Source organism: Ostrinia nubilalis, chromosome 5, assembly GCF_963855985.1.
Source record: "Ostrinia nubilalis chromosome 5, ilOstNubi1.1, whole genome shotgun sequence".
Lineage (NCBI taxonomy): Eukaryota > Metazoa > Arthropoda > Insecta > Lepidoptera > Crambidae > Ostrinia > Ostrinia nubilalis.
Window position 1 is genome coordinate 10,549,318 of NC_087092.1, and position 235,140 is coordinate 10,784,457.

Sequence of the window (235,140 nt, forward strand, 5' to 3'; positions counted from 1 at the left end):
AAAAAAAGAGGAATAAATTCCATGCGCGATACAAGCTTTTGAAATTCTTTGAACCAAGCATACAATTATTTTTTTCGTTTTAGTACAACTGCATTTCAGGATAAAGCTTGTTTTAAAGCAAGTTTTTTTTATTTATTTATGGAACTGAAATATACTTAGCTCAGACAGTTGGGTGGCTTAGAAATTGGATACGTTGCTTGAAATCCTTCATCTACTTAAAAAAATATTTTAATCACTGTTAATGGTATTTTTTATTCTCCAATTGTATAAATGTACTAAACTTCTTCGTGCTCTAATTTTCACTAGAGATCGAGTTTTTTATCTTTTACAGGTAAGTCTACAAAAATATTTCGTTCCTAACTTTGTCTAGCGCAAAAACTAATCAGAGTCTGCTACATTAGATAGATATCTCATTTCAATTCTAATTTGGAAAGTTAGACCGTAAAAAAATGTAATTTCAGCTTACTAAGTTCCAGTCTGATTGCTGAATTTCGATACTGATATTTTTTTGATAAATTCATGATGTCTCTTAATGTTAACAGAAGATTCATATAACATCTAGAATAGTTAACATATACAATACAACACTATAGCAACGTCCCGGAATGTTAATTACTAGTGTTACTGCAATCTTACCTACCATCTGTTGCGAATGTCCTGCCGTCTACCGTTGAATACATACATACATATAGTACATACACGGTCTTAATGTATACGATCGTCGTGCTGATAACCACTCAGACTGAGAGAGCTATTTGCTTGATCCGTACTTCTGTCTGCCTAGAATAATAATGTTGAATATGCATGAGGGATGTAATCATTATCTTAATAGCGATTTAAGCTTTTACGTAGAACTTGCTTTAGTATGTCATGTGGTTACCACAAGGTCACATACTGTCGGAATCTCAGATACCCTGAACTCGAAGGTCACCGTTACACGAGTATAAGATCTTGACAAAGGAGAATTAAAACTTTAGGTAATAATTAAACTAAAAGTAAGAAAAGTATTCAAAAGAAAAGGATAATTTAATCTAGAGAGGTATTTTTTTTTACTTCCTAACATTATCATTATGAATCCTAACATTATCATTATACTAATATTATAAATGCGAAATCTATACTAATATAATATACTTAATATTATAAATGCGAAAGTAACTCTGTCTGTCTGTCTGTCTTGCTTTCACGCCTAAACCACTGAAGCGATTTTGATGAAAAGCATAGAGATAGCTTGAGTCTAGTAAGATAATACAAGATAGTTTTTATCCCGGTTTTTTAAACAGGGACGCGCGTGATAAAGTTTTTCTGCGACAGACAAAATTCCATGCGGGTGAAGCCGCGGGCGGAAAGCTAGTGTTTAATAAAGTACTTCAACTGAAATACCAATGCTCTGTTAGTTACTGTGGTCACGTCCTGCCCGACTAGGATAGGGAACCTATAGGTATTGGCTGGTGCTAAGAAGACGCTCACCATTCTTAGCCTTTTGTGTACACTCAACTTAATAGTATCTGGTTTTCTTACAAAAATAATGTCAATGGTTAAGGATAAATGCCTTGAAGGCTTAGTGTGGATTGGTGAAAGGCATAGACATAAGTTCTGACCAAGCTTCTTTAGATGGTATCAAGCCGCCCAAATCCCCGTGCGGGTGGCGCTCAGTCCATACAAATGTGTCCCTTTGTTTTCGAGCCCATTTTCGGTGGTCACAAATAGGGCGAATCATTCAAGTGCGAGAGGTTGGCCTAATCTTAAATTACAACTTATAAGATCGTGAAAATACTGAGAGGAAATAACAAAAGTGCAACGTGAGGAAAAATACATATCTTTGGTAGGAGTCAAATTCAGAGATTTCGAAAAAATGTCTTAAAACATCAGTCAATTTTCTATAATGCATCAAATTCTTTGAAATATTAAAAATTAAGGATTTGTCTATCTGAGAAACAAGGAGCTTGGTTTTATTTTGCATAAATAAATATTTACACTTAAACCATTTAACGCAAAGATTCCAGTCTCCGTTTGGTAAAATAATTTACTTAATTTTAATACAAAGCAGTGTTCACTGAGCTTGTTAAGCCCGCTAGTTAACTTTATTTAGTTAGCTATGAAATAAGAGTTTATGCAATACTCTGAGCAGTTTACTAACTAGCTTTTCTTCATTCCCAACTTATACTTTTAATTGACATTCCTTATTTTTAAATTTCCTTTGGAGTTTATTTATAAAGTATCAAATGGAAAGAACATCGAAAGGAACTTAGAAGAGGTACTTGATGAGCACTATTTTAAGGTCAATGGTTAAGTTTTTGTGTAAACTAAATCTCCGTCTTCTTATAGTAAATGAGAAAGGATTGTGCGTCAAGACTAAAGACATCAATTCAAAATATTTACTAATGTAGGACCTACAATACACGTCCCAAATATAGGCGATAGGGTAAGTATCGCCACTTCGGGACAACATATGGGCTGGTGCTGAGAAAGATGAATGAAGAAATGATGTGATGACGATAATGATGTTATTGTTTTGGTCCACTATGTATTTTTTAACCTTGTCGTCTTTATGAAACTGGCCAACTACATCGGCATACATTGAGTACAATATAAACCGCCTTAGTCCAAGTCTGCTTATTTAGCCAGTACACGAGGGCCACTCCATCTATATGCTATCACTGCACCAACATAGCGTATGCTACTTCAATCAAGGGTAATGGCTATCGCTATCTTAGCAATTCCCTTTGACCACACTGATGATATCAACGTAACATTCCACGTTGGTAGGCTACTTACAGGAACAGAATAATTTACAAGCTTTAGGGTTCCGTAACTAAAGGGTGCCTTAGGGGGTATACTAAACCTCTGTTTGTCTATGAAAGACTGACATATTACATGATATGAGAAAATAAGCACACTAAATAAACCCACATGTGTCCATACACAAAATTATGTGTATAGTTTGTACTTAGATAAGACGATGATCAATCTCTCTTTAGGCTTTAATCGAGATTCGATTATATTGATTGAATTCGATATTAAATTGGTTTATTATGGTAGTGATCAATCAATTTTCGATTTGAGCACCCTTTACGTTCTTATTCTAATTTAATTATTTTCACTTGTCTTAAAATTGAAGTTTACTTGAAGGCTTTGAATATTAAATCTTCAATATTATTTCTAAACTATTGACGTCGACTATTAATTGGAATTATGAAATTATCGTCTATAAGATCACAAGAAAAAACCTAAGCTTTTATTCTAGGAATTCAATAATAAGTTATTAATCAAAATCTATGTCACAATTTTAAACAATAAGCTAAAAAATAATTACACACGTGTCTATTTAGTGTGACATTCCTTAAACAATAATAATTATTACTTACTAGCTTTCCGCCCGCGGCTTCGCCCGCGTGGAATTTTGTCTGTCACAGAAAAACTTTATCGCGCGCGTCCCTGTTTCAAAAACCGGGATAAAAACTATCCTATGTTCTTTCCCGGGACTCAAACTATCTCTATGCCAAATTTCATCAAAATCGGTTGCGAGGTTTAAGCGGGAAAGCGTAACAGACAGACAGACAGACAGAGTTACTTTCGCATTTATAATATTAGTTGGGATGTAAATCTAGCATTAAATAATAACTTACCAATTGTGAGATAAATCATCTAGTCGCCCGTATATGATTGGATGGATGAAAATTTTAGATTTTCTTACCTGTGAACAAAAGAAAATAAATATTAGTATTGTTTTGTGTTCATATTGGGTCATCATCATCATCTCAGCCATAGGACGTCCACTGCTGAACATAGGCCGCCCCCAATGTTTTCCATGTTGATCGATTGATATCGGCCTGCGTCCAGCGCCTTCCTGCACTTACCAGAAATCGCAGCGTGAGACGTCAACCCACAAGGTGGACCGACGACATCATCATAAAGATATCTTGGATAAAATAAATAAGAATTTTAAATAAAAAACGGATAATAATTATGAATTTCCTTTTGGCTAAGCAGGAACTAATCTTACAAGCTTTTGATAAGAATTCTTATCATTCAATAAATGTCTACTGGAACAAGGATTTATTAATTAACGATACTTCACTCTCGTGTCAATATCCTAGATTCGAATTTCTTAGCGCTCTGAAGATGACCCAAAAACCTCAAATGAACGTCCATCAATCCTGAGGCACTTCGAAAAGGGCTCACGTTATCTTCAGGACATAGGTAAACTACTATATCTACCTACTACACCACGTCTTAGAAAGGTTGTACGCAAAAAGTTTAAGCAAAAGACTTATTTATTTAAGCGATAGTTCTTATGTATCTTTGACACACGAGAACATATCAAAGAAGTATTCATAAGTAATACGTATAAACACGAAAGTTTAATAGGATAAATGCATGTTTGTTACTCCTTCGGGCAAAAAATACCTACTGGATGGATTTGCTGAAAGTTTGCAATGTTCCAATCAAAATCTATTTCGACGAAGTCGCAGGCAAAAGCTAGAGTAGGTAAACAAATATGTATTGAAATAGTTTTCCTCTGGTTGTTCGTACATTTATTGCTTTTCTCGATACAGCCTGCAGGCTCGTGGACTTCATATAGTTATGGATCTCATATTTCGTCAAATCGTGTCACCCGCTCCGTCGTCATAGCGACACCCACGCTTGCAATCAGAAGGGATTTCGATCAGTGTGGACTTTTGTATATCAATATCACTGAACAGAGTCCCCATTGTGAAGACTTCTGTGACGATCTCATTCAATTTTGCATTTGTAGGTTTCGCGTAGGTATTTCAAACGAGCACCAGCTCTGATTAAGGATAATTATATTTGAAACTGATTACAAGTGATTTTTGAAAGATATTGAACTTATATTGGCATTAAGAATAATCTTTTGTATAATTTGCTGACTGGTATTCTTCCAAAGTATTAAAGTCAAATCATAAATTGAAGTTGGTACTAAATTTTTCATTCATTCTGAAAGGCATTCCTTAGACAATCAAGCTGAAAGTCGCTATCGCAATCTTTAATTCACGATAAAAAGCGACTTAACAATAAGAGGGTCTGTCTGCTCCGGTCGATTGAATCGACTCTGTGTATGTTCCGACTACAGCATTTCAAGCTGAGCATCTTTGTAGACGTAATAGCTGCTATTTTGTAACAAAAAAAACATATACTTATAACACCTGTAATGTAATACTAGCTTGTACTACGGATGGATGATTACAGAAGACATGTTATTATCACGTTATGAGTTAACGTGCGTATTTATGAATGTACTTATTTATTTTTGTTTATGTTTAAACTTATTTTTGTTTACAGCCGCCCAAGGAGAGCGGGGGACTGGCCGATAGCTCGCTCGCGTAATAATACAATTTTTCTGATTTCATGGATTTTTCCATGAAAAGATCCTTTTTAAATTTTTTTGGCATTAGTGTCGTCTATAGTTGGTACTTGACCCTTGTGATGGGCGTTGTTTTACAAAACCACACCCTGTATTCTACATTGCTATTTGCACAATAAAATAAAAAAGTTTATATTACTGTTTCCGAGGGATATTATGGGATACCTAGATATCTTTCTCAGTGATCAATTAATCGTGATCTTTCCGCACGATTTAACCAAAAAAGATAGTGTAACTTTATCCTAGCTTTGGATTTTCTACAAGTGAGACATTGCGATAGATATACGGTTTGTGCCGTGACCTTTCCACTGTGCCAACATATTACTCTCTATTTCCAACTACGTTAGTAAAAAAGGCGTACTCGTAATACCTATAAGTGAGGGTAGGTTTTAAGTTAAAAAACAGGCCTATTTTTGTAGCATATTATGGTAGAGCTTATACATAAAGCAATTGTTTATGTAATAATATTATTCCTTTCTCTGTGACATGACGAAAAGTGTCCCTTGATTGCTAATTAGGTAAATTAATATTACTCGTATGTTAAGGATACTGCCGCAGCTATTACATAAGTTTGTTTGTTACACATTCAGGCCAAAAAAGTTCCAATAAATTCTGACACAGAAATAAATTGGACCTTATAAAGGGACAAAGGCTATCTTTTGTCACAAAAAATAAAAAAGGGTCAGGGATATGAAAATGCAAATACTATATCGTGAAATGAATGGACCAATAAAATTTGTTCACATCAACTCCTGAATCTGAAAGTTTCAATGACGGCTCTATTTACCCGACTGCGCCAGAAGGAGGGTTATGTTTTGCTTGTACGCTCTCGCAATACCCGAACTGAAGTCGGTTAATGTTTAACCAATAAACTAGCCCAAAACTCTTTATGGACCGGAAGTAGAGAACTTTCGGCTAATTTGCATGAGCATTGAACAACTCATCCTGTCAAATATTAAAGACCGGCTATTTGTTTTGCCCTAAATTGCAAATTTTGGGTCATCCGAGTTCTATCACTAACCTACTTTTATAAAATGGATATCACCCATCCCCCAAATTATGATCTGTGATGTTTTAGTCAGTCCAATCTTATTTTTACAATTTCATATTTGTTCGTGCTCTTAGTATCGTGTAATTTTACTTTAAAATGTTTCAAACAGATTTCTATTACTGTTGTGGTAACTAACAAAATCATCCCTAATTACGTCCACAGCCCAAAATTCCCTGTAGAAATGTCCTCATTTTATTTTATAACATTTCTTCCTCCAGTTTTTAACAAATTCATGGACTAGTGAATTCAGAGGAAGGAAAAAGAATCGCTGAACGCAGGTCATGCATACCTTACCGACCTACACGAAAATCCACTCTCCAAATCGATTTTTGAATTTCATACGCAGTTCGTGAACGAGAGCACATTAAGTTTAACACTGTAGGGTCTTATAGGGGTTGTAATAAAAGCGACTTTGCAATAAAAATGTTAATGTCATTATGATAGTACTACGCGAAGAACTTAAAAGCGTTACGAATTTCAACATTCCGCGCTACGAAGTGATGCTACGAGCTACGAAGATTACTACGACTACGAGTATAATAACTATCGCACTTACATACCGAGCATTGTTGTGAAAACTTATATGGCACGTAGGTCGTTTCAGTATAAAAGATAATGTTGTTATTCCGGCCTTAGTGTTACGTACTTACGTACAGGGCCTCCTGCCTCTCCTAAGTATACCTTTATAATTTTATTGGAAAAAATATATTTTTGCTTGAGACAAACTTAACTACCCATGAACAAGATAAGTCTTGTAAACATTGCTATGCCAAACAAACCTCTAAAATAAACTCGTTGCGAATTAAATGAACTGTGCTTGCTACAAAGAAACTTTGAAGAAAGAGAAAACAATCAGGTTTTAGAGACTTGTATTGTTGGTGAGTTATAAGAAAACAAAAACATTAGATTTTGTGTAAAATTGTTGCAACATTAATTTACTGCTTTAGGTACTAACTAAAATATTTTTGTACAAAAATGCTATCATGATTCCCGGACTCCCTGTAATTTATTGTCATTTATTTAATTATAAAAAAACTAACTATGCACTAACCTGCCCTCGATCCAGCAGCATAACGCCCCATCCACAACGAAATCACTTCACTTCACACTTACACTACAACTTAACACTTTAGACGTCCGTCCACGGCGGAGGTTCGAGAGAGACTGACTGTCCGGTACTTGGATCGGTATAATGTAAACAAGCGAATGAATGATTTAATGGAATGAACCGAATCGAAATATCGTTAAAAAACTTAATTAAATATATTTTTTTTTAATATTTAATAATAAAATTTGATCAAGAGGTGACTCTTAACGCCAGAATTTTTTAAATAACTGTTTAAAAAAATGCAATAAATTATAATATAAATATTTAAGTGCGAAAGTAACTCATTCTGCCAATCTGTTCCGCTTTCACGCCTAAACCGCTGAACCGATTTTGACGAAATTTGATACAGAGATAATAAGTCCCGGAAAAAGACATAAGTTTTCGGTCCCGATTTTGTAACAGGAACATGTATGATAATTTTCTTCTATGACAGACAAAATTTCACGCCGTGAAACCGCGGGCAAAAGCTAGTATGTACAAAATAAATAGGGTATCTTAACACTTAAAACTTGATCTAGATCACGCGTTACCAAGAGTTTTAGATACAATTTACGACTAAGCGGTCTGCGTAAGAAACAGTCTATTCACTCGAGCATTGCCTTGACGAGGGTAGATCGAGATAATTTTTCGGTTTTCAAATCACATTAAATTATGGGATCTTTTGTTTTGGTAACTTGCAGAATTTAGGTATTACTTACCATGTAGAGCGATCGCCCCTCTCGCTCTACCCTAGAGGCCGATATTGTGGTTTGATTATGATAGGGTTAATGAGTTTGGGAAGATTAAAGCAGGGTCACAGTTTAACTCAATGGTTTTGGTTAAGCAGTCCCAGTGTTCAATTTGGGTTTACATCCGCTCAAAGTCGTATATCGTACTAAGTACTACCCGTTCGCGCTAAGTTTGCCGGTCCGTGGAATGCGCGTCCCCTCCCCCAACCGCGATTAAACGCAATTAGTTAGGTACCGATTAACGCAATTAATGTATCTTATTTTACGCAAATACACATTTTTTATCAATAATAATAAATAAAAAATATTTTAAATATAGTTTTTTAAAGTTATAGACGTTTCCCTTCGAGTGACATCATATCGCCAGCGGCAAACTTAAGCGAACGGATAGTAGATATTAAGTTGGCAACTTGTTGAGAAGTGCTCGTACCGATACTGATAAGTGAAAGTGAATGTAAAAGTGCTTTTTTTAAGCCTATTTACAGAAATAAATGAGTTTTAATGAGTTTTTTTAATGATTTATTCCTCATTGTCCAGTTGTATAGACAACAAAAATCAAGGCTAACACCGCATCATAAGTAGTTATAACAGATGCTTACTTTGCAACAAATATGTTACAGTCTGATTAGTTTTTGACGTGCGATCTATTTAGGTAGGTTCTATCAAAAATACTTACCTACATTTATAGTTCTTCCCGCTAGCTCGCCTGCTCGTCCCTTTCAACATGGAATGAACCTACCGTCGCTATTAAAGAAGCTCTTTGTATTATTTTATTGTTAAAAAAAGCTACTATACTTTCTTTATTCTTTCTTGTCTGGTTTCACGTCGCAAGCGCGCGAGTGCTTTCCATAGATAAGAATGAATACTAAATCAAACTGAATATTTCTACCCCGAGGCGTAGGTACATTTTCGCATAGTTAAAATGAGGAGAACGAAAGGTCTGACGTCGCCAACTCTACTAGTTTTGCAATTAGAACAGAAGTGGGTTTATTTGACCACAATACAGGTAGACACAGTAAGCTGACTCTGAATAGACCATCAAAACAACACATTAACACTTTCCTCGACAGTGAACTGCTATAGCAGCAAGATGAGTATCCAGTGTTTTATTTATGAGAATAGATCGACCTACTTCGCGAAGGTATTTAAAAAAAACCGGCCAAGTGCGAGTCGGGCTCGCACACCGAGGGTTCCGCCGTACAAACGTAGCGGTTTACAATTTATGACGTATTAAATCAAATTACTTACTTGATTCCGTTGCGAGTAGTGGCGAATTTCAAAATATGCGGTATGATTATTTTTTATTTATTTATTTTTCCTATATTTGCATTATAGGTAGGTACCTACCTCAGCGTTTTGAATTTTTGCGTTGATTTAGAATTTCTCACAGTTTAGAGACAATTAGATTTAAGAAGTGTTTGATATGAATTTCAACTTTAATATCTCTACGCGTTCATGTGAAAAAGGGTAGGTAGTAAGTTTATAATTATTAAAAAAATATTTTATGTCATGTAAGCAAAAATAATATTTTAAATTTTATATAACTTCAAATTTATCATTTTCGCAATTTTTCCTTTATCTGTACTATATAACGTTGCTTCGTGCCGAATTTCAAGATTCTGAGTTCACAGGAAGTACCTTGTAGGTTTTGATTCCCTAGCGTGTGACGGAAATTCGTCTAAGGTGTCGGTATAAACTGCTGTATCTTTTGATCGCGTTAACTTAGAAGTTTGATTTTTTTACTTCTTAAAGGTATTAATAGATCTAGGTATTTGGTATAAATTTCAATTTGATACCTTTATTCGTTCGTGAGAAATAAGGTAGTAAGTTTCATTTTATTAAAATATTTTTATTATATTATATAACTAAAAAAATGAAATTTTCGCAATTTTTCCTATATTTGCATTATATGACAATGCTTTATGCCAAATTTCAAGATTCTGAGTTTACGGGAAGTATCCTGTAGGTTTTGATTCCTTTGCGAGTGTTGAAAATTTGTTGAAAATATCGACATAATCGGCTGTATCTTTTGATTGGCTTGGCTTTGAAGTTTGATATTTTCACAGCTTAAAGGGACAATAGACCTGAGTATTTCATGTGAATTTCAGCTTGATACGTTCACGCGTTCTTGAGATAAAGGGTCTTGACAGACGGACGGACAGACGGACAACAAAGTGATCCTATAAGGGTTCCTTTTTTTCCTTTTGAGGTACGGAACCCTAAAAATGTATGCTCAATGTCATTAACAATATGGTGTAATTTAGCCTGTCTCAAGAGTCAAGCACCATTTTGTTGACAAACGTCAGTGATCGGCACTGCGCCGAAGCTATAGGGCTGACTTCGGTAAAATGATGTGACGTGACGTGAGGTGCCAAACTGCGGAAAATGGCGGAGGAAATACATGATTTAGCATGAATGATCATGAATAATATTAACTACTTATTTACCTCTCAGTGTCTTGAGGCAACTTAAAAAGTACATTCTGTGTTTTTATTATTAATTAGGCAGTTAAATACTGCACAGTATTTAGTACACCATTTTCTTTATTTTCTTCCATCATACACAAGAATACGCGTGCGTGAGTCAATGTTCGCTCGTATGTGAGGCCTTGTCGAATAGTATCCTGTAGGTGGGCCATCGTGCGTGTTTTGTTTTCGATGTAAACTCGCGGAAATGAACAGGCCTGGTCATAACAATTAAACTTCGATTGTGTCTGGGTTACTGTTCGGGAAAGTGTACGATTTGTGATGACCGGTTTTCTAAATCTGGAATTTTACACCTTCTACTACGAGTATGTACTAAATTACTTATTAAGAATAATTATGTAAAGTCATATGTATTTTGAAAATGCATGTACTAATTAGGTACTCATAACTCATAAAACCCTGTCCCAGGTGATCTCTGGATTTCTGGATGAAAATATACCTAAAGTAGAAATTATGAATATTTTTCAATCCTTCAAACATCTAAAATGGACGATTCATGAATTTGTAACAAAAACTCAGACTCGAAGCCAATCAGTAAGTTCTCAGAAATGTTAAAATAATAAACATAATACAATAGGAAGCCGCAGTAATACAAGCTTATTTTATATGAATGGTATCTTATAACCAAAAACGAGTTGGCTCCGTTCCATGTTTGGAACAAATATTGTTAGACAACGTACCAATAGTCACGTATGCAAAGATAATGAAAATCATTTGTCTCCAATGGTTAATTAAACGAGTTACTGCCTTCAATTCGATTGTAAGTGATTCAACTCTGGGAATATTGGAGGGCTTTTACGTGCCAACCCGTCGCACTTGGCAAAAGAATAATAATTAATTTTATAAAAGAATTCATTAGGCATTTTCTCAGCTACGGTCACGTTTCAAGGTACCAAAGTAGACAAGTAACGTAGTATTGCTAGGGAAAATATTTTTGTTTTGATGGGCTTTATCGTATCGTATCGTTGGAAACTTCTTTGATGAGGGACTTAGATATCGTTTGCTTGATTAGATTCTAATAAACATTAATTAATTAGGTTCTAAGAAAAATTCGACAAGGTTTCTTTCGGAATTTATATTGACGACCATTGACCTAAGTGCTTTGAATTAGAATCCCATAAGGGTCAAATGTTAGTGTGTTATATCAAACAAAACATGTCAGTTTCATTTATCTCCATCATGAATGATTCAGGGCCATCTGCATCCAACGACCAGTCGCCCGTTCGACAAAATTGGGAAGACTGTTTTGAATGCCACCGGCATACTAAAACGGTGAAGGTATGTTCATATTGCTACGGCTATTGTATAATAAAGAGCTGAAAGAAAGTGTCATTGTTACATAAACAATTGCTGCACTAGTTCTCAAAAATCGTGGCTGTTGACTGCTGGATTACTTACCTATGCCTCTCCCAAGAAACGCCACAAAGCGCTATCATATACTTTCAGCCACTGCCAGCTCTCTTCTTAAGTCGTCGATCTATCAAGCAGGCGGGCGTCGTTACTCTACATTTAATTTTGCTGTCATGGTTTCTATTCGAAAACCCGTTTATACCTTTCGTCAGTTCTCCGACAGCTGACTATACTAGAGGACTGATCTTTTACGAGTATAACTAAGCAAAAATAGTGTTGTTATACCTTCTTGTAATATAATAAAATAATCATCATTATTTTCAAAGCTTTATTCGGCTTCGAAGGAAATAAAACGGAGTACCCCCTAGCAAATCACGACCGCTCTGCTTTGAGAATAACACCCTAAAATTTACTTTGCAAATGTTCATCGGCTCGCATACAAAAGTGCGGCGCAATAATTCAACAAGCTTCTTATACTTTTCCAGGGAAAGCGAGGATTGTTAAGCCGTCAAGATGACGCCGAGCGCCCTCGACGCGGTCCGTCGTAACTGCCTGATCACAGCCCTGGAAGACCACAGACTACTTCGCTCAGTAGACTCCCCTCAGCAGATAAAGAGATGCAATTTACCTACTACATCGTTAGTTCGTTCGTTTCAGCCAAATGACATCCACCGCTGGATTTGGACTCCGTCAAGGATTTACAAAATGAAGTTTAAAATAAGTAATAAGGGAACCTTCACCTACGGCCTAATCATCATCATCAAGTGAGATGCAGGCCAAGAGCTTCCTCGTTGTAAATAAAAAAATATCACCAACAAGGTTACATCAGCAAAATAATACTTTAAAATCCATATTATGTACTATCTTGATTCAATCTCAGTAATAGTGTGATAGTTTCCAAGCCTCAATCTATGCTTTAATTTGAAACGTTATTTAATAAAACTGCGTTTTAAGACTATGAGCTCGTAAATTTATTCTGACAAAGAATTGGGTTATTGGTAAAACTGATCATGGAACTCAATTATCGTAACTTATTAAATTGACTTACCTATCTATTAATTTCATAAAAAAGTTAATGAGTCTTATTACTCGCTCAACGCTTCTTTGCTCGAAATCAAATCAGAAAATCGAGCAGCTTACTAACAGCGGATTATAGAAAACTTAATTGGAAAACTGAGATCGTGTAATTAAATTCTCTAGGGCGTAATTAAAAGGACTTCAACCATTTATGTTGGCAAGTAGCGTCCGATGGAGCCCTCCGTACTTCCTCCCATATGGATGGTACTGACGACGAAGCTAAACACAGTGGCCTTAGCTCATTGTAATACAGGCTATTTTTAAACAAAAATGTGAAGTCTGGCGTGCTCTTTACTGTATAGTAATAATTTTCACATATTTAATTAAATTCATGTAAAACTTAGTCTAATATGTCAAGTGGTCTGAAGTGTAAGCTCTTCAAACTCCAGACCTTTTCAAGGAGTCTCACTTGTTCGCAATGTAGGTATACCTACCTTCTGTGTTGCTTTTACGCCCTGAATTTGTTTACATGACGCGTAGAAATCATAATTAAAGTAAATATTAGTATGCATAATAATATCCTTCACGCAGGAGGATTTAATGAATGCTGCTGGCAACACCACTCTTGTATCTACTTAGCGTAGTTTTGAGCTGACATTGGTAGGTTTGTTGTCGACACGATAAGAAGAAGATTAGTATCCATGATCATAGCTGCGGATATATTTACTTATTAAATCGATATCTTATTCAATAAAATACATGGTGAAAGTCCCGTGATCTACTTAATAACAATGTAAGTTTTAATAGTAATCATGAAACTCTTTAACAACTTGTTTACTTCAAAACCAAATAATGTTACTTTTACCTGAAAGTACAGCGATGACAAAAAACTTAAGCACTGTATCTTAAGCATTTGTAATAGTTCCTATATTGCCACATAAAAGTAAAAGTACCTATACTCGTACATGAGTGCCATCGATATTACCTCTAAACGAGCGTTCAGCGAAGCGTCTATGTCATAATACAATTATTATGCAAAACACCTCTCAAAGCCCACGCAGAGGTTCCAAAAACAATTTCGTTTTTACGTCATGAAATATTTTGTCAATATTCTCTTATGAAAATTTACTTACGTAAGAATATTAATATCTTCAAAATTCTTTTAAGGAGATTGACCTATTAAATGAAAGCACTTCAATCAAGTACTTACACAGACGTCTATCAATTAAAACACTGAAATGAAATATAGACCCTTCTTATTATTACAAATTACATAACTGTTTATTTTACTGTGTTTATATTTACTGTTTTCTGTTTCATCATTAATTAATAAATATTAAAAACTAATCAGGCAACACAAAAGCTTTATCCTTTGTAAAATAAGTCTGTTATTTTAAATACAGGTTGAAACACTGTCAGAACAACGACCCAACTTTTTAAAAACCTCGCTAATTCAGTTAACGTTTACCTCACACAAACTTTTTTAACTTAAATTAGTGACAAAGAATGGGAGACGAGGTTCAAATGTCCCGGCGATTGGAAAACTTTCATCTTGTAAGCACACGACTGAAAACACGCTTTTTACAAATTAAATGGGCCATCGTCGAACACCGTGTTTTAAAGAACAGTATTTCTCAGAACTGTTGACCTAATTTCAAAGAATCTGTAGACCCGGAACCCAATCTTAATTGGCTTTTATGCCGAGGTTCAGTATCACAATTGAAACAAATTATAAACTCAAAGGAACACTATGCAATAAAATTAGAGAGAGAGGGAAATCTCAACTCAAGTAAATCAAAAGCTAAGTACTCGTAGATGGCATCAAGACAAATTCTGAAACGACTTCGAAATTATTGAACTGATATCCTAAAAAAACTCAAATTGAGTAAGTTGACACAATTATTAATTAATTCCAAGAAATAGCTTATTTAAAACAATTTTCTTTAGCCCTGAAAATCTAATATTTTCCAACTGTTACACAAAATCATAAAAAATAAGTAGAAGTATAACTTAGTTGTTATTAATCTCGTTAATTCCGAGAATACGAGCTTATTATCTGTATTAGATTCCGTAATTTTGATCATCCGTTGTCAGTAGAATAGAATAGAGTAGCACCATTATGAATGAAATGTGAAAAATCCCCAACCCCATCCCCCATCATAAGTTTTATCACATAAACATGTATGACAAGGTTAAACCAATTATTAATTTAGCAATTTTATCTATTAAATAGCAAAAATAGTAATAAGTATTCTAGAATAGTATTTAAAGTGCCGTAGTCAAGCTTTGAAGTGAAAGCTGAAATAATAATAACTTTAGTTAGTAAAGAAAGCTGAAATAACTTTGTTAACTAATAACTTTCGCGACTGGCCGGGCGAATGGCCTAAGGGCCAGATGCCCGAAGCACAGATTACTTACTTAGTTACTTCGTTCCTAAGTCTGAATTGATTCTTAACAAAGCCTTCCTTCGTTGTTCCTTATTATATTAGATGCCACAAAATATCGTCTTAATTTAATTTAAGCGCATTATTATAGTGTTAATTTCGATCTGCTATGTCTTAATCTTAAGTTACTCAAGGATAATGTAGCAATCTAATGAGGAAAGAATGTTTGAAATCAGTCCAGCAGCTGTTGAGTTCATTCTTTACAAACATACAAATCGTTCGCCTTCAAAATATTATGATAGAACCAACATCTATCAAATCGATTGAGACGATCTATATTAATAACCAGACATTATTTACTCACATTGCAAATGTTTGACTTTGGGAACAAACCACAATAGCGTAGTCAAAGCAAATATATTGAATTCTCCAGTTCATAACAATACATATGTCGTAGGAAATGTCGAAACGCCTCGGTCGTATTGTATAGCTGAAATCTTTCGACTGAGAGGGTTCAATTTTCATATTGTACTACATACTTACGGTGACGTAAAGGGGCATCATCGTTGAGGTTTAGATACCTACTCCATAACATGGGGAAATTTTATAGCGCTATCAACACCCCATAACTTACGTTTACTGCTCTATCCTTTAACATTGAGATCATTATTTAATGTGCGGCTGAGACCAGTATTCTCTTGGAGTCGGTGCCGGTTAATTTAGAACATTTCTTGAGCTTGGCACTGAGCAGGCTGGCACCGACTCCGAGAGTATCATACAATTGTCCTAATAAATAAATAATGTAATTATTTTCTACTCGGTTTTAATTTTTTTGTTAATTAATTTTTCTAATTTGTTTAACGTTATCATTTATTTGACCACTTTCTTCACCAAAATAATGATGACGATTTGCTTCCATAAGTATTTATCGTAATGGAGACCACATAAGAACTTTTGACTATTCTCATCTCTTGGTCATACCCCTGCGCACAGATTAGGTACCTATGCCCTGCGTGACTTGCTAATCGAGATTACCTTACCTTTTTTGAACCTCTCCCTAGAGGGAACTGTGCGATCCCTAAGTAGGCTTAACTCTGTCATCGATCCAGCTGCTAAAATAGTTCTCTCATATCATTCGAGCCGAGTCCCTGTCGACAGGCCTCGAAAGAGAACCATCTAGGGACCAATAAGCAACTGATATTACTACCAGTGCCCTTCAATAAAACCAACTACTTAGAAATCATGAGCAAACGAGCACTAGAATAGTAAATAAGTATAAAGTCCTCGAGCAAAACCGCAAAACTCTGTCGTCGCACTCAGATGTTAATGTCAAGGGATCTAAGTAACTGATAAGGTAATATGTTAGAATAAAATAAGACCATGTAACCATTGATAATATTTTCGCTCTTGAAATTCGGCCCCAACTCAAAGGCCTATTCCTAGTCTTTACATGCTTTGTGAATCAGAAAAGTTAACTGGATACCTTACCCAAACATTAAACAACACAACACCTCTGGATAATCAACTTCGTAAATTTTACATGGATAATGCCTTTTGTTTGATATTCTCAGAATTACAAGCAAGTTACGTTATCCTTCAAAGGGTAATTACAAAACTGTACTCAGAGTTAGGGGAACCGCCGACTTCCCATTTTCAAACAAACAACAAATAAGCCAGCCAAACCTCTGCGAGGCTGCTGATGCCTTATAGAAAAAGTTTGGGGATAATTTTATCGTATGAATCCAATATTGAGCCTTTCAAGAGTCCCATCATATTTTACGAGTTAAATTTCGTCTGCGACGGCCTACGTAATTGTCAGGGTTGGTACATTTTTTTACTTATAAGTACAATTTGTATTAATTACCTACTTGTTACAGTTTTGTATTTTTGGTCCTGGGTAACCTTTGTTCCATTACTGAACATAATAATAAAATCGATAAGCTACACAATTTGTTCATTATTAAGTTGCAAACATAAAATGTAAAAGCTAAGCAAAATGAAGAACAAGCTTATGAAAGAGCAACATTGTTTAAAGTTATTTTGTTTGTTCCTTCAACATCTCGAAATTTAGGATAAGGCAGCGCGATACAAATTAAATAATATTCAATGGGTAGTAACTACAATTATTTCAACTTTGTTCCAGAAATATTTGGTAATGAGTAAACTTTTCTGAGTCAATAAACAATTTCACTTTTAATTATTGTTAAGAATTAAAACAATAACAAATTAATTAAGATTTCCAAGCGCTACAATAATTTGGTATCATACGGGGCTATACTTAAGTCAGATCTAACTAGTTACTTAAAATGGAAACCGGTGTCCCCAAATTTTAATTAAAATATTTGGGCTGCAAAGGCTGTCTTATGCCCATAAATAGCAAAACCAGTTGAAGCTCAAATATCTCTGAAAATCTCAGTAAAATATAGTACGATGAATGAAACCGGACCGCTAAGACTAAACGCCTCGCCCATTTCTCAAAGCTTGGAGTCGGTGCAATGATTTGTGGAAAGCTTTGGCGAAGGGCCAACACATTACCTACTGGATAGAAGAGGCAATAGGCTTGCTATTGTTTTGACTCAATTAAGTGAGTCTTCCAGCGACTTGGCTCACTTGGCCCACTTTTAGCTTGGTCCACGGGCTAAGTCACTCACTGGTTTGAATTTTTAAATAGATTTTCTTCCAGTGACTTGGCCCACCTTCAATGTTTTATTAATAAATTAAACACCAAATCAACAAAAATCTAATCTAGAATCTTAGAGGTGGACCAGTCACTGGAAGAAAAGCTATTTAAAAATTCAAACCAGCGACTTTGCCAATCTAAAAGTGGGCCAAGTCACTGGAAGACTGAATTAAATAGGTACCTACATAAGGTAGGTAGAGTCTTTGTAGGGGGTGAATAAGTAAAATAGTCTGTTGTAATAAAACAATTATAAAGTTGTAGTCATATTACAATGTAAAGGCATTGTTCTACCTCCGTTAATTTTCTACGTCTGTCTACAAAGAACACTTGCTACTTAACTATTTCAAAAACTAATTTATTTCCGCAGTTTCGCTCGTAATTCAAGCGCTAGAATATAAATGTCGTACTTAAAAGTGACACATTTTAGAACTCAGAAGCAACATTAAGTAACCAAGTAGGTACCTACTTATAAAGTCACTGGGGCTCTAACATGTATGGTTGAGCACGTGCCTAACTGAGCCCAGTTTTCTAACGTTTCGAAAATATTCAAGAGTTGAATAAAGTATTAGTGTCATTATGACGAACTTTTAGCTCTATGTTGCGGACTATCTTCTGCCATCACGAGGGCTTATTTTCTAGAAATTTACCCTACAAGTGAGCACACTGTATTTAGAATCCCTTATTTCGGACACCGCTGTCTCCCGACGTAAATTAGGCCCATTTAAAACAGAGAATTCGCACAACTCTTTATCACTCTTCAAGGATTTTCAGATACCTACTTTTATTTTATTTTACATACCTACCTAATTACCCGCTAATGACAACTGCTGGCTGCTCTATCTATCTAAATACTTGTTTTAATTCTGATGAATTTTAAATAGTAATTAAAATTTTATAATTCTTAATACTAGATTGAAAAGCTCATTATTTAAATTCAAGCTTATTACCTACTCGTAGGTACTCGTGATCATGGTGGGTACAATTTAATTACTGTAATTAACCTGTGCTTAGGTATAAATACACTCATTTAAATATAATTATTATCATCTACTATTATAAACATCGGCCTTCGTCGTCTCCGAGGAAATCTCCGGTCTAGGGTTTCAGATTTCTCGACCTATTTTTTTTCTCGAGTTTCGGGAATTCTCGAGGCCAAAGTCTCGAGTTTTCTCGGGTCTCGAGTCTTTTAATTAAAACTGTTGAAATCGGTTGAAATTTAATAAAAACACAGGTTTTTTAATCTAATATATCTACTTTTATTGCACAACAATCAATATTAGAATTTAGTACCACTTATTTTGGTAAGGAAAGAAACAAAAAATAAAATCTTTCATAATTAATATTAACTAATAATCATAACTTAATTATTAACTAAAGGAAGAAAAGTCATAAAGTCGCGTGTACTTTAAGGATAAATATCAATAAAAATCTGGAGCTACAATAGAATCACTTGTTTTCCAAAGAACACAAGTCCATATAGCAAAATTACGATAAATAGTTTTTTTATAAACAAAAAAAAACTTTTAAATATATTTGTAAATTTCTTAAACATACAGACTTGAATAAACTTTACGAGGAGGCACGAGTACCTAGCCTAACAGACAGGTAACAAAATTTTCAGTCTTTAAATCAATCAGAGTTAAACATATGATGTACCTACAGAATAAATATATTATAGCATACTCGTTGGTGAACATTATTACTTAGTTTCGATTGAGATCATTACTTGCAAATCAAATCAGTTAAAAAAGGAAAGACTAAGCCAGTCTAAAAGCAACGTTAACCTATTAAATATTTAAAAACTTCATTTTTGTCTAAGAAAATAGGCTTTCAAGAATATTAAAGGTTCAAAATTGAAACTCGAGAATTCTCGAGCTCCGGTAATTTTTTTCTCGTCTCGAATGAAGCCAAATTTCTCGAGTTTTCTCGAGTTCGAGAAAGCTCGAGCAGAAACCCTACTCCGGTCGAACCTAATGTCGTGAGGAGAGTGCGCCGGAGGGACCGTCTGCAGGACCTTATATTTTATGTCATAAAGCCGGGGAACGGAATAGCATAGAAAATGTCTCAGAAGTGTTGGTACAATGGTCATTGTCATCAGGTTTTTAGGCACTGCACAAGCACAATAGAAGCAAATGAAAGACTCCTTACGCTCTCCAAATGGGTTGGGGAGGTCCGTGCTAATAAAATTAATAAATTATGCTTAATAATGACGATAATTTAAAATATCACTTTCGTAAAACTATAATTAAGCTCTACACACAACTCAGATTTGCAACCTAGTTGAACTTCTATGGTTTTTCCATTTTCCAGAAACAGTCCGACTATTTTAAAAATGCCTCGACTGGCCGGCCCAAATAATTTTATCCTAGATTGGATAGACGTTGATTTTAGGCACCAAAATTAATTACTAATCTACCTTCATACATTATTACTCACGATATGACAAGAACATTAAGACTGGAATTATTGCTTATTAGGCATCCTAATAAATACCTAACTAGGAAGGACCTAGGGGATGTAATCAAAACTTGAGTGAACGTAAGGTTACCTAACTTACTACCTACTAACTACCTTAATCATCATGTTTTTATGTAACTTTACTTTCTTTTGTGAGGTTTTTGAAAATTTCAATATTTAGTTGTCCAACCAACACTATCTGCAATAGGTAGGTATCTGATGGAATTCCTAAAGCCAATGCTAGCTAGGTATGGAACTGAATGCCAGACGAATAAATGCGTTTTTCACCATGCGCAATGCGCATATCTCCTTTTTGTAGGTATTCGGCTTATTTTATTTCATTGATATAACGCATTTTACGCTCTACAAGCGGGTTTATGTTTTCAGATCGACCAGAACCTAAGTCCCAATTAGGTTTTAAGGGAGATAAATGGAGCCACGTAGCAGATGAAGGAAATTAATGGGTTGGGTACTTTGCATCTGTCTAACATTGGTGCTCACAGCTTACAAAATAAAGTTAGTAAAGTAAGAACGTCTTCTTTGTCACTTTTTGCTAGTGTTTTGACTGTAAATACACTTTATCCGTAATAATATCACACACATCCCGCTGGCACTTTAAAGGTGGTAACGAAGTTAGAGTCCTGTACAAGCGAGTTAAAACAATTTAGCACTAATAGTCCAGTCAATAAAGCATTATAGATGGAAAACTGTAGAACACAATTTCTGACTTCAGGACTTTATTTAGACTAGTTAGGAGGTGAACATAGCAAAAGTCCCCGCCCTTAGCCCTTGAGCCGGCGGGGAGAGGAGGGTTTAAAGGTGCCACTTTTCGGTTTTTCGCTTAATCCTCGGAAACTATGCGACCTAGTGACATGACTACTATGAACCAAAAAAAGCATATTCAATTTGCTACAGATGAGATAGACAAGTTTTTCTATGAATTGTATAGTTTTCGCGGCATCTGCTCTAGAAGGTCTGTAATATTGGAAATTTTATTTTTGTCTTACATGTTCCCATCAGGAGAAAATCGACTAAATCAACATTGAGCAATCATTCTAGACATGCGGGAGCATGTTAAGCCTAGTTCCAGCGAGGGGACTACACCGTGCGTATATTTAGACGAATCACTTTGAGCCACTTTTGACTCCTCATCACTCAAAAACTACTGTGCATTAACACTTCAAATTTGGCTCATGTGTTGATACTTGCAAGATATGCATCAGTTTCAAATTTCATAAATATGCCTCAAACGGTTTTTTAGATATTGACGTCCAAAAATCTACATGTCTGACCTATAGACCAAATTCTAACCACTTCCAGATGACCTCGAAGGTTCAAATTTGGCATCCAGAAAGGTAGTTATGTAAATACAAAGGAACAAATAAAAAACCAGTAAATTTTAACATTTCACATGTGATAGATAGATAGTAGTGCTCTAAATATCGATTTTTGAACGTCAATACCTAAATAACCGTTTGAGGTATATTTATGAAATTTGAAGCTGATGTATATCTTGCAAGTCTCAATACATGAGCCAAATTTGAAGTGTTAATGCACACTAGTTTTTGAATGATGAGGAGTCAAAAGTGGCTCTAATTGGTTCGTCTAAATATACGCACGGTGCAGTCCCCTCCATGGAACTAGGCTTAACATGCTCCCGCATGTCTATAGTGTTTGCTCAATGTTGATTTAGTCGATTTTGTCCTGATGGGAACATGTAAGACAAAAATAAAATTTCCAATTTTACAGACCTTCTAGAGCAGATGCCGCAAAAACTATACAAGATATAGAAAAACTTGACGGTCTCACCTGTAGCAAATTGAATAAGCTTTTTTTGGTTCATAGTAGTCATGTCACTAGGACGCATAGTTTCCGAGGATTAAGCGAAAATCCGAAAAGTGGTACCTTTAAACCCCCCTCTCCCCGCCGGCTCAAGGGCTAAGGGCGGGGACTTTTGCTATGTTCACCACCTAACTAGGCTAAATAAAGTCCCGAGGTCAGAAATTGTGTTCCACGGATTTCTCTCTACACCGTCGTTAAGGCATTCATTGACTGGACTATAAGTAGGTCTTATCATAACAGAATTTGGTTCAGTAAGCTTTTGAAGATAAAAGCCCACAGAGGCACACACGGTAGATCAAGAACGGCCAACGACGGAAAGTACTAGCTACGTACTTACTCAGTGCTACTTTTTGGAGACTTGGAGAAATCAGCAGTGTTTAGTGTTAAAATTTCGCCCAAAAAAATAGCAAAAAGGATTGTACCTTATAAAATTGTATTGCACCTTTGTTACACGACTAAAAATTACAACTTCCACTGATAAATTACTATACCCGCTATACTACCCGCTAATAAAAAGTTTAACGTAAAATTAAGTAATTGAATACAGTCTATCCCAAAAAAAAAAGTTAATTGATTAAAAATATATTTTATTTTCATTTACCTGCCTCACTTTCATCAGTGTTCCTTATTTCAACTTTCATCAAACGAAAGATTATTACCAAAGAAAAAATAACATTAAAAAAGCTGCTGTATATTCTAAAATCAATTACTTAGTATTTCACATAAAACAGCAACCGCACAGTACTTAGTGTGAAAAGTAGTGAAAAACCGGCCAAGTGCGTGTCGGACTCACGCACAAAGGGTTCCGTACCATTGATTTATGAAATTATTTTTTTTATTTAAGTTGTTTGTATGAAAGATTACGCGGTAATAAGCCCCCAATATTTATTATTATTTTTGCATCAAAATCTTAATGCGGTTCACAGAATACATCTACCTACCAAGTTTCAACAGTATAGCTCTTAAGCCTTGATCACACGTACCGAGCAAACGGGCGAGACAGTGCTCTCGGCCGAGTACTCGGTGCGTATGTTCATACATCTACTACTACGAGAGCACTGTCTCGCCCGTTTACTCGGTACGTGTGATCAAGGCTTTATAGTTTCGGAAAAAAATGGCTGTGACATACGGTCGGACAGACGGACAGACAGACATGACCGTTTTTTGCCATTTGGCTACGGAACCCTAAAAACTGACATGATAGCTAGAAAAAGCTCTGCATTATGAACCTACAACCCATGTAATAAGAATCACATTACGAGCAAGTGTGTTGATGATGTTGTTTAATCCATTTTTAAATCGAGCTGAACCGGGATAGTCACTGCCGGGGTTTAATGGACGTATCTGCGTAATTTTCTGCAATTTGCCGGGAACTCTATCTCAGTAAGTAGATTTAAAACTCGTTTCGTATTGGCAAATCGAGTTTGAAGTGGAGTTAAGTCATTCGGCCGCAATACAACGTTTAACGCGGATGATTTGGCAGCTATGATCAGGCAGGTAAGTAAACACACTGCACTGTACTAAGTATTAAGTAGTTTGAAGTGACAACATAAAAAATCTTACAAGTTTTTTTTTCTGAAACAACCATATATTTTATAGGCAAGTAATTTAGTAAGTAAATTATATTAAACATTTTGGAAATGTTTTTATTTGGGTTCGACACCCGCACATTATTAAATACTTTTGTGTGTAAAGCAAAACCCGTCTTCCATGTTATCAAAGTTTATGACTTGTAAAATGTCCTAAATAAATATTAACTTCATCTACTTTAATGTGAAATTGCCCTGATAGGATCTTGTTTACCGGCATTAAACTTGAATTCAATATCTAGAGATAAAAAAAAAATTAGGTACTTATTACTAGGAATACTCAATGAGTGGTAAGGGGGTCACTAAGGGAATCACTATAAATAACAACACAGAATAGATTAATGCGCGAGTATAATATTATAAAATACTTTCATCCTATAGAAACATAATCCTATGGTTCTAAACCAATATTTACATGACAAAAAGGCGGGAGGCACGGATCTCTGAATGAGAAGACCAGCCCAGACACTACCAACCGGCAGCGACGCGACGCCGCCGCGGCACCTACCGACAACACTTTAAAAAAATATCTTACATATAGTCTGGTCTCTGAGCACGTAGAATTTTGTCCAATGACCCCAAGCTACCCATCCTTATCGCTCGTTCGTAATTATATTGCTGTCGCGACTGTGTGACGGGCGCCCGCAGTGAGTGTGCGAGCGCAACAGCAACATAATTACGCGCGAGCGATAAGGATGGGTAGATTGGGGTCATTAGACAAAATTCTACGTGCTCAGAGACCGGACTTTACATAGATACGACATTACATTAGATCACAGCGTCAGCAAAGTCTCGACCGAAACTATAATTTATTGTGTAGACGAACACTTTGAGCTGTCGTATCTACGTGCTCACTGGGGCGCTTCCAAAATGGACTTTATCGTCACTGACATTACATGCAAATTCAAACCCCAACGCAACGCGCTTTATCGCTATCACCTGGATTAAATACGGAGTTTACTGAACATCAAGCGGTCTAAAAGATAAAATCCGAGAGGAAACTTAAATACAAATGTAGGTACAAGAAGAATAAATATGAACAGAAACGATTACACAATTAATAAGTCTATACAAAGATCTATTAATCCTGGGAAATCTATTATTTAAATAACTGTTGCCATCCTACTCTCAACTAAAGGACCTACGTGTCTAACATCTATTCGTCCGGTAAGTTATATAAGAGAATGGAATGAATTTAACATTAATCGGTATTTCTATATAAAAATGCTGGCTACTACTAAAATTGGTCGCCCAGTTTGAAAGCGCCCTAAACCCATCCAATCGAACGACCCAGTAAAACGATTAAGTAGGCGACTGTCCTAACGTTCCAATAATATGAATTTTAGTAGGACAGTCGTCGACTTAAATCGTTGCCTTTCGGATCTAGGCGCGGGGTCAACGCTCGCGCCGCAGTTAGTCGCGCACTATCAATTCACTAGCGCTACTTAAGCGCTGCAGTTATAGCGACTATCGCAGCACTTTTTCATTCTTCAGGGCCGGACCAGCCCAGTGCCTGTAGAAAATCACCTCGACTCCGAGATTCCTTACTATATCTAACACTAAACGTCATTAAATCTCTTTTGCTCTTTAGTAAACTCACTACAGTGTTTTCCAATACAGCAAAGTATCAGAGACAATTCAGGAAATATTAGGTTAACGAGTTTGTGCTGGAAAACAAAAAAACACACATTCATATTACATTCAATACAGACCATTAGTTTCGCCTACAACACAGATATAAAAATTGCGAAAACATATGGAATTTCACTTAAATACACATTCATTTACCGAAGAAGGAAAGAAATAGACTGACTCGCAGGTTGTAGAAATAGTACAGATCTCAAAATCGAGTTCAATGAGACAAGTTCACTTGTTCGACAGTAGGCTAGATGACAAAATTTCAATTATTTGTCCGTCAGACAGATAATTAGAAAATATTAGACTCATATTTTTTTATTTTGTTTCATAATTAAATAATAACAGTGTTACGTCTCGCTTGAGATTTTTTACTCAAAAGTGACGTCACGCGACATTTCAACTCAATATAATACTGTAATTATTCGATTATGAAAAAAAATCAAAAATACGTATCAATTTTTTTTTATTATCTGTCTGACGGACTAAATAGAATTTCGATTTCACTGCCCAATCATAATCCCAATTCAATCCTCACGCGGTTCGGGGAATCCGCGAGCTGAGAAGGGGTCGGGGGCTGGTGAGGCGTGGGGGGCGGGGGATTGGGCAGGGGAGGGGGCGGGGGAGGCTTGGGCGCGGGGGGGAGGGGAGGGTGGCGTAGACAGTGGGACGGGGGGGTTGGTAGGAGGGGGCGTAGGAGTCGGAACGAGGGTTGTAGAAGGGGGAGTCGTCGGCGCAGCAGTCGAGGTTAGGGGAGTAGGGTGTTGCGGCGCCGCAGGAGGGCTCGTCGGAGGGCCGGTAGGCGGGCGCCACGGGAGCGTAGACGGTGCGCCGCGGCGGCTCCGCCTCGGGCCGGTGGTGCGACGACGGCGCGTACGCGTCCGACCAACGCGCCTTGCTGGGCGTGAAGTCACCCTGGAGCAAATAAGAGATATTTATAAAATACTAGCTGACCCGGCGAACTTTGTTCCGCCTTAATGGCAATAAATAAGCAGACTTTTTTTTTATTTCGAACGGGATAAAAAGTATCCTATGTCCTTCTCCTGGCTCTAAACTACCTCCCTGACAATTTTCAGCTAAATCGGTTCAGCCGTTCTTGAGTTATAAGTGGTGTAACTAACACGACTTTCTTTTATATATATAGATTATGTCTTTAACACAATAACAAAATAGGATAAGTACATGGTCAAAGTATGCAGAACGGGATATAAAACTTCTAAATGATATATCTTTAAAATAATCTTTGTTACCTGTAAGTACTGTCCAAGTAGTGTCGCTTCATAAACGCGTGTTCATCATTTTACTCTTGGTGTACCACTTACTTGCAGCTTACATGCAAAACGATGAAACAATGTCGACGGTAGAGATACAGCCACGCGAGCGGCACGATGGTGCCCCTTTCATCTAAGCTCAATAATATAGGTACTTGTATCTTGAGTGGATTCACCACAAAATTCCAGTAAACGACGGGATCATGAGATAGAATTACCGACATTCGGCAGTCTGACACTGACATCGTTGCGCTATTGTTGCCTTTACGTACCTTGATATACAGCTGGATGGGTCACGTACTAAGGGACGCCGAGGATGCAGCACTTGCTGAACCCGACTTCAGGCGACAGCAGTTAGTCGCGGAACTAGCTGGTATAACCAGGGGCACTCTATGACGTCATGGTGACGTAGCTTACCTTGATATACAGCTGGATGGGTCGCCGGAAGCCTTTGCTGGCGTGCTGCGGGACGCCGAGGATGCAGCACTTGCTGAACCCGACTTCAGGCGACAGCAGGTAGTCGCGGAACTTGCTAGTATAGCCAGGGGCACTCTATGACGTCATGGTGACGTAGCTTACCTTGATATACAGCTGGATGGGTCGCCGGAAGCCTTTGCTGGCGTGCTGCGGGACGCCGATGATGCAGCACTTGCTGAACCCGACTTCAGGCGACAGCAGGTAGTCGCGGAACTTGCTGGTATAGCCAGGGGCACTCTATGACGTCATGGTGACGTAGCTTACCTTGATATACAGCTGGATGGGTCGCCGGAAGCCTTTGCTGGCGTGCTGCGGGACGCCGAGGATGCAGCACTTGCTGAACCCGACTTCAGGCGACAGCAGGTAGTCGCGGAACTTGCTAGTATAGCCAGGGGCACTCTATGACGTCATGGTGACGTAACTTACCTTGATATACAGCTGAATGGGTCGCCGGAAGCCTTTGCTGGCGTGCTGCGGGACGCCGAGGATGCAGCACTTGCTGAACCCGACTTCAGGCGACAGCAGGTAGTCGCGAAATTTGCTCGGCAGCATCTCGATCGAGTTGAAGTTCTCGTAGATTGTTTGCTGAAACAATTAAATTACAACATAACATTAAAACCTTGAAAAAGTGATTCCTCGGTTTATTTGTTTCAGTCAAATCACGGCCAATACTGGACAAAGGCCTCCTCCCTTCCATAACTACTGGTCTTGTGCCGCCCTCATCCAGGCGCTTCCCGCGACCTTCACTAGATCGGGTTTGACTAAGACCGTCCCATTCGTCAACCGTCACACTCAGATAAAAGATAAAGCCTACCATTTCTGAAACAATAGTTCAACTTGAAAATGTTAAACAACTTTCATCTGAGTGTGACTAGATCGTCGGTACACTGAATGATTATAAAAAAATTAATGAACTGTCTTGGTGATCTTTCTAATTTGTAATCAAAACAAGCGTCTATTTTATTCGGGATCCAAGCAAGGCTTAATTTATTTACAATTGCTATTGGTGATGATTTAAAATTACTACATTTTAATAAGGAAAGATATTCTCGTCAAATTTTTTAAACTAGCAAACTTTACTCCCTGTCAAATTAGTGGTACGTTCTTACCGTCAAGCGCTTCTTCTTCTTATAGCTGGCCCAGTTCTGAGCCTCCAACACTAGTTTCCCACCAGGGCGCAGGTCCGCAAACATCCTGCGGAAGGCTCGCTTGAGGCCCGCGTCGCCCCAGTTGAGGTGCAGCCATTTGGTGGTCGACAGGCAGAGGATCAGGTCGAACTGGGGACTGTCGCCGGAGCCCACTGTCAAGTCTTCACGGGGCACGTAGTTGCCCTGGAATAAGGATAAAGTTTGACAAGTTTTATTTGATATTAGGAACACAAATTAGATTATTTAACTAGGCTGGAGGGCTAGATTATTCTACACATCCTTTCAACCTAATGCTGTCCAATATATCGAAGAAAGGCCACCCTCACTGATTTTCATTCGCGACCTTCACCAGATCGACGGTCCACCGAGTGGGAAAGTGGTAATAGTTGTATGCACGGGCACGTTATAAAACTGCAGTCGAAAATAGATCAAGTCTGTGATAAGATCAAATACAAAAATTAAAAATATAACAGCCTTAAATTCACATCGAGTTCATGAGAATCTTGAGAATAATTTAACTGCAATGCTCTGGAAAAACTTAATATCAATATACAAAGTGTTTTCGTCTATGTGTGTCTCTTATGGGTTCCACTTAACCACAAAATGGTAGCGTAATTTTAGTAAACAGTGTCGTTACTACTATCCTGTGAACATGCGAGCACTATTGAATATTTTTATGGGAATATAATACAGTGTGAGTCACGTTAAAGTGTACATATGAAAATAGATGAAACTAGACCTATTTTTATCGACAAAAAACAGGTCAAAATTTTTTTGAGATTTTTTTTAAATTTTTTATAGAATTTTTTTTCTTCCAATTACTTATTGTAAAGAAAGCGTAATAACTTTTAAACTAAGCGGTATATCCTGATAAAATAAAAACAGTAATAATGCTCAATAACAGGCGATACTAAAAAAATACATAAAATACACAAAAAAGGCCAACAAATAATAAAATATGAAACTTTTTGAAAAAAATCTGCTTTTTAATTCGTGTTTTTTTGGTTATTTGATAAATTTCTCCAAAAAATGCCCCTATAACCGGTGGTTTTTATTACTTTGTATTATTCACTATCGTATAACCTTCGTAAAACCAAAAATTGCACGTCTCTATCCCTATCACAACATTTGCTATGATCGTTTGAACAAAGGCCTGCCACAACATTATTCTTCGCTACAGGTAGAGACAATTTTAATTTTAACTAAAATGCTTATTTTACTTCGAAATCTTTTGTTTTTATTTGAAATCTAACTTGTCTTTATCAAAATTACAAATCTAGAGCCATTTTCAGTTTCGTTGTTACCGAAGCTTTGAATGGCGCGCCCGGAGAGGCTTAGTTCAAACGATCATTGCAAACGTTGTGATAGGGATAGAGACATGCAATTTCAGGTAATACGATAGAAAATAATACAAAGTAATAAAAACCACCGGTTATAGGGGCATTTTTTGGAGAAATTTATCAAATAACCAAAAAAAACACGAATATTTAAGCAGATTTTTTTCAAAAAGTATCATTTTTTATTATTTGTTGGCATTTTCTGAGTATTTTATGTATTTTTTTAGTATCGTCTGTTATTTAGCATTATAACTGTTTTTATTTTATCAGGATATACCTCTTAGTTTAAAAGTTATTACGTTTTCTTTACAATAAGTACTTGAAAGAAAAAAAAATCTATAAAAAATTAAAAAAAAATCTCAAAAAAATTTTGACCACTTTTTTGTCGATAAAATTAGGTCTAGTTTCATCTATTTTCATATGTACACTTTAACGTGACTCACACTGTATAACTATAAACCATTATATGAGGCAGTAAAATAAGTACTCAGTTGTTATGTGTGTTTTATGTCTAATGAAATAATTTATATTCAGATCTGTTGCTGTAGAATTTAATCTACATACATTTACAAATCAACATCGCTAAAAGTATCAAAACAACTAAAATAACCAAATATCACATAAAAATATAACATTTAACACTAACTTGCAATAAATCAAGGTTACTCTGGATCAAAACATTCGTTTTTCTCTACGAACATGAAACAATATGACAAAAATAGAAAATCGATCAACTTCTGGGAAGGTGAGTTGCTCCTATATTCTAGTCAATCCTTAATTACGTACGCAATATTGAGCGCAACCTAATTTGTGCCTTGATAAAATTGTAATAAAGAACAATTTCATGTCACGCAAAGTTACTTATTATATCTTTCAACGTATTGTATACCCTATACAAGGAATTTTCGTTAGGAAACGATAGGAAAGCAAAACACAGCTTATCCTACTATGATTATGATAAATATTACTACATTTCCCATGATAGCCGAACGGTGAAGGGGTCGGACTAGCCGACTCGAAAATAGAGGAGCACGAGTTCAAATCCCGCTGCCGCTTGACTATCGTGGTGAGCCCACTTGTAACACAAGCATATTTAGCTTAGTACGAGGAGCTAACGGGAATATCAGTAATTTGTAAAATACAAATTACTAATAATCTTTAAAAAAATATTTTAAAGTTTAAACCACCATAAGTCCACATCTCAGATCATAGAAAGAGAATAGATATGAAGTCGCGCGTAACTACAACGAGAACCAGTGTCCCCACATTTCCCCCACCACAGCTCCCACACACACATTCAACTGTGTAAAAACAAAGCGACTGAGAGTCTACGACAACATGTGCAACCGGCTCAAAAGTGCTGTGATTGGCCAGAAGGCGTGCCTTATGGCCAATCAATGGCCGCGTGACGTGACGAACACTTTGAAAAAAGCAATTAGAGTGAAGAAAGATAAAATGGAGTCGATAAGATATCGATACTTTAAATCCTGGGGGCAAGGCTCGAAATTGGTTTAAAAAATGCTTGTATGAAAACCTTTTTATTATTATACGTTATTATAATGTTCTTTAACGATTTTTGCATAAAGGAGTCAGTTCCATTTTGTATGGACGAAAAACTCAGAATCAATTATTGGGACTAAATGAAGTTACCTTATATTAATTTACCCCAACCAAAGCTCAATGTCGTTATCGATGGAGTATAGAAGTTATAGACTGACAAAGTTTGTATGAAAAGTCATGGGTTAAAAGTAGGTACTTGCGATTTTTACAAGTATTTACAATATTGGTAATATATTATTATTTACTTTAATAATAATAACAGGATCACTGTAATTATTATTAACTACTATCGCGCATTAACTTTTTAATTATGGCGAAATTCGTACCGCCTATGTTTATCAAAAATAATGCCTATATTAGGCTTTCAACTAGCTCTTATAGTAATTACATAGTTGACAGTTACTAATCCCTTCTACTATTGTTATTGTTTTTGTAAAAACTTAAAAATCGCAAGCAACTCATGATTTTTTCATTCAAAATTAGAAAATAATAATTTACTTCTATTTATCGATAATAGGAAACCGTATTAGAACACGAGCCCTGCACTATGTTACGACCGGCACATGCGGCCGTACTGTGTATTTTCACGCGTCAGTGGATATCAGAAGAAATAAAATACATTGCGCAGTAGTTACGCATGACATAAAGTGGTTGCTAACTAAATCGTCAATGTACAACGTGTTTGAATTTTTATCACCACTAATTTCGATATCGCAGTAAATGTCACGGCACTGAATTCGTTCGTAAAAATGTTTAGTTTTTTTTATTTATAAGCAAAATACCAATGGATTTGCAATACTTATATGTGGTAAATGACTTCATTGTTCCTGTAGTTCTTCGTTTCACTTATGTTATTGCACGTTACGACGCATTATCCAACAATATCGGAGAACATTTCCTCAGTACGACTGAATCGCGACTAACCTGGCGTCGCGGGCGATGTTCGTTTCTGGGCATATCGCGGAGACACGCGCCACGCCCCCGTTTCACATCTATTCCCTTCTATGATCTGAGGTCCACATACAAAGGTGTTTCCCCATCGTACCGCGATTCCCGAGCGCAAAGAGCGATAAGCGACCGTTACCCTATCAGCGTGATAAGCGCGACCGCAGAATGTTATCGTGATGGCTACAAAGTTTATGAATATAGGTCCCCTTGTACATTTCATGCCACTTAATAGGAAGAATACGAGTGTAAGTATAAACTATTGATTTATCAACATCTTAACTGAATTCTGTAATCTTTTTATCTTTTCAATATACTGATGACCACCTAGCCTTTGGGTTAGTGTATCGGTGTACAACACCAAGGTTCGAATCCTGCTGTGGGCAAATATTAATGAGATTTATTATGATCAGCATTAAATTGTCTATGGCGGTTTATAAGATTCACATCAGTTCCAACTTCAGTTTTAAAGTCCACACGATATAAGTGTCATTTGTCCCAGCATTTGCTGGAAATATGGCACCTTGCCTAAAGCTATTCCTGCCTGCCTATGCATCGACTTTCTGTACTTCCTTGGCCACCTGAATTATCTTTCAAGAACAGTAATTTAGCAGTGGGTGTCGGGGAAATAACGCCCTAATTGGCAGTCTAGCACAAACATCTTTCAGCCATTATCGCCTGAACTTAAAATACTTATGTGTTATCACATACCTGTTTAAAAGTAACGTTGTACGGGAATGTAGGGGGCGGCAGTAGTGTTGCCGGGTCGCAGAGAGGCCCGTACAACATCGACATCGACATGGGGAAGAAGCACTGCCCCTGCTCCTGCCTATGCATCGACTTTCTGTTCTTCCTTGGCCGCCTGAGTTTCCTCCCAGGGATCTTCTTGACGTCATCCGCCTTCTTCGGAGGACACTCCTCGCAATTGCCCTCCTTGCATTTATCACAATCAGCCTTCTTCTCTTGATCTTCCGGCTTTTTCTCTTCTATCTTTGGTACTTCGGGCACGGGCACGAAGGTCTGCAAATGTCTTCTGGCCCTCCCTGAAAGAATTAAAGGACAATTTTTAATCATTAACGTTATCCAGTTTGTAATGTACCTATTTTGGGAGACCATTTTTCACTTGAAGAAATCTGCTGAGTTACGATGTCTGGAAGACTTTTGGTTGCCTAGCGACTCTTTGGACCACATTATTAATTGGTAATAATTAATGGTGTTATTTCATAATTTCCACAAATATTGCTTTTAATTTTGCAATGCTTGTGACTGCGAAATAGCCCAGACTTTATGAGACATAAATGCACATGAGTTGCATATTTTTAAAATCCATACTTCTTAAAAAATACAATAACAATAACATAACTTCAAAAGTAAATATTGATTAACGATTATAACTCTTAGATACAGTGACGTAAGGATTTTTTTGCATAACATGACTTAATCGTAAGTGACCTTGAAACTTAAGTCGGTATTATTGTTATTGTGCGATGCCATCACGCACCTCCTTTTATGATCAAACCGATCTTAATAATGCGCAACGAGGGCATTCGTGTTTTATGCAGATCTATCGGTATTCTGTCAAGAAAAGTACAGCAACAGCACGAACAATCTTATTGCAATCACATTAGACACCATGATACCTATAGCTTACGGCATAGCTATGCATTACCTATGTATGTATTACCTATTGTAATCGTGGTACATTGTTGCAAAAATACGGTACAAAATAATTTAAAAAACATTCAGTATTAAGAAATCTCGTGCAAATAAATACGGTCCGATATCTTTTTATTATTGGGACAAGTTATCTCTCGTCCATCAAGGGTTAACCTTGTGACCCCTCATAAAAAACAGCCAGTATTAAAAAGAAATTTAAAAATACATAATGTAAACAAATGGTCCGATAATAATATCGCTTAGTCGAAGGGTTGACTTGGATCTTGTTGATGCACACTCGGACCTTGATCCAGGTGCGACGTGAAACTAGTTTTCGCGCGCAATTTTTCAATCAACATTTCTCCTACTTAGATCGATGTCAAAAATGCACATTACAGCAAAATGGTGACCTTGAGATCCCTAATTTTCTAGAGAAGAAAGAGCGGCTTTTGAAGATCAAATGAATAACACATTGTGCCATTGAATAAGCCAAATAACATAAACACGAATGTCAAACTTTATTAAATGTCCCGCCTAAATTGAGGTCTCCTTCGTAGTTCATCTAAAAGAAACATGTCGTCTCTCCGTGATTATCGGTAGATATTATCCCTAGTAATAGATAAACTCTTAAAAGAGAACCAATAGTCAGCGACTTTGTGTGGCAGACCAAAATCCACGCCATCAAAGCCGCGGACAGAAGCTAGGTAGTTCATTAGTTTCACAACCAAAGCACATCCTCTAGTAGACAAAGGCCTCACCCAAGGTGTACAACAAAAACAAGAAACTAGTATCACTTAGGTACATGCTAGTATACAGAGGGTGGCCCGTGATCACCCGGGTGCCCACCCCAGGATGTTGGGCTACCGATTCGAAGATGATAGTTGATAGTACTAGAATAATCGTCGGCCGTTTGGTGTAGTGGTTCAGAACGGACTACTATGCCGAGATGTCCCGGGTTCGATTCCCGGCCGGGCAGAAATTGAAATGATGAATTTTAATTTCTGTGACGGGTCTGGGTGTTAATATGTATAATATGTATGTATGTATTTAATAAAAAAAAAGTATATAAGTAGTATATCCGTTAAGCTAGCACCCATAACACAAGCATTGAGTTGCTTACTTTGGGGCTAGCTGGCGCTGTGTGAAATTGTCCAAAGATTTATTAATATTCTCACTCAATGAGCTGGCTATGATACCAATCGTATTATGCGTCAAGGGGCCAAGTGATAGGTCCCCCTTGAAAATAAGCCTAAGTGAGCTGCCACACTGGAGGATTGTAAGCGTTTGACGCGTGATAAGACGTGGCGTGTTCGCTGCGTCGCCGCACCGCTTTGAAAACACTTACCATCCCAAGGTTCTAAGGTAGATACGCCAAAGGCCCTAAGGTAGATGTAAAGTAAGTATTATTATTATTATTGGTTTTTGGGCCTTCATTTGCGCCAGCTCGACCAGGTTTGATCTATTGTGGCAGCCGTTGTCTTTAGAGTTCACTGCTTAGTCCCGTTGAGTCTATAAATTTCCAGATTCTTTGGAGCGTGATATCTGCTATCTCATCCGGGTGCATGATGTGTCGCCCGAGATGGATACTTATTTTGCTCATAAGCGGGCCGCATGAGCAAAGAACATGCACGGCCGTTTCTTCTTCTGTATGGCAGAATCTGCACAGAGTAAAGTAGAAGGCCAATAATCACTTACCAATAAGTGCCGGGTCAATATCTATGCCGACGACGGAGCGGGCGCCCAGATTGCGGGCCACGGCGATCGTGACGTGGCCCACGTTGCAGCCGATATCCAGCACATCCTTATTCTGGAACAGGTGGCGGTGCATCTCGAATACTTGCAGGCGTACGTCCATCATCGCGTTGAGATTGCGGTAACCGTAATACCTGGAAGTAAGGAGAAAGTGATTTAGTTAAGGCTTGGTATTTCTGCTAAAGTAGGTATTTCGCGCTGTCGAAATCTGCGCGCGCAATACTTCGCCGAAGACAGCGCGCCAAAGAGCTCTCGCGGCTACACAGTATAGAAATACGCAGTTGGTTAGGTTAGGTTGACTTCCTTCCGTTCAAGCGTCACACTTACAGCACTTTCTAATACAAATCATATCCAAGTGATACAAATTAAAACAACTTTCAAAATTTTTGGGAATATATTTTAGAATCGAATAAAATATAGAATATAACTGCCAAAGTAAACACGGTTCAAAGAGGCGTGGCGTCACCCGACCTTCCGGAAGTTCCGCGCCGGCTAAAAGAATTTCAAGATTACGTCACCCGACCTATCGGTAGATCCTCGGGAGCTTGAGCGATTGGAAAAACATTTTATGATCAGTTACTCGTGGTAGCGATTATTTAGAGCTTGGATAATAAATTATAGTTGTTGCAATTCACAAAGCTTTGCATGTGGTTAATTACATTAATCAGTACACGCATCAATTTTGTTCAGTCTTTTTGTTTATTAATAAATAAAAATATCATACTAAAATTGCATACATATTTGTTTGTATTGGTCTGGGTGTTTTCTTTCCATAATTTATGTATAACGTATGTACGGGGCTCTGTATCGAAAATCACTATGAGCAATAAGCATCACACACGGTTACCTGGAGTGCATTACCGCAGCAAAAAGCTTGCCATCTTAAATGAACGGTATAATATCGAGGTTTCGTCAGTACAGTTGCGAACAAAGGTGTTTGTGTAGTGTAGTTGAGTTGAGAGATCAGATTATTGAAATAATAAAACGAACATTTTATTTTTTAAATACATTTTAAAAATAATTTACATTACAGATAACAATGAGAGGATGACATTGCAAGGTGGTGCCAGTCCAGTCTTAAATCCGTTGATATAAATGGTGCATCTGCCATGTTTTTGGCTAAAAGATTCTTCTATCTTGCAGCTTAGACTTTTATTACAGACCTTAGACAGTATTTTTGGAAAACTTTTACGCATGGTGGAGGAAGGGACGCTCTAGAGACTCAAGTCTAGAAGGAGTCACATGAACTCCAAGTTTTAAATCCCTTGACATCTGCTGCATCTGCCATCTTTTTGGCTAGACGATTCTTCTATCTTACAGCTTAGACCTTTAGCTACAGACCTTAGACAGTATTTTTGTGAAAATTCTTACGCATGGTGGAGGAAGGGACGCTCTAGGGACTCAAGTCTACAAGGAGTCATATGAACTCCAGTTTTAAATCCGTTGACATCTGCTGCATCTGCCATCTTTTTGGCTAGACGATTCTTCTATCTTACAGCTTAGACCTTTAGCTACAGACCTTAGACAGTATTTTTTATTATTTATTTGTGTCAGTGTGCTCTTCTAAAGAGTGTAAGACCACAGAATATTAATAAGTACTACGCACAGAAGTTTTACTTCGCGAAGGTATTTTAAAAAATGTATGCTCAATGTCATTAACAATATGGTGTAATTTAGTCTGTCTCAAGAGTCAAGCATCATTTTGTTGACAAACGTCAGTGATCGGCACTGCGCCGAAGCTATAGGGCTGACTTCGGTAAAATGATGTGACGTGAGGTGCCAAACTGTGGAAAATGGCGGAGGAAATACATGATTTAGCATGAATTATTATGAATACTATTAACTACTTATTTACCTCTCAGTGTCTTGAGGCAACTTAAAAAAGTACATTTTGTGTTTTTATTATTATTTAGGCAGTTAAATACTGCACAGTATTTAGTACACCATTTTCTTTATTTTCTTCCATCATACACAAGAATACGCGTGCGTGAGTCAATGTTCGCTCGTATGTGAGGCCTTGTCAAAGAGTATCCTGTAGGTGGGCCATCGTACGTGTTTTGTTTTCGATGCAAACTCGCGGAGATGAACAGGCCTGGTAAGACGATTGTATGTAGGTAGGTACTATTAAAATGTAATTTTAACTCATTGGTTTTGTCTCATATTTGAGGAATGTACTATGTATCATGAGTAGAGTCTTCGTTTAAAAGGATGCGAACGATTTAAATTTCAATAGGTAGACAAAATTGATAATTTTTAATAATCAAAAATTTAAGCTTTCTCCAGTAACACTGATATTATTATACTGTGACTCATCAAAGTCATCATTGTCAAAAATATTGACAAATCGCGAACTGTCACGGCCAAAAAACTGACACGCGTCCGTCCTCCGTAAGCGCCACCGCGCGACTGATTGAGATTGTCCAAGCCGTCATGGACGATTTTTTCCACATTTTTTAACATAGTAACTAAATAAGACGCAATATAAAAATTTCATCCGTTAAAAGCCCTCAAGTTATTTCTGAACTTTAGTTTAGTAAAAGATTTAGAATCTCAAATCGCTTATTTTAAAAATAAAACCATAAATAGAAAACGAATAGAGGTAACTTTGGGAATTTATTCTATCGAGTCAACTTCATCAAATCGTGTTTCCATCCGTTAATAGCCCTAGAAAATATCCTCAACTATGCCCAAAAAAAATCTTAGCCTTTAATTTTACTGTTTAGTGCCTCAAAAATGAAAAATGAAAACCTCATTTTCGCCATTTTCTCTGCTACCCGGCCTTAACACAGCAGTTAATTAGTTTATTTGTTTCAGCCAAATGACAACCACTGCTGGACAATGGAATCCCACAAGGATTTCCACAACGACTGGTCCTGCGCTGCCCGCATACGGGTACTTCCCGCTACTGTCACCAGATCATCAGTGCACCTAGTCGGAAACCTGCCCACACTACATCTTACGGCCCGTGGTCGCCACTCAAGAACTCGTACAGCAGTTATGTATTCATGAACAATAAGCCTAAGCGCAGACCATCGATTTTTCGTCGGCCGATAGTTTAGTCGGGCAGTTGATCAGTATGGGCATGTATGGAAGTGCGCACATTACGCCGATTTGATTTGGCCGATTCTTCATACAATTTAAAATCGGGCACAACTATCGGCCAACTAAAAATCGATGGTCTGCGCCTAGTCTAAGGTAAAAAGAAGAAGCAAAAGCTACTTAAAGATAACACAGCCTGTACTTTGATTCCTAGGGACAGACACAGTCATCAAAAACAGTTGAATATACTCCTTACTTCATCAAACAATTAGCTTTTAATTGCATTTGAGGTCTGCCTGAGGTCAGAATGATTTTACAAAAGTGGGAGAAATGGCTTTATGTAATGCTAGTTCTGAAATATTATTCTAGTATTTCAACTTAGCCATGTGTAATGTAAAATATTATAATTATAAAAAGAAATATTTCTGAAGTGAATATTGTGAATGAATGTAATGTGTCAACTTTCCTTCCATCATGTTCACAGCACACATACTGATACTGGTAATTGGTATCTCTTAGCTTTATTTAGTTTAGTACCGTAAGTAAACCTCTTAAGAATAAAGTACCAGCCAAAATATGTAGGCCAATTTTCAAGCTTCACTAAGTAAATAAATGGAATAATTCAGACATTTTTAAGGCAACATACTTCTAATAGATAAATCTTATAAGAATCAAATTCATGTTAACACAGATCAATAATTGTTTTAATAGAACAGATAACAATAAACAGATAATTGCTCCCAATCACATAAATCACACTGATTTCATGCAAGTAAAAACAAGAGCATTATTTGATTGAATTATTACTACAGCAAAGACTTTATAATTTTAAATCATTAATGAACCTTATTTACAAAAAAAAACAGGATTCCAGTTAATCCTGTTGTTAATAAATCATCATTTAATAAACTGAAGTGCCTCTATGGAAGTAACTTAATTAAACAAATTACACCAAATTCGCATTTGACTGCTAAGCAACACGGAATAATTAATTTATATCAGACCGCAGCCAGTGGACTGTGACCACGACCAGACATACTTCACTTGAATATCATGTCACAAAAGATAATTGCATAATTACTCACCTATCATAATTTCCATACTGATATTTGGAATTTTTTGGATTAAACGTAGGTAACTTTTGTTCGCCCTCTGTTTGAGTCTTGAGCTTGGTCCGTGGGGAAGTGGGGCGCTCCGCCGCCACCACGCGGGGCTGCGGACGCGCTCTCTTCCAAGATCCTGGCTGAGGCACCACAGGACTAACAATTTTATCCAGTGAATCCATCCGACGCAACTTTTTACCCTCTTTTCCTTTTTGTGATGAGTTGTCACTGTCACTACAAGATCGTTTTCGTGACTTAGACGAAGAAGGCTCCGGCGGTGGAGGCTCCTTGATGCCCTCATCTTTCACCGCAACAACCTCTTTGGTCGGCAATTCTGTGTTATCTGTGGTGCGGCGTCGCAGTTTCGGCTTCTTGCGAGGCTTACGCTGCTGCATCTCCAAACGCTTTTCATATTCATCATTGTCTACAGGCTCCATCAAATTCAGGGGATCCCTGATATTGGGGGGTATTATCACTTCAATTTTTGCCTTGTGACGAGGAGGAGTGGGCAATGGAGACGATTCTGGAGTAACGGCATTCATTGCTCTGTTGATGTCTTCATCCTGAAGACTATTCAAGTTCAAAGGATCTGAGATATTACCTCCAAGGAGAAACTTTGTTGGTGGAATAAACACGTCTTTGCGCGGTCTTTTGTGAGGAAGAAAGAATTTAGAAATAGTAGGGAAGCTTTGTGCACGCTTTCTGCCTTGTTTGAACTTCGTGGCTGTGTAGTGCACCCTTCGTATGGTACTTCTATCTGTATTGTCTTTCTTACCGTGCCCATGTCGAAACTTCTTTTTTGATTTTTTACTACCTCCTACGTTAACTGTTTCGTCCTTGGAAGTGCTCGTTTCCGAAACAGATTGACCAGACACGTTCACCAGCGATGCGTTGGTATCCGTCGATATGGTTGCATCGTTCTCCGAAATTTCACCGCAAACTTCATTTACTACAGTGTTTACTTCACTATTGGGTTCACTAACACGCACATTTTCTTCTGAACTACCCATTGCGAAATGTATAGTTGTCGATAACTAAGCACATCATAAAACTATAGCATTTTCAAATATTAAATTTACCGCCACTCTGGTTCTTGCAAAATTTACAAGGACATCCGTCAATGGTGATAAACAGGTTAGCAAATCTGTTTATTATGGTAAGAAATGCATTAAAACGCGTTCTATTACTTAAATACGATCGTTCTCTACAAGATGAAGAAAATTTTCAAGTTAAAACTTAGATCTAATTAGAAAATATTGCACTTTTCCAAATTATTCACTGCACCACACGAGTACCCGAGAAAATGGCAATTTGATTAAACATTGAAGTACGTTCTCTAACGCTCTGAGAAGTGAAAGCTGGTACGTTTTCTAATTTACTATTGGCGGATTTTATCCACATAGTCGACCAATAACCAATGAAAAAAGCTTTCCGATCTGACACATTTAGGTGGGTGTGGTTAAAAATGACAAAGAGAACACATTGTTTTAATGTTACCAGGAGTAAAAAATTATAAATATATTTATTGTAATAATAGAACGCTTATATCCGCGACAATACTTATAATTACTAAAATAATTATTTTATCTATAAAAAAAAACGTATTAATATTTCTAATTAAATAAACCGAGCTATTCTATAAATTTTTTACCATCTGCAATACTAATTTATGACTTTTTCTTTCACTAGATAAAGTACAAAAGTGCAATATGTTCTAATTCTGTCAAACGAGTTATTATAAAATATTATTCCTGATTTTGACTACACTAAACACTTACTTCTAAACGTTATAAAAAGACTGCTTTATTTTATTACAAATCATACTTATAGCCATAGCATTATTTTTTTTATTTTTTAGTGACATCACCAATCTCAGGCGTCATTTTTGAATTTTGAATGGAAAGCCGTTTTTCAGTTTGACAAACAAAATAGATGTTTGTTTGAAAAGGCGGACAATTTTTTAATTTTATAAGTTAGTATCTAGTTATTTACGTAATTAAAATAATTTACTTTATAGATAATATTAAAAGTCGTTACATTACATTCAATTCCAGACTCCGAAAGTGCATTGTTTTGTGAATTATGTGTGATGATGGAAGTTGTGGCAGTTTGCTCGATTTTAATATCACGCAGTTTGATTTCGAAGTTGTCTTCTAATAATAAATCACTGAGATCCTTAAATTTATTAAATAAAATGTTCATAAGAAAGTTATTAAAATTTCTGTGATTGTTTTTCAGAAGCACTACAGGTGCGTTCAAAAGTGAGGAATAACACAGCAAAGGTAATTTTTTTAAATATTTTACACTATGTAGTCATTTTAATATGCCTTAGAACCCTTAAGCTCGTAGACCATATATTTATAATCTAATGTTTTTTACAGAATATGTCAAGAATTCCTAAATTGCCAACCACTGGTACTAAAGAGAACAGACCTGGAGGGCTGTTGAACAGGCCTGGGGGGCTGTTGAACAGCCGGCCAATTTCTAGGACTATTGCCAACGGTCTGAGTGATGCTGATAAAAAGAATTTATTAATAAACCATACCAGACCTCTTCGTAATGGGCCCACCACTACAGCACCTGCACCGCGCCTAAAAAGAGCAGCAACAGCTCCATCGTCAACTACATTGCCTGGAAAAATCACAAAAGTAGAGAAGAAGCCACCAACTGTTGCTCCCAAGATCCCACCATATGACTACAAAGCTAGATTTGCCGACTTGTTGGAAAAACATAAAGCTATCAAGACAGAATTTAATGACCTCAAAGATAAACATATTGAAGTATCAGATGACTATGAGAAAGTCAAGGAGACTGCTCAGTCATCGGCTAGTGAAAGAGATATCCTTAAAGAGAAGCTACTCAGTTCTCTTAACGACTTAAGAGAGAAGACATCAGAATTTGAAAGAATGAAAGTTGACTTTGAAATTCAAAAGCATGAGAATGAAGATTTGCATCGCAAAACCAAACTCTTGGAAGAAATCACACTGAATTTAAAGAAAAAGTCAGCAGAGTTGGACCAAGTGCAATCTGACTTCAATGACCTTACAAGACGCCACACAAGCCTCAAAGAGGAAACAGAGGCATTAAGGGTTCTCACGGAACACCTTAAAAAAGTATCCATAGAATTTGACAAACTAAAACTTGACTATAAAGATGCACAAGAAATGATTGTGAAATACAAAACTGAGGCTGAAGCATTGCAGAACATTTTAGCATCTATGTATAAGGAACAACGTGACTTGAGAAATACAATTCAAGATTTGAAAGGCAATATCAGAGTATACTGCAGAGTCAGGCCACCACTGGAATCTGAAGCTACAAAACCACTGTTTAATCTCAATGTCCTTGATGCCTGTTCTATTGAAGTTGAGAAAGTTGAATTGAACTTCAGCTCTGCAAGAAAAGGGAAGTCACAGCATGGGTTTACATTTGATGGAATTTTCACACCACATGCATCTCAGGAAGATGTGTTTGCTGAAGTTTCACCTATGGTCCAGTCTGCACTGGATGGTTACAATGTGTGTATTTTTGCATATGGTCAGACAGGCTCTGGGAAGACCTACACCATGGAAGGTGGCTGTGGAGTTGAACAGTATGGCATCATACCTAGAGCATTTAACATGATCTTCACAAGCATGGAAGATTTAAAACGAATGGGATGGGAGCTGACCATTAGAGCCTCCTTCTTGGAGATATACAATGAAATTATTTATGACTTGCTTAATTCTAGCAAGGATCAAGAGGCTCATGATATTAAGATGGTCAATTCCAAAGGTACTGACATTTATGTATCAAATTTAAAAGAAGAAGAAGTGAAGAGCTCACATGATTTTATCAAATTGATGATATTTGCCCAACGTAATAGACAAACAGCAGCCACACTGAACAACGAGAGGAGTTCTAGGTCACATTCTGTTGCCCAAATCAAGATATCGGCAATAAATGAAAAACGCAAAGAAAAGTTTACAAGTAATTTAAATCTGGTTGACTTGGCTGGTTCAGAGAGTGGTAAAACAACACAGAGAATGGATGAAACTAAACATATCAACAGGTCACTGTCAGAGCTCTCGAAAGTTATTTTGTCACTGCAAACCAACCAATCACATATCCCTTACAGAAACTCTAAACTGACGCATCTCTTGATGCCAAGTTTAGGCGGCAACTCCAAAACGCTCATGTTGGTCAATATCAACCAATTCGATGAATGCTTTAGTGAGACTCTTAACTCTTTAAGGTTTGCAACTAAAGTAAACAACTGCAGAACTGTCAAGGCGAAAAAGAACTTAACTATGGTTGATGCAACGTCATAACTTAATTTAACTTTTGTTCATCTATTGATAATTTTGTTTATTGATATGAAAGTGATTTTATTTTGATCAGTGACAAAGTAATGAATGTGTCTGTGTCTGTCCCTTCAGTATACTTACTAATTAATTCAATCTGCACCATTTGGTGTATTTAGTTTGCTATGTAGTATGTAACAATCATAGGTGGAACTTAATTTTAAAAGATACTGTTAATTTTAAAGATTTTTAATTTTTTCTATGACATTGATTATGTAATTTAGTCCTTATTCTATTATTTTGAATACTTATAATGTTGTGTGTAATCAACCCTTAGTTAAACCCTTATTAATAAATTAATGTAAGAAATATGGTGTTTTTTTCTTCAAAATAGGTACATAATTTACTAATCCCATATCTAATGTAGCACATTGTTTCTATTTAAACTACATATTGCTTGCTCATTTTTGACTTACTGCTGTAATAATTATTTTCTACATAATATCAAAATCAATGAAAATAGTTATTATGGACTAATTATACATTTATTAGTCTATGTGTTATACTATACTACACATACCCACCAACACATATAGCAAGGGTCCTTTGGATCGATTGTAGGATTTCTTTTTACCCGACTGCGCCTTCTTCTTCTGAGTTCTTACTATCTTATTTGATCTAAAAACTTAGTATTCAAGAATCAAGTCTATTTTTAACTAATAAATATTCTTTGGACATACTAACACTGCGACTCTAAATAGTCCAAACTATGACTACTATGAGTAGGTACTTAACAACGGATAAAAATTATAAACATAACAGATACTTTTTGTTGTAAATAATACTTCTAGATAGAAAACATCCACACCAATTTATTCAAACAAAGAGATATTTTCATGCACACAAATGTTTGTACAGTACTTACTGTGCGGGAATCGAACCCGAAACCTCGGCGTAGTAGTCCGATATCAACCACTACTACGCAAACGGCCGACAAACCATTTTCTCTGCTAATTTCTACTGTTAGCTGTTAGAGGCCTTTATTCTATTCTATTTAACTATGATTTTAAGTACCTAGTTATGATTTTCTACATACTTATTTGAATAGAAAATCGTAAATGCCTTCGAAAGAAAAAAAACCTTCATTAAATAAAGAATAGTTTCCTGCTAAAATATTTATAGCAAATACATTTTTCTGAGAGTTTCATAAAGTGAAGCTTAATTATTTAACCAAAATTAACAAGCTTACCTATTTACTTAACGTTAATGTCCACGAACATAAGTTACAATTACTTACAATAATACATGATTCAGCTTCTGTAAGTGCATAGCCTAGGTACATCAGATCAAAATTAATTTTAGACTATATTTGCACTAACCAAGTATGATTACCTACAAACTTATTAACTTACAAGATTTTACAAATTATGTTTTCCGTTGAAAGCTACATGATTTTTGTGTACCTATGCTCCTGCGAAGTCCTGAATTGTATACCTACCTAAGTTACTAATATTGTGACGCATCAGTTAGATTCAACGGCAGTCAAACACGTTTTATTAGGCCAATATTATGTTACAAAACATTAATTATATGCACCAAAGGCTTGAAGTTTTTGGGGTTGTTTTAAGTACTTAATGTGAATTCGAGGCCACGAGGACTCTCCATGCCTTGGCTGTGCTGCACAACCTATGCTTATTTTGAAGAAAGCAAAGCGTTAAGCAGAATAAAAACGTACTTACCTGCCTTCGTAATTGACAGGAAGACAGAAATTCAAAGATAACGATAAAGTCACTTATCGTTACTTAAGCCACCAAACCAGGGTATCATAATAACTCGTCGATAGGGAGGTTAAGATACTTGCATCTATTCTTACCAACATGTACCATTTTTAATCGGTCGTTCCAAAAATCACTTAAAAGTTTTTATGTAGGTATGTAGGCCCTTTCTAATCTAAGTATATTTTAGTTAAATTGTTCAACTTAATTATTATATTACTAGCGGCCGCCCGCGACTTCGTACGCGTGGATCCCATTTTACCCCCTTCATCTATCTTACGCGGTTTAGATTTTTTCATACAAATGTTTTTTCCCGCTAACTCCCGTTCCCGTGGGAATTTTTCAATATCCTGTTGTAACTAAGCTTTAAGTTTACTAAGGTACCTGCATGGCAAATTTCAAGCGTCTAACTTAAGCGGTTTAGATTTTTCATACAAAAGGATTTTCCCGCTAATTCCCGTTCCCGTGGGAATTTCGGGAATTCCTTGGTGTAACTAAGCTTTAAGTTTACTAAGGTACCTACATACTAAATTTCAAGCGTCTAACTTAAGCGGTTTAGATTTTTCATACAAAATGATTTTCCCGCTAATTCCCGTTGCCGTGAGAATTTCGGGAATTCCTTGTTGTAAATAAGCTTCAAGTTTATTAAGGTACCTACATGCTAAATTTCAAGCGATAACTTAAGCGGTTTAGATTTTTCATACAAAAGGATTTTCCCGCTAATTCCTGTTCCCGTGGGAATTCCTAAGTATACTATAACCTGCCCAGGAGTATGAAGAATAATTGTACCAAGTTTTGTTAAAATCCGTCGAGTAGTTTTTGTTTCTATAAGGAACATACAGACAGACAGATAAAAAAATTAAGGTAAGTGCCCCCTACTTCGGTATATTAAGGCTCTTACGACTTTAACAATTTATTTAAAAATAACCAAGCATGATATCAGTATGAAAGCTTTTGTATGCTAAACTTCGGTCTTTTGACAGTAACTTAATACATAAATTATAGTTATATTGTTTGAACTTTTTTTAATATTAATTGTTCTGCGGACCTCTTGTTTGGATCCTGTTTCGTGATAAAATTTTGCTCTGTTTCCAAGTTCGTGAACTCATGTCCCCTATTTCGGGATAAGGTTTTATGCATCGAGTTAGGATATTTTAATAATGATTATGGGTTTAATAAATTTAAAAACGATAACATAAATTTAGAATAAAAGAATTATGTGAAATTGACGATTATTACTTACCTGAAAAAATATTCATGAGAAATAATGTGAGTCTGTTTAGCTAGGTAGGGCAGGTGACCCGGTTTTGGCCATTTTAAGAATTTTTTAGACTTTGAGGCTATATCATTTTACAGTTTTTGTTATCACGGACTTATTTCTTGTAAAAAGTGATTAAATATATTTAGATCTAGCCTAAGGATACATTTTTTTTCATAATGATTCAATGGAAAAATAATCCTGTAGAAAAGAAAAAGAAATGGGAATTTGTGCCATTTTTGGCCAGCTTTACCCCATTTCTGGCCACAGTCATGTGCCAGTTCTGGCCATCAAAATTCATCAAAAAAAACAAAAACTACTCGACGGATTTTAACGAAACTTGGTACAATTATTTTTCATACTCCTGGGCAGGTTATAGTATACTTAGGAATTCCCACGGGAACAGGAATTAGCGGGAAAATCCTTTTGTATGAAAAATCTAAACCGCTTAAGTTAGACGCTTGAAATTTGGCATGTAGGTACCTTAGTAAACTTAAAGCTTAGTTACAACAAGGAATTCCCGAAATTCCCACGGGAACGGGAATTAGCGGGAAAATCCTTTTGTATGAAAAATCTAAACTGCTTAAGTTAGACGCTTGAAATTTGGTATGTAGGTACCTAAGTAAACTTAGAACTTAATTACAAGGAATTCCCGAAATTCCCACGGGAACGGGAATTCGCGGGAAAATCCTTTTGTATGAAAAATCTAAACCGCTTAAGTTAGACGCTTGAAATTTTGCGTGCAGGTACCTTAAAGCTTAGTTACAACAGGATATTGCAAAATTCCCACGGGTACGGGAGTTAGCGGGAAAAAACATTTGTACGAAAAAATCTAAACCGCGTAAGATAGATGAAGAGGGTAAAACGGGATCCACGCGTACGAAGTCGTAGGCGGCCGCTAGTATGAAATATAATATCTCAGCTTGAATTGAAATCAACATTAACCTATAGTATAAGTTTATGCGGTTAGTACTGGAACAATTTTCTTTTCACAACACCGATTTTTTTAGTATTTGGTTTCGATGGAGGCATTATAATCGTAACTCTGAAAATGAATCGATTACTTATATCAAAATAGCTAAGTAATTAAATTGAAAAATCACGATAAAAACTAAATGGCCAAAAGTGGGGTTCTTCGTGCACCACTTTTGGCCATTCATGTGGCCAAAGATGGGAAAATTCATTCATTCTGGCTCCATTAGTGGCCACCTCTCATAAACCCCTTAATAAACAAATAGCGATAAAATATCATTAGTACCACTTAGACAGTGTATTCTTTATTAAGGATTAACATAAACATTTAAAAAAATAAGAAGGATTTAGAAAATAATGATTGTTTACTCACCCGCTCGCCTTAGCCTTTTTGCTAAGACTTAAAACAATTAACGCTTCTCCAAAAATAATGACTTGTTGGATTGAAGTGAAGCTTGACACATCAAAGCTGTTAACGCTATCAGTGTTGCTAATATTAGATATTTTTATTCCCGTAAACCATAGAGTAATATATTAGTCTTTGCCTTAGTTATAACGATTTGAAGTTCTAAATGGCCACAAAGGGGTCGGTGGCCACAACCGGGTCACTTGCCCTACGCACCTTCGTATAAAATTTTGATTTGTTAATTCTAACAATATGTGACAATATTTATATAACCATCAGAAATATGGGGCGGCCTTAACCCCCCCCCCCCCCCCCTCCCCTTCGTACCCATAAAATTTTGATTTTTAATTTCTAACGATATGTGAAAATATTTATACAAGTCATTAGAAATGTGGAGGGGACGGGACTAACCCCCTTCCCCCTAATCCCACCCCTGGAACTGCTTCAAGTGAGAGTACCCCCCCTCCCTGAAAATAACCCCATATACGCGAATGAGTCATAATAAAAATTAATTATTTAATTAATTACTTAGGTAGGTAAGTATTAAAAACTAAAAAATATGTCGATTTCTTTGATGTTATGTGTCATACAAGTACCTAACACTATACATTTATATATCACGAACTTGGGAAAAAGTAACAATAATACGGTTCCTTGTTTCGTGATACTGATTATTCCAAATTCCCCAAGTAAAATTCATGGATTATTGTCAAATTGTGTCAATTAACTATTATCTATCCCATATAACATACAAATAAACCAAGATAAATAAAACAAATCGAATTAAAACCAAAATTACGCTGGTAGTACTTATGCTAATTTATCTTAAAATTGGTCATTTATGTGAACTTCAAACTCGTGTCATATAAATTCTAGTGAACGAAACATATACCAAATTTAGATCATGAGAAACTTAACTAAATGTATTATTTGTTTCATAACTTACATTTCAATTATCATAAATAATTATTTAAAAACCAAGCATCAAAATATTATCCATAATATCCTTGATTCGGTAGTATCACGAAACAGGGGACACCCGAAAAATAATATGTACGCTATTTCGTGAGTCAATTAATCGCAATTTTAAAGGAATTCTACGTTTTCATATAACTTTTTTCTAAGCCAAATCAATTGTCAAGGAACACATGAAACCACTATTACAAGTTTTATGCAAATGGACGTTCCTTCGCCTTTCTATAAGCTTAAGATGTTGGAGCGCTAACCTTACGGTGAGAGCAACATTTGCACGCCGCACGGCTGTTTTTGGCTCTCTGAGAGTTTGAAGCTTCGTATTGCTCTCATTTTTGGCGCCACAATGTTGGTACTTGGTTTTTTAGATAGCTTAAATAATAGAGTTTTTGTAGTTATAAAGAATTTTTATAAATAACATTCCATTTGCTTATTATTTGAGCTAGAAAAAAAACTTACGAACTTACGTACTATCACGAACTAGTAGCCGTTTACCTTAGGTACTGATTGCATTTTTGGCATCAGTATCGACACAAGTATCGATCACTTATCACCCCCTGACAGTTATTTTGAAAATATATTCCATGTACAGAATTGACCTCTCTACAGATTTATTATAAGTTAGATTAAAGTTCTTTATCGGTAAAGGACAATGTTCGTTCTCCATACATTGTTCGCCTAAGAACCAACAATTTTGACATATTACTACCCGAAAGCGAAATAATACGATTCTGTGTGTAAGAACAATGATTCCTGATGGACACTTGCCATAAAATTAATGATTAAGAATATTACATTACAGCGATTTTATAATATGTCGTTTATGACAACATGGCGTCTAATGTATTGTGTGAATGTATGAACACCGATTCGCGAAAAATGTTTTGTATTGTCGTCACGCCGAGTCGCAGCCAAATAGTATAAAATAATAGAACAAGTTTTAGAAATACAACTCGGCATTCCACTTTCATAATATGCCCACATATTGCACGTAAATAAACAACATGAATCGTAGGTTGTTTCCACCCTTGTCATCTGACACATGAAATAAACTCCTATTGTATTATAGATATCGAAGCCGAATCGTATATAATAATAGAATGGGTTTTGGAGATCACTCGGGGTTCCACTTTTATAAAATACCTACATATTGCATAAAAATAACACGAATCATGAGTTTTCTTTTCACCATTTACATCTGACACGAGATAACAAACTCCTATCTCCATGACAACCGTCGTAGTCTATGCCAAAGACTACAATATTTTAAGCAAGAAGTTTCAAACCTTAGCGGCTACAGTAACCCCTGGGCCACATACATCGTGACATTCGGTCGACACCGGAACGAAGTCTTGCGATTATGCAAAAAAGCACCGTATTCTAGTGCGGCTATATCACGTTCAACCGGGGTTTTAATTCGTCTAAAGTCCTGACTAAAGACTGGAAGAAAATACGCCGCATTGTATGAGTTCGTGTTCGTTAAAGCGGCTTCAGATCTAGAGCCTACATTGTTTTCTTTCCAATAATATCCGAAGGTACCGCTGCATGATCTTTACAACAAAAACGTCAATAGTTATTAAGGTGCCAAAATTATATGATTACTTTGGCACGGTATTATACACGTTCGAAGATTTGTCATTTTCATTCATTTCATCATCATCATCATCATTTCAGCCACAGGACGTCCACTACTGAACATAGGCCTCCCCCAATGACTTCCACATCGCACGGTTGGTAGCGGCCTGCATCCAGCGCCTTCCCGCTACCTTTATCAGGTCGTCGGTCCACCTTGTGGGTGGACGTCCCACGCTGCGTTTTCATTCATTTATTATTTTCTTAAAGTGCCGGAAAAAAAATAGTTTCTAGCTGTCCCAGCAACTTCGTCAATAAAAAGTTGTCTTGTCTTATCTTTAAAATCGTAATATTAATTTCTGAAGGTATCCTGTTTGACACCTAATAATATTATTTGACATAGCTGGCTCGGCGAATTTCGGCAAATTAATTTTGACATTGCAAAATATGACTTTTGATAGGTTTATCATAGAATTCGGCGGGGATATCCTCACGGAGGAAGTTCGAAAAATGGCGGAACAAGATCTTATAATAATGCAAGGCTGAAGCTGTAACGCGCGTGCTCCTACGTGTAATCCGGCGAGTATACAATAAATAGTAATGTCTGGTAAATAGTGATACAGGCACCTCCCGCGACCTTCACCAGATCGTCGGTCCACCTAGTGGGAGGCCTGCCCACGCTACGTCTTTCGGCTCGTGGTCGCCACTCAAGAACTTTCCTGCCCCAGCGGCCATCAGCTCTACGAGCTATCCCGTCTATGTCTATATGCGCTACGATTACAGGGTATCATTTTGTATAGTCGCAAGACTTCACTCCGCTGCTGTCAAATCAATGTCGCATAATTTTATCGCAATGTGTGTGGCCCTTGGCCAAATCACAGAAGCCTATGCGAAGAAAGAGCACTTGAATGACAATGAAAATCAGGGTTACCATTTTATAAGATCTCCTCACTATTGAGTGTAACAAAGTAACAATAATCTAGCCATTAATTACATTTATTACCTATACGAGAAAGTAAAGCAACATGCGGTTTTATTTTAATTTGTAAAATATTTGTAACAGTTTGTTCTAAGTTTAGTTTTACAACAGTATTGCTGTTTCAGCTGTCACTGTGAAGCTTTGGGAAAATAAATAAATAGAAAAAATATTAACATAAATATTTATTTAAGTTTTTATGTTCATTATCATAATAAATGCCAATTTAAGTTACACTGTGTGACAGTCTTTGACACTAAACAAACTCTTCAGCTTAATAATACCTACCTACAGGGCGTTTTTATAGTTACTCTTGCTAATGAAACAAGAAGGGTTGATTCTACTACTGAAATACAACTACTTTTCTTACAGGACCATTATCAAATTCTCAAAAAAATTCACATCCTCGTGATGGTGATAATTTCTATGGAGGGGTTTTTTTTTATATTCGGTCTCTTGGGATAAGTTATTCCATTTGAGCAGTAGAATTAATCCTTTTTATTTGATCACATATAAAAATAACACAAGTGTTTAGGAAAACTTCTTCTTTGGTATGGTATCACCACGGAGTTATAATGGTGGCAACTGTATCACTGACTTGTAACTTTCAAACAGTATGAATAATAAGGGCTCCACATTGGTTTTCTTTCTGAAAAAAGGCTTTCACTTTTAGTACTAACCCTTTAGCACTATTTCATTGAAATAAAAATACAATAAACGCACAGAAGACTGAAATTGAGTCAACTGACGTGACATTTATAATTTGTTGACATTATGACAGTTTGACAAGACTAGGGATTGAAAAAGTTTTAGTTGAAAAAGTAAAATGACAATTTATTAAAACGATTCACAAGGATATAATCGATTAAAAATATTTATAAAATGTTCTGATACTTGCCTGTAGCCATTATCCAATCCTGGTTTCTACTGAAAAACTACCTCGTGGCAAGATTTTAATAAAATAATAAAATCTTTATCTTCTCTTTCACAATCTATAAAAGTTCATTTGGTCTATTATTATACATGTGCTATGAATGAGGGTTTTCGCGATTGAAAAATCCGCGAGATGGCAATACGTAGACGCGAGGTCCAAATGCTGCATGATTGGATTTTTCAATCGCGAAAACCCTCATTGGCATAGATTATGAGAGACTGGCAACTATACTAGGTTGATATAGGTATGTTTCTCTCACTTCAACTGGCATTGGATTCAACATCGGATTCTGACACTTTTACAGTTATGATATCATGAATATCAGTTTATGGTCCTAATTATTTTTATTTTATTTACGACCTTCGACCAGTTGGACACTTTAAATAACTTCTTGTAATAGTGTCAATATCTTTTTAGCTTTTAACGCAAATCTAGTCTTCAAAGCAATTTAATCGATTTATTTTTTTTTTCAAAATCGATATTTTATTGTCTATGATGGCCGCAGGAACATCACTATACATGGACTCCCAGCAATAAAGTACGGTAAAGCCTCGTACAGATTTTATCGGCAAAAATTATGAAACTTGATAGGTTTTAGACCATGCCAAGCACCAAAACGTCCGGAAGTTGTAATAGTATTATAGAATAAACGTTAAAAGACTTATTTATTTAATTTTTCAATGCTTAAGTGTCCATTAGAATGAAAGGGTGCTTAATGTATTAAAAAAATTAGAAAATAATTATGATGGGTTCATGTTTTTGGGCGGTTTTTTAGGCGATTTCTGACAATGTCCTTTAAGTGAAAAAATCTCGAACCCACTGAAATGAAGTCGGTCAATTTGTATTCTTAGATTTTTATAAATTGAAATGCCTAAAGCAAAATCTAAAATAAGTAGGTAGGTATACCATTGGCTCTATTTTAAAATATTGTAAGAAGAAGAAGACTTGTTTTCTGAAGAAATGTACAAGTAAGTAATCTACGTAAGCACTTCTAACATGTTTTTGTTGGCAAAAAATGTCATTGTTCTCAAGAACTATGTTTACTCGCCTACTGTTCATATTGATTCATGACAGGTAGGTATGCCTACGTGAGTCGGAAACCAGAAACCCACTACGTTTTGGAGGCTTGTCAAGTTCGTAATCTCATACTAATGTAATAACATGTAGGCAATTTTTGTAGAGTTAAAGTGAACTAGTCTGCCTTTTTTAAAATTAAAAATATGCCCGCCAGGGAATCGAACCCAGGTCTTCTGATTGTGAATGCAATTTTCTATGCATTGTGTCTGGTATCTGTAGAAATGTACTGAGAATACAATGGACAGTTTAGTATCTAAGTACCTACGCGTACGCGTACTTACAGTAATTAGAGTTACAGTCCATTTTTACGTCACCCATTTCTCACTTAGGATCTTCTACTAGTTACAGGCTGAAGATATTAAGTATTTATATCAAAAATATCTTTTTGGAAATAATAATCATAAATTGATCCCAGTAATTATTAGGCACATGACTCCCTACTTAGATCAAGAATCGAAATATTGACCTGGTATCATTGACTTGTGGCTTCTAACTCATCGATTTGTGATTTCAACAGCACGTCAAGAATAGTTTGATGTGATGTGATGTTGTCTGTACTTGTGTTATTTCTTATTTAATTTTAGGGAAATGAAACTGCCAAAGTAATACAAAATCAAGACATTTTATTAAACATTAAAGACTAGATCAATATATTAGGCGATTAATCGCATTCTCTTTCATATTCACAAAATAATCACAAATACAAATTTTGTGAACAACTCCGTGCGTCGAGACGGGCGCATGGGGCGCGCGAGTGCGCGGCGGCGGCGGCGGCGCCGGGGGCGGGTCCATTGTCATCCCGCTGGCTGTTCAACGCGACACGTCGGGCTCGGCTGCTTCACTGCCTTCAGAAGGCAGCCTAGCAGTTTCCAACGTCTGAATCAGTCTGTCTAAACCGTACAGGAAACCTTCCTCGTGATTGCCCTGCTGCCAGGTCGAGCGGTGGTTCACCTGCGTGCCTTCAGGCACGCGTCGCGTCTTAGCGAAATCAATCAACCAAGCTCCGACGCGTTCGTCGTCGTAAATGATAAAGATACTGCTCCCGACGATTTCATGGGTCTTGAAGAAATCCGAGCGCTCGAAAAGGTCTCGTATTTCGCGCAAACGGGTGGTGATGGCGCGACGGGCGCGCTCATCTTTTCCTAGAAAACGGGCCACGGTCGCCGCGAGCTGCTGCGGCTCGCGAACGTTCTGCAGGTCCGTCAGCGGCGGCTCCCCTGGCAGCTTGACGGCTTCGATGCGGAAGCCCTGCTCGGCAGACGACGAGCGCTGTTCGCGGAACTGCATGTATCTCAGTTTAGTGACAGCGCGGGCGGCGTGCTCGGCCTCGGTGGGGGCGTTGGGGTCTAGGCGCACCATTTTCTCGTAGAGGTCGGTGCGGGCGCGAGCGTTGCTGACTTCGTCCTCGAGGAAGGTGCGGGTTCCCATCTTGATGTCCATGACGTGGGGGTCACGGAAGCCGTGGAGCAAGTCTTGTAGTTCGATGAAGCGTTCTCCACCGTACTCGAGTTCACGGTAGTATTTGGGGATGGCCGAGCGCATGTGGGGGCAGGCTGCGAGGGCCTCGTAGGTGTCGCGCTCGGGGCTGTGCGCGGGGTGGTCGCCGGCGGCGCGGCGCTTCCACACCGTGCCCGGGCCGGCGGGCGCCAGAGAGCCGGGGTGGCCCGACAGTTGAAACCACTCCGAGGAGCGGGACTTCAACAGCGCATCCGAAGCGGGAGCTGATAACTCCAATGCATTCTGTAACAATAGGAAAAAATATTTAGTGAAGGTCCAGTGGTTAAGGAGACCCTTGGTGATGACGATAGAAAGGAAAATGCGCATTGTTGTTGTAACTAATTGAATTGCGGAAACAATGATCAATGTGCGTAGGTTCTCTAATTACCACAGTAATGTTTATTTATTTGGTTGTTGCAACTAATGCGATTAGAAGGTAGATTACGTAATCAGCTTTACATAATTAACTTATTGTTTTTAATTAAATTTATTATTAATGTTTGTATATTGAGAAAGTCCATTAAAAATTAGAAAACATAATTATCCAAGATACTTACAATAGCTAGGAACTTGAGGAGGTCTGAGGGCTGTGCATTGGGCGCAGTGGTGGCAGGGGCGGGCGCCGGCTCGGCCTGGGCGCCGGAGCGGCGCCAGCGCTTGAAGAGCAGCGCGCCCTCATCCTTGCGCCAGCGGTCATCCTCTTTGCCAGGCACAGCGACCTGAGGACAACGAAAATCACAAGTTGAAAACACCACGTCAATACCACAATACACTGTGTGCATAAAATATCACTTTGTTTTGTAACACCACACATTGCGATAACGTACCGCTAAAATTTTATTGGCTGCGTAAAGTAGCCCGCCAGGGCCGAGGCGGCTCAGCACCGACTGGCGGGAGACACTGTTCATTTTGCTGGTGACGGTCATGGTGCGAGTGCTTGCGACGAATGCGCGGACACAAATGAGCTAGTAACGATAACGATTGCTGGGAACAAGCGAGGCCGTGTGTTCACGACTGCTGGTAGCCTGCGAGTGGTGGCGGTGGGAGGGCCGGCCGCGTTTTATAGAGACCTCGCCGCGAGTGACGTCGGCCCCGGCCCGCGCCTCAGCTCTGTCCCCTACAATGAATTTTCCTAGCGCCAGTTTTTCACGAAGATGGGCGGATATCCATTGATCTGTTAGGTGTCGTGAAAGCAGCACGTTACTTTCGCCTTGATAGTTAGCGCCGGCCGGGTCACTTTTTTTGGGTTTATCGATAAAAGGTTTTCTATTTTCGAGTGGACAATAGAAATCATTGGTCAGACAGAAATAGTAGGTACATTTGCTTGGTACAGTAAATTTTTAAACATTTTTAATTTTCATTTTATCTAATACCGGTGTTTCTTTACGCAGTTAAATTGTCATACTCGTAGTATGTGTTTTAATGCACTTTTTGTACAAATTCCACGAGGCAAACAATGTAGAGTTTTATTAGTGATACATATTACCTACCTGCGAGGCTGCGACCGATTTTATTTTTGCTACCCAGATTTTTTAAATTATTCAGGTAGGTGCATGTTAGAGGATAATAGTTTAATTGAAATGGTGCCTATTGTAACTAATTAATTTGTAGGGGTACAATATTTAAGTTTAAACTGAGAAAACTTATCATTATAAACTACTATGTATTACAGCCTGACATGTCTGATAGTATTAAAATATTTTCTTGTATCATTTACCTGAGTGTAGAGTTATATTTTATTGAAGACTGATTAAACTTTTAATAAATATGTACTTACTGAAGCTTCCTGAAAATTTTGATATTACCTATCAATTATATTATTTCAAATATTTTTACCTGCTAGGATAAGTCTTGTACATTTTGTTTATTCAGACAACTAAATGCACTCAAACACGTGTTATCACATTTTTAAAATTAATTTAGACTGGAACCTTTAGTTTATTTGTTGAACATTGACCGTTCCCATTAAAATAGAGCAATCATTTATTTTATCCATAATAATACGCAGCTCTACCAATTGACGTCCCGGGTCGTAAAATAATGCGTCAATTAAATCACAACATGATAACATAAACATTAAAATCAATTCTTTGACCTAAAGCGCACTGCATAATGCGTGACGTGTTATTTCCAAAAGATACGAAAAAGCAAATGCGTGACGTACAGTCGTTTGTCCTTAGAGCGCGTGACGCAAAGGGAAGGCGCTCGCTGCGGTCTCTGGCCAAAACCGTGACGCGTAATGCGCGGGCGCAGCCTGGAAGCGCTCACGCTTGGCTGCCGTGACGTCACAAAACGCTAGTACGTCCATTGTAACTATAAGATAATTCGAGTAATTAACGTCACTAATTAAGGCTCAGCCAATAACACGATCGTAATTACATAATTCGAAACGCTACTCATTGGTTTTGCGTTGAAAGTTGGCAGCTTGTTGATATATTTTTAAACGAATGCCTATTATGGTAGTTTGTGATTTTAACAATTACGAGTCGATCTTGTACCATGAGGGTTTCGGACCCTTCATCCTTCTCCTTCTATTTTATGTTTCATTGGTTTTGAAGTGCGAGAAAAAAACTTTTTTAAATACAAAATATAAGACAGGCAAAAGTGTCACATTAAAGCAAATTATCAATTTTCGGATTTATATTTGTGCTGTTAGACCTTGCTTCTAGCCAAATTCGATAATTCTAGGTCAGCGGGAAGTAAGATAGTTTTTGATTTAGTATTGCGATTGTTGTCTAAATATAAACGTAAACTTGAGAAAACCTATTAACTTGATATTCCTTGCTATCTTGATAAAAATATCTTGTCAGAGGGATTACTTTTCTCTTTTAAAATTTCATAAGTACCTAGGTTACAGTAGTACACATTTAATAAGGCGCGTCGTGAATCTTCGGCCACGCAGACAAGGACAAAATTTTTCCGATTATGTTCCCCATCGCACTTGCGCAAGCCCCGCCCATTTCATAATTACACTGCAGGCCAATTGTAACGGAATTACGGGGAATAAAATATTTATCTTTTTGCCAAAAAAAGTTTAATAGAGTATTTAAATAAATAAATAGACTTCTTAAAAAACAAATTATAAATGTGTTTTTGCTACATACTTTGGGATCGATCGAAGCAATGTACGCGTCTAATATGTATTTATTTATTTACTAGCTTTTGCCCGCGGTTTCACCCGCGTGAGATTTAGTTTGTCATAGATCGTCATAAATTATAGCCTATATTATGTTATTCTGGGTTATAAACAATAATACTGTAAAGTTTCATCAAAATCCGTTCAATAGTTTTTGCGTGAAAGAGTAACAAACATCCAGACATCCAAACTTTCGTATTTATAATATTAGTAGGATTATTTTTGTGGGATGTATTTAATCCATAATTTAGAAATGTTAATATTTGCATGCTACATATAATTGTAGCGAATTACGATAATGAACTTTATTTTATTTATCATAACATCTTTAATATACTGTACTCTACTAAATGGCAAATAAATATTTGAATTTCCGAATGTGAGAAGAGTGAATGCTGAATCTATTAATGAATTGTGAGTGTGTAGATGTACGGAGATTGGAGGCTCACAAAAATAAAACACTTTTTTTGCCACTAAGTGTACTTTTGTCTGCAACGCGTCTACGCACTCTAGAGTATGGCGGCCAGTGTCACAGCGCGCGCAAACATGACGCGGCGACGGACCAATACCGGCACAGGAAGAAGACGCGCCGTGCGTGGAGTATCCCGATTGGTCAATAGCATTTCCCGCGCTACTTAAATTCGTCTTCTGCGCAGGTACATCGGTGAGCCTTATTAATTGTGTACTACATTTTCTCTTTTACTGATCCGAAAATACATTTTAGTAGAATAATTGTTTTTCGAAAGAATTAACTAATTAAATATTTTACTAGAAATAATTATTATGTCATCCATGTTCTATGTATAAGTTGCACCAAATCATGTTCATTTAAATTAAAGTTAAATAATGTAAATACATGTACAAGACAAATATTCTAAGAATTCAATTGAAATAGTGAAGAGAATAGGAATAGTTAAACATTTGATGTTATCTGTTTAATTTCACTCACGCCTAAATATTTAATGTAACATCTGTTTTCGGTTAAGTGGTGGTTTAAAATAAACAAAATGCTCTTATTTATTTTACTTCTACCAATGCTATTAATTGAAGTTACCATACGGTTGTGTTTTTCAACGCGTCCTAAGTGGGGTGTAAGATAAATAGCTGATGTATAAATCACCTCGTTTTATTTATTACTAAATAGCTTTTACAAACAAAATCGTCTACGTAGAGTTCTTTAAACGTTACCTAAATGTGCTATTCTGGTATACAAGCTACGTAAAGCTTCATGAAAATTAATCTAATAGTTTTTGCGAAAGTTTAACCGGATTAAATACGAGTTTTTATTTTTAATTAGATCGAAAGAGACCCTTAATGAATAAATAAATTGTGTTTGAATTTCATCATGCTGCAATCGAATCCAGAGGCGACTACAATTCGCGAAGTCCTAATGTAATACCTAAGTACTTCAAGAGCCTACTAGCTGCGACAAACTATTCCTAAATAAGAAAAGAATAGGTAAGATTCTTCCTAGAGATATGTCACGTTGTGTAAGAACAAAAAATAATCGTAAATACAAACGGTACATTTATGTAAAGTCCTGACTAATCCAGATAAGTGATAAAAAAACATGTTTATCACGTCTGGATCACGGTCGCCAGGTTTTTTCCCGATTTTTCTTTTGTATTAAGTATTTCCAATTGTGTAAAACCAGTCACTTGTAGGCAATGAATATTTCATCTCAAATACATTACATCACATTGCATTTTAAGTACATGATTGACATATCGAGAGGCTCTTTTTCGATGGGTTTCATAAATACGACAGTAAAATGTTTACGACTTCTCAACACTTCGCTTTCAAGACATAATGTAATGTCCTGTTATCGTTTAGGTACACACGAGGACATAAAGACTGGAATGTAGTTAAATTTCAAGTTATTTCTTCAAATAAAGTTTTATGGGAAGAGTGTTCCATAACATTTCTTTATGAGAAAGTCTTGTGTATCTCTACATTAGGGTACGGATCCTATGTTACGATGCTCAAGATAAATCCGAATCTAGGAACCTAGTGTACCTATATTTTTGTGTAAAGATACTCAACATTGTTCAGAATACAGACTGTAGTATTAAAGAGTCGATAACTAAAAATGTAGAGTCAATCCGTGCACTGGATCTTCTGTTAAAAACAATATCGCAACGAAGCCAATATCAAGGCTATTTATTTATAAAAAGACACTATTTAATTATAAGTCACGTCCGTCGAAACAGATTCAAAACGATCGTCTTTTATCAATACTTATTGTTTATTGTCACGTGAGTTTTCTATCGCGTTTTGTTTTCAATTCCTTAAAAAGGTTTTTGCAAAACATCCAACAGATATTATGTAAAATATTCGCGAAAATTCGAAACATGTTTTGAAAATGTTACAAGGGGCAAGTCAATAGTAAGCAGGTAACGATAAAATGCATTTACCTAAGTAGTTAATATTAATACCTGAGTACAAGCACGTACCTACTTTGACCGAAATCATACTTTGATGTATCAGGGTTAATTGACATATTTCTTACCCAATGCTAAATGAAGATCTAATATGGTTTTTTCTATTCTTACTTAAAAAAAGTCAGAAAAATTCTGTAAAAGCGGGCGAAATATATCATATAACATCTATAGGATAGTGTTCTACTATCTCGTTTAAGTATTTGTAAATTAATTTTAATAAGTACATAAGAAGATGGTGTGTTATTAGTTACCTGCCAAATATTTGTACTAGAATAATAAATTGTTGCTAAACAAAACGAGTATGTATCTAGGTACCTATTTGTTGATTTCAATGTTCGCAATAGGTAGCAACTAACTGAGGCAAATGCCCTCATGAACACATAGTACAACTTTTTCTATGTACGCATCTAAACTCCAAACTCTTCTTTATGTAACGTTTGTTCCTCGTCAATACTTCATTATTTCTTACTCTGACTAGTTCAATGTAGCATAGACTAATATAACTATGTTAAATAGCCTCAAATACTTACCTATATTATGTAATATTTTTAACGAAAAACTTACCTGTCTACGTGAATGGATAAGTAAACAATTCTTCAGATTTTTCCAATGAGTCTAACTTTTCTTTGGTATTACACTTGTACAACAGTACATACATCTGACGTGATATGTTGACCTTATACCTTGCGAAATAGAGCGACTTTTACAGTGCATGTTTTACTTGATGTACAATTGTGTAAATACATAACGTCAGACAATGTTGTCGTACATGTTCTAAAAAGTTAATGTAAACATGCAGATACCGTGTCTACTACAGCATTTGAATATGTTCTTAAAGATCTTACGTAGGTAGTACCTAAATTCTCAATAATATGGTCCTTAGTCACAATAATACGCTTTATTTTAAAGGACAGTGCCAATCCATGTATGGAAGTTGGACCAAGTGCTGCCCAGAATGAAACTATAGTGCATTTTGTTCCTCAAGCCAATACTAATTTGTAAACCGGAGCGCACTGAAATCTATCCCTGGAGTTAAGAGAAAAAAAGAGTTTTGTTTCGAATTATTTACATACAAAATATCATCGATGTATACCTACTACGCATAAGATTTCGCGATTTTCAACCGACTTCAAAAAAGGAGGAGGTTCTCAATTCGACCCGTATGTTTTTTTTTTTTTTTTTTTTCTATGTTTGTTACGCGATAACTCCGCCAATTATGAACCGATTTGAACAAATCTTTTTTCGGCGTATAGGTAATACCTCAAGGGTGGTCCCATTTAAATTTAATAATAGAAAAGACAACCCCCAAGGGTGGAAAATTGGGGATGAACTTTTTTATACGCAATATCTCCGCCGATTATAAATCAATTTGAACGATTATTTTTTTGTTGAATAGGTATTATCAAAAGGGTGGTTTCATGCGAATTTGAAGAAAATATTTCACCCCCAAGGGTGGAAAATTGGGGATGAACTTTTTTATACGCAATATTTTTAATTTTTAGTTTTTTTTTGTGTTCACGCATTTGAAGTCGGTTTTATTTTTTTAAAAAGTTAATTATGGCATTAAATAACACTCGTTATGTTGAAATTAACCATACTGCATCCGTACACCTTACTTTAGTACGACTTCGACATTATTTATAAGCGATCAAGCGCTGTTGCAGTAGTTTGGTTAGTTGACCGAAATTAATTATTTCCAAAATAGAGCAAGAAGTTTTAGCTTACAATAACTTCAATAATCGATTGTAATACACCAACAAATTGATTTTTCACAATGATAGAGAACTAAAACTTCTTGATTCATTTTGGAAATAATGATATCTGTCAAGTAACCAAACTATTGCAACAGCGCTAGATCGCTTATAAAGAATGTCTAAGTCGCACTAAAGTAAGGTGTACGGATGCAGTATGGTTAAGTTCAACATAGCGAGTGTTATTTAATGCCAAAATCACGAAATCTTATGCGTAGTAATATGTATACATCGATGATATTTTGTATGAAAATATTTCAAAACAAAACTCTTTTTTTCTCTTAACTCCAGGGATAGATTGCAGTGCGCTTCGGTTTACACATTAGTATTGGTCTGAGGAACAAAATGCACTATGGGTTGATTCTGGGCAGCACTTGGTCCAGACCCTGGCACTATCCTTTAAAGTTTGATTGATTCAGAATCTGGACAAAACATAATAATTAAGTTTAGTGTGTCGCAGTTGGATAGGCTTGACTCGTAATCACATATTAAGTCTAAAACCATTCCAAATAACTTATAGACCTGTTATTCTGCATTCACTGTGTAAACTTAATTTCATAACGTAATCCTCAACCAAATTAGGTTACTAATAGAGTTTTGAAAAATAGCACTTAGTTGCAATAAGCTCTACTATGTCTTAAAATTTATTTGAAGGGAATTATGTAGTTTGTCCAGTAGTGGACGTCATTTGGCTGAAACGAACGTAGTTTTGTTCAGTACCTACAATGTATTTTGGTGTCTTGACGATTACGTGAGAGCCTTAATAACGTAGCGTACTACTAAGCATAAAACAGACAGTGAAATAGCAGTATTGATTATTAAAACGGCACCTGCATTACCTAATGCTTCCATCGTACTTTCGATGTTTTGTTAGTAAAAAGAGTTACCACTGAACTTCATGAATTGTACATTGTGTTCGAAGAAATATAAAAGCGCTACTTGGGATCTGATAAACCAATAACAAAACATTTAGGTCGAGAAAACTAAATAAACTCTACTACGATATGAAAGAACAGATAACAAAAAGACAGGTGGATTATTAAAAACTAAAGTAATCAATGGAAGTTTTCAATAGGAACGTATTTCATTTGTCCCAACTAACTATCGAGTTAACACTATGAAGCTGAAATTCTAAAAACGGTTAATTTATATTGTCATCATATGTATAGTATGGGTTTTCGGAAAATTTTAAACTTTCGGGCAAATGGTTTTCTTTCAGCGACATATTTAAGGTAATATAAGAAAGCAGGAAGCTTAAAGGTGTTTTATAAGCTATAATTAATAATTAATTTGCGTTTGATCTCAGCTGTTGGTAAGTATTAAGATCTAAGTATAAACTAAACATTACAGGAGATGCATTGTCAATAAGGTATAAAATCATAAAATTACCTCTCAAAGTCGCATGTAATGTAACAAATGGATTTATTTAGTCTGCCCTCGTGCTCGTATGCAGCGGTAGGTCAGGTCAAGGTCGACTTATGAAAGTTAGAGTGCAGTACACCGCACAATGCGCAGACGGCGCGTGGTTTTAATGCAGGATCGGAGGCCGGCTGCGTGGAATCTATGCATCTATGACGTAATTCCAGCACTAAGCCCACAGTTATCATTGAAATGTTACATACTATTCTTTTTCATCGTAATTCTTGCAAAATTATGTAATAACTCGTAGGTATTTTTCACCGAAAACATTCGATTGTTTTCTTGACATTCGTGAAATGTCATTTTTTCAGCACTTAGGTAACCGATATGTTTTATTTAGCCTACCTTTTCAACTTAATCATGATGTCTACCTTTTAAGATCTCAACGGAAAAATATGACTACGTGCCCTTTTTCGTTACTTAAGAATAGGCTGCCATTCAGGACAATTTATTTGAACCAGTACTGAGAAGTGGCATAAAAACTCAGTCACTGTATTCCCCAAATTCATTACAATACCATCTAAAGCTATCAAATGAGGTATTCTGGGGAACTCGAGCCGTAAAGACTTTTGCGGTGTGGTCAGAGTTAGCTAATTATAGCCCATTGTTTTGTTCCAACTACCTACCTGTATATTGCCGAGTAACATGTGACACGAATAGTGATGAGCGTGGAATAATGAAGACAACGAGACGCAAGATTTCGCAACCCCTTTAAGGGTTCCGTACCCATATGGAACCATATGCCACCTGCGCTACTGTCTTTCAAGGGACTGAATTTCATGAACTGTGAGTTGCGAGATGATGTTTAATTCATTTATTTTTGTAAGTAGGCATCTTTATATTCTATTATTGCTGCCATAACAACAAATACACGAAGAAAGCCGTTTTGGCGTATGTTTAATCTTTTTCGATGGTACGGAACCTTTTACATCTGAAAAGTGCACATTATGCATCGCGTCAGTCAAAATATAATTTCCATGAATTGAATAAGCGATAGTAGGTCGTTGTTTTTTACGTTCTTATAAAGAGTAATGTATTTTGGATTAGAAATATGTCGGCTACTTATACGTTTTGCAAAGCAATGAGCAGTGGATATTTCCAGAATGTTTGATTTTGTTACTTTTGTTTGACTCGCTCTTGGGTAAGTACAGGCAGATAGCCGCATAATATCAAGATAATAACTATGATCTTATGAAGAAGACGTCTTCCAGTGACTTGGCCCACATTTCGATGGCTCCTACGTATACTGGCGTAAGTGAAAAAAGTAAATTTTACAGGAGAGCCATTTTAGTGGCCAGAACCATATTTTTGGGTCATATCTTCTGACCTACTAAAACGAATTTAATGAAATTTCACATTTAGCCTTAACATGTAATGCTTTTGCTACTGCTGTTATCAATTTTTATATTTTTCTTATATATTTTGAGATTTTACGCATTGCCCTTTTACGTCGGCATATTTCTATAATTTCATGTATATTGTTCAACGTAAAGAGACTTAAATGACAACGTAAATATAATATTTTAAGCGATTACTCTCTTTATTTATGCATGTAATTATTTTAATTGTTATCATGTGCTATATCAATAATAAATCAGTTAGAAAAAGTCGTTTAATGTACCGTTTTACGTTTTAACGCAAATACGCCCATATACTGTGCTCGAGATTTAGTTAGGTCTTTTAACATAATGTGTCATATTTTAAAAAAATATTAATTACTTGAAAAAATCGAATTGCCTAAGGCGGGAATTGAACCCACGATGCCTTAGGCAGTTCGATTTTTTCAAGTTATTTATAATTTACAAATTAGTTTGAGATGCGACTCTTAACGCTAAAAATTAAATAACTATATAATGTGTCATAATTTATAAATAAAACAATTTGCTAAATATTTTCATGGCTTTATTTAAGATTTGGATTATAAAAAATATATGTTTATGTAAGCAACTACTCGTATAGATTGACGAATCGTATGATTGGGCTTTATACGTGGCGTAGTTTTGCACATACGCCTATTTGCCTAAAATTTTATTTTGTATCTAATGGAAAAAACATTTTTTTTTCTTACTGATGTTATAGATTAGAGCAAAGTGAAATCATTGCTTAAATAATTGGAAAAAGGCGTAAGCGGCAGTTTCGCCCTTATACGTAGGAGCCATCGATTTAGCTTAGTCCACAGGCCAAGTAACTGGATTCTTCCAGTTTCTGGGCCCACCTTCAATGTTTTTATTAATTAATTAATTAAACACCAAATCAACAAAAATCAGGTACTCTAGAATCTTAGAGTGGGCCCTGTTGCTGGAAGAGAAAAAATATTTAAAAATTCAATCCAGCGATTTTGCCCGTGGACTAAGCTAAAAGTGGACCAAGTCTCTGGCAGACTCGAAGTTGTAATAAGGTTTTAAATTAGTTATCAAAGGTTTTGTTTCATCAGAGTTTGGTAGGCCAGTCAAGCTTCCGGTCGTTGAACCTGCTATTGATAAAATGTGCTATCACAAGTATATTAAATAATGGGTATTTAAAACAAAATAAAACTATAATATTAATACGCACTTGCAAGGTCGGGTTGAATGTTCATTTTATGACGTAACAAAACCGTCATATTGTCAGAAACTGTTTTTGTAAATACATCTTTGTGTTTTAAGCAAAACAGTAGGAACGTCTCGTAGATTCTATGATAAATATTCGGAATTATCAATGATTTATACATTAATACTAAACTAACTAACTATCATAAATGCAACGAAAAACATTTTGTTAATTTTATTTGTATTAAAATTCAAGTTTGTTAAAACATGTTATGTTAGTTACAATGTATAAATACCGTTGTTTTGCTTACGTTTATGAGACTGTACGGAGCTAGAGATGCGCTATCTAAGGGCTATATAGGGCACAAAAGAAAGGTCACTGCAGTGTTATTGTTCTCAGTTCTGTACTTTTCCGATGTTTGCCGCCGGTGGGTACTGGTTGGCCAGTTAGCGCAATATATCGTAATGCCCAAATCAAACACGCGTATTTAACAGAGACTAATAGATTACCCGAGTTTGCTCTCCGCAGACACGCGCGGTCTGTTTCAAACGTGGATCTAGAGCAAATAGTTATAAGTAAAAAAATAAACCGACGGTTCAGAATGCAGACTCGTCGCGACGTGACGTGGTTAAGTTAAACAGTTAAATGTTTATACTCGAGGGATTGTGTTTAGTCCATTCTCAGCTTATTGGATGCAATTAGAAATACATCCAAACTATACAAATATTGAAGATGCTAATGGAACATACAATAATAGACTGCCTTAGAGCGTGTAAGTCACATAAAATGTAAGACGTGGTATTCTGTACTGTCGGCCAGGCGTTAGTTGTTAGCTAGCTATTTCTGACTCTGAGCAATAAATTATCAATATATAGGTACCGAGTTTATTTGGTAATGACCGGGGCTGAGGGCAAATTTAAGAGTAAAGAGCACGAGCTTTTACACCCCCAGTCATACTTACACTTACATATTAACGTCATAAACTCATAGAGCAAGCTCTACTTTGTTACGGGCTTAAGTGATTTGAATGTTACCTATTTCATAATACTTAGTTCGATTAATTAATCTTATCTACATATATTGTTATCAGAATCGTTATAGATATGGTGTACAATTAATATTTAATTTGTATGACGAAAGCTCATGAAATAATCTGTGACGCATTTTCATGGTCTACAATGGTATTATTTTATATGGGTTTTTGCTACAAGGGCCCCGGTATGTCAAATAAACATGATGTGTTAGGTAAAAAGATAATTATATTCATTTATGGTGTAAAACTCTACACACAATACATAAACTCTTCTACAGTGCACGTATTTAAAATGAGACATTATGTAGGCCACCTCATAACATTTGTATGTCACACTATAGAAACGAATTCAAACTAATTTCATTCATCCGTGAAACATACTTGAACGTCATTTAAGACGAATATTATGTGGATGAATAAATAATGTTCCTTAATGAATATGCTGTTATTCAATGGCCGTGTAGGGCGGCCATGTCGCAAAAACAACTACGTACATATTTGGAAAACTGCGTACAATGTGTGCTTGCACAATAAACGTCATGTAGGTACGTTATTTTTTTGTTACTCAGTTGTTTTTGTCGAGAGATACTGCAGTGCGCAATTTTTTTCATGTTGGTGAAATGTAACAAACATGTCAACAAGTTTGACAGTGTTTCAAAAAGTTGGCTATTCGGATTGGTACTTAGGCATTTGCAAATGCAAATTTTAATGGACTGTTAACATTCAGTTATTGCATCCAGTGTCTAAAAATGGACAGGCAACATATCTGTACACTTCTGTTCTGTCCATCTATTACAACTTTAAAAAATGCCAGTGTTTGGCTCTAAACTCTTTCTCTATCGACGAGAAACGCAGGCGATTCATAGAATGTGCTTAGTAATGACCAAGGCATCGAAATCGAATCAGAAATGAGGAGATCAGTAAATGAACTAAAGTCGCTGACACAACCCGACGGATTAGCAAGCTGAAGTGGCAATGGGTAGGGCTCATGGCATAGTACGCAGAGCTGACGGCCGATGGAACAGCAAGGTTCTGTAGTAGGTATTATAAGCATTAATGTCACGTAAAACTTATACACTTATAATTATTATGTAATAGTTTTCACGTCATTAATAGCCCGGTGTTGGCTGTAGATTGATTGAACCATGTCGTAATTTCAAAATAAAATAGATGTTGCATGCATTTGTATTTTAATATCTGTTAATTTCTCATACAAACACGTTTTAACCATAGTGAGGTAAGAAATAATAAGATAATACGTCAATGGAATTGCTTATGTTGTAATTCTTGTGTCATCTAAGATAGGTATTAGAATTTTGGGAAAAATTAGCACTTACCTAAACCATGTGATTAAGGTAAGCTAACGGACATATCCTGCACGTTTTCGTTAGTTCAAAGACACGTTACGTATCCTAATATATTAATTTGTTTTTATCGTTAAGTTAAAAATGGTTTTATTTGTATGTAGAATGTTGTAGGTAAGATTGTTTACAATTTGGATATTTATGAAATACTAGCTTAAAACAATAGTTATTCAGCAATGTTTGCCATACCAGCGCTATTAGCTACAATTACATATTTTACACCAATAAAAGTTTTTCTTATGATAAGCCAGCAACTGTTTATAGAATTATTCAAATAGACAGGATAGAGAGTACAGTCGCGCGTGATGCATAAATTCAAGTTGATCCGTGATTCGCGAAAGACCCAGTTTAAAATTATTTCGTCTTTCTTATTGGTTTCAGTTTATTAAACTTCGGCCATACAATCTCATCCAAACGAAGTGTATGATTAAATCTGGGTCGAGGTTGAGGCCGGGGGCTTATTGTTTTACTAATACACCATATTGAGGCTAAGGCAGCCTTAGAAGCAGCCTCAGGGTAATGTAGTTAGCACCTGCTCTAATTATGCCCGTCAGCTACGGGATTATTATACGCGACCTGATTTTCTTTAAAACGTGACTTGTGCTGTTTTTCATTAATCCCTAAGATTGACGATACATATTCAATTAACTACATAAATCTGTACCTATTGAAAAGCAATCAATAGAGCTGTTCGTTTCAGGATGAATTTAAATATAGTCGAAAGCACATCAGACTCTACATTTTCAGCAAATAACACCAATTACAACAAAAAAAAATGGATGTCTGTGCATAAAAGAAAGAGTATTTTTAACAGATAATAACTTAAAATGTGCCAAAGAACTCTCACTTCGTGTAAAGCCGCGCCCCCACTAAGGACGGGCGTTTCCGTAGGCCCATTGGATACACGCCTTAACAGGATGTTGTGTTCAATGTGCCACACTTCCTAACGGATACAAGTGTGCCTATCAATGAAACGAATACCTACGTTACTTTCTCCATACATTACTATCGACCTAAACCATTCATTTGTATGTAAAGGGGTCTTTTTACCATTTCAATGTAATATACAAAAAAAAATATTTTTTCATTAAATTATACGTCAACTTTGTAACCCCTATAACCCCTATCTGATCTCACTAAAACAAATGACTAAAGATTTCTACGAAGTCATCTCTATGAGTGATTGTTGGTTCCTAAAAGGTACTTTTTATTAGACACCCTAATGTTGTGGCATGTCCAAATTGCCCAGATGACGCAGGGCGGTGTTTGCCCAGGCGCACAGGTGGCGCTGTTGACGCAGCTGCGCACACGACACTTCTCGCAACGTTCTTTTGACGCTGAAATCTAACCTCTGTGACTCATCCTGCAATTCAAGTAAACACGCGCCTTCAACGGCCTGAATAAATTGCCGGAAAAACTATTTAAATTAAGTAAATTACTATTTTTAGTCAACGACTACGAGAGGTGACGCACGTAACAGTAACTTTAACGTCTGTCTTAGAGGTTTTGCCAGTTTTTTTCATGTACTTAACTAAAGTTAGTTCATTTTACCTGAAATTAATGAATCATTCACGTTATGGAGTTGTCTCTACTAAACATTGTTGAAAGTGAATCAGCTACCCCGGAGGAAATGAAGTCAATAATTAACATACATTATGCATAACAAAAGGTCGATTATGTTAATAACACACTTAACTACAGTTTTTCGTAGTACAAATTGTTGATTTAATTCCCACGAGAACCGAATACGGAGCGGGAGGTCGGCGGAAACCACAAATAAACCAGACGTTAATTTTGTAATACATATTTTATTATAAACTTTTCGTGTTTAACACCTGGCTCAATATTATCCGTTAAGATAATATTGATACCTACTATATTGCGAAAGATCACTTTTCCATGACCTATATTTTTTTAGTTTTCTAAGATTCACTCATTCGAACTCACTCATAAAATCTTGTAAGACATTTTGATGATCAGTTTTCAGTAATATTTAGGTCATTTTAAAAGGATACTAACATTATTTATATTGTAAAAATTGTTAATTTTCAGGTTGGTCAAGTAGCAAGGTAATCAAAGGTATATTTTAATTAAAAAATTCATGAGGCATCCACACCGGTCAAAACAAATGGACAAAAAGTGTACAATAGGCCGTTAGACGGCAGGAAGCGACCGTGAAGGAATGTACGGGCTGGTGCCAAATATAACTAGCCCCACGCATTCGCAGCCATCTTGGTTTTACGATCAAACAGAAACGTATACAGCCTTATTTGCTCCATTGATATTATGGGTTAATTGTGGCCAGTTCTAAAAATGGGAGCAAAGAAGTAAGTCAAAGGATCATGAGCTCAAATGGGAGATTTCAACCAGTTTTACCAGTTCTTGACAGTTTTAGATGCTTAAGGGGCATATTTATAACACTCTCAAACATGTAGGTTTCTGATGTACATAATCGAACCTATAGAACTAAAAAAATATAAATATATTATTCTTAATAACCTTGATTTATTAACGTACTATTCATTTAAATAAATTTCAATAGAGCTGATTAATGCTTATTTTGTTCTGCAACAAAAACTAATAAAAACAAACAGGTAGTGAATAAATGATGCAGCAAATTAGACACACCCATCAGACGCAAAAATGTTGAATGTCATGAACGGTTTGATAGATAGACGCCGTCACAGCGTCTAGTTAACAAGATTGAGTTACTTGACTACACGTGGGAGCACTGACTCAGAAGACAAGTGAGTTGAATGAAATCATCTACCATAAAAGTGAAAGCTTATAGCTTTACAAGTGTCCACCAAAGTTAACAATGTCTTGTAATAGAGGTGTTTCTTGAGTAAAAAAGCAAGAATCTGAATTAGTCCGTCAGTCACTTTTAAAAAAAAAATCTCGACACTTAACTTATTTTTCCCTTTTTCAAACTAAAGTTCAAGCACGTGACGTCATGGAGTGCTTAAAAGTGTAGCACTTTGTGACGTCACGCGGAACTCCAACACTCCATAACTTCGTAATAAATTACTTGTTTGATTGACAAATAAAAATATACGTGTCCAATATTTTTTGATACTTTTTTTAAGTAGCCTATTGTGTAAGTGAGATGCAGTTTGCAAATTGACAGATGAGACACGTTTTCAACAGTCAGACGACACCAGTTTCGGGGTCAGATGTTAATAATCGGCAAGCGGAAACCAGCTCTTGCGAATACAAAGTATCGCCCAAGTGGGATCTGATACGGAACTTGAGTTTGAGGATAAGATGAGCGGTGAACGGGGTCAAGGGTGATCAGGAGGAATTCGTTCTAGGTCTAGAGATCTGACAGATGACGTAGGTAGCTAACAAAAAGAGACTAACAAATGCAATAATAACGTATCCTATTAATGGATAAAGCATGGACCTAAGAAAATTTCGAAAATTAAAACTGCAATAAAAAAAGGAAACAACTAAATAAGCTTTAAGAGAGAAAAGACAAATGAAAAATAATCACGAAAGGTCATGATGATTCAATCAGCATAATTTATAAATCAAATAGAACCGGTTTCGTTCACTTAAAGCTTAATAACAATGGCTCGAATTCAAATAAGGGCCTTATCTAAAAATATTAATTTTAATTCTTCTGTGATAATAAAATCTGATATCCAATGTAAATTAAATGTATAAATAATTATGCAAATTATCCTGAAACTTTAAGAACAAAATTATAATACTTTACTGCACTTTGGTACATATTACCTATGTGCTAAGATACAGTAAAAAATAGTATCAAGAATTTCAACTATCACTTAGAAAGTGAATTTTATTGATCAAAATGCTTTTTCAGCTAATCTAAAAAATACAAAAATTTTCAAATTCGATGTAAACAATTTAGTAATGCTTTCACTTTCTGTTACTTTTTAAATTAGGTCCATCCGCATCCGTTTTACCTCAAAATTAGATATTTACACGTGTCTCCGACAGTCTCATGGTGATGTTTTATTCAGGTGTCAACAACATTTAGTAAAATCCTGTACAAAAAATGTTAAAATTAACTCAATTATTTACATAAGATAAGAAACTAGTTAAATGAATTCATCACATAATCTTACTTCATCATTAACCTTGGATTTTGATCTACATACATCGACGAAGATCGTAAGTATACAGAAATGTAAAGAAATACAAAAAACTAAAAAAAATTAAAATGTGTAAGCAAACTTGTGACCAACCACTAAAAAGCCTTATAGATATACTTTTGTAGTCTTTCAGAGGACGCATAAAATTTTTTAGGTCTTTAACTTTAATTATTTTCTAATGAAACTGTTTAAAACCTCCTAGTTCAGAAATGTAGAGAGAGAGACTTTAGTTATCTTGGCAAAACTTTGAACTTTTTTGTTCAGTGTTAGCTATTAAAGTCGATTTAAAACGTCATAAAATTATTAGTATTTTGAATTTATAAATGCAAAAGGGCCTATAACCCATAGAACAGTAGGTAGTTAGGTCTAAAGTCCGCAGAGGATTTCACAAATATGAAACGTGCGAAGACATGATATGTATGTAGGGTGATTGCTATAGTAATTGGCCTGTACATAGTTATTGGCCACCTTGGCTAAAATAAAAATAAACAAGCATATGTACGTTATTAAGAGTGGAAAAGAGACACAAATACTTTCTCTGAGCAATACGCTGGCCAATGTAGTATATCAGAGTAAGAACAGATGGCACTCTAAACAGCAGAAGCATTCTTTCGACAACGAGTCGTCCGAGTAGCCGCATGCTTGTCAAAATTTTAAGGTAAATATTTATGAATATTGTCCGTAATTTAATTGTTTTTGCTTGTTACAGTAATTTTACTGTTTTTTTGTAAAGAGATAAATGGTAGCTTATGTAGATAGATTAAGTTACTTTGTTTTGGAATAAAATAACTTTAAAATTATACCGGCCAATAACTATACCACGTTTCAATTTATTTCAGTTATTGGCCATGGGTGGCCAATAATTAAATTTTACTTTTATTATATTTTTATTTAAGATTAAGTTAATTTAAACCTTAAATATTTGCTATTAAAATACTAACGTCCTAACCTATTAGGATCAGTAATTAGCCGGGGGGCCAATTACTGACACTTATGCACGGCCAATAACTATTTTTATTGATTTACTTTACCTAGATTGTTACAAGATGCCGTAGGTAACACAGTATACTAAGGTTGGTATAAGTAGTTGGAACAGAAACACTTAATCAGTTTAAAAAAATAAAACAAATAATACCTGAAATGCAAAACAATGATTTTTTTTATTCTCTATCGTTTGTGGGACTATTTACTATAAGCAAAATGGATTGGAAGCGGAAGTTACAGATGAACCTGAACCTGTAAGTCGGGAGAAAGAATCAACATTGAGTGAAATGCTGATCTCATCACTTTTTGCATCACGCCAACAGGCAAAAAAAAATCAAGTCTGAAGGACTTTCTACGGATTCCCCCAGAGCCAACTCGAAAAGGGAAGAGAAATATATCGCGATTACCGTTTCACATATCAGGCCAGAATATCAGAGGATTCTGGAAGAAAAAGCTAAAGAAAAAGAAATCCTCGAGAAAGAAAAAAGGGAACGGAAAATTGAAAGAGAACAAAAAAGAGAGGACAGAAAACGGAAAGCTGAAGAAAAGAAACCTGCTAAAATAAAAAGAAGTAAGAATAATGTATTTGTATCCAATCAAATCTGTAATATTTGCAAAAAGCTTATAAAAAATAGACTTTTAGTATGCTCTGAATGTCACCGTGTCTTTCATAAATCTTGTGTAACAGCATATTCCTGAAGAAGAAGGAGACAGTTATCTTTGTCACAATTGTTACAATGTTACTGAATGTACTGACGATGATGAGATAGATGAAGAAATCGATAAGAGTGATACTGATGACGAATTCTTAGCTAATCTTAAAGAAAGACAAAATGAGTTAGGATTACAAAGTGTGAAGTTTCAGTGATTTTTATGGGTTTTTTTTCGGTGGCTAATAACTGTATTTCTAGAAGCCAATTACTGTGTTTTTGGGGCCAATAGCTAAATTTAATGTAATCTCTGATATTTTTAAAATTATTATTGTAATTCTTATCGTATAACACCAAATAGGTACTAGCTTAAATAGCAGCAATATTGTTTTCTCATAATAAAATATAAAAAGTAAACAAAAGTCGAGATTTTGTTACATTTTACACAAGTTAACTTACACAACGCTCTTAAAGGGCCAATAACTGTAGCAATCACCCTACCTACTTAAGTAGCTACCTAATTTGTAAATTCTAAATCAAAATTCATGATGGATCACGGAAGAGGAAAGGTCTGTCAGTGTCCTGTCAATCGGCTATAAATACAGGAGGCATTTACCTCTTCACTCATAGTTCGGTTGACAGCATTGTGCATAGTCAATCATCAATAACCATAGAGATAAACCTTTCTGAGGTACCGTAAATTCTTTTTAAATTGTGATTAAAAATCTAGTTCTTGTCACCAAAAGTTTACAACAAATAATAATTAGAAAACATCAATGTTTTAAATTACAGTCTCTATATTCTGTATTTTTGTCTTCTTTATTCATAAAATTAAATACTTATTCACTATCTTAAGTATTGATGTGTAAATAAAATACTCCATTTGTCAGCGTTTTCATTTCCCCTATTCCCTTCCAAATATAAACAAAATACATAACTAAGATGAAGCTGTTCCAGGCTATGTACAGACGATGGATTGACGTCATCATGACTTATAGATTCATTAATACCTATTATACGCATATTTAGCTACTGAACTGGAACCATTGAGACTCTATACAACTAGTTTTTATCCCTTTGCCCTCGGCTCACGGTGCTAATCGTTGTTGTGCACGCATATAAATGCTTCAGCGATGTAGTAAGACTTTAATAGCTCGCTAATGTACCTATGCAGGTATTTGCAACGGAACGACATTAAGACATGACATGATGGCAATGATGATCGCCAAAGTCAGGCAAAGCTTAAATAATGCTTAAATTCAAACTTTTTTTTACTATGGCTTGTGTGAGCGGCTGTTATAGGTAGAGCGGGAAATCTACGTAAAAGGCTCCTGAAATGAACGAAAAACGCTCATACAAACAGTCTTGGTTTGCTAATGTTCAATGTAAGATTAAGTTTATGAAACCAAGGATATTTCTGATCTTAAGAGCAATGGACGAAGTCTAGTTTGACCTTTATGACCAGCCTATGATTTAAAATCATTCCATATACAGACGTACCAAGGCAAAGTGTATGTACCTACTAAGCTACGGTCTATAACAGTTTAGCCTATTGTAGCAAAATAGCATTTATTACAAACGCATAGGATTCCACGGTGTCTAGATACCGTTGGCACTTTACAATGTGAGTGAACTATAGGCACATTTTCCTCGACTCTGCGTTACGAAACTTAGGGACGCTACGCTACGCAAGGCGACTACGAGCGTCATAATATTATTATTCAAACTGTTACGAAAACACATTTTATGCTTGAAACGAACACGTCTTTCTATTCATATTTATGCACATTTTTGTTTGAAAGGAAACGCTAACATTTGGATTTCGCAAAAGTTAAACGAGAACTTTATGCTTATCTAAAAATACATTATATTGTTATTCTTTACTTATACTAGCTAGTGGTAATTTCGAATTTTGAACCTGAAGTCTTTTTGAATTTGGAGTCTATATCACCAATGTTGGGGATCTACTCGTAGTTAGAGTTTTTCCACGTTAGTAAATACGAATAAAAGGCTCTTATCAAAAAGGTTAATGTTATGGTTTATTTATTTATTTTCCACAAACCTAGACACAAATAGTAATACATTTACAATGTTTACTATTATATCATTTTTACAGTCAATTAAGTTATTAAAGATAAGTACAACTTAATCAAAACAGGACCTAAATCACAAGTTTGTACTTATGTGCGTCACATTTAGCATATAGGTGACAAAATAACAAATGGCACTAATAATATTACGGGTATATTTTTTGTATTTTTTCCAGTACGATAATCTGTTTGGTAAATCCTAAAAAAATAAGTGAGCACTTGTTAAGTTTAATTGTAAATAAAAGGTATTTTATTTTCGTAGTTAACTAACGGTACCTAATTAAGTTCGTCAAATATTGATACTTAGGTTGGGTTACAACATCTTACTTTAACTTTGACAAACGTCAAAAATCTGTTAAACTCCATAGAAAAATCATCGGGTATCGTTAAAGTTACGGTCAAAGTTAGGGGGTGCAACTCAGCCTTAGTTGTTAATAAACAACATTCAAAGAATATTGTTTCAGATTTTAGCGAAGTGTTAGCTTTTTGTAATAATAAGTTAGTTCTTTGAAATTAATATAGCACAAAACACTTATTAGGTAGGTGCTTATTTAAGTTTTCAAAACCATTGATATTGTAACTTGTATTATAAAGAGGACATCTCTCGTAATAGACTTTCTATAATTATTTCAAGTACACGATACACACAATAGACTACAATAAATTAATAAAAAGACAAATTTTATTTATAACCTAAAAGGAAACGCCCACAGTGACTGGCTTGGTAATACCAATTTTATTTTTAAAATATATTATTGAAAAATTATAATGAAATAATTTGTCCTTGTAAAATGGCCCTAATTATAAACAAACACAAATGCAATTTATACGTTGATGAGTAAAAATACATTTCATATAAATTTATTTTGTCATCATACATACAAATATGAGTTTGTTTGAATATTTTAGACTAAGCGCCATCAAGACAAATAAACTTTATTGGAGTTTGGCACTATTATGTAATAATCTGTGGTCACTGCTCTAACTCGGTATAATCTGTGGTCGTATACGGGCGCGCGAAAAATATCCGCGTCTTTTTTCACAAATTCCGTCTAAGCGGTTTATAAATTGCTTGTTTGAAAATTCAATATTTTAGAAGTAGAAGATATTTAGCTTTTTTCTATGAAATTATTGGATACAAACATTATTGGAGCAACAAATAGCTATGTAAGTAACGCATTAATAATTTAGTAAGTAATTTTGCATTGTTGCAAGCGGTCAATCACCTCATTGAACAAACACCTTTCGCATTTATTAAAATAAGAAGGCATCATACATAACCCAAGTGCATTATGAATGCAAAAAGTGGTTAGGTGTGCGACCGCGTGTAGTTTGAATCTCGTCACTAGGACACGGTCGGTTGGTCATTTAATATACCTACCTAAATACTATAACATTATGGTCGGTCATCCGACCCGATAAAGCTGATTAGAAAACATCTTTTGTAATCTTTCAGACTGGCACACGTTTGCAAACGCTAAGGTAATAATTCCATCCGTAGAGTTCAAGATTGAGTAATCCATGTTTTCAGTTTGAGGAAAGAAAATCACGTGAATTGCTAGCTGGTAAACAGTATTAATAAGGAACAAAGTTGTAGAATGTTTGAAAGAGAAAAACCTACGCTTCAGTAAGCTACTGTAAGTATTATACCAACTCCAGTATTTAATCCATCTCCAGTATTTACGAGTAAGTGTATAATATATTTCTTATAAAATTACCATAAATATTATGGGGAATATTAAAAAAATCCTCTAAAATATATTGTTCTTATGCGCAATATTATAAAATTAACGCTTTTATTTATAGCTGATAATTTTGTATGTTTCTAATGAAAAAAAATCGTCCCATTACTACAACTGTATGTAATTGGTAGGTATTTTGTGCCAATACTGAACAGACGTTATGTATTGTATTGTTATAAATAGGTTACACAAATTTGTTCAGTATTACGTAAAATAGTCAGTATGATATCAAACCGTCATTGTTAGATCTACCTATTATGTAAGTACATAGAGTTAAATAAATTATCTGATATGTATTTAATTTGGCAAAACCATTAATCATTTGCCTTATTATTAGGCGTTTTTATGTAGGAATAACCTATCCATTTTACAGCAAATGATTTATCGCTAAGCTAACTTACGAACTTAAAGTACCCTTATCAGCCTAAAGAAAAAACATTACTCATAACGTAGGTACCTAAGAATTTAGTTCACAAAAAACTTTATCTTAATCGTTATTTCAAAAATACTTACCTACTATGCAGGTAGATCGGCTTCGGAGTATTTAGAAACAGGTTCGTGAACTTTGAATTACCAAACAGATCATGGCAGACTTAATCGTCTTTATGTAGAATAGTAGACCATACAAAATTGCAACGATCATAAATTGATTAAAAGCCAGATTTAAGTCTTCGTACTTCCTACTTGTTTTTTTTAATCAACCAACTCGGTATTTTAATGCACAGGTAAAAAACGTGCATTTTTTGTCGATAATATTAAAAGATGTTGACTTGTCTTGTTATTTATATTTGCATATTAAATAAGAACTTAACACGTTGTGCATACGAGTACATTTTGCTCTTTGATAATGTATGTAGATTAAGTCGTTTTACCTATAAATATGACAGTTTAGTAAGAATAAGAATAAGAATAAGAATAAGAAAAACTTTATTTGACACAAAAAAGGAAAAAAAAATAAAAAACAGAACAAAGGGACTTAAAACTATACACGCATATTTTTGTGCCAAAAAGGCGCCCGCTCAGCATTAATCGAGCCACGCGTGCATGCACGCGTGCCCCGACGCTGGTTTTCAGCGGGAGCCTCTCCAACCAACATTATAAATAAAAGTAAAAAAATAACATTATACAAAACAAAAACAGAACATTGACAAAGACAAAACATTGACAAAGAGGGCGCCACTAGTACTATTTAGCACAATGGAATGACGGTCATTACTTTGATAAAAGCACAATAAATATATTATTTGCAAATCAATAAGAAAATCAATAATATAGAATGACGTTTACCGCTACAAAATTATATCGATCCACATTCCGACTGGCCATAAATTTATCAAAATATCAGTTTTATCGGAATCAATCAATTATCGAATCGAGTCACACGACATCTCTCGACTACCCTGCGATTGCAGTACGATGACACGACTACTTTCACGTTGCGGCAATCACTAAAACTCGCCAAAATGACACCAATGACGTTTAAATGCGGCACGCTCACAGATATGGATAGATGCAGCATGTGTCAAATATTGTATGAAGCTGAGCGTGCCACTTTTTAAACGTCATCAGTGTCACTCCAGCGAATTTCAGTGACTGCCGCAATGCAAAAACAATCGTATCATCGTACTGCATTCGCAAAGTCATCGAAATGTATCGTGTGACTCGATTAGACAACTAACTAATTCCGACAAAACTGAAACTTTTCTATTTATAGCTAGTCTAACTGTGTGATTAAAATAAACTCTATACAGGGTGTTAGGTAAATGGGTATATGACCCGACACTAGCGACTAGCCCATGTTAACATGGTCATATAAATGGTATGGTGAAGTCAGAAAATTGATATCTTCATTCTAGCCATTTTAATTTTCATACAAATCGGATTTTATAAAATTTATTTTGTATGAAAATCAAAACTACCAAAATAATGATATCAAACCGACTTCACCACACCATCCATATGACCATGTTAACATGGGCTAGTGTAGGAAATAATATAGAAACAATGACAAAATCACAAAATTTTAACATCAATTAAAATTTTGTGATTCCATCACTATATCTATATTATTTCCTGTATTAAAAACAATGCTACTTTATACTTCTTCTACTGCTACTTTATTCTAATTTAATTATTTGTTACTTGTGCTGTTAATTACAATTCTCAATCCGTTAATAATTTCTTCTTTCTACCGTGTTCGTACTACTGTCCTCGTAAAATCATCGAAACCGATTGTTGTAATACTTGTAATCGGATTACAATTAACAACGTGAACATCACTCGACCATGTATGTCCATTTGGACATATCGGAATGGCACGCTTTGACGATCAACTTGCTGTATCTACTCTAATCCATATCTGTGGGCACGCTCGTCTTCATACAAATCACATGCTGGCTGCATCTATCAATATCTGTGACAATAAGCTATTTTTAAAAGTAAAATAAAAAAAAAAAAAAAAAAAAAAAAAAGAAAAAAAAGAAAAAGAAAAAAAAGAAAAAAGAAAAAAAAGTCACCAGCCCCCCTAGACAAAACGCACTTTTTGATCGAATCGAAAATCGAATCCGTCAAAACTCCATACAAAAAAGGGGCTTTTCGACCACTTTTCGACTGGTTTGCGATTATAATTTGCACTTTGTCTAGACCCACTGATTCCATTATTTGTAGTGATTCAGGTTCATTAACACCTTCTTCTTTTCGTGTCGACAACAAACCTACACAGTGTCAGCCCAAAACTCCGCCACAAGAGTGGCGTATTTATTATTATGATAATTAACATACTATTGGGTAAGCATATGTTCAAATAACACGTGACAAAATGGGAAAAATCTTGCCAAATACATCACTTGAACAAAGAGGGCGCCAATATTTTTTTCTGAAAATAATCTTATAAAAACCTTATTTTTTCTGTCAAGATCTTCCTCACAAGCATGTACTTAATGGAAAATTATTTTCACCGTGTTTTTACGATTACCTACCTAAGTACTTCGAGTTTCAAGTACCTAGATAATGTTGACATAGGACTTCTTCCACAAGCATTTAGATTAAAACCTTACCTTTGTGTGACGATTCCTTGGCTTGTAACACCATAGAAGTTATAACATACGACCGACCTCGCTTCACCCACACATAGAACTAGTCCAGCAGCCGATACTGCCGTATTTAGATAACATTTCGAATGCAGGAATAACCAGTTTTACATTTATAACTTCGATGATGCACGCCGTTTTATCTAGCTTTGAAGTTTATAATCTATGAAAAAGATGGAAAATTTGTAGATTTGCTCGTTAATATAACACGTGATATTTTTTTGCTTAGGTACTTGTAACTTGATATTTAATTTAGATAGTAATTATAATTATTAATGGTTATTGACCAGACAAATCAAAGGTTACTATTCTGTAGCCTTCGAACCTTTTTTATCTAAGTAGGTAATAAATTACTTAATTATAACATAATTTCTCGTGTCGTGTAAAGATTCATATGCCAATTAAGAATTCTAGATAAACTATCTAATTAGTTTTAATAAATAACTTTAGGTTCTTTCTTTGAAACATAAATTATCTAAAAGTTTATTGGAATGGTTGATTTTTGCATCTTTAATTTAAATATAATTTAACTTCATCATCATCATCATCATCATCATCATGTCAGCCATAGAACGTCCACTGCTGAACATAGGCCTCCCCTAATGCTTTCCACATTGATCGATTGGTAGCGGCCTGCATCCAGCGCTTCCCTGCTACCTTCACGATGTCGTCGGTCCACCTTGTAGGTGGACGTCCCACGCTGCGCCTTCCGGTACGCGGCCTCCATTCCAGAACCTTGCTGCCCCATCGGCCGTCAGTTCTGCGCACTATGTGCCCTGCCCATTGCTACTAATTTAACTTACTAAACTAAAATAAGTTTATAGGCTCGCGAATGTCCTCGTTCGTAGCTAAATGGTCAGCAGTGAGAGTGACTCTTTAAGCGAATGATCCTAATTTCACTTTCAAACAGAATCAGTCAATGTTTCCAAGTAAAACATTATGTTGTAGTTTATTGCAATGTATAAGTAAAGTTTATTGGATCTTTGATTGCAATGTCAGGCTAAGAGGTGCCAACTAGGAAGTGCGCACGCGGTTTCCGGCGTCACATAATGATGTAAAAACCTCGCTTATGTTGCTCTAACGTAAGTTTCAATGCACTAGAACTACTGCTAACAGTCAATCTGCTTGGTTTGTCAAAATAAGTAAGTATTATTTATAAAATGTAGTTAATAAATAAAAATACCTAGGCGTAGTTAAGTATGATTTAATGAGGCACCGTGTCGACAAAGCTCTGATGGTTCAAATACCAAAAGAGCTTTTTAAGAGATTACTTGCAAAGTAAATGAATTTGAATTTGAACTAGTGGTTAATTTATCAGGTGCAACTCCATGTCATTTTATAAGAAGCACAAGCGAAATCTGTAAAGCAAGCTTTGTTTTTTTCATTCAGATGAAGATTATCATCATTATTATTAATCTATTTTAAATGAGCTTTGAAATCTCCATAATGTTGTATTAAAAATATACTTAAGAAGATAAATTGATAACCCTGGTAAGGTTTAAACTTATTTTATACCTAAACCATAAGATAAGTCGGTGAATTCGAAGAAAAGTAATAAATTAATCTCAGATTTGTTGTATTTTTCTTATCTTAGTATCAATACGAATCTTTGAGCTTTTCTGTAAAGCCACTTTTATGTAAGAAATCTTATATCAACACAACTTCTTAATTTTTCGTGTAAAGTGCTTAAGCAAATAAGTGTTTACTTACTTACTCGTACTTAAATACACTTAGGTACTTATATAACAGTGAAGGTTAAAATTAAACGACTTAAAACTTTTTATGTCTTTAATTATTATTATTCTTAAATTTAAATCGAAATATTTGAATACATACAGGGTGGAAACGATAAGTGATCTCACTCGATTATTTCTAAACTATACAAGATATCCAAAAACTAGTTACTGATCCTGAAAGTGCTTCACGAGCTCTATCCAACGGTACCAATAATAGGTTACAAAATAAACTGGATCTATCTGAAAATTCAATGTTTCCAGCCTCCATACATTTAGTAAAACTACATAATATTAAAAACTATACAAGATAACGAAAAACTGGTTACTGATCCTGAAAGTGCTTCACGAGCTCTATCCAACGGTACCAATAATAAGTTATAAAATAAACTGAATCTATCCGAAAATTCAATGTTTCCAACTTCCATACAATTAGTACTGCCACAGTCATGGCACTCATGTCTTGATAATATTATAGCAAGTAAAGCCTAAAGCCAATGTTTTCCATTAATAATTTTAAATCAGAATGCAATTTACGAGTTAATTTCAAGTGTTTATTATTTAAAATGAAAAAATAACACTTCTAATATTGTGTGGCTAGCATAGTGGCATACATTTAGTATGGAGGCTGAAAACATTGAATTTATGGATAGATCCAGTTAATTCTGTAACCTATTACTGATATCGTTTGAAAGAGCTCGTGAAGCACTTTCAGAATCAGTAATCAGATTGTCGATATCTTGTGTAGTTTAGAAATAATCGAATGAGATCACTTATCGTTTCCACCCTGTATAGAACTAATTTAAAGATAAAAAAGCGCTATGACGTCAATGGAAGCAATAAACAGTGCCCAATCCAGTTTGGTTCAAAGAACTCGGTAGAACGTTAAGTTTGGCACTTGCACGTGTTCACTTGGACTTTTGATTGCAGGAAAACGCCATTTAAAACAGGTACCTTATACCAAATATTATTATGGCACGCAATTAACAAAGTCTCGAAAATTTATGATTTATATCTACTTAGGATTAATAAGTTCTTAATAGCGAAACAAAAATGCATGCACAAACAAAATCTATAATTACATAGGTATTTAAATAGTTTTTGGTATATACTGACTTGCGTAGGTAAACTATAAACTATTATTTTGTAAGACTTAATAAGTATGTTTGGTTTAGTTTTTAATTAGAGAAAGTGATTAACTGCTGTAGTGAGTAGGTACTGTAAAAATGAACTAACTACTTAATATTTAGTTAGTTTTCACATTAGTGAAAGTGATTTACTGTTATATACCGAACGAACGTAGTATCGTATTTATTCAGGGTGTTTCCACCGCCTTTCAGTCGTTAGCTTAAAGCGGTGAGCGGGGCAGATCGTGCGTATAGTACCTACGTGACACGCCCCCGTCACTTGTGATTTTACTTTAACGCTCATAAAAATATGTTACACACCGACAGTTCCCGCCTTTCGGTGTATGTATTATACGTTACTTAAAAAATGTCTTACCCCGATTCACGTGGTTTATTTTGCAGGGAGCCTCTCGAACTACGTCTTAAACGAGGGAGCTTTTTGAAAAATGTTAGAGCTGAAAACATTCTATGTAGAGTTGAACCGGTTGAACCCAAAACTTTTGTAGCACCACTCGAAAGCAAAATTACGTTTTTAATCAGTAGGTATTTTATTTATCAATCATGCCGTAACATTTATTTAGTTAAGCAAGGCATGATAGTAAGTTAATAATTAGGGTAATAAAATAAATTAAAATAAATAAATACTATTATAAAACTCGTTCCATCTAGATATTCGTCGAATTGCAGTCCGTTATCGGGGCCGGGAGTTTTCGTCCACTGCCGATAGCATCTGCGTCATAGCATCCAGTAGCAGATAGCCTCATTTATAAACACAGAGTTGTCATGCGAATCACCCCATACGCGGGTCAAATAAAATCTTGCCCTTTACACAATCCAAATGATAATCATGAACGAAGCAATAATGGGGAAAAACGTTTCAAGTTAGAATTAGATATGAGACGTATTTACTAGAACAGATCCACACACTAGGTATTTTACAGTACTAAGTGGCACCTATTCCAATTTTTAAAATACTTGATCCACCTAGTATTTTTTAAATTACACGATTTCCGACCCTACCATCAAAGTAATATAGGTTATTATTGCATAATCCGTAGTCGTCCACCTAGTATTTTTTAAATTACACGATTTCCGACCCTACCATCAAAGTAATAGAGGTTATTATTGCATAATCCGTAGTCGTGTACTACGCGCACCGCGTATTTCTCGCTAAGCTTATGTGCGAACGTAGAGATTCACTCCGTCTCTGTCTGACAAACAAATTTGAGCGCAGGCAGGTGTGAGATAGGAATAGCCTGTTGAAGTATGAAGGGAGGATATCAATAAATCAACAGCCAGCAAAAACATTATTATTCAATTTCAAATTGCATTATTAATACTACGGTTGTATCTTTTCAAAGAAAATTGTATTTTAAAGTCATAATACGTGGATTAGTCCGCACTAGTCGCGTCAAGTATGGTAAATTACTACGTACTAGGTGGAATAGGTATTTGGATCAAGTATTAATAAATACTTGGAATAGGTGCACCTAGTATCAAATTTACCTAGTATAACCCATCTCTAGTTAGAATACGTGACGTAGCAATGAATACAATGACTTTATATTATAAATAACAGTATCAAGGGTTATCTAATATTATGATGAACAAGAAACGTGTCTATTTTCGTCGGATAAAGTTATCGGGCTACGTCAAATAATGGCGTGACTTTATTTTCATTAACTAACATCTGCAAATGATGAAACAACTGTGGTATATTAGCTTTTATTCTAGATGATGCACTCGAGCTTTTGAACTCCTTTGTATCTGGATTTTCTTAATACAATAAATGAATCGAAAATTAGCATTTTCTAAAAAATATTATGATTATGGGCGAAATGTTTTTCAATTAGTAACACAAAACTTAAATGTTTTTCGTAATGAACATTTAGCGTCGCTTTGAAATAACAATAATAACCATTTTCGTACTACTGAAAACATGTTTTCGTCCCTTTTCAATCGTTCTACGCAGAAAATACGGCGTTATCGCCAAGGATTAAGTATCACGCTAAGTACTACACAAATTAGCATGAATGGTCAGTCTGCAATTTTAATTAAGAAAAACAGCGAAGTGGGCCGCACGCGCCCCAAGTAGGCACTAATTGATTCGAGTAAGATCTTTTTCGATTAACATCACTTCTTAAAACTCTAACTCAGTTATTTATTATTCAAAAATTAACTGAAAGAAAAACCAATGTTTAAGTTAAATACGGTTTATCTACTTTTAAAATTCAATTCTAATGACTGCAAAATGCATCTAAATGTTAATTTAGGTCTATAAATTTTTAGGTATTACTTAAAATCGAAATTATGAAGCGATAACCCCTAACTCTATTTAACTACAGTAAAGGAATTCCCAAATGATTATTCAAAGTTTTTATTTTAATTAATCGAATTTAAAATGAATCGGCACATCACTTCTCGTTGAGAACAAAGACATATATTTATGAGCCACCAGAGAAAGTGGAACGAATGGTAATCTCCTTTGTATATGTATTTAAGCTGGTATTACAAAGGAAATCAGTATTGTAATATGCTGTATTGACATCAGCAGACGTGTTGACATAAATGCATCCTCGACGAATAAATGTATGTTAAGTATAGCTCAGTTTATTCTAATCATTTAAACGGGCATTGCACTCTATACTACTGCTATATTTTTGTCGGTACAAAAATAACTACTCACTGACCTATACGACTGAAGATAATATTTTTTCTTAAGTTACAATTACATTATGACGCTGGCTCACAGCACAAAAACACTTGGAATTACTTTATTAGAGCCATCATAAAAGCTCAGTGCTTAGGTAAATTGCCCAAGAGCGAAATATTGGGGATTTAAGTCCCATTTTTAAAGACATAATATTATTAGCCTTTACTTGGTATAATATGCACGTTCCTCCCTCAGTATTTTTCATACATTTGTATTAACATTTGATTTTTATGTCGCGTAAGACACGCCCCAGCCCGCACATGCCACATGGCATTAAGAATATACCTTAACAATTTCACTTACGTATCGCTATTCTGTACAAACAATTACTGCAGATAGCTATTGTATCTGTTAATATGAATGAAAGTCTGTGTACAGTATGTCGTGGTTCCATTTAATTTATAGATAGGTACACTTTTCATGATATAAACATGTTGGTAAATTGTATAAAATTCATTTTTGCATTCATTATACCTAACAGCTGATAATTAAAAGAGTTACAATCCGACGGAAATGTAACCATTTTATTTTCCAAATAAATAGCGTCGTCAAATCACTCGTGTAAGTAGTTCGTTGACTGTACATTTCATTGAGTACTATCCATTCATAAATAAAGCGCAAATACGGTTGAAGGCTACCAAAGTTTTAATAAGCGGAATCAAGGGTGTGGCGTATTAATGAATAAAGATAACATAGTTCAACAGAAAGAAATTAATGAAATATATAGTTACGCTAACTAAGCGATGGTCAATGTTGATATAGAAGTTTAGAATAAATGCTGTTCAACTGAATTTTTCAATAATCTTAGTAATTACAGCCCTGAACTGATACTAGATTATATACCTATCGGATTACACACTTAAGAATTAAGTATAAGTTAAAGAGCTACTATTCGGGGAAGGAGTTATTTTAATCTCTCAGGCAGATTTTCATCTCGCCTTGGCATTGTATTAAGAAAAGTCAACCTGTTTTACATCAGCCCGCTCTTCTGACCTTGCTGTTAATTGTCCAAGTGACTGAGACGGCGTGGCTCCAAATTATTATCATTGTACCTACATATTAAACAAATGAGGTTTCAAAAATCACGATTACAATATCTATGCATACTCGTACCTAGCAACCAATGATGCTGAATATCGGCTCTGCTACACTACCGCCTAATCAGATCAGGTTTTTAATATTTAAAAGACTCATATTTTGAAAATTCAGCATACCTAATAGTATAAGAAATCAATTAACGTTTAACGTTTTTTAAGTTTTTTCATTATGTTTACGTGACTGTAGATAGCAACATAGTTCTAAAGTACTCACGATGTAAATTCGTCATTTTCTCGGTTGTACATGTTCTGTATACGATTAAAATAAATAAATAAATTTTTGACAGTATTTTACCTTCGTTAAATTATGCCTAAATTGTAATCACTAAATTCAATTGGCAAGTCGCAAATCTTATAAGCCAGCGCCTAGCTGATTTAAGCTTGGAGTTAAGCAAATAGTGAATTTTACCGGCTATCTATAATTAGATCGAAACTTGAACTTATCGTTTTGGAATTACGTTCCTAAATCGCTCTAATTGTTTAAAAAAAAAATCCTAATTACCTACATTCGTGCTTCATACCTATAAAGTGGTGTATTTACGCATCGGTTGTGTGCGGAAGTATGTAATAGCTAATCAGAGGCAGCACCGCAGAGGGCGCTAAGTCAGGAAGTGCCACAGACGCGGAAAGGCAGCCATCGAGTCCACTGTCAGACATTCGTCCAGTCTTACTGGCTACTGCACCTTGAACGTCAAACTAGTTATATCACAAATGACAGGCCAGATAAAGAAGTGTAACTTGATTCCATGTATGAAATAAGAGCCAGACTTTATTGCCTGATTTAGCTCACTGACTCTAGCAGTGTAAATAATACTGCTACGAATTATGACAGTGAAACAAATAAAAAATAAAACTTAAAAGCACTCCAGCACATTTCCAGAAAACTGATGATAATAAAAACAGCGATAGTTAGCATCCGATTACCTACATCCTAAATGAGTGACGTCCGCTCGTTGAAAACAATTGAAATTAACAGTTGAAAGCATTACATTTTTGTTTCAAAATAGCATCTGTCACAACTACGTAAGGTGCTATTGTGTTAAACATGATATGCTGTCGTCCGTATATTGCCTTCGGAAACCGTGGTCGTGCGGCGAACTCGTGAGCTCCAGTGAATGAGGGCTCGGCCGTTCTGGGCGTGGACCTTGGGCTTGTTCAATTACTACTAAGCAGAATACTTTACGAAACAATACAACTTACAATGTTGTAGTAATCAGCTATATTGAAAAAACAAATTACGATTAAGTACCTAGACAGCCATTTCAAGATAATGGATTCATCATTTTAAATACGCGCGTTTTGCCTTATACCTACATTATAATCTGTAGTAACGTAAAAGTAGCTAGAGTAGATTAAAAACTAGGTCGGTAGGGCTTATTATAATCCACTACGTACCAACACATAATGGCGTTGTAATAATTAAAGCAATTATCTTCCTTTAAAGTACACATGACACGTGTCCATATAATGACCAGTGTTGAGGAAAATAATAGAACTCCTTTACATTAAACATAGACTATTTCGATTCTCAAAAACAAATAAAATTTAATGGAAACTAAATCCAATATTTGCCATGCATACTCATGATTTTCGGTTGTGCAAATTTAAATCCGAGTTGATTCTGTTCAAATTGAAACAGTGCGGGCTATTTTTGCCCGTCCTTCGACCGCACAGATAAGCGAAGATAAAAATTTATAGTCGCTTGTATCAACAACTTTAACCAAATACAACTTTAAGCTGATAGCAATAAAGATGTTTAAGGGAAAGGGCTATGATATCTTATTCTGACTATCCGTTGTATTAGGTGTACTTGAGTCAGTCCAAAGATTACTGAAACAAAAAAGCTAGCGTCTGTTAAGAACGAATGACGCAACGACAATTTTTGTGGTATTTCATAAAAGTGTAATAAACTCTGAAGAAGATTTTATAATAAGTTACTAATCTGTTAAAAATGTGTGTCACAGATTATTCAGATGCTAATTATTCATTATACGAACATATCTTTACGGTAAAAAGAGGTCAATCACCAAATTCGCTATGAACACACCTTTGGAATTAGCGACTCGAGCTCTTTTCATTTAGGAACTATCAAATTACAAAAAAACATATACGTCACAACCTCAAGGTGAATGTAGAAATATGAATTTGATTTCGTTTCCATTTGCATACCAGAAGCAGAACATATTAAATACCTATGTATCCTGCCAATACGAAAATGGTTGTATAATTCGTATTAATATACCAATTTAATCCTTGTTAGTTGGAATATTAAATATATTATAAATATTTTTGAATAAAATTCTCGTTAATAAATAAGTTCAAGATTAAGTTAATTTAATAAAATTTGGCTTAAATTATACAATTTCACACTGCAACTCTCTACAACTTACTACTCTAAGTATTACTAAGACTTACTCTAGAAAATACTCTATAGAATCTAAACCTCCGGATTAAGTGACGGATGCCTACTACATATTAATATTTCTCAGCTGTTCAGGAAAATGTGTCTGTTGACATTAATTTATGAGCCGTGAATTATTCAAAGTGCATTACTGTACATTTATTCATGAAAGTCGTAATCATTGTGAAGACGGGAGCTTAAAGCTGCATATTGCAATGTTTGGAGGTCGATGCACTAGAGTGTACGATGTAGTCTGTGGACTATGCGGCCAAGGATGCATCGCTTACTTTGTCTTTTGACGTCAGCCGTTTGAGGTCTATAAGCTTCTGGTACTGGCGCAGCGCTCGCATGTAGAGCCGGACGGGAAGCTCTGCGGGCAGGGGGACGGACTCCGCATTCCTGGACGCCACTCCCGCGCCACTCATGGTCCACAGTTTCACACACTAAAGCACAACAGAGAGCACATAACACAACTAGCGCCACAGACCGCGCGTCCGGAGCGAACGTAGGTCCCTCGCAACACTGACGCAAGTCGCAAGCCGCCCCGCGCATGCGAACATGCGCGCTTGCAAAAAGAAACTTGAACTTATCCGCGCCTCGCTGACTTTCCCTGAGTACGGCGCTGCCCGACCCGCTTTTACCAGCTAAAGACCCACGAGCGTCCTTCTTTCGGTAACTAGAGCTTACCAGAAAGCGTGACCGTAGATAATGTCGCAGAGGCGTTACTCGGTCTGTCTCTATGTGAGGCCGAAACAGAAACGCGAACGGTAGGTAAAGGTACATTTCTATGCGGAAAAGTTGGGTCAATATTTTTGTGAAAACAAGTTATGATAATATATTATTATTGTTTGGTTTTTTATAGAATAATTGCTACAGATAGAGCAAAATAAATACATACCAACGTAGCTAGTATTTTCGTCTTTGTTATTTGCATTTAAAGTTATTTTCTCAAATATGCTTTGTTGTTGTTTGTGTTTGTGAAAAGAAAGAAATTGCCGCCTTTGCTAGTAAGTTGATTTATTTTAATCATCAATCCGTTTGGGCTCTACAATTAAGTTTCAAAAATTACATGACTTAAAGCTCTATGAGCTTTCATGACAGATATACCTAGTCGTAGGTAAGATTTTGTTGAATATGGTCATGAAAATATTGATTGTCCTATAACTTAAATAGTAAACTTTACAACACTATCAATTCTACATCGCAGTTTTAATTGCTTACTTTATGTTATTGTAACTCTCTAGACTCGTGTGACATAAACCTTAGCAAACACGTCAATGACAATCATGCTTTATTGTTGGTACTTAACTCTGACTAGTGCATTTGCACTAAGTTAAGTGTATAGGCTGTGTTTTGTATTAATCAATAACAATGCAGGTCGAGATCACGAAATGAGCTCTTTTAAACAATGACTGCTTCAAGTATGACACAACCTCCTGCCTTATACCTACGCAATAAGTAGGTTCCTGCAAAATCCATTAGTCATGTGGAGTCCTGACGCACGGACCGACGCTTTAATCACAACTAAATGCATTGCATCATTAACATCCGTCGTGAAAAAAGCAAAAATCCAACAACATCCGTGAGTCAATGGTCATCATCGTAGTTTTGTGAAATTCCTAAATACCTTGCGGTAAAATAGTCCGTATATTTTGAGGAAGGAAAGATATAATTTTAATTTACTTCTATTGAATGCAAAAATGTACAAAATTATTCGGCATTTTTTTAACCTTTACCTGTACAGTCGCCAGCACAAGTGACTTAACATTTTGGATGCAAATTCGGAATTAGTGCAGCTATTAAATTAATTTAATATACCTCAGCTTTATTACCACCGCGCATTGTCCGTAGGATTCATATTCAAACGCATTGATTTTTGTTTGTTAATTTAATATTATTTCAATATAAATTCACATTTTCAAATGTGAATTTATATTGAAATCCAATTCTAAATAAAAAAGGTTTCATCCCACAAGATGTCATTCCTAGCTTAGATGGCCTTCGCAAAGCTTGGCCTATAACAAAAAAAAGACAAAGTAAACAAAAGACAGTCAGCACCGTGGTGGCAACGACAATCCTACAAAAAATAGAATGCTAGTCCCTATTCAGACGAATATAATTTTGAAGTCATTGCAATAGAGAACGTTCGTAATGTTATCTGTGCTCTGTGATAGATAGAGCTTTAGTGCCAAAGACCTTTTCAACCGATTTTTTGGCGAAGCCTTGTTTTTATCGATATCGACTATTCAGGTAGGTACGGAGCAACAATGTAGCATTCATAATTTTTTCTACCCGCCTCGTCGTTACGTCCGAAGATCGAATTAATCAGCAATGAGGATACGGCTGCGCTCCGCATAGGGATAATAATTGAATTGATTATGCATTGTAATTAGGTTTACGACGACACGTACGATCTGTGACGTACGACGATCATACATGACTGTGACTGACTGATTTATTATGTAACTTAATACTTCGATATGCGTTTAAGTGTTACAATAGAAAAGCTAAAAGAAGATATTGTTTTCTTGATTTACAGTACTTTGAACAGAATACTGGTCGATTCTTTAGCTGAAAGCGATCTAGTAATAACAGAGATTACAAAGATACTCGTACGTTTAACTAATGACTAGTTAGTTATCATCATCATCATTTCAGCCATAGGATGTCCACTGCTGAACATAGGCCTACCCCAATGACTTCCACATCCCACGGTTACCTTTATCAGGTCGTTGGTCCACCTTGTGGGTGGACGTCTCACGCTGCGTTTTCCGATACGTGATAGTTAGTTATGTTATTAACGAATAACAGTGGAAACTATTAATGAATCGCATAGATTTTATTATTGTTAGGAGCTTTTGGACAAAGCTTTCTATTCGTATTTCGTCAACCATCTGAAAATGTACCTATTTATTATGATGAAAGGCTCAATATGTCCAAAAATATAAATTAGGTACCTATAAAGATAAAGTTTTATCGGTCTCATTAAACGATACGAGAGTTACGAGTAGTTTGTCGACAACAACCATCAACCTCGTGGGCGTGGTTCTGTCATCTCGTTCGCTCGCAATAATTTCACACGTTGTTAATAATATTAATATTATCTTCAGCACATCCTGTCTAGTAGTAAACATAAGTCTTTGCCCTAACTGCTAGTAATTTTAATGGCTATATTTATACAACGTATGTTAAACTAATCTAAATCCGCTTGAAGTTGACTCTATTTGCGATCGCAATGAGGATGCGGCCACACTCCCCGTTTGATATAATTGAATCAATTATGTGTTGTACGGAATTACTTATAGCGACAAACGAGCGTGGTGGTCTGACTCTGTGAGCTCTATGACATGTTATTACTGACATGGTTCTATTTTAATCTGCTATACTTAAATCTATTGTATTGATTTAAAAAATCATGCTCGTATTTACAAATGGATTCGAAATTAAATACATAATGAGAGCACACAAACTACTCGTAACTTATTATAATCGTTGGTAATTACTTGAGTATACCTAAGCTAGTGAAGTTCAAATCCTAGACGCTTTTACTACAAGCTCTACGTAGTTTTAGACAGTTTAAAATTGAAGACATAATAGGGTAGAGTCATATTTTCACGTTTTAACCTTTGCCCTAATTTTGATTAATTTTACCTGAGAGATGTTGAAAAAACTTGAAGTGGTGAAATAGAACTTAATGTTTTATTGGAATTAATTTTGACTTTTGTAAACCCATCACTACAATAAACATGCGCAAGTTATTGTATGTATAGATCCAATTATAGATTTTACAATAAGCAAATAGTAATTGTAATGATTGCAAATCATTAAACAATCGCATTGTTTTGTTAGAGCCACCGTAATAATATAAAATCAATGATACTTGTCAATTTGTTTAGAATTCATTGACTCTGAATATATTAACTATTATCAGATATTTACTGATGGTTCAAAGGAAAACAATCAGGCTGGTGCTGCCTTTTTTGACCCACAGGAAAATACTTATATGAAATTTAAAATTGAAACCAACACATCTATTATGTATGTTGAACTATTGGCCATAAGTGAAGCTTTATCTTACATAACTTCAATCCATTATGACAAGTTTGTAGTATTGACTGACTCCAAGAGTGCTCTGCAACATATAGCTCGGTGCTCCTCGATGGTACGAGGAACTCCGATAGCTTACATAATTGTTAATCAACTTTTAGAATTAATGGAATCTCATAAAACTATAAAAATCCAATGGATTCCATCTCATGTTGGTATTTTTGGGAATGAACGGGTAGATCTTCTGGCTAAAGAAGCTTGCCATTGTGGAGTCACTTTGGATGTGAGTCCTTACTTTTCCGACTGTCTCTTCTATGTAAAAAACTATTGTAATGAGAAATGGAAGGAATTCTTTGATCTTAGATCAAGAGAAAAGGGTATCTGGTACAAGACCATACAACCTGAGCCCTTACAGATTCCTTGGATCGACACTACGTTGAATAGAAAAAATATAGTATCTGCCCTAAGACTTCGCTCCGGACATATCCCATCCAGAAAGTTTACTTTCCTTATGGGTGTGTCTCCGACACCCCTCTGTGAAGATTGTGACCGGATCGACGACGTATATCACGCTCTGGTGGAATGTGTCCGAAGTGAAGAGCTTAGAAGACAATTGTTACGGCTGCATAAGGTTGATTTAAGAGAAATTGGTACATTTAACAGTGTTCTTGCCGAACCTATGTCAGAAAAAGCTATTGCAATGTATAACTTTTATAATAATTAGTCACATGATAGTAGGTAATTAAGTTAGATTCTAAAGTTTGGTAAGAACGGAGCGACATTGTCAATTATGATAAAGCTCTTTAAAATGAGAATAAAAAAAAAAAAAAAAAATGATCGATTCAAAGGCTATGCAAATAATAGTTAACACCTAACTTAATTAATTATCTTTTTACTCGACTTTAACCGTCTCATTGACGTCACTGCACAGCTGACTAATCTATAGCCACAATGTCTTTGATCATAAATCAATTATTCAAAAAATACATACAAAACTATCTGACTAAAGGTTTCAAGTATAAATATCGGCTTACTTAATAATGTTTTAAAATAAAACACACCTGTAACATCACTTTAAAAGATAAACGTTGAATGAGATATTAACCGAAATACATAAATTATGGCAGTACTTACGCGGCTCCAAAACTCCTTTGTCAACATAACCTCTCACACACCGAATCAATCTTATGAATGAAAGTCACAATACGATTCCCACAACTCTAATCTCGGTAACTTGTTAGGTACTTAAAAGATCAACTCTTACACTGATTCTGAGCGTATTTTGGAGATTTATGAATAACTTCTAAAAGAGCTCGTGGATGAAACCCGTCCGACTCCCCGCTTCGTAGAAGCGTCCCGTATAGCGGTTATTCTTATTATAGACAGGCGCGGCGTGCTTTGATGGGTACATTCGACATTAATCACTATCTCTACTGCAATGACGCTCAAATTCGTGTAACTTTTGAATCATGGGGTTTAAAAGCGAACGGTTAAACTAAACTGCAGGCAGTGTACGTGATGTGGACGCATTTGTAGTGAAACTAGTGCGTAAAAGTCTGACACCCAATAAAAGAAGATAGAATAATAAAATCAAATAGCAGTTATTATTCTTCATGTAGATATGACTTACCTACACTATCAATAAGAGCTATAAATGGAATGAGTAATACCGGTAATTTGGTTATTTAAGTACTTAATATTGACAATGTTATCATCTTGGAACTGCCTGTTGATATAGGTCGTGGTTGGCAACCAACATTAAGAGAAAGTGGGCATTAAGATAACCCACTAATGAAAGTGGAAGTAAGTGAGGGGCCACAGAAGATAATTTTAACAACTGACAAACTAAAATATTACCGAATATTAAAACACGGTTATCTGAACTTACGTCACTGTTAGGTGGATCATTAAAAAGTCGTATTCTTTTAACGATATCTCTAAATAAGTTTTTAATAAGGACTAAAAAACCTTTGTTTTGTTTGATTGGTACATACGTAGCAATATTTATTTTTATTGTAGTTATAAAGTTATCATAATTACATTACTCTTTATCCTAATTTAAAAGTAATATTATGTTTACAAGAGGCGTGGCTGGCTGCTGGTTGAAGAGATTAAAATTGTCGGTAATAAAATTCAGATATGAAAAAACATGATAAATGTAGTATTTCAGACAAAACAAGATACAAGGGGTCCCGTAATAATAATAATGTTTAAAATTCTATACGAGTGATTCAACCCTCATTATCTACCCGAAAGTTTATAAAGAGTCAACGAGTGAAAAGTACTTGCTGAATAGAGGTTTTTGGAATTCACACAAACGAAATTGTAGCCGTTGTAATGCTTACTTAAATTACATGTATGCTAAATGTAAAAGGTTTTTTTTATTTTGCCCCATTAAAATCTTTATTGTATGACCAACATGTAAATCATGCTGTATTCCAGAATTCTGATGAATATAATTTATTGTAAGTAGGTACTTAGTGGCTGTGCTAGATTACTAACAAACCCACAGAAATGCTTAAGCCAACAGGATTCCTGGTTTGTTACGGAACCCCAAAAATATAAATAAGTAGATTAGACGTTATCGCGCAGGAAAATGTTTTTAAATATTGTAATCTGGGTTTTTGAATTATGTAATTTAAGAGGTATACATAATTGTTTCTAAGGCAACATTTTACGATTAAAGCTTACTCTGGGGGGCAAGTAAGTGACGTAACTTGAAAACTGAAATTAGACTCGTACCTATTAAGATATCGTATTCACAGTCAAATGGCAAATACAATATCAGCCTAGAAACTACCAATTTATAAGGAAACAGTTTTAAACATTTGCCTCTTACAATTTAGCCAGTTCAAACGATTTATCAGTTAAACAATAGACAAGATTAGTCGGCCAAAAATGTCAAAACACACAAAGCAAGGTGAATGGATCGCGTTGCTTTGTTAAACTGAGTCACGACTTAGTTGTTTTTTGGCATTGGCTCGAAAAAAATAGGCTCTTCAATTTACGTAGGCACTTTATTGTTATAAAAGCCTCTATGTAAGCGAATTATTTTTGAATGCAGAAAAACGTAGATACGCATGTACTCGTATCATGAACTAAGTTAAATACACAAAACATTATGCAATAATATCTCTCATTATAAAATTTCGCTCTACCACCCCTTTGCCTATCTATTTTTTTCGATACCCACGCTCGCACAAATTATGCGTAAGCGCAGCACGTTGATTCAATAAATTCTAATATCTATACTAATATTATAAAGCTGAAGAGTTTGTTTGTTTGTTTGTTTGTTTGTTTGGTTGAACGCGCTAATCTCAGGAACTACTAGACCGATTTGAAAAATTCTTTTTGTGTTGGATAGCCCGTTGGTTCCTGAAGGCTTTAGGCTATATATCATCACGCTACGACCAATAGGAGCGGAGCACCAATGAAGAATGTTTCAAATCAGTGATTTTTTTCCTTTTGAGAGCTGACGCTGCGTAAACGGTTAAAGTTTCGCAAAAATCATGTATGACAGGATTGTTCCCCTTTAAAAGTCCTAATGAAAAGTCCGCGATAGCATATGTCTATCTTTTAAGGTTGGCTCATAGTAACCTTTTTTATGCAAAAAAAATCTGTTCTTAATTAATGCATTATTTGCGGAGGTTTTTTCATAAACATGATATTAATCCTTATCCAAATAAATAAGTTATTCATCACAAGTATTTAATTTTAAACATACTTGCCCTTTACACCATTCGATTTCGATTAATATCTTAGGAGATATCGCAGTTTTAAAATATTATCATCGCAGCAAAATAATGATCAAGTACTGCGCGCGCCACTGATGGATCAATGCACAGCCTAATCCGCTGATCGTAGAGACCTGAAACTTGGACGGTGTGTTCTTTGTATGACGTAAGCATCTGATAAGAAAGCATTTTCCAAAATTCTACCCCTAAGGAGGTATAACGAGATTCCTTCGTCCAATCTACTTCAAATTTCGCATAAGCATTCTATAACAGAATTAATGGAAGATGTGTTTCGTATTTTAGTGAAATGCACCCCCTAACTATGTTAAAAAGGGGTAGAAAGTTATTTTAGTGGTGATTTGCTTCAAAGTTGATATTAATTACTCATTAGTGCATTTTTTTTACAATCATGTCATGTTAAGGACTATCACACTCTAGGGGCCTCCACTTAACCTGTGCGCTCGCCTAACAATGCATAGTAATGCATGACGGTCATGCCGCGGGCACCTGCTTGCGCTGTATACACAAACTCATTTTCGCGCGAGAGTTTTGGCGGAGGCCCTTGAGGTAGTGGGAATAGTCTTGAGGAAAAGCTCCTTCTCCCACGGCCAGTGGCATGCTAGAAGCTTGGTGATTCTAGCACCCGTAGGAAAAAAAAAGTTTATCAATAATACTGCGGTAGGTGTAGTTTTCGATTTCGTTGTAAAAAGATAATACCACCGAGTAACTTTCACCAGATCAAAAGCCGAGCTGCATATTCATAAAATATAAGAAAATTTTATTTTCATGTTTATTTAACCTTTAAGATTTTTATATTTTATAAGTATTCAAACATTTAGATAGAAAAACATTTAAAAATAGTATGAGAACGTTTTCGACTTCTTCGCGGACGAAGTCGCGGGCAAAAGCTATTTGTAAAATAATAAGACTAAATTATTAAAAGTGCCTACCCAAAGTCATTATTCCACGCGGACGAAGTCGCGGGCACAGCTATGTAATAATAATTTTCACATCAAATTCTTAAATAATAAATATGTAATACTCGTAATTAATTTAAGGCAAACATTCGTTATGGTCATTTGATTGGATATGTGTCATTTATAAATTAAAGCAAAAAATACTTATGCTATGGCAAAAAACATAACAGGAATCCGCGCCCTTGACTCATCAGGTGATTAGATTCTTTTTTGTTATTTGTCTATGACCTGTGTTGACCTCATTGTTGTCCAGTTTAGCGACTTTATAAGGACACATTAACCTTTCATTCACCGCATATTCCGAGACAATACCAAGACAATTGATTTCGACGTGGCTCTTCGTTCCGGCATTATAAAGATAGGGGATTGACTGACACTTGCGATGATGTGACATTTATTGATAAACATTTCAGCCCCCCTAGACAAAACGCACTTTTTGATCGAATCGAAAATCGAATCCGTCAAAACTCCATACAAAAAAGGGGCTTTTCGACCACTTTGCGACTGGTTTGCGATTATAATTTGCACTTTGTCTAGACCCACAGGTAAGTTACTAAGTAGGTACCTACTTATAGAGGATCCTGATTTAATGACGTAATAGGTATATGCGGATAAAAGTAAGAGACACATCTCTATCACACATATATTGGGTAGAGCTTTTTGTATGGGGAAGTAAGTATTTTCATAAACCAAGTGGACCAGTAATTCCACATATCCAAATCAGTAATATTATAAACACATCGTGACCCTGTTTAGTTCTAACACATACCACAATGAGTAAATACGTAAAAATATCGTGTAACACTCTTTCAACAGTTAAATAATGCATACAATGTAGGGGCACTTAGAATAAGGTTGCCAAATCTTAGAGAGAGAATTTCGTAGCCTAAAACTTTCGTAGCAATCTCGTAGTCACCGTACGCGTATTGAAGTTAAGTATGTTCTAATGATATTATCTGATTAAAGTTAAATGATGTTACGATATAAAAAAAACCACCATTATATGATATTAAATTTAATGCATCCTAAACTTTTAGATTTAGATAATATCAAGTGCTTCCGTACCTATTTTAAAATCGACGAAATCTACCAGTTGCATCAATTAAAGCGCCCAGATTGTTAGTTTATTTTAACTTAATAGCTTGATTTCGACATTTAAGTGTGTCCAATTTGTTTAGCGCTGCGCCTGCGCCGCTGACGTCAATGCGATCTGACAGATAACGCGCGCGCACGCCAAACGAGCTTATTCTATTTAGCTTTGTGTAGAAAGAATACATTTAAATATTTTATTTAAACAATCCTTTGAGACAATAACAAAGATATTATTTCGTGTTGTTTTCTTCGAACATTATTGGGCTGGCGAGGTAATAAATTACATAATTTATTAAACGGATGCGATATATTTTTTTTATTATTTGATAAATAAATAGAAAGATAGATGATATCATACCACTGATGTCAGAAGAGATGAAAACCAACGTTTATATTATGTTGTTTTGGATTCAAAGTATTTTTTTTAATATTTATTTATTTTACTTTTTTGAAACAAGCGAAGTTTTTCACAGATACCTACAAAATAAAAAGTAAATAAAATAAAATTTTCTATCCTTCAATAGATATATCTTTCAGTTTGTTAAGTCATAAATGTAAACTGCTGAACCAATTTTGATGCAGTCCTCACAAGCAAAGTCGCGGCCGTGGACAGTCATGCAAAAATTGCGGTGACATTCCATAACAACATCACCAAGTAACACCAAAAATAACAACAACTTCCAGGTTTATAAGTCCACTATCACATGTTATCATAATAGCACATTAAACAGTAATTATGCTTGTTTGTGTTTATCAGAGCAATGCGGTTCGAACCGGGCGAGTCCGGTACACAGACGGGTCTTTGCCAGTGGCGCCGCCATCGCGTGGCGCCCCGAACTAAGGCTGAGCCTCCACAGGTCTAAGCGGTATCTAAGCGGTAAAATTAGTTAACCTTTAGTTAAGCTAAGATATTTATGAAGTGGTAAACGAAGCGTATAAGCTGTGTGAAGGTCCTGTACCTCTAGCATGAACAACTTTCGTCTTCGAATCGTTTGCGTACTCGATAAAATTCGATACTCAATCTTCTCATTAAACGATAACGTGACAATTTTGATTCTCAAAATAAGTTTCGTGCAACCACATCTCATATTAAGTTCACTTTACGACACGTTCACAAGGGCGCTGTTGTAGTTTTCTAACTAAATCTTTTGATGGCGATTCGAGTACGCAAACGATTTGAACTCGAAAGTTTTTCGTGCTAGCCGTACTGAATCTACTCGTAACATTTCTGCTTACTTCTAGTAGTAAAACCATATCTCTATTTCTACGACGACAGAAGCTTACAGCCCAGACAACATGAAAATTGTTAATCTAACAATCATATTGGTTCTTCTATCGTGTAAATTCGTTTCTTCTGTACATTTGAAGTCACAACTTAGCATCAAACTATGATCCAATGAAAGTCGACATAGCTACGGAGGCGACGGCTTTAAGGGGGCGTCCATAAATTACGTGAGACAATTTTGGCCATTTTTCAACCCCCCCGCCCCCCTTGGTGAGATTTGGTGAGATTTTGCCTGACCCCCTCTCCCACCCCCCTAATCTCACGTGATATTTAAGCCAATAAAAATGCCTATTTTGCAATGTCTATGCTTCGAGTCTATTATATTTATATGAAAAAATCAGTAACCCAGTGTCGTGCCACGCGCAGTGCAGGGTTCCGTAGCTTCCCGTCGTTTAGTAAGACAAGCAATTGCTTCAACCTAGGATCAGTTTTTTGATTCATAGTTAAAATAACTAATTGTTAAATTTTGCTACTAATGGTTAAATATTAATAAAATGTAAACTAATAGTTACGGGTTCTAATACTAATAGTTCTGTGACGGGTCTGGGTGTGACTATGTATAATATGTATGTTGTATTTAAAAAAAAAAAAAAAAAAAATAGAATAAAAAAAGTATATAAGTAGTATATCCGTTAAGGTAGCACCCATAACACAAGCATTAAGTTGCTTACTTTGGGGCTAGCTGGCGCTGTGTAAGTTAAAAAATGTACTAAAAGTCAAGTTAAACATTGTTTTAAAAACATTTTTTTCTGTTATTTAACCACTTGTCATTTGACATCTGTCAAATTTGACTATTGGTTACTTTAACTACGAATACATAATATTTTCATACGTATGTAATGTCATTTTTAGGGTTCCGTAGTCCTGACAAGGAACCCTTATAGTTTCGATATGTCTGTCTGTCTGTCTAGTAGGGAATTTAGTGCAAGAACCCCTCCACTTTGGTATAGAAGGCTCATTTTTGCACCAGTTGTTCTTTGGGTGCTCCTGAGTAGATTTCCGTCGGTAGACATCGGGAGCCCCCCCTGTGGTACCAGGGGGAGGGGGGGCAAGTTTCCTTCTGCCGCGCTTCACTTTAAGGCCCATATCTTCAAAACTATGGGCATTAGGGCATGTGTGGTGTCATTTTCGGATAATTAAAGGATGGCGAATTCATTTCTAGAACAAACTTTTTGCCTTTTCATACAAAAAAATAGAAATATGGAGTAAAATTCACAAAAACCAAAAAGTATTTTTTTAAATAAACGTCGTTTACTTTTAAACCACTGGAGATAATCTAATAAAAAAAATATGTCCTGAAAGCTACATTTATCAGGATTATAAATATATACCATTGTATGGTAGTTTTTTTGGAAAAAGTAGGTGAAAAAAAATTTTTCTTCAGGACACAGCGGGCGAATTTTAATGCGCGTCGGAAAAAAATATTTATTTTATCCATGAATTCATACTATTTGGTTCATCAGCAAGTAAAGATTATTATTTTAGAATTTATTTAGAGTTCCTGGCACATCATGCTACCATGATTTGTATTTTTTCTTCAATTAATTTTGAACTCTATGTGTAAGACATAAGGTTGAAAATAGTTTAATTACATTGTATTTATGAAAATATCATAAAAAGAAAGCACTAAATAAAGAACTTGAATTTGTCTAAACTTCTAATGATTATTATTATTATTTTAATTAACATTTTTATTTCTACATACATACTATTGTACCAGTGATAACGGAAAGGTAAGTGTGAGGAAAGTGAGGATTGATATTATCATATTATCATAGTACGGGAGATTATTTTTAACACAAAGGCTACGGCTGTGACCATTATAGTTGTTTTTTCAGACAGCACCAGCATCTGCACTACTTCTTGCACTTACATCTCACCATTTCCAAGCAAGCTTCGGCAGCTACGGGCAAATCGGTCCATGTAGGCTCCATGTTGCTATTGACTCTGGTCCACACCCAACCAGTCGGATAAAGGGAAGACTGAGTCGGTTGCTTGCAACTGATCCTATACGCGAACCCCTTGATATACTGCCAGTAGCCAATGCTAATACAAAGCTGTCTGGGTTATTTTATGTAGGATCACACCTAAGCGTAGTCCACAGCGACCCATTAGGATCTTTATTCTCCCTTTTTTTATTCCCTATCATCCAAAAAATCCTATCCATTAGTTAAGTGAATTAAGCGTCTGAGTGAAAGCCACCTAATAGTCTTCTGATGCCGGATATGCTGACCCAAGCAGACCCATCCTTACAGTATTAAGTGTTTCATGGACTCCACATTGTATTCCACATGCTCGAGAGCTTCTGTTGTTAGGCCCATTTTGTGGGACATGTGATTCGTTCCATAATGCCCAGTTTGCGTACCTGTAATTGCTTGGGCATACCTTTGAAAAGTTTTCTTCATGACCCTGTACCTATTTCCCTTTAGGAATGATTTGGAAAGGCTTATATCGTTGGAGCTTTCCCATTCAGCCCTGTTATTCTTGGATATGGCCATATTATGGCCATGACGTACCTAAGCTTTTAGATAAAGGTACTATCAGTTCTGACTCAATAGTTATCGTCTCTGACCCTTGTCTCGCTAGACTGTCGGCTCTCTCATTGCATTCGATCCTTGTATGTCCAGGTATCCCACATTAGGGACACTTTGTCATGCCTTCAGAGTTTGTTCATCTTTAAGATTGCATCTAGAATACCTAATTCTAGACTCAACCTTCACTGAGGCGATGGCTTTGTTTGAGTGCTGCCTGGCTGTGGCTAAGGATGTAAATATTGCGTTTCTTACACCCCTGATTTTAGTGCACACATAATTATAGCGTAGAATTCAGCTTAAAATACTGTAGCAAACCTCCTTAACCATTCACTGTGTTTATTACTACATGCTTGACTATGAACGAGTGCTGTGAGTGCCCACCAACCTAGGCAGTTTTGTATCAGTATATCAAGGGCAGTAATTATGTCCTTATGATTTTTTCAAATTAAGTTGGTTCAAGGGGTTCGCGTATAGGGTCAGTTGCAAGCAACCGACTCAGTCTTCCCTTTACCCGACTGGTTGGGGGTGGACCAGAATCGATAGCAACATGGAGCCTACATGGACCAATTGCCCGTAGCTGCCGAAACTTGCCTGGAAAGAAGTAGTGCAGAAGCTGGTGCTGTCTAAAAAAACAACTATAATGGTCACAGCCGTAGGCTTTGTGCTAAAAATAATCTCCCGTACTATGATAATATAAATCCTCTCTTTCCTCACACTTACCTTTCCGTTATCACTGGTACAATAGTATGTAGAAATAAAAATGTTAATTAAAATAATAATAATCATCATTAAACGTTTAGACAAATTCAAGTTCTTTATTTAGTGCTTTCTTCTTATGATATTTTCAATAATACAATGTATTTAAACTATTTTCAACCTTATGTCTTACACATAGAGTTCAAAATTAATTGAAGAAAAAATACAAATCATGGTAGCATGATGTGCCAGGAACTCTAAATAAATTCTAAAATAATAATCTTTACTTGCTGATGAACCAAATAGTATGAATTCATGGATAAAATAAATATTTTTTTCCGACGCGCATTAAAATTCGCCCGCTGTGTCCTGAAGAAAAATTTTTTTTCACCTACTTTTTCCAAAAAAACTACCATACAATGGTATATATTTATAATCCTGATAAATGTAGCTTTCAGGACATATTTTTTTTATTAGATTATCTCCAGTGGTTTAAAAGTAAACGACGTTTATTTAAAAAAATACTTTTTGGTTTTTGTGAATTTTACTCCATATTTCTATTTTTTTGTATGAAAAGGCAAAAAGTTTGTTCTAGAAATGAATTCGCCATCCTTTAATTATCCGAAAATGACACCACACATGCCCTAATGCCCATAGTTTTGAAGATATGGGCCTTAAAGTGAAGCGCGGCAGAAGGAAACTTGCCCCCCCTCCCCTTGCTACCACAGGGGGGGCTCCCGATGTCTACCGACGGAAATCTACTCAGGAGCACCCAAAGAACAACTGGTGCAAAAATGAGCCTTCTATACCAAAGTGGAGGGGTCTCCATACAAATCATTGCACTAAATTCCCTACTAGTCCGAGGTTTCGCTTGGAAACTATTGGCACTGGGGAGCTGTAATTTTGTGAAGGTATGTATATTAATCACGCCGACAAAACGGAAAATAAAATTTTGAAAAAAAATTTTTTGTCTGGGGTAGCTCCCCTGCATGTAAAGTGGGGATGAATTTTTTCAAGGAAAACTACAACGGTTAAGATACATTACCTTAGCTTAAGAGTAATAGTCATTTGACTCATGTATTATACAATTTCTTAACCAGTAAAAATTCCTTAGAAGAAAATATGAAAAGTGACTTTAGATGAAGTAATTGCTTACTTCTGAAATATATTGACAGACAACTACGGAACCCTACACTGCGCGTGGCACGACACGCACTTGGCCAATTTTTTACGCAGTAGCGATGCCAATGACGATTTTTTTAATTTCGAATTTTCTTAATTTTGACATTTAATTTTATTCTGCATCTTTAGTGTTCACAAATGCAGATGGAGGCATTTTTCGTTTAATTTGATTAGACGGTTTGGAATAAATTGTCATTATCATCATAATTTTTTTTTTTTTTTACTTCAATAACCCAGTTTTCTGGCAATTTTACTCTATTTCTTGCGGGAAAAATTACGTGATATTTTCCGAGACCCCCCCTCTCCCCCACGTGAGATTTAGTGAGGTTTTCGTTGACCCCCTCCCCCCCCTAAAAGTCTCACGTAATTTATGGACGCCCCCTAAGTAAGTGTAGCTGAAACCTATATTTTCTAATCAAACTAGGAACAACTAACTACATAATATTTGGGAAACGAATGTATATAGGAGTGAGTCCAACTTATAACTTCTATTACCACTCTTCTAAATCCAATTTCTGGTTATCATAAACTTCCCTCGCTGTGCATATTAGCATAATATTTAGTGGAAGGGTAGCCTTATCTCGCGCACTGGATTCGATTGACGCAACTATGTTGGGGTTACATCGAAAACATTACTAGACATAATAAATCACTGTAATATTATATCGATAGCACAGTTCCTACAAATAATGCCCATTGCATCAGTTTTACTTTTGTTTAATTAAATCAAATTTTCATGGAATTTTGGTACGAGATTGCTACTTCTGTCCTGTACCTCTAGCATGAACAACTTTCGTCTTCGAATCGTTTGCGTATTCGATAAAATTCGATACTCAATTTTCGAATTAAACGATAACGTGACAATTTTAATTCTCAAAATAAGTTTCGTGCAACCACATCTCATATTAAGTTCACTTTACGACACGTTCACAAGGGCGCTATTGTAGTTTTCTTACTAAATCTTTTGATGGCGATTCGAGTACGCAAACGATTTGAATTCGAAAGATTTTCGTGCTAGCCGTACTGAAAACATGCAATCATTTTAGGGCAAGATCTATAATAATAATAATTTTCTACAGGAAATGATATTTTACTTGAACAAAGCGGCTGTCGCGAGTGGGAACTGACCCACAACCTTTTGCTAACCTTTGTATCATCTTCGATGTACCTAATTATCATAATTGTCTTAAATAAAATTGGAAATTATCTTCAAAATTAAATATAAGATGAGAATCTTCAATATTTAAAACATGTAGGTAAATTAAAAAGATATTCGGAAAGATTTTTCGTCTGTTCAGATCAAGTGTTGGTCAAGTGCATTCGATCAATGACCTTTCTGTCTAAATACGTCACTAAGTCTGCCTTGGGAACAGGCATTCATTGTTATAATCTCAGTGCAAAAATAGATTACGTTTATTTGCGAGAACTTTTAAACATAATTATGACAATGACTTGGGAGCATTTGCCTGTAATATGACGCTACAATCGGGCATCAGTGAGGCATGTGAACCGAGCTAAATTACAGTGCGCAACCTGTAATGTTACAGATTCGAACATAAATGGCATTGCATTACAAACAAATGCTCAATCAGTCAGTGAGCTATTGTAAAGTAATGCTCAACACCAAATCTGTGCCTCTACCATGAGTTTACCTACCGAGCATCTCGCTATCGAGGGCGTAAAAAATGTATGGCAAATTGTACAGCGCCTCTAGCGGTTAGTAGCTGAACCACAGCAAAACTAAAAACACTACCATGAGTTCATCTCAAATCGTTAGGTAAAAAACCTATCTAAATGAATACGATAGCGACTAAAGTTTTTATTTAGTTTCATACAAATAACTTACCATGAGTTGCAATTTTCAAAGATGTCATCGAAAAATACCTTAGCTGTCACAGTAACGTAACTCACTGGCTTATTGACGTGTGAAAAGCAAAATAAAATTGTGGTTTTAGGTCATTTTAAGTGTTTTCTTTATTAAATTATGCCGGAAAGAAGTTTATTACGATGGAACATGTTATCAGCATGTGGGCAGACCTCCCACTAGGTGGACCGACGATCTGGTGAAGGTCGCGGGAAGAACCTGGATGCGGGCACATTGTGGAGATCCTTGGGAGAGGATGCTGCGTTTCCCAGAGATATGCGAGGGAATTGTGTCGTGCGAAGATGTCTAGCTGTGCTGTGAAAATGTGTGCGGGTTTCCACCAAAGCTGTGCGAGGAAAATGTATCGTACGAGGATGTGTAGCAGAGATTTAAAAATACTCATTAGTGTTGTACAGCCTGAGCCTTTTCTACCAGATATGTGCTGACCGAGGCGAGGTAAATGAAGCGATTCTATTGGTTCTTTACAAACACATCCTTCGCTACGCATCCTCGCACATCTCTGGTGGAAACGCAGCCTTACGAGATCATGATAGAAAGCTAATCCGACAATGAATATGTATTTTCGTAAGTTGAAATTTACTTTTGTTTTTAATCAGTCTGTGTACCTACCTATTATGTTTTAGGTTTTGTGAAATAAATAGTCAATAAAAAATAATAATTTTATTTTCAACTAGCTTTTGCCCGCGGCTTCGTCCGCGTGAAATTTAGTTTGTCACAGATCGTCATAATTATAGCCTATATGTTAATCTGGGTTATAAACAATAATACTGTAAAGTTTCATCAAAATCCGTTCAGTAGTTTTTGCGTGAAAGAGTAACAAACATCCAGACATCCAAACTTTCGCATTTTTAATATTAAGTAGGATATTAGTAGGATATGTATTTACTTAATTATTATTACTGACGAGATTGCTACCATGTATGTTTAGTGACCATGAAAGATTAAAACAATATAATGTATTTAATTAATTATAATATCTTAAGTTTTACAATAATAAGGTAGGTATATCCATCCAGTTACCCTAGGTCTTTATTATGGATTTAATTTACAAGTTGTTATTTACAAGCACTCTAAATCCTTTGGCTTCAGGGAAGAACCTGGACCGCCACCAGTCCAGTGTTCCCTTGGCAGCTCTGTGTATGCGAGTTCCCTTCTTCTTGCTGTTTAAAGTCACTCCACACCTTAACAAATAAACATTACAAATAATAATGACGAAATAAGATAAAAGCAATCAAAATGAATAAAGTACCTAGTAAGTATTTATCATGGACCTATAAAAAAAGTCGGACGGATTCTCATCAACAAAATACTGTGACATTAGGATACACCAGCTTGCTTGTACGTACAGGCCGGAACGCACACGTTCACACCCTGATACACCACTTCGAGTGCAAACTTCACACAGTTGACACATTTAAGCAGCGAAAAAACAACACGAATACGACATGTCTTGTGTGATGAAATTGTGTAAAAACCGTTCTGTTCGAACAAACAAAAATTAAGGAATCACATTTCACAGGCAAAATAATAATCCAATCACATATTTCCCGACATTAAAATATTGAAATTAATTGAAATCAAACGTCATTCACTCGAAAAAATAATACGTCAAAGACCAGTGTTCTCAGTTATTTACGTGGGAAAATTACCCGAAATATGGGAAATTAATAATAATTTTAGGACGTTTTAGTTATTTATTACGCATACTATGGAAATAAAATAATTTATCATAATAATTGTGTTTTAATGGGATATATTTTCATAGGCAAATTTGATCCTTCCCAAAAATGTGGAACTGCAAAATTCAAATTTTCTTACATTGATTGCAAGTCAGTGTCAGGTTGTATGTTAAAAAAAATCTATCAGAGATATTAATAATATATTGATGATGCATAAGATTATGATTATAATGTACACAAGATTCGTAATTTGTAACTGCGTGAATCATTTTTGATCAACATTATGTACATACCCTGACACACTGACTTGCAAACAATGTAAGAAAATTTGAACATTGAAAATTTCGCGCCTACCTCATTTCCTACATTCACCTTTCATCCTTTTAAAATGGCACGGAATAATTCTGTCTACATTTCCAAGTAACATCTGCCGATCTATGTTTTTCTTAAAATAAATGGGTAAAATGTTTTGGCTAACATGGCATCTCTAAATTCACTCACACAATAGACAAACGCCAAAATTTTGCGTCACAGTTTTGTTGTAGCGCGAGTTCCGTCCGCCTTTTTTTATAGGTCCATGGTATTTATACACACTTTTCTCAATTTCTCAGTAGTTTTCGTGTCGCCGGTGGCATCAGCATTTCACGTTCGCGTGTCCGTTAGTTCCACCCACCGTTGACTTATTGTTGGCTCTTTCTTGGGGCCCTTCAGTGGGCATACTCAGATCGCCATATCTATAGAAAAACAACTTTATTGTATCTAGAAAATATAAATCTAGCACTCATATTACTGAATTTTAGCTAGGCACGTGGAAGTTATGCTGGAAAGGTTGTATTTCTCCAAAAAAAACAGCTCAAAATTATTCGTTTAATTTCGAAATTCCTCCACTACATAGTATGTTTATTTTTACTTAACTTACCTTTCCATAAATTCTACAATCGGTTTAAACGGATAGGCGCAGGTTCTCATTTTCCTATCGTGGTTAAAATCCAATTTTTTGTGGAAAATTATTCATCAATAATCCTTCAACAAAACATGTTTTGTTATCTGTTGTCATGACAACAGCTGCGTCAAAGTCGCAATGACAAGAAATAAACAATACAAATTTAAAATCATCATGTTAATTCAGCTTTAAGCACTGTTCTAGGACACTTAAATTTTGCAGTGTTATTTTTGACATTTTTGTTATTTCCTACTCTATCTTTTCTATATAGTTAGAAAGGAGCGGCATTCGTTCTTTCATTCATCCATTCATAGAGTGTGAAGTTGGATACGTTAACATGCTCACCAACATGACATCACAAAACCATCGAATTATCGCTGGCGAGTAAAGTATAGATGACCCACGCTGAACTGTCCCACCAAACTCAATGACAGGGGGGCGCTACCATCGTTCAACTGTATGGTTTCCAACATGGCAAAAATCGGAACCAGCGATCCGGTATTGACGGTGGCGCCCCACTGTCAATGTCATCGATAGGACAGTTCAGTATTTTGGAACTATATACGGTAATTGAACTCATGGTATGATTTTAATGCAAACTTCATCGATCCACGTTTAAACTCTATCGACTGTAGTATACGAATACAAGTTTTCGATGGCAACTCATGGTAGAGGCACTGAAATGTTACAGTACAAGCAAATGCACCAGGTGTGGGAGACCTTTAGGTTCGAGTACTTACGTGATTTTAGCACATTATCAACTGCGGTTTTGGGATTCGAATCTCGCAACGCAATAAATATTATGAATTAAAAATACATTTGTACGTAAATTTGGTATAGTAATGGATGATGTAGAGACGATGGCTTGATAAACCTTGCCTAGTTATTAAATAGTATGAGGGTTTTTGCAACAAAATTGTCAAAAGTTCTGTCGACTGTAGTAGACTGCACATAATTTAACAGTCTGGAGTCTATTATAGTATAAGTCTAGGTATAATATTCCGGTGGTGGGTTATCTGTATTTTTCCAATTAAGTACTTAGCTTTATGGACCGTGGCAAACTCATTCTTTCAATACGTTTTGCCTATTTTTCCACTGTAATTAAGATGCATCTATGAGATATTATCTAGCATCTCTAAGTCTACAAACACCCAAGCCACGTGAGCAGTATGAACAACAAAATATTCATTATGCCGTTTTTGTCACTCATTGACGTCATTGTGAATCAGCCATTAATTTACATTAATATATTAAATATTCTTGTTTATTAAAGTATACTTTATGCCCCAAAATGCTGTAATTTATTACTCATCGAATATTTTATATTCGGAACTACTTTAGCAGGTAGGACGGTTATTTGTGGTTTTGGGAACTGACATATTTTATGAATTGGAGAAATTATGACCTGAATATTAAACAATTTTGTTATAATTACAGTAGATAGGTACTTACGATATAATTCAGTATTTTTACGAGACGAAAACAGCTATGTCCCAAATATTTTTCTTATCTCTAATTCAAGAATAACCTTATTAACACCTTAGTAGCTATTTTTACCAGGTTGAAAATTTTCCCCACATTCACAAATACTTGTGACATCTAAAATTATACTTTTCAGTGAACATTGCAATTATCACCAGCTATTTTTATACCCGTGCCTACGTGCAAGTGTCATCAATTTAATTTGTATATTACTACTAATTGATTTTATACTTAGCAATATCAATATTAGGCCCGCACGTCAGTGATTGTGGCGAGGGCAACAATAGGAACCTGTTATTCGTATACCTAACTTAAGAAGAACCTAAGTTCTATCATGATCATTTTTAGACAGTTTTATTATAAATATTTTTTTAATCACCTCAGTTTGACTACTAAGATTGAAAAACTTTTTACATAGCTTAGCGCTTGCCGTTCGTTAACAAAATATTTTGCAGCAATCAAAACCAAAACTCAATAAACTTAACTTATTAAACCTAGTAATTTAAATATGATAGGTATTAAAAGCTCAAAAAACTTATCTACTAGCTAAGCCAAAATCCAAATCAATTGTTTTAAAATTAAACGAGTTCAAATTACACCGCGTCGCTTGAAGACCTTAGGTTCCAGATGAAACCAGATCCGAATTTAAACGAATAAGTATTATAATAATTTTTCCTCACATCGTAAATAAATATTTATCACGTACCTATAAAAATATAATGTTAATCGAGACAATGTATTATTTGTTACATACAAAAATATAGGTGCAGCTGACGGAAAATTAAGCTTATCACAGGGGTATCTTATGTAGTTGTAATATGATCTATATTGCAAGAATAAAGTATGGTCTGATGTGCTATAGACTTCACAAAGGGTGCATGTGGTGAGCTCGTGGAAGACACAAGTAACATGACGGTAGCCAGCTGATTTTTACACTATCTTTGACCCACTGGTTAATTAATAGCTCGCAATTAATACTTTTTATAACAAGTCCCACGATAGATTAGCGTGGTATTGCCTATAAGTACAAAACTATAGATGATTTCTCATAAGGAGTAAATAAATAGTATTTTAGAAATTGCATTTGTTGCCTACTTGATTTATGGATTTTATCTTTTTGTTTGGTTGGAAGACCATTTGTATTTTTAGTTTATTTGAACGGATCTCTCATTACTTACTTACATACATTTTGTTATTAGATAAGGTCAATGCGTAAGGTATTCTGATAATGAGGAAGATGAGTGTAATTATTTTATAATGTAAAAAGATGAAACATAAAATATAAAAAATATTAGTGAAAGAATTTTTTCGATATCTCAAAAACTGAATTTTCTATGGGCATTCAAAGTTGGATGTTTTAAAAATCAACTCGCACTTGACCGTTTAGCGCGTGACGTCACACCGCCCGTTACCTCCGCCGGGATGGCATTGCTCCTTCGCGCGCTCATAGACTCGTACAGTCATTTCGAGTTTTATAGAATTATGGAGTAAAAAATACCATGCAGATATTGTATAGTAACCCTTTTATACTAATACAATGGTTAGTGCCCCAGAAAATTACTTTTAAAGCTAAGAAAAGCTGATAAATACATAAATGGTGTAAGTTAACGAAAAGGGAGAAAGCGTTATCTACAAAAACCAGTCGATATTATTGCAAAGATCATTTTAATGCGAGTACCTACCTAAAGATAAAACACCTACCATTGTATATTTTTCATTACAAATTTTTTATAAAGTATTTTAGTGACATTTTATTTGAAACAGTAGACAAAAAATAGAGAAACAAAACACGAGGCACGCACGCAGATGGGTTACTTAAAAAGTAAATTGAATCCTTTGAAACTTTAAAGACAATAAGACAATACTAAAAACTCTCTACCTACTTTAGCCCTTGTTATTGACTATGTTTTATGGTGGTAAAATAATGTTGTCGCTTCTTTGAGTTATCGATAAAAATCTATACGAACAAAATGTATTAACACATATTTTTCATTCTTGTGACAATCCGCCTGTAGAAGTCAAAGAGATAATAATACTCTAGAATAGAGTTATCGTCATCATCATCGTCATCTCAGCCACAGGACGTCCACTGCTGAACATAGCCTCCTTCAATAACTTCCACATAATATCGCACAGTTGGTAGAGGCCTGCATCCAGCGCCTCCCTGCTATCTTTATCAGGTCGTCGGTCCACCTTGTGGGTGGACGTCCTACGCTGTGTTTTCCGGTACGTGGCCTCCACTCCAGAACCTTTCTGCCTGGGGCAGAGCTGCGGCAGGTTATACAGAAAACTAAGGAAGGAGTATAACTTGCCACTATGCTTGACGTTCGTGGAATATGAGAAGAAGGCCTTCGATTCGATCGAAACTTGGGCAGTGCTGCAGTCTCTCCAGCGGTGCCATATTAATTATCGCTACCGTTGCTGACGATATTGTGGTCATGGCACTCATGGCAGAGTTGCTGGAAGACCTCGGCACAATGCTTAAAGTCCTTAATCGAATATATCGGAACAGGTAGGCATTCGGATGAATACGAACAAAATAAAGCTTATGTCGAACTGCGCCCTACTCAGTTTCGTTTCGGAGCTTGATTCTCGCGATTGTTGACAAGTATTGTCTACCTTAGACAAACGATTAATAGCCCGACGGATTAGCAAGCTGAAATGGCAATGGGCAGCTAGGGCACGTAGCGTAGTACGCCGAATAGAGTTATCTGCAATAGAAATAAAGATGAGAGATACGAAGATTCAAGTAGAACAGAAAAAGAAAGACGTAACAGACTCAAACTATAAAAATCAGGAAAAACGTTGACGACCCTCGATAGAGTTAGAAACCAGTTTTAACTGTGACAAAACAGACTGTACCTTACTTCCGATTCATGATCGTACACTGATTCCATAGAAAGTTACAAAGTGTATACTAATAACTTTTTAAAGTGAACAAAAAAAATCATCAAGCCCGATGGACTGATCTTTGTGTCAGATGGTTATGGTGGTAGTACTACTGACACATATATTTTTATATTTTTGATACTGCCTTGTATAGTTCACATCTTTGACTTTAATAAATTTTAGCTGAGATCCAACTTGCACAACAGTTTTGGTTTCCTCCAATAGCACGCTACTTCGGTACAAGCGGGATCTTCACTACGTCTATACATATAACCTTAAAACCAATTAATGCCATTGTCTGTTTGCATTCTTCATTGCTTGCTGCACAAACTCCGCATTCCAGATTTTCCAATTTATTCGTTATCTTCAGCACAAACAAATGTACAATGATATGCCGTAGCTCTAACTTTGTGTTCAGGTGTAGTAACTCTTGTTTTTACTGTACACTGCGGATATAGTCTTTTCAAATGAACTTACCCTACGAGTATTACATTATGTCCATAATTCGATAGTTGGATAGTTAGTCTATAACACGACTGGACGTGATCGTCCAACTCTGTAAAAATAAAATATTAAGACATAACGTTGCTAAATTATTGATGGGTATTATTTTTTATCGATAACCCACAGCAATCTGACTGACAGCACTAGTACTTTTACTTTTAAACTAGATAGAACTTTTATAATCTACCTCAAATACTACAAAAAGCGTAAATACTAAATACTCAATTATTTATTGCATCCATAATAAATAGGTTCACTTACCTTGCAAGTTTTAGCACTTGGATTTCTGCAATAATATAGGTACTTTGCATGTTTTCTGAAAGTATCCGCAACCATAAGTAAATCTACTTTCGGAAGATTATTTGGTTGGCATCAGATACGGTTAATATAAATAAAAAATGTATCGAAATGAACGAAAATAAGTTTACAGAGCGCAGCTAGCACCCGCGCCGAGCATAGCATAATATAGCATATTCAATTTTCGTGATATCAACAAAATTTTTTCACAGTTAGTCTTATTTTAGCTTAAAGTTTTTGTTAGGGCTGAAAAAGGGGAATAAATTTTGATTTACATCTTCCTCATTGTTATGCCAAAATTACCTATACGTCATTTTACCTGTAGCTGGTACTCGTAGTACTCAAATGTATAATGTGTAATATTTTTTCTATGTTACAATGACATACAGCCAGCGTTGCCAGTTTTTTTTTTCGCCAAGTCGGGACTTCGGTACTTTTTGAGAGAAAATAGCGGGAATCTTCCGTCAGAAGCGGGACATAGTAAAAAAACGTACATACAATCAAAGGTTTTCAAATATTTATCTTTTTATTTGACTTAAAATTACGTTTACGTGACAATATGTAGCAAAAGTAGCCATAGAAAATGAATTTTAACAAAAAAATAATATTTTTAACCACGTGCCTATCGTTAAATTCGTCTTTAGAATAAAAAAAGAAAAATCGAAATTAAAAAAAAATATTCTTTAGAATAATATGGCGTTTCAAACAATAGTCTGGTGAAGTGAGTGTCTCTCTGCTAAAAGCGGGACCGAGCCTGTCCCGCGCGGGACATTTAAATTTGATTTAAAAATCGGGACGTCCCGCCAAAATCGGGACGTCTAGCAACGCTGCATACAGCTGAGTCTATCACTGCTTTAATATTTTTTCGGAACCTAGGTATCCTTTTCTTCAAAAGCTTTCTCGCATCTTTTTCACTATACTTGATCTACAGGTTTATTCATGTTCTACAGTTTGGAATCCAACATAATATTTGAATGAACTGAATAATACATCAATTAAAATCTACTAATAACGATCAATAAAAAGCGCCCTGACTTGTGTATAAATTATCCTGACACCACAAAAACCACAAAACTCATAAAAAAATTATAAAACCCAATATTAATCCTACAACGAATGGGCCAGTTTGATTATACCAATCTCAAATGATCAGGTAAACAGTGCTTAAAACTGGCTTTATTTGTTACTAACAGAACAGAGAAGAATAGACCTCTGTTTCATAATCTGTGGGGCCAGGCTCACTGCGCGTGCTCGGAAGACAGGTCTGGGGACGCCGCGGGTTATCGCCGCGGGCGTTTCCACTGCGCCAGCGCATTTTCCCTATCTTGCTGTTAGGGTCACCACATGTAAAATCTGACTTTAATTACCAGATTTATGGTTTGGTGGAAATGTTAATAGATTACCTAATGGTAGATAATTATTTGTGCAGCTGAAACGCTTTAAGTATAAAACCTACTTATAATTTTCACCATCTGCCTGTCACATTTCACTCTGTACTACACAAATATTACATGAAGATGCAGCTGCTGAGGTCGCCATACAAGCACGTGCTGTGTCTGCAACGTGCATTTTGAATACATTATAATAATTAACCCCTCACTAGATGTCTACCAAGTGCCGTCAGTCTGCAGCAGTTCAAAGTTCCCTTTATATTTGAATTGCTTGATCTCTCGTAAAGTTGAATGACATTAAATTATGCATATTGTCATGTCGGTAGGAAGGAATACAAATGTTCATTTATTCCTACTGACATCTCTCTAACGATTAAGATAACACCTGAAAAATGTCGTTAAATCTTCACCATCTTTATCATTAGGTTAGGTTTTAAGAAAAATCGAACTGCCTAAGGCGGGACCCGCCTTTTTTCAAGTTGTTTATTTAAAATGTATATTTAGTAAATCCCATTCGTCAGGCCGGGAGACATCTTTTCATAGCTTAAGTTATGCTTAATCCCCCAGGTTGTATCAAGTTGTACACAAATTCTCATATGGACTCTACATGTACTTTCTATGACTTTTGACAACATAATAAAAAGTCGGCGACACATGTTGGCGGTGGGTTTAGTGTGAGACTGCAGATTCATCAGAATTTTTCATGGAATTGCCATTCATCATATCAAATATTACGAAGTAGGTAAGCAAAAAAATATCTGTACCTTAAAAATCCACAAACATTACAGCAAAGCATATATTCGTTGCCTATGGACATTCAATAATTATGTATTTTTTTGTAGGTAGGTAGGTATGTCATATCTAATTGCAATTAACAGTTTGTAAGATGACATTGTCAAATTATTTATTAATTTTACTAAATATATTTAGCATTTTTTTCCTATTTATCAATATGCAAATGTTAACACTGATGATACACAAATTTTAATAATATTAAGTAAGTAGTCATATACATAGATTGATCTATTATATCATCAAATATTTATATGTGGACAAAAATTTTGTATTAAAGTGATAACCTTAATTAATTATCTTATAATATAAATTACTCAATTATGTAATTAATGTTAATCATTTTCATTGAACTTTGCAGCTTTATTGTCACGTGAAGAGGTCACGTATCCCGTAAATGATTAATAGGTGTTCATAATGTTTATAAACTTTTAATGCAAAACAATATACACGTCCTTTAATTACAGAAACCACTATATTTTGTACTACATTTATATGATATACCTTTAATACAGCTTTAAAATACAAGACTTTATCAGAATTATTGCCCGTGTATTTCAACATTACATACATAGGTACACCGTGTATAAGTAAACCACAGCACAAAACAATTAGTTTAAGTACATAAATAGAGAATGAAATTAAAGAAGAAAATGTAGAGTTGGTACATTTATTCAACAACTTTCATCGTAACGTAACTAACGCCCGTATTCACAACCGATATGCTTGCTTAAGTGAAGCAGCAAATGGAATGCACACAGCGTTGAATATAGCTCTGTGATTGGTTCATGTGTCACCCTGTGCGTCCACGCGCACTGTAAGACCTCATAATAATGTTTGTGAATACGAGCGTAAGTGATTTTTCTCGAAACAAGCAAAAATCAGGTTTATCAAATTTTGGAACCTAGACGAAGGCATTCTTTGAGTCTTGCGATGCTATGTATGTTATGTGCATAAGGTTTTTCTTACGTAAGGTCACATTCACATGTATGCCGGTATTGTCGACATACCTATCACGCGGCTGAAAGCGTGTTTCAATACCTCTAGCACGAAAAGCTTTCGCATGGCCATCAAAAGATTTAGTTTGAAAACTTAAACAGCGCCCCCAACGTGACTTAGGCTGGGTTGCACCATCTTACTTTGACTGTAACAAATGTCAAAAATCTGTCAAACTCCATAAAAAAATCATCGGTTGTCGTTAAAGTTACGGTCAAAGTTTGGTGGTGCAACTCAGCCTTAAAGTGAATTTAGTTTGAGAGATGGTAGGTAGCACTAATTTTGACATTCGAGATCGTTACGTTATCGTTGAATTCGAAGGCTGGGTATCGAATTTTATCGAATACGCAAACGATTCGAAGATGAAAGTTTTTCGTGCTAGAGATACTGTTACTATTTTTGTGTCTCGCAAATTACAGTGACAATCCGAATGTGATACAATATTAAATGGCAAATCATATACTCGTAGTATATTACACTTAATAATTTTAAGTATATGTTTATGGCCACAATAAGCCAGAGGCAAGAGGAGGTAAGTTAAGTAAAGTTAATAGAACAACTACTTGTTATGTATATAGGTACTATGTAACGGAACTGAAATAATAGAACTGTGCCAATTGAATATTTTTAGTACTTTGGTACTAATCCGGTAAAACGTAACTGTAAGACCGCCCATCTATTAATTAATTAAATCAATTTAATTTAATTAGAGCGTTATCATGATGGTATCGATTATTAGTTTGTCGTCACGTTCACACGGTTCAGAAAGCATGCGCACACGCAAACCTCTGCTTTCAGTCGCTGCAAGATTGCTATTGAATCTCTATACTGTTAAAAACAAAGTCGAAATTGGTTTGTAAAGGTAAGTGTGTTTATTTGCAGCGGTGACAATCGCAGTACCTATATTCATGCCGTGGGAAATGTCGGCCATTAAAGTCATTACCGGAGGTTGATATCCGTCACAAACACACGTGAAATGGTGCGTTTAAGCCACTCATTCGAGGTAATGACACACCTGTGTTTGTAAATAAGTACCAATTAGTACTACTTATAGCCGTTTTGTACTATTTTTAGAACAGGCCAAAAACAAGCATGAATGCTATAAATATTAATTTTTCTTTTGTCAGAAAGGCCTCCGTAAATTTTTGTCAGTCTATGTATAATTCTAAGACCTTTGTTAAGAAATTATTCAATATTAATATTCTGGGTATTTCCTCGTTCAATTGTTGAATCAAATACTTTTTAAATGGGACGTTTACGAAAGCATAAATTTTGCAATTACGAGTATCATTTCTAAGAAGTTCTCTGCTCCAGTGTAAGTACATATTATCATATTTTTTATCATTCCGTTTCCTATTGCGTACATTAAAGTAGTTTGTTTACAAATCTCCGAGTACAGAGTACAATTGGGCGTATTATCCCTAGACAGAGCGCGACCTCTTATCAAGCCGTCTCGCGCCCTTGACATGCATCGTCTCGGCTCCTTCAGCGATGCATGAACATGATTACATTCATAAATATGCGTAAATAAGAAATCTTCTTAGCTTAAGTGCGCGGCAAGTGACCCTAAAAATCTGGCAAACAAACGAATTGGTTCATGGCCCTCGGTGGTGTTTGATTGCTTAGTTAAATCACGTTGAGACACAGTACAGGCTAGGTTTCAGTGGATTTCTATCATATCCTAGATTCAGGTTGTCCGGGGAGTGTCTAGCGAGGGTTTATTTTGTTGTCCGGGTTCTAGCCTCCAAAATACGGGGATTTCACGCTTCTTATTCTGGTTGTAAAATTTTATTTTTAATTCGCCAAAGTTTATTGGCGCCGGCGTTACATTAGCGATTACACCTCAGGGCTAAGTTTCATCAAAAGGAAACTCGTAAATAAAATACTATTTGCGCATCTAAGTATGTGGCATTTGACACGAATTTGCGTTTGACGAAGTTCTTGAGGGGAATAACAAAAATATCGGATGTTTATTGGTACATTCGCGGAAATCCCTAAAGAACCAAGGACATTCGAAGATGAAAAAAAAATTTTTTTTAATAAACTTAATAAAGAATCGTAGACAAACTGATTATTTTTTAATTTAAAAGATCATCGGAGATGTGGTCAAATACATAAGTATACGAGTTGTAATTATATTTACTGAGCAACAACTGTAGATTATTGCAACAGCCAACTATAACACAATCGCTGAATGTTTATATACATAGATTTATTGATATCAGTAAGTATTGCATTGCATAATAAAAATCAATACAAAAGAGCACCACGATATTTAAATCCAAATTAATGAGGTTATCATTTATTTATTTTTGTACATAATGTCTCGCGCCCCATAAATAAGATTAATACCTAGGTACATATTGCCTTTTCATACTAGACTTATCAAAACATCCTACGGTTCAAAACTCATTCACAATAGTTGCTTAGGTTAGCTATATTATTTAACAGATTTAGTCGACTTTTCGTCAACCTATAGTACCTATAGGGAAAGGGTAATTAACCGTCGGGTGTATGTTTACCTATACACGATTTGCGTCATTGGTGATTATAATTATGACTACCAGTTCTATTACAAACAGTTTATTTTAAGTAGGTACCAACAGCGATATAGATTTATGTTAAAATTAATACCAACAGGAAAGGTTGTTGCTATTTTAACACCAAAACGTGTTTAATGTTATTGTTTGAGAAGTACGGTACGATAACAATTAGCTTCTAGCCAGTGTGGGCCTTGTATAAATCTGTCATATAACATGAAATCAAAATCAGCTAGGAAAATCATGTCTACTTGAAACATTAATTTATTTTAACTTAAAATTTTTATCATCTTCAAAGTTCTCTACACCAGTCTTCTAAATTAACTTATTATAAATGAAAATGTAAACAAAACTAGAAGAGTAACTAACTTTTGCAATTAAAAATAACACATTAAAATATAACACTAGTTAAAACGCTCAAAGAGGAAAAGACGATTTTATTGTATAAGTACGGCCGGCCCACGTCAAGAAGTTAAACATATGTACTTATGACAGTAACAGTTGAGCAAGTAGGTAAGTACATAATTACATATTTATTTTTGCAATACCGTTTTCCTCAACATGAAATTATTGAAAACTGAATAAATATGATAAAACAGACTGTCCAAGGAACACAATACCTTTCAATCAAACATTTAAATTAAAACGCTGTCAATACACTGTGGCGTCCGTTGACGCACTACACCATCTTTATATGCAATGATACTACATAAAACATGTCATGTCGAACGTTTCAAAATCGATTTGCCCGCAAAAAATCGAACAAAAAATCGGGATAGAAGAGACACTACGCTGTCTGCGTGGTAACTAAAGTTTTAGGCCTCAGCCTCGAACTTAGCGGGCAGCGGGGCGGCGGCGGCGGCGGCGCGGGAGCGGGGCAGGCAACGCAGACCCGTTCTCGAAACAAGCGGGCAGCTCGCGCGGCGCTTTAGCGGCGAAGTGTTGTGTTCGGGGTTGTGTTGTCGAGATATTTGTTTTTATTCGCAAACGAAATGTCTGAACAACGGCGACAATTTTATTTCGATTCAAATTTATTCCTAACGCTCGATTTATTGTGGGCAAAAGAAGGAGTGCGCTGCCCGCTCGTTGCCCGCTCCCTCGCCGCTGCCCGCTCGTTGCCCGCTGCCGCCCCGCTGCCGCGCCGCTGTTTTCGAGAACCGGTCTATTTGATTTTACGCATAAGATCCTGCCGCTCCCGCGCCGCCGCCGCCGTCGCCCCGCTGCCCGCTAAGTTCGAGGCTGAGGCCTTAGTGATGGGACGCTTTTTGGTGGGAATGAATTACAATAAACTCTACGTCGAACAAATTCAACTTAGTTTTTAAAGAAATTTAGTTGCCTAATTTATATGACTTTTTCAAATTTTTTACACACAGACTTTTTTTTGTTTTTTTTTTTTTTTATTTACTATATTTTGGCGTTCATAAGTGCTACTTGTGGTCTAAAATGAATAAATATTAAAAAAAGGACTGCGCCATATATTTTTGCATTATCAAACATTACCTAAATTAAACTTGATGAACTTCGTTCTGTAAAATAACGTACCTCCTACTGAATGTAATCCTTTGTATTATTGGGCTCAAACTTGTTATATGGCAGGCCTGTGATATCAGGATAATTAATTATTGGCGAGTGTGTTACAGAAAGTAGGTACCAAATATCTAAAAGAAATGCATTATATTTTATTTAAAGAATACACAGACTATAGAGATGGAAGCTTACCTAGAGACATTTGACAGTTCCTGAAATCACTTATTAGATATGATGCTGGTGAATCAGCCAGTTTATGATTTAGTTTCATAAGTATTTGATTTAATACACTTGTTGTCACATCTCAAAATGTAAACATTGATTGATTGATTACTCAACTCCTCACGAAAAGACTCCAGAGCAACTGAAAATTTAAATACAGTTCAATTTTACATGACTTGACGTCAACAACTTTAAGGACTTTCCTCGGTTCAACGGTCGTTTAAGGAGAAATTCTGCAGGTCATTGGACATCGACTTTTTGAACTCCTGTTTCTGTTTCGGGCACCAGGGTTGTGACAAGAAGCCATTACACAATGCTGGTGTCAGATTTGATGAGCTGTCATAATATGCGTCTGTCATGGCCTTTGGCCGACACAGCTACGTGACGTCCGTAGTACTGAATCACATTTCTTTTTCGGAAAATCCCACCTGAATATGATTAAGTCTGAAATGTCCAAAGATTAGTAGATAAATATGATACTCGTTGTTATTTTTGGGAATTTAGTTAGCATAGATTAAACTTGTTTTCGTATCTTGTAAATCGATACTTACTTGTAAGATACCACATATTTAAATTTCGCACATGCGAAGGAATCTCTCGCGCGCACCAAGTGCAAATGTACTACACATTGAGGTTAAAATACGTCAATTATTTACGCAATTTATTTTTGATGCTGAAGTTGAACTGACATAGGTAACATAAACTACGAGTATCTATAAATATTCTGCATGTGTTTTCCACTTCCATTTTCACGAGATACTTGCCAAAATACTTAAGTGTCGCTTTGAATATTGAACGATTGTTTTGTTTCTGTATTGAAATTGCTATATGTACATTTATCCCTAATCTGCGAGAAGTTCTTGCTGAAAAATTGGTCCATATAAGAGCATCTTCAGAAAGTGCAGCCTTGATAGATGTAGAACACACTTTATTGTACACCACACAAGACAAGAACAGAAAAAGAAAGAAATATACAAAAGATAAGGCACAATTCCGCAAGTGGAACTGGATTGGCCACACTCTCCGAAGGGACCCCGATCACATCCCTAAGCAGGCTCTGGATTGGAATCCCCAAGGAAAACGCAAACGTGGTCGACCCAGGCAAACTTGGCGGCGCACTGTAGCGGACGAGGCGAAGAAGATCGGCAAAACCTGGAGCGAGATCAAGCGAGAAGCTCAAGACCGAACGAGATGGAGGACTGTTGTGGACGCCCTCTGCCCCATCTAGGGGACATAGGACCATAAGTCAAGAAAGTCAAGGCACAATTCAGGCGGTCTTATCGCTATACAGCGATCATTCTTTCCCAGGCATCCTAAACCTAATACATTCATTACGTCATCTTGTGATGCCGGCATACTTAATCGTAAATTCTTTATGCATACGCATTAGCAAAGGTCCCAACTTCCTCTGACGCGGACGTCCTACATTCCTATTCGCGGTATATCAAATTAACGCGAAGACGCTAGTCAATGTTGTTACGTCAGAGCGCGTCTCACTTTGTTTATAAGACGCTCGAATTGTAAATAATAATAAATCTGCCATTTTGATTACAATAAATCAATGCAGATATCGATTTTAAGCATATTTTACGCTCTACTGTCATTTGAAAGATGAAACATACTCAATAATGTGAAACAAGACACTGAGTATATTTCAAGAGAAACCATATTTTCGTCTAAACGTTTCTTCTTAGCCATTTTTATAATGAACATAGACATTAAAATATAATGGTAAAGGTGATCTAAAATAAGCACATTTTACATTATTACTGTTAAAAATCTGAAAATTCCAATGACGCATTAATTTCAGGAAATTTTGTTGCAGTTGCCATTGACATAGAGATTTTCAATGGACCTACGTGCAGCATGCAACATTATGTGGTTTACCTTAACTATTATAGTTTGACGCTCAAAGAACGTTCTGAAGTAGGTAGTTGTGATTTGTTACCTGAAACAACAAAAATACAAATGTTTAATCAGTAAGAATCAGTAGTAAAATTTCATGAAACGACATTATTATGCAATAAAACTCTGTCATTGTTAAGATCAATATTCTATTCAATTTACCTAATGGCTGAAAATATGTATTATTAATACCTAATCGTTTACTTCTTGATGCACACAAATGGTTTAATAAAAATGTGAATAAATAGTATCCAATTGCCATCATAAATAATAGTAAGTTCCCTGAACTGATGTCTGGATCGATCACACACCAAACATGTGCATATTTACTGGAATCCACGAAATCGGTATTGTTCTTGTGTGATTATTGAAATATACCTGTCACCAGCTACGGCTATTGAATAGTTACATTATGTGTGTGTCGACGAAATTAAATATGGATGGGAAGTGAATGACGTCAATGGCCTCTTGGGTGCACGTACCTCGGTGGTGCGCGGGCACAGGAGCTAGCCAACCTGAGGCTCTACTGTAATACTAATAAATCCTTCACCTGACCAGCCATCTCTTTTCCTTCCCTACAGATGCCATCATGAGCAAGAGCGACAGATATAGATGGAAAATTTAAAATTGCGTTGCTTAGTAGACCCACTAGCCAGTACGGCCATTTACCTCTGAATCCCAACAGTTCAGAGTATTCCCGCATCGACACCCAGACTGATCATACATGAATAACTACAGCATCAGGTCTTTGATCCATTCATTTATGCTAAGGTGATCTTCAAAGGACCGTAGATATGAATTGATAATGTCCTCATAGTAATATTAACTTTTCTTCTTATTTGACTTCGAAGAAAATCATGATATCGAAGAAATATCAAGACATCGATGAGCTTATGATTGGGTAAATACCTAACCAAAAAATAAGGAACCTAATACATTATTAAAAGAGATATTTTATCTTATTTACTAGGTACATATCAATGATCATAGAGCGTTGTTATTCGTCAGCTTGGTATCGGTCAGTGATAAGGACATAAATAAATTGCGACACTTTGAATTTGAACGTGCATCTAGTATCAAGCTTGTCACATAAATTTTTCGAAGTTGGTCGTACCTGCTAGACAGGAAGATTTTTTTTTACAAATACAAATTCAATCGACGATATTGCACATATTTATACATCTCCTTAACAGATTTGATTGTCAGTAAATAAAATAAGAAGGATAATGGATAATCGTCTATAAGACCGAAGAAAAATAGTCATTATAAGTACGCGCTGAAAATAATTGTCAATAACGTAAATCTGATGTAAGGGAAAACCCTGGACGCGAACACAATTCCTCAGAATCAATTGGACGTGTATAAGGAAAACCAGGACATGTCGAGTCGGAGACAGGGAAATATTTTGCCCCTCTTAGCTCATTTAGACTCGAATGCTGCATTTTATAAATAACTTCACACTAACTTATCATAATTTTGTTTAAATGAATCGGTTACTAACGCGTAAACAATAACTTACTTGTTTATGTATTAAATTAGGAAATCTACTTTAAGACAATGTTACACGGCCGGATATCCTTGTAACTGAAAACGTGTGTAAAGTTTAAAAACGTCACTAAAGGACCATGTACACAGTGTCGACATGGCTATTTATGACTGAAACGTCAGTCTTTGTTCAGTCTTGAATATAATTAAAAGGGGGTGTGTTTTATGACTTTATACATGACAAAATTTTTAAAGTACCTATTTTAAAACACTTTCTTTGGTAGGTATTATTATTTATTTAAACATTTCTGATTTGGTTTTCAAAACACGATAACAGTATTCGTGTAGAACAAAGTTGCGTAGTTAGTTAATTATCTTTTAAGTCGCTAACGATTTGTAATTTTCCAGCAAATTCAAATGTTTTGTAGTGTAGCGTAGTGTATTATGCAAACAATAAGTAATGAGAGTCTTAACTGTAAGTGGTTTTTAAAAATAGATAAATGGTTTAAAAACAACATTTTTAAACTGAGCAATTGGAAAATTCCTTTAGCTCGCTTAACGAAACGAGTGTTGAAGTAAGTTCGACTTCTTAATGTGTGCACACTCAGCTTAACTTTCTGAGAAACGAAAATGCAATTCTCCACCGTGTGAAACGGGCCTGTATATCATTCATTTCCAATTAGACGGTTGCTTTGGGAACGAGTCCACATGAATCGCTCGCCGCGCTGCGAATCAACAATGCGAAGAGCCACACAAAGCAACAATCTCTTGTGCGTCACAAGTCAATGAAAAAAAACATAGGTTTAACATAAATGAGGTAAATGTAGTGTGCTTATACAAAAATATACTTTTTCAACACGTCTCTACTCTTTTTTTTTTCACCATTATTTGACAGTAATATTGAATGAATTAGTTTTAAAATTAACAATTAACTTAATCTTTTAGCCAATATTCAGAGCATTTTTGTCTAAATCATGTCGATAATTACATCCTGTCACCTTCATCACGGTGAAAAAATTAAATCCTGAAAAAATAAAGTATTAAAAGTAAAATTTTTTACGATTTAGTACGCTCTTTTCAGACGGTAATATCACATTTCTAGTGTCATTCTGATGTCCCTCGGTTCCGCTGATCCTACGCAGTCTAGCGTTCTATAATATGCGTGAGGTAAAGCAGATGTTACTGTAATTAAATGCATTGTGTAAGAGCTTCTATGTCAAGGCAAACACAATCTGAATGCGCTGAGCAAGCGCGACAGTTCCGCGCAAAGACGTCAGTGTTTGTAAATCGCTGGCAATGTTAAAAATTACAAAAAATCGTCGTAGACGAATTTACAGGTAAAACTAATTAATTACTTTTCAGAGGATACGAACTGAAACTTCAGCGTTTTCTTCAGTTTCACATCCCATCTCTACCATAATGAGGTGTTTGTTTACTTAATTTGTTATTTTCAATTATAACTTCATAAATAATTTTAATTAACGAAACATTGCTAAACTCTACATTACCTCTTCATAACAAACAGTGATAATTAAATAGGCGGATACTAAAGACCTCACTAGATGGACCAACGATCTGGTGAAAGTCACGGGAAGTCCCTGGATGAGGGCAGCGTAGGACCGGTCGTTAAGGAAATCCTTGGGGTAGGCCTTTGTCCAGCGGTGGACGGCATTTGGTTAAAACGATCGAACGAACGAAATACATATTGCGATTGACTTTTTTATCTTCATAGATAAATGACGAAGGTGAATGTTTGTATAATATATTCATAAATTGCAGAAGCGGGGTGTGTCACCAGATATAACAATAGATATCCGAAGGAGCTAAAACAAAGTAACTTAGTTACAACACAAGCTCTTCAAGTTACCCGACGCGACCTCAATCGAAAATGCGTCACGACCATCCTTCAGCTGTATGAAGTGACTAAACAAATTACGCCAGGTAAATAACAACTCTGTTAAGTAAGAATGTATTTTTAAAATTATTTGAACTTAAATAATATTTACTTACGTCATTCGAGAGAAAAAAATCAGATGCAGGACTTTGGACCTAGGTCTGATTTCTCTATATTGTATTCAGTAATCAATTTTGCCCTTTGAAAAGTACTACTATTCCAACAGTAGGAATAGGTACTCTGAAGTATCAGGAGGTAGGTACGACTAGCCTCATCCTGCAGGTGACTAATTTGAGCCATTATACGTAAATCAGATAGTCATAAAAAGTACAAAAGTAATAGGATGTGCATTGTGCATCATAGCGGAATGTGAACTTCTAGAAAGAAAGGCCTCTATGAGGTAACAACAAAAGACATAACCACTATTTCTTTTTCACTATTTTTTTTTTCTATTGCTTAGATACCTACCTAAAATATTGGCTTATTCACTTTGATCACCTGAATTTGATCACCCAGGCGTTCAAAGTGGACTCCAGGCGACACTTTGGTGTCCTTTGACCACCCATGGATAAGATCACCTAGGTGATCAAAGTGGACTCTTATCCATGGGCGATCAAAGGACACCAAAGTGTCGCTTGGAGTCCGCCGTGAAATAGACCGAAGTACATAATAGCATCTTTATACTCTATGTTTTAGCTTTTGTGTACAGGCGACAGAACAGCTCATAAATGCAGTTGTAATAGGTACCTAGATGATATTTATTTACGAAAATGTGTAGGCTGATGTACTGTCTGTACAAAAGTTGCAAGGGATTGTGATGAGCCACGCGCGCTACGGAGACGTCACGATGCGCGTGCGCGGCCTTACATAACACAATAGGTAGAGATGGTCACAGTAAATCCACACAAAAGGGTAAATAGCATCAAATAAACCATATTTTGAAAGTATAGTCATTGATTGCTTTTGTCTGATACTCTACAAATCATTATTTTTCTTTTCTTTTTTGTAAATGACAAAAACTAGTTTTAGAGAGTCAAAATAAAATGTCTCAATTTTTCATTAGGTTTGTTATTTCTACGATTATTTTTATGACACCTGGTATGATTAACCGCTTTCAGTGGTATTCAATACTCAATAAGTTTATTGCTTTAGTAAGCTATCAGTTAAGTTAGGATGAATGAGCCCACCACATCATAGTTCGTTGCTATTAGGAGATCATAGATGCGAGTATGCGCGCATCGCCGGCGCGCGCGACGTGACCAGCCTTTTGGGTAGGCTTTTTGCGTAGGATTTCGCTTACGCAAGCACTGCAAAAGATTTATTGACGTCGGTCCTCGCCAAGAAGGAAGGAATCTAGTAAACAACACGAGTTATTTTTTTCTAGAAAAATCATGTTCTAAAAGGTTGATATAATTCGTCTAAATTAATCTACGTGTTTTCTTCTAGCTCGTTTATGTGATGCGTCAACGTCCACGAAGTGAAAATAGAGATAGCAGCGCAATCAGTGTGTCGATCGCACGCGCAGTGACCCGTAGGTATTGTGAAATGCAGCAATGGCGGGCTGATTGACGTCACTGGCCGCCATGACACCCCGCACTTTCTCCTGAGGACCATACGTTACGTGGGAACGTGAGATTTGCGCTTACACCTACGGCTGCGTGGACGCATGATATGGGACTTATCAGATTATCTTATAAGGCGCAGATAAACTCAACTACTCACAGTCATGTTTCGATCCTTACCGTACTTAATGTAGATACCTAGTTTAAAGCTGACAAGCTCTTGTTGTTGTTGTGTCTTAGGAGACTAAAAAGTATTCAGGGATTTGTATGGTTCCCAGTTAAAAATAAACTCTGTGAGAAAAGAATCATTCAAAATAATAAATACAATTGAGAAAAATTTAATTATGTAGATAGGTATACAAATACCTAAACAGATTAAAATGACTCATACCAAAATTACGATAGCTTTTCTAATAAACTATATTTTATATGCGTTTTAAATCACACCTAATGTATTTATAGCGCACTATCTTAATTATCTAAATCATTCCCGCGTTTCCTGGGTTGACTCTCACATAAATCATAACATAAATATAGCTTTAAAGGGTAACTGTAATCCCAAAGGTTTATAGCCGTGTTAATGTGTTGCAAACACTATTTATGGAAGTAGTTTCACGCATCTACAGTACTGGACCCGTTCTTTACGTCATAGTAGAGCGAGTTTTGGAATGGCATCCATTACGGGCCAGTCTGTATATTTCAAAGCAACTTGATATCTACTGCGCCATTCATACTTATGAACGTGTTAAGTAATGTCGCTCAAGTACGAATCTATACTTGAGAGCAGATTCAAGCTTGTGATTGGTTGACACAATGAACAGATTTGATTTTAGGCATCGGTAGTTGATATCCTACCTACCTACCTAGTTTTAACTTTCGTTCCAAAGTAAAAGACATTTTCAATACATAAAGATTTTCTATAAAACTCTTCGATTATTTGGTATTACTTGTAAATCTTGTAATATTACTAAATACTTTCCACTAGTTAGAAATAGGTTTGTAGTAAGACCCGTTACTATTTTAGTAATTTAATATTTCCGTGTTTTATAACTGAGGCTAGATACCGCAAAATTAACTATGTATAAGTGCTCTATCATAAAGTAATAATTAATTGTTTAATTTGGAAGTTAAAATAACCCACAAAGCGTACGCACTCTAACAACTTATTCACCTAATTACCAATTCTTACGTCAAGGTTTATTTACATATTGTATTTATCATCAAACTATAAGTATAAACAGACAATAACTATTTAACACGCGACAAACGCAGTATTTACCGTTTAAAATTTTATACAACTTTTATAGTTAGTATTGCTACACATAATAGGTGCACGTTTGATGTATTAACATGTTTATATAGAAACATGGAGATGTTTCGATTTTGGCACATATTTTCTAATATTGACTCAATGATACTACTATTTGTTTATCTATGGTATCACTGTGCGTATACAAAAGCTTATACATTTATGCCAGCCAACGAACTGATAAGAGCCCCTATACATACATAATCTGAAATCTTCCAATTTAATACTTCCTAATACTGTACGGTTTGTATCATTTCCAAAAATAGATTTCAATTAGTGATCTTTCATTTATTTCTTTTCCTGCTTGAACATGATAGTTGATGACGTATTAACTATATTTTAATGCTAATTGAGTAAACTCAGAGGTTACAATGGATGATGTTTACGTCGTCTTCGATTTAAAATGCTCGTTAATGTTATCAAATGACACATTCAGTTAAAGCTGCCTAAGAAAAAAATGCATCAACAGCTAAATAATACAACATGAAAATGACACGAGTAATAGGTAAATGCAGGTACTCGTACAATTGCACTGCCTAAGAGCTTCTTTAAATTGCATTGCTTATACTTACTTTTTGACTCAACATTACATATTATCTTAGGGCGCTTAGTCACTTAGGGCTTATGTCTCTACATATTATGGGACTAGGTATTAGTATTAGTTGGGACCATTTAAGAAAATACTTATATCATCATGGGTGGGCGCACAAGTAGAGCCGGCGGCGACGCGGTGGTCAATGAGGCATGCGTATGCGCACGGCGTCGCCCGCCCATAACTCTACTCCAATTCGTGCTGTTGATATTGTAACGAGAATATTTTCTTCGAATCGCACATCTACGAGTAAGTATTTGCATGAAGGTAAGATAAACCCATGATGTAGATACAATTTATGTGAAATGTCTCTATGTCTCTATGAGCTTTGTGAACCACGAGTCAAAGTTACAAAACTTATTTGAAATAAATAAAATCAAAGTGAAAAAAATACTACATAAATTCACAATTATATTTTAGGCCAATGTTTAAGTACCCAGAATGACTGTAATGAAAATTTATATTCAAAGTGATGAACTATACTCAAACCTTATCAGAGCAATCGACATTACCGAATAATATTGGCAAATTGATTCGAATTGATTCATGGAATGGTTTTTTATAGATCTTTATGAATATAAATATAGAATCTGATCCACAAGGCCCACAGTGAAGTAATGTATGTAGGTACTCTACATTAATGTATTCCTCTACCGAACAATTGTTGTAGCAGTAAATGGATTCTTAATCATAAGCTATAAAATCGGCCCCCCCACATTACATGGTGTGATGTGGTTACGGGATGAAGTACCCAAGTGTGACACATGACGTCGTCACACTAACTTCGTCGTTAGCATTCCTCTGCCATTCCTGGAAACCTACGTCACATAGTATTTTTATTTGCCTGTCTCATATAAAAAAGGCTAACTGGCTCTACCTGCTCATGTGAATTATTTGTTTTCTTTTGTTTATGCTAGGCTTACTTCGCAATCTAAAATCAACAGTGTAACATTATTAAAACAATAACAACAAAAAAACTTCGGCTTCAGAGTCAATGACTTTTTATTTGGTTACATATCTATTCAGAGCCTTCCTGCGAACCATTAAATGAATATACTTAGTTTTCATATTAGTTTTTTTCCTGTTTCATTCATTTTAATTTACGTCAAATGTTAACTATTGTTATTTTATGTATTCTGCACAATAGCATACATATTAAGATCGTGGCCATAGTCCGAGTCGAAAAACACGGCGTCATTCCAAATTATTTTTTGGCGGAAACTAAATATTTTTGTATTAAATTTTGTGTGAATTTCTTTAATACTGAATCTGAAGAATGTTCTAGAACCGTATAAATAAATAAAAATTAAATTTGAATGTGAAAATTTACCTAATCCTCACTTTACATAGGACGGAGAGGTCTTCGTTAAGTGTTTTCGCTCGAAACCGAATCTAAAATTTCGCGTGTGCTACGAGTATGCAATGCATAGTTTGTATTCTACTAGATTGCTGTAAAGTTAATCCCACCAAAAACATTCTGTAAAAAACTAGCCAAGTCTCGATGGAGCTGCTTGTTTATCTCTAAAAAGTAATGAAATCTAGACAAAGTCGTGCCAAGTCTATGGTTCCTTACTGCGATTTCTTTATTATTATAGTTAATGTTGTGTGACTTGGCCGTTGAAGTGTACAAAACCAGGTGCTCTATGACACCATTGCACCAATCTGTCGCCAGAACCGCTATCCATTGATGATGGAAAATTGCCACTTGGAAAACGTTGATTCAATAACCAGTCAATTGTAGGCTTAATAAAGCTGCGTATTTCAATAATACTTATGTATGATTATCTTAATAAAGATTGTTCAACGGCCAAGTCACACAACATTAACTATAATAATAAAGAAATCGCAGTAAGGAACCATAGACTTGGCACGACTTTGTCTAGATTTCATTACTTTTTAGAGATAAACAAGCAGCTCCATCGAGACTTGGCTAGTTTTTTACAGAATGTTTTTGGTGGGATTTCACTCCTTTTTGTAGAATGTGGCATAATTATTTAACGTCGTCGTCTTTAAATATTATCGACATTTTTTTACGATATTAAACAGTTAAACACAAATAAACTCAACGACCTTTAAAATGGACAATGAATCAGAATGGTTTTAATATCATACATAACCTTAACCTTAGCGAACCTTACGATATAATAAACGAAATGTAAATAAATTACACAACATTCAACTTAATCGACGGGGGGGTCTAGAAAGGAAAAAAAATCTGGACACCGCGGTGCAGAAAATCGACGCTCAAAGTGCTAGCGCCATCTAGCGGTGAGCGGTACAGGCGAACACCACGATGCCGGTGTGGCGCTAGTAGTATTGATTATGAATTATGGTGTTACTCCAGATCTTCGATTTTCCTGGTTTTTATAGTTTTCCCTTAATGTGGCCATTAAACCCTAACTCTGTACCAAATTTCAGCTCTCTGAGTTAATGGGAAGTACTAGTTCTATTTTGATGATCATCAGTGAGTGAGTGTCATAAATGCGAAACTTTGCTTTCGCTTAACTTCGGAACTAAATGACCTACAGACTTGAAATTTTGGATTTTAAGTCTGTGATTATAGCTTACTAGATAACGAAAATTTCAGCGTTCTGGTCTTATCCAGAGGTTCTCAAATAGGGGCCTGAAAATGCGGCGAAATGGTTCCAGTAAAGGATGGTACGGCAGTGTTTGCTTCGCGCTCGACTTGGCGGGGGCACTGCCGTGCCCCCAGATAAATCAATTAGTAATGAGTCTATTTTAGTAAGAAATTGAGCCTGGTCTGTGAGCCATTTCGAATAATATACCAGCCTGGGCCCCTAAAGTTTTGATTTAAAAGGATATAGGTAGCGGACTTAGGGTTGCCAACTTTTCTTTCAAAATATAAAGTATATCAGAGGTCGGAGAAGGAAAACAGACAGTATTAAAAAAAAAACAGTATAGCTCTACATCGCGTACTTAAATGTGGTGTTGGGCATTTACTTTTAAAAATATATATGGATACTAGTGATGCTAGCTGAAAACAGTATTTTGTATACTTTATTTTTGTTCAACAGTAAAAAGTATAATTTAGTGAAAAACAGTATAATACTGTTCAAAACAGTATAGTTGGCAACCCTAAGCGGACTACGAGTAGAAACCTCCTCAAGGTTATAATAACACGTTAAGTCAAGTCAAGATTAGGTACAACTTGTTTAATAGGCTGCTAGACTGTCTAAATTATGCAAATGTGGGTAGTAAATATTGATGATATAATTTGTTCCATAAAAGACAATATTCCATTTAAAAAGTCTCCTGAAATCGGGTAGAAATCCTTCGTTAACTTTTACAGATTGAGTGGTGGAACCCCAACGCGGCGTTGTATAAAGGAATTTCAATACTAATTTGATATGTATGTTATACAGGAATAATGTGTAGTATAGAATAGTGATCGTGGGGCTGCGTTGAATGAGCAATGGGGAGGCATGTCGAGGATTCGTTGAACCCCGGGCCCCATGCTCCATGCCCGGTCAAAATAAGGTGCGTGTACACAATACGACTTTCAGTTTACACGGCAAGATTGTCGAAAATAAAAACACACAGAAGTGACTCATAAAATTGGTTATAAACAGCTCTACATTACGGCTTTGAGCATGAGGTTAATTTGGAACATCGTTACATTAATCGTGGAAATATGCCATTTCTCACTACGTTTGCCAAAAAGGGATGTTCTCGTGGCATTGTTTTTTTATAATAAACAATATGTCAACTTACGAAAAAAGATTTGGGAGGAAAATAGGTAATTAAGAGAGTTAAAACTGGAGCTCACTTCCAAACTTCCATTTCGGTTCTTGTTAGACTGAAGAATCAAACTTACAAGCTAAAAAAATTCTGGTAATGATCTACAGGTCGCGCCAAACAATTTAAACATTGAACAAACGAGTCTAAACATCGTAACCTTTCACAATCATTTGAACTGTGCGAATGCTTCCCAACAAAACTAATCAATACCCATTACTAAATGGCAGCATATCCAATCGCATATTAAGTCCCTAATGTCACCTTTGTAGCTAAAGTTGGTCGTACGCCGGTCGCCGAGTGATCGTGTCGCCGCCGCCGGGTGACCGGTCCTTGCCCGCTCTGAATATTTACCACTTGCCTTTAATATTAATACCTTCTTAAAATACTCCGGGAGACAATCAAACATAATGAAATGTAGATGGGCCCGGCGTTTGACCTGTTCGCCATGCGTCGCCGCTTAGGGTGCACAAATTATCTCCCACTATGAATTTTTAATGCTCCTATTTTAAAACGCGAGATTAGATGAGCGTGGGGAGATTTAAGGCTCTGATCAAACGGGGGATATTTAAAAAATCTGATAATCACGCCAATATTAGATCATTTAAGGAAAAAATAATGGCAGTTTTCACGGAAACAATCCTGTTTTCGAGGAATTTAAGTAGGCTGATTGTAATTGGTAATATTATCGTTTATCATACTACAGTTCATGACTATTAATTTTGCAAAACATAAAATTTAATGAAAACAAAAGGATTTTGACCTCCCCGGCTCGCTCATACACATGAATTTACTACGACATAATTGTATACTACGATACGACTGACCCGTACATTTTTTGCTTATCCAAATTTGACGGTAATGTATTCAACCCACACTTTGATAAGTTGATAAGGCATTATGAATAAGACATGTTGGAAACATATTTTCATGAATTGCAAAGTACGCATAGGAATAGATTCTTTAAATAATAATTAAGTAGGTACCCGCAATTATGCGGCTTAGCGAAATGCGTCAAACGCCGCGGTCAAAGATTTCTAATTTGCAAGCCAAGTCCTTTGCATTTAAATGTTTTACCTCTGTCTAATTTAAATGAGCATTTTAAACTCATTTTAACATTTAACATACAAAAAAACAATTTGGGCAGTATAATTTTTCTTTGGTTATTTTATTTTTAGGTCTATCATGTTTGTTTTTTCTTTCGACTCCTCAAACTTACCATAGGCGTTATCATGACTTAGTCGAATAGTTACTTATTTGGTAGCATTTAATCAATCTATTTTGTTTGGTCTAATCAAATAACTTCGTCACTTTAGTTTATTTCTACAACCAACAATAGCCATAACAATGTTAAAGCGTGCAACATTCATCAATATGGTCAACGATCTGAATTCGTCAGCGAAAATGTAGAGAACAAACTTCTAGAATAAGCTTAATTGTAATTAATGAATGCTGTAATATATCACTTGAATAACACTGCCTCATCACGATCATTGGTGTTAACGAGTGTTATTGTAGAGTGGGCTGATTGAAACGAGTCTACATACGCTGGCTCCTGCTACTGCGACGTCTAATTGGGACAAATCGATGATATCCGTCTCTTTTTTCCTTTCAGCATTGCAGCATGAATGAGAGAGATGAAGTCTGTTGAATGCAAACCGTTTTGTGTAATAACGCCGGTTGTGCGCCGCTTATTGCCCGCATCCGGCCGCCTACGCAGATTCATCCGCAGAGCACACTGAACGTGTGGGAGTTATTATCTTTTGTATTGAAGCCAATGAAACAAACGCGGTCTCAATATCACTTTGTTGTTGTTGTTTTTTTGTCATGGTTTTTGCCTGTTCAATGAGATCACAATCCTTTGAAAAACATGTTTTTGTTTTTTTCGAAGGACTACGTTTTAAAAATTTATAACAGTCACATCGGAGTATTTAAAACATCTATTTTTAAACAACAAAGTGTTTTAATTGTGAATTTCTAATTTCGTAGAACAAAAGTGTCGCCTGACTCTGACTCCTCGAAAAGTTAAAACACATTTGTAAAAAATCTTAAGTTTACGATCCATTGCTCGAGAACGTTCTGAACTGACACGAAAATGAAACTTAAACAAGAATTTCTAAACTGAGAGTACCTAGTTAAAAAGCAAACGAGAGCATTCTTAAAAATATTTAAAGGTCCTAATTTCAAATCTATCTATAAAGATACACGCTTTCAAATTATTAACCGATTTCAAAAAAGACGGTTGTTTACTATTTCTTAATCTCAATACAAGTTCATTTAATCTGTACTTCTATTCTTCATGGGAGTGAGAATTTTGAAATATAATGTAAAAACTCTATCTCTAGCTCTATCTACAGAACCTACTGCACAGTATAAAAAATTTCGTACATAGATTCTAAATTTAGTAAATATACTTACCTATTATTCCAAATGAACAAAAGCTATATTTTATGTAAATATCTAGGTCCTAGTACATATTAATAAGTTACTCAAGATTGAAAAATTGTTCAACCCAGGTAAAGTTAAGGTGAGTCTAATATTAATTGAATTACGATAAACGTATGTCGATCTCTGTTTCTGTGGATTTGATTCCGTAATGCACCGTTAATGATGCCGATAATGATGTCTCGCCTAGCGCTTATCATCGTATGATATTTCTTATCATCCATGTTTTGACTCCATGCAATGTCCAAGTGGAATAAAGAAATGTATTTTTTGCATCCGATATTTATTACTTTGGAAATGCTGCTCTACTTGATAATTAAGAGGGATCAATAGACAAACCCCTTCAATTTTTTTTAATGCAAAACAAGACCGTCGACCTGATGTTAAGTGAGATGCTATCTAGGATTGTACAAATCTGCCCTGTAAGTGCTTATTCACTATCGCCTTGAAAAAGTCCGGATTAGGTATAGTCGGGAAAGACAGCAGCAGACAACGAATTTTAACACAAAAACTCTGCCCTATCTTTTAGGTATTTTGCGATTATTAATACCAATGACTGTTTATTTGCGGCAAAAAAGTAACGAAAGACACAACCTCTTAACCTCTGCCTATTTCAGCACATTACGGAAAGTTTTCCTTTTTTTCATATAGGAAAAACACTAAAGTTACTTTAGGTAAGTATTTGACTGCCTGTCAATGATGATAAATATTAATGTAAATGAAAATTTCCAAAATAATATTTACTTAAGTATTTTTATGAAAAAATAAGTGATACATTATGCATTATACAGGGTGTTGATTTCAATACTCGCCATATTTAGGGAGTTGGTTGAGTAGCTTATTCTGAACACGAATTAGTAAAAAAATTGACTCCGAAAAAAATTTAAAACGAACTTTAACTTTAGTTAGTCAAAGAAAAATACCTATTTACACTACATACTTTACGTGGCTTCCTTCAGTAGGCTATCCGACATGATATACAAGCGATCCGCGTAGCTCGATGGTGCCGCAGTGTAAACTATTGCAGTATTGCGAGCCACAGTACAGTTGATTTTGCACGGAAAATATTCGCTAAAAATTCCACGTTTGTTTGTTATATTTTTTTGGTGGATAATGCGTTTATATAAGTCATAATAGATCACCTAAATAAATATGGCGAGGATTGAAATCAACACCCTGTATATGAATCATTATTACTAAAAGTATTAATCAGATTCCTGAAACGCAAGTATGCGCTGAACGTTATACTCCAGCACGCGCCAACACCGTGTTTCGCCCACGTCACTTATGTAGAGATGACAGCACATCCAGCTGTCAAACATCTTATGTCGTTGTAATAGGTCCCATTTTGCAACAAAAATGTATAGTCCAATTTGATGTTGACACTACAAAAGCTGGGCTGTCACACCCAATCACAACTCAACCTAAGTTTAACCCCAATTGGTTAGCAGCCATATATCTTCACATGACCGCCGCGGTCATTCCGCGTGTTAGCGTGTTCTCGAATAAATTACGATCTATTTTTGAACACGAGGCAATAAAACTAAATGAACCAATTCAGTGTAATTAATATGATAGAAATGAAATTATAAATCTAGTAACTAGTAGCACAAATAATAATATAATAGGTAATAGACGACAGCAGCATTGTGGAACTATGCTGTATTAATGTTATAGCCCTCATAAAACGATACGACTATGACCTCAACAGCGTCTGGAGGTTTTATAACTTTTTATTAATGGAATCATGATTTAAAAACTTAATTTGATTAGTCGGATGATAAATGGCATTAACAGACTGGTTATCTTTTTATCTGGTTTAAACTACTTTACGAGTATCTTTCTAACCGTGTGATTTAGGTATATTCGAAACTTAATCATACGATACGATCTCACTCTCATGTGCACTAGATTCAAGATTCAAATTAGATGTTTTTAAAGTAGGTACAACTACATAGTAACATATGAGTAGTTCTACCTAGATGACGCATTCCAGCTGCACAAACCTATCAAACCTGTACTGAAAATACGAACCTACTGAAACATGTCACTCTTCACCTGAAACAATACACATCATAGTGCACTTTCCTCAATCATCTACATTCATTGTTTCAGCTAAACAAAAGTGCAGAATTGAGGGAAGCTGCAGTTTTCCTCAATGCATTTTCCTCCTTTTACACGAGGATAGCGCGTCATGATCGGGCTCCCGAGGGCCTGCATAATGCATCGCGAGCGTTCACCTCGTCTGCATCGAGACGAAGCGTTGCCCTTTGACCCACAGGCGAACCTATCTCAACAATACCTTTGTGCGTCTACGCTTTATGAATTATAATCTGAAATACAGTTACAATAAATATAGGGTTTGTTTGCAAGTTGACGTATATCTTAGGATATTACACGTGCGTTTCACTTGTGTAAAACTTGTGTTTTAAGTCGATGTTGTAAAAAATCTGTAGGTAGATAAAGAGAGGTATTCTGTTAGTACAGGTTTTTCCAACCAGATTAAATAATGAACTGTGTTTTATTTGACATTATGATCCAGCTATTTTGCTCGGCCTTGTTATTACTCTTTACCTACAACTTGCCATGAATATCATAAAGGAATCAAGAAAGGCTTGTGCTCTTTCCTTCTTTATTCTTTGGTGCCTATTTTTACTTTCGAAACCTTCACATTCCATCATAATTTCCGACGACAGCATCATTACATCCAACAGTGTTTACCAGTTTTAACAAAGTTTTGAGGAAAATCTCGACTGGATTTCCGAGTAGGTGGGCAGGTATTATTAATAATCAATTAGAGATCCCGCCCTTTGTGCTTAATCGTTGTTGGCACACTTGGATTCAGTCACGTAGCCATCAAATCGATTAGTTACTAAAGACGAATTTAATGAGAACAGTAATAATGAGGTGATCATGTGGCCCTAATGGCATTTAGCAATATATTAATTGTGCTATTATCGAAACCACAACATAGTCGTTAAGCTCTGACGTCTGCTGCTGGAGGAGTTTATGCGTGCATAATGAAAGCGCCGAAAGAATTGGCTCCATGCGGCGACCACGCCGGAATCATTCAGCAGCGCCGTGACGCGTGGCTGACTGGCATAAGGTTGATGATAAATATTAAAACATCGAATTAAAATAATAAATTCATAAATTATACCGCCCGATGCTTTCAAATAAAAGTTAACTTTTTCCAATACCAGTGGCCATTAAGTCGTATTAAGAATTTAAGATATAAAATATGTCCTTTCAAATCATCACCTAAAAATATAAGCTTTTTACGAAGACAACTGAATAATATTACATTAACAGCTGCGTAAATTAAACTCTACCTCTACTTAAAATTTTGAATGTAATGTAGTTTTCACAAAAATGCTCACTACAAAACCTAAAACTGCAATGATTTTTGACAGAGGTAAATAATTGAATTCAACATTATTCTTTTTCTAATGATAGCATTAACAACACAAATAAACGTTGTAAAAGTGTAAACCCTGCACAATCTCCCACTTAAAAGGTCACCTAGAGTGTTTAGGTAAATTGATTGGCCTCTATTTATGAATCTGTTAGCGGCCATAAATTGTCGTATCATTATTTCTCGCGAACTTCCATTACTATTCCGTTTACAGTTTCAGCAAAGCAGGCCACTTAAAAATACGTACGCAGTTAGATTTTTAAACTGAAATGACCTGATGCTTGTTTACTAGCATTTTTAGCATGAATGGAAATGAATAATAAGTTATTTACTACCGAACACAAATAATAAAAATAGAAATGCGTAAAATAGTTATTTTTGTAACACTAACAGCTAAAGTGACAACAACCTAGCCCCTACCTAAGTAAGTACCTACTAATTTTGTACATAATTTGCGAGTCTGAATTGAAAATCGAACCGAGTCTAGCTCTCTAACCAAGTAACCTGCGTATATTCGTCAGTAAGCGAGCAGCGCGGAAATCTTTGGGGGAAGCCTTTGTTCAACAGTGGACGTCTTTCGGCTGAAACGAACTAACGAAAACGAGCTTTACATTACATTTATCATGCTCATCCCACTAGTTCTTATCAAAATTGGATTGGATGGTAGCGACTTGAACGACGATGCGGCACCTGACGGAATAAATTCGCAGAGTGGATCCTCATGAACTAATCTCTACTGGTGTCTACTAACTAACCATCTATTTTATTTAGCCGCAATCGTGACTAGCGTATAGTCCTGTATGCGAGCTACCAGGCCTGATGGTGGTCAATTTGTTTGCCACCTTTTGAATTTAGGTTCTGAATCTCTTCTGCATTAAACTGATATTAAGTCATTAGCAATAGCACGTGCTTTTTAAGTACATTCGAGCCTACGTGACCAGCGGCAGGCTACCGACCTACTCATCTGGTCAATCCATGCTTAATTTGGTGCATCATCAAATGATACTGTTAAAGCAATTAAGAAAAACCAATTAACAACAGAAAAGCGATCAATAATAGCTTTGGTATGTGTTTCAGGTATTTGAAGATATTAGTATAACACATGAAGAAGCCATTCCCATCACTTGCAACTCCTGTATTAACATATTCATCATAGGTCTAGTATCCACTGCAAATGGAAGATTTGGCCTTCACTCCCAAAGTGAGGCGAAGCCAGACGAATTATGAAGGCCTTTTTTCGTATATTTGTCCCTTAATCTCCTTTTAGTAGGTACGACACGCATAGGAAAACTGGAGAAATAGAATGCAGTCAGTAATATTTCAAAATAAAAGTATACCAGCAACGGCAAAGATGATTCGATCGGAAAAAATATTAAGGACCGGTACACTTACTCGTAATTACCAATCAGTAAAACAATTCGCAGAATCAAATCAGAACTATTAATTACTTTTTAATTTACACTTTACGATTATTGTAAAAGCGGGAAGTCTGGATTATAAAATGTAACACAACGATCGTATTTAATTTCCTTTCATACTCGTATTATGTTATACTGTAATTAACGAATTAATCATAATAACGTCTCTTTCACGTTCTTTAGGGTTTAAAAGAAAATATAATTTTTAGACAGTGTTGTCTATAGACATCCTTTTAATGGAGTCTTCCAGCGACTTGGCCCACTTTTAGCTTGGTCCACGGGCCAAGTCGCTGGATTGAATTTTTAGATATTTTTTCTTCCAGCAAGTGGGACTCCTTTAATGTGACTAATCTGCATCATTCTAGAATCTTCAATCGAAATGCTTATGTCAAACCTTTCTTCCGACGGAAATGTATTCACCGAGCGTTTTTTATGCAACCTAACTTCCGCTCGTGAAAGACCAAAATAAAATGAAATTTTAAAAATAACTTCCAACTTTAACTATCATAAATGTTTTATAATTAATTGAATAATGTCAACGTATGATATACACATTCATTTATTTATTCGTCTGTATATTTAGAATTGAAAATAATTTACATCTAAAACATGGAAGACAAAGACCTCTGATGATGCTAGCATTCCTATTTTATTCAGATTTCAGATTCAGCCAATTGATTGTGTTTCAAGCATTTCCCTCTATACCTACCGTGTTTTGAGCATTCATTGACTGGCCTAATGTGTATGTACATTTTACACGCTGTTTTTTGTTTGTGTTTAAAATAGGACGGCTAAGTAGGTACGTATTCTTTAGCCAAAAAAGCCATACAGGTCATAAGATATTAATTAAAAAAAAAATATTATCAAGTCACCTCTCCACTGCACGAGCTAATTTATCAAAAGCAAATGAGTATTTGATAATGTGTTCGTTCGTTCGTTTCAGACAAATTACGTCCACTGTGGACAAAGGCCTCCCCCAAGGATGTGTACTTTAATTTAATATTAACAAAGCAAAACAATACGATAAAATATAATAAACTTGCCTGACAACCACAGAGCACGGAATCACGCCGCTTCCATGCTCTGTGGTTGACAAACGATTCATTCTGGTTGCTCCTATTCTACGATCAATATAAAATGTGCGAAGCGCTGAATTGTTGCTATATTCTTCCCTCAGGCACAGAATTGCGCCGAAAATTCTGTCGATTTCATAAGAATTGATCGCTAAATTCTTAATTTACAAAAACAACTTTGCAATTTCAAACCAGAAACGAAAGTTTTTTGCGCAGTTTGCCTATATTAGAATGTCTAAAGAAACAAAAATTATACACACATTCTGATTTTGATTTTTGGCTGTCAACTTATACGATCATATGCAAATGTAAATTATTTAGGATCTGTAGAATACACTTTCAGACATAAAAACAACACTTTTCCAGTTTTTAATAATTGGCATAGAAAAAAATCGGTTAGCATGCCATATTCTTAACTTTTTAAGAACCAATCTAAACATATTTAAATAGGTTCTGCTGAATTAGCTAAAAGTATTTTCTTTTAGTTATTATTTGTCACAATTTTGCCTTAACTTATAAAATAAACTTATTTGTTAAAAAGTATGAGGAAATAGGTAATATTTATTTTTAATGTCTTACAGTTATTTCATTTAAGTTCCTTACTTAATTCCTAAGTGAATACCTAATCTCTTACCCTTTTGTTTGACACATGTACTTTAGTGTAAAGCGATTAAAATATTTGTTTTTCAGTAGGAAAGTGTTTTATTATGCAAAATTCAGTCTACATTTTAAAACTTTCACCAAACTACTCAAGCGTAAAATGTTGGAATGATTCATGAGTTTTCTTCAATACCTAAATCACAATATTATTGTTTGAGGAGCATTGGGAAAAAGCAACCGAGATAAGTGAAAAAAATATTTCTGTTACAGCTTGTGACGACCTGACCTAATAAAGGTAGCAGGAAGGCGTTGGATGCATGCCGCTACCAACAGTGCGATGTGGAAGTCTTTGGGGAAGACCTACTCATATGTTCAGTAGTGGACGTCCTGTGGCTGAAATGATGATGATGATGACATCGAGTTAATAGGATTGGGAAAGCCGACCGGGATAAGGCGAGGCAGAAGAAGAAGAAGACATCAGGTTAACAGCAGGTTGTTGGGGATATTTTATTAAAGCACTAAAATGAAATATTTGTTATTACGTAACATACATTATAATATTATATTTAGATTACTGCAGACCTTGCAGTAGGTAAAAATCATTTATGTAGAAAGACAACATACCTACAATGTTGAGTTTATATGATGGCACATATCAGTATTCAGTATCTGTAATATAGGGCAGAACCACAGGCAGAACGGAGTTATTTTTAACATTCGCTGCAAAAACTCAATATAGTTTATTCTTACACCTCTCCTCTTCACTTACAGTTGATTGTTATAATTTAACCGCGACTCAATTAAAATTGTAATTTAATTTAGTTTTACACGCATTATGTATGATTTATGTAAACATAAAATCTAAATCAGGACACTTCAATATAAAATGCAAGTGTCTAGCATTTAAATTAATTTCTAGCAAATTAATAATTATGAACGCAACGTGACGCTAATAACAAACTAACATTTTATTCTACGATAAACGAACAATGCTAACTAATTAAGATCTTTTATTTAAAATAATTTGTAGATTTTTCAGATTTTCATATCTTGTAACAACATAATCAATGTGACACAATATTATTAAAACTATTTTGATATTAAATAGAAAGACACGGGTCTAGCGCGACATTTATTAATGAGTTACGAGTACATTCATTTAAGTCGAAATCGAACGCGAAAGTTTAAAATCTTATATTTTGATATTATTTTATGTACCTACCTGAAAAACACTAATTTTAGGACCACTTCGATTTTCCCGGTCTCCTTTCAGCCAAGTGTTTGTAGCTATTTTATTCAAGTTTTACTGAAAAGTTGTTTGTTTTACTGAAACACCTACGTATGAACTTTAAATATGAACACGGATATGTTTGAAACAAAACAAGTTTCTAATCACTATGATCTCAGGTATAAGCATTCTTGTTGTGTTTGATGCAAGATAAACCTTCCATATTTCAAAAAAAAAACCTTATGTATTTTTTACTAACCCACAGTTGTGAACTGGGTTACATTAGGTAAGATATATGTACATTATACACCATAGATTGAGTTCCTGTTACAGCTGTACTAGGTATTTTTAATAAGCTTTCGCTCGCAAAACAAACACGCACAAACGATGTTATTATTTTTTACCTTATTTTAATTAATGTTGTTATTGTTGGGATGGATTATTTACATTAACATTTCCATAAAAGTTGTGTGCATTATGAGTAGGTACTCGTACTTGACCCTCAGAAAAGAGGAACGACCAAGAAACAAAAATAGTTTTTGTAACTATTTTGAGTTTGTTATGTTTAACATGTCCAGCACATAGTCATAGTTGTTATAAATGAGTTGTTTATTGTGGCATAGCATAAAACGCATTGTGCGCTAAGTCGGTGCGCGCGCGCCGCTCCACCGGCCCCGTAGTACTCGCGGTGGTCACGTGACACCATTGACGTCAATACTGACCTCTGCGCGGCGCTTGCCTCCTGCCGGCTTATCGGATCCAAAATAGCCTACATACACACAATTATGTTTAATGCGCCTCAACGACTATCCTTCACAACGTGACATAATGGTCTCTTATTGCATAAAGAAAAATAAAGGTACGAGTTCAGTATGGAGGATTGGCTACCGATCAAGCGAGAGTAATTAAGTCAGTCGCTTATCAGAAGTTAAATAAAACTTAGCTAAATTAGCCAGATTTGAATAAATTAAATTGAAAATGAAAGTGAATTTCATTTTAAACATTTCTTTTTAAACCAGAATCTTATCATTAGTGTTTATGTAGGTACTTGAAATACCTACAAGCCTGAAATGTGCTTACCAAACTGGGAATAAATACACAAATGTTGATGTAGGTACACTATGTGTATCTAACTTAGGAATTCACCTCAGAACCGAATTCACTACTGGACCACAGGACCACTGCTAAAAATGTAAACTTAATAATACCTATGTAGAGTCTATCTACCTGTCAATTTCTTAATTACACGATTAGTATTATTCTGTACTTCAACCCAGATTTACACATTTTTTAACCACAACAGAAAATTAAGCTCTTATATCTCATCACCGTATATAAGTTATGATTAGGCAGAAGGTGAAATCGAGCTACACCTGCAATCCTCAACCACAGAGGAGCAGAGCTAGAGTCAAGAAACATAGAAAAAGTACAGCTGTGATCTATCTCTATAATGATATTTCTTCAAGCCAATGTAGGTATACCTACCTACTTTATAACGATAAATAATATACAAAAGAAAGAACACACACTCACTAGTTGTAGGATGTGTCGACCGCTTTGTTTCCGAGTTTGGCAGTTCGAATAGGTTACCGTGTGTCTAACTGTCTAGCTAGATCACAGCAACTGCTGTATTTAAACTACTAGAAAAATACCTACATGGAAAATACATATACAGGGTGTTTGGTAAATGGGTATATGAGCCGACACTAGCCCATGTTAACATAGACATATAAATGGTATGGTGAAGTCAGAAAATTGATATCATCATTTTAATTATTTTAATTTTCATACAAATCTGATTTTATAAATTTTATTTTGTATGAACATTAAAAAAATTAAAATGATGATATCAAATTTCTGAATTCTCCATACCATTTATATGCTTATGTTAACATGGGCTAGTGTCGGCTCATATACCCATTTACCTAACACCCTGTATTATGTACTTAGTTAATACAAAGTCTGCAAAATAATCGCCGATCCTCTCGACATGAAATATCTTGTGGAATACAAGATTGCGCGGCGTTGCTTAAAACATGTTTTGATGTTTTCTAAAGCAGCATATTATGGTGTTTTACGGCTTACATAATCCTCACTTATTTGTGGTGCGTACACGAGAAAACCGAATCGATTTGAATATAAACTGTAGCTTACCGCAAGAGAAACAACGTGATGTTGGATAACGTGGCAAGTGAATGCCATAAAATATGTTAGGGTTCATTTAGAAGATTTTTATTCTTCAATTCCGAAAATTTGGAAACTATTCTTAGTTTTATAGGGACCAATCTTGATCTATATACTACGAGTATTAACCTTATTTAGAAATACATAAACGCGGTTATGACAGGGCGACCTGCATGAAAGTCTTAGGCTGAGTTACACCATCTTATTTTAACTTTAACACACGACAATAATCTGTCAAACTTCATACAAAAAACACCGGTTATTGTTATAGTTACAGTTAAAATAAGTTGAAAATATTCTGAGTGTAAGAGAGATCAACTAATCCCTTTGTTTATACATATTATTATCTACCACGCGATATAATTGGCTTAACTACTAAGGCTGGGTTGCACCATCTTACTTTGACGTTAACAAACGTCAAAAATCTGTCAAACTCCATACAAAATACACCGGTTATCGTTATAGTCACTGTTAAAGTTAGGCGGTGTAACTCAGCCTAAGGCTGGGTTGCACCATCTTACTTTAACTTTAACAAACGTCAAAAATCTGTCAAACTCCATACGAAAAACACTGGTTATCGGTAAAGTTACCGTTAAGTACCGTAGGTGTTGCAACTCAGCCTAAGAGTGTAAAAAAAAAAGCTAAAAAATTCCACTTTGGCATGTCTTCAAATTTTATGAGTACGACGTTCCTAAACTCTGCATTAAAACTGGTTTATTAGAACACTATCATAGTTTCCACTCCTTTTATTAGTTTATGTAGGTGTACGAGTAACATTACGACCACACGTGGAGCTGATGACTGGATATTTTAAATAACCAAAATAACTCAACACAGTAGTACTACGCAAACGTCAGACCTGATACAACAGAAAATATTGCCAAAAATATTGATAATTATGAAAACTACTATAGGTACACCTATTTTTATCAAGGAGTTTAATGAGAAATTCAACATTTAAAAGTCAATAATTTACATTTTTATTTGACTCTACAAATCGACATAAGTAGCTGACAATAGTCAATTATACTTGTAAGTAGGTACTCGTATTATAAGTTAAATTAATAAAAAAACAATCAACGATCCGCCATTATGATAAAAATTTCAGTTACGATATTACAGACAATTTGAAACTAACAGTGAATGGCTTATTGATTTTTATAGCCCATAGATTTTATAATTCACATTTACGTCGACTGAATTGAATTAATTTACAGTTAATTCAAAAGTAATTGGTTTATTTTTATGGGATTTCATGTCTGTACCTACAGATTGTGTTTTTTTAGAGAGGTACTTTGAAATTATTCTTTCATGGTGTCTACTTTCTATAGCAAAGGTCCTGCCTCACTGAACCCAAATAAGTGAAAGAGTATGTATCTTATTCAAATTTATAAAAGCAATGTAGCGCGAGACGAAATGAAGGCGAAATTTTGTAAACACATTAATAATGTTAATAGTAAGATGAGAGCGAAGAGTCACGTGTTTTTGAGTACTTCTCGCGAAATCTATTGGACGCTTTGAAAGACTGTCACTTGCCAGAAAAACGTGATTTTAGAAAACATTAAATTAAAACAGATCACACTTTCCATTGCGACCCTAGGATAGTTTGTTAAATATTTAATTTAAAGCCAATGTATTCCAGGCGTGTCCACGAGCAATTTGTTTTAAAAGTCAATAATTATTCATTGGATTAAAACCTAGACGCTGTAAAACATACTGTAGAATTTGAACTGGAAATAAAAAAATACAAAATCTTAAATAAAAACTTTGTACGGATTTAGAAGAGTGTAAAGTCACTTTACACGCGTCCATATTAGCTATCTAGTTTATGGGCCGCTCTGCACGTTTTTTTTAACATGTCAAGTGACGTCACGAGATTTAATGTAGTTATATTAAGGGCTGATTTTTCAATCGTCAGATATCTTTTATCTGAAGAATAAACTTGTCATTTTGACGTATTTCCCATACTGAAACTGTCAAAGTGCCAAACTTATTCTTCAGTTAAAAGTTACCTAACGATTGAAAAATCTGCCCTAAAATAGATAAGTAGTTTCCAAAATTTACTGATAATTCCAAGTTTAGGGAAATGTCAGAGAAATATTAAAATATCAATGGAATTACATGTTTATTTACAAAAATACCGTCATCATGGCTTTGTTCAGTTTGGGACTAACTAAATGACAACTGGAAATTCAATGAAAACCAGCAAAATGCTCAAGAAAATTATACTGCCTATACCTAGGTATTTAGCTTCTGAAAAACTCTGAGTTAAGTAAGTACACAAAAACTTACACGTGTATAAGCAAAATTTCTAGAAATAATGTTTTCAAGTGATATTACTTCGTAAAGTGTGTTTCATTTTCTTATAATTTGTGTTTGCAAAATGTGTAGAAAATTTACAACGGTCCAAGGATGTTTAATAAAATTTTAGAAAACGCGCCAAAACACATGCACGGCTATACCTATAATAGGTTACCTTTGTGATTAAATACTAAATGTATGGAAGCTGGAATCATCGAATTTTCGGAGAGATCCAGTTTATTCTGTGTCTTATTATTGATTTCATTTAACAGAGCTTTTGAAACACTTTCAGGATCAGTAACCAGTTTTTCGATATCTTTTATAGTTTTGAAATAATCGAGTGAGATCACTTATCGTTTCCACCCTGTATACTCTGCTGTTCCTATTCCACGACTGGGAAAGTCTGTCCTTTTCCTGAATTTTCATAAGTTATTTAGTAAATACTTCAATATAGGTAACTAATATAATATTACATCTAATACGTATAAAATATTTCTAACTTTCCCGATTCCCAGTAGATCCTATAATTTGAAGACCCTAACCTAGCGAAAGCTTACATTACCTATTTATTGAATGCGTCTAGTTCATAGTCAAAAACATCACGTTATTCAAACGAACGAGTTATTTATAAACTAGAAAAAGCGACAATAATATTTTTTTTAAAAGACGTCCTTTTCAAAAATCAGGTGACGGTAAAAAGTAAAAAACGAAATCACCATACTAGACGGCCCGTGGAAAAACGTGCTTTTTGCTTTCATTTCTTCTAATAAAAATGTATTTACAAGTCACTTGTATTGAATTTCAATTTTACACGTGATCATTGGAAAGTAAAGTAAGGAACTGAGGAGTTGAGAAAGTATTCGCTATATTTGGTTCCGTACAGTTTTTTGTGAATTTCATTGTTACCTGAAAACGTACGTGTAAGAATGATATTTCAAAAATCATATTATTTCAAGATTTTTTTGTATTATAAGTGAAGTATAAAATAATGAGGTCGTTGATATCAGGTGGGAACATTTATATTCACCAAGGAGCGACCTCTGGCTAGCCAGAAGCAAAATACCCGCGTATTTCCAAATTACAATTTCAAATTGCAGACATAACGTTTACAGTACTACAAGTCTACAAGGTTATCAAAACTTTGACTACAAAATCACTAGGAAAAGACAAAAACAGGCTCATTTTTACACATTTTGGTGGTCATTTTTTTATACGTACATAAAACGTGCCAGAATAATATGTATGAATATTTTTGATATGGATGGATTCTTGGGGCCATGAACACCACTTACCGTTCGGAATACGGCGTCCTTCGCCGACAACTGTAAATTCTCGCTATTTTTCTTTATTCCTTTCATTATTTTTTATTTAAATTATTTTCAATACAGTTTACAAACGTGTCATGAACATCCGCAAAAGTACACTTACGAATATGTAATTTGATTGAAAAAGAGCACTTCAGCCATTTAAGCACTTGGTCCGAACATCAACTGATGTCAAACAACACCCCAAGAATCATCTTGTTGTTCGCCTTTGATTTCGTAAAATGTAATAAGATTTTCATTCACCATGTTCTCACACCATTATGATAGTTCAACTCTTAGGTACGGACGGAAATCGTACACAATTTTATCTGCTGCATAGACCAACAATTGAACTTATTTATGATTTTTGCGTAAAGTTAAATTCGTGATAAACGTGTTAAATCCTTGAGTTTTCAAATATGTATACTGACACTAAATCTATAGACATAATTTACAGACGTCGGCAAACTCTATCATCATAAAAAAATGTAATAGAGATGATTTTGCATGACGACAGTACTGGTATACTTGAAAATTTTTTGACATACTTATTAAAACTTAAAAGTAGGCAAGTACTTAGATAGTTTATTATTGGCTCTACCAACTTATTACATGTAGGTACGAGTAGTTAGAAGTATTCAGATTACTTCAACGTCACATTTTTCACTCACCGGCATCTATCGTATCAAAGACATTATGCATAGGTACTATTGCGAATTTGCATGCAGTTTGTTCCTACTCAATCAAAAAACACGATTATTACCTAAAGTTTAGTTTCACATGCAACTTGCATCCCCAATATTTCATCCCCTTTTCGAAGTTTTTTTTTTGTTTTTTGGGACTTAAAAGTTAACAGTAACTCCGCAATCGAACCATGGGTGAAAATCAGGCATAGACATTATTTATTTATCTTCGCATTTCTTATATTAAGGCCGGGTAGCAGTGAAAATGGCGAAAATGAGGTTTTCATTTTTCATTTTTGAGGTACTAAACAGTAAAATTAAAGGCTAAGATTTTATTTGGGCATAGTTGAGGATATTTTCTAGGGCTATTAACGGATGGAAACACGATTTGATGAAGTTGACTCGATAGAATAAATTCCCAAAGTTACCTCTATTCGTTTTCTATTTATGGTTTTATTTTTTAAATAAGCGATTTGAGATTCTGAATCTTTTACTAAACTAAAGTTCAGAAATAACTTGAGGGCTTTTAACGGATGAAATTTTTATATTGGCTCTTATTTAGTTACTATGTTAAAAAATGTGGAAAAAATCGCCCATGACGGCTTGGACAATCTCAATCAGTCGCGCGGTGGCGCTTACGGAGGACGGACGCGCGTCAGTTTTTTGGTCGTGACAGTTCGCGATTTGTCAATATTTTTGACAATGATGACTTTGATGAGTCACAGTATAATAACATCAGTGTTACTAGAGAAAGCTAAAATTTTTGATAATTAAGAATTATGAATTTTGTCTACCTATTGAAATTTAAATCGTTGGCATCCTTTTAAACTAAGACCCTACTCATGATACATAGTACATTCCTCAAATATGAGACAAAACCAATGAGTTAAAATTACATTTTTATAGTACCTACATATAATCGTCTTACACTCTTTAGAAGAGCACAATGACACAAATAAATAATAAAAATTAGGTCAAATAGGGGCAGCTGCACGTCACTGAAAGACGATTCTGTACTCGGCATCTGGGCTGGAGAACATGAATCCTTGCTTACAGATGCAGATGTAATTAGAGTTATAACTGGACAAATTTTACATGAAATGTTTAACAGAAATCAGTTAAAAGACACATACATGGAATACCAATAAGGTTGCGGAGGGAAAGCTACCTATTATAAACTAGCGGCAGCCCGCGACTTCGTTTTACCCCCGTTAGATATGATGTTTTACTTCGTTGTTGATAGATGGCGTTTCACGGCTTCCCCCGAATGAATATTTACGAACGTCATACCGTAGTTTGTCCAGTGCTGTAGATTTTAACCAATGACGATAGATGGCGCTTTTTAGACACGTCTTATTTATTTATTGAAATTTGTTTGCCACATATCGTCATAATGTTAATCTGGGTTATAAACAATAATACTGTGAAGTTTCAACAAAATCCGTTCAGTAGTTTTTGCGTGAAAGAGTAACAAACATCCAGACATCATGACATCTAGACACCCAAACATTCGCCTTTATAATATTAGTAGGATATTTCACAATCCAAACTAATATTTACTATTTAGCATTTACTTACAGTAAATGCTAAATAGATAAAGACGCAGGCCGCTACCAATCGATCAACATGGAAAGCATTGGGGGAGGCCTATGTTCAGCAGTGGACGTCCTATGGCTGAAATGATGATGATGATGATGATTACAGTAAATATTAGTTTGGATTGTGAAATATTTAAAATAAAAAAAGAATAAAACAAAATAGGGTTTCAAATTACCTATCTATATCTAATATTATAAAGAGGTAAAGTTTGTGTGTTTGTATATTTGTTAAATTGTAAGGGGTAATCTCGGGATCTACTGAACCGATTTTAAAAAAATCTTTCACTAATAGAAAGCCACATTATATTTGAGTGTAATAGGTTATATAAAAAGCAGCGGACGGAAACCTAGTTTATTTATAATTATGTAAGAGCATAATTATTAAAGTCGAAGTCAAACATTATTTATTTGTGTGGACCTATATTAACGAGAGATTACAAGGCGTCAAATATTTCAAGAAAAAAATTAAAAACTATATTATAATGCTAAATTTTGCTCTCATGGAGCCTTTACCTACTCTGACAAATTAAGATTTAGAAAAGAAACTAATAATAAAACCATTTAACTGTCCTGCAATGAAAAGCTTGATCGGGTACAACACCTCAAGTTATTTCAGAACTTGATTTCATTAAAAGACTCCGAATATCAAATCACTTAGGTATCTAAAGTCAAACGATTCTGAAATGTCAAGTGGCATAAAGTTGGGACTAATGAATAACCCATTAAGATAGTAGCGCCCTCCTGTCAATGACATACCTGGAACGATAGAGTATTGGACAACTAATGAAAATGCTTTGTCCTAAATGACTGACGGATATCTATAGAGACCTGAAAGTTGGAAGGTGTGTTCTTTGTATGACGTAGGCATCTCATAAGAAAAGATTTTCCGAAATGGGGTCATGAAATGAAGGGGGTGAAAAAAGGGGGCAAAGTTTGTATGGGACAAAGTGATTCCTTGGTTCAATCTACTTGAAATTTAGCTTAACAATTCCTTAATATAATTCATGAAAGACGTGTGGAACGGGTAGAAAGTAATTTTTTTGGCAGTCATTTTCTTCGAAGTTGATATCAATACTACTTAGTGCCTTTGATTTAATTACTTTTTATTTTTACAAGTGTTTGAAAACTCCATGTCAGATTGTGTTCAATGTCAAGTGAAATCTCAAATTGAAATGTCTCAATCTCAATGAGGAGACTCTGTATTTATTCCTAGAATTCCCCTAACACCGTCAAATTGCCTTTTCGAATTCAAGCCAGTGCAGTTTCCCATCAGTCTGCTTCGTAATGACTATAAACAAAGCTCAAAGTCAAACTCTAGGGACCTCTGCTTAAACTCCCATGAGTGCACAGAGGTAAGCAGGTAACCGCGTGTGATGCTCATAGTAATTTTCGATACAGAACCCCGTACATACGTCATACATATTATAGAAAGAAAACACCCAGACCAATACAAACAAATATGTTTCTGCAATTTTAGTATGATATTTTTATTTATTAATAAACAAAGAGACTGAAAAAAATTAACGCGTGTACTGATTAATGTTATTAACCACATGCAAAGCTTCGTGAATTGTAACAACTATAATTTATTATCCAAGCTCTAAATAATCGCTACTAAGAGTAACTTATCATAAAATGTTTTTCCAGTCGCTCAAGCTTCCAAGGGCCTACCGATAGGTCGGGTGACGTAATCTTGAAATTCTTTAAGCCGGCGCAGAACTTCCAGAAGGTCAGGCGACGCCACGGCCACTTTGAACCGTGTTTACTTCTGCAGTTATATTTCATATTTATTCGATTCTAGAATATATTCCCAAAAAGTCTGTAAGGTGTTTTAATTTGTATCACTTGGATATGATTTGTATTAGAAAGTGTTGTGAGTGTGACGCTTGACGAAGGGAAGGAAGTCGACCTAACCTAACCAACTGCGTATTTCTATACTATGTAGCTGGAAATTGTGGCGGGAGCTCTTTGGCGCGCTGTCTTCGGCGAAGAATTGCGCGCGCAGATTTTGACAGCGCGAAATACCTACTTTAGCAGAAATACCAAGCCTTAAATATGGATTGAAGCGGATTAGATATTAGTGGAGGACATAATAACAGAAGCATATGAATGGAATGGTTATTGAATTGTATCATACTTGTTGACAAAGTAAAGTATATCAGTCAAGCAAATCTGCGAGTATGAATGCACTAATCTACATTTGAAATAGCGCTATTTGTGTTTCTCTAACGTCAATGGGATGTGGAGATATGAAATGATATAAGCATGCTTACCTCACAGACCAATATCTCACTAACCTAGATGCAATGTGCTAACATAAAGATTATTTACTGACGTAGATAGTTAAATAAATAAATATCCTTGGACATTTTACACTGCGCCTCTAGTCAGTGTTTATTAAATTAAAGAGTTAGTAAATCTGTTGCTTTCGTTTTCAGGTCAAAACATCTGAAGCAGCTCGAATTAATTTGGTAGAGATAGACTGGGACATAACAAAAAGGACTAACTACGAGCAATTATTACAAGAATAATGTAGGTACGTAAAGACTAAATTATGAGTATGAAATACATATTTATGCATGTGGGTGGAACCCACCCAACGTTAGCAATAAATAAAAAGTAAAATAAAAGAAAATCCGTAGACAAAAAATAAATGATGACGGATATTATTATTGAAAAGTAAGTGGACCAATAAAAGGTGTGGTTAGACAGACAGACACGCTTGTTACTATAATAATGTCAACATAACACAAAACAGGATGCGGGTTATAGATAAAATGTTATGTTAAACTTATCAATATGAGGTAAGTAGAATTTTAACTACATGTTGACGTATAAACGTAGTTAAAATAAACATGGACAATTTCCGTATATTTTGTTAGATAACATCACGGAATTAGGAAAAGCCTTTTTCTATTGTCTTTGTGTGATTAAGATGTTATAAGTAATATTTATTTGGTCGTACTCATGTTAATTGTAATTACTGGCTGATTTAATTAATACTATTATCTAAATAAAGAGCTCCTGACATTTTAATAATTAAGTTTTGTGCCTACTTAGTTACCTATTTTTATTCGCTCCATTCACAAATGGTACGATAACAACTACTTAACCAGTTTATGACACGAGTAAGTACATACCAAAGTACATAATAAAACCAGAGTCCATTGACGTATAAGAGATTAATGCAATGAGGCTATTTACCAATTCCAATTAAAATATACACGAGAATAATACAGAAGGCATCACAGTCACGTGTGTGTGGCACTCTGGGAGGGAGAGGGACTGGAGTGACGGTAATGAGTACGGGAGACACGTGACTGAATGGAGCACGCGGGTCGCCAGCGGTCACTCACTCTGTGAGGGATGCGCCTCGGCAGGACTCAGTCCGGGAAGTAAAGAGGCACTGGAGTGACGGAATCAAATGCGGGAGACGCGTAACTGGATGGAGCAAGCGGGTCGCCGGCGGTCACTCACTCTGTGAGGAATGCGCTCAGGCAGGACTCAGTCAGTGAAGTTCAGAGAAAGACACTGGAGTCACGGAGTTAAATTCGGAAGGCAGGTGGAAGAGTGTATGTTAGTCACTCACAGGTGGAGTGGAGAGATGAACTGGCTGACCGTAGTGATGGTAATGAGCACAGGAGATACGTGACCGAATGGAGCAAGCGGATCGCTAGTCACTTACTCCGTAAGGGATGCGCCCTGGCAGGATTCAGTCCGGAAGATGCTTGACTAGATGGAGGGGATGCTCACTTCAGCATGAAAGACGAACTTTCAGCTAGTTGATTTCAGTCCGGGACAGAGAGGGATCGGAGCCGCGTAGTGACGTTTCTTACACGACTCAAAGGAACATGTCAACGTTACCCACTCTTGACTAAGGGATGAACTCTAGTGGGACTCACTACGGGAAGAATAGAGGCTCTGGAGTGACGGACACCTAACAGGGAGATGGTGTTAGTGGATCACGCCGAGTCGATGAGATTAATCTCTCATTAGGAGGCCCTTTCTCCTAGAAGCAGTATTAATTATGAAGACCTCTCACATCATTAAAGCTAAGGGGCAAAAATTCCAACAGTGTTCAATGCAGCAGTGCGGAAAAAGCGTGGTTTGTTTTTACACCCCTAAAAGTCATATTTTATTCAATTAAGTATGTTATACTACCACCAGTTAGACTGATCGTCCAGCCACCTCTCCTGAAACGCCCTTTTAAAAATATTACGGGATTAAAGTTCGAATGAACAACACTATCGGGAGCCTGAAACGCGTGCACTCAGCATGCAAACCATGTGCTGCCATCAAATGCCGAACAAATCTCATTAGTTTTAATGCATTCACAATGAAACTTTGAATTTCAAATAATTTAGTCAAATCTTATGATAAAAGATGCAAACTTGTTAAGCCGATAATTTTAATTTGCGGCGAAAGTTAGTTTTGAATGACTGAAAACTTTTTTTTTTTTCAGTTTATAACTATAACGAGTTTTACAAGTTTTTCAGAAGTAAGTAATGCATCAATGCCGATTGTACAACAACTTAGCAAGGTATTCGACAGAGAATCATTAAGTAAATCCAAAGCGTTAACTCTTTTTGCCAACAAAGATTAAACTTTGCACAGCAAATGTAAGGAGCAGTTTGGTTGTTATTGCATTTAGGTTACAAGGTGTGGTATTTCATGAACTTCTGTTAATATCTTAAAGTAGGTGTTTATAAGCCACATTTTTTTTAATCAACGACAATTTGATTTTACGGGTGACAGATTTATATTTCTACTGAGTTCAGTACATTTTCCGTGGTCAAAGTTGACATGTAAAATAAATATTTCGAGAAAATTTTAGAAATGTAGGACATAGAATTTATAAAATTTTTGTACGAAAAATTTTGTTATTTTGCTAGCACTAAGTAAACTACACTAACTAGTGTACACTAACACTATCAATAAGCCTATTCCGAAATGGGTAACGGATTACTCATTACATGTAATATTATTGAACTTTGATAAGTTTGTATGGGAATTCCCATATTTAAATAATCAAACAAAAGCGAAAAAACATAAGAGCCAATCGAATCGTAGCTAAGCAAATACTACACAGCGAAGACATACATATTCTAAAGCTTGAACTCCACAAAATGCTATAATTTTTAATTTTATTAATATGTACAGCACAGCACAGTTAGAGTAGGCGCACACCGTTGTTTTTTAGTTGGCCGATAGTTGTGCCCGATTTTAATTTGTATGAAGAATCGGCCAAATCGAATCGGCGTAGTGTGCGCACTCTCATACATGCCCATACTGATCAACTGCCCGACTAAACTATCGGCCGACGAAAAATCAACGGTGTGCGCCTACTCTTAAAGATGTGACTAAGACCTAGTTGCACTAATAAATCATTTAATATTTAATCTACGAACACAAATGTTATCTTTATCAACTGAGTATACAAACTCAGGATGTATGCCAACTAAAATGATGTTTTTAAAACAGCATTAGGGCCAAAATTGTGTCAATAATACGCCTATCCTAATTAATAAGCCGACGGACCACTATTTGTCTATTGCTAAGCAAACGTTTCAAAAAGCATAATATTTAACGTGACTTCCAAGTGTGACTTACAAGAGGCGTTTGTGTAGCGCACTTTTATAGACAAACATTAATTAATTCGGAGGGAAATCCCAAAGCATCCGAAAAGTAAACGATCGAATAAAAAAATATGTAAAATGCTATTAATGGCGCTGCGAGCCACTCGGGCAGTCACTCGAAACTTTCGGCGAAGACAAGTAAGACGAGTAGTAACGTTAATACAGTTAGCTAGGTACACGTTTAAATAATAAAGGTAACTTTTTATTATATTATTATGTTACTACATTAAGTACAATATGAGATGAATAAATTATAGGTACTGCTAAGTATCGAGGAAACTCCTCTTTTTGTAAGACGTCGGTTAAATGAAGGCGCAATTGAATCAATGGAACTAATTATTGCATACCAACGTTTTTAACGCATTTCTTACGAAAAATAAGTCCAACTACTGCAATCAGTTCATGCCTAAGTGAACATCACAATTACGAGTAGGAAGGAAGTAGTAAAAAAATGTCGCGCGAAAAGTAACAGCCTATACCTATTCATTATAACAAATTGAATGTGTATTTACAATAGATACCTACCATTTATGTTCCTCTGTTAACAAAATTAACATAAGGCATATTATAATATCATTTAGGCTACACTATTCTAGAACTGTATGTATAAGTACTAGAAACTTATTTTATTATTCTGTGATACTATTAGACATAACTATTCTCAGTAGTTAAATACTATAACCATATTTTTTCATTCAAAACACACGCTTAATCTGCATTATGAATCTAATCCGGTGCAATAAGAAGTGTCTTGAAAAGTATTGATGTTTTTACTCTGTTTAGGTATTGTAACGTAGGTATTTGAGCTCTGGCTTTACACGTCCCAGTAAGTATTATGTTAACCCTACTACTCCTTCAGGCCAATGCTGAGATGAAACAGCTGTTAGATGTGATAGGTGCCATTTTGCAAAAAAAAAAGTAGTATAGCTATAGCACATCTGTGGGTCTAGACAAAGTGCAAATTATAATCGCAAACAAGTCGAAAAGTGGTCGAAAAGCCCCTTTTTTGTATGGAGTTTTGACGGATTCGATTTTCGATTCGATCAAAAAGTGCGTTTTGTCTAGGGGGGCTGCTATACTGCCCAAAATAAAACTATAATAAAAGCTCACCTTCTTTTTCGCAGCACGCTTATCTTTCCGGATCGCCTTGATGCCATTGCGAAACTGAAACAAAAATAAACATTTCATTACTTTATAAAAAAATCAAAGAATGTTTATACGCATAAAGCTACCCATCTAGAATTTATTGTGATGAACAAGGAAAATTTAATTAATTAAGTAATTTCCATTTTCCTCAATGTACCTAAATAACTCGCGATCGCAAGTCTGGAAATATGTAATCTATACAAGATATCGAAAAACTGTTTACTGATCCTGAAAGTGCTTCACGAGCTCTTTCAAACGATACGGTAAGCTATACTACAGGTAAGGTAAGAGATGCTACAGGGTAAGTATATTTTTTGCGAATACAAGTAAAATAACAAAGACTTACAGCACAGTGAAAGCAGCTGAACAGCGACGACCTGGGAGCGTCGGAGACAGCCGCGGGCGACGTCGGGGCTTCGCACACCTCAGGGTAGCATTCCAAAACAACCTGATCAAAATTATTAAATTTTTAGCTTTAAGAGATGCATCTCAAACTAAATTGTGAATTATAAATAACTTGAAAAAATCGAACTGCCTGCCTGGGTTCGGTTCCCGCCTTAGACAGTTCGACTTTTTCAAGTTATTTATAATTTACAACCATCAAAAATGTGTTTATTTTTAAACAATTTGGCAAGTGCTAAGATGAATGACCTGTCGCCGGCTTATTCCACTATTCCCCGTTAACGCCAAATTGGAGCTATAATGGGGAATAATGAACTAAAAAGTTCATTAATCCCCGCTATACTTATTACGATTATATTTTTAAAGTAATGGGGATTAATGAACTTTTTAGTCGCCAATGCATTGATTAGGTACTGGTTTAAAAATAAATAAAAGTTCTCTGTAGTTGGTACATTATTTCAGGATGCTGGACTAACAGATTGCAATGTATTTTCATACTTACTGAAAACAGCACATCAACATTTGGGCAAAACTTATTTTGAATACTTATTACACTTGGAACCCTGAGTCATAAAATAGGTAGTACCTATTTAGTGCTCAAGTGGTTGCATGAGACGATTGATTCTATTGCCAATGATTGCTGTTACCATCTCATTCGCAAGCTATTAATAACACTGTTTTCCCAAGTTTTAAGAACTTTATAAGCTTTTGAGCAACTCGGAGCCCTTCAAATACCATTGAAGACATTATTAACAGCTTACGAATGAGATGCTAACAGCAATCATTGGCTATCTCACAGATATAGGTTAGGAGGTAACATAACATCTAACTGAAGGAGGGCCAAGCTAAAATAGTGCAATTGCAATGTTTTCCCTTGCCTCCTTATTGGAAATGTCATACTTTTCGTGCTGCATAGGTAAGTAAGCAGTTATAGATGTGCGTTAGTAAAAACAATCCCTTTACGAAAGCAATCGAACACGAACCAGCTGTAAATTATTTCTATCTATTTCTGAAGTCTAACCGGATAATTTATTTCGCTAAAAAGATGTAACTGGGGCATAGGTTAACTTGTTCTTTTAAATGCACCCATATATGAGCAAGATCAAATATGCTCAATGATACTGAATCAAAATATGTATGTGCTTCCTACGCATAACAATGTGTAATATTAAAATTACGATGGAGAACCGACGCCGTTGGTAAAGTTAACGAGCGGTCTCATATTATTATAATGCGGCGTCGACCTTGACAGAACAAAGCAAGCAGATGTGGTCCCAAGTGCGTGCTCTAACGGAAAACAAGAAGCCGTAAAATCATTTAGATTTCATTTCATTACTGAACACAAAATTAGAATTGCAAAACGTAGGTACTTAAGTATGGCCCGAATTTCTCAGTTAAAACAAAACTGATAATAAAAGCTTGTAATAGTAAAATTACGTAGTTTCTTTAAAACTCTGTTTAGTTGTAGGTAAGCCGAGTGAACTCAGCTAGCCATATGAAGTTTGAAAGTAGACTGGCCGCGACACGATCTACCGCAAAAAAATACCTAAGAAAGCATGTTTCGCAAAACGAGTTGAATGCACCGGTGCCGGTGCGCGACGCCGCGTGTGGCCGCGTCGAGCACGCGCGCAGCCGATAACGACGCACTCGCCAGCTCGCCACTCACCGGTACTCACATTCGCATCGCCCGCCGGGTCGCCCTTGTACACCGCCGAGTAGCTCTCCGGCGGGAAGCTGAACCGCGGGGACGACATCTCGACACACTCGCGACACTGACACGGACTCGCAAAGGCCGCGGTCAGATGTTGCGCCGCCAAAAGAGGTCGGGCCGATTCATTGTTCCTTATTGATCGCGCTCGAAGCCCGAGGCGACGCGAGCGCGGCCTGCGGCGGGGCGCGCGAACGCACTGACGCGGCCGGCGTCTGTACACACGCGGATTATTATCGTTCTTTACGCCGATAATGAGTAACGCAAACTTCCCGTAAAATTATTGGCCACCGTGTGCGCGATCGTACGGCTATCGACACGGAGCCTTATCGCGGACCCGGCCCGGTGAGCACTGCCGCGGACACATGTAGTCGTTGCCAGTTTCGACATTGGGAACTGAGGGTATGCGCCCGTCACCGCGGTTTATACGATACCTACATAACTTTACAATAAATAAACAATTGACGCACCGAGGAATGAGCAACTGAACGTTACGTTACTTACAGCCTCGCTCTCGTACACTCCAATATACATAATAACAATAGGCATTGTTTTCGTTTATGCAGGCGAGAGACGACGTTGTACATAAAACAATCCGGTTTCGAAATGCACTAATAAGCTATAAGAACTGAGATGTCTTGCTTAATTTATTAATGCAAGAGGATTATTTTCGATTACACCAATTTGTTTTGTTATATTTACGTAATTTACATCCATAATGCTGCTTAATTTATGGGTCATCTTACTATAAAATATGCGACAGTAGAGGATAAAACATTACAAATGGTCTGCAATAAATCTCGTTTGCATTGTAAGTACTGAAACAATATTGAGTGTGATAAGAGTGTGAGTTTGATATGCTTCTGTTTTCCATTGTGTTATACACTAATTACTTTGTACAGCTAATTGCACATTAGTTTACCTTTGTGTTAAACGTTATTTGAGAAAATAAAACAGCAAATATTCATAAATTAAAGTTTATTTTACAAAATAAATCATTACTAATTACAAACAGAACATCTGAGTAAAAATTTACAAAAATACACCGCACAAATTTTTAATACATCGCTTTTAGAAATTGAGGTGATATTTACTATTTCACTACAGTTTATTTCTGTCACTAAATCAGTCTGGTTCCTTAATTCATAGAGCCCCAATGCCATCCAGGTACAAGTGAATAGACATCTTCAGGGCAAATCCTACCTTAAGATGAGATTGTAACTAATATGTAAATAAAATAACCTTTCTTGATTGTCTACGCGCAAATTGCTTCCATTAAAAATGGGAAAACCCAGAAGTCATTTCTAATAATACTTTCCGCTGCTAAGCAAATAGATGGAGATATTTAAGGCAGTGTCATAAAGTTGCGCAAACATAATCACCCAGGCTAACACTGCAAATCCTATGAGCATGTGACCGGGAGCATGCTTCGGACTTGACTTTGGAACACGTTAACCACCACATGGTTACTGTATAATACTGCAGCAATAAAATTCTATATAGCAATTTTATTGTTTTAGGATTATAAATTTAATATCCAAACCAAACTTATACACGTATATTTTTTAAATTGAATTTCAATCAATAAGGAATAATAGAAAACAAAAATCGGCAGTTTCGTATTTGTTATTAATGCAGATAATGATTTTTGATCATTAATCAATAGTGGCCTCTTTCTTTACAGAAACTTAATAAAAATCGAATGTGCGTCATCATCAACCTATGACCCTGCAACGGGGCGTCTTAGCTAGCTCAGTCTGACACCCCGCTGTTTAGTACTAAGTCCCAGTTCGCCTTCTGCGATGAGGGATGTGTACCTATCCAGGATGCCTACAGGGATATTTGACCAAGGAAACGCACAATCAATAACACAATGGCACTTTATAATCTGGGTTCCACAATAGTTCATTTATTCTAGTTTCACTGACTCTAAATCGCTATCGTTTAATAATGAGCAAGTTTACAAGTACTTTACAAGTTATATCACAATTTACTAATTACAACAAGAGGAATAACGACGCGCCCGGTTCGCGTCCCGAGACTAGTTTACGTATCCGCGAGAGGGGCGGCGCCCTGTGCGAGGTTTAGCGAGTGTTAGTTTGGATACTTATAACTAGGGGGGTAGGACGTGGTTCAATAGCTCGAGCCAGAGACCAAAGTCCTCTGATGAGTATGATACCACTGGGAAAGGGCGTCGGACCTACGTGGCGAGGGGGTATGAAGTTCAGGAAGGGTGGCAGCGGGATTGCTACCGCAGGTTGGGAGTGAGTATCGCATGCACTACTCGGTAAGGACGAGAACCGATAGGCTATCAACGATAGAACGTCTCGAATCGACAATTAGATCACCTGACCGAGTTAACGAGGTATCGAATCAAGCCAGAGCCGAACAGTTAGGGTTAGTGGGAACAATGTGGATAGCTATTCGCTAGGGACTCTGTGCAATGCAGCCGAGGGAACGATAGACGCGCGCGCGAACGTCTGACTGTTGCAATGGCTCCCGAGCGAATGCTAGGCGCCCGCGGTCGCCGCCGTCTCATATATTAGCTCGGTCCGTGCGGCGTGCGGCCGCGCAGCCGTAGGGTTGTCAAGATCTCTGCGCTCGGTGCTAGGGCTGTCGATGCGTCGCGGGGTGCGTCACATCCTCCCTTGTTTTGGAGATTTTTACCTGGAAAAATCACAAGTCTGGTACATAAAGGTTCTTTAAGAACAACTAAAATTCATGTCAATAATAAGTTATTTTTGGGTAATTTCGTAACGAGTATAAATTAAAATGTAAAACATGACTGAACTTGTACTTGATCATTAGCCCAATAATAACTCCTTATTTAAAACATGACAGTACATTTATTTACTTATAACCATATTAGCTAACTTGGTCTTGGAACAATGTTATTAAGATACCCTTAATTTTTTTTTTTGCTTACAATGAACTAATTAAACGCTAATTTTAGCTAACTTAGTTTTGAAACAATGTTATTAAGATACCTTTAATTTTATTTTGCTTACAATGAACTAATTAACCGCTAATTTTAGTTAACTTAGTTTTGAAACAATGTTATTAAGATACCTATATTTTTTTTTTTGTTTGCAATGAACTAATTAAACGCTAATTTTAGTTAACTTAGTTTTGAAACAATGTTATTAAGATACCTTTGACCTTTTGTTTACAATTTACCAATGAACTAATTAAACGAGTCTGTTGTTTACTTTCTTATTACGAGTATTCAATTATTACTTAAAATATTTATTTAATACAATAATAGTATGCATGGCACTTGTTATTATTATTTCTAGTTTACTAGTTTAATTATTTAAATTACCATACTCAGAATAGGCATCTGGTTAATGTTAATAATTTCTATAATTATTAAAAGTTATACAAGACAATGGCAGTTAAGGGGTTAAGTTTTAATTGCAATAATATATCTTAACGTAAATGGAATGCAGCCTGGCGCGGCGCGCAAACATTAGGCAGGTAAAATCTAGTTATGAGTCATCTAGTAAGCGAGTGCTGTTGATCGCCCGTGGCGTATAGAAAAAATGCGTTTCACTGATAATATGCAAATGAGTTCGCTCGGTGAATCGTTCTTACAATGTTTGTTTACTACGAGTATTTAAAAGTTATCGAGAAACTGGTAGTACTATTGACGCGTAGCAAACCGGTTTGTTATTTATGTGAGTTTAGGCTGCGAGTTACGAGTAAAATTAAATAACAATGCGATTTGCGTCAACAGTTATTTAACGAGATTAAATAGAACAATTGAACGATTTAAATTATACAGGGTTATTATCTAATGATAATTAATACTTATAGGTTATTGATATGTGGTATTTAACGAGATTAAATTCAAGAACTGAATGATCTAGATTATACAGGCTTATTATGCGATGTTAATTAATACTTGTAGGTTATTGATATATGATATTTAACGAGATTAAATTCAAGAACTGAATGATCCAGATCATACAGGGTTGCTTTGTAATGTTAATTAATAATTTTACATTATTGACTTGTTTTTAATATTGATGAATTTACTTTAACGAGAACTGACTAGGCAATTACTAAGTACTTTGTACCTATCTATTAGAAAGCTAACTTAGGTATAAAGTTAAGCTACGAGTAAATGTTACTGGCCTTGTTCAGCTGGATCTGGGTTTGGCGGTGCTCGCCTCTTCATGCCGCGCCTCTTCTTTCTCCCCGGCCGCCTCCTGGTCTGGTCCTCAGCTCGGGTCGGCTCCTCTCCAGGGCCGGACTCGCGCCAGTCCAGGTCTTGTGGGTGGTCGACGGTGTCGACATCGAGGATTTCGGTCCGGTCTGTGGACCGGTTCGATGATCTGGATAGTGGTCTACACGGGTCTGTAGACACTGTGCTCCAGGGTTTGCGTGCGTTGTTAACTTGGCAGGTTTTGCAGTTCTTGACGTACGTTGACACATCTCTGTACATACCGGGCCAATAATATCTCTGTGATATTTTGTTTAGTGTTTTTGCTGTTCCTAGATGGCCTGCGGTTGGTGTATCGTGGTTTTCTTTCAGAATCTGGTTTTTTCCATTGTTGTTTATGCATAATTTCCAGTCTGGTGATGTTTCTGTTCTTGGTCCGTATGCGTGATTTACTATTTTCCTGTATAATTTGCTGTTTGACATTTTATAGTCCTTGTTTCCGGTTTTTTGTATTTCTTGAATTTTCTTTTGGATCCAGTCTTCTTTTGTTTCTTGTTTTAAGCGTGTTACGTGTTTATTTATTACTTCTTGATTTTTAGGGTTCCATGAATAGTCTTTTTTCTTGATTGGTTTTTCGTGTGCGAGTTTGATCTTGTGTTTTTTCTTACTTGGTGTTTCGGCCATTTCGTATGTAGGTACGATGTTGGCTTCTGTGTTTTTTCTTGACGTTCCCATTTGTTCCGCTTGTTTGATATTATCTTTAGGCCATTCTATTTTGGCTCCTATTCTGTTCAATATGTCCATGCCGATCAGTATAGTCGTGATTTGTGGATGATATAACACTTGGTGGTTAATTGTTTTTCCTTTTATATTAATTTGCAAGTCTAGTGCTTCTTTAATTCGAGTTGTGTGTCCATCTGTCATGCTAGCTGTTATGCTTACTGTTTTCGGTTTCAGATTTCTTTTTACGAATTTCTTGTATACTTGGTCGTTGATGTATGATCTTGTGGCGCCGGTGTCTACGAGTGCTTGATATTTTTCGCCTAGTATCGATACATCTACGAAGGGACGGTTATCTTTAAGTTGCGGACTTGTGTTCATTGTCATAGCCTGTGTGTACTCACTTGTTTTCTTACAACACTGTTTACTCATTTTGCCGATCTTGCCACAACCGTTACAAAATAGTATTTTCTTACTTCTGCAATCTTTCATGGGGTGCCCGTGTTTTCCACAGCTCCAGCAGCAAGTATTTGTGTTGTAATTGTGTATGTATGATGCCGTCTCCTTGTGTTCTTGATTAAAATTTGTGCTTATTTCGTGGTAGTCATTTCGTGGTTCTCTTTGTATGAAGCTAGTTTGACGGTCTGCTGTGACATTCTCGTAGTCGTTTGCCAGTTGTATCAATTTGCTTACCGAGTCTGCTTCTGATTTTTTGATATAAAACTTGTATTTTGCGTTCATGTTTTCGTAGATTCTATTTATTTCTTCTTCTTTTGACATTTTCGAGTATCTGCGCATGAGTGTTTGTATTTCAATGAGGTAGTCTGTGAATTTTTGGCGGTGATGTTGCCTGTAATTCACTATTTTAGCTAACAGGTCACTGTCACGGCTCACAAATGTCAACGTGAAGAGTTCTATGAATTCGTTCCATGTAGTGAACGAGTTTTTATTATTTCTATACCACAGTACGGCCTTTCCTTTCAGGAATCTGGGGAGCACTTTGAGTACTTTATCTGGCTTGACCTCGCCCGATGACATGAGTTCGTCCAGTTGCTCTAGGAACTCCACTGGGTCGTTGTATGTGTCAAAACTTAGGTTCCATCTGGCCGTTATGCTTTCAGTTTGATCTACGGTGTACGACATGTTTGGTTCTTGCTGCATCTCTGTGTCTTCAAAATCGGTTTCTGACTCACTGTTAGACTGTTCTTCGGAGGATTTACTGGCGGACTGGACTGGTTGCTGGGACTGCTTGGTTCTGAGTACTTCTGTGAGGTTTTGTCTCAGTTCTTGTACGGTTCTGTTCTCCGTTTTTATGTTTCTTCTTTTGCACTCGTTCTCAAGTTCTGTCTTCTTCAGTTTATATATCCAAGATGTCGGTTCTGACATGTGTAATTTTCTATTTGATGCGAAGTTTTGCGTTCCTTGTGGTCTTTCGCTTCTCTAGCGATCTGGTGGTCCCTGTAGGTTCCGTGGGTTATTCAGTTGGGCGCCATTGCAACGGGGCGTCTTAGCTAGCTCAGTCTGACACCCCGCTGTTTAGTACTAAGTCCCAGTTCGCCTTCTGCGATGAGGGATGTGTACCTATCCAGGATGCCTACAGGGATATTTGACCAAGGAAACGCACAATCAATAACACAATGGCACTTTATAATCTGGGTTCCACAATAGTTCATTTATTCTAGTTTCACTGACTCTAAATCGCTATCGTTTAATAATGAGCAAGTTTACAAGTACTTTACAAGTTATATCACAATTTACTAATTACAACAAGAGGAATAACGACGCGCCCGGTTCGCGTCCCGAGACTAGTTTACGTATCCGCGAGAGGGGCGGCGCCCTGTGCGAGGTTTAGCGAGTGTTAGTTTGGATACTTATAACTAGGGGGGTAGGACGTGGTTCAATAGCTCGAGCCAGAGACCAAAGTCCTCTGATGAGTATGATACCACTGGGAAAGGGCGTCGGACCTACGTGGCGAGGGGGTATGAAGTTCAGGAAGGGTGGCAGCGGGATTGCTACCGCAGGTTGGGAGTGAGTATCGCATGCACTACTCGGTAAGGACGAGAACCGATAGGCTATCAACGATAGAACGTCTCGAATCGACAATTAGATCACCTGACCGAGTTAACGAGGTATCGAATCAAGCCAGAGCCGAACAGTTAGGGTTAGTGGGAACAATGTGGATAGCTATTCGCTAGGGACTCTGTGCAATGCAGCCGAGGGAACGATAGACGCGCGCGCGAACGTCTGACTGTTGCAATGGCTCCCGAGCGAATGCTAGGCGCCCGCGGTCGCCGCCGTCTCATATATTAGCTCGGTCCGTGCGGCGTGCGGCCGCGCAGCCGTAGGGTTGTCAAGATCTCTGCGCTCGGTGCTAGGGCTGTCGATGCGTCGCGGGGTGCGTCACAACCCAATTAGGATCTCTTCACCACCAGTAGAAAATTCTAAATTTCCATATTATTCCAAGTTTTCATGCGAATCGCAGGCAGCACGCTGCCGTTAAAGAACAACTGCTCGCATGCCATCTGACTCAGTAGGTGGTGCTCCAATTTTTCTTTAGCTGTACAGAACTTCTAAATCAAAAGTGCTAAAGCCCGGTCCGTGAGCACGTAGAAATTTGTCCAATGACCCCTAGCTACCCATCCTTATCGCTCGCGTGTAATTATATTGCTGTCGCGACTGTGCGACTGGCACCCGCAGTGAGTGTGCGAGCGCGATAGCAACATAATTACGCGCGAGCGATAAGGATGGGTAGCTAGGGGTCATTGGACAAAATTCTACGTGCTCACGGACCAGACTATAATCGCAGAAAAACAGTAATTAGCTATGTATAAAAGCGTAACAATGGAATGTGCGTAACATTCAATCAACTCTATCAAAACCTCGTGTGTCCCTTTTGGAATTCCCCACATTTCCCCACTAGTCCAAGTATTCACGTGACTCGCAGCACGCTAGTAGTGTAGAGAAGCAGCTCGCTCGCTCTGCGGGCGGCGGGGTCGGTCGCTCGCTGCAGCCGCTGCAGCGCTGACTGCGCGGACGCCGCCACGCCCGCGCTGCGAAGCACCAACTTGGCCTGGAGACAAACGTGCTATGTTTAACCCACAGATCACAGAAACTAAAGGGAGATGTTACAAGGGGGCGGGGCCGGTGTCGCAGCAATATGCCAAAAAACAGAACACATTGCTGCAGACGTCATAATGTAAACAGTTTACAATGCTTGCGTAGTACTAATGATAATATAATAATCTTGAACGTTGAGTACTGACACCACAGTGGATAATGAGCACACATTTTGATTACTTTGTATGTGTAAATTTCTAATGCGACACTGAGTTTCGAACTCAGCGCATTAGTTGGCATCTCTCTATATCTCCTTGGTATAACCCTTATCTTAATTAGGGCCGCGCATGAGCGCAGAGCACGTCGACCCATTGGGACCTTTTGTGCTTCCCTTTACCTTTATTTCCCCTCATCCGCAAAAATCCTATTCATATAGCGAATCAAGTGTTATTAACCCTTAACCGGGCTCAAAAAGAAGACACTGGATTTCAACCGTATCTTCACAGCATAAAGTTCAAATGATGTGGGCTCTATGGCCACCAGAGCCTGGTTAAGGGTTAAACTTAAGAGGTAAAAAATATTTATAAAGAGATCAGTCATTTTTGCTATCTCGAACTATGAAAAAAATGCGATCCAGACGTCTTGACGTCAGGAATCAGGATGTTTGGCCACTCTCTCTTTACACGTTTTTTTTGCTATTAATCGAGGTACATAATAGGTGAAGTAAGGTATCAAATAGTAGCAAAAAGGTAGTGTATTTTTGTATTTTCAAACATCCAATACCGCTATTGGTTCAGGGGTTCTAAGCCTACTGCATATACATAACATATATTTAGAACAATACAATATTCACTTCCATTTTAACCAGTACCAATATACATATTATGTATTGTTAGTTCGGAATTAGCTGTAATATGCATAAATGTGCCCGCGTGCAATACCACGTGAACGCGGTTAGAAACATACTATCTCCACAGAAAACACAAAAACATTCATGGTATATTAAATTAAATTTTAAGATAACAACATTAACAGCGTTTTTAATAGGCACAAAACACACATACATCATGTTCGCAAAAAAAATAATTACGCCCAAACATTATCTTACACTCGATTATAGTCTGAAACACACAGCAGGCAGACACACACACTGGAACACTTCCGTACAATTTCGAACTCCTCCTATGTTCTTCTGATTAATGACAATCTAATGACAGTTAACTTTCCCCGGGACAAACTTGACCTTTACTGGTTGGGTTTTTATTGGCGGTCAAGCTGTAGATCCTGGTTACACAGGAGTTGCTGCGGTGGGATCGAGAAGTGGGAATAGTCCCGTTTTCTGTACAATTTAACATTTCGCTATATTAAATCAACAAGCAGTTAAATCCAAAAGTAATGATAGATTTTGACATTAGTATGCAAACGAAAATGCACTAAAAAGGATAAATACACAAACGCCACATGCTAATAAGCACTTCACTTCAATGGCCAGAAAGCCAAATAAACATAACGAAAAACTTACACAAAACCTTTATTATGATGTTTGCAAGGTCTATCAACAAGCCCCATAGCAACGAGGAATAGAATGAAACTTACAAAATAATTATATTTATATTGTAGTTTCATAAAAACGTATGTCAAGAAAGGTCAGTAATTTCAAAGTGCAAAAATATTTTACCCACGTCAAAATTACGTAAACAAGTTAAACCTGTGTTATATTGAGAAACTGTGTAACAGATTTCCTTTACTCAAAATTTTAAAGTTTTTTGAATATGTTTTATTTTAAACATACTAAACTTCTAGGTACTGTAAACATTAAAAAAAACCTTATTTCACAACATACAAAATCTACTATAATATTGGAACAGGTGACAATAACAACTCATAAACAAATCAAGATGCGCATCTGACCTGTCGAACTTGAAGATTGACTGTTCGGGTTTGTCAACAATAACACACAAGTAAACACATACTTTTTGTAACAAACCGGACGCCGAATATGGAAGTTTTGAAAGAATAACACAAACATACAACCTTTCATCAAAAACGCAACACCTTTTCCGTTCTGTTGTAGGTAATAATATATTTTTAATGAAAGATGAATCAAAACGCCTAAGCTAACCTTACCGAATTACTATTACCTTATGATTGTTGGCGGCGAGCGTCCAGACCGCGCGAGCAGCCGACACCACCTCGGCAGTGTCACCGGCAAGGAGCGTGCCCGACAGCAACTCTAGAAGATCCGCTGCAAAATCAATTATTACATTACGATTTTGGGAGAGGTCAGCAGATCTAAATAAACACAGCAACACTGTAGCAACTTACGTAGTTGTAGAATTTCACAACAAAAATGTGTAGTCCGACGTGCTATAGACAGTACTCTTACTGAATATTATTGAGATTTATTTATGCTCAATCAATCAACTCAATCTACTGAATCGAATTACGAAAAATGTGTCAATTACAGACCAAGACATTCAAAAGGAAGCTCTATATCAAAACTTTTAAATTTTATTTATTTCTATTGGGAGGTGGATCATCTCTAGGATGATGTTTCGAGAAAGGATAAGAAATATCAAAATGGGAGGTGGATCATCTCTAGGATGATGTTTCGAGAAAGGACGAGAAATATAAAACAATAACAGTTTTGTATGCAAATAAATGGCGCATGACCTTTTTGTTTGCCAACTTGAAGGAAGGCTCAAAAGATATCTGTCTATTCTATCCAGCTTGTCTGAAGCCATCTCAATGTTTGCTCAACTTTTCATTAACTTCCAAATAACTTGATAACAAATAACAATGACTACATGATAGGCATATAAATAATTCATTACCTACTTTGACACTTAAAATTAAATGTTTGTTTATTATAATGAGACATTAGCAATACATTTTCACAGTTCAGTTACATTGAGCTAAATTTTCCTTGCCATAAAATCCAAAATTACAAGACACTGTGAAAAACATGACATTGGAATTTTAGCATCTGTAATAAACCAGCAATAAGCTTCAAACCTTGGTACATACATAACTTGTTAGAATTGGTTTATTTGACAAAGGAATGCAAAGTCTGAAAGAGTATTATTATTGTATAATTTTGAATAATACTCGTAACTTACGCAATCAGCCACCACCACAAATTGTGTATTTATTTCGAGAAAAACTGTTTGAAGGCATGTTATCTTTGTTTACAATAAACGTCAAACGGTATGTTGTCAACGCCTTCAGCTTCCGGTTGTAAATATAATGTAATAGGCTCTATTAAGCACGTCACCAAAAAAAGATTTGGCACGTGTTTGTTCGTTCATCAACAGCATTTAAAGATACAGAAAATTCAGAAAACATAGTTGAACAATTACGTAAGTAAACCCCAAATAGTCACCCTCATTTAAGAATTTATCGACTTTCAGTGTCACCCTACATGCACGGGGATTATTTGCCAGTATGACATGAGTAACTTATGTTTGTAGCATTGATGATGATCTAATGAATACATATTATTTACTTATAATTTATAAAACCTGAAAATGTGTTAGTCTCCAGATTTTTTTTTTTTTGTAATTCACTAAACATATAAAAATACTTAGTTAAAACTTTCAAATTCCAAATGGCAATACACGTGACTGACACGTTTGTAGAACTCCTCACGTTAAACAGTTCCGGTGTTTACGTAGGATGTCGCTTACATATCTATGACTCTACCTTTGGCTATTTTCATTGCAAGTGTGACGTACTTGACTGCGGAAATATGACTCTGACATGAACTGGTCCCGTAATGCGCAAGTGTAAATAAATACGTTCTCCCAACAATGTTATTTGAAAGTCAGTTTCCGAATACTTTGGTGGCGACCACCAATGATTAAGCAACCTACGTTGTGGTCGATGATAATTTATTTATTTATTTATATTAGGAAGACCAGGGTTTACATAATTGATTAATAGATGCGTTAACTTTAGACCATATTTAGTAACATTTATCACAAGCATATCTGTACTTTGAAAGGCACGTCCAATCCGCGCTGGGCCCGCGTGATGGAGTGTGACCTGAGCCGAGTTACTCCACAGACCTGTGCCCTGCAGCACGTAATAGCAAAGTACTATTACTTTGCTATTGTTCATAACACTTACGCGACTGTAGGAACGTAGTCCTATGATGATGAGCGGCGTGTGCCAGGGCCGGCATAAGGTGGGCCCGCAGAGCTGGCGGCAGTGCCGGCAGGAGCGGCCTAAGGGTCAGCAATGCGTCGCCGCCGTCTGGGTAATGGGCGATGACGGAACACAGCCTACGTTACTTCATGACACTTACGCGACTGTAGAAACGTAGTCCTATGATGATGAGCGGCGTGTGCCAGGGCCGGCATGAGGTGAGCCCGCAGAGCCGGCGGCAGTGCCGGCAAGAGCGGTCTAAGGGTCAGTAATGCGCCGGCGCCGTCGGGGTAACGGGCGATGACGGAACACAGCCTACGTTACTTCATGACACTTACGCGACTGTAGGAACGTAGTCCTATGATGATGAGCGGCGTGTGCCAGGGCCGGCATGAGGTGAGCCCGCAGAGCCGGCGGCAGTGCCGGCAAGAGCGGTCTAAGGGTCAGTAATGCGCCGGCGCCGTCGGGGTAACGGGCGATGACGGAACACAGCCTACGTTACTTCATGACACTTACGCGACTGTAGGAACGTAGTCCTATGATGATGAGCGGCGTGTGCCAGGGCCGGCATGAGGTGAGCCCGCAGAGCCGGCGGCAGTGCCGGCAAGAGCGGTCTAAGGGTCAGTAATGCGCCGGCGCCGTCGGGGTAACGGGCGATGACGGAACACAGCCTACGTTACTTCATGACACTTACGCGACTGTAGGAACGTAGTCCTATGATGATGAGCGGCGTGTGCCAGGGCCGGCATGAGGTGAGCCCGCAGAGCCGGCGGCAGTGCCGGCAAGAGCGGTCTAAGGGTCAGTAATGCGCCGGCGCCGTCGGGGTAGCGGGCGATGACGGAACACAGCTTAGCCCAGGCCACACCCGCGTTGCCACCGCCGCGCCCGCGGTCTCGCACGATTGATTTGTAGATGGATGGTATCACGTCGTTCTGGGAATCAAATAGTTAAAAAATTACGATTGAGAAATTCTTGCTCATCTTCTATGATACGGATTGTAACAACTGAGATAAAAACTCAAAGCGTGAGACAATACAAATATGTATTTGTGTGGACGAATACATTTATATCTGTTGTCTAGTACCCCAGCCGGGCTAGGAAGCGCGCCGTGTTCTTATCGACGTCAAAATGTATGGACAAAATCGATAAAATGGCGTGAAAAGCTTATCGCGGCGCGCATCCTAGTTTCGCTTAGTTAGGGATTAGATAGCGCTGAATAAAATGTCCAAGGTATATTATTTAATTATTTTATTGCACATTACCTTTATAATGATAGCGCGACACTGGTGATGGCTCACGCAGTGCCTGAGCGTGTGCGTACACAGCAGCAGCAGGTTGTCTGTGTGCGTGCGCGACGCTAGCGCCGCCTCGCGGCAAGCTAGCGCGCACACCTCCGTGATCAGGTTGCGGCTACCCACGCACGTGGCCATCGATGACCAAGCTATAAAATTGTATAAGAATTAATTAGCTTCACAAGATATAAACAAGTGAGCGCCAAATCAATATCAATATGATTATAGTCTGGTCGCCGAGCACGTAGAATTTTGTCCAATGACCCCAAGCTACCCATCCTTATCGCTCGCGCGTAATTATATTGCTGTCGCGACTATGCGACGGGCACCCGCAGTGAGTGTGCGAGCGCAACAGCAACATAATTACGCGTGGGCGATAAGGATGGGTAGCTTGGGGTCACTGGACAAAATTCTACGTGTTCGGAGACCGGGCTTTAGATGAGTCTGCTTATTATAATGCAGTAACATTTCTCATGAATTTATTACTTGTCTAATCATACTGCTTTTTGATAAAGTAAATGTTGTATGTCATTTTCTTAACTCCTTCTCCCAGTGAAAACTCATAAAACTTTTTTTTGCTTTTAAAAAGCACTTTTACACTCTTTTAGTGAGATTAGATCTCGATAGAGAATTAGACCATGTATACAGGGTGGAAACGTTAAGTGATCTCACTCGATTATTTCTTAACTATACAAGATATTAAAAAACTGGTTACTGATCCTGAAAGTGCTTAATGAGCTCTTTCAAACGGTACCAATAATAAGTTACAGAATAAACTGGATCTATCTGAAAATTCAATGTTTCCAGCTTCCATACTAAATGTATGCCAGACACACAATATTAGAAGTGTAATTTTTTTAATTTAATAATAAATACTTAAAATAAACTCGTAAATTGGATTCTTATTTTAAATTATTAATGAAAAACATTGGTTTTAGGCTTTACTTGCTATAATATTGTCAAGAGATGAGTGTCATGACTGTGGTAGTACCTACTAAATGTATGGAAGAAGGAAACATTGAATTTTTGGTTAGATCCAGTTTATTCTGTAACCTATTATTGATACCATTGGATAGAGCTTGTGAAGCACTTTTAGAATCAGTAATCAGTTTTACGATATCATATGTAGTTTTTAAAATAATGTGACTTTACCAAATGTATGGAAGCTGGAAACATTGAAGTTTCGGATAGATCCAGTTTATTCTGTAACCTATTATTAATACCGTTTGATAGAGCTCATGAAGCACTTTCAGGATCAATAACTAGTTTATTGATATCTTGTATAGTTTAGAAATAATCGAGTGAGATCACTTATCGTTTCCACCCTGTATGTCTAGTATCTAGAGTCATAGATATTCCCAGGATAAATATCTGTAATCTAATCGCTCTACTTAGATTGGAATTAATGTGGTAATTGGCAAATTTTATTAAAAAAAAAACATCAAATATTATAATTCTGTTAGGGCTGATTTTTCAATCGTCGGATAACTTTTATCTGAAGAATAAAATTGTCATTTTGACATATTTCCCACACTGAAACTGTCAATGTGCCAAACTTATTCTTCAGTTAAAAGTTATCCTATAATTGAAAAATCAGCCCTTAAAGAAGTATCGAAGATAAAAGACGATCTTACCTTTAGGACATTCATTGGCAAAGTTGAACAACAGGTCAACCACCGCGCGCCGCAACTGCTCAGTCATCATGCACCACGCCCACAGCCGGTTCAGAGAGACCGCGATACCGGCCTCAGCGAACGACTCCTTGGACGCTGGGCACTCTACCATGGAGCTGTTGATGACTATGAGCAGCCAGTAGAGAATTCGGAGCGTTGGGTGCTGGAAATCGAAGATATAACAGTATATTAAATCATCATCAACATTTAGTTTCCACTACAGAAACATAACCCTTTTCAATTTGCCAAATGGAGATTTTAGCCTTCACTTCCTACGCAGGCCAGACGGAGAAGCTTGCTTCTCAACTCATCCAGGCCCAGGTTTATTTTTTAAGTACATTACGTAAAGTTCAAGCCGTCCAACTTAACAGATACTCGTAGATTATCAGCAGGCGCCCTACTGTCAAAACTTGTAGATACCAGCATGACAGCCACTCCTCACCCTAATGACTATTGGAATCTACTACTTCACGTTGCAACCAATGTACCTTAGTGTGCCCTCTGTCTGGTTAAGCTCCTAGCTATCTAGAAACTTGACTTGATGTCTACATACGTGGGCAGCCCGCGCCCGTGCACGGAGAACGCTCGGCTCTGCTCGCTTTCGGAGATAAGAGGAATGAACATAAGCGCATCCATCCAAGTGTCATCTAGCGTAGACACTACACATAACTTCTAGAACATTTACATACGTGGTTGGCGTTCTTGATGGTCTCTATCGGCTTCCCCAGTACGGAGAGGTGGTCGCGCACGGCTTGCAGCGTCAGCAACAGCATTGAAGGGAGCCCGCGGTGCACTGCGAACGCTCGGCTCCGCCCGCTTGCGCGATGATAGAAACTAATACACGCGCGTCCATGGTTCACCTAGCGTAGACACTACATGATAACTTCTAGGTCATTTACATACGTGGTTAGCGTTCTTGATGGTCTCTATCGGCTTCCCCAGTACGGAGAGGTGGTCGCGCACGGCTTGCAGCGTCAGCAGCAGCGTCGAAGGAAGACCGCGATCTACTGCGAATGCTAGGTTCCACCCGCTTGCGCGATGATACAAAACTAATACACGCGCGTCCATGGTTCACCTAGCGTAGACTAGTGTCTACGCGGTCTCTATCGGCTTCCCCAGTACGGAGAGATGGTCGCACACGGCTTGCAGCGTCAACAGTAGCGTCGAAGGGACCCCGCGGTGTACTGCGAAGGAGCGGCTCCACCCGCTTGCGCTATGATAGAAACTAATACACGCGTGTTCATGGTTGACCTAGCGTAGACACTATACATAATTTTTCTCTTCTTTACATACGTGGTTAGCATTTTTGATGGTCTCTATCGGCTTCCCCAGTACGGAGAGGTGGTCGCGCACGGTTTGCAGCGTCAGCAGCAGCGTCGAAGGGACCCGCGGTGTACTGCGAAGGAGCGGCTCCGCCCGCTTGCGCGATGATAGAAACTAATACACGCGCGTCCATGGTTCATCTAGCGTAGACACTACATAACTTGTAGAACATTAACATACGTGGTTAGCGTTCTTGATGGTCTCTATCGGCTTCCCCAGTACGGAGAGGTGGTCGCGCACGGCTTGCAGCGTCAGCAGCAGCGTCGAAGGGAGCCCGCGGTGTACTGCGAATGCTCGACTCCGCCCGCTTGCGGAGAGTAGCGATGATAGGGATGAACACAAGCGCGTCCATGGGTCATCTAGCATGTAGAATAGAAAGATGCGTTATAATTAACTTGTTACTCTTATACAGAGGTTGCTATTTCGATATTCTTAGACTTATTTTTGTAAACTCACTCGTAACACAATCATATTTAATAATTATTTACTTTAGCTGAAGGGCGTAATGGGAATATTTATTTATATCACAACAAACTAGAAATCTATAAAGACACGATGCATCGACTGGCAAGTGAACTAGAGAAATTGATAGAAGAGGCGACACGGTTCCGATCCTGTATCGGTTAAGCTAGTTTACTTCTTCTATACATTCTATCCCTTACTCAGGTCCTGAATTTATTTATTACTTTACAAAATGCACTCTAACCTTGACTGCACTGAAACTTCTTGTTTTCCAGCGAGATCTTCCTGTACAGCCTAATCAATACTCTACAGAATTCTTCCGCCATATACTCTGGGCGGCAGTCATCTCTGGCACTGTCTCCGCCGCCGTTTCTTTCTTCCACTTCAATAGACGATGAAGTTGATTTCAGGTTATCGAAGAACTGAAGTCTGGACTCATCACGTGACTTGTCCACGTGACGCTTCTGAGTCATGGATTGGGTCAGTTGTGTCAAACAGAACAAGGCAGCGGCTTGGAGCTCTGAAAAAACAGTATACGAACATTATGCAACTGCCAAAGGAGCTTTTAACTTGTTATGTAATCTCGTTTATTGTGTTTAAAATTACTCATTTCGTTCCATGCGCCTGCAGTTAAGTAAAAAAATATAAGTAAAAATGTATATTTAAAATTTTAATAAAAATTTGGAAGCAAATTATTAAAATTTTAATAAAAATTTGGAAGCAAATTATTAAAATTTTAAATATAAATTGTAAATCTTAAATAGTATTACATGGGTTAGGAATAATTACAGTGGTCTGACTTTAATCCCCATAGGCTATTTCTTGAAACAATTAAATGTTTAATATCTCCAAAAGTAACAGAAGGTCTCAAAGAACATTTCCTGTAACTAAAACATGTAAGATCCACCTCAATATCCCCCATATTTTCTCCTACTACATCAATATTACTGTCTTAAATTAAAACGACATTGATAACTAATACTTAACATAATCGCATCCTACTTGTCAACTTACCAAGTTCATCGCCCTCCAGACACTGCAGCAGGAAGCAGAAGAAAGAAGTCAATCGACTCCCGCGCACGTCTTCCCACACGCTGTCGGCGGCACCGCGCTCGCTAAGAAGCGACGCTAGCAACAGCAGAGCCTGCGTTCGCGCAGATATGCATTCTGCGTCCATTTCATCTAGAAAAGTACGGATAACATTGACAAGATGTATTTTATACGATACTTCTTCCACTTTATTTTGGTATGTGACACACTCTTTTACGTTACGCTTTATAAGACTCTCTTTTTCTCTTATCGTGTGGGTAAGAACTTAGATTACAACCCTGGTTTGAAATATTGAACCGACATAGGCGTCTGAGATGACTCAATCGAATCGACTGCTAAACGTGCCCTAAGAAACACGGAGTAGGGGACATTACCACCTCTCGTTCCCATCGCTGCAACTCCTGTGTAGCCAGGATTTACAGCTCGACGGCCAATAAAAACCCAAACAGTAAAGGTCAAGTTTGTCCCGGAGAAAGTTAAACTGTCATTGGACCCGCAAAGAAATTAATGAGAAGAACATAGCCTAAAAAGTATAGTTGAGAAATAGTCTTGTAGACACAAATTTATGCTGCTATGATATTATTAAAAAGAAAAAAAATAATGAAAAGTATTTCAAAAGTGGTACTGTATTATAGTAAATAATATACATTAATAGTTTAATGACTGTAGAAAAATCGCGTTTATGTATAATAGAGATTAACGTTTTATATGTGAAACAAATACAATTACGATAAAACATATGACTCAATTTGGAAGAATTTTAAATGAATTAATTTAATGGCCACGATGAAAATTATCAAATTCTTATCATTTAGGATGTTTTTATCAAAATTATCAACAGTAAAAATTGGGTGAAAACAGAGCGTAATAAACGAAAGCAATAATTGACAAAATGTATTCTACGGGTAGTACTAATACCTAAAATAGGTACTATTCCAAGAGATGATACATAGTTGAATAATCTTGATAAGTTTATTTATTTAGAGCGAAACTTCTGATAACACTATCTATATTTGTATCTTGCGCTTATCGGGTATGACCAAGCTCGATTGCCCACCAAGATTTCTTATGCAAATACAAATATACTATTCTGATCTTCCTAAATAATCATCCTAGTAATTTCAAATCATTGGTATGAAGAACTGTTTTTTGCGAATCGTCACTTAATTTGACGAAAATTACATGATTTCAAATAATTCAAATGTAATCAATCATCATAAGCGTATTACAGAGTAAACATCCTCAATGCAAGCCATTGAATCCAATAATAAAATCAAGTTTATAATTGTACAATTGCTTTGCTTAAAAGGCGTTGTATTATTTTTTTAATATTTGTATTGAGCGGCAATTAATTGTAATTCAATGGGGTATATCACAATGACTGGTTTTGATCTATTGTGTTCCCCTCTATGTTGGAGTCTTGCCGCAGTATTTATTCATCTGGGGCGATAACTCTAACTTCATCTGCACTTCCAAAGCTATGTTAGCGTTTCTTTCGCTGGGCATCGCATGACTCAAATAGTACTATACTGAACACATTATAGTCCCTTACTGTACTTTGGTTTACCTAAAGGGCTAAGAAGGTGTGCATTCTGATCCTGCTGAATTCTTAGATTCTAGAAGGCGCTCCTATCATTGCTAAAACAAATGCTTGCTCAAAATTCATGCAAACGGTAAATAAACTTCAACAATGGGTGCTACAGCAAATGTGATCTGTTATGTATAAATTACCTTCTGGTAATGGCGTGAGCGTGAGCAGCATGTTATGCAGACAGTCCTTGGTTGAAGCGAGAGTTGCGCGTACGCAACGGTGCGACGTCGCGGCGACTAGCGCGCGACACGACGCCGCCCGCACCCGATGTATATCGGTCTTGGGACCGTTTGATAGAGACGCGCACCTGGAATCACAAACCATTTTTTGACGATTAGATTATGGGTAATTAAACATGAATATTGAATTTTTTACACGAGATATAAGGAACGAGATATTAGCAAAAACTGAAAACGTCCAGACAGTTGATACAAGTTTTTCTTAATTTGGGACAAGATGGCGTGATGTAATTAAGGATCTGAAATATAAATATATTTCAGAGCGGAACTTCAAACCGGAAAATCATTTTGTTTTTTTCATGTGTTTAATTAATTTATCAGTGTAATCTATGAAAGTTCACTCTAATGTTATTTATCTTATAGTTCTCAGAAGTCAAGGGACATCCCCGACAGTGTGTGCCCACTAGCGCATGAAACATAAGCGTTTGAACTAGGTACTCGTGCTTATTTATAAGCAAACATGCCTATCTGTAGCACCCTAAATCTCATGCAATTTCCACTATCAAGTATCAAATATAATACCTAAAAAGCAGTCTGTAAAGTCCCTTCTCGTTCCAGGCTTGCACCGGTGCATGCGCAAAGGCGCTGACGTTATGCAGCATATCAGCTACTGCGCTCACTAGTGCCGCACTAGGAGGCGGCGCGCCACGGAACGAAGTCAGGGAGGGAGAAACGTGCACATCCCCACATTTGTGCGAACGCACCTCGAGTTCCGTGAACCTTTCAAGCATGGACAAGGGCACGTTTGGCTCTGCAAATACATTAAGATTGTTAACTTAAAGAAATTTAAAACACATTAATGGCTGTAGTTCCATTAAAGTTACTAAGTAACGACTATTCCATTAACGCTTCATTTATTGAGCAAATTACTTCTGAAACAATTTATAAATGTTTATTTAGCAATACGGAACTACTAATAATTGGTTTTACTATGCATCGTGCATGTAATAAATTGAATTCAAAATTTTAATAGAAAAATTTTAGGTTTCGCAAAAACAATCCAAAAAACCGTTTGTTCTTAGCACAAACAAAACATACGTGATAAGCACATTCCTTAATCATTGTTGTGTTATCATAGTTTGATATATGGCATATCGAGCCCGCAGCAATCTCCTTTGGCATACTCAAGTGAGATAAATGCACTCCCTGATCGGAACATGAAGCGCGAAAGATAATCATTTATGTCAGTAGATGCAAATCAGCTGAAACACCATAATCATTTGCGATTTTTTTTAAAATAAAAATAAAGCAACTCAAAAAAATAGTTACCTAGAGATTTTTCGTAATCTTTCTCGTTGCAAAAGTCGACAAGTATTTCGATGCAGATGTCTAATATGTTATTAATTTTCAACTGGTCAAGACAATCGCTTTCTAAAACCTGAAAAAAATACAAGACACATTTACGCAACATAGTAGAAAATTAAAGCAATTTGTGTAGAGATGCTGCTTTCCTACTTACTAAAATGTGTTGCGCGCAATAGCGTACCTTTTAGGTATACATACATATTAACGAAATCAGCGCACCTAAAAGGTTCGAGGAATAATTTAGATACGCTACATTAGATGCGCTTGAAACTCCGCGAGCTTCGAGGTATAAATACCTCAGATATCTTATTAGTTGATATTGCTGTAGGCGTAGGGGTTTCAGGGGTCTAACTAAATGATGAAAAGGCAAACTTTTTTCAAATTATGTTTGTCTAAAAATATTAATAGCAACTGTAAACAATGTTGCGTTTGCTGTCTTGGTGTTCATCAAAAAAGAAAGACCTTCAAAGGTTATCACAGCGTTTAGTCAGTGTATTAGGAGTAACGACCCCGTGTTACTGCGTTTTAAATTGTTTACTCCCAAATCTCAGTCCTTTGTTCTAATTTAGGACAAAAGGATTGTAACAACGCAACATTTCTGGTTTTCTGGCATTACGCACAATAAAAAAAACTGATTTCATATTTTATATACATTGTGGTGTAAATATCTGGTAAAGAAAACATATTTTATTTTTGCGGATTAATATTATATTTGAGATTATGTTAAAATAGTACAATCCATATGTCATATTTTAAGTACCTAAAATGAAATAACTATTTCTTAATTACACAAAAATACTTATCAAGTAAACAATTATTTCTCATAGGTAGTCCAGTCAGACAATATTTGACGGGTAAAATAAGTACATATGAGTATAATTCGATCTAACAGATTTCAAGTACCTATTCCTCTACGAATTTATACATCTTTAAAACTTACGAAAACAAATACATAATTTACGTATCAATCCACGCATCAATTATAAAAACTTCAAAACATTAATAGTTTTATCTAACACTAATTAACCCTTCATTTGGCAGTGATGCTTTTAAGCAACAACCACTTCAGTTCAGCAAAACACTAGTAAATCGGTCGTCGACTGAGTTTTGAGTGATTTCATATTCATATTTCTGTCAGACGCCAAGATGACGCGCAATGAGAATAACAAAGACGGAAGTTTTATGATTTTGTACTATTTTATCATCTCTAATTGTTTTTGTTTTGTCTAAATTTTATTCATAATAAATCAAACTAATCATATAAAGCAATATTTGGCGTAGAAACTGTGTTTTCTAATACATGACATGCTTCCGAACCTCGATGTTGCCTAGAAGCATCAGTGCCAAACATCCAACAAAATAAGTTTAGCTTTTTGTCAATACAAAAGAGTATCAATACCCAATAAATCAATCATATATTGCATGAATAATGTTACAGAGATGGTATGGTAATTACTTTGGATGCAATTATGGACCCTGTAGGGCACAGCATTTTAGGAGAGAGGAAGAATTTGCTGTCTGTCTCTGTGTTGTCTGTCTTCACACTTATACCGCTGAACTGATTTAAGTGATAAACACATTTTTCTTGCGTTAAAGTCAACAACTATAGCAGATAACGGTAACATACCAGTTTCGGAAGCTAAAGAGAAAATAAAAAGCCAACCTTGGCTCGGCATATTGATCGTGAAGTATGATGACATACGTCATCTATCAAATGTTGGTGAAAAAGGTCATTGTCGACTTTGCGAAAATGGCCAAAAAAAAGTTTAATGCATAAAATGTGAAATACGATTGATTTTTTTAAGATTTTCATATAAAAAAAAATAATTCTATAATATATCTCAATGTTTTATTTAAGTACCCCTATTTGGCAATGTGGTAAATAAGCAACAATCGTTTTTCGCGAAAATACCAACCAAATATTTTTTTTACTATTTTTCTTAACTTTATTTGATAGTAACAATTAGGTCTAAATAGATTTTATTGAAAAAATCAAACAATTTGTGTCTTGCCAAATGAAGGGTTAATAAGATTAGAGCTCTCGCTATATTTTATTTATGACGCATAACATAAATATCAATAAGGAAAACTTCAGTTAACTAAAGTGTATTTTTACTTTCAAACCTACACTTTGCCCCAACGCGCAGTGATAAAACCCATGACACCAAAACAGATTTAGAGGACAAACATAGTAGATATTAAATTATTCTTGGTATAGTTTGACAGGAAACATTTAACTGTTTCGTATATCTGATGGTCTAATTTAATACTAATATTATAAATGCGACAGAACTCTGTCTGTCTGTCTTGCTTTCACACTTTGGCATAGAGATAGTTTGAGTCCCGGGAAAGGACATAGGATAGTTTTTATCCCGGTTTTTGAAACAGGGACGCGCGCGATAAGTTTTTCTGTAACATACAAAACTCCACACGGGCGAAGCCGCGGGCGGAAAGCTGGTAAAAACCCGTGACAGAATTTTAAGATAAAATGGACGAGCATAACAGATTATACAAATCAAATTATTTTCTTAGAAATAGTTCTAGCAGCAAACCGCAACATACAGCTGGTTTACGGTGGTTTTATTTAACTACCCACACACACACACACTTTATTATCGATATATTCTTAAGTACCACCAACTATTACAGCATCATTAACAGGCGTTCAATTATCGCTACTTAACAAGTTATGTAAGTACTATTTAATTGGATTATAACATAACCTATAGCAATGATTTTACTTAAACAAAGAGCTCTATATTACATTATAACACTACAGAAGGTACAATATAACATGTCATTTTGATTCGATAAAGTTAGTGATATTTTCAATACTGATTAGAACGCTATCTCTCAATAAAGGTGCTACGTTATATACACATGTAGGTATACATATAAGGCGATTTAGTAACTACATCTGAGAGAACATTAAAGATTTTTAATTAAAATTACTAACTTATTTCTAAAACTATAAGATGTTAACGTTGTGAGGTAAATCGACGTAATATTTACTGGAAAGAACTTCCACAGCTGCATGCTTGGCTAGTTATTGTACCCATATCGAAATGCCTAACGAATTCTTTGTCTAATAATAAATTGTAATAGATGACTATGAACAAAACAAATTAAAGTAGGTAAAACGCGGATTACTTCACTAAAATAGTCATGTCCTCTAGCACATTCGATAGCACACGCAGCCATGCATGTAGTCGGCATAACTAATGATATCGCGTATCTGACTACGTGAACCGACGAACGAAGTGGAGATGCGAGATTATTGCAGACAATAAACCAAAGGCAATCAAACATTATTGAGCTACTTAAGCAACTAAAATATTTTCGATAATACCGCTAATCTTTTGCAAATATCTCGTATATCATAAAAGCCATTACGTATAAGTGGGAGGAGTATAATTTAATTAACTTCAGCAGGCACATGGTAGCTTGATTTGGTGATTAAGTACGTCCAACAACATTCACTTTTTTGTTCACGGAAATGCCAACAAATATGATATCACCGATATTGGAGATATTGTTTTGGTCTAGTTGTAAGTTATTTTTACTATATTAACATCACGAAGAGAGAGGTTTGAATCGCAGCCAAATGCCGCCCTTGTTCTTGAGCAAAACGCTCCGCGAGTCGTACTGAATGGAAGGCGTTGTCTTCGCGCACGGCTCCAGTTCAAAGGAGCTCAGCATAACGGCCAGTCCCGCTACCGCGGTCAGTACGGCGAAGCGGGCACCTACGAATTAAAATTTTCCAGTTTAAAATCGATGTTTTGTATTCCTGTAGGATATTCATTTATAAACAAAGTTAAACTTATTCGATTCTTTTAAATTGTTTACAATACAAAGAAAAACTAACGAACTGTTTTATTCGGTTCGATCACATCGGTGGTAATTGCAATTGGTAAATAATCACATGTTAAAATATTGTAAACAATGGCTTTGTTTCCGAAATTATTCGGATTCTCAACAACTTACAACTGTTTCGTTTCATTTCTGAATCGTTGAATGCAATAATATTACAAAGCTCTTTGAAGTATTTGTAACCGTTAAAATGTAACGAATTTAACTTACCAGGGCAACTTCTCGGTCCTTCTCCAAACGCTACGAAGGCAGGAGGATTTAAATCATCTGCAAACCGGTCTGGGTCAAATTTATTCGGATTCGGGAAATATTCTGGATCCCTTTGAATGCAATATAGTGGTATGAGGACTGGGTCTTTTAATTTTATTTTTAAATCTGTCCCAGTAAGAACACATGGCGAGGTGCATAATCTGGTAGTAAGAGGTGTAGGAGGGTGCATTCGCAGCGTTTCCATCACAGCTTGCGTCGTCAAACGCATCGATGTTACCGCATCGTAATTCAACGAGCCGTGGCGTTCCATGCATTCCATTATCTCTTTCCTAATTCGGTCCTGTACATCCTTGTCTTTAGCCAACTCGTACAAACAAAACGATAAAGTTGTTGACGACGTTTCTAAGCCAGCCAGCATAAATATGAATGAATTCGACGTTATTAATTCATCTGTCATCTCGAATGCGTTGTCAGTTTTCTGCACATTTAACATCAGTTGCAGAAAATCATGTCGCTGAACGCCTGTAGTTCTTCTCTCTGTTAGAACTTGCTTGATGATCGTCGAGAAAAATGTTTCCACGTCTGGGGAATATGTCTTAAGATTCAGGCATTTAAATAATCTCGGGAAAAACGCTCGACAGTACCGTTTCAGTATAGTAGCACGGTCAGCTCTAAACATTTTTGAGGACATTTTTAAAAATGGTGAATCAGGATCCTTGAGAGATCCAGGATCGACTCCGAACGCACAGCTTCCTATGACATCGGTCGTAAATCTACTCATTAACCTTGATATATCAACCTCTTCTAAAGATTCTGCGAGGAGAGTGTTTTTCAAAGATTGAGCACAGTCTGCAATGAGAGGGAACATAGCTTTCATCTTGGCAGAAGAAAATGTGGGAGTAATTATTTGCCGCATCGCTTTCCACTCCGATCCACTCATATTCGCCAAATTTCTAAGTAGTGGTTCACGTCTAGTGTCTGTCGCCACCGACACGCGATCACTAAAATTAGAAAACTCCTTAGAAAGTACGGTCTTTGCTATATCCAAATCAATCACCATCAGCGTCGGCCGGCGTGCTTGAAATATTCCCACATACTTTTCATTTCTATATGTGTCATAGAAAAACTGCAGCATACTGGTATAAGTTTTTCGCATTGTTAAAACGGGTCCAAAGTTGCCGAAAATCGGGCATGGTTCTCTGTAAGGCACTTGTTTTTGTAGCCAATACTTGCGTCCTTTTGTAGTGTAATGGAAAATCGTCAATAGTAAGAGTAGGAAAACTATAAATGAGACGAGGTAGCACGTTACACAGAACCACATCTTGAAACGAGTTATTTTATCACAGCTCCGTAAAAGCACTTGTTTGTCCAAATCTCAGTTTTTAATGAGATGTGATACACGGGGTCGTGCGATCATGCCGGCGTTTTTGTGTGAGTAAACAAAACGATAAGCACGCGCACTCGCCGCGGAACTAGAAGGTCGGCGCGCGCGCAACAGCTCTGCGCTGCGGTCAGTCACCAATTGAAGTGTATCGCCACAGAACGCCAAGATAAACCTAGCCCTAGTACTGCGCCGGCGCACTCAAGGCCGCGCTTGTTGACGTGCGCTGCCCGTGACTCGAATATACCCGTACTCCGAACTTTACGGAGCCCATTGTATTCAGAAAGAATAAGTAATAGCGGGGATATTAAACATTCAAGCAAGTCACAGTGAGCTTGAGAATCTTGGAATCGAACGGATGTTTTTTAATGAGATTATAAACAATCGGATTTTATAGATGTCAGTACGAAAAATTTCTAAATATGCTTATATTCATGAATCGTTATCCTTGACAACCTAATTTTAAGTAAATAACTTCATATCGTCGTTTATTAATTAAGTCAAATAGCCGCATCACTTGGTACATATTTGTGCATTAAAAAACGATGCGTTATATTTTCATAACATACAATGTCGAAGTTCAAACAGTTATGAGAACAAAAAAAGAACATACACACTCAACTGTGGTTGATGCAACGACTATTGTTATATTAAACGTGTGCTAAAATGCCAATTGAATTGAACCATCAAATATAAATAACAATCGTCTAGATGTTTAGCGCTTGTTTTGATTTTTAAACAATGCGCGATATTTCACTGTTTACTAGCTGGCATTGACTGACCACTTTTCATAACAAGTTGCGGACCAACCACAAGAAATACAATGTAATCAGAGCTACATAAAAAGCATCAGCGTGGTAATTTATTATGGATGTCCCACAGCCACTGCTTACGATTTTATGTTCTAGAGTCACATTGTTTCAAATTATACAGCGTGATGTTGTTCACAAATTGACAATGTAGGTGGTCCCAATCAAACTGTAATGTACCTACCAGTTACAATGTATGAATAATTCATGGTTTATTATTATTGTATGGGCGCGATAAATCGTAAAATAATAGTACAGTCATCTGTCCTTTTCTAATAATAAAACTTTGAATAGGTACTTGCAGAACAAATCAGTACACGCCACACAGGACTCCGATAAATGAATGAATCATTTGTTACAAACTGAATGAAAGTCCGGTCAGGGATGATATTTCATTTCAATTGATAACGACATAAATTACAAAATTCCAACGCTACGTTGTTACGAATATGGATAGTATGGTCATATCTATTGTAAGTGTACTTACTATGAATTATCTTTTTAATTCTAGTTAATTCTTACGTAAATATTTTACTATCATTGTAGATTTAGAAAATGTTTATCAGGCAAAATGTATAATCCGCATTCCATAGAATGACTACTCTATAGCCATATGGCTATAAAGGAATTTTACAAGATGTTTGTTGTTTGTTTAAAAAAGTCGTGATCGAAAAAGTTATTTCCAAAACCCCAAATTTATTTAAGGTATCAGATCAAAATAAATAGCTATTAATTTTATTAAAATACTGCTTATTATTGTCCAATAAAAACATTTAAATGAATGAAACATGAAACAAACACAAAGAAAAGTTGCGGTGGTTTATCACAGAAAAACATTATAAATAACTGCCTAAGTGTACTAATTAACTTCAAATAAATACGAGTCTAATAATATTGTTAGTGTGTGTGGATATCGCATGCAAGTATAACAATAACGGGTGCACCTCCAAAATAGCGCCCAAACAAGGAACGCATAAAATATGTAATGGTACCACACGTCACGATGAAACCGCGCGGTCAGCGACCGCGGGCAGTGCATATTATTTGTAGGGATTATGCTATACTCAAGAATACAACACACGTAACATAACAACGGATTAACACGTATCGTATAATTAAACTTTTTAACAACGTCACCAGGCCAATTTCGGCGAATGGGGCAGGATATTTCTATCACTTACTTCCGTTTAGCCAAACTTAGAAAGAGTATAAAATATTAAAACTAGTCAATCAAGTCATATCTTTTTGAGATTAACATGCTTTCCAAAAACAGCTTAAGTTCCCCTAAGAGTCAACTGCATGAAAATGTTATTCTGCATCGGGCTAAGGAACTTTTATTCCCAGAAACATGCGTCATAACGTCCTTTAAACACGTGTACATTAGCGTTACGTAACTATGGCAACACTTACGTCACAATGCGGGGACGCGCGAGCCGCGATCGTGGCGAGCAGGGAAGCCGCGCCTGCGCGACACACATTAGCTTCGCGCCGATCGCTCAGGATACGGGCCGCGAAAGCACAGAGGGATTCTTCTTGTATTGCTAAATGTGAAAAAATAGAGATGAAAAAAAACATTTTGCTAATACAAAATTAAATATTAGAAAATTGCGATGAAGCTGTACACAGCTTCTACTATCGGATACATCCGATCCTACTCTAACTCCAAACGTGGACCAATATGTCTGGAATTCGGATCGCATTTAGTTTTCCTAGCACTTTGGCTATATTTATTGAGGTAAAAGCTACTTAAAATATTATTTTACGGTTAATTAATTACTAATTAAATTTTCCGGGATTAACTATTTCTTTAGATAAGATATCTCTTTAAATCATTCGTTAATGATGTCAACAATCTATACCTTGATTTTTTAGAATCCAGCAGAGATGTAAACAGACACTTTCATACACAATTACACCATAATCACTTACGTGTTCATAATATCATACACATTATTTAACAAGCCCATGAAACCAACTTTATTTTCACGTTTATACAAGTTTGAAATCAATCTTTGAAACAAATTATTTTAGCAAAATACGTGGACGATGAAAATTTGTGAAACTTGTCAAATTGACTTGACGTTTAAAATCATGTGTTATCTCCATATTGTCTATGACTTGTCTCTGACACATCAGTGCTGTAACCTGTGAGTCATAGACAATAATCTGTAAATTTAATCGATATTATTTTAAGTATTCACTTATTCCGATTACTGATTAATTTTAAATAAAAAATATACGATACTTTGTTTAATTTTCCAGCGATAACTTCGACAATATTGGAGATAACGTAAAATTATTTTTCTACTTTTAGTGTATACTTTTTCGGAGTCAGTTTAATTTTTCGTCGGTTTTATTTAAACGAAATTATTTTACTTTTTTATGCAATTATGCTTACGTATTGTTCCATTGCTTATTTTCCTACATAAGTAAATAAACTAAAAGAAAATAAAAATCTTCTTTCAATTAGTGTTTTCGCGATTGAAAAATCCGCCAGATGGCAATACGTAGACGCGAGGTCCAAATGCTGCATGATTGGTTATTTTTGACATGACATTGACAGATATGTCAAAATCCACCAATCACGCAGCATTTGGACCTCGCGTCCACGTATTGCCATTTGCCATCTGGCGGATTTTTCAAACGCGAAAACCCTCATTGATAGCATCTTAAATTACCTCCCTAGAGGAATAGAGCAACAAAGAACTGAGCGAGCGAGATGTCACTAGTAGCAACACTGTCAAACAGAACTTTTTGCAACTATTTGAAGTTTAATAACTTTACGGATATCATTGATTGTTTTACTGTCCAGTGTGTTTTTTGATTACATCTGGGCATACAGTTTGTTTCCTGTTCTCGAAAATTTCATAATCAGTTCACATTCAATGTTGCGACTTTGTTGCATATTTTTAGTATTTTGACGATCACCCGGCGATGATACGCAAGTACTACAATAATTTCACTTCGCGATTAACGAGAGGTTTTGTCGCATCACTAGTTCACAGACCAAAAATATTTTTATGTCAGTTGGCCATATTTGATGACATTTCTGCTGATTTCTAAAAAATTAGACTGTAAATCTCGAATCCCTCTAAGTGTTCCTAACTACAATAACATGGGGGCGTAGTGCGAATTTACATCAAACGTATTCGATATCGAGTGCGTAAAAAATTACATCATACAGCGTCCCTAGCTGATATTTTCAAGAACTAAAATCTTCATAGAATTTTTTTGACGCACTCGATATCGAATACGTTTGATGTAAACTCGCACTAAGCCCCCAGACCAAGCTCACTCACCCTGCATCAGGTGCGGCATCAGCTGCGGATGGTGCGCGAGCGCAGCCATGGCCGCCAGCGCAGCCGCCCGCAACTGAGCGCTCTGAGCTGCACTGCAACCCACTACAGCCTGCACCGCTTCGCTGCTCCACGCTTCGCACCATCGCTGATCAAGAAAACATTATTTCATCAACGATCAAGGTCATTTAGTCTCCATGTCTCTACTCCTTATTATTAGAGGATTTTATTAAACCTTTGTTAGTCATCTCTCATCCGCTTTGCAATGAAGGGAAGTCGAACCTTAACTTCGAAACCTTAAGTTCTTCTGATTAATTTCCTTGCAGGTCCAATGACAGTTTAACTTTCCCCCGAGACAAACTTGACCTTCACTGGTTGAGTTTTATTGGCGGTCAAGCTATGGATCCTGGCCACACGGGAGTTGTAGCGGTGGGAGCGAGAGGTGGGAATAGTCCCGTTATTGCAGGAGGACGACCTTCTTTAATTTACCAGAGGCAAAGGGTGGATTTGGTCTACACTCCCCACGCTACTCAGACGAGTTGGAGGTCCCGAACTCGCATATTTTTACCTTAGCCGCTTCTTCGACTTTCATTTACCTTTGGTAATCTGACTTTTGACAGACTACCAACAGAAATAAAAATAAGTTTATTTCAAAATATTTGTATGATATGGGCTGTAAAAACCGAAGTCAACACTCTAGTGACATCATGAGCCAACATTAGGGTTATTTAATTTAACGCTAAATAGTGCGAATCAAAAATTTTGGCAGGGGAAAATCCAAAAACAAACTCAACTACAGCTGTGTACATGATTTGACGAACACACTATACACACTGAATTCTAGTGACAGGTTGGAATTTGAAAGTAACTATTTATTATAATTTATTGTCTTTAATTGCCACACTGGCTGGAGTGATAATATTATGAAGATTTTACCTTTTTACCTATAAGAATAATCATATTACATGTTATAATGTAAAAAAATAATATTCATGTTATATTTTTCAAGTTCAAACAATAACACTAGGTACTATTAGTTAGGTATTAAATAGGAACTAAATCAATTTTATAAATAAACAGGCGCTTGATGAATTGTGTCACCGGAATTCCCATGAAGTTCTTATACTCACGACAATACAAATGCACTTAAGATTACATTTGATATTCTAAGAAACTTCTTACGTAATACCATGTATATAAATGCGTGACGATTACCGGGAACATGGATAAATAGATATCGTGTGTTTCTTGATAGGCCCTTGACGTATTTTTACAGAAATCGGGTGATGACGCGTCATCAAGGAATGATCAAAAGATACTGTAGATATGATGATAATATTCTCTGACAAAATTCTTGATAATGATTTATTTGATAAATAGAGAAAATTGGATCGGCCGTTAAAAGCTATTTTTTTATTGGTCATCTATCGCCAGCATAATAAAATTAGGGAACATAATTTCGTCATCAAAACTATTTCTTGCTTACTATCAACATTTATCTGTTATTTATCTATAAGTAAGCTTCTTAGCGCAAATAGGAGTGATAAAATAAAAGCTTTTCTTTCTATACTTCGCTATTTGACTAAGGCCCGATTCGACCAAACTTTTATCCGAGATTAACTCTTGGTATAACTGGCACATTGACAGTTTCAGTATGGGAAATATGACAAAATGTCTAATAACTGACGATTTATTCTGATATTAATATTTACTCTTGTTTGGTCGATTCCACCCTATGTAAGTTAATTGCAGTCATATTAGTTATAGGGTTGTTACTCACTTGAACCGGTATTCCTTCTTGATGTGCCTGCTTCAATAGAGATAGTAAAGAGAGTATGGCATCCAGTCGACACGCGTGCCCCTTCCTCCCTCCCCCCGATGCGCAACCACTGAGCGTTTCAGCTATGATCTTGAAGCATTGCACTAGAGTGTCTTCAGATAGCTTGCAGTACCGAGAATGCAATACGTATCTTATACAACGCATCAGTTCGTTGAGGTATCCTGCAAGACATTTTTTTAATTAAATTGTGACGAGGATGAACCTGAAGTCAGGTAAATCTAGACTTTAGGAAACGCTCAGTATTGTTATCGCATCCAATCGTCTAATTAAAAAAAAACACAGATCAATTAAATCATAGAAGCATTTAGTGTTGTGCTTGTGCATACAAAAGGTTTGAAAAACACTGGATGGTAAATAAATAAAGCATCCTCAGACATGTGTGTGTATACTGATATGTGTCATGTAATCAACTAAACAAAGCGGGTATATCCATACAATCCGTACAAACATACTTAAAATGTTTCTTTGTAAATACGTAATTATTCAGAGAAACGCAGAACACACATTATACATAGAAACACCAATACAAACAGATATTATGTTCATGCACATTGCACACAAATGTTTGCAATGTGCGAGGATTGAATACGCAACCTCCAGCATTATTATGCTGCGAAGCAATAGGCGATCATTAAGTTGACCTGAATTAACAGGCATATTATTGTCTAAAGAGACCCGAGCAAAAACAAAAGAAGACTCACCTAAAGCATGAAAATTCTTCAAGTCAACCCTCGCTAGACACGCGAGCAGTATCTTCAATAGACTCTCCAGTTTATTGCTGTCATAGTCATCATACTCCAGCAGTTTGACGCATCGCAGCAGAACTTTCACTATGTGTATGTGGAGTTGCGTCACTTCCACGCCATCTTGCGGCGTCTGCTGCGGCAACAACTGATCACGGCTAAGCAGCGATATCACGGACGTGTCGTTGCCGATGAAAGATGACTTTATCCAGGACATTGTTCCTCCTAAGACAATAAAATAAATAGGAAACTTAATGTCACTTCTGCCGCCCGTCGAGCGGTGATTGTGCGAGCGCGACAGAAATATAATTACGCGCGTGCGATAATGATGGGTAGATTGGGGTCATTGTACGAAATTCTATCTGCTCGGCGACCGGACTTAAGTAACAAAATAATAATTTAGTGTGGATTTTCTTTAAATAGTGCAGAAAATGACATTTCTAATAATACTAAGTATTAAGTCTGATACTAAATAATTACCTTCGCTAGGCACATTGTCCATATAAGCGAGTATGAAATGCATGACTGCAGTAAACAACGCTGCATCTCGGATAGAAGCGGGCGGAGCGCGTAGGAACCGGCGCATGTGTTGCCATGGCAACGCGGCAAACTGCTCCCCCGTCACCGAGGAGCGAGGCATGAGGTGCGCATAACTGGTAACACAAAATAAATAATTAATACATAATTTATGGAATCAATACTATTTTGTACAACGGTTCAGCTTGACTCCGGCTACTGATGAGTTCTACAATCGCAGGACTAACCGCAAAACGATGTCTTACTCTCATCTTAATGATGCGACAGCTGCGGTTAGCATCATTTGATGTTCCAAACCGAATACAAAATGGTGATCCTTCAAGAAAAAGATACTACTCCCTCGTGTTATGCATTGGCATTTTTTCTTCGCGGATAGCAAGACAGATACTAACTTTTCCAGCAAGCAGAACGCGTCAGTCACTTGTGCGTGCGACGTTGCATTCTCCAACGCTAGCAACGCGGCAGCGGCGGCTTATCCAGGGCTCGCGGTTCGCAGTGGGGCGCAGCGCGAAAGAACGCTAAACGCAAGCTGTGCGGGCGCATCATCCGGTTAGCTCCAGTCACTATCACACGACTAGCAGATGAATAGCAAGAGAAGGATAAATAGGTCTACTAATTTCTCCAGCAAGCATAACGCGTCAGCCACTTGCGCGTGTGAAGTAGCGTTTTTCAACGCCAACAGTGCAGTTGCGGCAGCGTGTCCAGGGCTCGCGGCCCGCAGCAGGGCGCGGTCTTGGTCTGCAGGGCGTAGCGCGAGCGGCGCGGGCGTATCAAGCCACGCGGCTTAGGTTAGCTCCAGTCACTATTACACGACTAGCAGATGAATGGCAAGGGACGGACACAGGTTTACTAACTTCTCCAGCAAGCATAATGCGTCAGCCATTTGCGCATGTGACGTCGCATTTTCCAACGCCAACAACGCAGTAGCTGCGGCGTGTCCGGGACTCGCGGCCCGCAGTCTTGGTCGGCAGGGCGTAAGGCGAGCGGCGCGGGGGGCGGGACTAAATGCAAGCTGCGCGGGCGCAACATCAGGGCACGAGGCTCGCAGAGGGATGTCAAGAGACAAGACACATAGGTTACTCACTTTTCCAGCAAGCATAACGCGTCAGCCACTTGCGCGTGCGACGTTGCATTCTCCAACGCCAACAACGCAATAGCGGCGGCGTGTCCAGGGCTCGCGGCCCTTAGTAGGGCGCGGTCTTGGTCCGCAGGGCGTAGCGCGAGCGGCGCGGGGGGCGGGGGCGCGCCGCACAGGACACGGGCGCATCAATAGGGCACGCGGCTCGTAAATGAATGGATGATGATGAACAGCGCAGTTGCGGCGGCATGTCCGCGGCTCGCGGCATGCAGCAGGGCGTGGTCTTGGTCGGCGGGGCGCAGCGTGAGGGGGGCGGGACTAAATGCAAGCTGCGCGGGCGCGTCATCAGGGCTGAGCGGATGTCAAGAGACAGACACATAGGTTACTCACTTTTCCAGCGAGCATAACGCGTCAGCCACTTGCGCATGTGACGTAGCGTTTTCCAACGCCAACAGCGCAGTTGCGGCGGCATGACCAGGGCTCGCGGCCCTTAGTAGAGCTCGGTCTTGGTCGGCGGGACGAAGCGCGAGCGGCGCGAGGGCTAAATGCAAGCTGCGCGGGCGCATCATCAGGGCACGCGGCTCGTAGAGGAATGTCAAAAGACAAGACACATAGGTTACTTACTTTTCCAGCGAGCATAACGCGTCAGCCACTTGCGCGTGCGACGTTGCATTTTCCAACGCCAGCAACGCAGCGGCTGCAGCATGACCAGGGCTCGCAGCCCTCAATAGGGCGCAGTCTTGGTCCGCAGGGCACAGCGCGAGGGGTGCCGGGGGTGGGGCCGCGCCGCACAGGACACGGGCGCATCATCAGGGCACGCGGCTCGTAAATGAATGGATGATGATGAACAGCGCAGTTGCGGCGGCTTGTCCGGGGCTCGCGGCATGCAGCAGGGCGCGGTCTTGGTCCGCAGGGCGTAGCGCGAGCGGCGGTGCTAAATGCAAGCTGCGCGGGCGCATCATCAGGGCTGAGCGGATGTCAAGAGACAGACACATAGGTACTCACTTTTCCAGCAAGCAAAGCGCGTCCACCACTTGCGCGTGTGACGTTGCATTTTCCAACGCCAGCAACGCGGTGGCCGCAGCGTGTCCAGGGCTCGCGGCCCTCAGTAGGGCTCGGTCTTGGTCGGCGGGACTAAATGCAAGCTGCGCGAGCGCATCATCAGGGCACGCGGCTCGCAGAGGAATGTCAAGAGACAGACAGGTACTCACTTTTCCAGCAAGCACAGTGCGTCAGCCACTTGCGCGTGCGACGTTGCATTTTCCAACGCCAGCAACGCGGCGGCTGCAGCATGACAGCATGCAGCATGGCTCACAGCCCTCAATAAGACGCGGTCTTGGTCGGCGGGACTAAATGCAAGCTGCGCGGGCGCATCATCAGGGCCCGCGGCTCGCAGATGTATGACAAGAGACAAGACACATAGGTTTACTCACTTTTCCAGCAAGCATAACGCGTCAGCCACTTGCGCGTGCGACGTTGCATTTTCCAACGCCAGCAACGCGGCGGCTGCAGCATGACAGCATGCAGCATGGCTCACAGCCCTCAATAAGACGCGGTCTTGGTCGGCGGGACTAAATGCAAGCTGCGCGGGCGCAACATCAGGGCACGCGGCTCGCAGAGGAATGTCAAGAGACAAGACGCATAGGGTACTTACTTTTCCAGCAAGCACAGCGCGTCAGCCACCTGTGCATGTGACGTAGCATTCTCTAAAGCCAGCAGAGCTGTGGCGGCTGCGTGTCCAGGGCTCGCAGCCCTTAGTAGAGCTCGGTCTTGATCCGCAGGGCGCAGCGCGAGCGGCGCGGGGGGCGGGGGCGCGCCGCACAGGACGCGGGCGCATCCCTCATAAGCGCACCACCAGCGGACGCGGATGGTTGAGCGCCACGCCTCGTCTGATGTCAGCCATTCTGAATAGAAGTGGCTTAATAAGGTATTTGAAAAATAAAGGAGCTTATTACAAAAAGTTACAGGCGGTGAACACATACATAAATTTATATTTGTATGGAAATGACATTTTAAATTTGAAATAACTCTGTAAGGACTGATTTTTCAACCGTCGGATAACTTTTAGCTGAAGAATAAGTTTGGCACATTGACAATTTCAGTATGGGAAAATGCCAAATTGACAAGTTTATTCTTCAGTTAAAAGATATCTGACGATTGAAAAATCTGCCCTAAATATCTTATGTCCAATATGCCTAAGATGCGCGCCGCGATAAGCGGGTATCACGCCATTTTATCGATTTTGCCCATACATTTTGACGTCGATAAAAGTTATCACGGCGCGCATCTTAGGCCTATAGGGGGGCGCTCTAAAGTGATTTTCGTGGTTATACTCTGTCGATAATTTTCACACAATACGCGCGTTTGGAGAAAACCTTGCTAATAATCTTATTAGGTAAGTATTTCTAACGTAGATTTTTGACATTCTTTTGTGAATAAATGGTTTCATCAAATCTAAAATACGTAAATCTAGATTTATCTCGCTTTTAGAAGAAAACAATGTACCTACTCTTGAAACTTTTAACCATTAAGTCCACTCACCCACAGCCGAATGGCCAGCATTAGGACTGGTCGCCCAATAACTAGTGGCTGTAAAGGGCAGCGCGCACCGCTGCGTGACGCACTCGGGCAGCGCGGGCACGCGGCGCCTGTGCTCGTCCAGCTCTTGCAGGGCGAAGCCCGACCACACTGTCAGCGCTAGTACTTGAGCTGACATCAACACGGCCGAGTCGTTGGCGGGGAACACTAGGATCACTGGTGAAATATAACAGTAATGTAAGATAATTTTTCATATTATGTGACATTGAAAAAAGAAAAAACACCCGATCGAACTCCTTGAATGCGACTCTCCTTCGCACTCACCCGCAAACCTCTCCGCGTTCGCCCCGTCCTTACCAGAGCGTCAATGTGACGTCACTGATGCCAGGTACGCAGTTAAAAAAGTTAAAACTTTCTCACCTCGGACCAGTAGAGTTGGTAAATCAGTTATCTTGGCCAAACTATGCCGGCTGGAGAAGCAAACGCTGTTCAAAATGGACACACAGCTTATGGCACACTCCGGGAATGCCAAATAATCGTCGACCATGAGTGACATCCTGAAAAGAAATAAAAAGGCATTTACACATCCACCCCAGTAGAGATTAGTTTTTTCCAGAAGACCCAGTAGCCAATGAAACAGACAGTGCAGATCAGATTTCAATTGTTTCTACATTTTAAGACAACACAATAAGAATATATGATGGGAACCATAATCTATGTACCTATAATAAAGGGAAGAAGTTAGGGCAAAAACAGTCATGAGGCTGTAAAAAATACTTTTGCTTGTAAAATTCACAATGGTGATAACAATTTTGGCAGTAGACGAGCAAATGTGTGATCACGTCAACCTCATTACCTCAGGATGGCCACCACGAGCCTCAGGTCGTCGGCCTGCAGGAAGGCCTCATGTAACTCCTGCTGTCTCATCATCACGGACAGCTGCTGCAGGGTGCTCCGGCGCAGCGAGGGCTCCAGCGTCGGCCGGACTAGGCCTCCGCCCCGTACTCTAAGCCTTGCTGGTGTCACACTGTCCACATTACCTCAGGATGGCCACCACGAGCCTCAGGCCGTCGGCCTGCAGGAAGGCCTCATGTAACTCCTGCTGCCTCATCATCACGGACAGCTGCTGCAGGGTGCTCCGGCGCAGCGAGGGCTCCAGCGTCGGCCGGACTAGGCCTCCGCCCCGTACTCTAAGCCTTGCTGGTGTCACACTGTCCACATTACCTCAGGATGGCCACCACGAGCCTCAGGCCGTCGGCCTGCAGGAAGGCCTCATGTAACTCCTGCTGCCTCATCATCACGGACAGCTGCTGCAGGGTGCTCCGGCGCAGCGAGGGCTCCAGCGTCGGCCGGACTAGGCCTCCGCCCCGTACTCTAAGCCTTGCTGGTGTCACACTGTCCACATTACCTCAGGATGGCCACCACGAGCCTCAGGCCGTCGGCCTGCAGGAAGGCCTCATGTAACTCCTGCTGCCTCATCATCACGGACAGCTGCTGCAGGGTGCTCCGGCGCAGCGAGGGCTCCAGCGTCGGCCGCACTAGGCCTCCGCCCCGTACTCTAAAGCCTTGCTGATGGTGTCACACTGTCCACATTACCTCAGGATGGCCACCACGAGCCTCAGGCCGTCGGCCTGCAGGAAGGCCTCATGTAACTCCTGCTGTCTCATCATCACGGACAGCTGCTGCAGGGTGCTCCGGCGCAGCGAGGGCTCCAGCGTCGGCCGCACTAGGCCTCCGCTCACGTACTCTGTGCCGTGCTGGTCTAATACTATGTCTTGCTTTAAAACGTCCAAGATCTGCATTAGGCCTGTTGTCTGAAAAAAATATAAAAAATAAAGCTTAGTAGTTCTTTGAAAGCTGTCACATGGAATGGAAGTTAAATAAATAAAGTTCGTTTGTTCGTTTTAGCTGTGGTTTTAGCAGAATGACGTCTACTGCTCGACAAAAGCTCCCCCGAGGATTTCGGTCCTTCGCTTCCCGCGTCCAGGTTCTTCCCGAGACCTACGCCGATTGTCGGTCTACCTAGTGGGAAATAAATAAAGTAAATTCATCAAATTACCTGTGGATTTTTTGATGGCGAACTGTTCTGGTCGATGTTGAAATCTTGCGGTTGGACGCGTCTCAAAGCGTTCATCAGAACATCAGCCCGCAAAGCTTCTTTCGGAGGTAAGTATCTCACGTCATCTGGAAATATTTTCAAATATTTGCAAGTTTCTTTATTGCCAGCCACCACCATCACGGATTTTTGAATGTGTTTTTAAACAGGGCAGGCTCGGCCTCGGTCAGATGCATTCCATTATAGTAGTAGTAGGTAGTGGAGCAATGTGGGAAGGGTGACGTACGTAACGTGTTAACAACCTAACTGTTACAGCATAGATATCAGAAAAACATCTGAAGTCATGCAGACATACACTCCGTGACGTCACTCTCCAGAGACTCGCATATGCTCCGTCTAGCAGACTCTAGTACTGACTCACCCAGTAGCAGGCAAAGCGCGTGCGCCGCGTCGAGCTGCACGGCCACGCAGCGTATGAATAGCAGCCGCGCCAATCCCGCCGCTGCCTCCACAGCAGAAACGCCCATGCACTCCGTGACGTCACTCATCAGACTTGCACACGCTCTGCCTAAAAACCTCCAGCTCTGACTCGACTCACCCAATAACAGGCAAAGCGCGTGCGCCGCGTCGAACTGCACGGCCACGCAGCGTACGAACAGCAGCCGCGCCAGCCCCGCCGCCGCCTCCACGGCAGAGACACCAAGCACTCCATGACGTCACTCTCCAGACTCGCATACGCTCAGCCTAGAAACCTCCAGCTCTGAGTTACCCAGTAGAAGGCAAAGCGCGTGCGCCGCATCTCAATGCCGCGCCAGCCCCGCGGCCGCCTCACAACAGAAACGCCCATGCACTCTGCGATGTCCATCTCCAGAGACCTGCATACGCTCTGTCTCTTTCTTCTTCTTAGTCGGGAACTCTTGTCAGAGAGGTCGTGGTTGCGCTGACGAGGTACACGGTAAGGTGTTCGATGTCATCTCCGAGCTCTGTCTAGCAGCCTCCAGCTCTGACTCACCCAGTAACAGGCAAAGCGTGTGCGCCGCGTCGAGCTGCACGGCCACGCAGCGCACGAAAAGAAGTCGCGCCAGCCCCGCCGCCGCCTCCATAGCAGAAACCCCCATGCACTCCGTGACGTCACTCTCCAGACTCGCATACGCTGCCTAGCACTCTAGTACTGACTCACCCAGTAGCTGGCAGAGCGCGTGCGCCGCGTCGAGCTGCACGGCCACGCAGCGTACAAACAGTAGCCGCGCCAGCCGCGCAGCTGCCTCCACGGCAGAGACACCCAAGCACTCCATGACGTCACTCTCCAGACTCGCATACGCTCCGTCTAGCAGACTCTAGTACTGACTCACCCAGTAGCAGGCAAAGCGCGTGCGCCGCGTCGAGCTGCACCGCTACGCAGCGCACGAAAAGAAGTCGCGCCAACCCCGCCGCTGCCTCCACAGCAGAAACGCCCATGCACTCAGCGATGTCCATCTCCAGGGATTTACATATCGCTTTGCCTGGAATTTAGAATTTTAATTATATTTTTCTAATTTAATTTTCGAGTGAACCACTTAACAACTATCCGGCTCGAAGGACCAGAAAAAGTGTGGCTGGAAAAGGTAAGCAGAGTCTGAGTTATACGGAAGCAATAAACGGTGAATTGATATAGTCGATCTTTCTTACACCATGCTACCACAAGCGACTGGGGTACAATTATATTCTGATAAGTTGGCAGCATACTTTCTTATATGAGCTTAAATAAGACCTTTCTGCACTTCCCACGTTGACTTGTGTCTCCCTCTGTCACCTCTTAGTATACATTGTGGGAGTAGTTCTCTTCAGCTTGGCCATGACCATAAGACTCACCCAGCTGCGTGTCGTGTTCGGCGCGCGCGTGCAGCAGCGGCAGCACCGGCAGCAGGCTGGCCAGCAGCCGCCACCAGCACGCCTCGCTGAGCACCAGGCGGCCGCGGAGAAGGTAAAGCATTATCTCGCTGGCACTTTTTTCCACCTAAAATAAAAATGGTATTCACATTTTACACTGTCGACATTACACCAGCTCGCACTAAGCATTTCGATAACTCTTTTATAATGCGAACAGCTAGGGAATGGAATTCGCTGTCTGCTGCTGTCTTCCAGAACACTATAATCCGGACCTTTTCAAGACGAGAGTGAATAGGCACTTACAGGGCAGATATGTACCATCCTAGACTGCATCTCACTTAACACCAGGTGCGATTGCAGTCAAATACCTGCCTTGTTATGCATAAAAAAATCACTATAAGAAAAAAAGTGTAACAAGTTCCTTAATGAATTAAAAGATGGAGCGAGAACTAATCACGTGCAAATACACTCACCGATTTTGTCTTTGACGAGAGCCCATGACAGCATATTTCAGTCAAGATCCCGACATCACATAGCAGCGTAAGACATTTCTCATTTTCCGACTGGTTGGCGTCGTCTCCGACCAGTACAAACCGCACCATGTCCACCATATAGGAGTAGAACTTAGCTTGCACCCATTCAACATTGTGAGCCATCAGGCTGAGAGCGATACTTCGCGCGATGGACCAATAGCTGTCATCTAAATTCCAGTCTTTAGTTCTTTTTAGCAGTATATCAGCTACATCACTAAGATATGCTTCACTCATATGCAACTCTAATGCAGGGAGAGACTTCTTAATCACCGTAAGAACGGTTTTAGAGTTACGACAAGAGTTTTTGTTCTTCATAAAGCATACAGCGTCGTCCATGCTAGCAGTTAGCTTCGTAAGTTCTCTGTATTTGCTTTTGTATTCGTGGTCAACTGAAGTTTTCGCAGTCTGAAATTGTAGTTAAGACTCTTTGAACGAGAAGAATTTAAAATCATTTTAAAATGAAAGTGGAAAAATCTTATTATTTTTTTAGTAAAATCGATACTTGAGCAAGAATCATCAAGATTGCTGAGGGTGATATAGTGCTTTGTGGTGTTTCTTTAACTTATGTTTAGGAGTAGGCAGCTAGGCTGCATGCTAAATAATTACTTGAGCACTACATAGTACATACCACAACTCTCTAAGGCTGAGTTGCACCACCTAACTTTGACCGTAACTATAACGTTAACCAATGCTTTTTGTATGGAGTTAGACATATTTTTGACGTTTGTCAAAGTTAAAGTAAGATGGCGCAACCCAGCCTAAATGAAGACAAACCTGCAAAGCCAAGGCAATCTTGTCGCTCATCTCAGGATACAGTATAGGCAGCGCTGGGTCCAGCTGTGCGGACTGTAAGGCGGTCACCAATGCCGTGGGCGGTAGTGCTGATTGACGCGCCCAAGACAGCAGAGATACAGCGCAGTTAACGAGGCGCAACCACACTGCGCGCCGGTGAAACTGCTCAGGGTCGTCTAGAAATGACTGTCTGGAAAGAATAAGTGTGAAGGTATCATCCAATTCAACATTCAAGCATGTGTTGCAGTTCTAAAACATGCTATTGATAACAATAGTGTTATCAATAGCACATAATACTGGAATAGTCCAGTGAGGATGTAGCGCGCAAACGAGGTGTATTCCGTTAGGTTGGCTAAATGCCCGCGGGTCGCTCTTATTATGTTGCCTGCACCGACACGGCCACGGCCAATAGGAGCGCTTCCCGCCTACGCGTCGGCATCGGACCACGCTCTGCGCGCCCCCTCTCGCGACGCTCCCATTGTTAGATTTGTTAGAGACAGTAAGCCGTACGAAAAAATTGTAATGGTGCGTCCACACTGGGCGCACGGGCTGTGTGGGCGCACGGGCTCGCGCGGCACGCTGGTCATCTTGCTCACCCTGCTCTTGAGTGAGCAGGATGTCGAACATGCCGCGCGAGCCCGTGCGCCCAGTGTGGACGCACCATAACAAATTACGCCTTACCGCCACTCACTATCGATCGAAACTCATGTATTGAATGTCTTATCATTGGGTAAATATCAGGTAGCCAATAAAATAGGTCAATGGGAACTTGGGCGAGGGTTCAGAATAAGATAAACTCATGATTTAACCCTTCAAGCTCTCTCGATTCGCGATACAATAGATAATAAATTGTTACGCGGTCTTATGTGACCGTTTGAGGTTTGGTGGGTTAATAAATATACACTTACTTGTATTTCATTATAAGATCTCCTAACAATCGCATTACCATGCAGCTCTTGTGTGCTATGTCTCTGTGGGTCTTCGTTGAGTGGTCCACACACCAAAAAGATTCACTAACACAATCTAGCAGTAAATCTATTAATGATTCTGCTAAGTCTAAGCAGGTATTTAGTTCTTTCTGGAAATAATAAAATACTTTATTTAATTTTTTACCAAAATATTTCATTAATCATTTAGAGCCTTTGCACACCATGTTTTTAAACGCGCCGACGCTTTTTTCCTACAAACGGCTATAGGTATAGTCTGCCTTCGCGTGTCCGCGCTGTCAGCGCGTTAAGAAAACGTGATGTGTATAGATCCTTAAGGTGCTTAAATGTTGGGAATACTTAGATACTTACCAAATTCAATATTTCAGATCTATGACTCACATCTGTTGAGGCTACATTGCGAGCCATGGTCGATATTACACCATGGAGGGTATCGAGCACATAGATTGCAGCTGGTAACTGCCGTAGTGCTGTTAAGCTATCGTCCTGATGCACTACATTTATATCAACACTACTTGTCATCCTTTCCAGTTCATTATTCAAATGATCTTCCACTTCTCTATGATCTTCTGGAAGCTATGAAGTAAAGTATGTCATTATTCTGTATTTACAATTACTAATAGGAAATTATGATTTTGTGAAAAAATTTAAGAGAACAAAAGAAGAAAAATCCTTGTACACTAATTTTTAAAGTAACAAACCTTGTTAGTGTCATGGATCAAATCTTTAGACGTAAGCTCCAGAAGTCTTCTGCGCAGAGCCCTTGTAACATACAGAAGTACTTGCAATGCCTCACCTGGTCGGTTGCCATGATCTCCTTGGGCTATTGAGAGGAGATTCTGGAATATCACATTTTAAAATTAAGTATTAAGTCCAGTAGGTCTTAGAATATGCAAATATACTTATAAGAACTTACTTTTATTATTGCAGGCCTATTCAAAAAGATCTCAACAGGAAAATCTTGCAGGAACACATCACGGATAAACCGACAGCATCTACGCACCGACTTGAGTAGTTTCAATGCATCCTCAATCAAAAGCATTGTTTTTGTATCTGAAACACTGAGTTCCACCCATGGGAAGAGCAGAACTTTTATGCATTCAATTGTTTCATATCTGCAACAAACAAATACATTATTTTTGAAACTATTTCTCAATTATCAAATCAAAGAGTAAACAACAATTTTAGAAAAATATAATAATAGATAATATCACTTACACATAATTTTCAGTCCTTATTTCAATTTCTTCATTAGAAACTGAGGTTTCTTTAGATGTTGGAAAGTTAGGATCTATGTTGTAGTAGTTACTGTTTTGCCCACTTTCAGAACTGTAAAGCAAGAAAAAATTAAAAAATCTGACACAAAAAACATGCATGTGATTGGGTTCGCTTGAAATATTTATTGACAGTGAAGTTGTAAATGATTTTTACTATAGTTATAGTTACATTAAGTATTTACATGTACTTTTTATAATTTTTATCTCTCTGTTAGAAACTATAGAAAAGAGTTTACTATTATAATCTCTTGGTGTAAAAGAGTAAAAATAGAGTTGAATATTCATACTTTTAATTAAAAATCCAGTAACATACCTGTTTGTAGAAGGCAAATCAAGCCTTGGAATGGCGACATTGTCAGCAGACTCAACTGTGCTCAAAAATTTCAAAGTTTCAATCAAGTCTTCAAACGTCTCTAATGCCTTGGGATCTGTTATTTTATGTTTCACCTTATCCAAACGAATTAGCAAAGTTCTGATGCCAATTTCTTTAGCTATGTAAGTGCCTCCTTTAGTCTGAAACATTGTCCATGATTGATTCAAAATTTTATTCAGAGCAATATGATTCTAAAGTACTAAATAAATAATGAACTACCAATTATTGGTAGTTCATTTAATCATTGTAATAATCTTACCTTGATAGTTTGGATAAATAAATTAAGTGCCTCTCTTTGTAAAGACGGTTGTGAGCTATGAAACCAGTCCACCAGAGCTTCGATGAGATCTCTGGTGCTAGACAGTTCATCCTCCAATTCCCAGCCTAGAGACAACTTTGTAAGTAGCAGTTTAAGAGAACGTTCACGAATTTCTGTAATGGGGTGCCCTGAAAGAATTTATTATTATTGTTGTAACAATATTTGAGTAAAATTTTTTTGTGATTAAGTTAGGGTTACGGAAAACTCGTTGTACAAAGCATGTGTGACTTACTTAGCTTGTTAATATAGTTAGAAAGGACTTGTGCTGACGACATGTCCACTTTATCAGTAAATAAACTAGGAAAAGTAATTTTAACTAAAATAAACGGAATTTCCAATCTCTTCTTCTTCTTCTTTTATTATGGCAACGGCTTGGTTTTGAGAACCATGATTTCGCCAATGTCACGTAAACAGTTTTGACAAAGTAACAGGGTTTACAAAAAACAAAAATATTTAACGTTTCTAATAATAAGCAAAATTAAATCTCCGTCCGATTGTTGTTTACATTTTTAAACTTTGACATCTTTTTTTTTAAACATGTTGCGTTGCGCAAAGATAATATCAAACCAGAGATGATATAATTTTACGTAAATATTTGTTTTCCCGATAAAACGCAGGAATGAAAGTGGGAACTGAACTTTTTATTATAGTTCCAAAATACTGAACTGTCCTATGCATGACATTGACAGTGGGGCGCCACCGTCAATACCGGATCGCTAGTTCCGATTTTTGCCATGTTGGAAACCGTATAGTTGAACGATGGTATAATATCGCCCCCCTGTCATTGAGTTTGGTGGGACAGTTCAGCGTGGGTCATCTATATCCTCTGCCCTCTGATAACGAGGAAAGCTCTTAGCTACTTCGCCTACTTGTCTTCTTCTTCACTTCACTAACGTGTGCAGCTTTGACCAAGATAAAGCTCTATCTATGCCTGATTATATCAACGGCCTAAATGCCTGATTATGACAGTTCGTTGCTGTTCATATGTCACCAAACTGTCAAACGAAAAAGCGCGGGAAACGTCGGGCGGTGTAGACGTCTTTCTAGGGTTTTATTATTTTTTGTTAGAATTAATAACTAAATAGGATCAGTAAAGTAGTGTAGTGTATTTGTTTTAAGTGTATTGTTGTATTTATTTTATAGTTTGTGTACTATTTCATCGGGCAACTGGTAAGTTGTTCTTTTCTTAATTGGTCCGATGGACGTCTCTGATGATCCTGGGGGAGGCATCCCCCAGGCTTCTAACTTTGTAACTATCTCGTCTGATAATGTAAACTTGGTAAGCGAAAGCTCTTTTGTGGATACGGACGGTTCTGAATGCAATGTTAATAGTAAACGAAAACGAACTCATGCTCCTCGAAAACTTTGTAAGCATTGCAATAAAAAAAGGAGACACCATAATAAACAAGGCGTAATAAATGAAAACGATTGTCAATGCGAAAATTCATCGGACAAGTTACTTTTAAATTCTAAATCCGCTTTGAATTCTACCCTGAATATCAACCCTTCAGTACCAAATTCAGCTAGTGTTTCTGAAGAGAATTCTTTACGACAACCTATTGGTAGGCAGTCATATCTAGCGTCGGATTTGTCACCATACGTAATACACGTGCAAAAAGAGATAACTTCTCCAAATGATAATGCTACTGTACACCCTGTCTCATTTGGCCATTTTTTAAAAAAGAATTCAATTCATAATGTTATCAATGGAAGCCTGAAAAAAATTGGTAGGAATAGATTGTCTATTGCTTTCTCAACTCATGAAGCTGCCAATGCATTTTTGAATAACAAGTTATTAACTCTAAATAAGTACAAAGCTTTCATCCCGGCTACTAATGTTACTCGTATGGGGGTTGTCCGAGGGGTACCCTTAGATTGGTCCGATGAGGAAATTATTGAGAACATGTCTGTTCCAATTGGATGTGGCAGCATTCTGAAAGTAAGGCGTTTAAAAAGGAAGAATGTAAACAATGGTAAATCAGAATTTGTTCCAATTGAAACAGTAGTTGTAACCTTTGATGGACAAGTCTTACCCAAAAGAATATTTATGTGCTTCACTTCTTTACCGGTGGAGTTGTACATATTCCCCACCATCCAATGCTTTCAGTGCTGCAGATACGGTCATATCAAAAGTCAATGTAGGTCTACTCCTCGTTGCTTCAGGTGTGGGCAAAGTCATTCCGGGGATAACTGTTCTGTTCATGAAGATGATCTTGTGTGTGTTTTATGTTCTGGTTCGCATTTTGCTACCAGCAAAAAGTGTCCAGAATTTCTGAGGCAGCGAAATATTAAGGAAACTATGGCGAAAGATTGTTTGACTTATGCTGAAGCAATGAAATTACACCCTCCGGCTACTAAATCTTATGCTGATGTATTAACTTCTTCTCCACCTCCTCCAAGCCCAAATAAAAGAAATATTGGATTTAATAAAAACAACATGAGTACCAGTAGTTCATACAAAAAGACCATATTTTTAAAACCAAAAGATCCCCCCAAATTTAATAAAGGGTATGATCGGGCCAGTCATGAGGCCCTGATTAAGGACTTTAATTCACCATTTTCCCCATCTCAAAGTATTCTTGTAAACAATAACAAAAATGATTCTTTGTCCGAAATGTCTATTAAAGAACTGCTCATTACTCTTCTTCATTCTTTGTCCCAGTCTAATTATTTATCCTCACCGTCCAACGTTGCCCCTTCTAATAAGAATACCTCAGAAGTAATTGACTGTAATAATGGACCAGTTGTCCATAATACAGTGGAACTGCCGTAGTATTACTAACAAGAAAAGCGATTTACTGTTTTTAATTAATAAGTTTAAATCTTCTATACTTGCTCTTCAGGAGACGTGGCTTCGGCCGGACTCCTTATTTAAAGTCTCTGGATTCTCTACAGTTAGAGAAGACAGAGCTGATAATTATGGTGGTGTAGCACTGCTCATCCATGACTCTCTTTCTTTTTCTGTTATCCAAATTCCTCATCATAATGCTGATTTTTCTATTGTAGCTGTTAGTATAAATAATATTACTTATGTATCTATATATATCCCTCACCCATCATCCTTAATTTATGATGAAGTAGTTAATTTAATTCATAGTTTTCCTAAACCCATAATTATACTTGGTGATTTTAATGCCCAGCACCAGGCATGGGGGAGTTCTAATTCTAATCATTATGGCAGTAGAATTTTAGATTTAATTGATTCCGAAAATTTATGTATTCTTAACTCTGGCCTCCCAACACGTAGAACTCCACCTCATGAGGGTGTGAGTGCCCCAGATATTTCTATATGTTCACCTAGTTTAGCATCATGTTTGACTTGGACTACACTTACTTCTTCTTATGGTAGTGATCATTTCCCCATATTCATAACATTTCCATCTGTACCCAACAAATCTATTTTTAGGAGCCCACCTCGCATGAAATTTAAATTAGGCAATGTCAACTGGCAATTATATAAAGAGAAAGTTGAGCGAAGCATTGCTTCCCTCCCTGTAGTAGGGGAGAGGAACCAGCCGATGTGTGCTGAGGCACTGGCCACCCTTCTGTTGGAGACAGCAGAGGAGGTGTTTCCAGTGAAAGGCCATCACAACAGTAAAATCCCTTCTCCCCCATGGTGGGATAGTGATTGCACAGCTGCCATTAAAAAAAGAAAAGAGGCTGAGAAGAGATATAGTGAAAACACCACAGATGAGAATTATAACTTGTTATCTGAAGCCATAACCAGTACACGTAAACTGTTAAAAAGTAAAAAGTGGGAAGGTTGGAGAAGTTTCTGTTCTTCCATCTCTCCTAATACTCCTCCTTCTATAGTATGGGCAAATATAAGAAGATTCAGATCTGTTTTCAAAAATTCCACTTCTCCTCATCTCCCAGAACAGGTAGCAGAAAACTTCTTAGATAAGTTGGCCCCTCCTTCAGTACCTTTATATAACATAGTGCCTGTTACCTCACCCTCAACTTTTAGAACTGGTCTTTCAGCCCCATTTGATCTTGCCGAACTAAAAGGTGTTCTTTCATCCGTAAAAGATTCGTCACCCGGTTGTGATGGTATTCCGTATTCTTTTCTCTCTCATTTAAGTGATACTAGTCTGGTATACTACTTAACCCTTATTAATTCCATTATGATCAATGGCTTTGTCCCTCCATCCTGGAAGTCTCAGGACATTATTCCAATCCTGAAGCCTAATAAACCCTCAGATGATGCCGCCTCATATAGACCTATTGCTCTCTCATCAGTTCTTATTAAAGTAGCAGAGCACTTGATTAAAAATAGGCTAGAATGGTTCATTGAAAGCAAAGGATTATTAAGCGATACTCAGTATGGGTTCAGAAAAGGCAGGAGTACCTCTGACAGTTTGGGAATTTTCACTTGTGATATCCGCTTAGCATTTTCTAAGAATAAATCTCTACTTGCAGCCTTTTTAGACATAACAGCAGCTTATGATAATGTGTTATTACCTATTCTTAAAGATAAACTTATTTTGCTTAATGTTCCTCTAATATTAGTAAATTTCATTATGAACATACTATCTGAGCGATTTATTAATGTTTCAAGTGGCGAATCGACTAGAACCAGATCAATCTGGCGAGGCTTGCCTCAAGGATCAGTTTTAAGTCCTTTATTATTTAACATTTACTCTTATGACTTAGAATCATCTTTACACAACAAAGTTAATATTTTACAATATGCAGACGATCTTGTTATGTATAGTTCTGGTTCAAATATTCAAAATTTGTGTGAGTCTCTGTCTACCACTCTAAACGTCTTAAAGTCGTGGTTGGATAAAAATGGCTTAAATCTGTCAGTAAATAAGAGCTCAATAGTCCTATTCTCCAGGATGCGATGTCCACCGCCTATTTCTATACATTATGATAATTTGGTTATTCCTGTTCATAATGAGGCTAAGTTTCTAGGTCTAATCCTGGATTCAAAGTTAACCGGTTTACCTCATTTGTACTATATACTAGCTAGGTGCGAAAAGCTTTTGAATATCTTAAGATGCTTATCGGGAGTATGGTGGGGTGCTCATCCTTATAGTATGAAACTTGTGTATAACGCTATTATTCGAAGTGTTTTAGATTATGGGTCTTTTTTTTTGGAACCTTGTAGCATTGTGGGTTTGCGCAAACTTGACACTGTTCAATCTAAAGCCCTTCGTATTGTCACGGGTGCAATGCGGTCTAGTCCTAATAATGCGGTCCAAATTGAATGTGTTGAGCCTCCCCTTAGTCTTCGAAGACAATTCTTAAGTGATAAATATCTATTTCGTGCATTTCAATTTCTTAATCATCCTCTCTATTCTAAGTTACAAGATTTGTCGGAATATGTAGACTCTGTACCTTATTGGACTCATAAAACTCCACCATGCCTTGTCATAAGTTTTCGTAAATATATTTATTTACAAGCTCCTAGTCATAGATCTGCATACTTACCTGTGTTCTGCTCCAATTATGAATCTCTAATTCTCTCTCCTGACATTTATTTCGACCTGGATATTCCAAAATATGGTAGTTCTGCTTTCTCTTCTTTTAACCTTGTTTTAGAATCTAATGGCTGGCAAGATTGGCACCATATTTATTGTGACGCATCGAAACATTCACTTGATGGTAACGTGGGCGTGGGTGTCTTTCATTATCAGTACAAAATAAATCAAAAAAAGATGTTCCCCCCTGAGACGTCAGTATTTACGGGATAATGCTTTGGTTTATTCAAATCGTTAGAATATATATTACTCATGAAACTTAAAAAGTCCATAATTTTTTCAGACTCAAAAAGTGCATTACAAGCTTTGGCTAAATTCCCTCTTAAAGCTAATATTAATTTCCCAGTAATTATTGATAGTAGAATTTTACTTCACAAATGCCAACTGAATGGTTTCCAGGTAATTTTTGCCTGGATCCCCTCTCACAGTAATATTCCCGGTAACGAAATAGCAGATAAAATGGCAAATGAAGCAGTGCAGTGTGGAGATATATTCCCATATAAAAACTTCTCCCATGATTTAGCTACTCTTCCTAAATCCTATCTTCGTAAAACTTGGGAAAGTGAATGGAATAGTAGTGACCTGGTTAAAGGGAAGCATTATAAGAGTATACAGCCCAATATCCCGGTTAAACCTTGGTTTTTCAGAACGACGCTCGATAAGACTGCCACCTCTATTCTCATTCGCATGCGGTTAGGGCATACATGTACACCAGCTCATTTAGCTAGACTTAAAATAATTGATAGTAATTTATGCGATTGTGGCTCTGAAGTAGGTGATATTAATCACATCCTGTTTTCCTGTCCGAAGTATGATCGCTCATTTTTTATGTCCTCATTGTTAACCCTCCGTGTCCCTTTTCCCACTTGTATTAATACCCTTTTATGCACAAACGATCAAGATATTTATAAATGTATCTCCTTATTCCTATCTAAAAATGATATAAAGGTTTAGTTTTTGTACCTCATATATATGTTTTATATTATAATATTTTTAATATCTTATTACATCTACCTACCTACCTATATTGATCCTATCCTTTTTTTTCCGAAGTTCCGATATTTCCTACATTTTCGTTTCCCTACCTTTGTCGTGGCAAATGCACAAGCCGTGCGAGCCAATAAAAAAAAAAAAAAAAAAAAAAAAAAAAAAAAAAAAAAAAAAAAACTGTCAAACTCAAAGAAAATCTCGCGAATTTTGGAGGAAGGCGAAAAAGCTGTAATTTACTACATAACTACTGTAATTTGATTCCTTAGATTAGGTTAAACTTATGCAGATTCCAAGAGACACAAATATCATTCTCCAAAAAGTAAATAGGCTATCGAAAGGTTGGTACAAAATTATCATTTTGAAGCACATTCTCACATTCCGGTATAATGTACTAAAAAATATCTTACTCTTCCAGATGGCTGATATTAAAACGCTTCTAAAAGAAGCAAGGAAATTTATTGACGAAAAAAAGTTTTCCGAGGCTCAAGAATGCTGCAAAAATATTTTACGAAAAGACAAACAGAATTATTTCGGTCTAGTTCTACTAGGAAAATCATTGGAAGATTCCGATCAAGCTCCTTTGGCATATCAAAAAGCTATTGCAAGCAAGGCTGACCACCCTTTGGCCTGGCAGGGGTTAGCAAATTACTATGAGAGGAAAGAGGAACAGTCATTCAAGTTAAAACTATTCCCAATTTATAAGGAAATGTTAAAGCTAAATCTAGAAGAGGAGAAGTCACTTGAAATTGTAACAAAACTTGGCCAATTAGGTATTGCATTGAAAAATAATGAGTCTATAAGTATTCTTTTGCATTTTATGAGGGAACATCAGAACGAAAATTTGACTACTGCTGCAGAACAACAAATATGTGAACTTTTAAAAGCCAATATTATGTGTAAAAAACAAGATATTGATGAAATAATTAAAATTTTGCATCATATCTACAAGAAAAATCCAAGTGAATCTATTGAAATTTTCCTGGCCAAAGTAATAATGCAAAAAAATGATTTTGTATCAGCAGTGAAAGAAGTCATAGAATTGGATTTCTTTTCATGTAATGTTTCATTACGAGAATGGCTTTGTCAGTATCTATGTAAGAAGTACACAGAAGACAGATCTTTTGGTAATTTTCAGATTGATAAACATATAAATGACATAACTATGGGAATACAAAATTCCAAATATCCTGGATTATTGAATAGTATCATTTTGTTTGATAGAGGAATGTACTTGGATGCATATAAGCAGTGTGTGCCACTAGTAAACTATCAACAAGGTGATGAGACTGAAGCTAATTTAATAATCAATTGCACAATTGCATTAAAGAAGTGGACCATTACTCAAAAGCTTGCAACAAACTTCCTAACCAAGGTAAAACCTGGTTCAAAGTTTTCTATTGACCTTAAAAAGTTTTTATTCACATCTCTCATGAAACAACATAAATGGAAGCAAGCTTTCAGTGTTAGCAAAGAAATTCCACTAGAGTATTTGAATGTTCCTGAATTAGCTACTATTGCTGAGTGTTTTATAGAAAACAATGAAAATGCTGAACCTATACTTGAAAAATTAAAAACTACAGAACATTACTGTCAGCTTCAAGCTCTATCATTACTGAAACAAGGGAAATACAAAGAAACAATAACATTGCTAGAAAATGCAAGCCATAATGCTTTACATCAATTTTATTTAGGGAAAGCCTATTGGGAGCTGGAGCAGTATGATAAATGTCTTATGCATCTTCTGAAAGCTGCAAAACTTGATTCAGAACATGCAGAAACATTCTTTTATCTTGGACATTTTTATTTCAAAAGAGATGATCTTGAAAAAGCTAAAAAATGTTATGAAAAAGCTTACAATTTGAACAATAATGACAGCAACATTGTGAAGAAACTTAGTGAGCTGTATACAAAGTTGAATTTGAATGATTTGGACTTTGAATTACTCTCATCTGCTGAGAAAACTATTCAGACCAGTGAATCATGGTTACATTTTAGATTAGGTCTTCGTTACCTAAACAGAAGGGATTGGGAGAATGCTATAATCAATTTCAGATATGTTATTAAGGATAATCAAAATGATGTAACAGCTTTTGAATGCTTAGCAGATGCCTATTATTCCCGTGGATCCTTTACTTCAGCCTTGAGAGCATATAACAAGGTTATGACAATGAATCCAAATAAAAGTGTCCACTGCCTTACAAGAATTGGTTATATTTACTCATTATTGACTCAATATGATGATGCTATAATTGCATTCAAGAAAGTATTGACTATTGATGCAAATTCTATTCTTGCTCTGAAAGGAATAACTGAAACACTAATAAATTTAGCCAAAAAGAAGGTATCAGCCAATCTGTATGGCAGTGCAAGAGATTATGCACAATGTGCTATAGATTACATTATGAAAGCTATAGCCATACAAAAACAATTTCTATGTTTTTGGAAATTACTTGGAGATACTTTAATATTTATCACAAAATTACCAGATACATATAAATATGTTTTTATCAAGGACTCATTCTTTGATAAGAATGACGAGAAATTGGTAAAAAAAGAAAAGGATGAAATTTTCCTTCAGGCTATTATTTGTTATTCCTTTATCGCAAAACAAAATGGTCTATTGGCTTCTTATGACTTGGCATCAGCTTATCTGGCATTTTATCAAGATAGCAAAAAAGTGGCAAATTGTCACATTGCATTCAATCTGGCTATATCTTGTGTGAAAGAAAAACCAACTCAATGGCGTAATTGGAATTTACTTGGCAAAATATGCCTTTTCATTAAAAAATATGAAACTGCACAACATTGTTTTATCAAGGCTTTGATTGTAACAAGGAAATGGTCTGTGGCTAAAATATGGTGTAATCTAGGCACTTTATATCTGAAATTGAATCTTTACAAGATAGCCAACTATTGCTTCTGGCGTGGACAATCAACTCTCCCATCTTACCCACAAAGTTGGATTGGACAGGCCTTAATTGCTGAAACTATTCGTGAAGAGGAAGCCATGGACCTGTTCAGACATGCATGCAGGCTTGGATATCACCCAGAAAGTGCTCTAGGATATGCAGACTGGGTGTGTCGAACACTGAAGAATAATAGATTTGAAGAAGACCCAGAATTCAGATATGCCATAGAAGGCCTTTATGCTACAACCTATGCAATAGATCTAGTTGAATGGTTCAGTAACTTCGAACCTAACAATGCTTGTGCTTGTAATATTCTTGGAATTCTGCAAGAAAGAAATGGATTGCTAAAACCTGCACTGAAATCTTATGAAAAGGCATTGCAATATGCAGAAGATGACAAAAAGAATATTGTTCTTTTAAATATTGCTAGACTTTTATTGAGACTTGAAAATTATGAAGAATCTATAAAAATCTACAAAGCTATAACTGAAGCCAGTTTAAATTCGACCTGTGGTCTTGCACTTGCACTTTTCAAGAAAGGTTTATATGAAGAATCTTACTCAGTTTATGATACTGCCCTCCATTGGCTGAGTAATGATGATGATGAAAAAGCTGATCTTCTAGTTGCCATGGCTGGGATTATGTATATGTATCAAGGTCCAGATGATGCTAAAACAATATTGTTTCATAGTATTCAAATATCTCAAAAAAAGCCTACAGCATACAGTTTATTTGGAATTTGTACAATTGGATTGTTACACTCAGAACAGAGTTTAACTAAACTTGCATTGAGTGAATTGCAAAAATATGAAAAGGATAGTAAGTTTGGATATGACATTGGATTTTTGAAATCGTATCCTCTGATTTGTGAGGGAAATGTGGAGCAGGCTATAAAATTGCTTAGTGATTCTCTTCATGATCATCCCTACAATGCCCTCCTGTGGTTTTGTATGGCAGAATACTGTCTGCAAACGACAAAGGCAAAAATTGGAAGCCGTTGTGCTCAAAAAGCTTTGTGTTCAATACAATACAATAATAACTATGATTCTGCAAAAATACTAGCTACAGCCAGCATTGCTGAGCATATTGCTGGAAATAAGTCTAAAGCATTGACTCTGGCAAAGGGTGGCTTACATAAATATCCCCATCATTCTGAAATTTGGGCTGCACTTCTCTTTTCACTCTTGTCACATAAAAATTGGCTGGATAGAAAAGACTGGATGGTGGGTGCAGCTGTTCACATGAGACGACACCTTGATATCTCACGCCCATTGAGCAGATGGGTAAGTCTTGTTGAAAAAAAGCTAAGTAGATAAATAAGGTTTAATAGATGTTTGTGACGTTTTCACAACATTGTTATTAATAGTTATTGATAAGCACTTATATTATCATGAATTTGATAACTTGTGAATTCTTGTGTAATAATAACTTTGTATCTTTTAATTATAAAATAAATGAAATGAATGTTGTATTAAAATGTCTATTTATTTACTTATTACTATTATCTGCAATCCTTTTAAACACAGCAAGATGTTTTTCGCCATTATTCCTAGTCACTTTCTGTCCTTCTTCTGTACTTTCATATAGCTTCTCTACTATTGGGTCTGATTTCTGAAAGAGACATTACACATATTAGTCTCACTAAATTAAAAATATATACCTATAACCATTAGATTATACATATTACAAAATCTCAAATGCTCACCAATTCTTCTTCAGATATTTTAACAAATAAAGGGTGTTCTTCAAAATGCAATACCATCCAATCATGTAAATCTTTAACATCAGTAATAGTGTACACTATTCCCTAAAAGTAAAAAAATTCTATCAATACATTATCTCTCACTGGTTGTAACTTATCAAATGATAGAACAAATATAGGCTACATACTTCCTCAGCCAGGACATATGCATATTCAGAGAGCAGCCATTTGTTGATAATTCTCCATTTGTGTTTGGACTTCTTAAAATGTGGGTCTGGATACAAGAAGAACATCTTTTTGAGCTGAAAATATACCAGGATGTTTATGTTAAAAAGTTTCCAAATTACAAACAGACCACTTATGTTTAGATATCAATTAATGTTAACAACATACTTGTCCTTTCCGAAAAAAATTTGGCAAGTACTTCATGGCATTTGTTCTCAGTACAGCAATGTTTTGATAACTGTTAGCATCTTGGATTCTTAATGCTTTTATGCGATCATTGACATAATCTGATACTTTCACTCGAATCTCCAGCCCCAACATAATGTTTTCAGGAAACATTGCAGACAGTGTAACTGGAAAAATCACATTACCATTGTCATTAATGCCAAAAAATAATCATTGTAAGGAGTAATTCTGATTAACAATTATTCAAGTATATATCTACATAATTAGTATGTAGATGTACCATCCATGAAAATACAAGGAAATAACAAAAAATAATTTAATTTAATCAATTCGAGTAAAAAAATAACATTTATTTGGTAGGTTACTAAGTGAATAACAAATTCCAAGTAATGAAGGAATCAAAAGAATTAAAGAAAAAGAGATAAGTACCTAGAAGCCCTCCATATCCACAACCAACATCTAAAAATTCCACTTGTTTTTCTTTGGGTTGATCTTTTAAAATTGGATATAAAGTAGACCAGTCATATTCATCAGGGTGGGCTGGACTGAAATAAAGATTTTTTTAAATAAAATAATGTAACTAGGTATTTATGTGGCAATGATAACAAGGCACTTTAACCAAATAAGATTACAGCTGGTGTAAGAGGCCTAATCATTTCATTGAAGTACTCTATCAATTTATGATTTCTGTATCAACATGATAGTCCTAAACTGAGTGTTTGCTGAGGGAGTATCAAATAATCTCCTAGTCCAAAAACAATGAACATCCATTTCAAAGGAAATAGAAAATATACGTAATTTCAGTGATCACTTGTAATATTATGGTAGCAATCACAGCACAAAGAGCTCGGCGAGGTAAAAGGTTGAATAAGTGTATTTAGAAAATGTCACGATATATTAGAAAATACGCATAGAAACAATTTTATTTTACAGCATCTTGTAACTTACTAGTCAAAACAATGATCAGCGATGGGGTTAGAATGAGCACGCTGACGGTAAAATTTCTTCTGAGGCAATGCCATATTTTCTTTAAGTATAATTTTATTTTTGTTAAGTGTATTTAGATTAATTCATTCAATTAATAAGCCATTTAAGAAGAAAATAGGAAAAGTAAACGAATAACTACAACAACCCGGTGCGGCCCAGGGTGTGGAAACTTCCATACAACGGTCATCGAAGTGAAACTTGCTTCCAAACAGCGACATCGGTGAATAAATTCAAATACTTTTTAACTACCCTAAAACGCTCTAGATGTCGCTGCTCCTGTTTCCTTCATATTTTCATTTTTTTCTTAATTAAAATATATTTGAGAATATTGTTAATTACAATGTGAAAACTTTTTTTAAATGAAATTAATTTGTTTTAATTTAAAACTGAACATTGACATTTTTGTTATAATTTACATAATAGAGTAGTAGAAATTACTATTTAACATATGGCAACTTTGTTTTTCCTCCAAAATGGCCGGTGTTGTTTTTGTTATGTTAAATGCATTCTTGTTTTCTTAGCCATTATTTAAGTTTTCTGTGGCCCTATTAAAGTATTGAAGAGTCGTCGAGTCAAATTCAAGTTCATTCCTTCGTACCTGCTGCTGTTCTGGTTCATCGGAGTTTTGTTCGTTCCTTCGTGAATCGCGAAGAAACTTTCTGTTATGTTCACAAGAGATCTGAGTTTTCTCAATGTGCAAATGCTTTTTTAGTGTTGTTGAAAACTTTGCGAGAAGACGCTTTTGGTGTATAATATTATGTGTGTTCATAAATAAAGTAAAATTATTAAATTCAAAAGTTTTTGTTTACTTATTTGCATTTCCATGTGCAATGTAGAATTTTTCCAAATCCATTGTTTTGAAAATAATACAATACGTACACCATAAAGATAAATATTTTCAAAATAATGGATTTGAAAAAATTCTACATTGTACATCATAAAAACAATAATTCTTTGAAGGTTATGAGGGCTTATGTGTGCGTGAACTGTGTGTATGTGTGCGTGGACTTTATGTATGTATGTGTGCGTGTACTATGTATGTATGTGAGCGTTACGTACGTAGGTTAAGTACAGGGAATTTAACACCAGGCTGTCAATTAGTAGGCTCAAAAATTTGACAGAGAGGGTTCTCTATTTCCTATGTATTACTTTTCTCTATGGTGCGGCCGATTACGCGTCTGACAAACATATTTGACAATTTATTTTGACATTGACACAAACATATGATGGTATGTTCCGAAATGCACTATGATCAAAACTAAGGTGTGTATAAAGCACTGCCTGCTGTAAAGCTGCAGGATAGACAACAAGTGGCACTTTTTGATCGAATCTGAAATAGGACTCTATTTCGACATTACAACTAGCAACTGTCATGTTTAGCCACATGTTTAAAAGGGGCTGGGAAAGGGATCGTAACTGTATCGCCTTTCACCTCGCGCGCTAACTAGGCGGACATTTTAACGGATCAGCAGCCTCGGTTACGAATAGGAGACGACGCGCGTACAGTTCGCCGCAGTCCGCCGCACCATCATCAGAGTATGAGCACAGTGACCGCACGCCATGTATTTCGGAACGACCGTACCCTATGCTTAATCTGTGACGACTGTCACTCTGACAGATGTCAAAATCAACATCAAACAAAAATGTTCAAAAATAAATCGATTGTCGTATCAAAATAATTTACTGCAGGATGGATGACGGTTTTTATTAGGCTAATGCGATTGAGAAGTGTATATTTTGAATAAAACATGTAATTAGTGTCTGCTGCGTGTATCCTTCCCAGTGTTTGTACTTCAGGTATGTGTTATTTCATTACGATCATTTTAATTTCAGTTCTCGTTGCCATTCTTGTTTGTGTACTTATTTTCTATTTATCATGTAATTACGTAAATATTACTACAAAAGCCAATATACATAAATGCCTCGAAACTCTTAACCACTTTTGCAAGGCCTAATCATATTCTTAAAAATGTTCTATTCTATGACAGAGTTATTATGCTGATTTACAATTTGTTTAGTGCAGTTGTTCTCAATAAAAAGCATTCAATAACTTCATCATTTTCATTACTAAGCCACAATTTCTTTTAGATAAATTTTTACAGCTCATGTTTCAGTCTCAGTCAGTTGTCTTATTGTCTTTAGCCTGTTTCTGGTGTAGAAATGATTTACAATGCAAATTTTCCCTATTTTTTACTTTGCTATCAGTTGTTAATTGAGGTTTAGCTGTAGGAACTCAGGATGTAAAGTATCAGAGGGATTAATATCAAATACTGCTTTTAACTTTGTAGCTGGAACTATTCTTAGTATTTTTAATCTCCATAGCTATGTAATGCATGTACAAACAAGAATTCTTAAAAGTATATTTTTAAACTCCACTGGTCCTAGACCTTGCCGCTATTTTTATTTTCTGTTTTAATAAGAAGATAATTTTATTCATGGGCAAAGATTTCATTTGGGTGGCTCAATGACAAACTGATTAGTTATTTATCTTTATCTCTCAAGCAAATGTAGAATGAGGTGGGTGCCATCTTATAACTCAGCAGTTAAGAAATCATAAAATAAAATCACTTTCTTTGAATAAGAACCTTTCTTTTTTCCATACAACCTAAGTGCTGACCTCAGCCAATAGGATTCTGGATTAGGCCTCAAACAAATATTTTTAGCTACCTTGATCTTAAAAAAAGCAATGATGATAAGCTATTTCGGCGTCCGGCGTGCGGATTCCGGCGTTCGGCGGCGGCGTGTTGGTTGTTTTGACGTCTGCGCCCACGTGCCAGCGCCGAGCGCCGGGCCGCAGTCTGCCGCCGGCGCCGCTCGCGCGCGCCGCTCACCGCCCGAGCGTGACCTCCTTTGTGCTTTTATCATTCCGTTTGCGAAATGTTATCAACACTCTTTGTGTTTCCGATCGCCTCTCAATACAGTTTCGCATTGTCTGTTGTGTAGTGTATTACGATATGGAGAAAGAAGATTCACAGTGTAGTTTGAGTCAAAGCGAACGCGGCACGAGGAGTGCGCGAACGCTCATGGACAGCGTGTCGTCTGATGAGGGACCGGAGACGGAGCGGCTCCTGGGCGCGCTTTCGCCGGCGATAGTAAACAAGGCCGCGGAGAGACGGGGATCACTGACAGTCCCTCCCTCTCCCACCGATTCTCGTAAAAAGCGCGACCACTCTCGCCACCACCACTACAGGAGTCAATTGCAACACCTCATCCACTGGAGGGACATATGGGGAGGAGAACCTCATAAAGTGAATGAGGTATCTTATTTTTTCCAAGTATTTAACTGGGTCTGTCTCTGTGAGCATGGTAACTATTGTGTTGTGACTAAACAAGACTCCAAGGATATGGAAACAATGAAAAATATCTAACATGGGCACTCTTTATCATGATCAAAGTGGGTTTTGTTAACTAACTGTAATTTATAACATTTATATGCTTACATAATACTTGCTTGGTGTCTCTTGGGATTTTAACATAATACAGCTCAATCTATTAATTTATTAGAGAATACTGAATCAAAAGCCCTACAGTAGGATCTGAAGCAACCACAGGACGACCGACAAACGCGGTGGCGGGGCCTACAGTTTATGACAATGTACGTGTGGTATCACAAATGAATAATAATTCAGCGGTTTGTACTGAAAACGGACAGATATTTGTCTTGGTGACGACAACTACATTCATTGCCTTGACTCACATTCCCACTTTTTGTACAGTCGCAAACCAGCCCAAGATCTCTATATGTTTTCCATGACCTACTAGTTGTATAAAATTTCTAATTTACTGCAAAGGATATTCGCTAAAGTTTCCCTATTTGTTATATTTAAAGCCATTAAAACAGGAAAATATGGGACAGATACTACTTTACCGTATACTTTAGTATTACTTTACCGTTTTTGTTTTCCTTAAAGAAGTGTAAATCTGCACAGATTTTCATAAAGTTCTGCATTATGTTAAGTTGTTTTATTACTAAACCCATGTTTTGGCTGCATGAGAAGTTCCGTAGCAAAACAACTGGGTCTGAATGTCAACACGCTTTTGCGTGCCGTATTTCAAACAGATAACTTGCACTTCGCAATACCATATTGACTTATTGCGTGTTCTACTCCACGTGTGTTACTACCGTGGAGATCCGATGACTTTTGAGGTCGTTATACTCCGTGATAACCTTGGTCTATGGTCTGACCTGACTCGTATTTTTTGTGTCAATTACTTCCCATTCGTACAAGCTATGCCCCACCTACTTTGTTTAAGTTATGACTACTACAAGTCGAACTGCATTCTCTCTCATATTTTGACTTCACTACTAAGTTCCTACGAAAGATGCATGGCAACAGCATGACTTACACTAAAAGTGTTTCTTTTTGCCATAGGTTTTTCAGTAGCTATCCTTATTAGTTTTCACATATTTAGTAACTCTATAAATAAATCTTGAGAATAATTTACTTCAAGGTCTTATGAAATATATTTTAAGTACCCATGTAGGTATGGTTGTGTCTGACTAGACTGTCGCTAACAAGTTGAATCCTCTTACACCTACTCGCAGAAAATAATATTGAATTTCTCCAAACAACATCAACGATATAAACTTTCCGTTTCTACGTAAAAACGTTATTTAGAATGAGCCTAACACATAACTAACTACAAATGATATAAAATATGTCTAAATAAGCATGCACAAAAATGTAGATACAATTTTACATGTTCCGTATGCAAAGAAAATGATTGTCTCATCTATGTATAATAAAGCAGTTTATTCGAAAGTGACCACAAATTCACACAAAGAGGCCACAGCTGTATGCAATACATGCATAAGATTCTGCTGTCCACAGTCGCACAAACAGTACCAAGAATATGTCGGCATGCGATTTAATTCAGACAATTGAACCCGGACATTACGAGCGGAGATCACGCACGCACTGTTTGCTATCATATTCATATCGCATGGCACTATCTGACTCTAGGGATCATAACAAGACAGAAAATATTCATGATATTATCAGTATGAAGAAGATAGGCGACTGTGTTTTACGTAGAATGTCTGTCAAAATGGTGGGTACCACTATAAGCCTTTTATTCTCCTGCCAGTCATGGTCACGTAGAGCAAACGCTAAGGACTTTGCGTCTTTAGAATCTTCATAAAAAACCGTCATGCCTTCAGAGTTTTAGCTTTAGTTATTGCTTATTGTTTACACAATTCACAATGCCACTAATTGCGATAGCATGTGTGGCAGTCAGTGACGTTAAGTTCGTATAACTCTGAAATATCGCATTCGCATGTTTCGCTCTAATTTTAAAGCAGCCATCAAGAAATGCATTTGATAATATTTTGGCGAGCGCATTTCATTGTACAAATGTTTGTGGAATGAACCGGTGCGGTTCAATAATAATTCTAATTTCACACCGTTTTGCTAACTTGCGGAATGGGTAAAGAACCTTGTACAAAGCATTTCAATTGATGACTTTGTCACCCTGGATTGTTTGCCAATTCAGTTACGCAATGGCACGATCGTTTCAATGATTTGATGTATAATTTGTCAGTCACTCATTCACAGCATGACATGTACTACCTTTGTAATCTGAGTTTAGAGGACTATTAAACTTAATATTTACTTACTACCTATCAGCTAGCTAAGGACTTAATCAGCTACAGAAATATTAAAAAAAAATGGAAAAAGAAAGCCAACTAAAAAAACCTGTACAAATATTACAATGTACATTTTTATTCTGTAGAAAACTGTAACCCTGCCTCTATGTAGTATTAGCAAAGAATATGGCGTGCACGATGTTGTTACCACAACATGGAAGGTGAACCCTACGAAGTTGCGATGACATGACTGATAACCACGGACAGTATTTAGTAAATTGATCCTCAAGTTTAACACACTTGACTTAATTTACTGTATGCTTGGCAACTATCTAGTTTTTTTATCTAGATCACTGACGAGTTAAAAGAGCTCTATGCCGAGAGCGAAAAGATAGAAAGTGGCCTTCCTTTCTGTTATCGATAAATTGGTTTTTCGCATTATTTATTAATTAATGACGGATAAAGAAATGATAAAATTGGGGCTTTCATATCGATCGATCGATATTCCTACGTAAAATATCCTTTGAGAATTGAAATGTGAGCCGCTTTCTCATTTTAACCAGTATTAGTTGAATTTAGTGTTAAAAATACTCTGAATTCGAAAATAGTAAAAATCGAACCAATATTCACGGCAGAAACATGAATTATCCTTGCAACAGTAAAGGAGAAAGTATGCAAACACAACTCTACATTAAACATTTATATGAGCAACATCTTTTAATGACCGCACACAATGTTTGTGCATGTGATGTCTGTCTATAACAGAATAATGACTTCAATTACTTTAGTTTAATACCACCCTAAACGAAGCCAATGGAGACATGAACGGTGTCTTAATAGACGACAATATTCTTATGGCAACGACAGTAACCTCGAAAAGCTTTTAGTCTGAGGATCGTTTGGTATTATATTCCAATTAGGCGTTGTTTTGACACTTTCGGAAGATTATAATATTTGGGCTATCGCGAACGTGTCGTCCATGTTAATAGGGCATGAAAATCCAGACATAATGCTAAATTATACTGTTCCTAATGTTAAAACAAACTTGTCGGATAATAACAAAATCTATGGATTCAAGATTGATCCCCGCATAGAAAACACGTATTGTACTCATAATCCATTTTTTTTTACAATGATACAGAATTCTAGACATAAATATGTATTAATATTATTTAATATTATACAAACATATTGTTTCCATTAATATGTAATATTGAGATCATAATAAAGGTATCATAATAGCTCTCCCGATTTCAGTATCTATGCCACCCACTCTAGCGTGCTTGGCAGTCCTCGCTCCATTTCCCTAGCGAATAGGTTCCATCTATTCTTATACGACATGATATTGCTGGAATCCTTAACGAGCATCAAGTTATACATACACATACATGACAAGCCGTGTGGTGACGGCAGAGTAGAATACATTTGTCACCAACCCCTACTCTTCCCGCGGGTGTCGTAAGAGGCGACTTAGGGACTATACATCAAACAGAGAATGGGCAGCAGCGCTCTCTGAAAAACATCAATCTTTTAAACTGCGATCTCCAACCCGCCTGCCTAGCGTGGAGATTATGGCAAAACCCTCCACTATAGTGGAGGAGGCTCATAGTCCAGCAGTGGACTGTAAAGGGCTGTTGATGATGATGTTGATGATGATACATGATAAAAGGTATATTATAATGGAGATGTTGCTAAGGAGTCAACTAGAAAAGGTCACGAATCTCAACTTGGACATAGATAAATAAGGCATTATCTGTGACTTGGATAGACTATCTAGGGAGAAGGAGGAGCACCAACTTAAATAAACCTAATAATATCGCAATGTTTATCTAGAATTTAAACACAACTAATACGCGAGAAAATATTGATGCAAATATCATTTACTTTAGAGAATGGAGTCAGATTATATTTATGATCTTATGCAAATACTTATGTAACACACAAGTGTTTGCATCTTAAATATAGGTTACCTAAGCAACCAATAATAATTATGACAACCTATTGGACCATTATAGAGGAAAATATCAAAACAAACGTACTTGTGCTTTTAAATCTGTAAGTCTGGAACCAGTGCATCGCAAACTCCTGTATTTGTCTTCAGTCCAGCCAGCGTTTCTATGATCTCATAACTGAATTATTATGCAAACAAACTCCTTTCCAAAGAAAAATTCTTCTATACTAGAATGAGCATCTGGCTCTACTTCATCAAATCGTCAAGGCAGAGTTATTTTATTGATATCTGTTTCATACGTACATTTATCATTAATATTAAACGTTTTATTGAATTTCAAATACTCGTACCACTTCGCTTTCTTGAATCTAATTTCCACGAACGAATAGTTGTGAAAAGGACCGGCTGTCGTGATTTGTCATTAAAGAATTTCAACTATATTTTCAAAGATCTTAAAATAAATTAAAGAATAATGTACCACATCAAATTCCCTCCATAGCAAGTGGACAGATTCGCAACTGGACAGATTCTCAACTGGACAGATTCTCAGGTGGACGGATTAGCAACTGGACAGGACATGTACAGTCCATAACATAAAAACAACCTCCTGTACAGTAGTTTGTGTAATATTAATTTGAACCTATATCATGTAATGCATTATTTGAATAAGCTAGTGACATAGTATAAAGAAGGGAAGTAAGTTATCTTCATTCAAACGCACCGCACGCTTGCGCGCACGCGGCTTGTATGAGTGTGCCATACCTTTTTTAGGGTTCCGTAGCCAAATGGCAAAAAACGGAACCCTTATAAATTCGTCATGTCTGTCTGTCCGTATGTCATTTTCCAAAACTATAAGAGCTGTACTGTTGAAACTTGGTAGGTAGATGTATTCTGTGAACCGCATTAAGATTTTGATGCAAATATAAAAAAATAATAAATATTGGGGGCTCCCCATACCTACTTAGAACTGACTCTCAAAAATTTTTTTTCATCAAACGCATACGTGTGGGGGGTATCTATGGATAGGTCTTCAAAAATGATATCGAGGTTTTTAAAATATTTTTTTTCTAAACCGAATAGTTTGCGTGACAGACGCTTCCAAAGTGTAAAAAAGGTGCTATAATTATTGAAAGGTATAATTGTGAAATAAATATTTTTATTTGAAGAACCAAGGATGAACCTTGGATTAAAATGACATTTCCATACCAAATGACAATTTAAGCCAGAGTTCAACTAGGGTGTAGCTTTTATTAATAAAGGGGTTGGAGTTTTATTACTTCTTAAGGGTTTTATTATGGGTTGCTTAAGCGAATAAACCCACAAGACCCAATAAGTCCACCCACAAGATGGACCGACGACCTTATAAAGGTAGCGGAAAGGCGCTGGATGCAGGAGATGCAGGCCGCCACCAACCGGCCATTGTGGAAATCATTGGGGGAGGACTATGTTCAACTGACGTCTTATGGCTAAAATGATCATGATGATGTTGATGAAAGCGAATGAAGGGCTAAATAGCTTGGGTAGTTCATCGTAGGTATAATCCTACGCCCTTTAAAATTGTATGGCTATTGGAGCGGGTACCACTTTCCATACATTTGTGCCCATCATCCTTTGTCCCGGTATTCAAAAGTTTTTTTTTAACTTATATTTGTTTAGTTTTATTTTGTTTAAATAAAGTCTTTCAATGTATTAAAACTCATTGCTCATGACTGTACTCTGTCCAGTTGCTAATCCGTCCACCTGAGAATCTGTCCAGTTGAGAATCTGTCCAGTTGCGAATCTGTCCACTTGCTATGGAGGGATCAAATTCAATCAGTTTATTGATTGCTTTTATGGACTTAATTAAAAGTTCTTTATGTAACAGTGCCGAGAGATGTTGAACTTTTTCGATTTTCTATGTAGAATGAGTTTACCCTTTAGTGTCCATATTTTTTTCTCTCTGATCGCTTATTTGTAAGTAATGTTCGTGATCTTCGCATGTTTATAAATTGTGTCGTACCGTATATACTTAATCAAATAGTATTATTCTGTGATCATACTTATATTTGCTCATGCAAATTACTATTTAAACTCATTCGTTAAAAGATAACAGCGCTATGTGGGAATTATTTAGAGGCATTATAATTTCTTATCAATATTTATTTAATGGGCACTGTATCGAAACCTTGAGTTGAAACCTATAGTAGGCGGTTAAAATGTCAAATAGCTTTACCACTTGACTGGTTCTGTAAAAAATAGTAGCGTGCGAATTAAGCGATTATTACAATAGTATAGTTTTCAAAGGGTTAAAATTCTTGACTTGTGAAGAGATCTATGCTTTATGAGTCTAGAAACAAAAGTCATTGTTCTTTTCGGAAAAGTAAGTAGGTCCGTTTTCAGGGTTTGGTTGGCTGGGGCAGACATTGCATACAATGGTTTGAGGCCACCCAAGTAGTGATTCAAGCATCAAGGTCGAGCGGTATCTGGTCTCTATGCGTCATTACCCCTACTATGACATCAGCGGTCTCCCCAAAGGCATTTTACCGACATTCTCTTATAGTCATTTTAATTAAATGTGTGAAGTGTAATCAAACCATGTCTTTGGTTGTATTGTAAAGACGTCTTTATAATCTAGAATAGACAAGCTGAAAAGTTACAATCAGGCTGAAGCGAAGGTGAAAGTTGAAATAGAGGAATAATGTAAAAAAGCCTTCCTTTTCAGCTATCTTTTCACCGTATGCATGAAAATTGATATTATACTGTTAAAAATGTATTGTAATCCATGTTTCAAATCCAAGATTTTTGTTTCAGTCGCAATATCGCAAATGTCTTCATCAATATTTCTTGTCGCATTCTAACTCAAAATAATGAAGGACGTAAAAAAATAGATAACAGCTAACACTCCATACAATTACATACTATCATAGTTACCATTCGAAACCGTATGTTTATCACAACATCCCATTGGTATTTGTAATAAATCGGGATTATAAGGTAGCGGAAATGTGTTCATTCGCTGAAATAAACGAATATTTCGTTTGCCAACGTGGTGACAAGTAATTTATAATGATTAAATGATTATTACAGGAATGAAGCCATTTAACTATTTATTAAGACAAAATTATCATTAATCACAGTAGATGATTGTTATATCAACGTCCATTCAGTATAAGTTATTGGTTTTTCATAATGCTATTTTTATTCGTTATTAGTCTTATTAGCCTTTGTGCTCCATTACCATAATAACTGCGATAAATTAGTCTTGGCTGTTGGTAAGCTTTGTTTGTTATTAAACAGTAATTGCAATTATCATTGGTATGCAACACGAGTGTATACGACCTTACGGCGTGTGCATAGTTCAGTGTAACTCGGGTTATCGCAGTTCTTTGTAGTGTCCTGCTGTAAAATTATATGTAAATTACAAACGTAACTTAATTTTCTTTTGTAACACAGCGTTAATTTTTAAATTTTAATTTGCATTTTAGCAGAATGAACAAATGTTTCTTTGTTCGCAAGCAAATTAGGAACTTATTATGCGCTAACTCCCCGTATCTTCTTCACACGTGTGGAAATGGTTTGCACAATGTACTACAACTAAGACTTTTATTATGTTTTTCCTTTTGACAGTTATCATTAGTTCGGATTAAAAAAACTTAAGTTATTAATTAAAATTATTTTTTCTAGAGTTTATGTACATAGGTGTTACTGTAAAAGCTCGAATTGCAGTAAATCCTAAGATATTCCAGTAAAACCTAAGATCTACCAATTCCTAATGGTAAATGTCCCAAAAGGTTTGCGATTCGAACTCTTACCACCATTTCGTTGGTAAATCTTAGGATTTACATTAATGGCACGGTAAATGTTGAAAAACAAAACATGTCATAACGTGCTCAGGGCATCTCATCATCATCAGAACTTACTTCAATTGAAAAAATAGAATCTATCTTAATATTGAAGTTGCCCTCTTTGTATTTCTAGTCGCTCACATAGTAATGTAGTCACGCGGACAGAATTTTAATATCTAAAATGGATTAAACATAACCCACTTTTTGTAAGCTCGTTGTGCATTTGATTATTTATCAATATTCGTCGTTAGTTAAGTTAATTTTTCGCTTACTCAAATTCATACCGCTCAAGTTATTAAAACAGTATGCCATCATCAGTCGCTAAGTTATTTTTTAGTCGATCGTTTTATAATTCCCCATTAAGAATTACTCATTGTTTTATTCCTTAAACCAACATCTACCAGCTGACAGAGGTAAAACCTAGCATATACTGAATTCGAATGGTAAAAGCTCGAAAAAATCGTCGTATTTTCAGAAATACTTACATTTACCAACTCATGTCGGTAAATCCTAAGACTTACACTTAAATCTTAAGATTAACCGTAGTTCGAGCTTTAACAGTAACATAGGCATTAGATCTATCTTTATTATGGTTAGTGCTAAAACATAAATATTCTACTATGTACCAAATATTATGTCCCTGCGCACATATTTTCCTATTATTCGGGGACCACATGGTAACCAAGTTAAGAAAAGCCAAATAATGTATGTTGAATAAATTAATTAGGTATTTAATCTACAGTGCATTATGTGCTCTAGAATTCTAGATTATCTCTCGCAAATAAATTAAATTATTGTTCTTATTCACGTACTAAAAAATAAACTCTCATACTCAACAATTTTATTACTCACGCAGTATTCGTAATTTTGCCTTTATTTGTTGTTTACTGAAGTGAATCAGACGAAGTATGTTATCCTCGTTATCTATACCAAACCAGTCAAATGTTAAACAACTTAAACTCTTTCTAAGCATGTTAATACTGGATTCAATTCTGCAACAGTATTTTGTATTAAATATCTATTTTGTAACATAAAATTTTCATTCTATGTATTACCATTTCTGATTTGGAAATAGTCCACAACTTTCACTAAATATTATCAATTTATAATTGTGTCTTAAGTAACTTAATTAGGTATTTTGAAGCACTAGTAATTTGGTTTTTGTGACGTTACTCATTCGTGGGCATCTTTGTTACTTTTTCCGTCGCTTTGGGCCATACTGTCACTTACAGATTTTCAGGCACTGAAAATCATTTTCACTTCGCTTACCCTGAAATGATTTTCATAGTGTATTGGTTATGTACTCGTAGTTATCAATAAACAGCACAATGTTTCTTTTGTTGATGGCTTATCTTGGCTAGTTTAAAATCAGAATGCTTATCTGTTCACTATCAGTAAGCAACCGCTATCGATATTTTTGTAGTGATACGATTAGATTGATATTTCATGTTATTGATTTACTGTCTTGGGTAATTTTTCCAAGATACTGAATGATTAAGTGGGTTTGTTATGTATTTCTAAATAAACAAAATATTTCAGTAAACTTTCACTGTCTCCAGCACGTGAAAACTTCTTTTCTATGTTTGATTGCGTTTTCGGAGGAATTATGAAAGAAAAGGTTAATAATTAAATGTAATGGTTCTCCATCAAAACTCCTCCATTCTGGATCTACACAGACCTAGAAAGATGTTTCAAACTTAAGTTGGGTTGGGTTTTTGTATGTTTTCTAAAAAAATAAATTAGAGACATGTAGTTTTAACAAGACGTCTCAGAAGTTTCCCGAAACCCGATCCAATTTATTTGGCGTGAATCAAACAAGCCAACGTTAGGTGCCAAATAAATTTAACGGGACAGTATATTTATTGCCCGTACCCGTATGCTTCTCACGTAATGTTTTATCTGTGTTAGGCATTTGTTGTACGCCATGGTCGTATTCGGCTTTCGGAAATGTAGGAGGAAATATCTTTGATAGGTATTCCTAGGTCATAATAATTATATTCGTTTTCAAACATTATTCTATTAAAATATCCTATAGTAATTTGACTAAAAAAATCAAATGTGTCGTAATTAATAAATGCTTAGCATATTTTATTTCTATCCTCTTTTATTCTATTCGTGTTTTCATGAAGACTAGAATATTAGACATAACGCCATCTGTCTTTACTGAAGCGAATCAACTGTTCTGTTAAAGATTTTTCAAGTTGCTCAGGCGCATCGATTCAATAACATCTTTCTTAGGTGATGTTAGCTGGTACTGCTAGATGGCGTTGGCTGTCTCATTATAAGAAAAGATTTTAAATTATGTATTTGTAGAAACAAAAATA

At 36.7% G+C, this 235,140-nt stretch overlaps 8 protein-coding genes and 2 long non-coding RNA genes across 13 annotated transcripts; 2 read left to right on the forward strand and 8 right to left on the reverse strand.

Annotated features, from left to right (window-relative positions):
- Positions 1-27,855: 27,855 nt before the first annotated feature.
- Positions 27,856-41,407, reverse strand: LOC135071905 (7SK snRNA methylphosphate capping enzyme bin3-like). Its single transcript, XM_063965768.1, has 5 exons — positions 39,984-41,407; positions 35,803-35,993; positions 33,163-33,494; positions 28,571-28,792; positions 27,856-28,046 (listed from the first exon to the last, which is right to left on the reverse strand). The coding sequence occupies exons 1-5, from the start codon at positions 41,009-41,011 to the stop codon at positions 27,861-27,863; spliced, it is 1,959 nt and encodes a 652-aa protein (XP_063821838.1). The 5' UTR covers positions 41,012-41,407; the 3' UTR covers positions 27,856-27,860.
- Positions 41,408-41,872: 465 nt separating this feature from the next.
- Positions 41,873-44,653, forward strand: LOC135071906 (protein claret segregational). Its single transcript, XM_063965769.1, has 3 exons — positions 41,873-41,973; positions 42,240-42,283; positions 42,383-44,653. Exon 3 carries the CDS (start codon positions 42,386-42,388, stop codon positions 44,309-44,311), a length of 1,926 nt encoding a protein of 641 aa, XP_063821839.1. The 5' UTR covers positions 41,873-41,973; positions 42,240-42,283; positions 42,383-42,385; the 3' UTR covers positions 44,312-44,653.
- Positions 44,654-52,385: 7,732 nt separating this feature from the next.
- Positions 52,386-53,941, reverse strand: LOC135072264 (uncharacterized). Its single transcript, XR_010257387.1, has 2 exons — positions 53,114-53,941; positions 52,386-52,864 (listed from the first exon to the last, which is right to left on the reverse strand). It is a non-coding gene; the product is annotated as an uncharacterized LOC135072264 (long non-coding RNA).
- An 888-nt stretch (positions 53,942-54,829) lies between these two features.
- On the reverse strand, positions 54,830-163,879 carry LOC135071908 (inositol-trisphosphate 3-kinase homolog). Of its 4 annotated transcripts, XM_063965771.1 has the most exons (5): positions 163,447-163,879; positions 161,715-161,816; positions 161,333-161,386; positions 56,281-56,442; positions 54,830-55,966 (listed from the first exon to the last, which is right to left on the reverse strand). In XM_063965771.1, exons 1-5 carry the CDS (start codon positions 163,522-163,524, stop codon positions 55,037-55,039), a joined length of 1,326 nt encoding a protein of 441 aa, XP_063821841.1. In that variant the 5' UTR covers positions 163,525-163,879; the 3' UTR covers positions 54,830-55,036. The 4 variants fall into 4 exon arrangements, with proteins under 4 accessions (XP_063821841.1, XP_063821844.1, XP_063821842.1 ...); XM_063965774.1 differs by lacking the exons at positions 161,333-161,386; positions 161,715-161,816; positions 163,447-163,879 and adding an exon at positions 96,322-96,522; XM_063965772.1 differs by lacking the exons at positions 161,333-161,386; positions 161,715-161,816; positions 163,447-163,879 and adding an exon at positions 91,428-91,670.
- LOC135072265 (uncharacterized) lies at positions 109,714-111,557 on the reverse strand. Its single transcript, XR_010257388.1, has 3 exons — positions 111,171-111,557; positions 110,846-110,985; positions 109,714-109,753 (listed from the first exon to the last, which is right to left on the reverse strand). It is a non-coding gene; the product is annotated as an uncharacterized LOC135072265 (long non-coding RNA).
- A 6,895-nt stretch (positions 163,880-170,774) lies between the features above and the next one.
- Positions 170,775-179,599, reverse strand: LOC135072080 (uncharacterized). The gene is made up of 7 exons (XM_063966028.1): positions 179,435-179,599; positions 178,493-178,694; positions 176,829-177,007; positions 176,261-176,498; positions 175,549-175,674; positions 173,562-173,665; positions 170,775-171,433 (listed from the first exon to the last, which is right to left on the reverse strand). Exons 1-7 carry the CDS (start codon positions 179,597-179,599, stop codon positions 171,293-171,295), a joined length of 1,155 nt encoding a protein of 384 aa, XP_063822098.1. The 3' UTR covers positions 170,775-171,292.
- Positions 179,600-179,606: 7 nt separating this feature from the next.
- On the reverse strand, positions 179,607-203,977 carry LOC135072081 (uncharacterized). Its single transcript, XM_063966029.1, has 22 exons — positions 203,872-203,977; positions 203,281-203,565; positions 202,863-202,987; positions 202,414-202,617; positions 202,212-202,372; positions 201,844-202,014; positions 201,224-201,360; positions 200,807-201,019; positions 199,920-200,169; positions 197,131-197,303; positions 196,609-196,875; positions 195,848-196,068; positions 194,071-194,215; positions 192,182-192,312; positions 184,466-184,574; positions 183,719-183,947; positions 183,098-183,264; positions 181,331-181,498; positions 180,561-180,836; positions 180,035-180,213; positions 179,825-179,968; positions 179,607-179,744 (listed from the first exon to the last, which is right to left on the reverse strand). Exons 1-22 carry the CDS (start codon positions 203,975-203,977, stop codon positions 179,607-179,609), a joined length of 3,999 nt encoding a protein of 1,332 aa, XP_063822099.1.
- LOC135071902 (cytochrome P450 6a2-like) lies at positions 186,531-190,113 on the reverse strand. Its single transcript, XM_063965764.1, has 2 exons — positions 188,582-190,113; positions 186,531-188,244 (listed from the first exon to the last, which is right to left on the reverse strand). Exons 1-2 carry the CDS (start codon positions 189,900-189,902, stop codon positions 188,075-188,077), a joined length of 1,491 nt encoding a protein of 496 aa, XP_063821834.1. The 5' UTR covers positions 189,903-190,113; the 3' UTR covers positions 186,531-188,074.
- Positions 203,978-215,659: 11,682 nt separating the features above from the next.
- On the forward strand, positions 215,660-219,831 carry LOC135071903 (superkiller complex protein 3). Its single transcript, XM_063965765.1, has 2 exons — positions 215,660-215,783; positions 215,861-219,831. The coding sequence occupies exon 2, from the start codon at positions 215,861-215,863 to the stop codon at positions 219,668-219,670; it is 3,810 nt and encodes a 1,269-aa protein (XP_063821835.1). The 5' UTR covers positions 215,660-215,783; the 3' UTR covers positions 219,671-219,831.
- On the reverse strand, positions 219,821-221,607 carry LOC135071904 (tRNA (guanine-N(7)-)-methyltransferase). Its single transcript, XM_063965766.1, has 6 exons — positions 221,416-221,607; positions 220,897-221,012; positions 220,450-220,634; positions 220,245-220,358; positions 220,060-220,161; positions 219,821-219,965 (listed from the first exon to the last, which is right to left on the reverse strand). The coding sequence occupies exons 1-6, from the start codon at positions 221,487-221,489 to the stop codon at positions 219,843-219,845; spliced, it is 714 nt and encodes a 237-aa protein (XP_063821836.1). The 5' UTR covers positions 221,490-221,607; the 3' UTR covers positions 219,821-219,842.
- Between the last annotated feature and the right edge of the window lie 13,533 nt (positions 221,608-235,140).

What these genes read in the sequence shown, in the direction of transcription:
- LOC135071908 (XM_063965771.1), bottom strand. Translation starts at nt 163,524, where the DNA reads ATGTCGTCCCCGCGGTTCAGCTTCCCGCCGGAGAGCTACTCGGCGGTG. An exon ending in ACCCGGCGGGCGATGCGAAT is followed by an intron (nt 161,817 to 163,446) that starts GTGAGTACCGGT and finishes AATTTTGATCAG; the next exon opens with GTTGTTTTGGAATGCTACCC. An exon ending in TCAGCTGCTTTCACTGTGCT is followed by an intron (nt 161,387 to 161,714) that starts GTAAGTCTTTGT and finishes TTTTTGTTTCAG; the next exon opens with TTTCGCAATGGCATCAAGGC.
- LOC135071902 (XM_063965764.1), bottom strand. Translation starts at nt 189,902, where the DNA reads ATGTGGTTCTGTGTAACGTGCTACCTCGTCTCATTTATAGTTTTCCTA. An exon ending in AGGACCGAGAAGTTGCCCTG is followed by an intron (nt 188,245 to 188,581) that starts GTAAGTTAAATT and finishes TTTAATTCGTAG; the next exon opens with GTGCCCGCTTCGCCGTACTG.
- LOC135071906 (XM_063965769.1), top strand. Translation starts at nt 42,386, where the DNA reads ATGTCAAGAATTCCTAAATTGCCAACCACTGGTACTAAAGAGAACAGA.
- LOC135071903 (XM_063965765.1), top strand. Translation starts at nt 215,861, where the DNA reads ATGGCTGATATTAAAACGCTTCTAAAAGAAGCAAGGAAATTTATTGAC.
- LOC135072080 (XM_063966028.1), bottom strand. Translation starts at nt 179,599, where the DNA reads ATGGACGCGCGTGTATTAGTTTTGTATCATCGCGCAAGCGGGTGGAAC. An exon ending in CCATCAAGAACGCTAACCAC is followed by an intron (nt 178,695 to 179,434) that starts GTATGTAAATGA and finishes TTCGATTTCCAG; the next exon opens with CACCCAACGCTCCGAATTCT. An exon ending in TCGCCGCCAACAATCATAAG is followed by an intron (nt 171,434 to 173,561) that starts GTAATAGTAATT and finishes GTTTGTCTCCAG; the next exon opens with GCCAAGTTGGTGCTTCGCAG.
- LOC135071904 (XM_063965766.1), bottom strand. Translation starts at nt 221,489, where the DNA reads ATGGCATTGCCTCAGAAGAAATTTTACCGTCAGCGTGCTCATTCTAAC. An exon ending in GCTGATCATTGTTTTGACTA is followed by an intron (nt 221,013 to 221,415) that starts GTAAGTTACAAG and finishes TCTTTATTTCAG; the next exon opens with TCCAGCCCACCCTGATGAAT. An exon ending in TGGATATGGAGGGCTTCTAG is followed by an intron (nt 220,635 to 220,896) that starts GTACTTATCTCT and finishes TGATTTTTCCAG; the next exon opens with TTACACTGTCTGCAATGTTT.
- LOC135071905 (XM_063965768.1), bottom strand. Translation starts at nt 41,011, where the DNA reads ATGGGTAGTTCAGAAGAAAATGTGCGTGTTAGTGAACCCAATAGTGAA. An exon ending in TATTGACCCGGCACTTATTG is followed by an intron (nt 33,495 to 35,802) that starts GTAAGTGATTAT and finishes TAATTCTTTCAG; the next exon opens with GGAGGGCCAGAAGACATTTG. An exon ending in ACAACGTTACTTTTAAACAG is followed by an intron (nt 28,793 to 33,162) that starts GTATGTGATAAC and finishes TCCTTATTCCAG; the next exon opens with GGCAACTACGTGCCCCGTGA.
- LOC135072081 (XM_063966029.1), bottom strand. Translation starts at nt 203,977, where the DNA reads ATGGGGGTTTCTGCTATGGAGGCGGCGGCGGGGCTGGCGCGACTTCTT. An exon ending in GGACAATGTGCCTAGCGAAG is followed by an intron (nt 196,876 to 197,130) that starts GTAATTATTTAG and finishes TTATTGTCTTAG; the next exon opens with GAGGAACAATGTCCTGGATA. An exon ending in TCTGGAGGGCGATGAACTTG is followed by an intron (nt 180,837 to 181,330) that starts GTAAGTTGACAA and finishes CTGTTTTTTCAG; the next exon opens with AGCTCCAAGCCGCTGCCTTG.